The sequence below is a fragment of the Cupressus sempervirens genome, chromosome 5 (assembly GCF_028749045.1).
Source record: "Cupressus sempervirens isolate cs-2001-9-10 chromosome 5, ASM2874904v1, whole genome shotgun sequence".
NCBI classification, from domain to species: Eukaryota; Viridiplantae; Streptophyta; class Pinopsida; order Cupressales; family Cupressaceae; genus Cupressus; species Cupressus sempervirens.
Genome location: NC_143122.1, coordinates 373,003,493 through 373,291,850, shown reverse-complemented (window position 1 = coordinate 373,291,850; position 288,358 = coordinate 373,003,493). Strand labels below are relative to the sequence as shown.

The 288,358-nt window shown below is 33.9% G+C and overlaps 2 protein-coding genes across 3 annotated transcripts; one reads left to right on the top strand and one right to left on the bottom strand.

Moving 5' to 3' along the window:
- Positions 1–64,330: 64,330 nt before the first annotated feature.
- On the top strand, positions 64,331–67,887 carry LOC149556301 (indole-3-pyruvate monooxygenase YUCCA2-like). Of its 2 annotated transcripts, XM_089830517.1 has the most exons (5): positions 64,743–65,165; positions 65,268–65,558; positions 66,182–66,430; positions 66,600–66,722; positions 67,507–67,887. In XM_089830517.1, exons 1-5 carry the CDS (start codon positions 64,881–64,883, stop codon positions 67,690–67,692), a joined length of 1,134 nt encoding a protein of 377 aa, XP_089686643.1. In that variant the 5' UTR covers positions 64,743–64,880; the 3' UTR covers positions 67,693–67,887. The 2 variants fall into 2 exon arrangements, with proteins under 2 accessions (XP_089686642.1, XP_089686643.1); XM_089830516.1 differs by having other exon boundaries at positions 64,331–65,558.
- Positions 67,888–236,025: 168,138 nt separating this feature from the next.
- On the bottom strand, positions 236,026–237,106 carry LOC149556300 (putative histone H2A.1). Its single transcript, XM_089830515.1, has 2 exons — positions 236,837–237,106; positions 236,026–236,596 (listed from the first exon to the last, which is right to left on the bottom strand). Exons 1-2 carry the CDS (start codon positions 237,026–237,028, stop codon positions 236,369–236,371), a joined length of 420 nt encoding a protein of 139 aa, XP_089686641.1. The 5' UTR covers positions 237,029–237,106; the 3' UTR covers positions 236,026–236,368.
- Positions 237,107–288,358: the final 51,252 nt, after the last annotated feature.

Sequence of the window (288,358 nt, the reverse complement as noted above, 5' to 3'; positions counted from 1 at the left end):
CAAAATGATGATGAATGCTTTATGTGTGTTTACATTTGATAATGTTTTCATTATACAATACAAGTTATTTTTATGATAGTTTTGCAATATAGACCAAGCAACAATAGGATAAGCAGAACATTGAAGTTTTTGATTATTCAAGTAGTACATTGTGACCTTGAGTAACTGATTCACCCCCCCCAACTATTCTAAACATTTCTAACAATAAATAAAATTTTATGAGTTGTGTGTGTAAAAAATTATCATCATCTATAAAAGGGTATGAAGATTTATGCCCTATCAAGTACTACTTTTTGCATTACAAAGTTACGTCATATAATGAATGAAAAGATTAATAGAAGAAAAAATAGAAGGGAAAAGACATTTCATCACTTACTCTATTCTCTTAAAGGCATTTCCATAGTTGCATCATTTTGGATTTATTTCCTAGTAGTCTATGAATACATATCTTCTTAAGTAGCAGGAAGGGAAGATTATAGAAAATTAACAAGAACTTAGCTAGGCTTTGTGAAAATAACATTAATGCAAAGCCTCCATTTGGGTATCATTAAACAAAAACCCTAACTTGGGGATCTCTATAATGACTAATAATCCTTGAGTTAAAAGCAAACACAAATTTATGATTATGAATAGATACAAATAAAAATTTCATTTCAACATATTTTCTACTAATAAAATCTACCTCAGCTAATGTATTTTGCATGCAATATCTCTGTCATAAAGAACCACAACTTGATAATTTTGAAGAGACCCTTGCCCAAAGAGACATGTATGCTCCCAGTATGCCCTACATCAGTAATCCTATTAACAATATTCAGCCCTATTTGTATGAAGTTAGGTAGCTTTTTTTTTTTATCAGATGTCAATGTGTGCTCCAACCTAATGTGGGTGATAATTGTCCACTACCCTCCATATAAAATATGATGGCTAAAAAAGGGCCTTAGATTTGTATCTTTATTTCCTTTATGTATTTAAATTATAATATTATGTGTATTACACACACACACACACACACACACACACACACACACACACACACACACACACACACACACACACACACACACACACACACACACATCTCATTTTAGATTTGCAATACATTCTTCCATCTTTTAATGTTCCTTAATATTATTATTAATAATTCTTAATGTCACTCAAATATTTTCCTAGAATTACTTTTATGAATAATTTATAAATATAAAAAATAACAAAAATTTATATAAATACGTTTATGTATAAAATGTAATTTAGCATTCATATATTATTTTTTTAAATAACAAAAAATAAATAATCTTTAATCATATTTTAAAATAATGAATGTATTTATAAAATATAATAAATTGTTATATATAATTGTTAGATTTAACTAGATTTATAAATTATAAATACTATAATGCCTTGCTAAGAAGTGGAGAAATATAAAAGTAGAAAATCTAACATTTTTCATAATAGAAACAAAAAAATCTTTAGACTATACTATGAAAAGTTGCAAATAATTATAAATTACTAAAATGAAACATAAATCTCAATCATCTAAATAGCAGGTGCGAAATAGGCCACATCCAAGTATGTGAAGGTTCTAAGAATGTATTGAGAGGCAATGTCCTCCACCAATAGATATTCTTATTGCATCGAGCAACTAAGTGGAAAAATGGGTCACTTAGTTAAGGTCCCATGAGGGGGGCTTAATCTCTCTAGATTAACCAAAAAATTTAGCCATATGACTAAAATTTCATTCATGTAATGGTTTATTTTCCATCATTTTCCAAAATTCTACTAGTGGAGACATAATTAATAATCTAATAACATATCCTTCCATTATATTTTGATAGATTCCATACCCTAATATATAACTTCTATTTTGGTAAAATCAAGGAGGTGCATAATCTATAGTCCTAGAAAGAAAAATCTTATGGGTCCAAGATAATCAAGTCCCATGTCAAATACACTCACTTTCCTTATACAATTTAAACTAATATTGATATAAATTATTTGAGAGGATGTTCGAGGAACTTAACCAGTAATAATGTATTGATAGGAAAAAAAACTCCATCGATAAGCAAAAAAAATTATTTAAAAAGATTATAGGATGTATTAATATCAAAAAAAAAACTATTAATCATTAATTTAGTCACTTTTCTAGGTGACTACTTATTAGTGACCAATTGTTTAGTCATTTATTTGATCATTTGTTGAGTCACTTATCTTTGTCTAACATTTTGATTTTACCTTATGATCAAATTGTTGATTTTTTGTCACTTTTAAATTACAAAAAAAAACTAGAATTTAATCACTATTAGTTATGTGACTAACATCTATAGTCTTGTGACTAAACTTTTTAGTCACATAGTCAGTTATTTGCCAAAATTCTATAGTGTAGATACCTTCATGTCAGTTCTAAATTCTTCATCTATCATCTTTATATGACTAATCCATCATTTTGTTATTCTTCTTCACTACTATTGTACGCAACTCCTAAGTAGAATAGTTTGCATCAATTTTTAATATAGTCTAATCAACACATTTTATGTAAAGGGTGATCTTTGTTTAAGTTGTTTTGTCTAGGGGAATCACCCCTAGTTTAGCTCTAAGATATTCATGAGCATCTTTAGGTAAAGCTTTAGTGAATATATTAGCTATTTTCTCTTTAGTGTTCACATACTCCAATCTCACTTCTTTGCCTTGAACTAATTCTCTCAAGTAATGGTACTTGATAGAAATATGCTTGGTTTTTGTGTGCATTGCATGATCCTTTGATATGTTAATAGAAATAGTGTTATCACAATAGATAAATATGTGACCTCTTCCTTCATACCTTTCAACAGTTGCTTGATTCATATGATATTTTAAAAATTCATTGCATCTACCACATACATGCTTTAGTTGTTGGTTGAGAAATATAGTTATGTTTCTTGCTTATCCGTAAAATTAGTCTCTTTCCTAGAAAGAATGCACCACCACTTGTGCTCTTTATGTCATCAACATTTCTTGCCCAATCAGAATTAGTAAATACCTTCAGCTCAAACTTATCATTCTTCTTATAATACAATCCATAATATTTTATTTATTTCAAATATCTTAGTATCATTTTTACTGCCATCATGTGATTTTCTTTAGGATTTGTGGAAAATCTTGCAACTATCCCAACTGCCAATGCAATATCAAGCCTACTATGAACAACATATTGTAGTTTTCCAATCATTGATCTATATAATGTCTAGTTCACATCACTAGAATCATCATTCTTACATACTTTATGTCTAGTGACTATACGTGTACTAAGTGTTCCGTAATCTTCCATTCCAAAAGTTTTTAGTATCTCCTTGATATATTTGGATTGAGTAATGAAGATACCTTGCTTCATTTGATATACTTTTAAGCCAACAAATAATTTGATCTCACCAAATATTGACATTTAAAATTCCTTCTTTATTTCATTAACAAATGATTTGCATAATGCTTCCTTGCCTCTAGATATGATATCATCAACAAAAATTTTAGATAGAAATACCTCATTGTTCATTCCAGTCTTCAAATATAGATTACTTTTGTCATTTTTTCTTGCAAATCCAATCTTAACCAAATGGTTATGTAGTCTTTCATACCATGCTCTAGGGGTTTGTTTCAAATGATATAAAGTCTTGTGTAGGTTACACACCATATTTTTCTTTTAAGGATCCATAAATCCTTCATGCTACTCTATGTATACTTCTTCTTCAAGTATCCCATTCAAAAATGTAGATTTTACATCCATGTGATATACCTTAAATCCTTTATAAGAAGAATATGCTAAGAATTATTCTAACTCCTTCTAGTCTTGCTACAATTTCAATGTCTCCCCATAATCAACACCATCTTCTTGTGCATATCCTTTGCATACCAATCTAGCTTTGTTTCTTATGACCTCATTAGTTCCTAAATACCCACTTTGTTCCAATAACATTTTTTTCTTTAGGTCTAGGTATGAGTGTCCATTTTTTTTCTTTTGTATATGCTCAATTTCTTCATTCATTGCTTGTATTCAATCCTCATTCTCCAAAGCATACTTAACAAATTTAGGATCAAACTCACAAAGTAAGCATATATCACTTCTGGGTCTTTTTCTTGTCATAACACCAAATTCTTTATCTCCAATAATGTGTTTAGGTGCATGATGTCTTCTCACATATTTTTCTAATTCATGCTCTTTTCTTCTTAGTTCTTCAAAAAGTTGATCTTGGAAAATGATTTCAAGCTCATTATCTCTCTCGTTCTTGTTCAAGTTTTGGTTCATTCTCTACATGCTTGGAATTGTCTTCCTAATGTTTCTCTTCCTCTATTTGTGACTTGGCATCATTTCCCTATTGTCCAACACCCACAGTCTTTTGCTTGACAACTGATTTTTGCAACTTAGTATTTTAAGTATGTTGTAGATCTACAGGTTTGTTCTCTTGTTTAGGTGGGGTGTGAGGAGCACTATCATTCACATATATGAATGAATTGTAGTCTCCATGTTCTATTTTTTATTCAAATTCATTTCTTTATGTATGCTCATCAACTTTCACATTTGTACTTTTTACAACTTTGTTAGTATTAGGGTTCAAACACTTATAGGAGTTTTTCTTAGTGGAACAACCTAGAAAGACTCCTTCATCACTATTAGCATCAAGTTTTCCATTTATATTGTCTTTAAGTATGTAACATTTTATTGTAAAAACTTTAAAATACTTTATATAGATAAGCATAATCATACCCTAATTCAAAAAGTGTAGCATTTGTACCTTTCTTGACTTGCACTTTGTCCAGGGTATAAAAGGTTGTGCTTACAACTTCTCTCTAGTATTTTTGTGACACATTTTTCTCCATCTTCAATGTTCTAGCACAATCCATCATTGATCTATTTCTTCTTTCAGCTATCCCATTTTGAGGAGGGGTCCTAGGTGTAGACATCTATCTTTTGATTCATATGTCATTGTAGGATATGTTAAATTCATTGAAATTAAATTCATTGAAATTAAATTCATTATCTCTATTAGATCTCAAGTGTTTCAAAATCTTTCTTGTCTCATTTTCAACTCTAGCCAAATACCACTTAAATAACTAAAAATCATCATATTTTCTTTGAAAAACATCACAATCATCATTCTAGAATAGTCATCAACAAATAGAATAAAATATTTGAATTCATAATAGCTTTTAATACCACTAGGTCACATGAGTCAGCATAATCCAATTCCAAAATATTATTTGATGAATATATCTTGCTCTTGAAACTAGACTTTTTCATTTTTCTCAATCAACATTTTTTACACATAGCATTATCAGGTTTCTTCAATTTTGGTAAATCTCTTACTCTTTTCATTTTGCTAACACTAACCAAATTATCAAAATTTATATGATATAACCTCTTGTGTCATAATCAAATATCTTCATATTGTGCAATCAACCATTTCTCATCAGATAAATATAGATAGAACAAATTACCTCTTGTTTGATTGTCACTTCCAATTAGTTCACCATCAACATCAAATATTTTGGCCTTGTTAGAATATATAGTCCACTAATATAATTGAGGGGGGGGTGGGGGGGGGGTGTGTGAATCAATTATCCAACTATCATCATGAACATTAACCTTAAATAAACTTAACCATGTGAGCAATATAAACTAAAACCACAACAAGATACTCATACACAATTATCACTAAATATGTTAACCAGGGAAACCCTTGATTAGAGAGAAAACCCCAGTGGGGATGGTACCCACAAGATGATGTACTAATATAAATATTCCTTGTGAGAGGACAAACCTTGTTAGGAGTGTGTTACAACATTTAGTACATATGAGTCCCTGTTAAGAGACCTTGAATCCCTGTCAGGTGATTTCAATCCTGTTAGGAGTTGTGGAAGACAACTGGACCCACTGCCCAAACAGCTTCAAGGTTAAGATCAAAGAACCCATTGTCCAAATGATCTCTATATTAATCCTTGTAGAATAATATAATTCAAATGTACTTCCTTCCTCTATATTTTTCCTATCAACCAAACTTCTACTTCTTCAGATCTTATAACCAAATCTCATACTACACATCTAATGATCGCTTGGATTGCTTACACACATTCAGTAAGCATTTTGCTCCTTCTCACACTACACACTAATACTTCACATCCCACTCGATATTCTTCTTCAAGATACCTTACAAAAAAGGGAAAAAAAAATTCTTTATACCTTATCTTCTTAATAATTCCTTGAGTCAACCTTGAGGCTTTCCCAATTAATCAAAGTAAGATAATTAATTAATTTACAATTACAACAACATTGTCAGCTCACAGTCTATACAAAACTTCACACATTTGAAACCATGTCTTGCGCAAATGCTAGCATCATCACTAGACTGCCCTCTATCATTGTGTGACTGTGCATCTCTTCATTACATTTTAGATGGAAGATAGAGAGAGATCATTAGAACTCTATTGTCCAATGCTTTGTTTTTGCACTACTTCCAATAAATCAAGTGTAACTTCTACACACCATTGACTCAGACTTAGTCCTCTTAACCATGTCATTAAGAAAAGATTAGGAACATTTCCTCCACTACACATCATTTAAAACTTCCTCAACTTTTGCACATCTTAAGATCATTGACTGTTATTCTTCCAGTCTTTACAAAATTACTGCTATGTTCACATCAATGAAAAATGCAGTAATGAATGCAACATATCAATACTCTTCAATGTTTAGGATACTCCCCCAATGTAGTATTATTAGCATTCATGTTAACAATCTCTCCCTTTGGCATTAATGGCAACATAGACAAAAAACATCTAAGTTCCAAGAATGCCAAACAATACTCTATCGATGTTGATGTTGTTCTCACCTTCTCAAATCCCCTTCATCAATCAAATCTATAATTCTTTGGAACATTGCTATGTTCATCTTCTTCTGCTTTAGGATTGGCAACAATTGTTCACACTAAACAACTCACATACATCAAGTCTATATTCCTGCATTGCTACATGAATCTTTCTAAATCTCCCTAAAGATATATCTCTCTCCCATTTCTTAGGAGTTCTTCTCATACATATTCTCCCCCATGCCTTAGGAGATGTTTTTCATGAATATCTCTCCCCTAGTGACATCAATGTTAAAGGTTTTGATCATAATACCAATTGTTTCATACCAATTGTTAATTAACTTCTCAAATCATCAACCAGCTCAAGTGTCCAAAGATATTATTCAATACCAATTACCAAGTGTCCTCCATGTCTCAATACATACCAGATACTCCCCTATTCAGGAAGCATCATCATTTAGTCTAGTCTAACCATAGAGCTCTATGCAACTGGACTAATGCACTCCTTGCATCATCTACTCTGGAGTAGGTAGGGGCATAACCCCTAGCATACCTCTTAGATACTCAAAAGTATCTTTTGGAATAGGTACTCAAAAGCATCTTTAGGAAAAGGCTTCGTGAAGATATCAAAAATCTAATCTTTAGTATTTACATACTCCAACCTTATTTCCTTTTTAGTTGCCTTTCTCTCAAAACACGATACTTAATGGATATGTGCTTTGTCTTAGAATACAATACTAGATTTTTATACATACTTATTGTACTTTTGTTATCATAATAAATGATAATAGGCTCTATAAACTCAATCCCAATATCCTTTAGCAATTTTTTCATCCACATAATTTGATTATAGTTATTTTCTACTACAACATACTCTACCTTGGCTATACTCTAAGATATATGATCCTATCTCTTGCTCAACAAAGAAACCAATCTTCCTCCAAGAAAGAATTCTCCACCACTGGTGCTCTTTTCTTCATCAATATTGCCTACCCAATCTACATTAGTATATGTGCATAAAGTAAAATCACTTGATTTGTCATACCAAACTCCATAATCAGATGTACCCTTCAAATATCTGAATATCCTTTTTGCTATTGCATAATGATACTCTTTAGGATCAGCTTAAAATCTTTCTACAATCCCAAGTGCATTTTCTATATCTAGTTTGGTGTGAGTCAGATATTGCAATCCCCTAATCATAGATCTATACTTTTTTTTTCTCAACTATAGGTGTCTCATCTTTACTAGATAACTTGTGACCAATTATCATGGGTGTACCAATAGGTTTGCAAATTTGTAAACCAAATATTTTCAACAAGTCTTTTAGATATTTGGTTTATGAGATAGATATCCCATCTTTGTTCTACATAATCTGCAATCCTAGGAAAAACTTCATTTCTCTTATTATGCTCATTTCAAATTCATTTTTCATCTCTTCAACAAACTTATCACTTTCTTTAAATATCATTTCCTCCAAATATTATGTCATCCACAAATATTATAATGATAAATAAATCATCATCAATTTTCCTCAAATACAAATTACCATCTACTGTACCTTTGATAAATCCAAGCTTAGACAAATACCTGTCCAACCTTACATGTCAGGTTCTATGTGCTTGCTTTAGACCATATAGTGCTTTCTTTAGTTTGCATACAAAATCTTTATCTTCTATCAGATGGAATCCATCAAGTTTCTCAATGTAGACTTCTTCTTCAAGTTCTCCATTTAAAAAAGTTGACTTGACATCCATATGAAAAACCTTGAAATTCTTGTTTGTTGCATAAGCCAAGAACATCCTTACTACTTCCATTCTTGCGATAGGTGCATATGTTTCTTCATAATCTATGCCTTCTTACAGTGAGTAACTTTTGTAAACAAGTTTTGCCTTGTTTCTCACAACCTCTCCTTTCTCATTCATCTTATGTCTAAATACCCACTTGGTTCCTATAACATTTTTGTCTTTAGGTCTAGGAACTAATTACTATGTTTCATTCTTCACAATCTAATCTAGTTCTTCTTTCATTGCTCGCATCTAGTGATCATCTTTACATGCCTCATCTATGCTCTTAGGTTCCACTTGAGAAATTAGACATAATTCCTCATTTACCTCATTTCTTTTCATCATATCTTTATTCTTTCTCCCAATTATCTACTTTGGAGGGTGATTCTTTGTTATGTTTTTTCTAGAAGTAGGAGTTTACATCTCAACTCTTATCTCTTCCCTAGGTTCATATCTTTGATCTTCTCTATGCTCAATAGATACATCATTTTACAAGTCATTGTTTGTCTCAAAAATAACTTCAGCATTCTATCTAACAAATCTATATTTATCCTCTTCTCCATTAGAATTATAATCTACCATCTTCTCTTTAGCACCAAACTTTTCATCAATTCTTACATTTGCACACTCAACTATTGTCTTAGTTCTATAGTTGAAACATCTATATGCTTCAATCTTCAATGAGTAACCAAGAAACATACCTTCATCACTTTTAGGATCAAACTTACCAATATCATCATCTCTCTTTATGTAACACTTCCAAATATTCTAAAATATTTGACTGATGGTGAATGACCAAACCATAACTCATAGGGTGTCTTTCTCTTACCTTTCCTAATTTGTACTTTGTTTAAAGTATATACTACAGCGTTAACTTCTTCTCTCCAAAATGTCTTTGAGACATCATTCTCAAATAACATCACTCTTGTTGCTTCTGTTATTGACTTGTTCCTTCTTTTAGAAGTCTCATTTTGTTCAGGTGTTCTAGGTGAAGATAACTATCTTTTGATTCCATTCTCTTCACAGAACATGTTGAACTCTCTAGAGGTGAACTCTCCTCCTCTTTTTTATCTTAAACATTTAATCTTGATAACAGATTCATTTTCAACTCTATTCTTGAATATATTAAATTTCTCAAAAGCTTCAAACTTCTCTTTAAGAAATGCTACCCACATCATCCTAGTGAAATCATCAACAAAAATCATAAAGTACCTTCTACCATAGAATTCTTTGGTTCTTGTAGGACCACCCAGATCTATGTGAGCAATCTCCAATTTCTTTGTTGTAGAGAACTTCTTGCTAGGAAAAGACACTTTCCTCTATTTAGCCAAAATATATTCCTTCCAGATAACATAAGTAGGCTTAATAATCTTAGGCAAATCTCTCACTATAAATGTACTACTAACTTTTACAATATTATCAAAATTTATATGATAGAACCTTTTGTGCCATAACCAACTATTGTCAACCTTTGCAACCAAACATGTTATTTCAATAGGATTCAACTAAAATACATTACCTCTAGATCTAGTTCTGGTACCAATTAGCTTACCGTCTTTTTCTTTGATAATGCAAGTCTTTTCTATTAACTATAATAGATATCCCTTGTCTACCAATTGTCCAACACTTAAAAAATTATGTTTCAAATCATCAAAAAAGTAAACATCATCAAAATTAGTTCTACCATCAAGAGTAATAGATCCAATCCCGATAATATGATAAGTTGCATTGTTACCAACTCTAAAAATACCTCCATCATGATTTCTAAACTTAACAATTTTTTTCATATTACCAATCATATGATGTGAACATCCACTATCAATTATTCAATCAAATTTCTTCTCAACTTGGGTAACTAGAGCTCTCCCTTCTCTTAATCTCTATCAAGATCATCTTCCTTGATAACCACAAATCCCAATTCATCATCACTTTCACTCTATCATATTTTCTTTCGATTATTCGTCTTCATTAGCATATAAACAATTTATATCCTTATCTCTTCTAGGCTTAAATTTTCCTCAAAACTTTTTCTCTCTTTTAGGAAGTTTAGATGCATCATGACCATATTCATCACAAGTCCAACATTTAAAGATTTTCTTACCATCTTTCTCTCTTCTTACTAGAAGGGCTATCCCTTCTTCAATTTTCTAATCTTCTTCAGATCTACTACTATTGGCAAAGTATCCTCTTGCACTTGCACTTCTTGATAGATTAAGTTGAATATTCAGAGTATTGAAAGTTGTCTCAACTCTGGGTAATTCTCCAGACTATCTCATTTCTACTTCTATAGATTCTAATCTTCCAAGCAATGTTTCCTTTGTGAAATCTTTGGTGTAGGGCATAACTAGATGAATCATTTGAGTTGTCTTCTTGAATGGTGGTTTTAAAATTTTCAAGGTCTTCCATATAACCTCATCATCTTCTTTAGTTACACCAAGAGACTGGATTCCTGCAACAATTTCTGATATTCTACCTACATAACTTCTTATAGATTCATCTTCCATCATCTTAGTATCTTGAAATGTGTGAATGCAATTTCTCAATCTCATTCTTTTCACATGATCATCACCTTAAAAATTAAGTTCTAATGCTTTCCAATTTTCATGAGAATTTTGAAATGTCTTTACCTGATTGTATTCATTCTCTGGAAGAGTTGATAGTAGTGCTTCTCTAGCTCTGATGTTACACATGAATAGACCTCTTTCTACTTCATTACATTCCTCAAGCTTGTCTTCATCCACAATTTTCTTCTCACTCTTTGTCAAGATCCAATAGCTCGGACCAATGTATAATAGATGAGTCTTCATCTTCTCCTTCTAATTGTCATAGTTGGCCCCATCAAATCTTGGACTATCTTTCCTAAATATATTTTCCATATATCTCCCAAAGTTGTTAAGCCTTATCTTCGAGGACCTGATGCTCTGATACCAATTGTTAAAGTATATAGTCCATTAATATAATTAGGGAGGGTGAATCAATTATCCAACTATTATCACAAACACTAACCTTAAACAAACTTTACCATGTGAGTAATATAAACTGAAACCATAACAAGATACTCATACACAATTAACACCAGATATGTTAACTAGGGAAACCCTTTATTAGAGGGAAAACCTTAGTGGGGATGGTACCCACAAGATGATGTACTAATATAAATATTCCTTGTTAGATGATAGACCTTTTTAGGAGTCTCTTACAACATTTAGTACATATGAGTCCTTGTTAAAAGACTTTGAATCCATGTTAGGAGATTCTAACCCTGTTAGGAGTTGTGGAAGATAGCTAGACCCACTAGCCAAACAACTTCAAGGTTAAGATCAAAGAACCCATTATCTAAATGATCTTTGTATTATATCTTATAGAATAATAGAACTAAAATGTACTTCCTTCCTCTATCTCTGTCCTATCAACCACACTTTTGCTCCTTCAGATCTTGTAACTAGATCTTATATTGCATATCCAATGATTCCTTGGAGTGTTTACACACATTTAGTAAGCAGTATGCTCCTTCTCACACTACGCACTAATACCTCACATCCCACTTGATCTTCTTCTTCAATATACCTTACAAACAAGGAAAACAACTTTCCTTTACACCTTATCTTCGTAATAATTTCTTGAGTCAACCTTGAGGCTTTCCCAATTAATCAAAATAAGATAATTAATTAATTTATAATTACAACATTTTTGGCTCATAGTCTATACAAAAATTCACATGTGTGAAACCACGTCTTGCGCACACACGGGTGTCATCGGGGTGAGTGCACCAAGATGGTGTACAAAAAGGGGGTACAAGTGGACACCTTTTTTTGAAATCAAGTAAACTTGAACTTGGAAGAGACATTTGAGGGTCATCCACAAAAAGTGACAAGATGTATGAAACATATAAATTGTAGTACTTTGAATCTACTTTCTAAACTACTAATTTTTTTACAAAATAGATAAGATTAGGGGGGTCAAACCCTGCACACAAAAAATAGCTCCTAGTCTTTTTAGAAAACATAAGATAACTATTTTTGTGTCCAGCACAAAAGACCAAGTTATATTTAGTATCCTACATATCCCTTTGGTAGGATGATAGTTAAGAGTCATATCTAGAAGTTATGTATTTTTTGTAATTTTATGATGAGTATTTTTTTAATTATGAATTATTGAACTAATTACATCCTAAAATTTTGGTACCTATTTGTGTGTTGAGCATAACTTGCATCAAAATAATCAAAAATTAAAACTTTTTTTTTTTTAAAAGGTGTATAGAGTAAAGTGTAGAACAGTAATATATAATTTATTTTGAATTTGGTTAACTATATAAAAAGTTATTAAAAAATTGGTAGACATATGTTTGTGAGGAATGTCAAGGCATTGATAAAAGTAATTAAAGTTGGCAATATTAATATTGTCCAAAAAAGAAAAATTTATATGGTTAGAAAGCTAAGAAGACGTGCATGATTATGGTGGTGATTTTAGAGATACCCACTTCACCATTAGAAAACCTAATGAAGGAAAAGACAAAAATTCATCTTAGAAGATTAAAAAATGTCTAAATGAAAAAAAAATGGAGGGAAAATAGTCTCCCAAGCCTTTGGGTCATTTTCCTAGGTTATTACCAAGTCATAAATCGATCAGGTTTTTGGGATTCAAATAACCCGATCGGGTTATGAAAATATAAAATGCATTCAAGACCTAATTAGGTTCTACAAAACCCAATTAGATTTTGTATTACTACTTCACAAGGTTAGATTGAGGGAGGGAGAGAGGGAGAGGGGGAGAGAGATCAAGTTATGTATTCTAATAAAAAAGTTTCTATCATATCCTCCAATCCTTGTCTCATCCTCTCTCTCATTTTTGCTCTTTATCATATCCCTATCTCTCTTTCTCCTATCCCCTTCTCTCTCTCACTCTTTATATCATCTCTCTCTCTCTCTCTCTCTCTCTCTCTCTCTCTCTCTCTCTCTCTCTCTCTCTCTCTCTCTCTCTCTTTATATATATATATATATCCCCTATCCCCCCTCCCTCTTTCTCCTATCCCCTTCTCTCTCTCTCTCTCTCTCTCTCTCTCTCTCTTTATATATATATATATATATATATATATATATATATATATATCCCCTATCCCCCCTCCCTCTTTCTCCTATCCCCTTCTCTCTCTCTCTCTCTCTCCCTCCCTCCCTCCCTCTTCATATCTCTCTTTGATTCTCTCCACCTCTCTCTCACTCTTTCTATCATATCCCATAATCTCTCTCTCACCAATTCTATCATATTCCCTAATTTCTCTCTATCATATCCTCTAATTCTTCTCTCCATCTCATCCTCTCTCTCATTATCTCTTTGTCCTATCCCCTCCCTCTCTTTCTCCTATCCCCTTCTCTCCTTCTCTCTCATTCTCTCCATCTCTCTCACACTCTTCCTATCATATCTTCTAATCTCCCATAATCTCTATATCCTATCCCATAATCTCTCTTTCTCTCTCTTTCTATCCCTCCTATACCATAATCTCTCTCATATCCTAGGTATCCTCTTTCTCCTATCCTCTTCTCTCTCTCACCCCCATTCACTCTCCATCTCTCTTATTCACTCCCCCTCTTCGTATTCCCTTCTATCTCTCTCATTCTCTCCATCACTTCCCTCGTCCTTCAATCTATCTTTGTGTAGTAGTAAACCAAAACTTGATTAGGTTATACAAAACCCATTTGGGTTATTTGTCCATTTGGACAATGCAATTAGAACTCAATAACCCAATCGGGTTATACAAAACCCTATCAAATTATTGAAAATTGTAAATAAAATAGCATGTCAACAATTATTATGTTGTTTCAGTGCAGTTTGGACCAAATTCTAGTGTCGTTCACATGTATTTGTATACTAGGTATGCAAGTTTGAGTTTTTTGTGCTTGGAAATGCTAAATTTGATATTTTTCATGTGCCCACATCTTATTTTATATTAGTATGTTATGATTGAGCATAAAATAATCATGTTAGTATATTATTGTTTATTGTATTCATGTTATTGTTTGTAGGGTAATTTTCATCTACAATCATGGGAAAGAACAAAAGAAGAAGGATTGAAAAATGAGAGGCAATGAAGGCAAAAATAAGGAAGTGTATGAGGAGATTACATGAAGGTACACGATTAAATGCCTCCAATGTAAGTGATGAAAATAACTATGCAGATATTGATGTCAAAAATGCACCTAATTTGACAAACAAAAATGTTCAAGATACCCCAATTGAAATGATTATGACAAATACACTTACATCACCTGATGCCCCTTATGCAACATCTCAAGTTGAAATGATGAATAAACATGATGTAAGTAATGAAAATATAGAGCATGTGTGTACATAACATCTCCTAGAATAATTCATAGAAAACCAAAGTTTCTAATTGACATTGATGAAAATATTTTGAAGCCAATGCATGATAAAATGCCAGAAAGAAATTGTAGGAGAATTGTTTGAAAGATTTGGAATAACTATTTTGAAAATTTAGATCAAAGTGTAAGATGCCATCTTATTTTTGAAATGGTTAAAAATCTAAAATTTAGAGAGACAATGAGAATTTTGGGGTTAAGAAAATTTGAAAATAGTAGTGAAAGAACCATTATTAGAAATCTCTTTGATGCATGCAAATCCATTGGTTCAAAATTATGTACTAAAGATGCTAATACAACTCGACGAATCCTCACATCAACCATAATCGGAAAGGAAATGGGAAAAAACTTGTATGGTAAGCAAAACAAGTAAATCATTAAGGATAAGTAGAACAATGTTAGTCAAAGCCTTAGTAAGGTGAGAGAAAATTGAGAATTCTAATGAGACTTATTTTTGGTCATTCTGAGGTAGAATCTCATGTAAAGAAAAAGTTATTATTGATGCACTAAAAAGATTAATAGAAAACTTTTCGCATGACAACACGGGCTTTACCATGTAGGCACCTAAATTTGATTGCACTGCTTTAGTAATCCTATTTAGTTATCTCTAAAGGCATCATTAATTAAATTCTTATTTAATTAATCCTTTGTCATCCCCTAGCTAATTAATTTAATTAATCATTTATAGTCCTAATTGATAAATCAAATAAACCTATTATTTATCAATTAAATCCTATTCTTCTATCTAATTTCAAAAATCCCCATTTATTAAATAAATCTATTTGATAAATAAAATCCTCAAATCTAAAAACCCCTAACCTATCCATAATCCTCCATTTAGCCTAATCCACCCCATCCACCCATGCTAACCTAGCTTAGCCACTAACTCACCCACCCTCATTAATGCCATCCACTTGCACAACTCTAACATCCTTAATCTAATCCTAAACCCAAGCCTAATCCACCCCCTAATGTTGTCATATTCCCTAAACAAGTTTAAGACTTTCCTAAACCAAATCAAAGTCCCCCCTCAAAAATCCCAACCACCAAGTCATGAGTGCTCTTACAAACCATAAAAGACTCTTACAAGCCCACTCATGACTCTTACATCCATCTTTCACACTCTTCCCTCTTCCACACTCATTCCTCTTACATCTCTCTTACATACTCAACCCCACTCATCATGCCTTTAACCAACCCCTTACCCTACCCTCTCACACTCATCCTCCTTGTGACAAGTGTCACCTTCCCATTGGTGCTAAACAAGCACAATCCATGTGCTCCCCTTTGAGTGCATCTTAGCCCTCCTTAACCATCTCCCCATCCTTGCATCTAATCCCTCCATCCCTCTACCCCTTGGCCTATAAATTGAATCCCATCCCAAGTCATTTAATCAACAATCTTTGAGCTAAAGTTATCATGCTAGTTTGAGAAGCCAAGCCATCAATCTTAACCTTATAATGCCAAATTGAGAGCTCACAAGGCTACCAATTTTCCATTACCCACTCTCATCCATCGAAGCATTTGAGCAAGCAAATTGAGCATACATCCACATCAAAGGACACATCTACAAAATGAAGGAAGCATGGAGAGTTTCCTTTTTTGGGTTTGCATTCCTTAATTGCTTTCTTTGTCTAAGCTTATATGTGAATTTAGTTTTAGTTTGTGAATGTTTCTCTTATTGCTAATGTTCTTTGCACACTAAAATCTTGTTCTACATTTTGGCATGCCCAGTGGGACCCCGCTATGGGTCATTTTCTCATCCATTTCAATCTAAAATTTGCTCTTACAAACTAACAATCTAATGGTTTATGTTGTTTGAGTTGTTGCAAGTTGTTTTTGTTTATTTTTGCAGGTTGAAGGATGCACTAGAGAGAAGAATACACTCTTAAAAACTCAAAAATAACAAAAAAAAAAAGAAATTCTGGAAAAAACCCGCGTCTGTCGGTTCACTTCACGCAGTGTCGTCTCTGCCTATCGTCTTCGCAGTTTGGCATCTCTGCCTGTAGTCTCTGCAATATGTCATCTGCGCAAACTCAACCATCATCTGTGCAAGCTCAATCATCGTCTCTGCAAGCTCAATCATTGTCTGTGAAAGATAAACCGTCGTCTGCGCCTGCACAACTGTCGTCTGTGCCTGCAAAACTGTCATCTGCACCTGCACAACTGTCGTCTGCGCAAGCTCAACCATCGTCTCTGAAAGCCTAGACTGTCGTCTACGAATTTTGGCATCTCCGCCTATCAAGCTATTGTCTCTGCCGTCGCAATCTACCAACTGTTGTCTCTGACGCCGCCAGCTACTTTCTTCATCAGACTGTCGTCTGCGCATATCAGCGTCTGCACAGATTGGCGTCTCCACCTATTGTATTATTTTTTAAGATTTGTCGCCTAGTTTTTGGCTGTCTTGTTTAAGTCATTGTCTTTGCATGCTTTCAAAACTCTAACAAATGAACCTATAGTTTTTCAAAAAAAAAAAAAAAATCAAAATTTGACTTTTAGTGGTTCCGTAGGAAACAAACCATTCTAAGCATTTTTACGTATATTAAAAACAGCAAAAAAAGTTAAAAAAAATTTTCCCATAGTTAAGCTTTCATTTTAGAAGATTTTGGATAACTAATGAAATTGCTTTTTTGTCTTATTGCAGGTTGGAGCAACGAACTTAATCATGTTTCTTAAATTTTCCTTAGAATGAACTTGAATGTTTAAGCATTTTTTTTTGAATGAATGTTATTCAAAAACACACTCTTGAATGCCATGGATAAAAATCAACCTTTTATTGGAATGCATGCTTAAAACAAACAAACTCAATCTTGAATGCAAAGAATCAATGAATCAATACAATATCTCACACTTCCAATTTGGGCTTAAAACACTCTAACACAATCTTGAATGCCTAACAATCAATGAACATTACATGGTTTTGATGCATCTCAATGACGCTCGCTTTTCTTATGTTGACGAATTCTCGATTTCCATTATGTTGACGACGCTGTCAAGTTGAAATGAACATTGTATGCCATAATCACGAGTGTCTTCAATCATAGCTTACAAAATCTAAATCATCAATTGGAAAAGAACTCTACTTTTTAGCCCAAGGTCATCCAAGTCTTCTCTCCCCTTGTCGTCTTTCAAGGCCATCTTGGGTGCATAAGATTAGGATCCAAAACCTTGCTTTCCTTTTTTTTTTAGGAGGCCTGCTTGGGGATTTCATCACCCCTTGGACGACCTCAACTCCAGCGTTTCGACAGAGTATAAAGATCGAGAGGTGAATCGAAAGACACCTCTCTTAGGATCAAGATTTTGTCACTCGGGCTAAGCCTCAAGGAACTTTATACCCTTGAGAAGTGAAAGAGGAGAAGTGGGTTACCGCTCCTCTCGGTTGTGTGACATCTTTTTGATTTCATCTACGGATATGGGCCTCACGTACCTTGTGTATATCGAGGACTCCCTAGCTAAACCAAATTTTATCCTTCTAGAAAGCTTCCTAAGATGTTGGTATGTTTGACGTGCTTGCTCCAAAATTTTGTCTGCTTGTTTTTTCATAGCCTTTGAATAAATGTTTGCCAACTTTGGTCAAAATCCCAAAAAAGTAGAAATCTCCCAGCTCAAGGCATACTTAGCGTAGTCACTGCCTCATCAAAAGATCATCCAAGCTCCCTTAGTTCTTTGCTTTAGAACAATCTCAAATCCAAAGTCCATCCAAATCATCCCCCCCAGCCAGCTAGCAACCCAATCCAAAATCACACCCAAGCCTTTAGAGAATTGTTGTCACTCTACCAAAATTTGTTATCCAATCAAATCCTACCAATCAACCAATCTCACCAAGGTTATCCCTCTGACAGAGCATTGTCTAGGGTAACCCAGCTTTTTTCACTTGTATCCCTCATCACCTTGAGCTAAAGGTTGGGATCCACAAGTGGTCAATCTCGTGTCATGCCCATAGGATCATTAGTCTATCCTTAAGTTGACACAATCTCCATCAATCCTACGCATAGGAAAGCAAAACTCTCACCTTTTGACAGCATACCCTTGAAAGTCTTCCATCCACACAAAAGCCAAAAATCCCCAACCAATCCTCCTTAGGTCTGTCATATAGCTTTGACTCTCCCTAGGAAATCTTTCATCAGCCAATCCAAAATTTGAGCTTAATCCAAATCTGACCATGAGCTTCCATGTTCATCCATATGCAAGACCCCATCCCCATCAAAATCATCATCAAAGCATGAAGTACCAATCCTATCATGATATATTCAGTCGTATTGTCCTTGCTCCTGCTACCTCCTATTCCAATAATGATGAAGGTCTTGTTGACTATGAAGGGTATCTTGAGAGCCTTAGAAACATTCCACCAACCATCCCCCAAAATCCAAGAGTTATTCCAAACTATCTAGTCATGCCATCTAATATCCCAGCTTCTCCTTCATCACCCAATCAACCAAGCTTCCAATCTTCCACCCCCATCACACTAGCTATTCTTGTCAATTCACCTCCACCTTTGACACACAAGTCTCCAAGGAATCTCTCAGAGGAAATACAAGAAAAATAGCGTCTAGCAGTCGATAAGCCATGTCATCCAATCCAACCATGTGAAGTAGTCAGTGATGAAGCTTCTCCATCTATAATATCACCTCCATCTCCTATTGCTATCATCCCCATACCATCCATCAAATTGCTTAAAATACTTCCACTTCCCACAAGCACCAAAATCCCACCACCTGTCAAATCCCTTCAAATCCTATCCACATCACCTCCAAGCATTTCCCAAATCTCCCATAATGACCCTTATGCATCCATCTTCTATTCACCCATCTCCACTACCGAATCTCCCATCTATCCATCCACTGCCTTTGAAGAATCCATCCCTTCACCTCCTATCGCACCATCCACTCCAATCCAATCGTATCATGATCCTACCCAAAAGCATGTTGACATCCCCCAAAGCATAAACGAAGATATCCTCGCACCATGTCTTCCATCCATAGCGCAGTCACCATCCCCTCCATCTCCAAAAACTCAAGCCATGCCTCCTCTACTGCAAGATATCTTTTCATCACATCAGCTAAATCAAGATCCTATCCTACCATCTCCTCCGCTCCATGCTTCCATCTTACCACCTATCCAAGCTATTCCACCATCTATAATCTACCCTCTTGGTTCACTTACATTCGTCCATGGTGGCCTCCTCTCAGCAAAAGAATTAAGAACAGTATCTCCCTATTGCAGTACATCTGATAAAACACTTCCACCATTTTCCACAAGCAAAAAGTATCCTCAGCTAGTTCAAATGCTCAATCGATGGCATTATCAAGGTCAAGGTTTAGAACCACAAGAGCAAAGAATCAGAAAGCCTATTATTGCACAAAAGAATCCAAGATTTCATGGTCTTGGATATGTATCAAAAGGCTCACCATCTAAAGGTGTTGGTACACCACACCCCCAAACCAAGCCTATCTCCAAACCCACCATGCCAGCCTCCCATCACTCCTTCAAGAAATCTTATGTCATCCCCCCTCCACCATCTTTGCAACCCAAAACGACCTACCATATCCCCCCTTCATCTGCTAAATCCATTTTGGGTCCCTATGTCCCCAAATCTACCATCCTCCATCCTCCTATCAGCCATCATTCAAATCCTATTCCATCTGTTCCTATGCAAGATCAACAAAGGCACATATCAGGGCACATCATCCATCATCATCCATCTACATGCTCTTCCATATCCTCTCCATCTCACAAAGCTTCTCCTAACCATCTTCCCAAATCTTACCACAGTAATGTGAATGCCAACTTCAAAAAGCATAAAGCTAAAAATCCACATCCTAGGCAATCATATGTCTGTTTTAAAAGAGATACTCCAAAAAGGAAAAATCCAATCAAAGAATGCAAAACAATGCAAAAGCCTATGAAAAAAAAAATCCAAAACCATGTGGATCCCAAAGAAAAAAGTTGAAACCCAATGCATAATAGCATCCACCATCGCTAATCCCCCATCCAGTGACTCGTGTCCCCCATCTCCTAACTCCATCTTGGGTGCCTATATCCCCAAGTGTGCTTCCACAAATCCTCCATCAAGCCCACATCTACCATCTATCCCCCATATTCTCTTTTCACACCTATCCCAACATGTGCCAATGTTGATCCTGCAAGCATCCCCATCTCATGCTCCTTTCCAGCCTTTTCATCCCTCCATCTTCTACCATCAATCCCATCTAATCCAATCTATTGCATAAATCACACATCTGGTGTACCAACAGCTAGCAACAAAATTGAACATTCCAATAATTAGTGAAAAATCCCAAGGAAAAAGCCAAAAATAGCTAAAGAAAGCCAAAATCATTCCAGCTAAGTCCAAAGTCAAAAAGAAAAAAAAAATATAATAAAGAAAAATAAAGCGTCCACTGGTGAAAACTTGGCAATTCAAGCGCCTTGGACAAGTACCATGATGAAAACTTGGCAAACAAGCGTCATGCCTAATCCAGCCATCCCCAGCTTAGCCTATCATCCTCATGCTTTTGGTCATCTCTTGACATCCAACTCCATCTTCCAATCTATCCACCTATCCTCCACCCTCCAACTTCCATCTCACACCATCCACTTATCTCCTGCAGCTTCAGCCAACCATCATAGCTATCATCCATCTCCCTAGCCCTTCAGCTTTTTTTTTTTTTCATCCGAGCTTCAATCCTATCACATCCATTGTAAGACCTTCTTCCACATGTCATCTTCTGACTAGGGGCATTGTATTCCTTGGAGATCTTGTCTTGTCCATCCTCCCTTGTCATTGGTATCTAGCTCTAGGCTATCCTCATGCAAACCCAATGTCATCTCTCTATGTCCATCATAATCCTAGCTATCTACCATCCTATCCAACTATCTCATCCTGCTCCTCTAGCTATCCTTGGTCACAAAATCTCTCATCATCGTTGGGATGCATCCTCCCCAAATCCATATCTTGTGCTATCACCCCATCCTTAGCTTTCACATCTTGCACAGCATTGAACCATCCTGCTATCCTATCATCCTGAGCTTTTGCCTGCTTGTAAATATCTTGGTCTGTCAGCTTGTACATCCTCTTTATCTTAGTACCATTGTATCTATCCAGTGTTCATGTCAGTTTTTCCTTGATTAGCACCTTGCACACATTGCACAGCTTGGTTAGCTATTCCAATGCATCCTTTAGCTAGATCTCTTGTCACCAAAGTGTTATCCTTCTTAGTTCAGCTTGCCAGATGCATCACTCATCCAAATCCATTAGCTTAGGTGCTCTCTGATAGATCCTTGCAGGATATAGCTTTCCTCATGTCTGATCTTGGTCCGTTAGTGCCTCGTCCTACCCATCTCGTTGGCAAACAGTTCTCTTTTGGATCTTCGCTTTCTTTTGATTTGGTATCTTCTCTTTTGGGTCTTGAAATATCTTTTCCAAGCAATCTCCTTGTTCCCTCCTCAAGTTTACCATGATCTTCCATATCATGGTATGCTGCGAATGGGGCAATTAGAGCGTAAGGTCTTGATTAGGTATTTTGCTTGTTTTCTTTTTCTGCTTGTGGGTTACCTAGTGTCGTTTCCACGCTGCTTCCTCTGGGATTCATGTGTGATACTGGGGCAATCCTTGTGTGTTTGTTTTGAGTCAGTTCGTCAGTCCTCTGGACGGTTGGTGAAAAGGCCTTGATGTTCTTGGTAACCTTGGCAATTAACCAACAGTCCTATACCAAATCTAGTGCTCAACTACATGGTGATACTTCTCTTTGAAGTATCCCCCCACTCAAAAAGCTTCAATGGATTCCCTTCATCTCCATTATCCCCCATCCATATCCTACATCTTTCGCTCCTACCCCAGCTTATGCATCAGTATCTCTTTGAATCACTCCTCATGCTTAGCTTTAGGGATCCACAATCCTAGTCTTAGGGATCCACCAATCAAATCAATCCACCAAGCCTCATCTTTCGAGATCCACAATCCTAGTCCTAGGGATCTCCGAAATCCATCTTCTGCCAATTTGACTCTTTGAAATCCTATTGCATCAGCTTTATCACTCCATCATCCATCTCCCTACCATGGATTCCTTTCATAGCACTCTGCTCCTCCATCCCCCCCCCCAATCCTGAAAAGTCTTAAGCTTGCTTTAACTATTGTGCCTCTGATTTCCCTTTATCATTCTCCCGTAGTGAGAGTTTGAGCTAATTCAGCCCCTTCTCTTTGCCAACCTGTGTCTTAGCTCATCTCAATTTCTTGTACTTTTCAAGAAGTCATTGAGCCTCATTTCTCTCCCCGCTGCCTTCTTGAGGGGGCCTCATCTAAGTCTAGTCTCTCCTCTTCTTATTCGAGACTAGGGCAACCTCGTTGCTAAAACATCCTCCTCGTGTCGTCTTCATTCGAACTTCTATGAAATAGTGTTGTCTCAACACTATGTCAAAGAGGGGAAAAATGTAGACACCTAAATTTGATTACACTGCTTTAGTAATCCTATTTAGTTATCTCTGAAGGCGTCATTAATTAAATTCTTATTTAATTAATCCTTTGCCATCCCCTAGCTAATTAATTTAATTAATCATCTATAGTCTTAATTGATAAATCAAATAAACCTATCATTTATCAATTAAATCCTATTCTTCTATCTAATTCCAAAAATCCCCATTTATTAAATAAATCTATTTGATAAATAAAATCCTCAAATCTAAAAACCCCTAACCTATCCCTAATCCTCCATTTAGCCTAATCCACCCCATCCACCCATGCTAACCTAGCTTAGCCACTAACTCACCCACCTTCATTAATGCCATCCACTTGCACATCTCTAACATCCTTAATCTAATCCTAAACCCAAGCCTAATCCACCCCCTAATGTTGTCACATTCCCTAAACAATTTTAAGACTTTCCTAAACCAAATCAAAGTCCCCCCTCAAAAATCCCAACCACCAAGTCATGAGTGCTCTTACAAACCATAAAAGACTCTTACAAGACCACTCATGACTCTTACATCCATCTTCCACACTCTTCCCTCTTCCACACTCATTCCTCTTACATCTCTCTTACATACTCAACCCCACTCATCATGCCTTTAACCAACCCCTTACCCTACCCTCTCACACTCATCCTCCTTGTGACAAGTGTCACCTTCCCATTGGTGCTAAACAAGCACAATCCATGTGCTCCCCTTTGAGTGCATCTTAGCCCTCCTTAACCATCTCCCCATCCTTGCATCTAAGCCCTCCATCCCTCTACCCCTTTGCCTATAAATTGAATCCCATCCCAAGCCATTTAATCAACAATATTTGAGCTAAAGTTATCATGCTAGTTTGAGAAGCCAAGCCATCAATCTTAACCTTATAATTCCAAATTGAGATCTCACAAGGCTACCAATTTTTCATTACCCACTCCCATCCATCGAAGCCAAATTGAGCATACATCCACATCAAAGGACACATCTACAAAATCAAGGAAGCATGGAGTGTTTCCTTTTTTGGGTTTGCATTCCTTAATTTCTTTCTTTGTCTAAGCTTATATGTGAATTTAGTTTTAGTTTGTGAATGTTTCTCTTATTGCTAATGTTCTTTGCACACTAAAATCTTGTTCTACACACCAAACCAAAAAAATGTTGTCAAAAGATGAATTGGAAAAACAAACCATGGGCCACATGCAAAACATTTTTAAGATATGACTTAAACACAATTTCATGAAATGTTTCTTCAAAGATTTCCTCAAATTAAAATTAGACAAAGATTTTTTGATATGACAATATCATTCTACACTAAGATAAATCATACAAGCACTCCATGTTGTTCTAGGGTTCATGTTGAGTTTTCTATGCATTATGATGTTTATCATTATATATGTTGTACTCTACATACTAATGAAATATTATAGGAATGTGGTCTACAATTACCTCCTAAGTCACTGAGATAATTTATTGCAAATGTACTATGTAAATGAGATGATGGGTGCATTTATTATAAGACCATGTGTTTGAAATATTTTTTCCCTCAATGTGGTGGTTTGCAAAAGTTTCATAGATGCCTACATCTAGATAGCACACATGAAATTGGTAAGACACTTGTTTCTCTTGGAAAGTACAAATTAATTATATATGGTGTAAAAGATGGAAAAGAATTAAAGATGTGTGAATTATTGAAACTGATGTATGTGTAGCTAATTTTATGAAATTATTTCAAGAGAAAATAGTTTATGACTAAATAGGTCATACATATAGAGCTAGATTGTTAGATGAGAAATTCAAGTTGTGTATGGACACTTTTCCCTCAGGTACAATTATGTTTGTTGTTGACTTTGTTGAAAACATTAAAACCTCAAAATAAAGTGCAACCAATGTATTACAACTCTATACAAGTGTCAATTTTTGTATGTATATAACATTTCTTCATGCACATGATAGCACAAAGGATGATAGAAAAATATTAAGAGAGTATCACTTCTATATCAGCGATGATCAAACTCATTCATCAAAGTTTGTGAAAGGATGTTTTAGAGTTTTCTATGACAATTTTATGGAAAGAGATGAAAGATACAATCAACACATTATATGGTCAGACAATTACACCACACAATTCAAGAATGCAAGGATTTTCTATTGGTTGAGCAAAGTGAAGTGCAACATTTTTGGAATTCCATTGAGGCAAGACATGGAAAGGGAGAGCATGATGGTGTTGGAGCATGTGTGATAAGAGCCCTTAGTAGAGAGGAATTAAAGTATGAAGGTGGTGCAATATTAGAAAATGCTGAAACTATTGTCCAATGGTGTGATTCTATGATGGGACCAGGTAATAAAGGTAAGTATATGGTTTCTAGATATTTTTGGTTGATACGTGAACCTAACATCAAAAATTTGTAAGATTTGTGTACACTTATATGATCAATTGAGATGCATTCATTTCAAAGTTCAAATGCAACATCACTAGGTATTCATACTAGAAAGCTTGCATGATTTTTCTCTTTGTGTATGCATCATTTATGGGATGAATGTGAATCAAAAGAGTGGGTTTTGTTAGTTTGTGGTGACTGATCAGGGAAGTACTATAAATACTTCATAATTTTTTGGGGGCCCTATTTTATCAAGATTTTGAGCCAACATGTAATTATTAATTATAATTCTAAAGTAGTAAAAATACTTGTATAAAAGGGCTTAGGGTTAGGGGTTTTTCATAAGGTGTGATGCAAAAATTGATTCTTGCAGTAGTATTGAGTTGTAAGGGATTATAGATTGTAATCAAGTTGTAATCACTAGATTATAATAATATTGAACTTGTTGTTTGGTGGACGTAGCCTAAGGATTGGGTGAACAATATTAAATCATGGTGCCTTGTGTTCTCTTATGTGTGATCTATTTTTTTTTATATTGTTTATATTTGCATGTAATTGCTATTTCTGTCTATGGTTAAATACTAACAAGTGGTATCAAGGAGAGGTTCTTTTTTGAGTTATCCTCTATAGGAAAGTCTCACGGTTGAGTGGGAGCAATGGAAGATGAGGGTAAGCTGAGGGTTGACAAGTTTAATGGGCATAACTTTTAGTTATGGAAGATGCAAATGGAGGACTATCTTTATTAGAAGGGTTTATAAAAGTTGTTGGAAGGAAAAACTAAGAACCAAGGAACTATGACAAATGAGGACTAGGAGATTTTAGATAGAAAGACACTTGGAAGCATTCAATTATGCCTGGCACCATCAGTGACATTTAATATTATAAAAGTGAAGACAATGGAAGAGTTGATGGAAACCCTAGTGAAATTGTATGAAAAGCCCTCTACTTCAGATAAGGTATTTCTCATAAAAAATTTATTTATTATGAAAATGGTAGAAGGTGGATTTGTTGCAAATCATTTAAATGAGTTTAATATTGTTACTAATCAATTATCTTCTATGGGTATTAATTTTGATGAATAAATTAGGGCTTTATTGATTTTGTGTTCTTTTCCTGAAAGCTAGAATGGCTTGGTAATGGCTATGAGTAATTATTTTTCTCGATCTAATACCCTAAAATATGATGATGTGATTAGTGTTATTTTGAGTGAAGAAACTCATAGGAAAATATCAAGTGGATCTACATCAAGAAGTGCTTTGAATGCATAAAGTAGAGCTAGAATAATTGAGAGAGGAAATAATTTTGGAAATCATGAGAAATCAAGAGGAAAGTCAAAGGGGAAGAGGTCTCAATCCATAGGATTGAAATATTGTTGGTACTGTGGGAAACTAGAGCATAAGAAGAAAGATTGCTAGACTCAAAGGAATAATGAAGGAGATAAACCAGGAGGGAACAAGGAGGCAAATGTGGTAAGTAACAAATCTGAAGAGGATTCTTTACTTCTATCTTTAGAAAGTGTTGATGATTCATGGGTTTTAGATTCTGGTGCTTCATTTCATACCACACTTCATAGAGGTTATTTCACTGATTATGTCCAAGAGGATTTTGGACTTGTTTATTTGGGGAATAATGAACCTTGTTAGATTGTTGGAAAGGGAAAAGTTAAGATTAAGTTGCAAAATGGGAATCATTGGCTACTACATGAGGTAAGACATGTTCCAAGGCTAAGTAGGAATTTAATTTCAATAGGAAAACTTGGTGATGAGGGTTGTGTAGTTGCTTTTAATGATAAGAATTGGAAGGTTTCAAAAAGTTTCCTTGTTGTACCAAAAGGTGTTAAAGTAGGTACCTTATACCTTGTACAGGTCATACTATTCCTTCTACTTTGATTGTTTTAGAGAAAAATAAATATTCAAGAATAGTTGTTGTAGTTGAGCAGGGAGAACAAATAGTTGTTGTACATTTTGATACAGCACTGTGGTACAACAAACTTGGGCACATGAGTGAGAAAGGTATGAAAATACTTCATTCAAAGTGAGTTTTACCAAGTCTAAAATGTGTTAATATGGATTTCTATGAAAGTTGTGTCTATAGAAAACAAAAGAGAGTGAATTTTGTGAAGAGTGGGAAGGAAAAGAAAAGTGAGAGATTGGAGCTTGTGCATATAGATGTATGGCGATCGGCTCGGGTATCTTCCCTTGGTGGCTTTTATTATTATTTTACATTTATTGATGATGCAACTAGAAAAGTATGAGTTTATTTCCTTAGATATAAATCTTATTTATTTCAAACTTTTAAGAAATGGAAATGCTTAGTTGAAAATGAAACTGGTAGGAAATTAAAATGTCTCAGATTTGATAATTGTGGTGAATATTGTAGTCATGAATTTGTAGATTATTGCTCCACTAATGGTATTCATAGACAAAAAACTATTCCAAGGACTCCATAGGAAAATGGATTGGTTGAATGCATGAATAGGACAATAATGGAGTGTGCAAGGAGCATGAGGTTACATGTTGGGTTGCCCTTGAAATTGTGGGTAGAGGCTATCAGTACTACTGTATATTTCATTAATAGAGGTTTTGCTACTCATTTGGGTTGTGGTATTCCAAAGGAAGCATGGACTGGTAAGAAAGTGAGCTATTCTTTTCTCAAAACCCTTGGTTGTGAAGCATTTTCTCATATAGATTCTAAAAATAGAACCAAGCTAGAAGCTAAGTCAAAGAAATGTGTATTTGTTGGATATGGCATTAATGAATTTAATTATAGGCTTTGGGGATTTTGAAAATCATAAAATTGTAAGAAGCAAGGATATCATATTCAATGAGAAAGTGTTCTACAAAGATCTATTGCTACAACATGAGAAGAAAGAAGATGATTATGTAGTGTTCGATGATACTCCAAAATAAGATGTTCTAGCAATTCCCCATGATGTGTAACAACCGCAACAAAAAATACCACACACCCTAGTGAATGTTAGATGGTCAACAAGGCTAAGTAGACCTCTAGAAATATTTTTTCCTTCTTTGTACTCTATTTTACTAACAGATGTTGGTGAACTTAAATGTTATGATGAAGTTGTGCAGGTGGATACTAAGATTCAATGGGAGTCTACAATGAATGACAACATGGACTCTTTGCTAAAAAATAAGATTTGAGATTTATGTAAGTCTAAAAGGGCTTTACAAAATAAGTGGATTTATAGGTTGAAAGAAGAGAATGGAGGTAAGAAAATATTTAAAGCCAGGTTAGCTATAACAGAGTTTGCACAAAAAAAAAGCATTGATTTTGATGAGATATTCTCTCCTATTGTTAAGATGACTTCTATCCATGATATTTTAAGTATTGTGGCTATTGAAGATTTTCATTTGGAGCAGCGTGATGTTAAAATAACCTTCCTTCATTTTGATTTGGATGTAGAGATATATATGGCTCAACCACAATGATTTGAGGTAAAAGGTAAGGAGAACTTAGTGTGCACATTGAAGAAAAGTTTATATGGTTTGAAGCAAGCACATCGGTAATGGTATCTAAAATTTGACAATTTTATTCATGAGCATGGCTATAGTAGGTGTATTTCAAATCATTGTGTTTACTTTAAGAGGTTGGATGATGATAGCTACATTATTTTATGTTTATATGTTGACGATATGCTTGTAGATGGGTCTAACATGGATCATAATAAGGGGCTAAAATGCTAGTTAGCACATGCATTTTCTATGAAGGATTCGAGGGTAGCAAAAAGAATCCTTAGTATGAAGATTTGCAAAGATAGGAAGAATAGGAAATTGATTTTATCTTAGGCTAATTATATTGAGAAGGTGTTGCAATGTTTCTTTATGGAGAATGCTAAAGTTGTTAGCACACCTTTACCTAGTCATTTGAAGCTGAATAAGAGATGTGTCTAAAGACACAAGAAGAGGAGGATAAGATGTTCAAGGTATCATATGCTTTAGCTCTAGGAAACTTGATATATGCTATGGTATGTACAAGGCCAAATATTGCACATGGAGTGGGAGTTATTAGCAGGTACATGAGTCATCTAGGAATTGAGCATTGGAATGTAGTCAAATGGATTCTTAGATATTTGAGAGGAACATCCAATAAGTGTTTACACTTTGGGGGCTCTACTACTGACTTACAAGGCTATGTTGACTCAGATTTAGTAGGAGATATTGATACCAGGTAGAGTACTATAGGTTATGTATTTATATTAGTAGGGTAGTAGTGAGTTGGCTTTCTTGTTTGCACAAGGTTAATGTTTTATCCACTATAGAGGAAAAGTATGTTCCTACTACAGAGGTAGCCAAGGAGATGATATGGCTTTAGTTCTTCTTGGAAGAATTGGGACACCCTTAGAGGGATAATAGTTAGAGTGTCATTAATCTTGCAAAAAATTCATATCTACATTCAAAGACAAAACACTATAGTTGTGGTACCATTTCATTTGGTTAGTTGTGGATGATGAACAGTTAAAGTTGGACAAGATACATACAAATGAAAATCCAACAGATATGTTTACAAAGGTGGTGACAAGGGAGAATTTGAATTCCTCTTCGGCTTTGGTTGGTCTTCTAGACTAAACAAAAATAAAAGAAGAACAGAGTCCAGTGTGATATGATCTAGTGGGAGCCCCATGTGGTAGTGGTATTGCTACAAGATCAATCTCCTAGTGTGAGATTGTTGTCTAATACATATTTTAATCAGACCCCAAGTGGGAGATTGTTAGTTTGTGGTGACTGGTCAAGGAAGTACTATACATACTTCATAATTCTTTGGGGCTCAGGGCATTACCTCAAAAAAAAAATTGGGCCCTATTTTATTAGGATTTTGGGCTGACATGTAATTATTAATTATAACCCTAAAGTATTAAAAATACTTGTATAAAGGGCTTAGGGTTAGGGGTTTTCATAAGGTGTGATGTGAAAATTATTTCTTGTGGTGGTATTGAGCTATAAGGGATTACAGATTGTAACCAAGTTGTAATTACTGGATCGTAATACTATTGGACTTGATGTTTGGTGGACATAGCCCAGGGATTGGGTGAATCACATTAAATCTTGGTTTCTTTTGTTCTCTTTTGTGTGATCTATTATTTTCTAATATTTTTGCATGTAATTTTTATTTCTATCTGTGGTTGAATTCTAACAAGTTGATGAATGGTCTTGTAGACCTTTGCATCCTATTGATTCATATCAACTTCCTATAGCACTACACCTCAACTAGGTTGAAGCATCAATAGATTTTGAGCATGTACCTAACCTAGTTGAACTAGGTACTAAGTTATCAAATTAATACTTGGTTAAAATAGATTACTCTCAATTTTTCCACTAACTTATCCTTTTGTATAATGCAGGTCATGTATATGCACTTATTGCATATGAGAATAATGATGAAGGAACATATTACTTTCTATGTTGGTGTATTAATCCCAAAAAGAAACTAATAGCTATAGTCATTGATGGTGACGATATTAAATACCCAATAGGATCTACCCTTATGACATGCACATGGCTTAGAAGGTAGTACATTTTTGTCCCAAGCTACCATGAATATCTATTTAAGTCAATTTTTCATGTATAATGTATTGAAATTTTGACTTTAAATTGTCTTTACAATTAAATGTAGGTACCCTATCAAGAAATCTACCACGTGGTTATTTGAGGATTTTGAGACACATAGACATATTCTTTATTACTCTAAACTTATTATTGCAACAAATATTTAATTGATACCATATCGTGGTAGGCCTCTTAACAAGAAGTTGTGGAAAGTATGTGAATCTAATCACAATGAAATACTGGATACAATAAGGGTTAGAGTTTATCTAAATTTGGTAAAAGCACAAACCTATGTCTCCTTTTATAAAGAAACGAGATATTAGAATACGACAGTTCAACATTAATGACAAAAAAAATGGTATTTGTGTTTAGAATTTGAAGATGATGTTAACTAATGAAATGTGTAGAATTGGATGAATTTTATGCCTACCATTTTTATAATTTTTTTGAGTAAAAATTTATTCATTTTCATTTATTTTGATGTCCCTTTTTTAACTGTAAAAAGTATAGGGTGTAGTTCCCGTCAAAAAAAAAATGCAAATCATTTTTTTTTGTTCTAATTTGAAAATATCTTATAAATGACATGTATAGCTAGGGGAAAAAGGAAATAATTATTTTTGATGCATACTTTCTTTGTTATAATTACTCAAGCTCAACCTTCTCAGAAGCCAACATTTTTTTCCTCTCATCAAAACTTCCCAATCAAATCTACACCTTCTTGAAAACAAATTACATATTCATGAAGAAGACTCTCTCCTCTAAAGATAAATATAATTTTTAATTTTTTTTATATGATTTACTATTTTTTTTTCCTTTTTTAAGTGAGCATCTTTTGAAATGTTGAAATATCGACTTATAATATTTTGATATTATAACTAATCAAAACACTCCAAAAATTATATAATGATGATACTGAATCTAAGATCTATAAATGTGTATTTTTAGTTTTTGAAAAAAATTGAGTTTTGATAGAGAAATGAAATTTGACCAAAACAGGTTTTGGTATCCTAAACGGTGACACAGATTTGTGCTTTTACCCAATTTATTTAGGTTCCCTTGATTGATTGTGTGCAATATAGCTGAATCATTCTACATATGGTAGAATAATTTTGAAAATTTTATATATATGTTATGCAAAATGTTGCAACTTCACAGTAATGTTCATATGTAGATGTCAAATTTTGTATATATAAAAGAGAAGACATGTAACATGTGCATCTTTGTATGCCATATTTTGTATAAAAAACCAATAAGAGATGTCACATGTGAATATTTAAATGCCAAATTTTGTATATAAAAAAGAGAAAACATGTAACATGTGCATATTTGTATGTCATATATTCTTTTTTTTGGGTTTTGGACAATGTCCTTGTTGTCACACTATGTGATGCAAGGAGGAGGTGATAGCTATTATGTTCTTCACTTACTAATACTAACAACTAGACTTCTTCCAAGCCTACCAAGCATATCATATGCTACCCCTTAGGATTCGCCAAGGTTAGAAACTAGTGATTGGCCTATTCTTTATGTTGCCTCACCTAATCCAAATGTCTCTACCTATACCTTCACCAAAACCCCAACACTAACTCTCACACCTCACAATACCTCCACCATCTTACACCCTCTAGGACCTTTATCAATACCATACTCAATAATCTTCTAGAAGACTTAACTAATAGCCAACTAAGTTATTTCCAAACATTCACAAGATTCTATATCCCTTGGTGGGCTTCAAACACCAATTTCCTTAAACATACCTAAGGAGGCTCTTCCTTGTAACCATTCCCTCGAAAATAGGTAAGGAATCAAACTCTTCTTATTAAAAGTCTTCAAAATGTTGATTCTCAAGTTCCTTTTCTTGGAGTAGATTGTTAAACATTCAAACCCTTGTATTGATGAAGGTGTCCTTGTTGACTACCATGATTGGTTCCTAAACTCTAATATCTCACCTTTTCTTCACTTCTTGACAATTTTACACTTTTTTTGCATATTTTTCATTTTATCAATTCTCATGTGTCCTAGACACCCTAAATAGGTTTAAAATCTTATTATGACCTTTAAATACTATGTTATATTTCGTTTATACCCTTGCATGGCATTTTCCCACTTTTGACTCGCTATGACCCATAATGCTTAAACAAGAACTTGGTCAACATGAAATGAAACAACTAATATCCTAATCTAACATGAGATAAAACCATACTAATTATGAATCTAGATTCCATGGAGATGGTCAACATACCCTGCAACAAGTTATGTCACCTCTTTTTAGGCTTAAAATAGCCCTTTGATTGGTACAAGGCATGATGATGACATCATCATGTGGTTAGGGTTAGGTTTTTACCATATGTAAGGTTTGTGGTCAAGTTTACGTAGGGTCAGTTTGCAACTTTTTGCAAAAATTGCAAAAGTTTCTTAAGCAACCTTTTGAGCAACTTTGCAACTTTTGAGCAATTTTTTCTCTTGGCATCTTTTGGTCAAATGGGTCCATCTAAGACTATTCTAGGACCCTGGTCAAGATTCCTAGGATGTATTAAGTAACCTAATACCTCATTTGCCCATCGCTAACAACTTTTAACCTATTCAACAACTTTTGGCTCATGAGCAACTTTTGACCAACTTAGGACCTAATCAACAATTTTGGCTTATCTTAGCAATCCATGACTGCTCTATTATCTTGGGTTTGTCAGGTTCAGGCTAGGACCAACCTCATTTCAAAAAAATTGTCCCTTTGATGGTATTGACCAAACTGAACGGAAGTGTCCCTAAGGGTCTCTAAGTACCATCAAGCTACAATGTTTGATTGGGCATTTCTCTGAGCTCGTGCAAGTTATTGACAAACTATTAGGTGTTATAGGATCATATTATCTAGGCCTACAACAACATATCTCATTTTCTAAAGACTTGACTTTGTTTGGATTTGGCATTTGTATGTCACCTATTGCCAAAAGTTGCAATGTTGCTTAGTTAAAATGAGCAAGGTTGTGTATATTTCAAACCGTTAGTCCTAGCATCAAATCATCTACTCTGTTAGCTCTAGTTGGTTGGGTTTAGCCCAAGACCAACCTCATTTCAGCCACAATGTCCTTCTGATGGTATCAACCACACTAAATGGAAGCATACCTAAGGTTCTCTAAGCACCATCGGGTTACAATCTTTGATTGGGAATTTCTCTAAGCTTGTGCGAGGTATTGATGAAATGTTAGGTGCTAAAAGATTGCATTATCTAGGCCTAAAACAACCTATCTTAGTTTTTAGAGATTTGAATTTGTTTGGATTTGGCATCTATATCTTGCCTATTGCCAAAAGTTGCAACATTGCTCAGTTAAAATGAGAAAGGTTGTGTATATTTCAAATCATTGGTCCTAGGATCAAATTATCTACTCTATTAGCTCTAGTTAGTCATTTTTAGCCTAGAACCAACCTCATTTTAGCTACAATGTCCCTTTGATGGTATCGACCACACTAAATGGAAGTGTCCCTAAGGGTCTCTAAGCACCATCAGGCTGTGATCTTTGATTGGGAATTTCTCTAAGCATGCAAGGTATTGAAAAACTATCAGGTGCTACAAGATCATGTTATCTAGTCCTACAACAACCTATCTCAATTTTTAGAGATTTGACTTTGTTTGGATTTGGCATCCATATCTCGCCTATTACCAAAAGTTGTAATGTTGCTCAGTTAAAATGAGCAAGATTGTGTATATTTCAAACTATTGGTCCTAGGATCAAATCATCTACTTTGTTAGCTCTAGTTGGTTTGGTTTAGCCTAGGACCAACCTCATTTCAGCCACAACATCTCTTTGACAGTATTGACCACACTGAATGGAAGTGTCCCTAAGGGTCTCTATGCACTATCAAGTTGTGATCTTTGACACAAATACAAAATCCATGACATATTTTTATTTTTCATGTTTATTACATCAAAATAAGTGACTTACGATTACATTTTACATTTTGTGTATAAAATAATGACCATTCATTTTTTTGGTTAATTGCAAGAAAGTAAGCTAAAATACAAGTTTGTATGCACACATTGAACAAGTTGGATGGAAATCCAAGTTTAATGTATATCAAAATGAACAATATATTATGTCATATCAATCATACAGTTAAAAAAAGATGTTATGTCTCATCGATACAATACAAAAGTTTAATACCCAACAAATGCCAAATGTGTATAATAGAAATGTTGAATTTGCACAATACAAATATAGATTATATACAATACAAAAATTGAATACTCGACAAATCTCAAATGTGTACAATATAAATATCGAATGTGCACAATACAAATCTCAAATATATACAATACAAAACTCAAATATATGTCAATGTCATGTGATGACCACAACTACATATGTATATCACTATTAATATCTATGATTGTGCAGAATAATCAAAATTGAGCCTCTTTGATGTAGTTTGTGGCTCGCCAAGTGTCTGCAAAAGAAAAATTAAAATACACTATCAACTATCTTATATATAAGTAATATGAAAATAACTAGAAATTGGGTTCTAAATTGTGGATAGTCGAGTTGTTCATTACCTCATCCCTTTCTCCCACAATTGGATTGAATGATAGAGGTAATGGGCTCCTTCGTTGATGGGTGGGACTCCTCACAAAGTGATGAGGTAGATTGACAATGGGAGACACAACTACCAATGAATCAATGCTCACAAGAGGCACAACCTATATGATAAGTGATAAAACATTATCATTATAGAGCAGCATTAGGGATTACAAATAGAGTAAAAAAACAAAAAAAAATGTATTGCAGCCTGAGCTATATCTCTTGTGCTAGAAGGAGGTACAAGCACTAATGAATTAATGTTAGTATGAGGCACAACCCATATGATAAGTGATAAAATGTTAGCATAATAGAGTGGCATTAGGGATTACAAATAGAGTATAAAAAAAATGTATTGCAGTCTGAGCTAGATCTCCCATGCTAGTAGGAGGTACACTCATTGATGAATCAATGCTAGTATGAGGCACAACCTGTATGGTAAGAATTAAAATGTTAGAATTTCAGAGTAGGTGTTAGGTATTTCTATCACACACACAAGAAACCCAAATTGCGATCACAAAAGGGCTTCAACTAAGGCTCTTCATATATACCTTTGGCCCCTATTGTGTTTGACCCTATCTTTGATGTTCGAGATTCCTAACAAAATGAAATGGGAAAGGATTTGCATGAAGTCTCAAAGACTATTGTAATAGGTAAAAGATAAATAACAAATGTTAATAAGAAATATTGTTGATAATTATTATAAAACTGAAAAAAAAATGTACTCATTTGTAAATGCAACTCTTTAATATGTATATAGAACAAATTCATACTATAACCTAAAATTCATGAGAAGGAAAATATGAAATTTTACCTCTTCCATTGCCTCAACATTAATTGTCTTGGGAGCATTCATCAACCCTACAAAACTAAATTGTTTCTACATATATCCAAAAAAGAAGTCAACACATATTCATTAATATTGATTACATGTGTATACATTCATTCATAATAAATTTCAAAATATAAACTTGACTTGTATTTAAACCTTTTTATGTTTTGGTGTTCTTGCTAATTTTTTCCCTTTCCTCCAAACCTCGAGCTATGTGGAGTACTCTAAAGAAGGAACAAATATAACATAAGAGGAATCAATAAGACACATCATGAGTTCAACTCAAATCATAAACTTGATAGATGTGCAAGCTATGATACTGCATAGCTCTCAAGGCCAAAGTTAATGGCAGAAAGTGTGGCATCATCAATTTGAGAAATTCTAGCGCCCAACAAGACCTATAAAATAGTAAAGAATATTGTTATAAATATGAGATAATTTTTTAAAGGGCAAGAAGGCACAATAACAAGAAGATCATAGGAGGGAAAGAAGACAAAATGACTTGAAGGATGATATTGAAAGGATAGTACAAGACCTAGAAATTGAAAACAAAGATACCAAGGAAAAGAGAGATGTGACTAAACTTTTGACACGTTGTCAAGATATAAAAGTGGAGATTCATGATCTCCACACTCTTACAAGACACCCTATGTGATATGGAGGTTCTTCAATGAGGATGGGTATATGGAGGATGAACTCGCATGATGTTCATTAGATGGATTTCAGGTTTGCTAGGAGCAAGATATGTGGATGAGAATTGGATGGATTTGATGAACTTGGGAGGGTTTCAATGATTGTAGGATATGGAAAGGTATTATTGTACTTTTAAGAATACCAATTACAAAACAACTTTTCAAATCCAATGTATTATTGTATGTTCAAGAATATTTAAAAACTTTTCCTCATGTATTCTTGCTCCTAGCCTTGCACCTCTAGCAAAATAAGTACCATGTGGTGTTCTTGTACTGCTTGCTACACCCTAAATTGCATAATGTTTGAACATATCAATCTAAAGTGCTCTATAAAAATTTTAAAAATATTTACTTTTACAATATTTCTAGGTGATTAAATAATATCATGTCAAAAGTCATGAGTTTTATTAGATGGAGTTTGGGTAATGCTAGGAGCCAGAGATGTGGATGGGAATTGGATGGATTTGATGAATTAGAGGGTTTCAATGATGGTAGGAGATGGAAGAGGATCTATAAGAAAAATTTTAGTGTCATACCAATTAAGAAACAATATTTTAAAGCCAATGTATTATTGTACTTTTAAGAATATTTTAAAAACTTTACCTCAAGTGTTCTTGCTCCTAACCTCTCCCCTCTAGCAAAATGAGTACTCTATGGTGTTCTCATACTACTTGTTGCACCCTAAATTGCATATTATTCATGTATCAATCTATAGTGATCTATAATTATTATTATTTTAAAAACAAAAACTTTTACGATATTTAAGTGATTAAATAATATCATGTCAAAACCCAAACAAACAAGCAAACCTGTGTCCCCTATCCACCAAAGAACATCATCATCAAAACATCTGTGAGTTTGAAATCCTCACCTCCATATGAATAAAAATTATTCCTACAATGTAAACATGGATGAGATGACACTCCATCCTAAGATGCATCCATATCTATCCCATCACACATGTGTTGATATCTAAAACACAAATATTGATTAGGCCCCAAAGACTGTACTGATGCACATAATGATGTTCAGGTGATACATGTGAGGATGACACTAGTGGTGTAGGTGACACTAGTGGAGATGAAACTAGTGGTGTAGGTGATACAAGGTAGAGATGACACTAGTGGTGCAGGTGATGTTGATGGAGTTGTTGTAGGTTGTGATGATCGAGGTGCCATAGGTGATGATGATGGAGATATTGCATGTTGTGATGACCTTAGTGCCATAGGTGATTATGATGGAGTTGTTGCATGTTGTAATGACCCTCAAGGTGCATCTAATGATGGTCTAGGTGCCATAAGTGAAGGAAAACCACCTAACTGTGAGCCATGTTGAATGATAACATCTATCAATGATGCAGCCGCATGAAGAGTCTATAAATCAATAGACTCCTTTACAATTGATGGAAGAACAACATGAGGCATGGTTTTTCATTTTGTACATCTTCTCTCATGTTGTGGTACCATCCTATGAGCCCTAGGTCTATCCTACACAGAGCCTCTCCCTCTACCCTAGAACTGACAAATGTCAAAGTAATTTGGCTTCTCACCAAGGATGAACTCACAATATAGCTTTCTCAAAAAATATAGAGGTGCCTCATAATTATTACATGGTGGTAAGTTAAATACCATATACTAGCTATCCCAAAAACATGATCTCATCCTAGCATGAGTGCACAAATGAATAAGAAAAGTTTTGGTTGTGTGTAATAAGGAGTTGCTAGATATAAGATCACTGAAAAGAGAACATATAGTACATTTCTTTATGTCTTTATCTTTCACTTGTTGATATGATAACCCATCAACATAAAATGCACGACACCTATCCTTTGATGTACCTCATTTTGTAACCTCCCTAGACACCTCATTTGCATTTTGGGCCATTTTTTCAAGCGTATTCGCTAGGGTTGAGTGATGATCAAGTGTAGATGACCGCAACCTATCAACCATTTGGGTAATGTTAGCACTATTTTGTGAGAGGAAGTTTATGAGGTCCTCTTGTGTAGTATTTAAATAATATAATTGTATGTGCAGAGGGTTTATAGGAAGTAGTGGTTGTTGAACGAGAATATTGAGTTTAGCATTTTGTGGTTGTGTCACTACAAGTGGAGGGTTTTGTGGTTGTATCACAATAGGTGGAGTGTTTTTTAGTTGTGTCATGATGGGTGGAGGGTTTGATTGTGTAGGAGGTGGTCTTTCTTCTCTCCTTCATTTTCTTGGATTCCTTGATACATCTATATTTAAAAAATTAAATAACAATTAAAAAATTTGATTAAAAAATACATAAATGAGGAATAGAATGAAGACTTACCTTGTTTTCAGTGCACCATGGATGGAGATGCAATTGAAAATAGGTTTCTATGGTATAACTAATCAAGTTTTGGTGCTCTCACTATGGAATCCACGTTGTTATTGTTGTTTGAGGGTATAAAAATGCCCTCAAATGTGAACAACAATAAAAATGTATACTTTACAAAACCCAATCAAGTTTTGTAAAGTATAATTCCCAGGCTTGGATACCAAGCCTAACCAACATTTGACTTTTAAATAACCTAATTAGGTTATTGAAAATTTTTCTTTTTTTTGGGCAGCGGGGTGTCCACTTTTTTGTATGCCATCTTGGTGTACTTTGTTGGATACAATTGTTCAATTGTGTGTTATCTTTGATGTCACACAAATGTCATATTAGTCAAAAGAAATAGTCTACCAAGCTCAATTGGTTAGCTAGGCAAAGGACAGAGTCTACCGAGCTCAGAAGGTTAGTAAAGAAAGTTTGCAGTGTCTATCGAGTAGATAGTTGTTACCGAGCTTTCAAGGATAATCAAAGAAATTTAGGTGTTACTGAGCTCACTTGGTCATCAAAGGAAAATATGGTAGAAATAGTTCTTACTGAGCTCTCACGGACAGTGAAGGAATTTAGTTCTTACAAAGTAAACTTGGCAGTCAAAGAATTTTGCAGATGTTGCAATGTTAACCGAGTCAAGATGGTTAACTTAGGAAATTATTTATGGAAGTATTATTTACCGAGCAGGGTGGGCCAATGAAGGATTTCATTGATTTATGAAATAATATCTAATTTTTTTAAGTAATATTTGTAGCTGACTAATGTATGGTTTATTAGTAAATGTAACATGTGAATGAGCCAACTTGATAATTTGAATGGTATATGTAAGAGGAAAAGTTGTGAATTCTAAGTGTGAGAGGTGGATTTGATGTGATATGGATAAGAGGAAGATTGATTATTGTGAAAATTAATTTTAAAGAACGATCAAAGTTCATTGAGGAGCAGCAAAGCTATATTTGATTGAGAAGGATCTAATGATGTAGAATAGAGACCTATAATCAACAAATTTAGTTGCATCTTATTCAAGTTAATTCATTATTACTTTCTAACCATTGTAGTAGTGATTTCAAATCTCTTAACAGAGTTGGTTTAACAGCTATTTTGTAAATCCTCTAACAAGGTGATAGTTTAGTTGAATTGTTCTAAAGACCTCTAGCAAGGCCACTCCTAACAGGGTGATCAAAATCCTCTAACAGGGTCACACCTAATAGTGTGTATTGTAACCTTTAACAAGGTTGGCTCCTAATAGGGCTCACTTCAGAAGAGTGAAAATTGGTAACTAGCTACTTGGTGGTTTTTCCCATATTGGGTTTCCATGTTAAATCTAGTGTCTCTTGTGTTCTTTTTATTTATAATTGCATGCATGATTTCTTGAAGATCAGTAACAATTTAATTTACCAAGTTAAGGAATTTTTGTTATGTTTACTGAGTATCAATAGTAACGAGATATTTAAGACATCTAAGGGATCTATGGATTAGTTTTTGTAGTAACTAATTCACCCCCCTCCCCCCAGTTACTCCATCTTTAATCCCAACAATTGGTATCAGAGCTCTTGGTGCTTTTAGGAAAAGATTTCAAGGATCTAAGCTAAAGATTATGATGTCTCACAAGAGGGAAATTCAAAGACTTAACAGGGACAACTTCTCAGCATGGCAAGGATTGATGAGACTTCATCTGGCTTCTATTGGTGATTTAGGACTGAAGTATCTTGATGAAAAATATGCAGAACATGCTAGTACACTATCTGTCAATGATATTGCTGAAAAGAAGACTCACAACAACATGATGATAGATATAGCATCTACTCTAATTTATGAAGAATTTGATGACATCAAAGATTGCAAAACTACCTTTGAAATGTGGAACAAGCTAAAAGATATCTATGGAGGAGATGATAATGTGAGAAGAGCCAAAGTAGAAAGTTTGACAAGATAATTTGATAAAATGAGGATGAGAGAGGATGAAAACATTGCAAAGTATGTTGAAAGAGTTAAAGCATGTGTTAGTGCAATCAAAGCATCTAGAGGAGATATCAAGGAAGAGATAGTTATAAGTAAATTTCTTAAAACTCTGCTTCTTATTTATGCAATAAGAGTCTCTGCAATTCAAGAAAGAAGATGTGAAGTAAACCATAAGATAAATTTAGAGGCCATAGTTGGAAGATTGACTGCATTCGAGCTAGACAACTATGATAATTATGTTCTAGCTGCCAAGAACATTGAATCAACATTTGAAGCCAAGCTTTCACTCAAAGAAAAAGGCAAGAAGATAAAGGATCCTCAGTCAGATAGTGATGAAGAATCAGAAAAAAGTTCAAACAGTGATCTTGAGGTGGTTGAAGCTTTGCTAGCAAGGAAATATTCAAGAGACAAAGGGAAATACAAAGGTAAGGTTCCTCTAATTTATTTTTCTTGTGAAGAAATTGGACATATTGCTACTAGGTGCCCAAATAAGCAAAACAAGGATGAGAAGAAAGGTCACAAGTACAATGGAAAGAAAGACTTTAAATCATTCAAGGATAAAGGTAAGAAAACATGTTTCATGGCTAAAAATTCTAATGATTCTAATGATGATGAAGAATATGAAATTGTCTACATTGTTGTAAAAGATGAGTCTGATAATGATGAAAAAATTGAACTCATTTCTCATATGAGTAGAAATGATACATGGATTATAGATAGTGGTTATTCTCATCATATGATTGGTGATAAAACTAAGTTTGAACATTTTGAAGACTATGATGGTGGCAGTGTAAGATTTGGTAACAATGAACCTTGTTGTATAAAAGGAAAAGGAAGAATCTCACTTACTAGGGAACTTGTATGTGATAATGCATATTGGGTAGAAGGATTAAAACACAATCTATTGAGTGTGACATAGCTACTCAATAATGGATTTAAAGTAAAATTCATGCATGGAAAAACAAGACTGTTGAATGACAAAGATAAGCTGATTGGATCAGCCAGTCAAACAAAAGGTAACTTATTTTATCTTGAACTTGGTGAATGTTCATGTTTTATTGCTCATATTGAAGAGAGTTGGTTATGGCATAGGAGGTTATGTCATGCAAACTTTGACAACTTGATAAAAATCAGTAAATTCAGAAAAGTAAGAGGCATTCTTAACATAAAGAAACCTGAGGTTGGTCTATGCAAGAATTGTCAAATTGTTAAAATGGGAAAGACTAGCTTTAAAAGCAAGAACTATTAGACTGAAAAAATTTTAGAAATTGTGCATACTGATTTGTGTGGACCTATTGGCATTGAAAGTTATACTAGTTTAAAAAAAATCATTCTTTTTGTTGATGATTATTTTGGAATGATGACTGTCATGTACCTAAGAGAGAAATCAGAAGCATTTGAAAAGTTCAAATGGTATTTGGCCAGAGTAGAAAAGGAAATAGGCAAAAGACTAAAATGCTTAAGGTCTAACAGAGGTGTTGGATTCATTTCACATGAGTTCAATAACTTTTGCATTGAAAGGAGAATCAAAAGACAAGTTTCAGCACCTGGAACTCCTGAACAAAATGGAATAGCATAAAGAAGGAATAGATCTATCATGGACTATGCAAGAACTTTAATGATTGAGAAAAATATTGCTATCAAATACTGGAAGGAAGCTATTAGCACTGCAGTTCATACCTTAAACTGAGTATAGCTGAAAAAGGACTCATTCAAAACCCCCTATGAGTTATGGTATGGCTACAAACCCAATGTAAGTTACCTAGAAGTATTTGGAAGCAAATGTTACATTTTGAAAGAATCTAGAAAAGGTAAATTTGATGTAAAAGGTGATGAAAGAATATTTTTGGGATACTCTTGCAAAAGTAAAGCATATAGATGTTTGAATTTATCTACTCACAAAGTCATAGAAAGTGCACATGTGAAAGTTAATGAGTTTGCAGAAAGAACAGAAGAAGAAAGCAAAAGGAAACCTGAAGACTATAGAAGATTTGTTTACAATGAACCTGATACAATGCCAAATACACTTGTTAATCAGGAATCTTCAACTCCCGAGTCTTCAATAATTGAGTCGCAAGAAGTTCAAACCGAACTAATTCCTACCAAGTTGCAAGAACCCGAGTTGCAAAAAGAAGCTATCGAATCAGCATCTACCGAGCCCAAGCAACCAAAAGTTGAAGCACAGAAGGTTAACAAAGCAAGTCACCTAAAAGGCAAGGAGCTTGTGTTAGCCAAGTATGTCAAGAAACATCATGCACCAAATCAGATCATTGGAGATAAATCAAAAGGAACAATGACAAGAAGTAAGTTGAAAAGCACTTGTTTACTTGCTGATTTTGAACCTAGAAATGTCAAAGATGCACTAGACAATGAAAGTTGGATTGAAGCTATGAATGAAGAGATAGAATAGATAGAGAAAAACAAAACATGGACTCTTGTACCTAGACCCAAAGACAAGAATGTGAATTGAACTAAGTGGGTATTTAGAAACAAGCTAAATGAAGATGGTAAGGTATCAAGGAACAAAGCTAGACTGGTATGCAAAGGATACTCTCAAGAAGAAGGTGTAGACTATAGAGAAATTTTTGCTCCTATTACAAGATTGGAAGGTGTCAGAACCTTAGTTACATATGCTGCATACAAAGGATTCAAGTTTTATTAGATGGATGTCAAATCAGCATTTCTCAATGGCATATTGGATGAAGAGGTTTACATTGAACAACCTGAAGGTTTTGTTGATCTAGACAAGAAGGACATGGTCTAAAAATTGCATAAAGCATTGTATGGTCTAAAGCAAGCACCTAGAGCATGGTATGAAAGACTGCATAACTATCTTATTCAGAGTTGTTTTCAAAGAACTAATGATAATAGTAGTTTGTACATAAAGGAAGGACTAGGTAATAAGATTGTTTTGGCAAAAATATTTGTAGATGATACTTTGTTCATAGGAAATGATGATCTTTGCAAAGAATTTTTAGAACAAATGAACAAGGAATTTGAAATGTCAATGTTTGGAGAAATCAAATTCTTTGTTGGTCTTCAAATTCATCAGAGTAAGAATGGTATCTACATTACTCAATCTAAATACATCAAGGAGATACTAAAAAAGTTTGGTATGGAAGATTGCAAACCAGTTGGAACTCCTATGTGCACTGGATTAAAACTTACCAAGGATGATGAATCAAAAGAAGTAGATCAGACATTGTATAGATCTATGATTGAAAAATTACAATATGTAGTGCACACAAGACCAGACATTGCTCTTGCAGTAGAAATTGTAGCAAGATCCTCAGCAAAACCAAAATAAAATCACATGATGGCAATCAAAAGGATCATGAGATACTTAAAAGAAACTAAAGATTATGGATTATGGTATAAACTTGGAGGAAATCTAGATTTAAAAGTGTTCACTAATGCAGATTGGGCAAGGAATGTTGATGGCAAAAAGAGTACAAGTGGAGGAGTTTTCTTTCTTGAAAGAAGGTTGGTTTCTTGGACAAGTAAAAAGTAGAATTGTACATCTCAATCCACAACAGAGGCTAAATATGTTGTAGTAGCAGTAAACTGCTCAAACATTGTGTGGTTCAAACAATTATTGGAAGGTATGAAGCCAAAAATCAAAGAACCTGTTGTTATGTTTTGTGACAACACAAGTGCAATTAACATATCCAAGAATCCAGTGATGCATTCAAAGACTGAGCATATTGCCCTAAAGTATCACTTTGTTAGAGAATTGGTAAAAGAAAAGGAAATCAGATTGGAATATGTCCATTCAAAGGAACAAATTGCTGACATATTCACAAATCCTTTACCTAAGGATGTGTTCTTGTATCTAAGAGGTAAGTTAGGGGTCATTCCCTTATCTGAAGCTCACTAAAATACAGTTTTAATGATGCATCAACAACAGAATTGAAGATCTATTAGTTGATGCAACAAACCAATGAAGACATTACATATGAATCAGTACATCAGGTACAATGCTATTCAGTTGATTTGTGTTTTCTTTGGCATGTGTTCTCAAAGAGGGAGAGTATATTGTCATATCTTTCTGAAATTTTCAAAAATAATAAGAGTTTGTGTAAGAGGGAGAGATTATTATGAAAGAGGGAGATTACTATATTTGAAGAAGAGAGTGAAGTATTCTATCAGTAAAAACCTATTTTCAAATTTCATTCTGCTATGACATGTTGTACTTTTTTGTATGTCATCTTGGTGTACTTTTTTGGATACAATTGTTCAATTGTGTATTGTCTTTGATGTCACACAAATGTCATATTAGTCAAAAGATAGAATCTACCAAGCTCAGTTGGTCAGCTAGGCAAAGGATAGAGTCTACCAAGCTCAGAAGGTTAGTAAAGAAGGTTTGCAATGTCTATTGAGTAGACAGTTGTTACCAAGCTTTCAAGGATAATCAAAGAACTTTAGTTGGTACTGAACTCACTCAGTCATCAAAGGGAAATATGGTAGAAATAATTTTTATCGAGCTCTCACGGACAGCGAAGGAATTTAGTTCTTACCGAGTAAACTCGATAGACAAAGGATTTTGCAGATGTTGCAATGTTAACTAAGTCAAGATGGTTAACTCAAGAAATTATTTCTAGAAGCAGTATTTACTGAGTAGGGTTGGCCAATGAAAGATTTCATTGATTTATGAAATAAAATTTATTTGTTTAAAGTAATATTTGTAGCTGACTGATGTATAGTTTATTGGTAAATGTAACATGTGAATGAGCTGACTTGATAATCTGAATGGTATATATAAGAGGTCAAGTTGTGAATTCTAAGTGTGAGAGGTGGATTTGATGTGATATGGATAAGAGGAAGATTGGTTATTGTGAAAAAAAAAATTGAAGAATGATCAGAGATCATTGAGGAGCAGGAAAGCTATATTTGATTGAGAAGGATCTAATGATGCAAAATAGAGACCTGTAATCAAAAAATTCAGTTGCATCTTCTTCAAGTCAATTCATTGTTACTTTCTAACCATTGTAGTAGTGATTTAAAATCTCTTAACACAGTTGGTTTAACAGCCATTTTGTAAATCCTCTAACAAGGTGACAGTTTAGTTGAATTGTTCTAAAGACCTCTAGCAAGGCCACTCCTAATAGGGTGATCAAAATCCTCTAACAGGGTCACACCTAACAATGTGTATTGTAACCTTTAACAGGGTTGGCTCCTAATAGGCTCACTTTAGAAAAGTGAAAATTGGTAATTAGTTACTTGGTGGTTTTTTCCATATTGATTTCCACATTCAATCTGGTGTCTCTTGTGTTCTTTTTATTTATAATTGCATGCATGATTTCTTGAAGATCAGTAACAATTTAATTTACCAAGTTACAACATTTTTGTTATGTTTATCGAGTATCAGTAGTAATGAGATATTTAAGAAATCTAAGGGATCTATGGATTAGTTTTTGTAGTAACTGACTCACACCCCCCCCCCCCGCCCTCTCAGTTACTCCATCTTTAATCCCAACATACTTACCCATCACACAACTATCCTCTATCATTGTGTGATTGTGCATCTCTTTATTACATCTCAGATGAAAGATAGCAATAGATCATGAGAACCCTATTTTCCATTGCTTTGTTTTTACACTACTTCCAATAAATCAAGTGTAACTTTTGTACACCATTTACATCATTAAGACAACCTCAGGAACATATCCTCCATTGTGCATCATCTAAAACTTCCTCAGCTTCTGTGCATCTTAAGATTATTGACTTTTATTCTTCTAATCTTTACAAAATTGCTATTATGTTGACATCAATGAAAAATGCAGTCATGAATGCAACATATCAATACTCTTCAATGCTTAGGATACTACCCCAATGTAGTATCATCAGTATTCATGCTAACAGGCACTTCTATGATGGAATTCAACTCTGTAACCTGATTTGTATAACTATGAAACACTCAATAGATTTTAGTTAATTTCTCCAACCCAATAAACATTATCACACTTGATCTTATCAGTTAGTTGTATTTGCTATTGATCCTTTACCTTTCACAAGACATGAAATATCATTGGCAAATTTAACACAACTACCCTTCTATGGTCCAATGTTCTCAAATTTACTTCTATCACCAGTCATGTGATTAGAATAACCACAATCAATTATCCATCTATCACTTTGATTCACATAAGAGATTCATGTAGTTTTCTTATCTTCATCAAAATCTTCTTTCATAGAAATGTAGACTGCTTCTTCATCATTACTTTCAAATTTAGTATTAGTTTCTTCTTCACCAATATAAAAAGTTTTCTTACCTTTATCTTTGAAGTCCTTGTTCTTTTTGTTGTCTCGATCATATCTTCTTCCTTTTTTCTTTCTTTGCATTCTCTCATCCCAATCTTCTCTATCAGGACATCTTGTAGCAATATTACCAACTTTTTTTGCATGAAATTTTTTTTATAGGAAGTTTACCTTTGTATTTTCCTTTTCCTCTTCCAAGTCTCTTAGCCACCAATTCATCAAGTTCATCATCAAAAGTATTACTATCACTTTTCACATGTTTACCTTTTCCTTTCTTGCTAAGAACTAGCTATGATTTAAAAGAAGATTCAACATTGATAGGAGTGTAATTGTCAAAATTAGACATCTCAAAAGAAGTAACCCCACCAATCACACCTTCCAAAGTTATTGTGTTACCTAGTGTACATCTCAATTCTTGTATTATCAAAACCCTAATAGTGTAAATAGGAAGTAGAGTTCCCAATACCTTGCTTATTATTGTTTCATCCTCAATCTTTTCATTTTAACCTCTGGGTAAGTGCAAGAAGTTGGGTCTCACTTTTGGGTAAAAAGTGGAAGTGCTTTTCCTATTTTTAAAATTTTTTGTCAATTGATGTCAAAATTTGAGGTATTTAGAGATTGAATAAAAAAAAAATTAGAAATAAAAATTTCCGTGTTTAGAATCTAATTTTTGAATATGTAATTTATTTGTGTACCCATATGATAGATTTTATTTTTGTTATGGATCTTTAAAAACCACTTTTTCAAAATGCATGTTTCAAGACCATACCACACTCATGTACGGACACCATAATTTGACACAAATAAATGAATTTCCATAAATCCTTTTAAAGGGAATTACATAATACACCTAGGATTGATGACAATATTTTTCCTTAATTTTTATTGAATAATTTTTTTATTATTAATTATTAATTGGCTATAAAGGTAAATTTTAAAACTTCTCGTGTACGGACACTATAATTTGATCAAAATTTCACTTTTTCCAAAAAAAAAAAGTTAACCTCAAAATAATTGTATGTAGATTGATGACATATAAATTAATTTAAGAAAAATTATAAAATAAAAAAGTTATTAAAGTTTTAGTGAACTTCACTATTTTACATTTAGGTATGACCTTTCCTTTAAAAATAATGCAAAAATAGTAAATAAAATCATAGCAGTTTAAAATTTATATTTCTAAAATCAAGACAGTCAGAGGTCTAATGGGTTTTTGTTTCATAAAAAAATTTGATCAAGAAGACCCTCTAAATATTATGACAAGGCATGAATTTGTCAATTCAATGCCTTAGCCAAATCTTGAGAGGTCAAGGCATAGGCTTGGTCTCACCAAGCCTACCCCAAACCAAAATTTGAGGTGGGAGAAAAAAATCCCACCCAATGTTGTAAGAAATGAGTACCTATTATTTGAAATTCAAAAAATGGGTACTCGCATTGAAAATGTCAAATCAGCTTTTAACTTTTCAAAAATAGGTACCCATTTCTAAAAAATTCAATAATTTTATGTTTACGAAAATGAGTACCCATTTTTTGAAAATAAAAAATGGGTGCCCATTTTTTAAATTTAGGATCGGGTGCCCAAGCCTAAAATAGTTTTTTTTTAAATGGGTACCTATTTTTAAAGGAGCATGATCTCAATCTATGGACTTCCACAAAATTGCGACCCAATTCCTTGCTTCTACCCCTCTAATAGAATTGACAACCTCTTTGATTCTTATACAGTAATGAACTATATTCTCACCTTCTATCATTCTTATTTCATCAAATTTTCCTCTCAAGCTATCTAATTTGGCTCTCATGACATTATCGTATCCTCCATATATGGTCTTCATTTTATCCCATTTTTCCTTTGCATTCAAGTGCAATCTTCTATGTCATCAAACTCAACATAGCTTAGGGAAGAAGAAATCTCCAACATTGTTTGATTGTGCTCTTACTTTTCTTTTAGTTGTTGAGTAGTCAGAGGGACTCTTGTAATATTTACATGTGCATTGTCCGCAATGGTTAGAAAGCAACAACACATTGGTAGTTCTCAGAAAGAATCTAATAACAATTTTCAAGAATACAAAGATAATTCATAATTAAAAAATTTATCATATCCTTGCCAACAAATCAATGGTTAATCATTTGAAAATAGGGCATTAATTACCTCATATGATGCAAGAGCATCCTGGGTGTAAGTGCAATCTTGCATCACCCAAAAATATTTTCATTTCATTCTCTTCTATTTTAATAAGGACTAATAGAAAGGGTGGTTACTATTTATGGGACCTTGCTATTTTTAGTAAGTTTTTCATATGAGCTCGAAATGTTCTCATTTTCTACATGAAGGTTCATTTCAGAGTTGTAAGCCTACCATAAAAATCTCATTGCTCTATCTTAAGTATCAAAGAAGTTATTGCAGATTTTCAATGAAAAAAATTGCAAAAAAATCTTTAGGCTCACTGTTGGAGGCCTTAGAGTGCCCAGATGAGGTCTAAAAACTCGACAAAAAGATCACTTGCGCAATTTTGAGCATGTAGATCAAGAGCTAGCATTTCCAAAAAGTGGTTATAATAGCCAATTAGAGCAATGGTTTGAGAGTTATGGCCTTCCGAAGTTGGGCTACCTAAAATATCTAAAATAATTGTCAAAGATGTATTTGGCCAACTCTATATGTATTTTTAGGGTCTTTCGGTCCTAGGTATTAAGTTTCATTGTCTAGAACCTTCCTGGGCAACATAAAGTTGCCTATTTAAGAAAGGCTCGAACATTATCTTTGACAACTTTAGGTGATAGTGTGTAGCTTGTCTTGCAGATTACTATAATGAAGACACCCATATGGGTTAGCATATTGTACTTGTGAATTTTGTAATTCCACATTTGTGGTGCAAATAAGAAGTCCATATTTTGTTCTCACATTTGTTGTTGTTTCTTTGTTTCTATTATGTATTTATGGTATTAAGGGGAGCACCCTTCATCAATATACATACTAACTATTAATTTATTTATATAATCATCTACCATGGGCACATGATAAACCAGAAACATACATACATGCATAAAAAAACTATAATAATTATAAGTTCCAAAAGCATTCTTTGAGCAAAAATTATCATTAAAAGAGTATTTATTTTATGTTCATCAAATGCTATGATAGGTACATAATTTTTAGGATGCATCCAATTTGAAAATTCATTTAAAAATGCTTAACAAAAATTTAGAAAAAAAATACGCAGCCTTGGGTACACACTCTTAACTTTCTTTTTGCTAAAGTATTTTCAAAATACTAAAAGCTACTATATGTTTCTTTTAAACATGTTAGATACTATTATATATTGCTAAAAAGAATAAGAAAAAAGTTTATTTTGAAGGACTTGACCCCCTTAATCTTTATCTATTTTTTAAAAAACTTCTAATAGTATAGAAACTAGATTCAAAGTACTTTAATTCATATATTTTTGGTATCTTCAAATTTTGAGCACATAAATCTCAAATTGATCCTCCAAGTTTAGTTTTAAATGATTATTTTTTAAATGATCACTTATACCCCACTTTTGTTCACCATCTTGACGCACTTACCCAAATTTTTAATTTATATTTTATTGGTTATAACTAATTGTGTCCTCTAATTAGATCATTCTTTTAATATCACTTAGATTAAATAATCATGTCAATTATTTAGTCCCTCTTTTCTTCACATTGAATTGTGCTAATTTGGCCCAAGATTAAATAATTAGTCTCATTATTTAATCTATTGTCCTATATTTTCTTCTAAGAATAATTATATACTATTATTTCTTTCTTTCTTTTCATCCTAATTCATAAATTAAATAAATTAAAATTTATTTAATTACCAATTTCTAATATGTGGAGTAACTAAGATTTCTTATTTAGTAGTTCTTTCCACTTAACTATATTTCATTATAACTTCCTCCTCCACTTTGAAAATCAATTTTCCCTTCACTTAATAGCTGCACTTACGAATTTTTATTTCTAGTTAAGTTTCTCATCTTTCATTTTCCAATTCTCTTCTCCTCATTTGACTTTATCACTTTTTCATTTGTCTCCACTTGACTTCTCTCATGCAATCTATCTTGAACTCCAAACTTAATATAATCATCCAATCAACCCAATCTTCCTATTAATTGCTACAAACTGGTCCAAATAATCTAATAATGAATCTCTAAGCCTTCTTATGTTGTTACCATGTCATTTTTAATAGCTCTCAATTATATTCATGCACTAAAATTGAGAGAAAGATTAAAGTACATGTAAGGAGAAACAACAAAGGTGTTACAACTACAATTGGAATCTTTTTTATGTTTCCATTGATGTCAAACCTTATTGGTTAGATAGTTGCTACCAAAGTAGAATGCCATATCAATATGATTGATGGAGAGGATTTGTGAAGAAGGGATAACAAGAGGACCTAGTGGAAAAGTTGACTTATGTAGAATTACAATGGGCACTTGAGTAGTTAGACTTTGGCAAGATAATGTGTTGTTTAATCATAACACTGAGTGGAGAAGAGAGTTTTGTTAAGCCTAGAAGAGATTATGAATAAAGAAAAAATACTTAGGCTTAACCAAGCTTCAATGTAGAAGAGTAAAGAACTTATAGTTGAAGCTAAGCAATGCTAGTGTCGACCAAGCAAATAGTAGAAGATGAGAAAATTTAGTGTCAACCAAGCATCAGTAAAAAATAGAGTAACAAAGAAGTTGGACCAAGTGAAAAATGTGTAAGCTGAGCATGTCAGTATAGTAATGACTGAGTTATCTAGTGATGACCAAGGCTAAGGAACACGATGTTGGCTAAGTGTCAACATTTGATAGTTTGTAGAGGAATCTCATTTCCTAGCCGACATAGTTGAATTCTTGGAATATGGAAAGCATACTGAAGATAAGAATTGATGAGATGAAACATTTAATTCAAGGGAAACTATGTTTCAATGTTTCTATGCATGCATTCAAAGAGGAGTTTGAAGAAGTTTGTAGACTTGAGGAAGGAGGAAATGAAAAGATGGAAGCATTCGATGAATTTGACCTAACCCTAAGATCTACAGTGATGTTTAAGAGAACAAAGATCAAGATACATATCCAAGGAGGTATAAGGGCTAAACAATAAAAGAGAGGTTAGCAGAGTTAGTGAAGACCTTAACAAGGTTGAGGCATATGTTCATGCTATTGATCGACGAAATTGAGCATTTATGAAGAGGGAAGTGTGATTGCTTGAAGGGTTTCCAAGAATATTAGAAATGACGATGATAATGGAGGCTAGTTAGTGGATTAGTATATGAGCTACAATCGAATCTGTATTTACAATCTGAGTATTTATTCAGATCAACTAGATGTTACTTTCTAACCATTGTATCAATTTGAAATCCTTTAATCAAGGTTAACCTAATAGCCATTTTTAAATCCTTTAATCAAGGTGACATTATAATGGAATATTCTTAAGTCCTCTAACAAGGTCACTCGTAAGAGGGAGATCAAAACCTTTCATAGGGTCACACCTAATATTGTGTATTGTAACCTTTAACAAGGTTGGCTCTTCAAAGAGCTCACTTCAGAAGAGTGAAAATATTGGTGACATGTTGCTGGTGGTTTTTCCCAAGTTGGGTTTCCACATCAAATCCTAGTGCTATACTTGTGTGATGTTGTTTGAGATTTTTTAATATTATTGGTTTACATACTACAATTTTTTTATTATTGGAATAGTGGACTACAAGTTTTGTATTATTGATATCTTGCTTTAGAGACTAAGCTACTTAATGTTTAGTTCTGAATTGGTTGAAGTGTCCAAAAGTTTGATTGGTACATCTGGACTTGATAATAATTGATTCACTTGCCCCCCTCTTAGTTATTCTAAATCATTCTAACAATTGGTATCAGATCTTTGGTTCTTGTAAAAAGAAAAATTTGAAGGAACTTAAAATTAAAGATCAAGATAGACAGAAAGAAGATACTCAAGTTGAACAAGGAAAAATTTCCTAGATGAAAATGTTTGATGAAGTTGCACATTATTGGAATTGGAGATTCAACAATATTCTACTTGGAGAATTATATGGTTGTACCTGCACCTATGACAGCCCAACAGATAAAGAAGAAACAAGAACACAATCTTGCAATGTTGGAAATTGCATCCGCCCTAAGCTACTTAGAGTTTGATGATGTAAAAGAATGTGATTCTACAAACAAGATGTGGGAAAAGTTAGAAAAGATGCATGAAGGAGATAATAATGTACTTAGAGCCAAATCAAAAAGCTTGAGAGGAAACTTTCATGACACGAAGATGGTAGAAGACGAGAACATTTCCCAATATGTTGGAAGAATTAAAGAAGTTGTGAATTCTATCATAGGATCCGATGGAAATATTAGTGATGAGACTGTAATCACCAAGGTACTAAGAACCTTACTTCTATTTATGCTATTAGAGTGTCTACAATACATGAACTAAGATGTACTCCTGGTAATGACCTAACTGTAGAAATTCTAGTTGGTAGACTCACTACTTTCAAGAATTTTCAAATTTTGATAATTTTAATGCCCCTACTATTGAATCTACTTTCAAGTCACAATTGATTTTACATAAGTCTAAGAAAAAGAAAGGAAATCACAAGGCTAGTGAGAGTGAATATTTTGATGATGATCTTGAGGATCTTGAAATAATAACAGCTCGGAGACTTTGAAGAGGTAGAGGAAAATACAAAGGTAAACTTTCTATTATTTGTTTCTCATACAATAAAGTTGATCATATTGTCGCAAGGTCTTATAAGAAAATTGGGACAAGAAAATGTCACCAATTTTAAAGGTACATTCTAACTTCTTGTCACATTTTGGCATTACCATGTAGCATACACCTTTGGCATTTATGTCAAAAGTGGGGAGAATATGTGATGATCCAATAAAAGGGGAGAAGATAAGAAGAGAAGATGTAATATAAAGACATGAGACATATGTATATAACATGTAAAGTATGTTGAATATATGTTTATGGGGAAATATCATAATATTATACATATATACATGTACAGATATTTAGATAAACATCTCTTACAAAAGCAATTTTGAAAAATTTCAAAAATAGAGTATGTTACTGAGTTGAAGACACGAGATGGAGACTAAAGATTGTTTTGAACTTTTTAAGAATTTAGCTTTGATTGATAAGTGTTTTTGTCACTAATGCCAAAGGGGGAGATTGTTGACATTATAGTCAAGTTTTTTTATTAGTGACACACACACTTAATCAGATGGTTAGCAACTATTGAGCTTATCTTGCAGTTTACAATGTTAACCAAGTAATTCAGGCTCTATTGATTTAGTTGCTACTGAGTTCCAAGAACAATATTTAGTTTGCACCGAGAAATATCTACTAAGTCAGTGATTATCAGTGTAAGTTAAGCTTCATAGTGTTTACTGAGTTTCTCAATGCAAACTGAGTTCTCCAATGTTTACTAAGTTTACAGCTTTAGTAATGTGAATTTAGTGTTGACTGAGCTATGCAGTGTCAACCAAGTGATTCAATTTATACTAAGTTCATAGTGATAGTGTTAACTAAGCTATGCAGTGTCAACTAAGTGATTTGGTTTATATGCTCAATTTCATAGTGTTCACTGAGTCACTAGTGAAAATTGAGTTCAGACTACTTGGAAGTTATTAGTATGAACCAAGCTTCCATGTTTGCCGAGTGCATGATGATGTCAAGTGTTGACAATGGTTTTTGAGTGTCAGAACCTCACCAAGTTTTTCTTCAAAACCTGAGTACCTATAGTTGGGCTGACTTTGTGTATTTTGGTGAAACTTGTATTGTAGATAAGTTTAATGAATTATGACTTGGATTGGTATATATATAATGTATTGTATCACATCCAAAGAAGAAGATATAGATATAAGAAGTACGAATATATGAGAAGCATAAGTGTGAAGTGAAAAGGCTACAAGTAGTATCAGAAAAAAAGTTTTATCTATCACAATAAGGTGATCATTACAAACGAATCTCATTTAGCAAATCAAAGTTGCAGATCAAAGATCAGCCACTAGTTCATCCTAACAGGTGGAATAGTTAAATCCTTTCACAAGGTAGACTTAACAGTCTTTTGTAAATCTCTTTACGAAGTACATACTTCACTATATGTTTGTAAATCCTTTTGTAAGGTGGACCTATTAGTCCTTATTTCTCCTAACAGGGAAGATCATTAGAAGTGATCATTTTAAGTCTTAACAGACCAACTTTATACTGCAGTACTAAAGCTTGTGGGTATCATCCCCACCCTAGTTTTACTTTCTATTTGGAAGGTTTATGGGTTACCATATTCTGTGTCAAAGTGTTATTAATGTTTTAATACTTTTAGTTTTTCATGCATGCAATTAGATCAAAATACATATGAAGGATTAATTGGTGAATTAAGATTAAGTTTTATTAGTTCCTGATTCACCCCTCCCCTCTTAGTAACCTAGCCTATCTTATATTTCCACCAATCTTGACATGGATGAAAATGATGAGAGGAAAGACAACAAGTTCAAAGGAATAAGAGATGAAAATTTAAAAAAAGTTGAATTTGAGAACAAGAACGCCAAGATCTAGAATGGTTCAAGAGAATCGATTAGAAGTGGAGACTGAACTAGAGGTAATTTTTTCTATCTAGGCTTATCTAATAATACTTGTTTGTTTGCACAATGTGAAGATATATGGTTATGGCATAATAAGCTATTTCATGTGAACTTTGACAATTTGGTAAGCATTAGTAAGATGAAGAAAGTAAGAGGGCTACCAAAATTGAAGAAACTTGACAATGTGATGTGTAAACAATGTTAGTTGGGAAAAATGACAAAGTGTAGTGTCAAGAGAAAGACCTATACTTCTAATGTTATTTTAGAATTGATTCATACTAACTTTTTTGGACCTATTGGTGTACAAAGCTACTATGGTGACAAGCACTTTATTCTATTTGTTGATGACTACTCTAGAATGTTGACTGTGATGTTTCTTAAAGAAAAATCTAATGCATTTAAAATGTTTAAGTGGTATTTGGCTAGAGTTGAGAAAGAAATAGTTAAAAGCTTGAAGTGTTTGAGATCTGATAGTTTTTTGCACCTAGGACCCCTCCACAAAATGGTATAGCTGAAAGGAGGAATAGATCAATCATGGACTATGCTAGGACCTTGATGATAGAGAAGAATGTTGCACCTAAGTATTGGAGAGAAGTTGTAAGTATAGTCGTGTATACCTTGAATAGAGTACATGTCAAGAAAGGTACAAACCTTAAAAATTTTGAGCTATGGTATGTACATGCACTTAATGTGAAGTGTTTCAAAGTTTTTGGAAGAAAATGTTATATATTAAAAGACAATAGAAATGGAAAACTTGGTACAAAAAGTGATGAATGCATATTCTTAGGCTATTCCACTAAGAGAAAAGCATATAAGTGTTTGAACTCTAACACTAACAAAGTTGTGGAAAGTGAAAATGTGAAAGTTGATTAATATGTAGAAAAGAATGAAGTTGAATGTAAAAAGGAACCTGAAGATTAAAGAAGCTTTATATACATTGATAAAGGCGGGTCTAGCACCTCACCTGAACCTCAAAAGAAAGCTATCAGGAAATAATAGTAGCTTGTACATGCCAAGTTACAACAACAACATGTTGAGCATCAGGCAGTTGGTGCCAAGCACCAAGAAGTGCATGCAGAGCACCAAGCTGAGCATGTCAAGTAGTAGCAAGTGGTTCTCAAAAACCTAGAAGAGAAAGAAAAAGTACATGAAGTGCTACCTGAAGTCAATCTATAAGATGAACCTAAAGTAGAAGGAGGAAGAGAACCTACATTAGCAAAGTATGTAACACATCATGCACCTGATCAAATCATTGGAGACAAAGACTCTAGAGTTATGATAAGGAAAAGACTGAAGAATTATAAATGTTTACTATGTGAATTTGAGCCCAAATTAGTGAAAGATGCTTTGGATAATAGGAACTATATCCAAGAAATGAATGATGAGATTGAACAGATAGAGAAGAATAAAACCTAGTCACTGGTACCTAGATCAAAAGACAAGAATATTATTGGAACAAAGTGGGTATTCAAAACTAATAGTAGAGAGAATATTTCCACAATCCATAGAATTCTTAGAATGTTTATGGATTTAATTGTGTTACTATTTTTTCATCAACATTTTGGATCACACTCTATGATTCTTGTTCTTTATCTTTTCATCCTAATGATGGATCATAGAGTGTGTTGATGAAAAATAGTAACACAATTAAATCCAAAAACATTCTAAGAATTCAAAAATAAGCTGAATGAGAAAGGAAAAGTAATAAGAAATAAATCAAGGCTAGTTTGCAAGGGATATGGAAAAGAAGAAGGAACTGACTATGGGGAGAGATTTTATCCTATTGCAAGATTGGAAGGAGTGAGAAAAATTCTTGCATATGCTTCTTACAAAGGATTCAAAGTATACTAGGTGGATGTCAAATTTTTATTTCTAAATGGAGTTTTAGAAGAAGAATTCTACATTGAACAACTTGAAGGATTTTTTGATCCAAACAATAGAGATATGGTATGTAAGTTGCACAAAGATTTATGTGGATTGAAACAAGCCCCTAGAGCATGGTATGAAAGCTTGCATACATATTTGGTAAAGATTGGTTTTGCAAGAAAAAATGAAAATGGAAATCTATACTTGAAAGTTGAGTCTACCAAAGAGATAATATTAGTTGAGATATTTATTGATTATATCATATTTGGAGGAAATTATGCATTGTGTAAATCATTTACTAATCAAATGAGATAAGAGTTTGAGATGTCTATGTTTGGATAGATCAATTTTTTTGTTGTCTTACAAGTGTATCAAATGAAGAAAGGTATCTATATGACACAATCAAATTATATCAAGGAGATATTGAAAACCTTTGGTATGGAAGCCTCTAGAATAGTTGGAAAACCTATGGCTACTAGACATAAAATTTCAAAGAATGATGATTCTATTGATGTGAACCAAACCTTGTATAGAACAATGATTGGAAAGTTGTAATATATTGTTCATAGAAGACCAAATATTGCACTAGCAATTGGGATTGTTGCTAAATTTTCTCAAATCCTAAGGAGAATCACATGATGGTAGTAAAAATAATACTTAGATATCTAAAAGGAACAGAGGATTATGGACTATATTACAAGAAAAATGATAAGTTTGAGTTGAAAGTGTATACTGATGTGGATTGGGATGGTGATTTTTATGACATAAAGAGTACAGGTGGTGAAGCTTTCTTTCTAGGAAAGAGACTAGTTTCATGGACAAGCAAGAAGAAAAACTATATTTCTCAATCCACACTAGAAGCTAAATATGTAGATACAATAGTTAATTGCTCTAACATAGTGTGGATCAAACAATTTTTTAAAGGAATGAAGGAAGAGAACACTAAATTTTGTTGTTATATTTTGTGATAACACATGTGTTACAAACATATCTAAAAATCCTATGATGCGTACCAAGACCAAGCATATGTCCATCAAGTATCATTACTTGAGAAAGTGGTACAAGAAAAAGAAGATTGGAATATGTGAATACAAAGGAACGGATTGTTGATATATTCACAAAATCTTTACCTAAGGATGCACATGAATATCTAAGAGGTAAACTAGGGGTGATTCCCCTAAGGCTACTTAAGCTAAGATGGAGCTCTTCATCAAATGTGTTGGTCAAAATATCTTAAAAATTGATGCAGAGGGTCACACTTTAGGACTTGCCTAAAATTGTGAAGTGAGAATAGCACAAGGTGTTGAACCATTCATAAGCATAGATGATAGTAGAAGAATCAAGTCCAGAGAACTGACTAAGAGATATCTACATGTTGAAGATGTATGTGACAAAGTTACTTGGTGATGGTATTGGAGTTTCTTTAGCATTATTGTCAAAGAGGGAGAGATTATAACATTACCATTCAAGAGGGATAAGTTAATGCAGTTACCATATGAGGAAGAAAATAGAAAGAGATGTTGTAAAGAGGGAGAGTGCATAAAGAGATAAATCTGTAAAAGGTGTTACCATCAATCAAGGAACTCATCAGTTTAGGAGTTGTACATCAAAGAGAGAGCTAGTTGATTTCATGTTCTGATATAATAGAGGGAGTCTATGTGTTGTTACATGTAGAGGTGTTGCATATCAAAGTTGCATGGATGATAATCAAAATGAAATTAAAAAGGGAGATTGTTGGACATTAAGATGAGAATAATAATTAAACTAAGAATATTAATGAAGATTTGATACTGAATATAGAGGGAGGTGCTTGTAGCAAGTAAATATTTTGGATTTCATAATAACTAGAGGTTTTTCCATCAATGCCAAAGAGGGAGGTTGTTGGAATTACAATTGGAATAAATGTTATGTCGTCATTGATGTCAAACCTTATTGGTGAGACAGTTGGTACGTGAGTAGAATTCCATACCAATATGATTGATGAAGAGGATTTGAGAAGAATAGATAAAAAGAGGACCTAGTGGAAAGGTTGAGTTAAGTGGAATTACAATGGGCACTTGACCAGTTAGTCTTTGGCAAGATAATGTGTTATTTAATCATAACACTAAGTGGAGAAGAGAGTTGTGTTAAGGCCTATAAGAGATGATCAGTAAAGAAAAAATACTTAGGCTTAACCGAGCTTGAATGTAGAAGACTAAGGGACTTATGGTTGAAGCAAAACAATGCTAGTGTTGACCAAGTAAATAGTACAAGCTGAGAAAATTTAGTGTTGACCAAGCACCAATAAAAGATAGAGTAACAGTAAAGTTGGAGCGAGTACTAGTAAATGGATTGAGTCAAAATAGTGTAATTCTAGCATGTCGATATAGTGATGATTGATGTCAAGGAACATGGTGTTGACTGAGTATTGGCATTTAATAGCTTATGATGGAATCTCATTTCCTGGATAACATAGTTGAATTCTTGGATATAGAAAGTGTATTGAAGATAACAATTGATCTGAGCTGGAATAGTTAATTCAAGTGGAACCATATTTCAAGATTTCTATCCATGGATTCAAAGAGAAGTTTGGAGTAGTTTCTAGAAGAGGAAGGAAGAAACAAAAAGATGGAAGGATTTGATGAATCTAACCTAACCCTAAGATCTACGGTGATGTTTAAGTAGAAAAAGATCAAGATACCTATTTAAGAAGGTATAAGGGCTAAATAATAAAAGAGAGCTTAGCAGAGGTGGTGAAGACCTTAACAAGGATGAGGCGTATGTTGATGTTATTGATTGGTGAACTTGAGTGGGAGGCTAAGAAGAGTTGTGAAGAGGGGAAGTGTGATTTCTTGAAGGGTTTCCAAGAAGATTAGAGACGTAGATGATAATGGAGGCCAGTCAATGGATCAGTATATGAGCTACAGTGGGATCTATATTTGCAAAGTGAGTCATATTTATTCAAATCAACCTGATGTTACTTTCTAACCATTGTATCAATTTGAAATTCTCTTAATCAAGGTTGACCTAACAGTCATTTGTAAATCCTTTAATGAAGGTGACATTCTAACAGAATGTTCTTAAGTCATGTAGCAAGGACACTCCTAATAGGGTGATTAAATCCTTTAACAGGGTCACACCTAATATTGTGTATTGTGACCTTTAATAGGGTTGGCTCCTCAAATATTTCACTTTAAAGGAGTGAAAATATTGGTGACATGTTGTTGGTGGTTTTTCCCAAATTGGGTTTTATGTTAAATCTGGGTATCATACTTGTGTGAATGTTATTTGAGATGTTTTACTGGTAATATTTTACATACTACAAGTTTTTTATTATTGGGAGAATGGACTACAAGTTTTGTGTTACTGATATATTTCTATAGAAGAACCCCCCTAATGCAAACAAGGGAGGGGTGATAGGAAACTAGAAAAGTGGGCCAATAGACCTACATGTCAAAGAACCATGATTAAGATGCATAAAATTGTGTGTGTGTGTGTGTGTGTGTGTGTGTGTGTGTGTGTGTGTGTGTGTGTGTGTGTGTGTATTGAGGTGATCAATTAAAGACACGTCATGAGGCTAATGTCATGGATGGAATACTCACTAAAAAAGGAAAGATTTTGTTTATGTCATCAATAGAAAGATTTTTTTTCACACGTGTTTTTATGTACATGTGCTTCATGGCCTCTAGTTTTCTTTATCGGCACCAACTATTTTTTTTCCAAGCTCCTTGATTTTGTTACCAGCATGCTGGTCATTTCTCAGGCATTTTTTTGCCTTGAAGATCATTTGACCACCAAATTTAGGCTCATCACTAGTTGGCATCATCACTACATTAGCATGCCTGGTAGCCCTCTTGGTTATGTTTGGACCTACCTTCACATTTTTTTCTCATATCTTGAGTATACGGTCTTCGTTCTCTACAAATGAGATATTTTTGAAAAGATGGTTCCAAGCCCACCATAGTGATATAATTATTTTTAAGTTTTGATATTTTTTATGGCTTTTTTTTTTGTCAAAGTTTGGAGATCTATTTTGTACTCTGGGAGACATATCTTAAGCATCTGATCTCCTATTTGGAAATTATTTATATCATTGGAAAGGTCTTTACAATCTCTTTTTAGTGATGCTAGTTTCTTTTTATATTATGCTCTAGGCACATTCTATCCAATTTTTTATATTTTTACATTCTAGTGGATATCTTGGTTGTTTCAGGTCTAGGAATTAATTTTGTTACTTTTGATAATTCATCATGGGTTGTACTATCTATTGTACCAACCTTATGTCATGTCTAGTCTTTGTAGACATCATTTGTATGCATTCTTTCAAATGCACTAAGATAAAGTTCCATATTCCATCTATATATTTGTTTCAGCTATTTCGCCTTGTTTTTCCTTTTGATTTGAGCAGTATCGTTTGATAGAACTCATTCAAATTATTGTATGGGATTCACCATATCTTATGCCTTATTGTACATGCACTACTCTGATTTAAGTTCCATGGGGGGTTGATGACATATCAACCCCACAACCCCCAAGAATCACCTACATGCAAACGCTTATCATAAAAAGTGAGAAGTAAAAACTATGAAGGCTGGAATTCCCAGATCAATAGAGGAGACATTCTTAATGAGAAAAAAGAGAAAATATGTTAATAATCAAAAGGTGAATCAAGTTTTAATTACATAGAGAGATCAATCCTAATAAAAGGATATCAAAACCCTAAGAGGATTCTAACCTAGGTTTCATAATAACAATTACTAAAAGAATTAATTCTTATATGCCTAAAGTTTAGCTTAAGTAAGATGGAGTTAATTACAAAATATCTAATTACTTTGGAATGCATTTGGTTTGATTTTATTTCTCATGTTTGACTTTTTTGTATGATCTTTTATATTGAATAGATTATGTTCTTTATTTACATGAAATTATGATCTTTATGATGGTCGGTATAGTTGATGTGATTTTCTTGAGTTTCCTTAGTCTATAAACAATCTAAGGTATACTGATATGAAACACATTTGTTAGTCTTCAATTCCACAATCCTTTATTTACTTAATCAAGTCTAAGTCCAATTCCATGCTCTAGTTTATTTTCATCAAAAATAGATTTAAGTTAGAGAGTCTTCCAATTGGTTTTGCATCTTAAGAGACATTCATTTGGAAGGTAACTTAATTTAAAGTATATCATGTGTCAAATTCTAAAACCTTAACTATGTACTTGACCTTTCATAATATAACAAAATATCATGTTTTTCTTATTTAACTTAGGTAAATTTAATCTAGAAATCATAATTATTTATATTAGTATTATATTATTATTTTAAATAATAATCTTATGAACGATATTATTTTCTTTTCAATAATATCTTTGTGTAACTTTATATGTAAAAAGTTAGAATAATACTTTATGTTTATTTCATTTATGGAGGTTCAAATAACAAGGTTTTGAGCACACCACTCCAACAAGGATCTTAAAGAAGAAATTTTAGCTATCTAATTTAAGAGCATAAGTCTATAGGATGGAACCTTTTAACTACACAATTTAGGAACACAAATCTATATGTTGAAACTTTTTCACTAAGAATTAAGGTTAACGAGTATCCATTCCACTAAACATACCCTAGACACAATCTCAACCTCAATTCCTTATAATGTCAAATTATTGCATTTAACAAACATTAATTCTTGATAAACTTATTTAAAACCATTTAATTCCATTACAAACCAAAAACCTATTAACAATTCTATTAGATTTTAATGACTTGCTACTAATTAGCATAACCTCTCTTTGGATAATGAATTGTCCTTATCGTTACTATTTTCCCATGAGGTATATAGAGACTAATCTTGTTCATATGGCTATTTAAGAGGGTGTTCAAACTAGTCGTCAACTTGGCTAGTTCCAAGAAACGCATAATACATGCCGAAAATCGTGGTTTAAGAAGTTCCACCTGTTAATCGATTTATGCTATCCAAACGGAAACAATTTTTAGACATAATTATATCCTCTCTGGATTCCATGTCCAAAACCCAATAATGTTCAGACAGATCCAGATCTAAATTTGTCAAAACACGCTGGAAGCGCAAAGGATTTATTTATTGTTACTATATTTGCACTGCAGATTTTTCATTTCGGAATCAATGCTTTGCGGATCCTTCAAATGGAGCGGGAGAATCTAGTTTCTCTTCTTAAAGAAAGATTCAGAAAGGCCTGAAGCGCAGCTGTACGACTTTCTAATTTCTAAGTTTTACAGTAAGAGAAAAGCTACAAAATGTGAAGAAGAAGTACAGATATGATTTCTTTCAAGCAGAAACTCATAAATATATGAAGAAACGGAAGAGAAAAGGAAAAGAATGAGAAAACCCTAGTTATTTTGATCAATTTAGCAAGGTTCTGTAAGTAATTCTGGTTTTAATGGCATATTGTGGAGAATTATTAGAGCAATTTGCCAAAATAGAGCAGGACATAAGTCTGAGTAAAATCGAGATAGCTGAAGCTATAATTGTAGGAGCGGGACCCTCTGGAATGGCAGTTGCAGCATGCCTTTCGAAGCTGGGAGTTCGCAGTGTTGTTTTAGAAAGAGAATCCTGCTTGGCGTCTCTTTGGAAGCAAAGGACCTACGATCGGCTTAAGTTGCACATCGACAAGAAGTTCTGCGAGTTGCCGTTCATGTCTTTTCCCTCGGAGTTTCCTACTTTTGTGAGTAAAAATCAGTTTGTTAAGTATTTGGAAGAATACGCTAAAAGATTCAGTATCCGGCCGCTTTTCTGTCAGTCGGTTGAATCTGCTAACTTCTGCCAGGAGACGGGAAAATGGCATGTTGTTGCCGCCTGTTCTGTGCAGAGGAGTAGAAGGATTTATAGCGGAAGGTTTTTAGTGATTGCTACAGGCGAAAATAGTGAAAAATTTGTACCTGATCTTCCCGGAATCGAACGCTTTGAGGGGGTTGTTGTTCATTCCAGTGAGTACAAAAGCGGTAAGGATTTTAAAGGGAAAAGGGTTTTAGTTGTCGGATGCGGGAATTCTGGAATGGAAATAGCGCTGGATCTCCTGCAGAAAGATGCACGTCCGTCAATTGTTGTTCGCAGTCCGGTAAGGATTTACATACTATTTTCCAAGATTTTGTTTATTCCTTAATGCATATTTTCTTGCAAGAAGTGTTTATTTTTCCGTCAAAATTTTAGATTTTGTAGTTTAAAGTTTTGCTTCAATTTTTCGAATATTTTGAAGATTTCTTCTAGGAATGTTCTTTCTGTCGAAATCCTTCTCATAAACACAGAACAAAATAAATGCATAGTATTTATCAGATTTCGCTAATTGACAATGAAGAATTTCAAATCAGACGCTCTCGGCTGCAAATACTGAAAAGAACTCACGTTAATCTCCGATTCTTTGAATCTTTTGATGTCTATGTTATAGACAATACTTTTAGATAATTGCCGACTGCAAAGATTTCCGTGACTTCTGATGTCAGAATTTGAATGTTTACTAAATATTATCCATTTTTATTTATTTTTAACCCGATAGAACAGGAAGACAATTATTTCCATATATCTCTTTGAGATTTTCTCGAACTTTGTTCTTCAGATGTCGTCTTGTTGCAGACAAAATTAAGTGAACGTTATGAGATAAAAGTGCCTGTCTATTCCAATTCATGTAGGTTTTCTAGCTTATCTCGTCTTTGATTTATTTTCATAATTGCTTTGCATGGACAGTTGCACATTTTACCGCGAGAAATCTTCGGGCTGTCAACATTTTTTGTTTTTACATGTTTACTGAAAATATTTCCTTTGCGGTTCGTGGATCATCTGCTGCTTCTCTACAGCAGACTAAGCCTGGGAGACACCACTCCGTATGGAATAGCTCGGCCTGTGCAAGGACCTTTAGAGCTCAAGCGTGATAAAGGCAAAACCCCCGTACTGGACGTCGGAACCATGGCCAAAATACGCAGCGGAGAAATCAAGGTAAAATTCGTATAAATCTTTGCGCTTTTCATGCAAGAAACTGGAAATTTTTGTATGCTTTCAAACACAGATCTCCTATGCTTCCGCTTCATTGATCCTATCTCGATCTTTTCATAAATTACATGCCTTTTCAAAGGCGTAAATATTTATTCTCCGTATTTAATCACAGACATTTCCAAAAATTAAGCGCGTATCAGCCCTTGAAGTCGAATTTGAAGATAACCGCGTAGAAAGGTTCGACGCCATTATTTTCGCGACTGGCTACAGAAGCAGTGTATTGCGTTGGCTTAAGGTACGTCTAATATTCTATGAACTGTAAATATGGCTCTGTAACATGTTCAAGTCCATTTTAACTTCATATGAACAATAAGTATTGTAAATCTTGCGCATGGTATGTATAGCACTTAAAATCTGTCTCCATACCTTTTATATACACGACGACAATATTTTTCGTATACTGTACAGACAGAAGTAAACTTTTTATTTTTCTCTGAACAATCTCTCTTCGCTTCCGAAGCATAAATTCCTGCAACCCTCATCCAAATAAAGATATTCGCATACTTCAAACTGAATGCTTTTAGCTCTTACTTAATAGTAATATAATGTCGCCATCGCTTGTACCTTTCCTTCTCATTTTTCTTTATAAGATTTTGCAAGTCGAATCAGTGCAAACAAGCAACATTGTTTTTTTCCTCTAAATCTTTTTCAAGTCATATTTCTTGAAAGCTATTCCAAATATGACCCACAGTTCATTTGTGGAGTCCTTTCAGATAAGTTAAATTCTGTACATTTTTCATGTCTTTTCAACTCGCTCAAAAGTACAGACTTTTTCATGTCTTCTACACATGTTTGACGAAAATGTCTGAAACTAATTTCCAATGTATATTAGATTATATTAGATTATGCGTTTCTTGTCATTGATATAAACAATTTGCGCTGCTTAGCAGCGTTTTTCTGTATAGCACTCAACATATATTTGGAAGATTTCTATATGATTATGTTTGAAAGGTTTCAAAATAAATCTGTGCAGTGAGAAGTTGCATAGAATGCTTACTAACAATTACATTAATCAACAGAATGAGGGTGATTTTTTTGATGAAGATGGATTTCCAAAGGAAGCGTTTCCAAACAATTGGAAGGGGAAAAATGGTCTTTATGCGGTGGGTCTGGGAAGAAGAGGATTGATAGGAACTTCGATCGATGCTCGGCTCATTGCCGAAGATATAAAGGCTTGCAGTACTTCATCTTCACCCGCTAATTAAGCTCACCTGGTCTAGTCTGTGCATATTATCTTTATTTGATGTAAGGTGTCTCTTAATGTAAGCAGTTTTATCGCCTATGTAACTTTTACCGAATTATTTCACGTGCGCGTAAAATAGAGCGGTTTGGTACTCAAATCAAAATGCTCCTTTCAGCTGGCGGTTTTATAATATATAATGCACGGCAAATTTTCCGTACCGGCCTCTTGTCCCGAAAATGGTGTTCGTTAGTCTCCACCAAATAACCGGTGCTTCTTCCAAGAGCTTTATCCACTGTCGCTAATCATGGATGTTAACTGAATGTTTTTCCTTCTCTAATCCTAGTCATGTATATATCTTCTTAGGCTTTTGATGATCATCTTCAAATTTTGGCTTGCCTTACTGTCATGGCTTCTTCCAAATAATGCTATCTCGGTAGCATTTTAGATAGCTATTTTATTATATTATTAATAGGGAAATACACGAATATACAAAGGTGGAAAAGAGTATGGCTAGCATTTTAATATATTGGATTAAATTTGTTGTATAGTTTTAAAAGTTGTGTTAAATATCTGACAAGGATAAAAATAGAAATAATTTATAGATTAAATTTTATTTATACAATTGAAAATTTATAAAGTATTAATGGGTAGATTTTTTTATGGAGATTGAGATTTGAGAGTAAGATTGCCTAACATAAAGTCGGTTATGAGCAAGGTTGTCTAGTAGAAGCACAAAGTCAAGGAACAAATCAACTTAGCATGAGCAAGGTTGTCTAGCAGAAGCACAGAGTCAAGGAACAAATCAACTTAGCACGAGCAAGGTTGTCTAGCAGAAATACAAAGTCAAAGAACAAATTAGCTTAACAAGGGCCACCAAAAAGGATTTTTTTCTATCTGAATGGGACCGAAGACCTATAGATCGAGACCTCTTCAGGTGAGAGCCAAGCACTTATGTGGTTATATTCCACCAAATTCATCGAGGGAACAATCTTGACCTCACCCTTATAATGTTAGAACCTTGCACTCAACAAGACTTGTTCCTTGGTGGGCTCATTTGGAATCATTCAACTTCACCAATAGACGAAGGACCCACTAAATTTACAAACCTTGGAGATCTCATAAATTTAAAAAATTATGATTGCTAAATGGTGAAAAAAAGTATAAATTGGTGAAGCAATTTCTAATTCCTACCCAAACGTATGACTCAAGAAGAGCACAAGTTACCATTGATGTTCTAATTACCATTTACTTCTTGCTCACCCAACCCCTCAATAACTTAAAGAAACCAAAAAAATAATAACTAAAAGCCAATTAATAAAGATATCATGTGATACACATGAGGTATTATCCACAACAATTCATATTGTGATATTTCTATCAGTATTAAATTGTGCTCCCTGAAAGTCTTAGTGCTTCACCTTTGTGTGCATCACTTAGATGCAATGAGTGCTAAGTGTTATATTCATTCTCATGAGAGATGAGTTCATGTGTGTAGGTGAACTACTACTAGTGAAACATGGGTCAATGAGTTTGATGCAAAAACTACATAGCTGAATCTTGATAGCAATTTTAAACTTTGACTGGTTGTGGAGAATACCTTATTATGAATTGATGAGCTAAAGGGGCTCTATATTGAATGGTTCATAAGACAAAGTACCTATTGAAGGTCTCACAAAACGAGTAGCAAGCTAATCAAATCTAACGTTAGAGGAAACTTCATATCTATATACACTTAAGGTGGAGTGGTATTGGGATGGGATACTCTAGGAAGGCTTAATGATTCACTTTAATGAGCATCCACCTAGATGCAATTAGTGCTAAGTGTTCCATTCATTCTCACAAGAGATAGATTTTTGTGAACCACTTCTCATGAAAAATGTGCTAATAAGTTTGAATTGAAATATTATTGAATACTAATGGCAACATCACAATATATTATGTATCAATAGTTGCCCACTTGTACCTCCAATAGTGAGAACTTTTGGATGACTACTAGGATATTTGTGCATAAGTATAGGCAATTTTCATGGTGGCTGTCATGGACAATTATTGGGGTGTCTTTAAGTGGGTATTTGTGACACTTTGAAATGAACTTTTTAGCCCTTGCACATAATAAATTCTACATAGTGGAGAGTTACTACCCAAAATATAGAACATTAGCTATAGACAATTGAATTGTATACAAAAACAACCAAAAAAATTCTAAAATCTAATGTATAATTTAAAAAATAAAGATACATGAAATTAGCTATAATATATTAGTACACTTCCCTTATTTCTTTGTTGTTTTATAAAATCTCCTCTTTCAAAATAGATCTTTAAAACCCATGAAACACAACATTTTAATTAGAATAAACTAATGATCTCATTAAAAATATTATATAGATTATATAGGAAACAAGCTAATTGTCACCCATGTTTGTATTACCACCATGTCTACCACAACCTTTCTCCCCAATTGTCGCTCATAAAGAACCCCAAAAAATGATCGCACATGTACTAATAGCTGATCACACATGTACTAATAGTTGATCATTTTTTAGTTTTCTTGGTTGTTGATAGGTCCATTTATGTAAAAAGTGCCAGTTTTTGGGTGAGCAGCTATTGGGGGGTCTTAGTGGTGGGTTTTGGGTGAACATTTTAAAGTGACACTTTTAGACCACCTCCCACTCTATGAGTTCTATAGAAAGCTCTGTAAATGCAGGAAAGCTGAAAGGTTAGCTTTAAGCTCTTCACTCAACAAATTTGACTTATGGATTAGGAATTATTGTTGGCATTTACATATGATGATGAAGTTTTGTCATTGATGTCAAAGATCTAAGGGTAATTCATTGAACCGATAAGCATGCTCACTATCAGAGTATATGTGTAGTTATCAAAAATCTTAACTATCAAAGTAAAGTATAAAATACATTATCAAAATATCATCAACTTACAAAGAAAGTTTTGTTTGGAAGTTGATGATAGAAGAAGAAAGAGGTTAACCCCAAGATGTATGGTCAAGATGGTATGTAGGGTTATCAAGAATAAGAGATAACAAAAAGAGATTGAGATATGAAGGGATAGAGAGACATTAATCAATTTTCACACTTATCTATGTGCTTGTGCTAGCTATAACTTAGCGGGCCAAGATTAATTGATAAAAAAGACCATGAAAATAAACACATAACACAATATTTATCTTGTGGAAACCCAACCATGGTAATAACCACAATATGTGAGTCAGTCCTCACAAATATTTTTCTCTTCTAAAGTGCTCCCAATCAAGAGCTTATCATTGTTATAAGATTACAAAGATACTATTATGAACCACCCAATTAAGAAATTTTAAAAAGACTTGCTAAAGTCTTTCCCTATTAGGAGAAGCCTAATTCAAGGACTTTAGAACACAAGTTAATGTATCACTCTATTAGGAAAGTTTTATAAAGAACCTATTAGGGATGACCCTCAATGGTGGTTTACTATTGAAAAGGTTAATAAATAGTAGGGAATGATCTAATAGATAGCTACTACACATAGCTTGAAATAGATCCTTCTTCAGCTCTCTTGACCCATCTGGAACTATGATCTAACATTTCTTATCTCTTCAACTTCAAAACCTTGATCACTTATGTACTTGGATATCCTTTCTCTTTTATATGACATTCTTGCATTGTTCAAGCTTACTCACTTCTCCTCAACACAAAATTCTATAAAGGTGACTTTACCATTGTCACTATCCTTCACACCTTGAGATTATGTACTGTCTTAAAATTAACACACTTCATTTTGAGACCTTTTAGCCCTCCTTATTTTGGTTTTGGTCTCCTTTTCTTCCTCCTCTTCCATTTCACTCCTCTTTTTCATTTCTTTCCTCCTGACATGGTCTTCTAGGCATGATTTTGATGCCCTTTTGACCATATCTTCTATTTTATTCACTATCTTCCAATTTCACCTACATCATCTCCTAGCATTTTATGTGGCCCACTTGTCTAGTCCTTTAGGACCTAGTCAACCAAGTTTGATATGTTCTAGACTAGGTCAACCTAGGTTAATCTAGTACAATGCAATGTTGACCCAAGTTAATATAGTCCCTAGTAATTGTGGGGTTCAAGGCTTGAAAGTCCTTGAGTTTGCTAGCTAATTTAATTACCTCCCCAGTCATCCTGAGTTATTTTCCCACCAAAAATATAGAATAAAAGGAGGCATTGGGGCTTCATGTTCATATCTTACATTCTCAAAATATTCAAAATCAAGAAAGAAATTAATGTGTTCTTCAAGAAAGCATCTTCAATCATTCAAGTCTAAGCATCTCCTTCTTGCATCAAGCTTCTTCCTTTAAGGTGGTAGTGGAGTTTGTCTCTAAGGATAAGATCTATCATTACAATCCATTCAAGATCTTCTATTATTCATCCATGGTATGTTACATACATTTTGATACATGAGGTTTTGGATTTTTTGATTTCCTTATGGTTTCTTTGAGTCAAGACTATTACACTTACATACTTGATAACATATTAAAGTCAATTGCATCTATGGAGGTAATTGTATCTTTCACTTGATATTGTTTAGATCTACTACATCCAAGCATTTCCCTTATTATTTATATTTCAATTTATAGTTAATTACTTAGCCTAGGGCTTGACCAAGGCAATCCCTCATCAAACCACAACCCCAAAACTCTTCTAATCTATGTTGATTTGTAGGTTATCAGTGAAAGGATTGCATATCTTGAACCTAATTTTTGGTAGCTTTCTAGAGAAGCCATTTTTAGGTTGTCAGACTATGTCAACCTAGTTGTATGACATCTTCCCAAGTCAACCCAGTCCTCCAGTCTCCATTTTTAAGGAGATTTTTGGGTTTCATCATTTTATTTTGAGATTTATAGATGGATATTCAAGTATAGTTCAGATCTATGAGTTTTGGAGAAAAAATAAATCCTCTATGCATTTCAAGGTGATTCATTTATATTTTATTTCCTTTCAGATCTTTATCCTAAATTTATATCTTAATTGGGGTAATTGTGTTCATATAACATCTAGATTTACATTATTAAGCAACTAGCTCCATTTCACATTCACATTATCCTATCAAGGGATAAAGAAAGTATATTTCCTTGTATTGTATTCCTCCTTATAATTCAAATTTAGTATTAGCTCCCTTATTCGTTTGGGTTCTATCTAATCTAATTTAGATTAGAAGAGGAATCATATTTGGAAATTCCCCTCATTCCCTCACACACATATTTGAATGGCTTAGTGGACCTCAGAATTGGGAGATCTACAACCCTATTTAAAGTGTTTCCCTTTTCCCCTTAAAAAATTCCAATTAGCTCAACTCTTCTAGCTCTTTGTCTTATCACTCTACAGTCTAACCTTTTCTCTTTCAACTCTGCCTCCTTTTATACTTTCTTCTAGCTTCTTTTGGAATCCCTAATCTACAAATTAAAAATTTAAATTCTCACCCCTACTACTAGCTTGACTTCCCATTGTTGTAGTGATTTTATTTTGTCATATGTGGCATGTTTATATAGGATTCATGGGTGTCATGTGTGTCCTTAATGACTTACCCTTATTGGAAAAAAAAATTGAATTATTTCAATTGTTTCTTTATCTATCCCCCCATCACCATTAAATCCAATGTTTAGTGTACTCCTACCCTCTGTATGACTGGGAAATCACATGTAGCTTTCTCTATGCTCACCTTGATGACTTGGAAAACCCAATTCACTAGTCTATCTATTTTCTCTTCTACTTAGAATCCTTCTGTTAATATCATTTTGGTTTTGACAAGGTAGTGACAAAACACTTAGTTATTATTCAGCAGAGAACAATGCAAGTCAAATGCATAGTGCATGTTGAATGAACAGAGCAAGCCAAGTAATCAGTGTGAACTGAGTGAATAGAGCATGTCAAACATAAGTCTCTAGATAATACATGTTGGGTAATATGACAAGTAATGTCGAGCACTAGTATGTGCTGAGCAGATAGTGTATGTCGAGTCACTTAGGTCTTGAGCAATTAGAGTGTGTTAAGTGATTCAAGTGTTGAGCAAATAGAGTGTGTCAAGCTATTCAAAAGCTGAGTATTAGTAAACAGAGCACAGTGAAGGCCAAGCATCAGAGCCTATTGATGTCAAGTGAACTATTTTTGTCATAGATGTTTGTAATGGCACAAACTTCTATGTAAACTACTTTAGGCTGACATAAACATGATTTTTTTATTATAAGGAATAAGGAGGGAGTCATATTACGCATCCCTATGCTATACATGCAACTAATCATATTAAGGGAAGCTTTAAGTAGCAATATGGATCAACCACATATGTTGATTCTAATCGAATTTCTTCTCCATGATGTTATAAAAGAAGAAAATCCTGAGGGTAACCTAATCTTGTGAAGGAGGATACTAAGGAGAGTATTTGGTGTAAAGGAAGCATGGAAAAGATGGCTAAGATGGAGTTTTGAAATGAAGAATTAGTCTAAGAGGAACAAAGACAAGTAGTGAAAGGTTAGAGAAGATATATCTAATTAGGAGGATCAAGAGATAATCAATAAAGAGGAGATCTGACATCAAGCAATAAGGTGCTAACTGAAGGATCAAGTGTTGGATCATTTTAATAGGCAATACAAAGTAAATCTCTTAATAGAGTAGTCTTAACAGGCTCTTGTAAATCTCTTAATTGAGTGCTTACTTTATTGTGAGTTTGAGTCCTCTAGCAAGGTGAGACCTAACAGGCTTTTGTAAGCCTTTTACAGGGTGGACCTTTCACAAGGTAGATCATAGTTTATGATCAAAACATTGTAGCCATAATAGGCCACACTTTACAACTACAGTAGTGAAGATTTGTGGGTGTCATCCCCACCCCAATTTTTACCTTCTCCTTGGAGGGTTTTTGGTTAACCAAAATCTCATGTGTTAAGTGTTGATTTATTTCATGTCATAGTTGTGATGAATGGTTGCATATTTTAGTTTACATGTTAAGTTATGAGATGGATGTATGGTGAAATGTTTTAGCGGTAAAAGTTTTAAGAGTTGATTCACCCCTTCCCCACCCCCCCCCCCCTCAAAGCTTACTTTCCCATTGTTATTTCCAACAATTGGTATCAGAGACTAGTTCTCTAGAAAGGAAAGTTTGACAACTTTGGAGGTAAGATCTTAAAGATTGAAGTCTAAAAATTGGGAAAGACTACTAAGAACTAGAAGATTGAAATTCAGCTTGCCCTACAATAACTCAAGGAGGGAAGAAATGAATTGCATCATTCATTGAAAAGAAGAAAGGAATTGGCAACTCAACAAAATAAAACTCAATATCAAGAAGAAGACTCTACTGGATTGTTTGAGGATAGAAACTCTAATGAATTTGATACAAATATTGCAGATCTGATGGAAAAGAACAATGCCCTAAATGAAGAAGTTGGAAATCTGAAAAGGCAACAAGAAACTCAGTTAGTATTGTTATGTGAGACAACTAAACTAAAAAATAAAGTTGAAGAAGATAGAGTCATGATTGAAGAAGATAAAATACTACTAGCTAATAGACTTGAGGAGAATTCATCATATGTACAAAAGTTGTCAAGCATTCAATTGGATCTAATGAATTAGCTGATGATTATAAATCAAGAACTAAATAGGAAAGGCATTGAGATTAAAACTTTGGAAACATAAAATACCATTGAAGACTAAGAAAGAGAATGTTAACAAGCCTATTGAAGCTATAAAGTATTTTCAAAAACTAATGGAAGCTCCAAGGTCAAACAATGACACTACTAGTCTGGGCTATTATACTACTGAGAAAGGAGAATCATCTAGAAGTGGTGAATGAAGGAACTACATAGGTAAGAACATCAAGCATACTTGTCATCATTATGGAAAATTGGGTCACATAAAAAATGTCTATAGGAGAAATATTGGAAATCAAAATCTTAAGCAAAAATTCAAGGGACAATGCCATAAATGCAAAAAGCAAGGACATCAAGCACATGAATGTAGGACCAAGACCATCAACACTCAGAGATTTTAAGGATACTATTACAACTGTCAAAAGTATGGACACAAGGGATATGAATGCAGATCTAAACCTAAGTGGACATCAAACAAGCAAACCAAGGTACATCATCATGGGAACACTTATGATTGGGATTACAATACAAGGTACAGTTTTCATTATTATGGTGATTATGTTCATGTTCCTAAAAGTTGCATAGGGACACATTTCAAAGGTAATTACAACAGATGGTTAAATGAGGTTGTGTGCTTTAGTTTTCTTAAGAGCAATCATGTAAGAAGAAATCATCCAACTTGGTCACCTACACTAAGTAGTGAATTCAGCAAAGGTAAAGAAAAGGTTGATGTTGAGAAGGTGAAGATATAGATGAATAAGACATGGAAAAAGAAGGAAGGTTATAGGACTTCAAGCCAAGATGAGGTCACTTCATCCAATGGATCAGGTGGTCACATCACCCCCAACTAGGCAATCAAAGGTATGTGTGAACTGACACTTGAAAAGATATATTTTACATCAGTTTCAAGTATCTAAGGTATAAAAAGATAACATTAGCATGAATCAAGATACGATCAAGGGATTAGAAGTATGAGAAAATCTATCGTTATACTATTTTGTGTGTTGTTGTTGAGCATTTGAGGTAGTGTAGTGACTGTCGAGTAGAAGAGAAATTTTAGTGATAGCTAAGCTTGCTATGTTAGTTGAGCATAGTAGAAACCTTTTATCAACCGAGCTTACATTTGTATAAGCACTGAGCAATTGATGCAAAGTTTTTATGGCCATATAATCAATTTTCAAATCATTTGCACTTAGCAGAGCTTGAAGAACATGAAGGAAATTTCCAAAAGGATATTCAAGAATTTGCAAACATGATTCTACTACAACTCAAAAAAATTCAGTGATGTTGAAAGGTATTTAACTTGTGTCAAGTTACAATATTTCCTATTTTGCAAACCCTAGCAAATTGAAATGGCGACTAGCTCTTCAACAATGGTTAAGAAAGAAGGGAGGGAAGTTTTTAATGTTTAATTAATTAGCAATGATGCGATACAACCTCCATTCCATATCATCCCTGAGATGGGTTATAAAGGAGGTCTATCTAGTGCATTATCTATGATACCACCAAAGGTTTTAATGATCTAGGATGTGTGATGTTATACCTTCAAGGTAGGTGAGGTTGGTGGTTTAGAAAATAGAGAAACTTATTAGAATTTATGCATGAATAGTCTATTAAGGGAAGAAAATAAGATTGGAGAGTAGAAATGGTTGACACGTGCCCTAGATTTCTTGAAAATGTTCCAGACTAAATGGATAGAGATTGTGTTGACCAGAATACATGACACTCAAATATGGTTGGAAGGTGGACTTATCAGAATCTCTAAGAGAATCATTCACAGGGTATTAGCATATCCTACCCTTAACAGACTGAAGAGTATGAGGAGTGATGCAAAGGAAACAATTGAGAAGAACACTGGAGTAGTGTGGGACAAACAAGGGATATCTATTGACACAATCAGAGATCATATTGTAGTGTTTGTAGTAAGAGTTATTTCACATAAATTCTTTCAGTCCAGTTGAATAAACAACATATCGTGTATGGTGATCGACCTAGGTTACAAGATTGTGAAGCGTGACCATTCCTACAACCTAGTTGAGTTACAGCTATGAAGCTATAGGAAGGCCAAGAACTCTCAATTTAAGTTTGGCTCACTTGTCATGTGCATATTATTTTATGTGCAAAAAATTTTTCCTACATTTGGAAAAATTTCATGGAAGATAGACAGATATGTTACTCAACAGATATCAGAGCTCATCGAGCAATTAGGTGATAATTTTGAGTCAATTATGACTAGTTACTTTGAAGATTTTAAGAATTTCATGAAACAGAGGTCAAGAATTCTTGTGCCACTAGTTGAACAACATTATAATGATTTATGTTTTCTAGTTGATGTTCACTACACATATGTACAGGTAGCAGTTCCAAGGGTAAGATGGTTAAGACCTTTACCTTATGAAATCAATGTTGATAAAAATTCAATAGCTCTAACTGCATTATTGGTAGATGAAATTGACAAGGATGCTACATCCTTTGGTAACTATGAGGAGGCAAAGTCTAGAATAACTATTAACTTAAGACTACCACAGTTATAAGGAAGAAAACCAAGTTAGTAAAGAAATTGAAGGAGAAATTTGGTGAAGGGGTAGCAGAAGAAGAAGAAGAAGAAGAAGAAGAAGAAGAAGAAGAAGGAGAGGACTCGAATGGAGAAAAGACTGAGTCATATGACTTAATTCAATTCCAAGTGGTAAGCTATAATCTCTCATCTGACATTGACAATTTATGTGAAAATGTAAAGACTAATGCATATTTATCTAGTTTTTTACATATAGATTTTAATAAGTTAGAGAGTGAGGATAAACATAATCTAGAAGAGGCTATTTATGATATGATGGCCACTTTTAAGACCACTCAAATAGAGATTTCTAACTCTATACCAAAAAGCCTATATGATAGAGTAGAGCAAAAAAGGAAATTTAGTTTAACCACTGAAGACAAATTAGAGAGGCTACATTAGCCCAAGTTATGTCTTCTTTGGATAAGCAGATGATTGTTAAGGCAATGGCTAAGCATAAAGGGAGATTTTCTCCCAAATACCAAGTATTTCATATTTTGAAAAAACAAGTAGAGGAGGTCATAACCTAGAGCACCCTATTATGGAAAACTATCTATGGGTTGACCACATCAGTAAAGGAAGGAAAAGGAGAGAAAGGAACTAATGAGACAATCAAGGAAGGTAGTATGGAGGAAATAGAAGAAGCAGTAGAGGAAGAACTACAGGATGCTCAGAATGTTCAATTGTCGAGCACCAATCCCCCACATGAAGACCAAGAGAGTCAATAGGACTCAGTGATTATCAAGGATATTCTTGATAATACATCTTAGAATGTTAATCCATTGACTAAGGATGATTTGAAGAAATTGTAACAAGATTCTACCAATGCAAAAATTCTATGCAATAAACTAATACTAGTGAGAGTAGATGAGATTCAAAAGGTAGAAATTGCATTTGCAGGGGTGAACCAACAAGCTACACCAAATATGCCCACATCAGCTACAAAAGTAAAGGAGAAAGAATTACAGGACCTACAAACATATCAAAGTGTAAACCTTAAAAAGAAAGATGGCACTTCAAAGACACCATCTGCAATGCCTACAATAGTCATTCAGATGAAAGAGACAGAGGCACAACCATTAGTTACATGTTTATCAAGTCTAAACAATTCAGGTTTACCAGCCAATTGTGATCATTGATAAGGATGGAAATGAAGTGAATAAGCATAAGGAAGCTAGTCTTATACTCACTTCACCATCACAGGGTGAAGAACAGAAAGAGAGAAAAAAGACAGAAGAGGACAATTTGACTACTGGACCTAAGGAGAAAATTTCCATATAGACATTGGTTACTTTACCAATCTCTACACTTCCTCGCAGTAGCTAGACTCTTCAGAGGCCGAGTACACAAGTTATTCCATTGCAAATATCAAGGCCAAGTCCTAGCACACCCAAGAGTGTTGATGCTACATTGTTTGAGGATGTAAGCTTAGATGAGGTGATTGTTTTAACAAAGTTTAATCTAACAACTATCACAATTGAAGAAATTAGCATTCTTCAAGACACTCTACAAAGGAAGAAAAGTAAAGACATCTTAAGGATGGAGCACAAGAAAAATAAAGTTTTTCATGAAATTAAAGATATTTTTATTGATGTTTTTAGTCTCCTAGATACAAATGTAGATACACTTATCATAGAGCAACTTGTCAACATAGTGGACAAGATTAAGGATGAAAACCTAGAGACCGATGTAAAATTGCTAGAATGTTCTGAAAGAAAATTTCATACAAAGGTTCCGAAAAAGATATCTAGTTCTATTGCACTTAGATAGGTTGATTTAGAAACTAAGATGGAGAGTGTAAATAAGGTATTAGAGAACATCTACAAGGAAATTTGTAACTCATAGGTGCCACATTGAACCAATCTCTAGACAATATTTAATTTCACTTTTAGAGGTTACTGATGACACAGAGTAGGCATGTCAATTTGCAAGCCAAAGATGCAAATATTACATCTACTTTGATCAGTATTCATTCCATGTTGACACCTCACATGGAAGTTTTGCAAAAGGAACTAGCCTATGTAGAAACATTAATAAATAAATATTCCCATCTTTCTACTCATGGAGACTTAGTTCATCTAGCTTCACATCTAGAAATCCAAGTTCAATCTCTAGATGCAGCAGTAGATAATTGGAATGCAGCTTTGAAGATTATTTTGGAGTTACACAAGCCATTTTTGGACAAACACACTATAACTGCACCACCCACTTGACGTAGCATCAAAAAGGGGGATTATATAATTTTGAATTAAAATTTTGAAGATGCTTGTTAAGGCAGATAACTACTGTGGAGGAGTCACAGTATAGAAGTGAAGTATTTACTTAGGGGGAGTAAAATTGTTAAGGTAACTTCAACATTTTTGCAAATTTTGAAATTTTGAAGTTTTTGCATACAAGCCAAGCAAAGAAGATACATTGTCTAACTTATGCATGAGACAAGTATGTATATGCCATGACAAAGTGTTTTTTCCACTCATGTCAAGGGGGGATATTGTTAATCTCATTTTGGTTTTGAAAAGGCAATGAAAAAACACTTAGTCATTATTCAGTAGAGAATAGTGCAAGTTGAATGCCGAGTGAATAGAGTGAGTCGAGTAATCAGTGTGAATTGAGTGAAAAGAGAATATCAAGCATAAGTCTCTAGAAAATACATGTTAAGTAATATGACAGGTAGTGTCGAGCACTAATATGTGTCAAACAGATGGTGTGTGTCGAGTCACTTAGGTGCTGAGAAGTCAGAGTGTGTTAAGAGATTCATGTGTCAAGCTATTTAGAAGTTGATTATCATAAAATAGAGCACAGTGAAGGTTGAGCATCAAAGCCTATTGATATCAAGGGAATATTTTTTATCATAAATGTTTGTAATGGTACAAACTTCTGTGTAAACCATTTTTTGTCGACATAAACATGATTTTTTATTATAAGGAATAAAGAGGGAGTCATATTACGCATCCTTGTGCTATACATACAACCAATTAGATTAAGGGAGCTTTAGGCCACAATATGTATCAACCACAGCCTTTGATTCTAACCTAACTTTGTCTCCATGATGTTTATAAAAGAAGGAAACCCTAAGGGTAACCTAACATTGTGAAGGAGGTTACTAAGGAGAGTATCTCATGCGAAGGAATCATGGAGAAGATGGAAAAGAAAGAGTTTTGCAATGAAGAATTAGTCCAAGAGGAACAAAGACGAGTAGTGAAAGGTTAGAGAAGATATATTTGATTAGAAGGATCAAAAGATAATTAGTAAAAGGGAGATCTGACATCAAGCAGTAAGGTGCTAACCAAAGGATCAAGTGTTGGATCATCCATACAGGTGATACAAAGTAAATCTCTTAATGGAGTAGTCTTAACAAGCTCTTGTAAATCTCTTAACTGAGTGCTTACTTTATTGTGAGTTTCAATCCTCTGGCAAGGTGAGACCTAACAGTCTTTTGCAAGCCTTTAACAAGGTAGACCTCTCATAGGGTATACCATAGTTTATGACCAAAAAATTGTAACCATAATAGGCCACACTTTACAACTATAGTAGTGAAGACTTTTGGGTGTCATCCCCACCCCAGTTTTACCTTCTCCCTAGAGGGTTTTTGGGTAACCAAAATCTCATGTGCTATGTGTTGATTTATTTCATGTCTTAGATGTGATGAATGGTTACATATTTCAGTTTATATGTTAAGTTATGAGATGGATGTATGATGAAATGTTTTAGAGGTAAAAAATTTAATTGTTGATTCACACCCCCCCACCACTCCCACCCCCCCCCCCACCCCCCCCCCCACCCACCCAACCCCATGCCCTACCCCTCTTAGAACTTACTTTCCCATTTTTATTTCCAACACCTTCTACATATGAAAACTTCACAGAGCATAATTGGTCTAAGTGGATCACCTTTGTCATCATCTTTCTTGAACCCACACTTCTTCTCTTCTCTAATCAACCTTGTGAACTAGAGTCGCAAATCAATATGATTTTCCAATCATTCCTATCTATTGGTCTTGATTTATTCATGTGTGATGACATCAATGACAACACCTTTTATAACTAAGTATGCCGGTCTATCTACTAGTTAATCTTCAAGACACTTTATGCCAATAATATCCCCCTTTGGCATTGATGGCAACACTTAGTCATTTTAGCTCTCTTTTTTTGGTACCCTTCTTTCCTTTTTTTTTCATCTCCCTATGAGATAGTGCATCTATATGATTTAACCATTTTGTGGCTTCTCTCATCTTCTGTCTTGTTTGCACACTTGTTTCTTTCTTTTAGCTTCTTTTGTTTATGGTCTCTTAACTACTCCCCCTATGGAGTAGTCCCCTGGTCTCATCTATCCACTTTTAGATTTATTTTTTTATTGATTATGGAATGATGTCTTCTTGTATGTGCTTAGTTCACATTGAATAGGGGTAGTAACCCTAACCTTTCTCTTAAATACTCAAAAGTATACTTCTGAATACTAGGATTTGCAAAGATATCAACTACTTTCTCCTTGGTTGGTAATTATTCCAAACTGTCCTCATTTTCTTGTGCTTTCTCCCCTAGAAAATGGTACTTGATGGATATGTGCTTTGTCTTTGAGTGCATAACTGGATTTTTAGATATATTGATTGCACTAGTGTTATCATAGTTGATAACTATCAGTTCCTCCATTTTCTCTTGAGTTCCCTCAAGAATTTTTCTGATCCAAACAACTTGAGTGCAATTCATTGCTGCAATAACATATTTTGCTTCAACTATTGACTTTGATATGCAATTTTGCTTCTTGTTGGTCCATGCAACCAGTCTTCCTCCAAGAAAGAATGCACCACTATTTATGCTCTTTCTATTATCTTCGTTCCCCACCGAATCAACATCAATGAAGACACTAAGCTCAAAGTTACCTTTGTGAGAATATTATAGCCCATACTCCTTAGTACCCTTTAGATTCTTGAATATCATCTTCATAACTACCATGTGTGATTCCTTTTTCTTGAAAGAAAATCTAGTCACTAGTCCAATTGCTTGTACTATGTCTAGTATGCTATGAACTACATATTGCAGTTTACCAATCATGGATTGGCAAAACATTTCATTAAATTTAGAACTTTCATCCTCATTTAAGAGCTTGTAACCAATTACCATTTGAGTGCCCACCAGTTTTGTTGCCTCCATACAGAACATCTTCACTATTTCTTTTACATATTTTTTCTACCCTATGAATATCCCTTTTTTTAGCTGGGACTTGAAGTCCACTAAATAACTTGATTTCTTTGATCATGGATATTTAGAACTCCTTCTTAATGGCTTGAAAAAACTCAACACTTAACTTATCATCTCCTCCAAAGATGACATTGTCCATAAAGATCTTTGTAATCAAAAACATTATTCCTATTTCTAGCTTCAATTACAAATTGAAATTGTCACTAGTTCTTATAAACCCAATCTTCATCAAGTATGAGCGCGGTCTCTCATACCATGCTCTTGTTGCACGTTTTAGTCTAGAAATGGCTTTCCTTAGTGTACATACTTGGGTTTTACCTTGTTAATTCTCAAACACCTTGGGTTGCTTGATATACACTTCCTCTTCTAGAACTCCATTTAGGAATACAAACTTCATGTGCATCTAATATACTTTGAAGTTCTTGTGGGCTGAAAATTCTAAGAGTATTCTAAATCTTTCTAATCTAGCCATTAGTGCAAAGGTTTCTTTTTATTCTATGCCTTCCTATTGTGCATAAAATTTGCAAATAATTCTGGCCTTATTTTTTACCACCTCTCCATCTTCATTCATCTGGTTTTGGAACACCCATTTTGTGCCAATGATATTCTTTTCATTTGGTCAAGAAACCAAGGTCCATGCATTATTCTTCACTATTTAATTAATTTCCTCCTCCATGTAATTTATCTAGTCTTCATCTTTCAAAGCCTCCCCTACAGCTTTGGGCTCCATGTGAGAGTAGACACACTATCTCTCTTTCCTTTCTCCTAGCTATTACTCTAACATCCTTGTCCCCAATAATCTAGTCTTCTAAGTGGCACCTCCTCACATATTTTTCTAGTAATAGTTCCCCTTTTGATGCATTTTCTATTTGTTCTTCATGATAAGCTTCCTCTTCTTGTATTAGTACAAATTCTTGTACATGCTCCATCTCTAGTGGTACTCTCTCCATTAAATCACTTAGTGGGATGTACTAAAACTACTTGTAATCTTCTAGTCCTTTCTTGATGTCTTCTGCATTCTTCTCTAAGAATTTATCCACCCTTACATTGGTAGATTCTGCAATCTTGTTTTTCTAGAGATTCAAACACCAGTATGCTCTGCTCATGGCAGAGTATCCCATAAAGATTACCTCGGCACTTTTAGGCTCAAAATTTCCTTGGTATTCATCTCTCTTGATGTAGAATTTGCTTCTAAATGCCTTGAAGTAACTGATGGACAATGTGTTACCAAACCATAGTTCATAGTGAGTGTTCTTTGTCCCCTTCTTTACTTTTACCCTATTTAATGTGTACACAATTGTGCTTACAACCTCTCTCCAATAGATTTATGCAACATTGTTTTGGATCATCAATGTTCTAGCACAATCTATGATGGTTCCATTTATTCTCTCTATAACATTGTTATGTTGAGGTGTCATGGGAGTTGACATTTGTCTTCTAATCCTATTCTCCTCATAGTAGATTTTGAATTCTTGTGAGGTGAATTCACCTCCCCAGTCTGATCTCAATAACTTCAATGCTCTATCAGTCTCCCTTTCCACTTTTTATTTGTAGACTTTAAACATGTGGAAGGTTTCTAACTTTTCTTTCAAATAAATAGTCCACATAATTTTAGAAAATCATTAATAAATAACATAAAGTATCTATCTATAGATACACTCTTCATCCTCACAGGCTGATACAATTCAGCATGGATTAGATCTAGTACATGTTCAAAAGTAAGTGACTTGCTATAGAAACTTTAACTTGCCAACTTTACGAGTTGACAATCTTTACACATTACATTGTTAGGTTTAGGAATAGGGGGCAAAACCCTTACACAATTCTTCCTTCATACTTTGAAAGTTATTTCAAAATTCACATAACATAACCTCTTATGCCGTAGCCAACTGTTATCTTTTTAAGATATGATACAAGTATTACTAGAAATATTGAGGTAGAAAATATTACCTTTTCTTTGTTCTCCAATAGCCATGTGTTTTCCTATCTTTTCAATAACCCTCCAAGATCCTATTTTTGAATTGAACTTATAACCTGTACTGATCATCTTGGATACAATCAATAGGATATATTTTAATCCCTCCACTAGATGTACATCTTCACAAGTAGTGGATTCATTTAGGGTTACAGTACCCTTGCCTATCGCTATGCATGGTGATTTATTTCCAAACTTCACAATCCCTCCATTGTAGGCCTCAACCTCATGGAGCTTTCTCCTATCACCAAACATGTGGTGCGATAAAAAAAATTTATATATTTTCTAGTTCTTGTGGATATGGGTACTAGTTATCAAGGCTCTCTCCACCCTTTATTTTTTGATAGCAATAAATGATACTTCATCCTTGGCCTCATCATCATCAATGGTTGACTCTTCATTAGTAACACCTTTTTCAACATTATAGAATTGTCTCTTCTCCTTTTCTTTATATTTTTACCACTTCTTGGTGGTTCCCTTCTAGTTGTCATTCTCCTTCCTCACAGGTTCTAGACATTTAGAAGCATAATGTCCTACCTTCTTGTAGTTAAAAATTTTAAAAGGAATCTTACCTTTGTACTTCCCTTTTTCTTTGACCATTATTTTTATGAACATAGCCTCCAAATCTTCTTGTTTGGCTTCTTCAGCATACATTCTTTCTAGTTCTCTCTAGTATCTAGATGCACTTACCTCTCCTCTTTCTCTTAGCATTGTAGCCAATACAATAGAGGCTTTGAATTAAATTTCAACCTTGGATGGTTGACCATTATCTAAGTTGCTAAGCTTAAATGTAGTGAGCTTTCCTATCAAGGCATCTAGTGATATGTCCATCTCATCTATTGTTCTTAGCTCTTAAATAGCTAACACCCTTATGGAATATTTGGGTAGTAGGGTTATCCATACATTTCTAACACACTCTTCTCCTTGTATTAATCCTATGAATACTTTGGTGACTAGCATGACATCCTTCACCCACTTTTCATAGGCTTAAATCTCTTTTCCTTCTTGTATCCTCATGTCATCAAAATTTCCTCTTAGGATTTCAACTATAGCCCTTGTGACATTTTTTTCACCACCATATATGAATTTCAACTTCTAGAGACCACATCTTGTATGATGTCTCTAGTTCCTCGACACATTTGTACTCAAAGTAGGATAGGGTTCTTGCTAGAGAATCAATTGTGTTTGTGTGTCTCCTTCTCTTTTAATGGTCTAGGATGAGTTGACCAAATGGTTCAAAATATTTGATCTCTACATGGTCTAGTAGGAATCTCCAAGTATCTTCAAATGTAGACACATGTTTGTACACCATGAGGTGTAGTTTTCCCTGGAAAGCTTTGGTTCATCTCTTTTAAACATCTTGATCTTTTCCTAAGGATCTAGGCTCTGATATCGATTGTTGGTCCTACCATAGGTCAGTATACTAGGGGTGGGGTGGGATGGTGAATTAGTATACTCACTAGTTTCAAATTTTTATCCTCAATCACACTTCACACTTATCTACAATTCTGTGCTAGCTATAGCTTAACTGGCCAGAATTAAAAACAAAAAATAAAGAACATGAAAGTAACAACACATAACATAGTATTTATCTTGTGGAAACCTAGCCAGGGTTAAAAAATATGGTATGTGAGTCAATCCTCACAAAGATTACACTCTTCTAAAGTGCACCTAGTCAAGATATTATTTATGTTAGAAGATTACAAAGACATTGTTAGGTGTCACTTAATCAAGGGATTCAGATAAGACCTATTAAAGTCTTTCCTTTCTAGGAGAAATCCACTTAAAGGAATTTAAAACACAAGTTAATGTGTCACCCTATTTGGGGATTTGTACAAATGACCTATCTGGAACTATGTTTTTCCTTCTCTCGGCTCTATAACTTTGAACCTTAATCACTTGTGTGTTTGACTCTCCTTTCTCTTGAACATGATATCCTTTTTTTCTATTTGGACTTACTCATTTCTCTTTAGTACAAAAACTCTATGAAGGTGACTTCACTCTCCTCACTCTCTTTCACACCTTGAGATTCCACTTAGCTTGACACTTCTGGCTTTTTGGCTAATCACTCAATGATCTAACCTTTCCTCTTTCAACTCTACCTCCTTTTATAATTTCTTCCAAATTCACTTGGAAACCCTAATCTAAAAATTCAAAATTTGAATTCTCACCCCTACTACTAGCTCAACTTCCTATTATAGTAGTGCACCACTCTTGTTAGATGTAGCATGTTTGTAAAGGATTCACATGTCCATATGACCTCGATGAGTTTCTCTTGTTGGAAAGAATTCAAATTTGAATTATTTTAATTGTTCCTCAATTTATTCCTTCATCACCATTAAATGAAATGCTGAGTGCACTCCTACCCTCTGCATGACTAAAAATTCATGGGCATCTTACTCCAAGCTTGCCTTTCCAAGTTGGCAAAACTAAATCACTGAACTATTTTCTTTCTCTTTCACTTGGCATCCTTCTACACATATGTACTTTACTTATCATACTTGGTCTAAGTGAATCACCTCTATCATTGCCTCTATTGGGCCCACACTTCTTGTCTTTGATTACCCTATTGAACTAGAGTTGTACATAAATGTGCCTTGCCAATTTTTCCTCTCTATCAGTTTTAGTTCCTTCATGTGTCTTGAAACTAATGTCAACACCTTTGATATCTATGTCTACCAGTCTCTCTATCGATCAATCTTCAAGAAATTTATGCCAAAAATAGTCTCCATGAGAATTTTCCCTATAGATACTATTAGTTTTTCCTATAATCATTTTCCATAAAAAAGCTAGATTGTAATAATGTTATTTCTAAAAATTGGTTGTTAAAACTAGAGAAAGGGGACTCTTTCCTGCCAAGACCTATGATGAGGAAAAAAAATAATTAAGGAGGTGTGAGACATTATTATTTTTCTTAGTAGAGTGAAGGGTAGCCAACATTCCTTTTTGTGCGAAGATTGGATGTTACATTTTCACCCAAGTGATACTCAATAAAACATGTATATAGACTAGACTAAGCTAATCATTGATATGTTCATGAAGAACCCTCTCAAGATGTAGGAAAGGAAGGATTTCATATGACCTCCTATATATTATACATATTTGCATGTTGGAGGGAATGATAAGTCTTGATACATGAACCTTGGGTTGAAGATATTGAGATTTATGAATATCACCCTTTATTGGAATATAAGAGAAACCAAGAGAACTTTATAAGGGCTAAAGATGTATTTATAGCATGTCTAGTGTTTAAGAAGCAAGGAAACATGAATCAAAGGTTATATAAAGAGGCAATAAAGTTAATCCTATTTTATGAAATTTATTTCATTCAATTCCTAAGGTTGACATATTTATGGGTGAAAGGTTTTGAAGGAGTACTCTTAAAACTACCCACATATTATTTAGACAAATACATGTTAATTTAGGTTTGTAGGTAGATCACCCAAGTGGATTAAACATTCACATTATAAAAAGATTTCTTGTTTTGTATTTCCTATTAAAATCAACCACTACCATTGTAAGTCAATCCAAGATTTCCTAAACCTTGGCCCTAAGTTGAAACTCGTGAACTTGAAGCCTTATCAACCTATCACGTTCAACAAAAAAGGTTTCATAGAGACTCATTTTGAGGTAAACTCAAGATTTATGCATGAAAACCAGCTATAGTATTTCTAGGTGGAGTTTTTAGATGAATTTAAGGTGAGAATAAGAATTTGATCAAGATTTACTCTAAGGTAGATCACCACACTGAGGTACAAATAAATATTGAAGTAGTTGATGAAGAAAAAAATGAAGAAGTAATAGATCCAAAATATCTAGAGTAGGTTGAAGGTATTCACATACTTGATATAGAAAAGACTAAGAAATAATAAGATATTATATAGCTCAAGACCTTAAACATGATCAAAAGGGCCAAAAAATGGCTAAAGGAAAAGAATGCAGAAAAGATAAATGAAGCTAAGAGAGTACCTTAGAGAGAGGTGACAAAATCAAGTTCAAAATATCTACTAGTTTTTATTGATGAAGTTTATCAATGTTGTTATGTAAGTGAATCTAAAAAAAGTCAAATCCCCTATGCAGCAACAAGCTCCAACCCAATTTTAATGCACAATCAAGGTTACTTATTCTAGGAGTTGAAATAGGAATAAATTGACAAATGAATCTCCAATCATTGTGGACCTTGACTATATGGAAGATACTCATGAACCTATGAAAGCTATAGCTATGGAAGTTTCAACTAGAGTGAGATAAGAATGAAACAAGCAAATAGGGGTAGACTCCAGTGCTTTTATTCACTAGCATTGGGAAACGCTATAGATTAACATATACCCCAAAGAAAAGGCCCTTTGTGTACACCCAAATGGTTTGATATTTCTATTAGTAAGAAAAACAATATAGTCCTTGTTACAATACCAATCAAAGATATTCTATGTAAGTATCTGGTGTAAATTTTGAAGTGAAAATATCCTAAAGTAGAAGCTATGGTAGAAGTTGATGAGGACACATGTAATTGGGTGGTAGATATATTCAAGCCCACTAGTGATAAGGGTCATTCCCACTAGTGATAAGGTTCATGAAAAAGTATCTCTACATGATTTCAAAGTTGAAAAGGAAAATTTGGACCTAGTCATAGGAAGAACTGATATGAAAGTCTTTGACTCCAACAATAAGAGAATATCCTACAGGATTTGGAAGGATTGGAAAGACAAAAGTGAGTTAAAGAAGTCCTTGAGGACGATGGTGAAATGCAATCATGCCATACAACATCCAAATTCCTTGCCCCTAACAAAACTTCCTTCTAGTGTATATTTCAAGGACTTGGCGAACCAATTTTTTTTTGGATAAAATACAGAGGAATAGGGTTGTATCTAAAGAATTCAATGACTAGATAGACAACATCACCCATGAGAGAGTAAGTTATATTGTCAATCTTCTTGAACTTTTTAGTGTGTTGATGTAGTCACTAATGAGCTAGTAGTAGAGATTACTACCCAGGAGGAGGAGAGAAAAAAAATAAGATAGTGAAATTGCATGCATGGAAGAGGTTAGAACCTATGGCATAATGAAGTTCTTGATGAAGAGACTAGTATGAAGACTTAATGACAACTTGTATCTTTCCAAAGCCAATGTTAAATGGAGAAATATTATCATAGAATAGAGGATGGATGAATCATTTGAACTCCTCAAGGAAGTGGATTGTATCAAAGATATCATGAACAATGATAAATAGTGCATTGACATCAAGTTAATAAAGAATGAGGAAAGGCACAATAAAAAAATAAAAACCACATAACTATCTCTTTCAAAGAAAAGATGAACATTTTGAAAGAGATTAAAGAAATCACAATTTTAAAAAATTCAAGGATATCTAGGGTGATTCAATGTTGATTATCTATAGGGATCACCCTGAAATACATGAGAAGAAGGTGGAGTATATAAAAAAAGACAACAAAATATGGAAGGAATGTATAGATCATATCATAGTGCCAAATCAATAGGTACTCATGGAATTCTTGATGACTTACAAGGAATGGAAAAAATTATGTGGAATCACTAACACTCAAGGACAACCTACGAAATCCTCTACTCCAAATGTCAACTGAATCTCAGTATCAGAGATGCATTAATGAAGGAGTGGTTTACTTTTAGTTTAGTTTATGCTAAAAAGATATTTCTTTTTCCAAGGACTATGATGAAGGGTTCTTCCCTTAATACCATAAACACATAATAGAAACAAAGAAACAATAGCAAATGTAAGAACAAAATGTGGACTTCTTATTTTTTTCGCAGATTTGGAATTACAGAATTCATAAGTACAATATGCTAACCCACATGGGTGCCTTCATTACAATAATCTACAAGACTAAGTTGCAAACTACCACATAGATTTGTTCTAGACAATATTTGGGCCTTTCTTAAATAAGCAATTTTATGCCACCCGAGAAGGTTCTAGATGCTTAAACTTAATACCTAGGGTTGACAAAACCTAACACTTGGTCTTAACTCATTAAGATAATGGGCCACTTTCTCCTTATCAGCTTCTACATGGCTGGTTCTAATGAGAACTCAATAGAACTCTTCGGTATATTGTTGAATAGGTTTTCCCGCTTGCTTCAACCCTTGCATTTTCTTCAATAGATCAAGCTCATAATCCATGAGAATGAATTGTTGCTTCAATTTAGCTATCATCTGATCTCATCTAGTGACTTTTTCCTTTTCCTTTCTATTTTACTCCAACTGAACCTCTTGCCACCAGATCTTCACATGTCCCTTCAATTTTTCCTTCGTAAACTTAACCTTATCAGGATCCTCAACATCTTCATACTCAAAGTACCCCTCCAATTCATTAATCCAATCGATCAGCTCCTCTAGGTTAAGATTTCTTGAAAATGTGGGAACCTCAAACTTAGGTATTTTTCCAACCTTGGAGATGGCCTTAAAAATCCTCTCTTCCTCTGGGTTTAGAACTACCCTTTTTTTAGCATTTTCTTCTACTTCATCCTCATCCTCGCAACTTTCATCTCTTATGGGAAGATTTATTCCTCTACGCATTTGTCTTCCAATGTTTTCATTTGTCATTGGAGGGCTCTAAAACCCTCAAGGGTAACACCTACAGTTCTTTTTCCACGCTCTCTTCATGGAGGCATCTTCCCACTTCCACTGAAACCCTAGTGTAAACTACCTCACAATTAGTGATTTGTCTACACACTCAACCCGAACCATAGTCCTAGTGAAAACTGCCTCACAGTTGGCGATCTATCCACACACTCAAGAACTCTAGCTCTAATACCACTTGATGAAGGGTGCTCCCCATTAATACCATAAACACATAACAGAAACAAAGAAACAACAACAAATGTGATAAAAAAATATGGACTTCTAAATTTTACTACAAATGTGGAATTACAGAACTTACAAGTACAATATGATAACCCATATGGGTGCCTTCACTATAGTAATCTGCAAGACTAAGTTGTGAACTACCACCCAGAGTTGTTCTATACAATGCTCAGGCCTTTCCTAAATAGGAAATTTTATGTCACCCAAGAAGGTTCTAGATGCTCAAACTTAATACTTAGGGCCGACAGACCCTAACAATACATATAGAGTCGACTAAATACATCTTTGACAAATTATTTTAGAAATTTTGGGTAGCCCAAATTTAGAAGGCCATAACTCTCAAACCGTTGCTCTGATTGGCTATTATAACCACTTTTTAAAAATGCCAACCCTTGATCTACGGGCTTAAAACTATCTGTGTGCCCTTTCGTTGAGTTTTTGGACCTCATCTAAGAAAGTTCTAAGGCCTCCAACAGTGAGCCTAAAGATTTTTCTCCTAAATTTTCCACTAAAAATCCACAATAACTTCTCTGATACTTAAGCTGGAGCAATGAGATTTTTATGGTAGGCTTATAATTCTAAAATGAACCTTGATATACAAAATGAGAACATTCTAAGCTCATATGACAATCTTACTAAAATTAGTAAGCTCCTAGAAATAGTAACCACCCTGTCTACTAGTCCTTATTAAAATAGAAAAGACTGAAAAGAAAATATTTTTGGGTGATGCAAGATTTCCCTCACACCTAAGATGCTCCTGCATCAGACACCTGGGGTAATTTGAGAAATGACTCGGTCATGTCTCAAGTACTCAGAGGAAAAGCAAGATGGTTAACCTCCTCCCTTGCTAGCCATGATAAATCCTCTATTGACCTCCCTTTCCATTTGACCAAGTATTCCTCATAAGTTGTGTTCCTTGTATTTTTTCCAACATGATTATCTAGTATCTCCTCAATCTCCTTTGGAGCTGAACTAGTTGTTGGAATACTCCATTGTGCTTTTGCAACTTATCTCCATCACCTCCTTCATAATACTCTATTAAATCTGAAATATTAAATACTAGTGAAATATTTAATTCAACAGGAAACTCCACTTCATAAGAATTTCTAGATTCATGCCTTTTCACTATCCTACACGGTCCAACCTTCTTCATCTTTAGCTTATTATATGTACCCACTAGAAAATGCTCCTTTCTCAAATGAGCCATGGCTTCATCTCCAATCTTAAATTCTTTATACCTCCTTATCACATCTTCCTTACCCTTGTAATGTGTATTCATTTTTATGATATGCTTCCTCACCTCCTCATGGATGCTCTTCAAATGTTCAACAAATTATTTTGCTTCAGCACTACTTATCTCTCCTCTATCCAACTGTCGCAATTTAGAAGCATTTCTGTGACTACTCGCATATACAATCTAGAATGATGATTTACTAGTACTCATATTGATAGAATTATTATATGCAAATTTTTTCTGTGTAAAAATATATCCCATCCTTTTCGCTTGTCTCCAACCAAACATCTCAACAAATTTCTCAAACTCTGGTTCAAAACTTCTATCTACCCATTAATCTGTGGATGATGAAATGAACTAAACTTCAAATCTATCTTCAACTTCCACAATGTATGCCAAAAATACCCAACAAATTTGGTATCTCAATCTGAAACTATACTCTTTGGCAGACCATGTAGTCTCACCACTTCTCTAAAAAATAACTCTGCCACATGAACATCATCACTGGTCTTCTTGCAAGGAATAAAATGTGCCATCTTTGGAAACTTTTCAACCACCACAAAAATAGAATCATGCCCAAGCTAACTCCTAGATAATCCAAGAACAAAATCCATGTTGACACCCTCCCAGGGCTTCTCTAGTATTGGTAATACCTAATACAATCTTCTATCCTACTTCACTCCTTTTTCCATCTGACATACTCTACAAATTTGTACAAACTTCTTCACATGTTGTTGCAACTATGGCCAGTAATAATTCTTAGCAATCAAAGCTATGGTTATATCTCTTCCAAAATGTTCAGCCAATCCTCCACTATGCTTCTCCTTGATGAGATTATCTCTCATTCAACTTTTGGGTATGCACAATTGGCTTCCTTTGAACAATATACTATCCTAGATCATGAAATCGAACAACTTTGTCCTGTCAAGTGTAACAAGTTTTTTACTAGCCTTCCACACTTCACTAAAATTGGGATCATATGGATACAAAGTACTAAGTTCCTTGAACCTAACCACCTCTATCTGTATTTTTACTAGCAAAAGTTGTCTTCTTAGCCTTCCCACTCCTGTGTTTCAAAAAAAATGTATAACTCTACAAAAACTCTGTTGGAATGTTCAAAATGGGAAGAGTACTTCTGAGGGGGGGGTGAATCAGAAATACCACACTTTTAACCTTTTTCAATCCTTTTAGCTTATAACTGAAAAGTAAACTACATGCATGTAAACATATAAATGAACATAAAGTAAACACATGCAATAACACATAACACCAAATTTGGTAACCCAAAACCCTCCAGGAATAAGAAGGTAAAAATGGGGTGGGGATGATACCCACAAAAATTACTACAGCAATAAATGTTTGACCACTTCTGATGGTCTGCCCTGTTAAAGGCTTTACACTATGTCAATAGTGACCTGATTAGAGGATTTACAAAAACTTTACATGAAGTATCACCCTGTTAAAGGATTTACAATAGGCTATTAAACCCACCTAATACAATAAGATTTTCAATCACCTTCTCCAAAGGTTCTCCTACCTAGCTGTTAAGCTAACCTATCAATATAGGATTTTCAACTTCTAATACAATGGCAAGAAAGTATTAGAACAATGAACCTGATATTATGTAATCTCTAATTGCTTGCTAGATTCAGGCACTTGATCTACTCTCTCTGATGTGATCCTATGTGATCTGATATCAGATCATGTCCCTTGTCTTTATACTAATTTGATCAACTGGATGTATAATTGTTGCTCTGTTCCTCGAAGTCTTACTTTCTTCACACTAAATTTTGTTATAATCTCCCCATACACTATTCTCTTCCACATACCTAATGGAGTTTTTGACCTCCTTTTAAAAATTGTGAAGACTTAGGGTTAGGTATGGATCTATGATCCATATTGAATCTTTAATTTCTCACTCATTGTTTGCATTCACCTCATTGGTTGCATGCCTTCTCCATTTTTCTGATTGGTTGCATGTTGATTGCATAGGAAATGTAAAAGATTCATTCTTATCCTTTTTCTCCTTCAAAATCCTTCTATGTCAGCTCCAAAAATAGTTTACATCTGAGTTTGTGAGGGTACAAACTCATATGCAGATTATGTATTACTTGACATATACTGGACTACTGGTGCTCAGCACACATACTATCCTGGATTTCTTGGCACCTATTACACTCTATCTTGCTTGGCACATGTATGATTATGGCTCACTCAGCATATGAAGCATTCTAACTTGCTTAGCATCAACTGTGACTCAGCACCTATATTTCACTCGACACTTATATACTGGTCAGCACCTAAAGTCACTTGGCACTTGTTGGAATTTTGACTCAACACACATTGTGGCTCAGCATGCATAGTGTACTCGGCTTCAACATAGAAAGTTATTAAGTGTGTTGAAACTCAAATGTCAAAACCATTTGAGGACCAACAATCTCAAAACTATTTTAGCATACACTTGCTCCTTGTGGAGTACTTCTAAATGAGGGGTTATGGAGGACTAAATTTGCATCAATTTTGCCTTAATATTGACCTCCTCTTCTATTAGTACAGCTAACTCCCTTTCTGTGTGAAGCGATTGTGCAAAATGCTTCTCACTTTGAGCTGGATTTCTAGGTAATTACATGTTAGAGATTTTCACGTTTCTTTCCAAGCTCATTATTCTTTGATTTGTTTCTTGTGTGAAATTGGAAAAATCACACAACTTTCTATACAATGAAAAAATGTTTTCAAGGACAATTTTGACCTTATCTATTTTCTTGGCCAACTCTACTTGTTCAAGTGCAATTCCACTTGATATCTTTTTATTTACTTTTCCTTGAAATTTTCTCTCTGAACATTCCATGAGTTTAACATTGGTATCTTGGTCTTTGTTTGTCACCTGGTCAACTATGTCTGATAGTTTCTCTAGTATTGGCTTTGCTTCATTTGGTGACTACAAGTTGAAGGCATCCAAAAAGATGTCCTTTATGTCATGAAGTGCTTTCTTATGTTTGAACTCCTTCCTCAGTATTTCTTGCATCATCCTTCTATCTAATGCATTTTGCATTTCAGTCATTTGTGCTATTGTGATAGTCTTGGAATCATAGGAGGGTATAATAATTTCTTCATCTAATTTAGGGTCTCCATAGTGAAGTACCCTGGCCACTCTGGTTGAGCTCAAGCTTGGAGTTGAGAATTGCAAGGGGATGGCTTTAGTGCTCGGCTTCTGAATGGCCTTTGTAGGAGTGCTAGTCTTTGGTAATTCTACCAATGTCTGAATTGTGACCTGCTCCTTTTCTTTTGTTGTATCCTCTTTTTCATCTGACTTATTTTCCTCTACACTCGACATCTGATCAGTATCACTTGTTGCATTTGGTGGAAGTGGTGGTGGAAGCATCAAAGTTTTAGTCCTAGTAGCTATGTATGTGAAAGGTGGTTCTTGTGTTTTCACCTTTACCTTTTGTGGTACAGCTATTGCCTTTTGTAACTCATCAACACTCACCAATAAAGAGCTTGTGCATAACTATGCTTGTAAAGTAGATTGGTGAAGGATCTTGGAGAGATCCTTTGTAGTCAATGGATTGATTTTCTGAGCTGATTTGTCAGGAACATCCTTGATGATTATTATCTCTATAGGTGTAGTGGTTGTGTGAGGAGGGCTAGGAGGTGGCATTTGTGTGTCTTGCACACTCTGTTCATCTTCTTGTAGTTGATTAGTTGTTTCCATTTCTTCTCCTTTAGCTGATTCCTCCTCTTCTTTCTCCTTATTCTCTTCCTCTCCTCTTTCTTCCTCACCTTTCTTTTCCTCCTCTTTCTTTTCTTCTTCCTTCTTCCTTCTTCTCTATTTCCTTTGCCTCTACCTCACCTTTCTGCTCTTATGCTTTCTTTTCCTCTATCTTCTCTTTGGCACTAGTTTTTACCTTATTTTCTTCCTCCACCTTATCATCAGTAATCTTATAAATTGTTTTCCACAATTGTGTGGATTTATTCACAACATCCTCAACCTTTTTTTGAAGGATGCAAAAGGCTCTGTACTTGGGTGCAAACTTTCCACTATGTTTCTTGTTTGCCTTTGTTATTTGAGCCTTTTACATATCAAGCTTTATTTTTGCTAGGGTAGATTCTCTAATCTCCCTTTCCATATTTAGACAATAGTGCCACTTATTCTCAATTATTTCATATAGTTCCTTTGGCATGGTACTGTCAAGTTCTAGAGGTGTGTTTTTAAATTCTTCCATCATGGCATACACAAATTTCTCTAATTTATTATGTTCTTCCCTACTAAGCTTATTGAAATTTAGAGACTTTAAATCATTCAAATTTGCATTTTTAATCTTATTGCAAAGTTTGTCAATTGAAAATTTTGGAGGATGACTTACCACTTTAAATTGGTTGATGTCCTCTGACTCTGTTCTCTCTTCATTATCTTGGTTGTACCACATACCTTCTTCTCTTCTTGGGCTCTTCAGTAGGCTATGCAGTGGCTTTCTTCTTCTCTTTTGATGCCTCTTTAGCCTTTTTAGTGGTTTCTCTTATAGTGGCCCTTGTTGCTGGAGCTAGTTTGGTATCTTTCTTGGGCTTGGGCTGAGCTATAGGCTGTGCTTTTGCCTTTCTCTTCTTTTGCTCGATAGTTGTAGGTGCTTCCTTAGCTTCGTCTCCCTTGGCACCTTCCTCCTTGTCTTCTCCTAGGCCTTGTGTCAGCTCTTCTAAGCATTGCCCTTGCTCTCCTTCTTCTTCATTTTCTCCTTCTACTTCCTCTACTTCTTCTTCACCTACTTCTCCTCCAATGCTTGCTCCAAATGTATTCTTTATCTTCCTTACCATTTTGTCTTTCTTCTTAATAATAGAAGCTATTTTTAATTCAGTCTCAACTTTGGACTTAACAACATCATATGTCCCAAAGTGAGGAGCTGCCTTATCAATTTCTTCTACTAGCAATGTTATGATTGTGGTTGAGGCTTCATCTACATCAAGTTCATATCCTAATGGCCTTAGCCATCTTACTCTTGGTATTGCTGCTTGGATGTAGGTGTAGTCAATGTCAACCAAGAAGCATATGTCATTGACATGTTTCTCTACTAATGAGACTAGTATTCTCATTCTCTGCTTCATAGACTTCTTAAAGTCTTCAAAGTAACTAGCTAAGCCTCAAAGTTATCTCCCATCTTATCAATGAACTCATTGATTTGTGAAATTGTAGTTTAATTAGGGTTCCAATTCACCTTCCCAATTGAATGGAATTCTTCCATCACATAAAAGAATATGCAGACTAATACTAATCCAAATTTACATTGTGCTCCCTTGGATCTTCTTATAGCTCCCAAATTTTCATTAATTTTCTAAAGCATTAGCTTTGTCGAATCATAGGTATGATCTTTCTTCACCAACTTGTAAGCTACATCAACAGCTATGCAAGGTACATTGTTTAGTCTACTGGATTGATAGAATTTATGTGAAATTATTCTCACAACAAAGTCAAGTAGGGGTTCAGTTACAGTGTCAATGGTCATTCCCCTATTGTTCCATTTTGCATCTATATTCTTCTCAATAACCTCCTTTCTATTGCTTCTCAAGGTCTTTGGCCAATCTAGGGTTGGGATTCCTATAAACCTATGCACTATTCTCTTTGTAATCCTAATAGGTCATGTCTCCAGCCATAGACATCCATCATGAATTCTACTCAAAACAATGCAAATCCATTCTGTCTTAAACACCGTAGAAAAACTAGGGTTTTGGTCAGACCCTTCTTCTCAACAATTTGGAACTTTTCCTTTAATATCCTATTATCATATAGCTTATCATAGGCATGGAAGATTTCTAGATCACCTATGGCACCAATTTTGCAGTTGTAGCACTTTCTTACATCTTGAACCATGACAACCTTAGGTGGGATAATGGATAATGCACTAGCTGGGTCATTTTTGTAGGCAACTTCGAGGATTGGCCTAAATTTGGGTTGCTTTACCTCGTTGCTGACTAACTAAATCTCATGATCTTCCTTTGCTTTAGGGTTTCTTGAGCTAGAGGCCATTTTACCAAACTAGGGTTTTAAATGTATTAACAACTTTAACTATGTGTAGCTCAACACTTCATAAATACCTTTGAATCAATGAGTTCATGTTGAATTTTTGTTGGAATTTATGCAAATGGTTATTAGGTTGTTTCTCAATTGCTTCTTCGCCCTTCTCATCTTTTCTCTATGTTTGAATGGCATGAAAATGAATGAAATTCAACCTTATACCTGTCAAAGACCTAGCATTAAATGATTTGTGCATACAACTATAAACTTGGCACTTGAAGGTTTCATCATGACTTGGCTCCCATTCTATTTCATTTACTTGGCCTCGACTAGACTTCTACTCCACTTGGCTTCTATTGTTAACTTGACATCCATTGGTGCTTTACTCAGCATCGGAGGAAAATTCGATACTATTGGCAAAAGCTTTAGATATTGACCTGGCATCTTTGCTTATGCACATTTCTTCCTTGCAGTACTCCTTTGTTCTTAGAACTGATATATGATATATCTTGGTATATCAGTTCCATACACCTTTCTTTTACTTTGTTAGATAAAGTGTGATCACTTGACCTCTTGGGTGAAGTGATCTCTCCATTTGATGTGCTGCACTCATCTTTCTTTTTCCAAGTCTTGTTCATTTGTCCTCTTATCTGTTCAACATCAACCTTCTCTTTTCCTTTGTTGACTTCTATCTTGGGTTCTTTTGACCTTGTTGGGCAATTCCTGTTGATATGACCAATTTTCAAGCAACTAAAACATGTAGTTTTTCTTAGCCATCTGCTGTAACTTCCTTTAAAATGTGTCCTTATACAATTTTCAAGTATGTGACCATACTCCTGACAATAGTGATAGCTATACCTAGTATTGTAATCCCAGTTGTAGTGATGACCATGGTTGTTTCCTCTTGCAGGCTAATTAGGTGTCCACATAGGCTTTGATCTACATTCAAATGCTCTATGTCCATACTTTTTGCAATTGTAGTAGTGACCTTCAAATCTTGGTGTCCTCATGGTCTTGGTTCTACATTCATGTGCTTGATGTCCTTGTTTTTTGCACTTGTGACAAAAGCTTGCATTGGTAGGCTTATCGTGCTGATGACTATCTTTGCTCCTATGCACATTAGAGGTATGTCCCTTTTTACCATAGAAATGACAAGTAGGTTTAGTTTTTTTAGCTTTGTTATTCCTCTATTTTGCAGTCTTGGATGATTCTCCTTGTTCAATGCTGGTGTAACCAAGTCCTGAAGTATCATTACTAGCCCTTGGTGATTTTAGTAGTTGCTCAAAGTACTTGATGGCTTCACTTGATTTATTGAAACTCTCTATTGTCTCATTTTCTCTCTTCAATTCATTCTACAATTATTCATTCTGCATTCTCAAGGTGGAAATCTCAATGTCCTTCATGTTTAGCTCATGATGAGCATTCATCATCTGGCTTAAGGTGTCTAGCTGGATGTTTGAGATCCTTTCAAACTCATTTGTCTTCTCCTCCAATCTATTTGTAAGATTTCTCCTGTCATCTTCTATAATGGCCTTGTCTTCAATAGCTCTCTTCTTTTGTTCAGTCACTTCACAAAGCATTATGGCTTGTGATTCTTGTTCAAGCTTGAGTAATCTGATTTCTTCAGCTTGTGCTCTATTTTTCTCCATCAGTTCTACTATTGTTGCATCAAATTCCTTGGAATATCCATTTGAGAATACTTGTGTGGTATCAATCTCCTTGTAGTGTATGTCATTTTCAGCTATGGCTATCTCCTTCCTTCTTTTTAAGGATTTTCTCAATTCTTCTCTGGCTTCTTCCACTTTGTGTTAAGTTAGGTGCACATCAATCAGTTGATTATCTATGATCTTCCCAAGTTTGAAGACTTCCATCTTCAGACCTTTTCTCTAAGTTGTTACGCTTCTCCTTATGAGAACCAAGGCTCTGATACTGATTGTTGGAATGTTCAAAATGGAAAGAGTACTTCTGAGAGGGGGGGGGGGGTGAATCAAAAGTACCACACTTTTAACCTTATTCAATCCTTTAAGCTTATAACTAAAAAGTAAACTGCATGCATGTAAACATAGTAAACACATGCACTAACACATAACACCATATTTGGTAACACAAAAACCCTCCAAGAATAAGAAGGTAAAAATGGGGTGGGGATGATACCCACAAAAATTACTATAGCAATAAATGTTTGACCACTTCTAATGGTCTGCCCTATGAAAGGCTTGCCCTGTTAAAGGCTTTACATTGTGTCAATAGTGACCTGATTAGAGAACTTACAAACACTTTACATGAAGTGTCACCCTATTAAAGGATTTACAATAGGCTATTAAACCCACCTAATACAATAGGATTTTCAGTCACCTTCTCCAAAGGTTCTCCTACCTAGATGTTAAGCTAACCTATCAATATAGGATTTTCAACTTCTAATACAATGGCAAGAAAGTATTAGAAAAATGAACCTAATAGTATGCAATCTCTAATTGTTGGACTTAGGCACTTGATCTACTCTCTCTAATGTGATCCTATGTGATCTGATATCTGATCGTGTCCCTTGTCTCTTATACTATTCTGATCAACTAGATGTATAATTGTTGCTCTATTGCTCTAAGTCTTACTTTCTTCACACTAAATTTTGCTATAATATCCCCATACACTATTCTCTTCCACATATCTAATGGATTTTTTGACCTCCTTTTAAAGATTGTGAAGACTTAGGGTTAGGTATGGATCTACGATCCATATTGAATCTTTAAGGTACTACTCATTCCTTGCATTCACCTCATTGGTTGCATGCCTTCTCCATTTTTCTGATTGGTTGCATGTTGATTGCATAGGAAATGTAACAGACTTATTCTTATCTTTTTTCTCCTTCAAAATCCTTCTATGTCAGGTCCAAAAATGGTTTACATCTAAGTTTTTGAGGGCACAAACTCATATGCAAATTTTGTGTTACTCAGCACATACTGGAATATTGGTGCTTGGCACACATACTATCCAGGATTGCTCAGCACCTATTACACTATGTCTTGCTTGGCACATGTATGATTCTAGCTCACTCAACATATGAAACATTCTAACTTGCTCAGCATCAACTGTGACTCAACACCTATATGTCACTCGGCACTTATATACTACTTGGCACCTGAAGTCACTAGGCACCTGTTGAAATTTTGACTCGGCACATAATGTGGCTCGACATGCATAGTGTACTCAGCTTCAACATAGAAAGTGATTAAGTGTATTGACACTCAAATGTCAAAACCAACTAAGGACCAACAAAATCAACCCACTTCAAATGTCTTTGGTTCAATTTTCCTTGACTATTCAAATATTGCAAAGCTTGATCATCAGTATACAAAAAAAACTCCTTAGGCAAAAGATAGAGTCTCCACTTCTTCAATGCTTCAACTCTAGCATGAAATTCTTGGTCATAAAAAGAATTTTTTTTTTGCATCATTCAGCTTCTCACTAAAATAAGCAGCAGGTCTACCTTCTTAGCTCAAAATAGCTCCTATTGCAGTACCACTAGCATGATAGTCTACATGAAACACCTTGTTAAAATTAGGAAGTGTTAAAATAGGTTGTTTAGTAACTTTCTATTTCAACAAATTAAAACTCTTATCTTCTCCTATAGTCCACTTAAATTTTTTCCTATCACCTCTCATTGTTTCAGTTAGGGTCCACCAATACTACTAAAACCTCTTATGAATTTTCTCTAAAAACTAGCCAATCCATGAAAAGATCTTACCTCTTTTGTACTCCTTGGAGTAGGCCATTCAAGGATTCCTCCACTTTCTTTGAGTCTGTTTCCAGACCTTCTACTAAGCCTACAAATCCCAAGTACACCAACTTCTTCTTTACAAAATTGTACTTCTTCAAGTTTACCAGCAACTTTTCTTCCCTCAAATTATCAAACACCTTGAGAATATATATCAAGTGATCTTCTAATGTCTTAATAAATATCAAAATATCATCTAGGTAAATAATGAAAAACTTACCCAAAAACTCCTTCAGTACCTCATTCATGAGCTGCATGAAAGTTCTTGATGTATTGATTAGCCCAAAAGGCATGACTAACCACTCATACAATCCTTCTTTTGTCTTGAAAGAATTCTTCTACTCATCACCTTCTTTGATATGAATATGATGATACCCACTCTTCAAATCTATCTTTGTGAAATACTTAGTCCCACTTAAAAAATCCATAATATCATCCATCCTTGACAATAGAAATCTATACTTGATTGTGATTTTGTTGATAGTGTGAGAATCTTTGCACATCCTTCATTCTACATTCTTCTTTGGTGATAATATGGCTAGTACAATACATGAGCTTAGACTCTCTTGAATCAACCCCTTCTACGACAACTCATGAACTTATATGTTCAACTCTTCACTTTTTTTTAGTGTCATTCTATACGCTGCCTTGTTTGGAAAACTAACTCCTAGAACCAAATCCATCTGTTGATTGATCCTCCTTATTGGGGGAAATACATTAGGTACATTATCTGATAAAATATTAGAAAACTCTCCCAACATATTTGCAACTTCTGTAGGTACCTCCTCTACTTCTTCTTTACTATCTTTTGGAATTATAGAAAAACACATGTTCTCATACTTCATAGCTTTAAGAAACTCTTTTCCATCAACAAAACATATTTTGGCAACACTGCATACATTTTCTTCTTTATCGTTCAATGGTTTCGACTTATGCTTCACTCCATGCTTGGTTAGAGTGTAGGTATTTTCTCACCCATCGTGTACATCATGCCTATCAAACTGCCATGACCTACCTAGAAATATATGACATATGTCCATAGGTATGATATCACATAGTACCTCATCCTGGTAGCTTCCAATCTTGAACTTCACTAAGCACTAGCTTCCAATCCTTGTGGTCATCTTGCACCCAAGAAATATGGTATGGATGTGGGTGTTTTTGTCTCTTTTGCTTCAACTTTTTGACCATCATTTTTGACACTAGATTTTCAGTACTTCCACCATCAATAATCACATCACAACACTTATCTTCACATTTGCACCTTGTGAGAAATAAGTGCCTTTTTTTATTAGGTTCATACTCACCACTCAGTAGCACTCTTCTATTAACTAGGACTTCTCTTTTGACATATTTAGAATGTGATGATCTGGCATCTTCATTAACATGTGCAACTCTAGCCTAGCCTTCTAATCTTCGATTTGACCTTCCTTGGCACTAGGAACATTCAAATTCTCTATGCCCTTCTTCTCTGTAGTGAAAACATTTTCCATGGAAGCATCTTCTTCCAGGTCCTTGTCCTCTACCTCTTCCTCTATCATCTCTATTATTCTAATCATGGAAATGATTGGAATTGTTTCCCCTCTGGTTCTTACTACTACTTCCAGCCTCATCGTTGCTCTTTTGATCATCATTACAACCTCCATAAGATCATCTACCAGATCTTCCACCACAACCTTTTCCACCATTCTTGTTATCAAACTTCTTGCTCAGTTTCTTCTCAACTCCTAGGGAAAACTGGTATACCTCCTCAATACTATTCATTTGAACCAAACTTAGCTCATCCTAAATATTTGGCCTTAACCCATTAAGATAATGGGCCACTTTCTCTTTATCAACATCTACATGGTCAGTTCTAATGAGAACTCAGTAGAACTATTCAGTTTATTCTTGAATAGAATTTCCCACTTACTTTAACCCTTACATTTTCTTCAACGAATTAAGTTCATAATCCACAAGAATGAATTACTGCTTCAATTTAGTTATCATTTGATCCCATCTGGTGATTTTTTCATTTTCCTTTCTATTTTGCTCCAACTAAACCTCTTACCACTAGATCTTCACATGTCCCTTCAATTTTTCCTTCAAAAAGTTGACCCTATTAGGATCCTTAATATCTTCATACTCAAAGTACTCCTCTAGTTCATTGATCCAATCGATTAGCTCCTCTAGGTTAAGATTTCCTAAAATTTGGGAACCTCAAACTTAGGTCTTTTTTCCAATCTTGGAGATGGCCTTAAAAATCCTCTCTTCCTCTAGGTTTAGAACTACCTTTGCTTTGGTATTTTTCTCTACTTCATCCTCATCCTTGCATTCATCTCTTACAAGAAGATTTATTCCTCTAGGCATTTGTCCTTCCAATGCTTGCATTTTTCTTTGGAGGGCTCTAAAACTCTCAACTGTAACACCTACAACTCTTTTTCCATGCTCTCTTCATGGAGGCATTTTCTCACTTCCACTAAAATGCTAGTGTAAATAGCCTCACAATCAGTGATTTGTCTACACGCTCAACCCAAACCATGGTCCTAGTATGAACTGCCTCACAGTCGACGATCTGTCCACACACTCAAGAACTCTAGTTTTGATACTACTTGATGAAGGGTACTCCTCTTAATACCATAAACACATAATAGAAACAAAGAAAGAAAAGCAAATGTGAGAACAAAATATGGACTTCTAATTTTTGTTGCAAATGTAGAATTACATAATTTACAAGTACAATATACTAACCCACATAGGTGCCTTCATTACAGTAATCTACAAGACTAAGCTATGAACTACCACCCGGTGTTATTCTAGACAATGTTCAGGTCTTTCTTAAATAAGCAATTTTATGCTACTGGGAAAGGTTCTAGATGCTCAAACTTAATCCCTAGGGCCGATAGACCCTAACAATACATATAGAGTTGACCAAATACTTCTTTGACAAATTATTTTAGAAATTTTGGGTAGCCCAACTTCAGAATGCCATAACTCTCGAACAATTGCTCTAATTAGCTATTATAACCACTTTTTTGAAATGCCAACTTCTGATCTACAGACTTAGAATTGTGGAAGTGCCTTTTTGTTGAGTTTTTAGACCTCATATAGGCACTCTAAGGCCTCTGATGATGAGCCTGAAGATTTTTCTCCTAAATTTTCCACCAAAAATCCTCAATAATTTTTTTTGATACTTAAGCTGGAGCAGTGAGATTTTTATGGTAGGCTTATAATTCTAGAATGAACCTTCATACAAAAAATGATAACATTCTGAGCTCGTATGACAAACTTACTAAAAGTAGCAAGCTCCTAGAAATAGTAACCACCCTGTCTACTAGCCCTTATTAAAATAGAAAAGATTGAAAAGAAAATATTTTTGGGTGATGCAAGATTACCCTTACATCTAGGATGCTCCTATATCAAACTCCAACATGAGTCATTTTTAAAATTTAAACAAGCCCTACATGGCTATATAAGTTTAAATATAATACTATGTGACTATATGTACTTTGGTTTTTCAAAAAGACATATTTTAAGTTACTTCCAATATTGTTTCATCACTATAAAAGATGTAATAGAAGAAATATAGAATTAGTTGGTTTCATATATCTGATTATTATGGTTCTCAAATCAGACGGTTTTTGCATTAATGTACTTAGTTTCAGTTGGAATTAAACTACATGTTACAGTAATTTGTGTTTTTCTATTAATATTCTTAGTATTATCTATATTTAACTTAATCTGTGTAGTTGATCAAGTAATTTTTCTTTTATTAGTGATTAGTCGATTGGCTTGTTATTGATAATATAATATTATATCTGTGGCATTCCTTTTCATGTTTATGATGGAGAGTTGATGTTTTTTGGTACTTTTTGGTTTAAAAAATTAATTCAAAATTATTCTTTTATAATAAGACCTTATTGAATAATCATTATAGAGGACGATGCACCTTTAAATATGGAGAGTTTAGTAGTGGAAAACTAACTCAACTATTGGTAATAGATTTTCTTATGTGAATTGGGCTTAGAGTTGAGCAATTATCAATTATTTGAAACAAAGAAAATTTGTTCACCAAGACTGTGAAAGAGATAAAATTTTAAGTAGTGAAAAAAGTAAAATAAATAATAGAAACATTTTTAAAATGGCAATTAAAAATTAAAATTTAGTATAATGTTGTGCACTACAAATGGTTTTAAGGAGTGATCTATAGAATATAGAAAACTATTGTTGAGTATCCTAGGTCTAGTAGAAAATCAACTACCATAGTATTGCAAAGAATATTGGGGAAGCCAAGATAATAACCAATGAGAGAAATTATCATTTAAAATGGGATAAGTTTCTACAAACCCCTATATAAACAATGAGCTTGAAGGAGGGATACAAAGAACACAAAACTAGGAGAAAATGTTTCTTTTCTATGTAATGACAATATTGTTCAAATGGAGATATGATTGGTTTAGAAGAAGATTATATTGTTATCAAGATTTATCTTGATTTTATTGATGGTTATTCAATGATTTATGAAATTATTCATGGAATGATGGATGGTAAGACATGTTAAATAATGATGAAATATTCTAGAGTAAGGGATCAAAAAGAGAATGTTATGACTACGTTATAAACATACCATCTGAGAAACAGAGCAACACAAACCAAGGAGCAGTCAAGAAGCCTAAGAGAGTCTTTTCTAAAGAGCACTAAAGTGGACAACTAGAATGTAGATTCACTTTATTCTCTCCTTTGAATGAATCAAATTTGGAAGGTCAATGCTTTAGAATGGAAGATAGTGAAATGATAGTATTCTCCAAGAACAAAATATTAGAAATTTTAGAGACCAATATCCAAGAGGAAAAAAACAAAACAAAATAGTGGTAGTTGTACTCAAACATGAATAAATAAAAATAGATGGTATGTATAATATTAAAATAATTAATGTAGAGATCAATATCCATTAAAATGCATAAATTATATATTTAAAATTTCATGATAACCAATAAGGATGTGAACATCAAATTTATTTATCATAACATAGTACTCATGGATGAAGAACAAATGGATGAGTAAAGAGCACTAAATAATGGCAAGTCACATGGCCTAGAGTAATGCTATTATTCAAAAGTGGGGAGGAGAATCCTTTCAAGAGTAAAAAGTAAAAATAAGTGATTTCATCTATAATGGTAAGAGTAAGAAGATGAGTCCCAATTTTGTACAAGTCCATTTTGTAGATTGAGAACTCTTCAGAATTGGGCATGCCTAATTTTAAGAACCAGGCACCAGATCAGCTTTGGTAGCCCAATCCATATTCTAAAATTGGGTTCTCAATTTTTTAGCACAAATCAAGTGACCAAAGCTAATCAGGTACCCAATTATAAACAAATTGGGTGCCTAATTTATTCACAATCAGGTGCCTGATTCATAAAACTTTTTAAAGCATTTTTTTGGGCAGTTTTTTGTTAATTTCATTTCTTCTAATTCACGATAGTGATATCAAAGAGATGAAAGCCCAATTTTCAGAGCCCTACCGGCCCCCCTAGCTAATTTTTTTCACTATTCCAAGTATGTCTATTTGTTTTATACTTTTTTGCTTAAAATTTAGGTTTATTTTATTGTGTATGTTCATTATTATTACTTATATATTAGGATTTATATTTTCATTATATTTACTTTTAAAATTTCTTAAAAAATAAATTAGGTTAGTGTATAAAACATAGAATATATAAACTATAAAAAAAACACATAAAATATAGGTTCAACTGACATTAAAAACATAAACTATAGGCTCAATTCCAATTCAAAGACATAAAATTTAGATAGAAATTATAAACATCAGTTTTAGGTAAAATAATACATCAAAAAACATTAACATTAGGTAACACAATAAAAAAAAAATCATTACACAAAAAAACCTAAATTTTGAAAATCCTAAACTTAGAAAACCAAAAAACATAAAAATTTGTGTTCATTTCCTGTCATCCTTGAGCTCCTCCCTTTCTCTCTCTTTTCATCCCCATTCATCATTTTCTAGAGAGAGAGAGAGAGAGAGAGAGAGAGAGAGAGAGAGAGAGAGAGAGAGAGAGAGAGAGAGAGGGAGGGAGGGAGGGAGGGAGGGAGGGAGGGAGTGAGAAGAGAGAAAGGGATGAGAGAGAAAGGGAGACACATCAAAATCATCATCCACACAAAAAAATTCATGGTGGTGGTGATGATGATTTTGATGTGTCATCGTATGTTGACCTTCTTTATGTGGAGGAAGATAATCAAGAGCAGCAGGTACACATTTAATTATAATTTATAGAGTACATAATTATTTATATTCTACATATATAATTGTATGAACCATAATGTATGTTGATTTTGAATGAACATAGGATGGATGATATTGTTCCCCCTAGGAGATAGTATACCCTTTCTTGAGACCTTTAGGTGTTGGCATCCCTCATACAGTGTGCACTTTTCAAATTAAACTTGAAATAATGTAGATTGGAACTCAAATTTAATAACATATGCCAATGTATTTTTTTCCTAATTTTTTAGGGATTTTCATCTATTACATAGTTAGGTACTTCTATAGATCTTGATCCAACCACTAGTGAAGTGCAACCTTAACTACCAACAATGTGAACTTTTCAATAAATAATTTTTTACTATTTTTATGTACATGGTTATTAACTTATCTTCAACTCTAATTCATAGATGATAACATGTTGATTTTATGAATAGAGGATGGATGCTACTATTCCATTTGGGCTTTAGTATAGTTTTTTTATGAGACCTTCAGCTATTGGAAGTTTTGTACATGTTAGTGCATCCACTATCAAGCTCAACCTCAAATACCTATTATATGTACTTTTTAAAGATTTTTTTGTTACTATTTATATACATACATGCTTACTAATTTATATCTACAACTCTGATTCATCTATATGTATTGTGATTGTAGGCCATTGGAGTACGTGATCATAATGCTACAAGCATATCTCTAGACCCATCTTTGACTTTTGCTAGTACTCAGTTATGATATATATGCTTTTATTTCATAAATTTGTAGTGAAAATTATGTACTTTTTAATTTATGTACTTTATAATTCATGTATATACAATTTTGACTCAAGGTTTATGTATTCATGATTTTAGGAGGGCATCTCCATGAGTATTGGTGGGAGTATAGGATTAAGCTAGATGGAAGTACACACATCATCCTTTGAGATCCATATTGTTATATGTAGGTCAATATGATATTTATCAATTTTTTATAATTTACATATTCCCTTGCAAGACATGACCACTGCCACATTTGGTGGCTATGAGAGTACACCTCCTCCTATCACACAAGGACACCATGATCACATGGTAAATTTTTTAAAAAGTTCACTATTTTATTTTATTTGTGACCTAGATTATGAAATTTGTTTCAATTAAACATGTGCATGTTGTCTTCTTATAATTCCATAGAGGATCTTGTGCATGATGCCCCACATGATGTCATAGAGGATGTCATGTAGGATACCCCACATGATGACACACATGATGTTACAGAGGATGATCCATTTGAGTCCTCCACATAGAGTGAAGATGACCACATATCAGATAGATTAGGTCTCATATTTTCATTTTAGGACTTGTTACAAGGACACATTTACATTGTGTTTTCGTGACATGATTTATTTATTATGATATACTTTGTATTAGGACACTTATCTCTATTATATTTTTATGACTTGTTATCATGTTATCATATACTAGACCATGTTGAATTTATATGACTTGTTATCATGTTAGTATATGGTATCTTCTTATGTTATCATTTTTGTATATGATATCTTCTTATATTATCATCTTATATTAGACAAGGCATTATCGTACATTAATTATACCATCCTATATTATGTTTCTAGAAGACATTTTATAAATAGTATGATGAACTTTAAGATTTCATACATTTTGTTATCACATTTAACTGACATATTTGTAGAAGTATATCTAATGTACACTTATATTTAATTAAATGTAGGAGCAATGATTTCTACATGCTTGAATGTAAAATTAAGGGAAGCATATAGGAGATTATGAAAATTTGACAAAGAATTAAATATCAAGTGCACACCAATAACTTTCAAATAGAAGTGAACTCATATATTTCAAACAAGTGAGCTCATATATTTAAAATACTATTGACAACATGTACCTTCATTGATTATACAAGTGCTTATAAAAAGAGTACAATATAAAAAAACCTTATATGTGTGTAAATATGTAGTCAACCTATTGTATCATCTGCATCCTCTCTCTTTTTCAATGCATTTATGCTTTCCTCATGCTCTTCCATTGAAATTGTCCATAGTACCTTATTGGCGGGTCTCCTTTTAATTTGTATCTTTCTAATTTAATATTCATTGCCACCACCAAATGAGAATAGTGTAAAATCTTCTTTTCTGATTGGTAGTCTTCTAATGTTGATAAAGCATTTCTTTTTGTTAGGTATCTACATAGTCGGGTGCCATCTACAATGACATACCCAACTAGATACTGAAAACCCTCGCCATCTACTTGATGACATATAAGTTTTTTCTTAGGTTCCACAAATCTAGCTAGCCAGTACTCAGCTTGTTCATCATTATCATCAGGTGCAATAACAACATAAATATGTCCTACATGATAAGTTAAAGTACACATGCATGTACTTGAATTATATTTATGACATACATAAAAAAATAATATAAATTGAAGCACAAACACAACAAATTGAATTAAACTAGATACATACCAAGTTGTATGAGGTTTGAAACACAATCATAGTCCTCTGATGCAAATGTGACATTTGGGCCTTCATTTATTATATCATTTTCAATATGTGTGTTAGTAGGAGCCAATTATTTTTGTTTCCATTCTTCAGTGTCCCATTTTGTATTCTCGCATTCTTCCCATTCACCCGCAAGACAAAATTGACAAAAACATGAAATCTCCCTAGTCCATATAGTCCAACTATTAGAATCAAAACTCCTAAAAAATGTCATTTAGCTGACCCATTAATTGTATCACAGTCATATATTGAAAGGATATTATTCTCTTTAACTAACCAGAAGAAACATCTAACTGTAGAGCTCTAACTTGACCTTGTGTATAAAGATTTGTTACACCATTCTCCAATGTCATGTGCATATTTTAATTTATCTTTTTCCTCAAATTTTAATTTCTCTTAGAAAAGGGCTCTCTTCATGCATGCACCAACACCATCATGTTCTCCTTTACCATGTCCAACCTAAAAAAAACCACATATATTGGATATTAGTTTTCCTATGTATCGTACTCAACCAATAGAGCATTCTAGCATTCTTGAATTTCCCTGTACAATCATCTCACCATATTAGATATTGTGTCATTTGAATTTGTCTCTCCCTTAAATTATCATAAAAGAGTTTGAAGCAATAAACTCATTGAGTGTAGTTTATTATTACTCATATAGAAATGTTACTCTCTCAATATTTTTTGATCCTCTTTTGCACTATCAGGTGCATGCCTATAAACTATATGAACAAAAATTGCTAGTTGCACTAAATTGTAATATTGTGATTGTACCTCATCTTGGGGTGCAAAAGTTTAGATCCCTAAAAATTAAATGACTTGAAGTATACTACCACTTGAGAACTTATTGTTACATATGAAAAATTGCCCATCAAGCCATCTAGTATATTGAGAGTGTTTAACATATTTTGGTATAATCTTACTCTTAAACTCATTCATAAATGTATGATGACTAACTTTTTCTGTAACTAGATCACATCTTCTTCTAAACTTTCTATCCTTCAATGGATATTCAATAGTTTTGAATCTTTTTACATCAACTAATTCTTGTTCAAAACTAGTCAATGAATCTTCATACAAATATTCATCTAATAAAGAAAAATTGCCACACATATCACATATACCAAAAAGACATGCATTGAAAAAAACATTGCTCATTAGGTGGCTTTAAAAAAAACCTGATATGCAATCCTTTATAGTTTGAGGAGGTATGTTATACCACATTGTTACAAAGTTTCATTAATATGCATGATACTATGTATAGGTCAGAATACATCATAATGGTTACAAAATCAAATATGAGTTTTACAACATGTGTATCTTTCCTTGTTGATCCTTACATACCATGGTTTACATTTTTCAAAGGATCTTTGACTAATTTTAATATTTAACACCTATTCATCTTCTTCTTTTTTCAATAATTTAGTTTGAGTCATGTCCAAAAGGTGTTTAGTATGTGAATACTCTAGTATTAGAACATCTCAATTTAGATGACTCTAAAACATCTCTCAAGAATTAGGTGATACTCTTGTATTATCATGCCAAATTTAGAACATCTCTTGAATTAGGTGATACTTTGGTATTATCATGCCAAAAAAATTCAACCAAACTTCTGACTTCACTAGTAATTTTCACATCAAATCTTGAGAGTCTACCACTAGAAGTCCACAAACTATTTGTTGGATCACATTCAAAATCAACCCTTCTCTTTACAACTCTTTCTAAATTTTTACGACTCACATCACGATACCCACTTATGTTACTAATCAATCTTTTTTTAGAAATTGATTTGTTAACTAAAGCTGTTGTTATTACTCATCGTGTTGCATTCTTATCTTTAGAGTGACTTCTATTTTTGATAACATTAAAGGCACTAGCAACAATGACTACAAATTATTTCAAAGATTCATCTTTATTCTTGGGTATTGCATAAATTCCTAACCTTTCCATCACTTTTCACATTTTAGACATTTTAATTAGTTGCAACATTAATTGACATTGAAACCCAATTTTCTTATAATAATAAAAATATCTATATAATCTATTAGCTTGTGTCCTAATCTATCTCCATGAAACCAATCCATTAATATTATCTAGCACATCATTAGGAAAATTAAAATGTTCATGTACTTCAATATCATTCAAACAAGTTTCATCATTACATGGTGTTTCTATGTCTACATTCATATTGTCATTTTCCATTAGTGTTTGATTTTCAATGTTCATTCAAATTTGTATTTGTATGTCATTTGTAGTTTGAATTTTGATTGGAGTTTATTGTGCATGATCATTTTTCAATCTATTCTCATGAAGAAAATATAAATTATTTATTTATCGTAACCTACTTCTAAAAAATTACCAATTTCATCATGAGAATAAACTCGAGGTTGTGGAGACACACCTGCATTGAATGTTTGATTAGAATGTGCACCTGAATCTCCTTGTTGGGTTCTCCTCTTTGACCTCTTCATCCATCATGGTATCCTCAATGTCCTCTTGTGATATGATATTTGAAATTGAAGCCCCAACATTGCTCAAGTCTCCAATTCATTGTCTTCTACCTCGTTGACATTGTATTTCCTTCTCTTTGTTTGTTGCAATCTCCTCATTTGTTAGAACTTTCATTTTCTTCTTTCTCCATTGTTTTGATCTCATGTTTACACCAATTTTAAATTCAAATCAACCAGAGATTGTGAAATGTAAAAGATGACAAGAAAATAGAATAATATGATAGAATTTTGTTGTTGTATCTCAGGATTGTCGAAGAATGTTTGAAATGATTTTTTTACTCTTGTGGGCCACTTTTTTGACCGCAACAACTATCTATGAATTCGACACTCAATTTATAAATCAGGTGCCCGATTTTCTCAACAACTAATTGAAATTGGGCACCCAATTTTTGAATTGAACAAAAAGGCACCTAATTCTAAAGCCATGGGTGGGAATTTCTTATTGGTATCAAGTTTGGCTTGAGGAAAGGTAAGGTACAGGCTTGGTGGGACCAACCATATGACTTTATCTATCATAATTTGACTAAGGCAATTATTCGATGATTATGGGCATTGCCAAAATTTCTAGAGGGTCTTCCTAATCCAATTTATTGATAAAACAAAAACCAATTACATCTCTTACTGTCCTGATTTCATAAATATAAATTTATATGATTTTATTTACCATTTCTACATTATTTTTTAATCAAAAGTATCACCTAAAGGTAAAATAGTGAGGTTTACTAAAAATTTAATAACTTTTTAAAATTTTGATATTTCTTAAATTAATTTACATGTTATCAATCTGCATACAATTCTTTTGAAGTTTTTTTTTTTTTTGAAAAAAGTAAAATTTTGATTAAATTATGGTGTCCATACATGAGAAATTTTAAAAATTAATTGAATTGTTAATTTTATAAAAAAAAATTCATTAAAAAAGTAAGGAAAAATATTCTCATCAATCTTTGGCTTGTTAGGTAACTTCCTTTAAAAGGATTCACAAAAAATCATTTATTTGTGTCAAATTATGCTATTCGCACATGAGTGTGGCATCATCCTCAAACAAGCATTTTGAAAAAAAAAATACTTTTTAAAGATCTTTAAAAAAAATTATCATATGGGTATTCAAATAAATTACTGACTCAAGAAGTAGACTCTGAGCACTACAATTTCTACTACTAAATTTTTTTGATATTCAAACTATAAGTGCCTCAAATTCTAACATCATATGAAAAGAAATTCTAAAAATAGGAAAAACACTTCCACTTTTTGCCCAAAAATGAGACCCAACTTCTTGTATTGACCCGTAAAGGAAGTGAATTCAAAGACTTAAACAAGAAAAGATTAAGACAACTATTGTGATAGTGATGTGTTCAATTAAAAATGGGTCACATCAATAAAGAGTGCTTTAATTAGTGTATACTATAAAAATAATATGATATGAAGAGATTTAATATGAGAGGGGGAAAGTGTTGATAGTATTTTTAAGGAAAATACAATGTCATTCACAATGAAGAGTACAACAAAATGATTAAGGCTTCACTTACCTAGAGCAACAATCACAATCACGGGGTTATGGTGAAAGAAGATATTCTGAATTTCAAATCAATAAATAAAGGAGTCAGAAGTGGTTACATGTTTCAAAGCATGGATCAAGGTAAAAAAACATGAAAATGCATTATTTTTGTTGAGATTAAACAACAGTCACAATTGTAACTTTCTTTCAACTTGAGGAAAATACATGGGGGACTAATGGATGAATGTCCTAGTATAATGATAAAATAAGAAAAATATGTCCATGTGAATCAATTTATCAAAGTGAGAGAAAAGCATGAATACTACCATAATGCAATCATGCAATGCAATCACAATGGTAGTGGTCATAAAATTTAGAGCATTAAAATAGTGATAAATGTTTTTCAAGTGATAAAATTAATACAAAATCAAAGGGGCGATCATTATTTTCTTTTAGGATAGATATGACAGTCCTAATCAAATCCATAAATTCGATTTGGTGCTACTAAAAGATAGTCATAGAAGTAAAAACTAGTAAATGGCAGTGTTATTACATGCTTAGTGACATCAAGTAAATGTTAAGATTATGAGATTGCTATTAGGATTTAACTATATAGTTTTTTGAGTCAATATCATAATTAGAATTATTGTGAGTAAATATCTCCAACTTATTAAATGTCAATATGACAAAGGGTAAATGGAAGCATCAATATAGTAGTATTGAAAATGCAATAGGATGCATATTACAATGTTTCATGCTACTTGATATGTCAAGGCTAGGTTCTACTAAAAATGATCTAGTCAAACATACAATGGATGGAATCAAATGGCAAGTCTAATGTAAATACAGTCATAAATCAATAGTTAAGAGAAAGGAGATCATCCAAGTATTGTTAAAGTCAAGATGTGATTGAGTTTTTGGTTGCACATCTATATAATTGATTGTTTATGGTTTGTAACAGTTGTTGTTGGATGTGAGGACTGCAAGAAGGTGTCAGGTGAATTTTTTTTAGGAAATGAAGTGAGATATGAGCTTATGATCAAGTGACAAAAAATTAGATATTGCAGTTAAAGAAAAAGAGCATTAGATCATAATTTGAGCTTATGTGGAATTGTAATTAGGCATAGTTAGATGATATTTTTATCAATTCAAATTTTAGTATGGTCTTTTTAGTTATTCATAAGGCAGTGAGCCTTCTATAGGGTTGTATCCCTCTTGTAATTAAGTAGCGAGCTCTAGGAAGTGTGCTTGAATGCATGTCTATTCTCCATTGTAATAAGTTATACTTCTAATAAGGTATAGTCATATTGTGGGTCTCCCCACCATGGTTTTTCACCCTATATTAGTATCCACAATAAAAATATTTGTGTTATGATATATGGCTATTTATTTTATGCTCACTCTTGTTACTTTTTTTAGTATATGTTAAGTGGTTAGCAAATTAAATTGTCAAGGTTAAATTTTGTAGAACACTGATTCAACCACCCACTCCCCCTCCCCCCCTCCTAGTGACAAATGTATTTTAAAATCCATTCCATGCATTTTTCCTAGAGTAATTATAAATTTAATAAGTATATGATGTTGGGAGAACATGCTATATACTTTTTTACTAGATGTTGGGAGAACATGCTAAAAAAAAGTTTATTAGATGTAATGATGATTTCATCTATATCTATCCTTTTAATCTAAAAAAAATTAGATGTAATAAATAATTCAATTATATCTATTCTCTTTATATGGGAACCATTTTGATAATTGACAACAAACAAACAATCCACTATTTTGTCAAGAAATTTATTATTCAACTACTGCTGCTCAATCTACAAAATACTTGTATGTGTGAAAACCTAACCTGTTGGGAGCACACATAAACAAGAAAATGTTGGTTGTTCATATGCATATCAAAGGTTCTGTAATGTCCCCTTTTTAGCATTCATAGCATGATGTTGTCGTTAGCCTATTTCCCCATGGTCCCGTAGGCTAACCAGGACATTAAAGGGGCTTAGAGACCATTTGGCCTAGATAGTTTTAGTTGCAAGTCTTTTTGAGGGGTTTTGAGGAAACTTTGGGCATACTTACTATTTATAGTAAGTCATCTTGGATATGGTCGGACATCCAGTGGCAGCGGTATGTCAATGGTAATTGTTTAAAATTGGCAAGAAGACTTGTTTATCATTGATAAGATTTGTTATGCATTGATAAAGCTATTTTATAAAGTTAAATTTAAATATTTAACTTTATTAATCCATAGATTATAGTTTGTGGGAAATATTGAAATTAAAAGAGTCCCCTTTATTTTATAACACATTGGAGACATAAGTTACATAAAGGGAGTGATGTTTTATCCCACATTGAGAAAACGAAGGATTGAACTCTTGTGAGAACACTATAAAAGAAAAGGAAGAGCTTCTTTTTAGTATGCTTGGAAATATCAAAGAAATTGGAAAAAAAATTGGAGATTATGTCTCAATAGTTTTCAGGACGAAATCCCTTCAAGCTGGAAATCTTGACGCCATTGAAAGATATGGTCTTGAGATTCAACATAGTAGCAGTCCAAAAAAGCGAAACTGAAAAAGCAGGCTAAAAAAGTGGGTACGAAAAAGCAGTCCAAAAAAAGCGAAACCGAAAAAGCAGGCTGAAAAAGCGGGTACGAAAAAGCGGTCCGAAAAAGCAGAACCAAAAAAAGCAGGCTGAAAAAGCAGTTCGAAAAAAGCAAAGCAGAAGGGGCAGCATAGAAGGAAATCATTACAGCCATCTACAACCAGGTTCTTTTGTTAGTATTGTTTTTTAGGGTGTTATAAGCTTCAGCTGTAAGTGTGCATTATACCAGCATTATCATTTTATAATCCATGTAAATGCCAAAAGTCTTGGCCATGTTTCATGAGCATTGTATTAGAAATTTCATTGCAAATTAAGAAGATAATAGTTGCCGGTGTCATTTAAGCAATTCAATATCATTATTTATCAGCTAGTTAGTTTGCACACCAACTGTTTGTAAAAATACTAGTTGGTTGTAGGTGTTCATTTCTCATGCTTAGATCATATATATGCACTGAATATTGTCAAAATTAGTAGCACACTCATGTTAGGCCATTGTGTAGTCCATTTGGAGTCTTCTAGCACAAGATTCTCATTGATGCAAATTGAAAAAGAGTCATTTAAAGCCAATTGAAATACTATATCAGTCATACATCCCTTGCATGTGAATTTTTTGATGAAATTCTTTGAGCTTTCATCAGCATTTTTTTGAGAGCAGATTTGAGGAGGGTCATTACAGGTTCAAAACAAATTGAAAACAACTAATGTCAGACTTGAGTTTTATAACTTAATACAACTGAAAAGAAAGAGTTCCCACACAACCTCAAAGCAGCTTAACAAGGGTGCCCATAAGAGGCCTTGTTGGTGTGCTTTACATTGTGGGATGTGAGTGTGTTCTCCCAAACACAACTATAAATCCCAAGTGATATTGAAATGCAATATGAGAATGAAGTATGTAAATCTAGACTAAAATGAGTGTAGAATACCTTCAAGAAATGGCTATGAGTGAGCCAACCTCAAAGGATTCTAGAGATATAAGTATGAAATAGAAATGCAATGAAGCAAACTAGCAATAGTAATATATCATGAGATGCAAGCATAAATGCAAAAAATCTAACATCTACCAAAGGGTTAGTAACAATGCATAAAAATCACTATGAAAGCTCTAACTCTATACTAGCATGATAACAATGCAAATGAGGGAGATGTCAAATGGTTGAGACAAGGGCTCTATTTATGGGTTTGAGAGAGGCCTTGACGAGGTGGCATCTATGTGGCATCCAGATAGGTGCCACAAGGGAGACACATGGGCTAAGGAGACAAGCCATGCAAAGGTCAACATAAGCCTTTTTAATGAAAGTCATGACTTAGGGTTTGCTCACACATGCATGAGAAACCTTGGAGAAAGGAAAGGGGTACAAATGTGTAAGAGGTGTGAATAAAATAATGAAGTGGAAGCTTTATTGGATCTTGAGTTGCTCACACATGTGTGAGCAAATACTTAGGAGCTAAAAAGTGTTTAGAAAGGTGCTTAGGATAATTATGTGGGATTAACTAATGGGTAGGCCTAGAAGGATTAGAGTGATTGATGTAGACTAGGTTTTTAGGATGGGATTAGGATTGAATTAGATAGGACTTAACTTAATCACAAGATTAAATAATTTAATAAAGTGGAGGGAATTAAATAAATTAGAATTTATTCAAAAGGAGATTTATGGAGCACTATGCATTAAATGAATTTAATATATTAGAGGGTGAGTATTCAAATTAAATTTGAATAAGGCAAGAGCCTACAACACAATGGTAAATTGTGAGCCTCATATCCAAGAGGTCTTGGGTTTGACTCTACACAAGCTTAATAATTGATAATAATTAATCACATCACATAATAATAATGAATGTTGGCTTCGGCCTCAAACTGACCAAAAAAAAATACATTAGGGAAATGAACCTATTTAATTAAATAAATAGAAGATTTTATTTTATTTTTTATTGGTAAATGGCTGAAGCCTTTGATTATATTAATTTAATAAAAATAAAAATACAATAGAGTATCTCTGTTTAAACGGGCACTGGTAGGAAACAACGGAGAAGAAAACCTCCAGTCTTGCCCGGGACCATAGTCCTTTATTATTAAATTATTAAAAGACGCATACCCCAATTGTCATTTTCCAAAGTTTTATTATAAGTACAAGGAAAAGGACTAGACTCCTTTTCTAAATTTTGTAATCTTTGATGATTCCTATATCGATCATTCATAATCCTAAGTCTGAGCTGACAGGTTCGACTAGATCTTTACACACTTAATAGGTACCTATTCTTTAGCTATTTTTCCTAAAAATTTTGCACCTTAGAATCCTGCTAATCAGTTATACATCTTAAAATAAATGTTAGTGTTATTAGTTAAAAACATTAAATAACTTGTGATCCTAGCAGGATATTACTAAAATTCTTTGGTTATCCATGTGGGACAAGAATATGGTGTTAATCCCAATTAGAGGATGATCTCTCTAAACTTTGACATAATATTCATTTCTAATGTTAGCTTGATCCTAGCATTCTTTAAACAAACAAGAAACACTTTCAATTATGTTGAATCCTACTAAAATGAGTTTTAATATATTAATCTAAGATTAACTAAACTTTTATTGATTATTTCTTTCATATATGAAATAAGATTCCTACCTTTATTTAATTAATGCCATCATTAAACATCATATTGAAAGTTTGTTCTTTTTAGAATTGCATCTGTGGATTTCTTTGTATGACATCCTAATTCACCCTTCTAGAATGATTTGGTTCATTCAAATCTGCTCAATTTTACAACCAAGGTTAGAGTGATACTCTCTTACATTCACAAAACATTTCTTCTGTTGCAACTAAGTAGATAAAATAGAACCCGATATTATCAAGTAAATATAAAATTCATCCTAAGTAGATTCAATCCAGACAAAGTACATCATTCAAGGGAGGCATAGGAAAAAATTAATCTTACCACTGATATAGAAATAACATTCATATATATTAATATCATCAAGAATTTACAAAGATATGGATAAGAGGGAACCTGATCTACCATACAATATAGTCAAGCTTGCTAATCTTCTTCTGAAAAGGATGCCAAAATTTGATGTATCAAACAATGACCTACATATAAGATCCTAACAATATCGTTAAAATCTTAAAGACTAAAAATAGAGAAAACTATATATCGTACTATTCTGAAATAAGAACCTTTAAATACATTCATTGATTGTCTGTATCATACGCACCCTGGCAACCTTTGAGAAATAAAGCCTACAAAGCAAAAGGAAAAAATGAAAAGGACCTAACATAGACCAAAACATAAACAAGGGTCCAAGGGCAAAATCAGGGGAAACAAAACAAGGAATCCCCCAACCCGACTACTGGAGATCAAAAACTTGTCATCCAAAAAAAACTCGTATAACTATCATACTTCTATTTCCAAAAAACCATGATAATTTCTATGATGTCCTTGGGGTTCTCTGATTGAAAATTTGGCAGGAATTGAAAGGCACACTTTTCCCTACTTGAGTTTTCTATGCTAGGGATGCAGAATTCCAGAGCTTTCAAATTCTCAAACTCCACACCTGGGTGGATATAAGCTTTAAAAATGACAAGGTAATTTTTGAGCCAAGTCTTGACTCAATCTTCAATGATCCCTCTCCACGTGAGGAGAAAATGAATACTAGCATCCATTTTCGGCCATTCTTGATCAAAGGTAGCATACTCTAGTATAACTAGAGAAGGGTGTCTGAGTACAATGGCCAAATCAAAACTACCAGGAGGATGCACCATATACATTTTTGGGAGGGGAATCCTAAGTTTCTCATCTAAACTCATAATGGCTTCTTCCAATCCCACACACAAACTAGATCAAAAACATTATAGCACAGTTTGATTATTGCCCATTTTTCTACTTTGGCTCTGGCCAGACAACTTATAAATGCCCCTATAATGTCACTATTAGTTCTTCATGAGAAATCATAGTTGAAAATACCTTCTCCTAGGACATGGCTCATCGCAATCCTAGTCATGTCATCCATCGGTTTTAACAATCGGCTCCATCTCTCAGGTTTCACATTGCCTCAAAATGCCTTGGTTTGCACTTTCGAGACATGGAATACACTGATATTGGTTTCCATATTAAGGTTAAAGTTAGCTCAGGCTGAAAGAGATGAGAATCATTAAAAGTATAAATAGCATAAATAATTTCCAAGCGAAGGATCTAGAAGTGCTTGGATTTATGTCATCATCAATTGATGCCACCTTCGTGATGCCAAAACGAAATGATACATGATGGAACTTAGTGTCACACCATGATGGAAAAATTAGGGGAGTCATAAAAGGGTTAAGATGTTTAAAATGGGATAAAAAGAACACATCTTAGGGATATTTAGTTCTATTGATGAATAATCGGCTAGTATTATAAAAGTGTTCTCATATAATTTGCAAAACTTCACTACTATTTGAGAGAGTTGTCTAACTTAGCAATACTTTTTACATTCTAATTAAAATTTATTATCTGGTTTGACAGATCCTTAATTACTCTTTGTTTTCCCCTATGTTTGTTGTATGGATGAGATACATGATTATATGGAGATATGCATATAGATGAGAGGTTTAAGTGTTATTGTACTGGGATATGTGGTTTTCCTTAAGATGGGGATGCTATTTTATTTGTAACTTGAATACCTGAGTTGTTCTACGTGGCTGATCTAGTTGAAAAATCCAGTTATAGTTAGAGTTGCTATTTGATGTCGACTAGAATGCTTACAATTAAAAACTAATAAATATAATAAGTGCCAGGGGTTCCTATTAAGACTCATAATCATTAAAGACTAAAATATTTTTGCCATCAGCACCCTTATTTGCTAGCTGATTCACCTTTTTGTTACCTTCTCGAAAAATATGACAAATCTGAGTATCTGCAAAATGGTTCAAAATATTAAGTACTTCTTCCAGTTTCGAATTTAAAACCCAATTAGGCATCGATCTTTTCCTAATTGCATTTAGTACAATCTGAGAATCCCCTTCAATAAGTAGAAGAATATGACAAATATAATTAATTAATAAATAAATAATTATAATATCAAAGGCAATATTAAATGAATTAATATAGCATTTGGGACGATTTTAAGTGTCTACAACACTCAACAACCATCTTCATGTTATGTGACTTTATCATGAAATTGCACTTCACTCCATGAGACAAACAAGAGCAATGATGAATATCAGTTATTTAGACCACCATTACTTTGTATATCAAACCATATTCAATACAAACTTAATATTTCTATAAGTTTGTATCCAAAATTTATTATAAGACCAATTGTAAACTTAATTTGTGTAATAGATTTTAAAATATGATTCAATCATCAATACAAAACCTAATCCATAACTCTATTGAAACGCATTCTCTACCCCAAAAAAATCTCGATTTATCTCCAATGCTTTTATAAAAGATAACATTTTCCTAATCAGAATCTAATCTCATCTTTTAATATGGGTTCCATATTTCTTTAAGAGCTAAATCTCCCGTGTTATGACCTAAGTTTACGTAAGACTACTTTCAGTCTTTGAAAGTGAAGATATTGCAATTTGAACAGGTTTTGTGCTCCATCAACTTTGAATATACTTTTTTGCACGTTGACTGCTTTATACTAAATTTTATAGTATTAAATGTTCAATCTGAATGATTTCAGATTTGGTACTGATATATATGAATATATTTAATTTGGATAGCCATCTCGCCAAGAAAAGGCCATCTTTTTTTAAGTAAGATATAGTCTTCAAACCCTAATTTTAGTCAAAAAGTTCATTATGATTCATATTCATTTCCTCTTATGGGTCTACATTGCTTTTCTTGATTTGATGGGGGAAGACTAAACTAAAGTGGCAAAACTATTAAAAACAATGAAGACAAGATGGTATGAACAATGCCACCGTCACTGAAGAAATTAAAAGCCAAAAGTATAATCAAACACAAATTCAGTAGTTCACCCATCACATTTGAAGACATCATTTTCAGTTTGATTTATGAAAGGCAAAACCGGCCATGAAAAGGAGCTTCATAATTAGAAGAAACTTCTAACACATCGACATATATTGTTAATGAAAGATCTCATATCAGTCAAGATCACACGTACTTCATTGACTGAATGGTCCTGAAACTGTATTTCTTTAGTGCACGAGTGTGTATAAATCTGAAATAAGAAATGACACCCAAAAGCCTATAATATCTTTATGCAATCTTTTGAACATTGATCCACAGAAACCAAAAGGAAAATCCCAAATCAGGGGGGCCTAGAGAACAATCAAAACAAGTACATTTGAAGTCTATATTGTATAAATATGTTCATTGTGGATCCCAACATGGATAAAGTGTTCTTATAATCATTGGAATGCCATTTTATAATGTCCAAATAAAAAATCTATATCAAAACTTGTTTGTTTTTATGTTATTCAATAGTCTTGTATTTGGCAGTGCCTGTTTGGGCTTGCTGAGAATGAGCAGATCCTGCTGTGACTTGGGTCATATTTGTTATTATCTCTAAAGAAAATCTCCATCAATTTGGCCTTTCAATTGCTTATTCTGTGTACTTTCACTAATAAATATTCTTGTATCGATCCTATGATCACCTCTCGAACCATTGAATTCAATCATTTCTTATTCATATCACTTCTAATCAGCATTGTCTTTTAGTCATTCAATTCAATGCAACTATCTGGCGTCTATTGTTTTCAAGCAATAATTGGTTGTCCACACCGCCCTTTCCAATCAGTAGACGTTAGTTCCATGAGACATATTGCATGGCAGCACTCATCTTTGCTTGTTTTCAAGTAACTGTTTTGGAAACTCTTATCAAACTATAGTTCTCATGTGACTTATTGATGTTTTAACTTAACATGTCAGTCCTCCAAAGTTCATGACAGAAGGCGTGACACCGGGTGACATTTGAAGCACTGTCTTGAATACTGAATGGATTTAGACAGTTATAGGACAATTCATGAATCAAATCTTAATTAATATGGTACTTTAAATGATAAATGACATGAGATTAGGAAATTGTTTCCATTTGTGATGTTAAAGATTTTATTTTCCAATTAGATTTGATATTTGAATAGAACTATTTATAAATGAATTTGAGAGTTCTTTTGTGTTGTGTGATTTTATTCTAGTTACATAATCTGAAGGTTAGATTGTCCTTAAGTTAGTTTACAAACATACAATCTTAGGTGCTTGTTTAACTTATTATCTATATATATTGTTTAACAATTTGGTCTTTTGAAAGGGTTATGTTGAATTAGGAAGATTTGGATACAATTTGGTTCAATATATTAGATCAAAATTCTAGTCTATTCAAGAATGCATGAATGAATGCAATGAGTGTTGATTTGAACTAACAGAGGAATAATTTAAGATTTTTATCATGTTATGCATGGAATAAATCAAATTTGATCTAAAATCTAAATGTGATATTACACTATACCGTTAAAGCTTCAATGTCTATAATTATATTGTAAAAAATATGGAAATGTGAAACCTTGTGTTAATTATTTAAAGTTCACTTTTATCTTGTCAACTTATGCTTATAATTATAATGTAGTGTGAAAATTAAAATTTGAGCTTTGATTTAAGAATATTAAAGAACAAAAAATCCTCGACTCTAAGACAATGTTAAATATAAATTTCACATGATTCAAAGAGACAAAATATAATGACATTATATGCCAAAGTATAAACAATACTAGACTATTTGAAATGATATAATTTTTTGAGTTTGATTGATCCTTATATAACTAGATACTCCAAAATTTATTTATGTCATAAATATTTTTATATATGCCAAGCCATACATGAACACAATTTAAATTACTAGATATCTGTTTCTATACAATAATTTGGTCCTTTGAAAGGGTTAGCATAAAATGATATCAAATTGCATTTGAGTTGAGAGGAATATATTTTCAAAATAATTTTCTCCAAGATATGAAATCACACTTATGAGAAATTCAAGGAGGCATGGATGAATATAGTGAGTTTGAATCTAATTTTTTTAATACTAATACATAGAGAACGAGGGAGAGTACTAATTTACAAAATACAACCAATAGGACATGTCCATCAATTAGTCAAAAAAAATTGCATATGATCCACTCTATAAGGACAGGGTATGCAATCTCTTTGTTAACCTAATAAAGTTCAATAAAAGTACAATAAAATATTAAGACTAAGGGCGGAAATTCCATTGGGATAATTAAAAACCTCCAATAATTGTGTCTTAGGTAAGTAAATAGAAAATGATGATAGGTCTAAAAAAATGAAGCAATCTAAGGCACCCATTTACACTAAATATCCTCCCCAAAGAAAAATAAACCCCCTTTCAAAACAAGTATGATCTCCATAAATAGAAAGAGACCATAAGTGGAAGGTAATAAAGCCACACAATGTATAGTTGATTCCAATGTGAGATGCTCAAAATCTGATCTAGAAGATTCTCCATGCTTGTAGAGAAACATTCATCCCCTTAGGAAGAGGCAATAAAAAATGTGTATTAATGATCTCCCCTCATTCCTAAAATGAATACTAGAAAGAAAGCTTAAGATAAATGTTGTCTCTAAAATCTACTCATATAGTATCCATGTTGACTTTGAAATATGTAGCAAAAAATAGTGGTGTTCTAGCCAAATTCTTAAAATTTAAATATGAGTATCCTAGAAAATAATTCAAAACATAATCCAAAGACTCAAATGTCTACTTTCAATGCAAAGTGACCACCTCTAAATGTTGTTATAGATTACCCATACTTCTAACAAATCGGGATGGATGATCATGTTAAGAATGAGAAAGAGGGTTAAAGTGTTCCTTCACAACAACTACATAAGAATCATCCATTGATAATAGAGTATGAATGAAATCAATATTGTCTCCTAAATACTACTCCAAAATAAGTAATTTATATTATACCTATCAAGAAGTCATGCAAAAAATTGTATTTGAAAGAGTATCTATGTACCAATGCAAAAAATCATTTTGGAAGCTTTCAATAAAGGAACTCTAAAGTTTGAAGTATTAATTGTAGGTTAAGGAGATCAAAAGTAAGGTTCAACTACTAAATTACTTGTGAGAATTACCCAATTCAAGTAAAATATCTTGGTTACATTAAAGTGTTGTCATCAGTGAAAAAGTATGGTTGGTGAACATAGTTACCGAGTACATAAAGGAACCGAGAAAAGTACGAGCATTAACCAAAATGATAACCAAGTATAGTTGTTATTGAGTGGAAATAGTAACCAAGCAACTACATATTAACTAAGTGAAGGTATAACTAAGTGATCCAAGTATTTTAATTGAGCAATGTATTATCAGGGGACAACATTGTAACCGAGTAAGAATGTGAAGTATTACTAAGCTACACATGGTGGACATATGTCTTTGTGAATACACTAAAATTAATGCAATTTGATCCTACTGAGTAGGAAAATATGTTACCAAGATAGAGGATAATATTTGAAGAGATTTATTGGGAATAAAGATTTGATTATTGATGATCCCAATGTAGAATGTAAACGAAAAAAATAAAAGGCTAATATACATGATGATAATGATAAATTTGAAGAGTAGATCTTGATAAGATGTGAACATAAGTTTCTAAAGCCTAATTAGGTTATATGTTGCAGATGTAAAACATAGAACTATATAAGGACATATCCAAAACATATTAGTTATTGATAAGTAGGAGATAATTTCCACAGTAAGTTATTACACAGTTAAATCCTGATAGTAATATCACAATATTAGTTATTGTTGAGATTTTGAGAGGGTTATGAGACAAGGTTATGCTGAAGGAATGATAGTGTAAAGAATCTACTATAGAGAAAAATTACTAAGAAACAAAAAAGGAAGAATTGGTGACATTAATCACAAATGGTAATAGATTAGTACTGAATAAAAGGAGATCTAAATAAGAAAATTAAGTTGCATTTCAATTAGGTCACTATTGTAACTTTCTCACCATGGTCAGTTTGAGCAGTTTGGGTGATCTAGGTGGGAAGAAGCTTCTGGGAAATGGTCATGGGGATTCATTCTGTGACCAGAGGAATGGTCCAACAAAAGATAGGTTGGTGGAGATTTTGATCACTCAACAACTAGATGTGGGGGGGAGGAGTACATCCTAGGTTATTGGGAAATGTCAATTTTCTTGAGAACTCTTTTCGCTTAGAAGCTGGGAGTTCCTCAAGTGACCTGTGGGTCCCCCTTCTCCATGGGGAGGCTCCACCTTTGACCTCCAAGGGACCAACTAATACAAAACTTGTCAGCATGGAGAATCAAGTACCAAAACAAAGGAAAACTTGGTCTTCACTTTTTGGTAAGATTTTGTCAAGTAAGTCTTATTTTCCCCCTATTACTACTAATTGAGGAAAAGGGGGTTTTCAAATCTTTGTCCCTGACCCCCTTCTTGACCATTCCATTTCCTCAATTAATCTAACCCTAGTGAGGAAGTTGATGGGCCCAAGACCAACTATTGACAACATCCAGATATTGGTGAGGAAAAAATGATGTTTTTGTGGTCATGTGGACATTGCGGTCATGCAAAGAGGTTTCATGTCCTTTATCTTCACCTGTCATGAGGATAGAGATCTGGTCTTGTGTGGGGGGCCTACCAACTTGGTAATAACACTCTTACTATGAAGAAATAGGAACCCAATATGGATCTTTCAAATAATTTCATCCTTTCTACTCTGAGATGGGTTAGACTTCTGGGTCTCCCATTGGAATTATGGAATGAGGATATTTTCAGCCTAGTTTGGCAGAGTCCTTTGGGAGTCTTCTAGTAATAGATGAACTAACAGCCTTTAAGGCTCATTTATTTCATGCTCATTTTTGTGTCAAAGTTAATTAAATGAAAGATCTTCTGAATAAGATAGAAATTGTCTCCAAACTTTGCAAATGGTCATAGGATCTAGAATTTGAGGACATGTCTGGGAATTTCTTTTACTGTAGAAAAGTGGGTCATTGGGCAAAGGCCTGTCCTAAGTCTAAATCAAAGAGTATTCAATCCAAACCTACTTAGAAAAGTAATAACCAAGGCCACTAAAAGAAGCAAAAAAAGTAAATCAAGCATAACTTGGTATGGAGGCCAAAACAAGTTCTAGTTAAGGTTTTTGAAATGAAGAATGCCTCTTTAGTCATTCCCTCTATTGAGGACCAACTCTTGAACTTGGCCCTGAAACCTATGGTTCCAAAGATGAATACTATGGAAGTAGTTTCCTTTGAGAAGGAAAACCTAGAGATCTTGATCTTGGATCCTAAGGGTCTTAAGACAAAATCTATGGAAGGAGAAGTTTCCATTGGCAAGGAAAATCAAGAGCTTCCATTGACCCTATGTTGAACTCCCAGATTGTGATTGAGCTTGATGTTGTTGGGAAAGCCTATATCTACCCATTGGGGAATTTGATAACAATGTTTGAGCTGGAAGCTCATCAAGAGAATACTTTTGACCCCTCTGGGGAAAACTTGGATGTGTCTCCTTTTTTTGGGATTAACCAGTTGGATTTAGGCATTGGGTAGGATCTCTCACTTGTACCTTTTGGTGTCTCTAGTACTTCTTTGCATATGGAGAACCTTCCTCCATCCTTAGAGAACCAAATGATGGCATTTGTAGATCCTTCTACCTAGCCTAGTCTAGCACTTTCAATCCAAGTATCAATCATTGATACTCCTAAGCCTATCAAGATGGAAAGGAAGGCTAACCCTAAGAAATTTGGAGTGGTTTTTTTTACTCCTATTATAGCCACTAGGAGTAAAACTACAAGTGTCAGCATTTCACCCTTCAAAGTCTCAACTAGGTCTCCCAAGAGAAGAGGTAGAAAAGGTAATAAGGTCGACAGAGCTCAAGAGAGCTTGTAGGATATTATGGATGGTAAACAGACTACCATGCTTCAATTTTCCCTAGGTAAATTATGAAGTTCATCACCTAGAATGTTAGGGGACTAAATGGTCCTCATAAAATGGAAGTGGTTAGAAATATTGCTAGGGATCACAAACTAGACAATCTTGTTATTCAGGAAACAAAAATGTCTAAAGAAAAGGCCAAAAAAAATTAAAGTTTTCAAGAATTATGGTCAAGTTGTTGGAAGTGTTGATGGTGCTTCTAATGGAACTCTTTTTCTTTGGAATGAAGCTTACATTTCTGGTACCATCCTCATGGAGAATAAGAACTTTACTATGGTTAAATTTCATCATATTAATCTTAATTATGATTGGATTTTAGTCAACATTTATGCTTCTAACTCAACTAGGGCTAGGAAGACTTTATGGTCTAATCTTAATGATTTGAAGAGTAACTTTGATGAATCCAATTGGCTATTTATGGGTGATTTCAATGTTCCTTTATATGACCATGATAAAATGGGACTTTATCAACCATGAAGGTCTTATTGATTTTGATCTAAAAGGTGTTGAGTTTACTTGGTCTAATAAAAGGACTGGTTAGAATTGCATTCAAGCTAGGCTTGATAGGGTGTTGGCTTCTAAAAAATGGATTCCAGATTAGATTTTTTCTCTATCATCCATTCCCAAAATTTCCATAGACCATTTCCCTCTAGTCTTTGTTGCTAATCCCACTAGAAAGAAAAGACATTTTCCCTTCAAATTTGAAAAAATGTGGATACGGCACAAGGATTTCAATGATTCTTGTAACACTTAATGGAAAACAAAATTTGATGGTACTGTCATGTATAGAGTTGTCAAAAAACTGAAAATTGTTAAAGACAGGGTGAAAGTTTGGAACAAGTCTTCCTTTGGTGATATATTTAAGAACGAATATGATTACCATAAGGAACTTCAATTGACTTGGGAAAAAATTCAAGTTGTTGGTTCTTCAGAGGAGCTTATCAAAAAATAAAATGAAACATTGTCTAAACTCCATAATGTTGTCTCCTATGAAGAATAATACTAGAGACAAAGATCTAGAGCTATCTGGCTCAAGGAAGGGGATCGCAACTCCAGATACTTTCATATCACTACCTTGAAGCATAGAGTTTCTAATAGAATTTCCAATCTCAAGATTGGTCAAGAAGAATTCACTAATGAGGGGGATATAATTGTTAAAATAAAGGAATTTTTCTCTTCCCTACTATCCTCTGACAAGAATCTTTGTGATTCCATCCAAAGACATTTCTTGGAAAATATTCCTTTCATCATTTTGGACCAATAGAACTATATTTTAGTTGCAATCCCCCACTGCTTCTGAAATCTACAATGTTGTCTTCTCTTTTGAAGGTGATAAAGCACCTGGCCCGAATGGTTTCCCTGTGGTTTTTTTCCAAAAATAGTGGCATATTGTTGGTAAAGATGTGTCTAATGCTGTAAAGGAGTTCTTTGGTGCCAAGAACCTCTTGAAAGAGCTTAATTTCACCTTTTTTGGCTCTAATCCCAAAGAAGGTGGGGGTTGATACTTTGGATACTTTTCACCCGATCATTCTCTATAATTTTGTTTATAAGATCATCTCCAAGGTCCTTACATTGAGAATCCTTGCTATCCTTCCAAACATCATCTCCTCTAAGCAAAATGGCTTTGTCCCTAGCCGTCAAATTTTAGACTTGGTTATTATTGCCCATGAAAACATTCATTCTATGATGGCTTCTCAGAATCAAGGTTTTCTGATGAAATTGGATCTGTCTAAGGCCTATGATCAAGTCGACTAGGGTTTCTTTTTTAAGATCTTGGAGGCCTTTGGTTTTGGGAAAATATGCATCGAACTCATTTCTTAACTTGTTTCAACAGCGTCTATGGTTGTCCTGGTCAATGGTTCTTCTTCAAGTTTCTTCTCTCCTTCAAGAAGGCTCAGACAAGGGGATCCCATCTCCCCCATCTTATTTTTTATTATCGATAAATGTTTGGGGAGATACATAAACAACCTAATTTCTCAAGGTTGCATCCATGGTCTTCTCCCCTCTTCTATTTCCAATGCTATCTCCCATGAATAGTTTGTGGATGATATGATTATGATGGGGATTTCTATGGTTAAGGAAGCTAGCTAGGAGTTACAAGAATTCTTTAAATCTCTATATTAAAGCCTCTGGTCAATTAATCAATTGGGATAAGAGTTCTATTTATTTTTTAAATACTCCCCTACAGGGATAGTATAAAATCTCTAGGATTATGGGTTGTGGTATTGCTGCCCTTCCTAGACTTTACTTGGGCCTCCCCCTTGGTTTTAAACCACCTGATTCCTTCTAGGAAATGCTCATAGATAAACACAACAAAAGACTTGTAGGCTAGAAGGGTTATTTACTTAGTCAACTTGGTAAAATCACTCTTCTTAAATCTTGTCTTCAAACTCTCTCTATCTATGCTCTGAGTCTATTCAAGATTTTGATTAAGTATGTTGAGGCAATGGAAAGGGTTCAAAAGAATTTTCTGTGGTCTGGGACTAAGAATAAAAAAAGACTTCCTCTTATTTCTTGGGACTATATTTAAAAACCTAGGAATATTGGTGGGTTGGGCATAAGACCTATCAAAGAAATGAATAAAGCCCTCCTTGCTAAACAAGGTTGGAGAGTCTTCAATGATGATAGGGACTAGAGTAAAATATGGAAGGGTAAATATCTTTGGCACTCTTCCTCTTTGAACTGCTTTCTCTCTAATAATAATATTGATAATGTGTCTCCCATTTGGAAATTGTCTAAGATACGAAGAGTATTCTGAAAAAAGGTTGTAAATGGAAGCTAGGTGATGGCAAAATTATTTGTTTCTAAGAGGATATCTGGTTATGGGATTCTCCCCTAAACTTGTTTTACAATAATGGTCAGATCATTGAGTATTGTAAATCCACCTACAATGTCAAAATCAATGACTATTGGGTTAACAACAGATGGGTGGACCTATCTTCTATGGATATCATCCTTTGTCCTATTCAACTCTCTCTTTTTTCCTCTTGTATCAATACTAGTTCCCATGACATGGTCATTTGGGCTCTACACCCGAGTAGCAACTTTAAAGTTTCTTCCCTCTTTCATGAAAAGAGAATTGATCTCCCTTGGGTTAAATCTTGGACTAAAGGTTTAACTCCTAAGATTGAGATTTTCTTTTGGATTGCTCTACAAAACAAAATTCTCACTATAGACAATCTTAGAAAAAGAGGGATGGTCATAATCAACTGGTGTTGTCTTTGCAAAAAGGACATGGAATCTATTAATCATATGTTTTTGCACTATTTTTATGCTAGGGATGTTTGGAAGGAAATTTGAACTTTTGGGAAATTTAGTGAACTATTCAAGAGAATCTTGCTAACAACTTTTTAAGCTGGAAGAGCCCCTTCAAAGGTGAGCATGATTGCATTCTATGTTGGTATTATTTTCCCCACATTTGTTGGGGCTTGTGGAAAGAAAAGAATGAAAGAATCTTTAGAGATACCAATACCCCCTATTGGGTCATTGGTAAAAAAATTATCAAAAATATTAAGGAGAATTTTTTATCACACTGTGGTCCCTCTACTAATCTCAATTTGAAGCATCTAGTCAAAATGACATAGTTAAAAAGGATTATTTGAGGGATAATTTCATCTAGTTATCTCCTCCCAATGGTTGGATTAAGGCTAATTTTGATGGGGCTTCCAAAGGGAACCCTGGTAAGGCTAGTTGTAGAGGAGTCATAAGGGATTCTAATAACAAAATTATTTTTCCTTAGGCTATCCCTCTTGGGATTACGTCTAGCCATAAAGAAGAGATAGAAGGAGTTCATTACATGATCAAGTTGGCTAAGGATACTGGTTGCGAGAACCTTTGGCTAGAAGGGGATTCCAAAAATATTGTTAACATCCATAACAATAAAAATGATTCAGCCTAGAATATTTCTAACCTTCTTTGTGAAAGTAAAGAAGACCTCAAGTTTTTTCAAAAAGTGTTCATTTCTCATAACTACTGTAAGACAAATATGTTGGTTGATTGGATGGCCAACTCAGCAGTTCAAAGTAATGATATCATCATGTGGAATGACCACCTAAGCATGGATGATGATCTAAAATCTATATATAATTATGAAAGAAATATATCTCGAGAAGGGAAAATCAATTTTTGATATGCTTGTGGCCTCCACTTTTCATATCATCAATGCTTTCATTTATTGTTTTAAATGGAAATTTTTTCATGAATACATGTTTGTCAGTACTTCACATGGATTATGCATATTATTTGGACTTTCAAAAGGAAAGGCATTGATCATTTTCTGGCATTTTTCTCTTAGATTTTTCAGTCACATTCTGCACAGTGGCATTCTTTATGTAAATATGGGTGGGGAAGTGAAAAATTTGGAACCCAAGAAGTGTCATTACTAGAAAAATAAGAAGGAAGTTTGGCGTCAACTTGAAAAAGGAAAGGTTACCAACTACATAGAAAAACTTCATGGTTACAAACCTCATGTGATGGACAATTTCTACAAATCCTGGGATGGTGATATGGTTAGTTTCTATGGTAGATAGTTCACCATTAATGCTAATTTCATTTATGAGGTTAGCCAACTACCAAATGAAGGAATGAGATTTTTCAAGCAGAAAAAAGATTTGGAAGAGGCTATCAAGCATTTTCCCAAAAATGACCAAGAGGAAGCGAGACTGGTAAAGGATGGTAACTTCTATGATCTTTCTCAAATTAAGGATATCTGGCAAGAGGTTCTCACTTGTATGTGATTGTATTTCATTCTAGATGGTAGGGTTTCTAGGGTTCATCAATACCACTTTGTTTTTATGAATCATTTTCATTACAAGAAAAGAATCTCCTTCCCTTACTTCTTGGTGAATTCTCTTCTAACTAGGCTTAAAGCCCATAAGCATAAGGGGTCTAGACCTATCATCCATGAGGGTCTCATCCTACTTATCACTAAGTCATGTCAAGCTAGTACCCCTACTCACTTTGTTTCTACCAGTAAATGAAAAGGGTTGTGGAAGGTACACCCAGTAGCAAGGAAAATATTGGTGACTCTTCGAGGAAAAACAAAGGTAATAGCAAGTGGGATCTGGGGATGGAAATAGACTTTGATCAAAGCTCTGATGATTTAGAGGTTTTTATGTTTCCCCAAATGATGACACTACTTAGACTGTGAGTGAAAATTGTTCTTTTGAGAACAAGGATATTGCTCTCAGCCTGGATGATGTCTCAGCCCATGAATCTTCGCTTTCCTCACCTAGTATTGTCAACAAGAGAGGTAAGCAATCTTCATTAAGGATAATGTTATGGATAATTTCCCTTCCTCCAAACACAAAAGAAACAACTCTACTCTTGAGGTGAAGGATGTTATCACCAAAGATGATAGTGGAAAGTTGGTGAATGAGGTCTTCTTACAAGATAAGGAGACTAGTAACAATGAAAGAGATGGGATTTTAAGCCCGAATACCCTATCACTGGATTTGGTGTGTGCTAAGATTTCCCCTCTCAAAACTACCCTTTCCTATGATCTTGTAACTACTTTTTTTCCTTAAACCAAATGCAACCATGATGATATTGTTCTTGGTACAGATAATGAGCCAAAGACTAGAACCCAAAACCAGAAGGATAATCTTCAACAGACTATGGATTTTGAGGATACCAAAAATTTATAGGGTGATGATAAAGTTCTAAAAAATCTAAATAAAGCTAAATACAGAGCTAGTATTGGGTTGGATATGGACAACTAGATGTACAATGAAATCAAAAAACTCACTTGTATGTTTCTTCTTTGCAAAAAAAGTTCCTTTTTTATATAGGTGAACTTGGATGAGGAATGTATGAAGAGGGGGGAGTTGGATTCTCTAGTTGGGAACATCTTAACCAAACTCTAGGAGTATGAAGTTTCCCTTAAAAAATTGATTAAAGATAGTGAGATGGGTATGCAGGATGTCACTTTGTCCATCTTGGTTGGTGTTGCCTCCATTGGGAAAGCTTCTCTAGATGAAGCCAATTCAACTAGTCAAGCTCTATCCCTGGTTGGTGATCTGAATAGAAGGACTAGATAGAGCACTAAGAAAGATGACCTCTAGATTCCTCTGAAGAATGCTCATGATTCTCTTAAGGAGGTTGATATCTTAGGTACTACTATTTTCGGTGCTATAAAAGAACTGATCTAAGTTTTTTTTGGGTTCTTTATGAACTTTTGGTTACTCTTATTTTGTTTACTTTTGTTCATTTTTGGTCCATGTAAAACCAGCTTGACTTTCTTATTGGTCCATGTAAAACCAGCCTTTGAATTCTTCTTTGACTATTTGGGTTGTTGCTCGTTGTAAAACCAGCTCCTTACTTTGGTTCCTTTTTGTTTGGGATTTTAGGTCCCCTTCAAACCTACTTTTTCCTAATCAAAACTTTCTCACCATGGTAGTATCAAAATATCCTAACCAAGTGGACTTGGTAGTCTTTTATTATGAATATCTTAACAGAGTGCACACTTGAAGAGTGTTGTAAAATCTTTGTAAAAGGCAGACTTTAATAGGTTTGTTTGTATTACTCCTCACAGACTAAGTCACCATAAGTGACATCATTGTATGCCCTAACAAGCAACCTTTATGTTGCAACAGTGAAGGATTTTTGGGTATCATTTCCACCATATTTTTTTCCCTCTAACCAAGGGTTCCTATGATACCAAATCATTGTGTCAAATGTGTTGATTTGGTGATGTGTGTTATGTGTTTATGATAAAGATTATATATATTTATTATAGTATAGGTATGCATGCAAATGTTAATTAGTCATAGAAAGGGAAAGAAATTGTTAAGGGTCAAAATATTTAGAAGGTATTGATCTCCCCCCCCCCCCCTCAACACCTTACCTTTCTTTAAATTCCAACAATCGTTTCCTCAACGTTGAAAAAGTTTAAATCCACACAAGAAGTGTGATTATCATAATAAGGATCATGACCATTATAAGGAGAAAATTCTAAAAAGGTATACAACTAACATGTATGATCATCCACACTATCACAAATACTCTCTCTACTTCCCAAATATTTAATAATAATGGAATCGTGTGTGAATTCCACTATCCTCCTTCCTCCACTATACATATACATATGGAATGGATATTATTGGTTGAATGAAGTACACATAATACATCATTAAAAGTGTCATCCTTAGTACCAAATTATACTTTTCTAATTACATTAATATATGTGTTTTAACCAATTAAATTCAGTTTTAAATCATTAAAACCTCCAAAATATTTATATAAGTCATATAATGAGAAGCTCCTAAATCTAGAAGTCATCTCTATGATCAAGCACATATACAAGCACAAATAATATTTCCTTTATTTATTTTTAGGATCATAAAAATCGTGACAATTTTCTTTCTTAGTGAACTATCAGTTTGATGAAAATAGAGATTGTGTGAACACTATTGTTATGTGGAGCCTAGTCAAATTTAGAGGTTAAATTTTCTCCACTTTGTTTGATGTAGTTTCCTCCTAGTCTTTCCTACAATATTTTGGAGTGGCACCCACATGTTAGGGGTGAAGCGAAAATGCCCCTTGCAAGGTCAAGGGGCAGCACCACTTCTGGGGTCTAGGAGAAGCACCCCAGATGGGGTCTTGGGGTCGCACCCCAGGTACACTCCCTATCACAACACAAAGCAAGGTCTATTTACTATTGTAAAAGGTATCATGAGTAAAAGTTTTATTGAACATAATATTCTAGCCCTAATTTTGTAAGCACCTTTAATCTTGTATAAAATGGCTTAGGGTTAGGCATTTTATGATGTATGACAACTTACCAACTTCTTCTAGCAGTACTGATTTGTAAGGGATTGTATATTATAATAAGGTTTAAATCATTGGATAATAATTATACTAGACTCAATATTTGATGGACGTAGCCCAAGGATTGGGTGAACCACATTAAATTTTTGTGTCTTGTGTTCTCTTTTGTGTTCTTTATTAATTAATGATATTGGTTGTATTTGCATATAATTTTTATTTTTATCTCTCTAATCCTAACAAATCCTTTTTCACTCTTATTAAAAAGATGCTCGAGGTTGTAATTCATGTTTCATCATGATTGAACTTCTTACAAAAAACATATTTAGCATAAGATCTTGTCCTTAGGTTTATATTAACTTTAAGAAGGTTTTGTCTTTATAGAAAAATATTAATATGCATTATTTTGCCTTTGGTTCTTTCTAGTTTTTTATTTTATTTTTTATTATCTTTGCTATTTTTAGTGCATTGATTTTCAACCAAGGCATGAGGCTTAAATAAATCCCATTTGAATCAAATTTCCTATGATCTCTTGATCTCAAAAGAAATCTTATTTCCTTTTTTTGGGTGAAAAGTTCATTTATTATATAAAAAATTGGAGGACAACAAGCTTGTTCTCTAATTGATGACATCTTAATTCATCATGCTTATATATAAGCTTTTCTAATGTTGTCCAAACTTCATTGTTTATAAAAAAATACTTGACATGAAAGATAAAATTATTGGCATGATGATTATTATGTGCAACAAGGATTCAAATATCATATTGGTTGGTGTTAGAATGATTTAGAATAACTGGGGGGGGGGTGAATCAATTTTTCTTAGGTCAAGATGTACCAATTAAACTTTTGAATACTTAAAACAATTTATATCTATTCTTTAATCCACTCGATCTCTATAGCAACTTACCAATAGCATAAACTTGTAGTATGTTGTCCCAGTAATAACTAACTTGCAAAATGTAAAACATTAAACAATAAAACATCTCAAACATCATTCACACAAGTATAACACTAGGTTTTAAAATAGAAACCCAATTTGGAAAAAACTGTCAGTAACATGTCACCAATTTTTCTCTTCTAAAGTGAGATCTATTAGAAGCCAACCCTGTTAAAGTTACAGTACACACTGTTAGGTGTAGCCTTATTAGAGGATTTAATTGCCCTATTAGGAGTGGTCGTGTTAGAGAAATTAAGAACATTCCATTAGAATCTCACCTTGATTAAAGGATTTACAAATACTAAGGTCAACTTTGATTAAAGTATTTTAACTGATACAATGGTAGAAAGTAACAACAAGTTGATCTGATAAATACAACTTACTTTGAAAATAAAAATCATAATGTAACTCATCTATTGACTCATTGACCGAACTCAATCCATGTCTCCATCTCCAATCTCTTCTTGGAAAATCCTTCAACCAATTACTCTTCACCTCTACTCTGCTCCTTCTTCTCAACTTCTACTTTAGTTTTCTAGTCAACAAAATTAGTAACTACTAACCCCTCTAGGTTAATCCTTATGCCTCCTTAAATAGGTAGCTTTTATCTTTTGTTACTTAAACATCACCATTGATCTTAGAGTTAGGTCATATTCATTGAATCCTTCCATCTTTTTGTTTCCTCCTTCTCTTTCTAGATAATGCTCAAAACTTCTTTTTGAATCCATGCCTAGAAAATATCAAACACAATTTCTACATTATAAATGCTTCATCTCATCAATACTTATCCTTCACACCCTTTGACCAATCCAAAAATTTAACTATGTTAGTTCAAAATCTCAATTCCTTCATAAAATAACAAATGTCGAGCTTAGTCAGTATTGTGTTCCTTGACCTCATTCATCACTAGATAACACAATAAACACTAACTTTCTTGCTCAACTTACACTATCTTCTCTCCGTCTAACTTTTTTTATACTTTGTCTTTACTGGTGCTTGATCGATACTATATTCTCTCAGATTCTACTATTCACTTGGTCAATACTAGCACAACTAGACTTCAACTATAAGTTCCTTAATCTCCTTCTTTGTAGCTTGATTCAACCTATACATTTGGTCTTCCATTGATCATATCAAATAGGCTTCAACCCAACTATCTTCTCCACTTAGAGTTGTGATTAAACAACTCATTATCTTGTCAAGGTCCAACTAATCAAATTTCCATTATAGTTCCACATAAATCAACCTTTTCAGTAAATCTTCTTGTTATCTTTTCTTCACAAATCCTCTTTATCAATCATCTTGATATGACACTCTACTTAGTTAGCAAATGTCTCACCAATAAGGTTTGACATAATGACAACATAACGATTGTTCTAATTGTAATTTCCAACAAACTCCCTCTCTGGTATTGATGGAAATACCTCACCTCAAGTTACCATACAATCCAAAACACTTGACTTGCTTCAATCAACTCACTGTATATTTAGTAATAAATTTTCATTCATATCCTTAGTTTCATTATTTTTCTCATCTTAGTGTCCAACAATCTCTCTGATCTCATCTTTTAGTTTCTCATTTATGAAACTCTAATATGCAACACCTCTTTCTTTCTCTTTGCATATACACTCCTTTCTCATTACTGTATAGGTACCTACTTCATAATCTCCCTCTTTCAACTACCTGACTTCTCATCTTTGTTGGTAACTGTTAGAAAATATCTCCCTCTTTAATCTTTCTTTACATGGTAATTGTATAAACTCTCCCTCTTTGACAACAATGCCAAATAAACTTCAACATCTGCTTTTGACTCTGTCTCATACATCTTCAACATGTAGATATCTCTTTATCAGTTCTCTAAACTAGGTTATCCTTTTGTCATCTTACTTATGATTGATTCAACATCTTGTACTTATCTCTTGACAACTTTAGATAGGTCCTAAAGTGTGACCTTCTACATCAATTTGTAAGATATTTGGATCAAAACATTTGATGAAAAGCTCCATCTTAGCTTAAGTAGCCTTAGTTAGGTGATCACCCCCAATTTACCTCTTAGATATTCATAAGCATCCTTAGGTAAGGCTTTTGTGAATATATCAGCTATCTATTCCTTTTTATTCACATACACCAATCTCACTTCTGTGTCTTGTACTAACTCTCTAAAGTAATGATACTTGATAGCAATATGCTTGGCCTTGGTGTGCATCACAAGATTTTAAGATATGTTTATAAAACTTGTGTTATCAAATAATATAACAACAAGTTCAATAATCTCTTCCTTTATTCCTTTCAACAATTTCTTGATCCACACTATGTTAGAACAATTAACTACTGCATCTTTATATTCAACTTTTGGTGTAAATTGGGAGATGTAGTTATGTTTCTTCCTTATCCATGAAACTAATCTCTTTCCTAGAAAGAAAGCTCCACCTCTTGTACTCTTTTTGTCATCAACATTTCCAACCCAATCTACATCACTATAGACTCTTAGTTCAAACTTCTCATTTTTTTTAATATAATCCATTATCCTCTCTTCCCTTTAGATATATTAGTATTTTTTTCACAACCATCATGTGATTTTCGTTAGAATTTGAAGAAAATCTAGCAACTCTCCCAACTGCTAGTGCAATATTTGGTCTACTATGAACAATATATTGCAATTTTCAAATCATTGATCTATACAAGGTTTGAGTCACATCAATGGAGTCATCATTCCTTGAAATTTTATGCCCAATAGCCATGGGTATTCCAACTGGTCTTGAGTCTTCCATACCAAAATTTTTCAATATATCCTTGATATAATTTGATTGTGTTATGTAGATACCTTTCTTCATTTGATATACTTGTAGGACAACAATTTGATCTCTCCAAAATAGACATCTCAAACTCTTGCCTCATTTGATCCGAAAATGACTTACATAATGGATCTTTGCCTCCAAATATGATATCATCCACAAATATCTCAACTAAAAGTACCTATTTTTCAAATTCAGTCTTCAAATATAGATTGTCATTATCATTTATCCTTACAAAACCAATCTTCACTAAATATATGTGCAATATTTCATACCATTCTCTAAGATTAGTATGAACCAGCTCTAAAATAACATCAAAAGTATAGGTCTTTCTCTTGAAACTAAACTTTTTCATTTTCCCCAATTGATGTTGTTTACACATCAAATTATCAGGTTTCTTCAATATTGGTAACCCTCTTACTTTCTTCATCTTACTAATTCTTACCAGTTTGTCAAAGTTTACATGACATAACCTCTTATGCCATAACCATATATCATCACATTGTGGACAAAAACATGTATCATCAGATAGGTCTAGATAGAACAAGTTACCTCTTTTGTGGTCTCCACTTCCAATCAATCCACCAAAAATATTGTAGATATTAGCCTTCTTGTACTGAAATTCAACGTTGTAGCTTGAATTGTTCAACTTTGTCGCACTCAACAAATTGTAGTTAATTCCTTCAACCTAATAAGAACTATCACATCCAATCTTATCAGTCAATCTTATTGATCCTTTACCTTTCCCAAGACATGATGCATCATTACCAAACTTAACACTACCTCCTTTATTATGTTCCAAGGTTCCAAACTTACTTTTATCACCAATCATGTGATGTGAGCAGCCACTATTAATTATCTATCTATCACCTTTACTCACATATGAAATAAGTGCATTTTTCTCATCTTCATTAGATTTATCTTTCATAGAAACATAAAAAAACTTCTTCATCATGACTATCAGAATCATCATCAATTTCTTCTTTAGTACTGTAACTAGACTTCTTATCTTTTCCCTTGTGGTCTTTGTATCCTTTTTTGTCTTTTCCATCTCTTCTTCCTTTGAACTTTTTGTCTTTCCTTTCATCCTTTTCATCCCTATTAGGACATATTATAGAAATATGACCAACTTTATTGCATGAAAAATAGATTATAGGAAGTTTACCTTTGAATTTTACTTTGCCTCTTGGTAGCCTTCATGGCATTAAAGTTTCAAGATCCTCAAGATCATCATTAGAACATTCACTCTCACTAACCTCATACTTTCCTTTCTTCTTCTTAGATTTATGTAAAACCAAGTATGACTTGAAAGAAAATTCAATAGCAGGGGCAATAAAATTATCAAAATTTAACAATTCAAAAGTAGTACGTCTACCAATCAAACTATCCAAGGTTAATCATTACCAAGAGTGCATATTAGTTCTTGTATTGCAAAAACTCTAATAGCACAAATAGGAAGCAAGGTTCTCGATACCTTGTTGACCATAGTCTCATTACTAATCTTTCCTTAAATTCCTCTAATACCATTTACAACTTCTTTAATTCTTCCAACATATTGAGCAATTTTCTCACCTTCTACCATCTTCATGTCATCAAACTTTCCTCTCAAGATTTTTGATTTGGCTCTTAGTACATTCTTATCTACTCCATGGATCTTTGTCAAATTTTCCCACATCTTCTTTGAAGCGTTGCAATCTTTTATATCATCAAATTTTGAGTAGTTTAGGGAAGATGCAATCTCCAAAATTGCATGATTATTCTCTTATTTCTCCTTTATTTTTTGGGTTTTCATAGGTGCAAGTAATGCTATTTACTCATGATCCCAGTAGTAAACTGTCAAATCTCCAATTATTGCAATTTGTAATTTCATCAAAATTTGTCGTGTAGGGAAATTTTCCTTGTTCAACTTGGGTACCTCCTTTTTATACATCCTAATCTTTAGCTTTAATTCCCTTCAAACTTTTCTTCACAAGCACCAAAGCTCTAATATCAATTGTTAGAATGATTTAGAATAATTGAGAGGAGGGGTGAATCAGTTATCCTCGAGTCTAGATGTATCAATTAAACTTTTGAATATTTCAAATAATTTAGATATATTCTCTAATCCACTCAGTCTCTATAGCAACTTATTAGTAACATAAACTTATAGTCCACTATCCCAGTAATAACCAACTTGTAGGATGTAAAAGATTAAACAGTAAAACATCTCAAACATCATTCACACAAGCCTAACACCAAGATTTAACATAGAAGCCCAATTTGGGGAAAACCACCTGAAGTGAGCTTTTTTAAGAGGTAACCTTGTTAAAGGTTACAATACACATTGTTAAGTGTGACCTTGTTAGAGGAATTAGTCACCCTATTAGGAGTGGCCTTGTTAAAGGACTTAATAAAATTTCATTAGAATGTCAATTTGATTAAAGTATTTACAAGTTACTATTAGGTAAACCTTGATTAAAGGATTTTAACTGATACAATGGTTAGAAAGTAACAACATGTTGATCTAATAAATAAAACTCACTCTACAAATACATATCACAATGTAGCTCATCTGTTGAATCATTGATTGAACTCCATTCATGTATCCATTACCAATATCCACTCTTCTTGTAAAATCCTTCAAGAAATCACTCTTCACTTCTACTCTTCTCCTTCTTTTTATCCTTCTACTCAACTTATTCAATCAATAAAATTAGCAACTTCTAAACTCTCTAGGTTAATCCTTGTACCTCCTTAAATAGGAAACTTTGACCTTTTGTTGCTTAAGCACCACCATTGATCTTAGGGTTAGGTCAAATTCATCAAATCCTTCCATCTTTTCATTTCCTCCTCCTTATAGGTACTTCTCAAAACTTCTCTTTGAATCCATTCCTAGAAATGCTCAAACATAGTTTCTTAAACATTAAATGCTCTAGTTCATCAATACTTATCCTTAACACACTTTGACCAATCCAAAAATTCAATTATGTCAATTGGGAATCTTAATTCCTTCACAAAATAAAAAATGTGGATATCTGGTCAATATTGTGTTCCTCAGCCTCAGTCATCACTAGATAACTCAGTCAATACTAACTTTCTTGCTCGTCTTACACTATCTTTTCTTATTCTAACTTTTCTAATACTCAATATTTACTAGTGCTCGTTCAACACTACATTTTCTTAGTTTCTATTGTTCACTCGACTAACATAGCATAACTTGACTCTAACTATTAGTTCCTCAATGTTCTACTTTGTAGCTTAGTTTACCCTATGCATTTGGTCTTTCATTGACTGTCTCAACTAGGCTTCAACTCAACTATCTTCTCTACTTAGTGTTGTGATTAAACAACTCATTATCTTGTCAAGATCTAATTGATCAAGTAACCATTATAGTTCCACATAACTCAAACCTTTTCACTAGGTCTTCTTTTTATCTTTTCTTCTCAAATCCTCATCATCAATCATCTTGATATGGAATGCTACTCAGGTAACAACTATCTCACAAATAAGGATTGACATCAATGACAACATTAAAAAAATTCCAATTGTAGTTTCCAAAAGTTGGATCATCATTTCTATATTGTCATTTCTAGAAAAAAGTTGCTACTTTATAGGTCATAGATTGGTTATAATGGTAGATAGATTGATTAGTTAGTGATTATTATTAAGTATAGAGTATACTAGGTAAAACTTAGTTAGATATAGAAAATTAGATATGTGGTAATGTGTCCAATGAATTATGTTGTGTAATTTATATGATATGTTTATTAATGTTATTTTAATTGGTTTGTGAAAAAACATCTACTAGAAACTTAAAGGAAGTACATATTTGATAGAGTTTATAGGTCACAGTGTGAAGAATTGTTAACTGATCAATACAAAGTAAGAGGGAGATATATATATATGAGAGATGTATATGTATGAAAGGAGAGATGACAGAAAGAGATTCAAAAGAGATAAGAATCAGCAAGCAGCTATGAAGGATCAAGAATACAAACTAAATCCTTTGTTCTGCTTCTCCTTCTAAACTATTGCATCCTTACTTTGTATTCTTGATCCTTCATAACTGCTTGCTGATTCTTATCTCTTCTAAATCTCCTTTTGTCATCTCTCCTTTCATACATATACATCTCTCATATATATATATCCCTCTTACTTTGTATTGATCACTCCCTCTTTGACATAAATGCCAAAGATGTAGCATCTTCAACGTGCTAAATAGAGGCTTTGCATCTTCATGTTTTCTCCCTCTATCACCATGCTTGTGACTGATCTGGAATTTCTATTCATGTTGTCATCCTCTGCATCATTCTTCTAGTATTTCAATGATCTACTCCTGTTGATGCAAGGCAACTTCTTTGTTGCTTTAGACTGCTTGAGTTAGGGGCATTACCCCCAACTTTCCTCTAAGATATTCATAAGCATCCTTGGGAAAGGGTTTAGTGAAGATATCTGCAATTTGTTCCTTTGTATGAATGTACTCCATCTTCACTTGTTTGTCTTCCACCAATTCTCTAACATAATGATACTTGATTGCAATATGCTTGGTTTTTGCGTGCATTACTGAATTCTTGGATATGTTTATAGCACTTGTATTATCACAATATAGTATCACAGGTTTGGTTACCTCTTCTTTCATTCCTTTCAATAGATTTTTGAGCCACACAATGTTTGTGCAATTGACTACTACTGCCACATATTCTGCTTCTGCAGTGGATTGAGATGTGCATGTTTGTTTCTTGATAGTCCAAGTAACTAACCTTTTACCTAAAAATAGTGCTCCTCCACTTGTGCTTTTCCTGTCATCAATGTTGCCTCCCCAATCTGCATCTGTGTATGCATTGAGCTCAAAGTTCTCATTCTTTTTGTAATATAGACCAAAATCATTAGTTCCTTTGAGATACCTCATTATTCTTTTTACTGCCATGAGATGATTTTCTCTAGGATTAGCAGAGAATCTAGCCACTATTCCAACTGCTAGTGTTATGTCTGGTCTGCTATGTACAACATATTGTAGTTTTCCAATCATGGATCTATACATTGTTTGATTGACTTCAGCTGATTCATCATTTTTGGATAGTTTATGTCCTATTGCCATTGGTGTGCTGACTAATTTGGAATCTTCTAATCCAAACTTCTTGAGTATCTCCTTGATGTATTTTGATTGTGTCACAAATATACCATGTTTTAGTTGATGTACTTGCAATCCTACAATAGATATCTCAAACTCATGTTTCATTTTGTCAGCAAAACTTTTGCAAAGTACTTCCTTTCCTCTAAAGACTATGTCATCCACAAATATTTTAGATACAAGAATATCCTTACCTTCTTCTGATTTGATGTACATGTTGCTATTTTCATCAGTTCTTTCAAATCCCATTTGCACTACATACTTGTGAAGTCTTTCATAACAAGCTCTAGGGGCTTGATTTAATCCATATAGAGCTTTGTGTAATTTGCATACTTTATTTTTGTTCTTTTCATCAACAAAACCTTCTAGTTGCTCTATGTAGACTTCTTCAAGTATACCATTCAGAAATGTGGACTTAACATCCATTTGATAGACTTTAAATCCTTTCAAGGTTGCATATGCCAGTAAGGTCCTTATAACTTCCATTCTGGCAACTGGAGCAAAAGTTTCTCCATAGTCTAGTCCTTCTTGTGTATACCCTTTACAAACTAGTCTTGCCTTGTTCCTTGTGATTTAACCATTCTCATCTAACTTGTTTCTAAACACCCACTTGATTCCAATTACATTCTTGTTAGCTAGTCTAGAGACTAAGGTCCATGTCTTGTTCTTCTCAATTTGTTCTATTTCTTCTTTCATAGCATTGTACCAGTCATCATTTGTTATGGCTTCACTTACTATGTTTGGTTCCATTTTGCTGAGCAGACATGTCTCACTTCTAAGTCTATTCCTTGTCATTGGTCCTACCTCTTTGTTTCCAATAATTTGATCTACAGGATGATGTCTTTTCACATACTTTGCCAATATTGTTTCTTTCCTTGTTTGAATGTTATCTCTTTCAGAATATGATCCCTCATGCATATTTTCATCAGGTATTTGTTCATTTTCTTCATGTTGGCTATTCTCAAAATCTAAATGAACATTTTTTGTATTCTGCAGCTCAGCTTCTGAATGTGTCTTTTGTTCGGCATTCACTGTCTGTCACTCGGAAGATGCTGGATTTTGTTGTTGATTGTCAGTCTGAGTTGCAACTTCATCTTTATTAGGTATACCTTCATAAAAGTATATGAAGGTCTTGTATTCTTCTGCTTTCTTGGTGTTCTCAACAATTTGAACTTTTGTAAGCTCATCAAACTTCACATTTGTGCTTTCTACTACTTTGTTAGTGTTAACATTCAAGCACTTATAAGCTTTGCTTATAGTAGAATAACCAAGAAATGTGCCTTCCTCACTCTTTGCATCAAACTTTCTATTTCTAGAATCTTTATATATATATATCATTTGCATCCAAATATTTTGAATTGTTTTACATTGGGAGAATGCCCATACCATAATTCAAAAGGTGTTGCATTTGTACCTTTCTTGACTTGAACTCTGTCGAGTGTCTAGACTGCAGTACTTACAGCTTCTCTCCAGTACTTGAATGCAACATTTTTTTCCATCATTAAAGTCTTGGCACAGTCAATAACTGATCTATTCCTTCTTTTTACTATACCATTCTGAGGTGGAGTCCTAAGTGTTGATGTCTGCCTTTTGATTCCTCTTTCATTGCAGAACTCTTCAAATTCTCTTGATGTGAATTCCCCTCCTCTATCAGATCTAAGACATTTTAGGCTCTTCCTAGTCTCTTTCTCTACTCTGGCCAAGTACCATTTCAACATTTGAAATGCATCTAATTTTAGTTTTAGGAACATGATTGTCATCATCCTTGAATAGTCATCTATAAATAGCATTATGTATCTGTCACCTTTGTAGCTTTGCACTTCAATAGGACCACACAAGTTAGTATGAACTAGCTCTAATACTTCATTAGAAGTGTATGCCTTTCTTTTGAAAGTTGACTTGGTCATCTTCCCTAGTTGACATTGTTTGCAAATGGTGTTATCAGGTTTCGTCAACTTTGGTAGACCTCTGACTTTCTTCATCTTGTTGATGCTTATCAGATTGTCAAAATTTACATGACATAGCCTCTTGTGCCATAACCATACATCATCAGTTTGAACAATGAGACAAGAAGCATCTTCCATGTCTAGGTAAAACAAATTACTCCTTGTCTGATCACCTTTTCCCATTAGACTTCCTTGAGAATCATAGATTTTAGCAATTCCTTTTTCAAATTCAACCTTGCATCCTATGTTGCCTAACTGTGAAACACTTAACAAGTTATAATTTAGGCCTTCAACATAGTATGCATTATCATGTGATATCTTTTTAGTAAGCTTGATACTACCTTTCCCTTTGATCTAACATGGTCCATTGTTACCAAATCTAACACTATTTCCTTCATATTGAGTAAAGGTAATGAACTTACTTTTGTCTCCAGTCATGTGATGAGAGCATCTGTTGTCTATCATCCATCTATCATTCTTGTCCATGCAAGTTACCAAGGCAGTTACTTCATCTTCATCTGATTCATCTTTCATAGCCACATAGACTACTTCATCATCATTCTCGTTAGAGTCTTCTTCAAAAATGTAGCATCTTTTGCCCTTACCTCTATAGTCCTTGTTTTCCTCTTTCTTGTTCTTGAAGTCGCCTCCATCCTTATAATTTTTCTTTTGTGTGCATCTGGCTGCAATGTGACCAAATTCATTACAATTAAAACAAATGATTGGTAGCTTACCTTTGAATTTTCCTTTTCCTCTATGAAATCTTCTTGCTAGTAATGCCTCCAATTGGTCGACATCATCTTCATCAGTGTTGTTGTCACTGGATACATACTTTCCTTTTCCATTATTTTTCTTTGTTTGCACCTCATCATTGTCTTTTATCGTCATCTTGGCTTTGAATGTAGATTCAAAGTTTTGTGGCTTGTAGTTGTCAAAGTTGGATAGCTCAAAGGCATTGAGTCTTCCAATTATTCCTTCAAATGATAATGTGTTCCCTAGTACACACCTTAACTCTTGGATGGCTGATACTCTTATAGCATAGATGAGAAGAAAAGTTCTCAAGTATTTGCTACATACTATTTCTTTTGCTAACTGTCCTCCTAGGCTTCTTATGGAACTTACTACTTCCTTCATCCTTGCACCATATTGAGCAGCATTTTCTCATTCTTCCATTTTCATATCATCAAACTTTCCTCTTAGGCTCTCTCTTTTGGCTCTCTTGACATTATCATCTCCTCCATAGATTTTTGATAATGTTTCCCACATCTGATGTGAAGTATCACATCCCTTGATGTCATCATACTCGGCATAGCTTAGTGTTGAAGCAATATCTCACATCACTTGATTATGCTCCTTCTTCTTGCTCATGTCATCTGTAGTGAGGGGCCTTGCAGGGTCTACATGATCAACTGTAATTGAGGTCTGTGAATAGTCACCTATTGATCTGAGGTGTAGCTTGATTAGACTTTCCCATGCAACAAACTTTTCTTTGTATAGCTTGGGAACTTCTCTCTTGGACATCTTGATCTTCCTGCTGCTAGTACTTTGAAACAAATTAGCAGTCTACTTTCATACCAATTGTTAGAATTCTTTAGAATAACTGAGACGGGGGCTGAATCAGCTATTCAAGGTCCAATGATGTCCAATACAACTTTTTCTACAAATCCTTAATGGCACATAACTGAAATTATCATGCATGCAATTAAACATTGAACGACCATAAAAGATAATATGCATCACACCATAACACTAAGGATTTTGATGACCCAGAAACCCTCTAGGAATAAGAAGGTAAAACTAGGGTGGGAGTGATACCCATAAAATAATTGTGCAATTGATTTCAACCACTTCTGATGGTCTACCCTGTTAAAGGCTTTACACATTGTAAGATGTGACCCTATTAAAGGATTTAAGAACATTCAACTTAGAATGTCACCCTGTTAAAGGATTTACATAGAGCTATTAGGCTCACCCAAGTCCATGGGATTTACATTCACCTTCTCAAAAGAATCTTTCATCCCTCTCTAAGGATCTCCTATCCTCCTCCTAAGGATCTCTTATCCTTCTCCTAAGGATCTCTTTATCCTTCTCTTGAGGATCTCTTTATCCTTCTCCTCGGGATCTCTTTATCCTTTTCTTGAGGCTTATCCACCTAATTGTTAAGCTAACATAGCAATGTAGGATTTCAATATCTAATATAGTGGTAAAAAAGTATTAGAAGGGTTTTGACCTGATACAAATTGCAACTTCAACCTTGCGGATTTCAGATCACTCTTCAGTCCTTTTCTTTTCTTGACTTTCCTCCCTCGCAGTGCTGACATCTTGTTCACCCTTCAAGATCTGTCTTTTTGAGTTCTTCCACTCGTTATGCCAATGCACTCCATGATCATTTGATCAACTCAGAGTCTTGATGCTCTATTCTTACTCCTCTTGGTTTCTTCGCATGACCACACCTAAGACCAACTCCCACTCTCATATGCGCACTTGATTTCTAACCTGTAGCTCCTTATAAAGAAGTTTTGTTCTCGATTTCCTACTCAAATCTTAATTTTCCCTTGAGAAAATGGTATTTTTTTCCCTCTAAATTGTTTCTTCTAGAAACTTCATGATAAATCCATTAGCATTCATCTTGAAAATGGTTTGCATGGATTACATAGAATTTTGTGACATCAACTCATCATCCTTATCATCCAACTAATTCACAAAATTTGATGTAACAACCTTGTCACTGCTAATCTGGGAAATCTTTCACTTTAACAAATAATGTAGCAACTCGACATCATTGATTTACTGATGCTTGGCTCTTTCTATGTTACTCGACTTCTATTGTTATTTTATTGGTGCTCGGCACCTAAAGAAATTATGTGTTACTCGGCACCTGATCTTCACTCGGCACTTGAAAGCTGCTTGGCACCTGAAGATCACTCGGCACTTGAAGACTGCTCAGCACCTAAAGATCACTTGGAACCCAAAGACCGCTCAACACCTGAAGATCACTCGGCACACACTAAGTTGAACTTTCTCGGCTTCAACTAAGAATCAATTTGGCACTAACTAGCTAGCTTGGCTCTCTCCAATGAACTTAGTTAATCCTTACATCTTTGATGTATCTCAATGTGTCCATCCTTTGTAACATAGAGTATGTCATCAATACACTATTTCATCAATGGCTTAGCTGATCCTTACACTTCATTAAAACATCATAACTTCAACCTTTCTTTAGGTACTTTTAGTTACATCTTATTGATTGCCACCTCCTTGTCAATCAACCAATTGATAGTATTTGGATCACTAAAGCAATTGTCATTCCTACAAGTAGCAAGTTTAACATCAATGACAAAACAATGATTGAAACATTCTTTACCAGTTCCATTATTCTTTATTCATGATCTTTTCAATAATTTTCAATAATATATGAGAAATTGATCAATACAAAGTAAGAGGGAGATATATATATATATATATGAGAGATGTATATGTATGAAAGGAGAGATGACAGAAGGAGATTCATAAGAGATAAGAATCAGCAAGCAGCTATGAAGGATCAGGAATACAAAGTAAGGATGCAGTAGTTTAGAAGGAGAAGCAGAACAAAGGATTCAGTTTGTATCAACAAAAGAAGGAATTATATACCAAGTAGAAAACGTATGTAATTTTGGTGGTAACTAAGTTGATCAATTGATCAGTTTGGTTTGCCATCAATTGCAAAGAGGGAGATTGTTGGGAATGATTGAAAAGATCATGAATAAAGAATAATGGAACTGGTAAAGAATGTTTCAATCATTTTTTTGTCATTGATGTCAAACTTGTTACTTGTAGGAATGACAATTGCTTTAGTGATCCAAATACTATCAATTGGTTGATTGACAAGGAGGTGACAATCAATAAGATGTAACTAAAAGTACCTAGAGAAAGGTTGAAGTTATGATGTTGTAATGAAGTATAAGGATCAGCTAAGCCATTGATGAAATAGTGTATGACATACTCTAAGATACAAAGGATGGACACACTAAGATACATCAAAGATGTAAGGATTAACTAAGTTCATTGGAGAGAGTCGAGCTAGCTAGTTAGTGCCAAATAGATTCTCAGTTGAAGCCGAGCAAGTTCAACTTAGTGTGTGCCGAGTGATCTTCAAGTGTCGAGCAGTCTTCAGGTGCCAAGTGATCTTCAGGTGCCGAGCAGTCTTTAGGTGCCGAGTGATCTTCAAGTGTCGAGCAGCTTTTAGGTGTCGAGTGAAGATCGGGTGCCAAGTAACACAAAATTTCTTTAGGTGTCGAGCGCTAGTAAAATAACAATAGAAGCTAAGTAACACAGAAAGAGACAAGCATTAGTAAATCAATGATGCCAAGTTGCTGCATTATTTGTTAAAGTCAAACATTCACCAGATTAGTAGCGACAAGGTTGTTACAGCAAATTTTTTGAATTAGTTGGATGATAAGGATGATGAGTAGATGTCACAAAATTCTATGTAATCCATACAAACCATTTTCAAGACAAATGCTAATGGATTTATCATGAAGTTTCTAGAAGAAACAATTTGGAGGGAAAATAATACCATTTTCTCAAGAGAAAATTAAGATTTGAGCAAGAAATTAAGAACAGAACTTATTTATAAGGAGCTACAAGTCAAAAATCAAGTACACATATAGAGGGAATTGGTCTTAGGTGTGGTCATGCGAAGAAACCAAGAGGAGTAGGAACAGAGCATCAAGACTCTGAGTTGATCAAATGATCATGGAGTACATTGGCATAACGAGTGGAAGAACACAAGGAGACAGATCTTGAAGGGTGAACAAGCTATCAGCACTGCAAGGGAGGAAAGCCAAGAAAAGAAAAGGACTAAAGAGCGATCTCAAATCTGCAAGGTTGAAGTTACAATCTATATCAAGTCAAAACCCTTCTAATACTTTTTTACCATTGTATTAGATATTGAAATCCTACATTGCTAGGTTAGCTTAACAGCTAGGTGGATAAGCCTTCGAAAAAGGATAGAGAGATCCCCAGGAGAAGGATAAAGAGATCCTCAAGAGAATGATAAAGAGATCCTTAGGAGAAGGATAAGAGATCCTTAGGAGGAGGATAGGAGATCCTTAGAGAGGGATGAAAGATTCTTTTGAGAAGGTGAATGTAAATCCCATGGACTTGGGTGAGCCTAACAGCTCTATGTAAATCCTTTAACAGGGTCACATCTTACAATGTGTAAAGCCTTTAACAGGGCAGACCATCAGAAGTGGTTGAAATCAATTGCGCAGTTTTTTGTGGGTATCACTCCCACCCCAATTTTACCTTCTTATTCCTGGAGGTTTATGGGTCATCAAAATCCTTAGTGTTAGGGTGTGATGCATATTATCTTTTATGGTTGTTCAATGTTTAATTGCATGTATGATAATTTCAGTTATGTGCCATTAAGGATTTGTAGAAAAAGTTGTATTGGACATCATTGGACCTTGAATAACTGATTGACACCCCCCCCCCTCTTAGTTATTCTAAAGAATTCTAAAAAACTAATAGAGTAATTTCCACAAATTCAACAAACCAATAAATATTATGTTGTTTGTTGTAAAGTCAAAGTGGTTAATTGTGATCGAGATGACATAAAGGCATATAATTTAAGGTTATAGAGCTTGCTCATGGAATCAAAATTTATTTTGGATCCAAATAAGGATAATACATTTAGGATTTTTCCACCATATTAAGAACAAGATAAAAATGATTAAAAGATCAATGTGTGGGAATGGTTGGTGTGGTTTATGTTATATTGGTGACAATAAAGTATGTTAGAAGCAATCTAGAGCACAAAATTGGACAAAAACTTAATGGATCTATCATGCAATGAGTGAAAATTTTAGATCACCTATTACTTGTTAATTTTAGTAGGTTGACAAGATGGATCCCTTAATTGGGTCACTCCTAATAAGGTGTTTAGGATCATAATAGGTTTGAAGGTCAAATCCTCTAAAAAGGTTACATTGAGAAGTTATAAATCCCTTAACTAGTTAGATCCTAAAAAAATCTTCATTTTTACCATTTCACATGATTATAACAAATTTGAATTGTTAATTGACTTCACGTGAAACCTCAACGAATATATGAACATTTTAAATTGGGTCAAAAATTGGGATGTAACTTCATAATAGTCCCAGATAGAAACTAGAGTTCAATACCCCTTGGTGGAAAGTCCTAAGAACATTCTGATGGCTGCAATAATGTATACCAAGTATGAATTCAGGTAGAAAGGTGTTGATGTTTCCATATTAAGCAACTGCTCACATAACACTAAGCTTATAAGTTCTCCCCAATTGTGTGGAACAAATGCTCCCAATAGGATGACTTATTATTAACAGTAGTGAGAATTTATGGGTAGTAATTCCCACCATGTTTTCTTCCTCTAATGAAGGGTTTCCATGTAATAAAAGGGTTTCCATATGAAAAAATCTTGTGTTGAAGTGATTTATGTGCGGATGTTTGATTTACTTTGATAGTACTTTATTATTTCCTTTGAATGTTATATCTTTTGGAAGTTGATGGTGAAAGAATTTAAGTTTTTGGTTACACTGATTCACCCCCTGGTATATCATAGTATTAGCTTTTGGTATTAGAGAAAGGTTCCCTTTGAGAACCCTAAAATCTTGGGGAATTTATTTGAAGGAGATATTGAGTTTTCTAAATATGTGACGAGTCTCAAAGATCAACTTATAGAGGTTGAGCATGCAATTCAGAGCTTGAAGGATATGTGATAAATTAGAAGCATATAGTAATAGTGAATCTGAAGAAGCTATGCCTATTGAGGCTTTGTCAAAATATTTTGAGAAACTATACAAGTACAAGAATAACATTAAGAGGGAGCTAGAATATTTTTCCATCAAGATGGATGAAGAAATGAAAGCTAGGAAAGTTGATAAGGAAGTAAGAAAGATTGTTGAAGATTACCTAAAGGCTAAAGACAAAATCTTGAAAGATAAGGAAAATGAATTTCTATAGTTAGAGAAAGAGGTAGGTACTTTGAATGAACGTATTCATGAGACTAATAAGGAACTTAAAGATCTAAAGTGAAATCTCAACAATAATATGACAATAAATGAGAAGTTGGGAAGAGGGGATGTTTTATTGCAAAATAAACTAGATGCTACTAACAAGTTCCTAAAGAAATTCAATGAAAGTTCTACAAAGATAGCTAAGAAAATTAGGAACCAAAGGATACATGTGAAAGTCATGCTCTTGAATATACCAATTTTTATGTTAGAGAATCATCTTGATCCAAGAAGCCCAAATAAGATGACAAGTCTCCATCCAAGGTTAATAAGAAAAATCCTAGTAATAAAGACTAGAAACCTATTATCTTTAACTGCTATAAGGTAGGACATACTACAAAAACATATCTAATAATAGGTATAGTACTCATACATGATTAATTTACAAGTGAATTGAGAAAATTACAAGAAGTAAAAGAAAATTGGTACGATTGAGGAGAAAAAGAATTAGATGATAAAAGTTTGGATCAAGAATAATGAAATTGAGTCATTGGAAGGGTTTGCATCTACATCTAATATAAAGAACTGATATGCTATCTAATCTTATATTATCTTTGGAGGAAATTAATTATTAAATCCATTTATAAACCCCCTAGATGCATGTGTGATAATTTTTGTATATATAATTAGATCCATACAAATATAATAAGATTTAATATGAAGTTTGGTTGCATGATGAGATGATTTACCCTACCGAGGTTGAGATGCTTTCAGTAAATCAGTGTGAGGTTTATTGAAATTGTGAATGCATTCAATGCTAATGTATGATGGTTAATAAAAGAAAATTTTGACTTCATTTGTCACTCACACATTAAGAGAGTAAGAAGAGAAGAGACACAAGAGATTACATGCGCTATTGAAGTGATCTAAGATACCTAACAAAGGTTTTTTTGATGATCTTGTGCAAGTTTGTGTGTCATGTTCAATTATTCATGAGAAAATCCTATTTCTACAATATTAAAAGGTATTTATCAAATATTGAAGCTTTAATCATGATCACTCAAGTTTTTATTTCTATTACTGAGAGACATGACCCTAAATTAAATTAAAAAACATTTCAAATCAACTAACTTCAATATGATGGGTTCCCTACCTAGTGTGCCCGATCTTTTCAAGCATGTAGAAGATATAAGAACATACATTAACTTGAAGATTTAAAACCTAAGTACTAACACTATCTTTTATCAGTATAAGGATCTAAGTGATTATAATCTGGTATTGAAGAATGAGGTTAAAGTTTTGGAGAACAAGGGTTTAACCTACACTATTTAGTTCTTAAGGAACTTTAATGATGAAAAAATAAAATATGTACTAAGTTGATTCCATAAATAATTCATGTGGTTGGATAGGTCATAAAATATTTTAAAGGAGGAAATATAATTAGTTATCAACTATTTTTCTATGGGAAAGTCCCTATTGTCAGGATAACTTAACAAGATGAGGTCACTTGGTTGACCAAGTCCAAGCAGGATAAGAGAACTATGACCATGAATGATATCATTAATCTAGTAGTGAGATTTTCCTCAATGATCATCAAGTGCAAGATATTTTGGTCTAGGAAAATGACTAGCATACCGACAAGTTATATTCTAACAACCTACAAGATGGTCAAGGAGAATATTGATTTTTACCTTTGTGAAGCACCAAGGGAGAATCTATGCATGAACTTGGAGAATATTAATACCAACAAAAGAATACCTTTAAAGTATGGACAAGTATTAATGGGCATTTTTTCTTTTATTTGAAAAGTCCCCCCCAGGTCTTAGAGATATTGTATAGAGAATGAATACGCAAAAATCAATGTAGATCAGGAATTGTATTAAAGTATTGGGAAATAGTTTTACTAGTACAATTGGGGATTATTTAAGGAATTTTAATAGAAGATGCATCGAGGAGAAATTATTCCTTCTTCAATTATTGATAAGTACAAGGATGTAATTCACTTCATGGTGGAAAATGATGCATATTTGATAGAGGCAGTGGAGCCTAGAACATCTTGAGTGATGCCAATGGGATATGAGTTAGAGGAAATTATGTTATCTAGATATGCTAATTACGTGTTATCAAACCAAGATATCAAAATTATCCTAGATTTGGAAACTATGAAGAAAATGATATCGAGATGCATACACTATGATAGAACATGCCAATAACGCACTGAGTTTTACTACAAGTTTGGATAAAAATGATCCTTTGCGAACGTGATTCTTCTAGTGTTTGGAACTTTATGTATGCCATATTTAATTCCAAATTATGAGCTATATATTACACTAAATTTGATGACATAGGAGTGTCTAAACCAAAAAAATCACTATAAAAAAAAAACAAAATATTCTAGATTTGACGCTGTATGTAGCATCATGCTTGGCTTATGCTTTGGAAACTCCATTATGATGTTTATGTTTTCTTCTAATTGTGCTTCAATTTTTTCTTATATTAGAACATCCTTCATTTCTTCTATTTTGGATTTTCATTTTACTTCTATTTTTTATTCTATATTATTTCTACTGTGGCTTCCCATTTTGATTCTAGTTTGTTTCTACATTGACTTCCCATTTGGCTTCTAGTTTTGCTTCTATTTTGGCCTCCCATTTTTCTTCTACTTTGTCTTCCCACTTTTATTCTTCTTTGGTTTCCCATTTTTATTCTTATTTGACATGTCATTTTGCTTCTACTTTGGATTCCCATGCTTTCTTTCTAGTTTTTATTTTATTTTGGCTTTCAATTTTTCTTCAGTTGTAACATCCTTTATTTATTTTGGCTATGATTCAAGTATTTCTTACATTAAACCATCCTTTGTTTCTTCTAGTAATGATTCAAGGCTTGCTTCTAGTTTTGCTTCCATCATAGCACCATTTTGATTCTTTTATTGCTTTTATTGTAAAGTCTATTTTAATGCCATGAATGTTACTTCCAATATTTCTCCTAGCATTGCTTCCAATTTGTATTCTTATGTTTCTTCCATTATGATTTTTTTTCTTCTAATATAGTTGAACAAATCTTTTATTGCTTTTAAAATTACTTCCATTATTACTCTATTGTTTTCTACATGGATTGCACTTCTATTTTCTCTTCCTAGATAAAATCATAGTTTTATTTTGGTTTGGCTTCCATTGTTTCTTCATTTTTAACATATAAATGCTTCTTATTTTAATTCCATTTCTTATATATTTAATATGCTTTATTTTAATCATGAAATCATTTTGGCACCAAGAAGGTGCATACTAAAGTGTCTATAATTTAATTGAATCTAATAATATTCACCTTATTAAAAAAATTGAAATCATCATACATAATAAATATCATTTCAAAAATCATTGACCACTTTCAATATGCATAAATTGACAAGTCAATCTCATTAGATCATCATATATAACTAAAATAATTAAAATTATAAAATGTAAGTAAAAATGTCTAGATAATACATGTCCAATAGTGGACATAAGAAAAAATTTGATACATGGGAAACATAAGAGGTTTTGACCAAATTAAAATCAAGACCTACCCTTAGCGCAATTAGTGCCAGTTTCATATCCTCCAGGTTAGTAAACTACCTCATAGTCATCATAATGACCAATATGATCATCACTATTGGCTTTAACATTAGCATAATCCTTTGCCTTGTAATCTAGATTAGATCTAAAATATTTGTACCTTGAGTACCATCTTCTTCTTGTGGAAGACCTGAGTTATACCAAAAAACAAAATTATTTTGTTGTAAAGTTATTATTTATTTAAAGCAATAAAATATTTTTATATTACATATCTTATATCCCAACATATAAATGAAACCATAACCATATTAGATGAACCAACCACTAAACTAGCATAAAACAAATAATCAAAAGATAATTCTTAGAAAAAAAATAGGAAGTTGTAATACCCCTAAATTGGCACATTGACATTCTAAACCAATTTCGGTACATCAATCCTACAACATTAATTTCTTGATCAATTAAGCCCTATTGTACTAGGCATTTCTAGTTTTAATCATCTTTACTTGACCTAAGTGTCAAATACATAAAATCTCTAATCTATATTAATCATATACTTTATTTAAATCCTAAATATTGATTGAAATTGGCTAAATTAACCTCCTAATTGAATTAATTTAATTATAAGTCCTAAGTACTTTAATTAAATACATTAAAAAAAGGAATTAAATACATTGATTTAATGAAATATGCATATTGTAAGTGTTGAAACTAATTATTTAATTAATTAAATTATTAAATTATGATGTCATGTTTGAATGGATCAATATTCTTTCCTAATTCATCTCATGTGAAAATGGAATTAAATATATTGATTTAATCAAATGTCCTCATCATAATTGTTGAAACTAAATATTAAATAAGTTAGATTAATAATTATGAGCACATATTTGAATGGATCAATAGTATCCCCTAATTCATCCCATTCAACTCCATAAAAAATGGAGGACTTAATCTCTCATACTATCTGAACCATACACTCAGTTTAATCTTGACCCTTGATTGGGTCCAAGATTCCATAAAAGAGACCCCTGACCTCTCATTTGAGGAGGATGTAAGTGAAGATTATTGAACCACTATTGGATTGATCACTCAAGCAAATTGCATTCAAATCTATATTTCTTTTATGTGCTCATCATCTAGATTACAATGCATTCATTTAGCTTAATTTGATTATCATTTTTCTTAGATTAATTCATATCTTTGCATACAAAAATATAAAAAACATATATTAATAGTGCATTTTCATTCATTCAAATCCTTTGTACTAGTTTGGTCTGGTTACTGAACTCTCAATTCTGAGAGCATATAGTAAAACCTCATCTAGTTAGAAGGCAATAGATCGCCTTGTGTAGACGTGCTAGATAAATAATATAATGTTAATTTCACGATGTTACTAACAAAAATGATCATGTTGAAGTGTGTAATTGAATTAGAAGCCCATATTTAACATTCACATTTGTTGCGCCCACCGTGGGGTCAAATAATCAATTTTCTAGCCTCATTTATCTTTATTTTTATCATTCTGGATTCTAGTCCGAACAAAACAACAAATTCTTGTGGCAAAGAAACTTTTTCATGTGAGAAATCTAAATGCTCATGATATTCCTTGTATGTCCTCACGTGAAATTTCATATGCTCACGCGATGAGAGAAGTCTCTTGCACGACACAAAGAACTTCCTTGTGTGGCCTAGTGCAAAGTCTTGCACGAGACTTCACAATAGAGAGTTCACAAATCTGCATTTTAAAAAAAAAATCATGCATGATTTTGTTCTAACCACTATTTCTAAAGCACTTATTTTGTGATTTTTGATTTCTAAAACATCATAATAGTGGTTTGCAAGATGATTGTCAAAGATACCTTAAAATGAACATACAAACTTTTTTAATGGTTTGATTGCAAGATACTTGTCAATGAGCCTCTTGTCAAAAAGCAATTCAAACTCACTCAAAAAAAGAGTAATTTTACATGTTTTTCAATAGACATATTTTAATAGAGCTTTTAAATTTCATAGGGTTTTAGACAAAAGAATAGGGGCTTACGCTCTTTACTACTTGGAAGTGATGCCCAAGAGTAAATTAGAAACCTAGACGCCTTTGAAAGATGGTACTCGAGGTAGGCAAGAAAGGTAGTGGTTATCCCAAATGAATATTTTAGTGAAGGGATAATGATCTTTTCCTTTTAGGAAAATCAAAATCCTAGAATAAGACAAGTTGGGATTGATTAGCTAGCTTGGTGATGAATATGTTATGTGTGTTTGGGTAAGGTGAAAAGTTAGAGGAGTATGCTCTTTTCCCTTTGGAAAAATCAAAAACTTGGACCCTTGAATCTGAGCCAAGTCTAAGTCAACCTTTAGAAGGCCTACCAAAGTGATCCAAGCTCTAGGAAAGACCCAAGTGAGAATGCACCTAACACCGATGATTCCACCTCACTATAATAAAGAAGTTTTGTAGGGTCAAAAATCCAAAGTCATGTTAATTTCTTTCTCTTGATTATGTTATCCCGTATCAAGAGGTGGATCTATCTATTGCACTAGGCAGTGCCACCCTTAGTCTTGTTAGTCAAGTGTGTGCACTTTCAGGTGTTGTTACGGGATGTTGGCCTTAACCTCATTGATGAGGCTACTGGGAGTAATGTGAACAAAATCCTATTAAAAGCTTTGCAGTCATTTGCTACCTGGTTCATCTCCAAAAGGGGGAATAATATTTGTGCAAGGAGGGGGAAGAATCTCTCTTGTAGATCCTCACCATAGGCATGTACTTGGAAGTTGGAAGGTGGTATATGACACTAGCCGCTACCTCAAGGGTAACCATTGAACATATATTTTATTGAGTCCTTGGAATACCCCAAAAACATGGTCACCCTCTAGTGGAGTGACACAGTCGTTTGAGGTGAATGCATGCACATAAGTTGTGAGACAAATATTTTGTTTCCTCTACCATTTTTAGTTATAGGGACAAAAGAGTGTCTTTTTTTAGTCTATAATCGTCCAAATTGTCCAAGCAAAAGGTCAAGACTCCCTCATTCCTCTGAGTTTCTTTGTCCTTGGTTTGATTGTCTATGACTACTACTTGTATCCCCTTTTCTATTTTTACAAAAAAATCTAAAAACTAAGTATCTACTTCAAATTTGGTCCAAACTTGTCAATTTATCCTTTACTCACCTACTTTATTGTGAAATTTTGTGTGAGTTAGGGCCTTTGTGTCTAGTAGTTTGTATTTCCTTGTGTGGTCCTATGTACTTCCTCAAATGGGAGTTTGAGATTCCTCATGTGAGATTATACCAACACACTATCAACTTGTCCAAAATTGGTCAAAATTTTGGTTAAACTTGTTATTTGTCATTTCCTCATGCAGTTTAGTGCAAAACTTTGTGTGAGAAAAGGACCAAGGAATTGTTGTTCCCTTTCCTTGCATGGGTCTACCTACTTCCTCGCGTAGATCTTTCAGAATCCTCATACAAAATTTAGACATTATACTATGAAAATTTCTCAAAACTTGATTGTCAGAGTCATTTACTCACTTGGTTAAGATCATTCACTCACCTCAGAGTCATTTTCTCATGTGAATCTGTTAAGAACTGTCCAAAATATTGAGCTATTTTAAGCTCCCTTGTCAAAATGTGATCCAAATTTGGTCATTGTCCAAGAATACTAATTCATTTCTCTAGATCTACAAGAGTCTAAAACTCAGAAAACTTGCTTAATTGATCACTTGTGACCCACTTATGAACTAGTCTCATTACTCTATTTTGCTATTTGTTCTATTGTGTTTGTCATACCTTGTGTCATGATAGTCAAAACTTTTATTTGTTCTATCCATTTCTCTAACTACTCATATCCTAGTATACATCATGCTTATTGATTACTTACTTACTTTGAGACAACATTATAAGTATGGTCCTTGTTTAAACCTTTTCATAGGTCATTGTCTATGACTGTTGCAACTAGGAGTGGAAACGTGTTTCCTCCCATATACCTAGATGACGTAGAGATAGAGGAAGGAATAATGGTAGAGTTAATATCCCAATTATACATACAGTCTGAGTACATTGAAGGATCCTCACAGTCTCCTTCACTTATTGGTCCACATAGCGCTCGATGAGTGTTTTCCATAAACTTGCAACAAGTTAAGAATCCATTATTTCAAGAACATCCAAATATTGACAAGAAACCTACATCTTTAAAGAGAAGAACTAAGTTTCTATTTAAAACATCTATACATCCTAAACAAACTAAAAACTTCTACACCCCTAGAATGGCAAATCAAGATCAAGAAATAGGTGAAAATGATAGGAGAAAAAATAGAGAGGAATTCCAAAGAACCAAAAGGCTCAAGGATCCTTAAACCTATACAAATGATTATGTAGATTGAAATCTTGCTCAATGATGAGAAAGAGAAATATTTCCTCAAACTCACTCAAGAATGAGCAAAACTACAATGTTGAAACAATTGTCATAAAAGAAGAGGAATTTGAAACCTCCAAGTTATAAAAACAACTACATGCCATGCAAGAAAAATTGGCACAAATGTTGAAAGACAAAGATAAACCAGCTAAACAATGCATGTTAGATGTTATTTGTCCATTTCCTTTTGACAAGGATCTGTACATGCCTCCTTTTCCTATAGGAGTTGAGCTACCCAAATACAACAAGTACTTAGGAATATCTGATCCCCAAGATCACTTGAGGGATTTTGGTGCTTCATCTATGGAATTCATACATAATCAAATATATCTCTTATGTTTATTCCCACGAATTTTGGGTGGCCAGGCTATGGAATGATTTTCATAGTTACCTACTATAATTAACACTTTTGATGAGATTGATGATATGTTCATACAAAAGTACTCACACAACATTCAACATCCAATAAACATAAGAGATCCGTGTAACCTTAAACAAAGAGTTAGAGCACCCTTCCTAACATTTCTCAAAAGATGGAGACAATTATACACCAAATACTAATGTAAGATACCTGAGACTAAAATTACTCGATATCTTCATGAATAATATCTTACCTGATTTTGGGTAAAAAATATAACTTCAAGGTCCACATACCTTTAAAGACATGATTACACAAGGTATCTGAATAAAGGATTTCATGGCAAAGAAAGGTGAATTAACTCTTCAAAAAGATATCAAACAAGGGTCTACCTCTAGAAAAGAAAAATCTAAGTATGTTATCAAAAATTGAGAGGTAGTACATGATAGAGTGATGGACAATATCACTCTAAAACCTTATAAGGTAGATTTTAATCTCATAGATAATTTGCATGTGTCTAAAACCATTGAACAATATGCTATGGATAATAAGACATTTAGAAATAAAGATAAAAATTCATCTTGGGTTTCTCAACCTAAACATGAATACACACCCCTGGGTGAATCTCTTGAAGTGGTCTACAAGACTTCACTTCAAAATTGGATTATCATTCCACTTGATAATTCTCATCCTTATGATCTACAACCATGACCTACATGGTGGAATGAGAATGTGTATTGTGAATACCATCAAAATAAGTGTCATAAAACAAACAATTGTATTAACCTGAGACATAAGGTTCAAGACCTCATTGACAATGGTGAAATGGTTGTGAGTGGACGTTTTAAGAATTCAGATCATAAAGCTTTTAAAGAACCATTTCCTCCTTATGGCAAGGGAGAAAATTCTAAACATTAAAACAACAAGAAATTCAACTATATATATACCAATGATGATAATATAATCAACATGGTTGAACCTTTGGAATTTGAACATTGTGGCATCATCACAATTAAAGGAAAAAATGGCAATATAAAACCTAAAAATCCATTTGTTCTAAGAGGTACATATGATCAATAACAATCACAATTATGTGTCAAGATAGCACTCAAAGGCCCCACACCTTTTGCTCCTAACATTGATCAACATAAAGATAAACCTATAGCTGGTCCATCCGGAAAGAACATGAAAATTGAAACATCCTCCACAAATAGCATCCCCTAACAATTGCAAAGAATGAATGCTCAAATGACTATCTTTGAATTACTTAAAATCTCACTTGCTCATAGGTAGATCCTTGACAAAGCCCTCATTATGGCAAGTGTACCTCAAGATCTTAATCTTGACAGGTTTCAATCCATGGTAGGTCACTTGACCTCACCTCATTATTTATCCTTTTCTAAAGAGGACAATAATCATTTGAGTCATCCTCACAATCAACCATTCCATATTGAATTCATGATACATCAAAAACACATATGTCATGTGCTTATAGACAATGGAGTTGGTCTTAATATGTGTTCTACTAGTTTTCTCACACAATTGGGTTACGATGAAGAGTCTATTAATCCTCATCACAAAATTACCATTAAATAATATGATGAGGTAGAACAAAAATCCATAGGTCTTGTTGTGTTACCTCTTAGAGTTGTTCCTATAGAACAAGATGTTATCTGCCAGGTCCTTGATATTCCTTTAGCATACAACATACTATAGGAAGACTATGGATTCATGAAATGCAAGTAGTACCTTCAACATACAATTAATGCCTTAAGCTTCCATTCCAAATACCGGTTACACATGAAACATGCTCGAGTTTGTTGACAATTTTTTCCTACTAATAGAGATTCTACAAACAATCATGTCAACAAGATCAAAGAAATGGAGAAGAGTCATAAGTTAACAAAAACTAGGATTTGTGAATATCACATAGAACCATTGTTTCTTTTACATCTCTTCCTAAATCTCCCAGTCATTATAGGAGACCATCTGAAATGAAGAGAGCTTTTATGGTATCACCTAAGACTATATTCAATGGTGCCTTTATAAAGGCCACTATACCTCTAGAAGACAAAGATGAAAATAGAGCTATTGCTTCTTGGTTATACAAAGAGGAAGTCTTAGTTGATTTCATAGACTAGTCTCGTGAAATAACTCATGAAAAGTATGGACTAGATCTTAAATTGATAAAACACCTTAGCTACAAAGGACTAATCGATCCAATCAAAGAAACATCAAGAAGGCCTCATGACACAACAGGCCTAGGCTTCGAGAAAGTTCCCATTCATTTAGGGATCAACAAATTTATACCAAAATCTAACAGCTCATTTGAACATGAGTCACAAACTAAGTCTGACAACCAAACCAAAAGTTATGATGATGAGGATACCTTTCCTTATCTTATTTTATTAGATCTTGCTACAATCTTTGTAGAATCAGATGACTTTGTGCCATGTATCAATACTGCTAAAGTTGATAGTGATTCTTCCAAGAATACTATTGATACTCCCCTAATTCAAAAGGAATAGGGTGAGTCTAGTCATGTTATCATTTTTGAATGAGTTTGTCAAAATCAAAATGATAATAAAAGTGGAGAATGGTTACCCATGACTATTGGGGAATTCTACAATCTGACTCCATGTAGCATTGATTCTCGAGAGTATGAATTTGATTATTTCTTAGATGTAACTTTTGATAAGGATGTTGACAAAGTTCACACATATGAAAATCATCTCGAAATAGGAGAGAATTCTAGGGTTTGGTTTGATGAGTCTCACCCTACTAACATCAATGTGGCTTCAACTGATGTCATTAGAGCTCAAAGGAATTAAAACATACCTTTCATGAAATTTCTCTAAGTTTCAAATAACTTGTCCATGTATTGGATGACTATACTATGAACGTAGTTGAACCTACCACTTCTCTTCCACTCACTTATCCCGAGCTAATAGACTGGAACTCAAATACTACATCAAGTGAAGTCCCCATGTTCCAAAATGATTATGATCTTGCTTACTATCTACATGTTGTTGAACCGGTAACATATTCCACCAGTGAATACAATGTCAATATGACTGAAGCTAACATCAAATATCTCAGTCATACAATCAAAAGAAAAAAGAATAGATGTTTCAATGGTGAAAACCACATTATGGCAGTACTATAACCAAAAATAGTATTAAAAAAAGATGTATCTAAAGGTGAAAACCTCTCTAAGGTACTAAGGATGAGATATTTGATGTAGTTTCGAGTCATTTTTAGGAGTGATCATCAGTATTGATAGAACCAATACAACCAATCAATTTGGGAACTGAGGAACATCCTCATATTATACATCTTGCACAATCTTTCATCACTAAAGAAAAAGAAGAATTTTTAACTTTCTTCCAAGAAAAGAAGATCAACTTTGAATGGACATACATAGATATGTCAAGTCTAGATCATGATCTTATCATGCATCATTTGTCTATTGCACTAGGGGTGAAACTTGTCAAACAAAAAATCAAAAAGATACACCCTCGTGTGGCACATCTTGTTAAAATTGAATTGGAAAAACTCTTGAAAGTTAGTTTTTTTCATGCTATTGATTATGATGAATGGATATCAAATATAGTTCCCGTCTGAAATCATGACAAATCTATGAGAATTCGCACTAATTTCTAAGATCTCAACAAAGCATGTCCTAAGGATAACTTTCCACTACCTAACATTCATATGATAGTGGACATAATAGCTGGATAAGAAATGTACTCATTAATGGATGGTTTATCTAGTTATGATCAAATCAAAATTGCACCAGAAGACCAAGAGAAGATTTCTTTCACTTGTGCATGGGTAACTTTTGCTGGAATGTAATGCCATTTGGTTTGAAGAGTGATGGTGCAACATATCAATGTGTCATTATGACAATATTCCATGACATGATGCATAAAATGATGGAAGACTATGTTGATGATACTTTAGTCAAGAGTATGCAATGAAACACTCATCTTCAAGATTTGGGACCTATCCTAGATTGCATGGAGAAATTTAGTCTCAAATTAAATCCTAAGAAATGTTCCTTTGGTGTCACATCAGGGAAACTACTTGGGTACATTGTGTCTATAAAGGGAATTGAGGTAGATCTAGAAAAGGTTCAAGCTATAATGGAGATTCCCCCACCTTGTAACATCAATCAAATGAGAGAGCTACAAGGAAGACTTCAATCTATTTGTCAGTTCATATCATAGTTAGCAAATAAATCACAACCTTTATCTAAAACTTTCCATAAAGGTGCGAATTATGATGGGAACACAGATTGTGATCCAAGCTTAACACAGATCAAGTGGTATCTTGATAATCTTCCAATATTGATGCCTCTTATTTATGGGAAGCCACCCATTTTGTACATCTCTGCAACCACCTCATCTCTCAGTATCTTGTTGTCTTAAGAAGACAACAATAATAAGGAATGAACTATTTACTATCTTAGTCATGTATTGATCTCCTAATAGATGAACTACATCATTATTGAAAAATCTTCCTTGGAAATTATTTTCACTTCCCAAAAGTTGCAACACTACATGCTGACTCATACTACATGACTGATTGCAAAAAGTGATCCATTGAAGTACTTACTCAATAAAGCTACCTTGACAGGAAGGCTAGCTAAATGGATTATGATCTTGAGTGAATTCGACATTGAATATATAGAATGGAAAGCTATCAAAGTGCAAGCAACCATTAATTGACTAGCAAAGGCACCATTGCAAACTCATCAACCAATGAATATTGAATTTCTCAATGAGTCTATTCTATTGTTGACACACCAAACATGGGTTATGTTCTTTGATAACTCCTTCACACAACAAGGATTTAGTACTAGACTCCTATTCAATAACACCACATAAATATTATTTACTTAAGGCATAAAAATTTATCTTTCCTTGTACAAACAATATTTATGCATATGAAGCCTTGATCAATGGAATGACAATCACTATTGAATGGAGGGTAGATGAATTGAATATCTTTGGCAAGTCACAGATGGTGATCAACTAGGTTAATGATATCTATCAGACAAAAGATGAAAAATTGACACCTTACAAAACAATGGTTTTTATCTAAAAAAGTAATTTGCACGTGTTACTTTCCAGTAGATTCCTTGGGCAGATAACAAGGTGGTTGATGCAATGGCTAGTCTAGCTTCTATGTTACAAATTTTAGAAAATGACTTTCAACATGAGTTCCTAGTGGAGACATTATCCCCTGAATCCTAAATGATCCATTTTGTCATAGGACATGATTCATCTCAGTACCATCACATCTACTCTTACTTACATGACCAAATTGTTATGGATACTCTATCCCAGAATGAGAAACAACACCTTATCCAAAATGCTTCATAATATGTCATCATCACTAATAACTTGTTTAGGAGAGGTCTTGATAGTACACTCCTTAGGTGTCTAGAACCTAACAAGTCAAAATGTGCATTACTTGAGGGATATGAAAGCATTTTTGGATCATACTGGCTTGCAAAATTATTAGAGTTGGTTACTATAGGCCAAAAATGGAGAAAGGGGCAATCAAATATGCCAAATCTTGTGAATAGTGCCAAATTCATGGAAATTTGATTCATGTTCTAGCTAGGGAGTTAATTCCTTTCATCACACTTTATCCATTCCAAAAATGGGCCTTTGATTTGGTGGGTTAGATTCATCCATCTTCTTTGAATGGACTCAAGTTCATCATCATGGCTACAAACTACTTCACAAAATGGGTAGAGGCAGTCCCTCTTGCTGAGGCTAATGGAAAACTATATATTTGTTCATTCCCAACTATGTCATTTGTAGGTATGGTGTACCATCTGTAAGCATGAATGTCAGTGGTATTCCTTTGGGGGGGTTATCCTAAGCATTGGAGAGCATGTGGCAGTATTGACATGTAGCATTCATGACTTTATTTGTCATTGATGTCAACATAGAAGTAATTCTGTGAAGACTGGCAGAGTAGTAGACAAAGATCTTGGTCATACAAATGAGGTTTTAATGTTTGGATGACACATGATTAAGGATATGTTCCACATTGTGTCTTGATGGTAAGGGTAACTGTGCATAATATAAGTCAAAGTCATGCAAAATATATTGAGATTTATAAAGAGCAATGCAAGGATAGAGTACCTGATAAACAATTTTTGATGATCGTATTGTATCTTCTAATAGAGATATAACCATGCTATGTGAAGTTATTCAATGACAAAGGATAGTCTGATGATGACATCGATGAGTGTGCAAGTCCTAAAATTGTACGTGTGAGAATTTGTATAGATTGTGATCCAACAGTGTTATGTGATTGCAAAATAATAAATTATCTTATTATGGTCCTATTATAATTAATTGGGAAAGCCTCAAGGCTGACTCAAGGAATTATTTTGAGGACTTGGTATAAAGGAAAGTGTTTTCCTTGATTATATAAGGTGTTGTGGATGTGAAGATTGGAAGCAGTAGAAGTTGGTTTGAGATAGTCTGGAGAATTGACAAGAGTGGAGACAAATTTTAGTGCCTTAAGTGTTCGTCCATACTTATCTAGAAGTGCAAGCACTCATGGAGATTTTTCTAGCAGTAGCAAAATAGATCTGAAGAAGACAGAAAGATTGAAGAAGGTATAGCCCTACTTGTAAGAAGAGAAATAGATGGTAAGAGCATCTTTAAGTGTTGTACTTGTAATGAATTTGGTCATTATGTATCTAAGTGTCCTAAAAGAGAGAAAAGGTATAAAGGAAATTTTAAGCCTAGAAGACCTCAAAATTGTTTGTATGCAAATGAAGATGAGGAATGTAAGGAAAGAGTTCAAAGTGAAAGTGATTATGAGCTAGGATTTGTAGCCATAAAAGAAGATGGTCTTGACATAGAAATTAGAGAAGAAAAGGCTCTATTTTCATAGGTACAAAAGAAATCTGATTGGATAATAGATAGTGGATGTTCACATCACATGACTGATGATATGAACATGCTTGTTAAATCCAGGAATTATGATGGAGGTATTTTTAGAGTTGGTAACAATGTGGCCTATCACATCATAGGGATGGGATCTATTACTCTCGATGGAAAAACTAAAATTGATGATGGTTACTTTGTTGATGGTTTAAAGCATAATTTGTTGAGTGTTGGATAGTTGGTGGATAAAGTTCATCAGTTGCAACTCATAGAGAATAGAGAAGACTTGCACTATCAAAGACAAAGATGGAAAGATGATAGGTATAGGTACAAGATCTAGAGGTAATGTATTTCCATGAATCCTACTGAGATGACATGTTTTTTTGCAAAGGTGGAGACTAGTTGGTTATGGCATAGAATGTTTTTTTCATATAGACATTGATAGCATAGTGAAGGTTAGTAGAACATTCACAGTTAGAGATTTTCCTAAGATAGTGAAGCCTACTAATGTTGTTTGAAAAGAATGTATCATGGCTAAGTAGAAGAAGCTATCATTTCCTAGCAAGAAGTTCACTACTATAGAGAAGTAGGAGATTGTTCATACATATTTAAGTGGCCCTACAAGGACAAGAGGATTCTATAGAGAAAGGTATTCTATGATTTTTATGGATGATTTCACTCGAATGATGTGGATTGCATTTCTTAAAGAGAAATATGAAGCATTTGAGAAGTTTAAGATATTCAAGAATAGAGTTGACAATGAATCTGGTGTCAAGATTAAATGTTTGAGATCGTATTGAGGAAGAGAGTTTACTTCTAGAAAGTTTAAAATGTTTTGTGAAGAGAACGGAACTGAGACAACTATCATCACCTAAGATCCCTTAGTAGAATGGGATAGTAGAAATAAGAAACATATCAGTATCTTATGCAGCAAGAGCAATGATGTTTTAGAATGATGTATCGAAGAAATTTTGTAAAGAAGCAATCAATATAGCAGTGTACACCATGAACAAAGTACATATCATAAAAGGTATGAATAAGACTCCTTATGAATTATGGTTTGGTCATATACCTTTAGTAAATTATTTCATAATCTTTGGAAGCAAGTATTATATAAAGAGAGATGATGATGTTGGTATGTTTGATCCAAGAAGTGATGAAGGTATGTTTCTTGGTTATTCATTGAAAACAAAAGCTTGTAGATGTTTTAACCATAGAATAAAGACAATAGTTGAATGAGCAAATGTAAAAGTTGATGAAAAGTTTAAAATTAAGGAAAACATGATGGATTACAATTCTGATGAAGAAGAAGAAAATCCTAGAATGGTTAGAGGAAATGTAGAATTTTTCTTTGAGACTAACAATGACTTGAAAAATGATGTGAAAATTGTTGGGCAAAGAAGAGAACAAAGATCTAAACCAAGACATGAGATAAGAGTTGAGTTAGAAACTCCTACCTCTAATAGAAACTTGAAAAAGAATCACCCTTCATAGCAAATAACTGGAAGCAAAGACAAAGGAGTGATGACAAGAAATATAGTAAATGAGGAATTATGTTTGATTTCTCAAGTTGAACCTAAGAGTGCAGATGATGCATGCAAAGATGATCATTGGATTCAAACAATGAAGGAAGAACTAGATCAGATTGTGAAGAATGACACATGGGAATTGGTTCCTAGGCCTAAAGACAAGAATGTTATAGGAACTAAATGGGTATTAAGAAACAAGATGAATGAACAAGGTGAAGTTGCAAGAAACAAAGCTAGACTGGTTTGTAAAGGTTATTCATAGCAAAAAGGGATAGATTATAAGGAAATATATGCCCCTATAGCTAGAATGGAAGAATGAGAGTGTTTTTGGGTTATGTAGAAAAATAAGAAATTCAAAGTATATTAGATGGATGTCAAATCAGCCTTTCTAAATGGAGAACTTGAAGAAGAAGTATACATGAAGCAACCTGAAGGATTTCCTTTGATGGAAGATAGGGATATGGTATACAGATTGAAGAAAGCTCTATATGGTATAAAGAAAACACCTAGAACCTAGTATACAAGGTTGGACAAGCTTTTGGCAAAGCTTGGATTTTCTAAAGGTATGGCATATGGTAACTTGTATTTGAAAGAAATTGAGAATGGTTTTATAATAATAGTAATATTGGTTGATGACATAATTTTTGGAGGTAATGATGAAGCAAGTGATAATTTTTCTAAATAAATGAAGAATGAGTTTGAGATGAGCATGATTGGTGAGATGAAATTATTTGTAGGTATGTAGATTGTGCACAATAGTGATGGCATTTTTATTTCACAAGATAATTATTTGAAAGACTTGCTGAAAAGATTTGGCTTGGAAATTTTTAAGCCTTCTGGCACACCAATGATAACTAACTATAAGTTATCTAGCAAGGATAAGACACCTATAGTTGAGCAGAAGATGTATAGATCCATGATTAGAGGTCTGCAATATCTAACTCACACCAAACTAGATATAGAAAATGTAGTTGGGATTGTGGCTAGATTTCAAGCTAATCCTAAGGAGTATCATTGTGCAATAGTAAAGAGGATATTCAAATATTTGAAGAAATGTTTGATTATGGGATATAGTATGATAGATCAAGTGATTTCACTTTATGTGCTTATATTGATGTGGATTGGGCAAGCAATATGGATGACAGAAAAAGCACCAGTGATGGAGTATTTTTTCTTGGAGGGAGATTGGTTTCTTGGCAAAGAAGAAACAAGATTTTATTTCATAAAGTACAACTAAAGTAGAGTATGTAGTAGTAGTGAATAATTGTAATAAATTCATGTGGATGAAGTGGATGCAAAAAAAACATTATGATAGAATTTTCAGAACCTATTATCGTATATTGTGATAATACAAGTACAGTAAGTGTGTCTAAGATTCCAGTTTTGCATTCCAATACTAAGCATATATCTATTAAGTGTCATGTTTTGAGAGAGAATTTAGAAGATAAAGAGATCAAAATGGAGTATGTTAATACTAAATATCAGATTGTAGATATCTTTACAAAGTCATTTCCTAAAGACACATTTGAGTACTTGAGAGGTATGCTTGGGGTTATGCCCCTACCTACTTTTGAGTAGATGATATAGAGACTACATCAGTCCTTTGGTATACAGAACTATTGTTTGACGGGACTAAATATTGATGCTTTATGAATGGGGGAGTATTTGAGATGAGAAAAGTCATCAAGGACTCTTGGTAATTGGTCTTAAACAATGTCTTTGGACACTTGAGCTATTTGAAGACTTGGAGAAGATGATTGACATAATGAGACCTTTGTCATTGATGTCAATGGAGGAGATATGTACATAAAAAAATCCACTAGTTAAATGGGGGAGAGATAGTTGATCATATCTATATTAGGGATATTTAGAAAGATTCATGTGAGTAAGGAGAAGGAATATCTCTATAGGGGAGATACACAACATGAAGAGTTATGATGTATGGGGGAGAAGCTAAGATTTATTTATGGTGTGACCAACTGATGCTGATAGGAGTAGTCTAGGGTAATTTAGATAGTGGATAAACACTCCTATATATCCCCCTACTTACACAAGTAACCCCTAATCAACTAGAAGCAACTTTTCCCTTTGGCTAACATATCTATTCAAGCTTGCTCATTATCTTGAACATCATTATATGCCTCCCTAATGGATGACTTGATCTTGAAAGGGTTGGAGGCTCTTCCTAGGGTGTATTGGACTTCTTTCCAACCATTTCCCACCATTCATTCATTTGTTTTCTATACAATTCCCTCAATCTCATAAAAATCTCCTATTGGGTCTAGTAGCCCTCAATTAGCCCTCCTAATGGACCAAATTGGGATTTGTGCAAAACTTTCCTCAAGAAAGCTCCAAAAAAACTCTAGATTCCAATGCCCTTTTCAAAGGCCTTTGAGATTCTTGAGTTTTAAATTTTCCAACTTCTACCAAATGCCCAAACCCTATTTTTAAGGGTTTGTTAGGGTTAATCAACAATTACAACCAGTTAAGAGCCAATCTGCTCTTTCTCACTTCCTATAAATCTTAAGAACTTCTCCCTGTAGAAAAAGTTTCTTCACTCTATCCTTTATCCTTCCATTACACCCATACTAACCAATCCTCTTCTCCCTTGAAATAAATCTTCTCTCCTTGGCTCAATTTCTAGTTGAGCACCACACTATCTTGCCTAGGCTTCCAAGGAAATGGCTTGGCCCTTCTCTGCTAACTCCATCCTTTCTAACACATAGTGTAAAAGGTGTATACTAGAATTTCTCAATGTTTCATGAAGTTTCAACTGTGGAGAATGCTGGTAGACACCATTTTTCCAAGTTTTCTCAGTATTAGCCAACAAGCAAACAATTTAGCAAAACATTTATTGTGAATAGTAATAGATTGCTACATACTCCTAATAAAAACATAGAGAAGGTATTTACAATGTATAAACCAGATTCAAAATCAAAAACATGGATTCAATCCCATTCTAATCAAAACTCCAAGATATCATTCAACTTTGATGGATTTCCTTAACTGATGTATGCATCCGTACACTCCAAAACTCCCAACTATACAAAAATGACATGGAGGGATTTACATACCCATTCCAAAATTAAATGCACCAAATTGTGTTCATTGGTAACCTCCTAGTAACTTTTTACCAACTTTTCAACTTTGACAAGAAAAAGTTACACTTTTTGCAAAATTGTCAATATGCAATTTTTGCAAAATTGACATTTTTTTGCATCTTTACATCTTGGAATTGGTAGGACTATACCTTATGACTCCAAAACATCCATGGAAGGTGTTTAGGCCACATTTAGACCATCTTCATGTCTACTGTTGTGGTGTCCACAACACACGCCCCGTTCCTCACTAGGAATGGGGACCCCCTACTTTTTTTGACTCCTGGACTCATAGTTCGAGAGTTGGGAGAAGAAGAGTTTCATTAGACCTTAGAATTTTAGAGTCAAAATTTTGAAAAAAAAATCAAAATTTTGAAAAACACAAAAAAAATAAAAAAAATTGAATTTAAAAATAAAATAAAAAAAATCAAATCAAACGTGCCACCAAGGGGCAGTGCGCACGCCACCGAAGGCCGCACGTGCGCCCCACCAAGGGCAGTGTGTGTGTGCTGCCACAAAGGGTTGCCTACCCCAAGCTTATGTACACCACCAAAGCCTCGTGTGTGTTTGCACCGTTGCACTTCCAAGGCATCGTGTGTGCTTGCCAAGCCACCTTTTCACCTCCAGTTTTGTCTAAGTAGCCATAAAAGGGGTTTAAAATATATCGTTTAACTTATACTTAAGATATATTTTAATATATGTGACAAATCTTTTGAGATAGGTTTCAAACCTCCCCGAGATAAGGTAAAGATTCTAAAAAATTTCAGGGTTTCAGAAATCCAAACTTAGCCAAATTTCAGGGCTTCAGGATTTCAGACTTAGCCAGATTTCAGGATTCACCTCCAGTTTTGTTTGAGTAGCTAGTGTGTCTTTACTATGCATTGTTAACTCTACAGACTAATGTTTGCTTCTTTTGTAGGTAAAAATGGCATCCTCAACTTGTCGAGTCATATTCAGAACCGCTTACACCGTTGGAAAGAAGAACTGAAGATCTAATTTCAGTCCCTAAAATAGTGAGCCTTTGGTTGCCCAATTTTAGGGACCAATGAAGGTTCCAACTTGAAATTTTGAGCAAAAGACCTCCAAAAAGGTCATTTAAAAATGCTTAGAAAAATTTGCGAAAAAATATGAAAAAGTTGCAAACATTTGATCATCTTGGATAATCTAGATCACTTGGTTTTTTGCTGGGAAGGATTGTACAAGTGGAGAGAAGACAAAGGTCAAAGATATAGAGGTTGGACACATAAAGAAAATTAGGTTCCTCATCATAGGCAGCTATTGGGGACAAGATTCAATGCAGGTGCCTTGAGATTTTCAATTGAAGAAGCAAAGGGAGTGCAAGTTTATGAAAATAATTGGCTATAAAGAGGGCATAAATCATCAAAAAATGGCAAAAGAATGTATACAAAAAATGATCTAAAACCCCATTTGAGAAAAACCCAAAAATTATTTTCAAAATTGAGAAATTTGATTTTTTGGCAAATTGAGCTTCCAAGGTCCACAAGTTCGCAGCTCCATAGCTCCATAGGTACACAGGTCTGCAGCTTCGCAAGTCCTCAGCTCCGCAGTACACAACTCTGCATTTTTATGTAGCTCTGCAATTCAAAGTTGCGCTGACAGTTAACTGCTAGTTCCAAAAATAGCACTTTTCATGCATCGAGAGCACATTCTGATGGCAAGTTAACTCCGACACATGCCTAGTGAAGGGCCAGCTTCTATTTTTGGTGTCTCCATGCACTTCTACTTTGACTGATGGCTTCCTCCTACTTTCTCTCTCATGTTTTCTCTGTTTTCGACATGTAAAGGACTCATGCATCCAATTAATGAATAAAATATGGATGGAGTCCCTCTATGCACCAATTAGAGTGTTAGTTTTGTATATATTTAGTTTGTTTGAATCTTTTTAAAAGCATTTTATTGCATCAAGATATCTCTCACTCTCAACAAAAATTGAGGAGACGATTTCTTATAAATACCCCATTGTAAACTGTAAAAAGGGTCACCGTTATTATGCAATAAAATTATGCTTTTGGTGCTAGCATTCGAAGTGTAGTTATTCTTGCCTAAATGTGTCATTATTTTTTGGATTTTATTCATGAGATTGTGATTGAGCCAAAGGTTTATTGCCTTGTTCTAGTTGTGCGATCTTTTAGTTCTGGTGTTTGCTACAGATATATGAATTCTATTGACATAATGAGCTTGAGAAGAGATCACCCGATTGTGTCTACATAGCTTTTCATCTTGCATGAGCGCACTTTTTGTGGCCTTGTGATTTGATGAAGCGTGAAACATCATTTGATTTGTTAAATATTATCACCGACGATTGCATCAGTGGATTCTAGGAAACGTTGCTTCTATTTTCATTGGTTTCCTACTGATTTCTTCGAAGGTTTAACTCGTAGCGTGTTGTGTTCTGTAGCTTATGTCCATTTAGGAATTTCAATTTCAAGTCATTTGATTTCATGTTATTTTCTTTCAATTTCATTATTTGCTTTGCTAACCCCCTGTTAGAATAGGACCTCATAGTAGCTAGATTATTAGAGTTGCATTCATTAAAAAAATAGAAAATACAAAAATATTGTTCCTTTGGTGTGATATTTTGAGACAGCGAACAGATTTTACTTCAATTTCAAGATAAAAGGGTTTTAGAACCAGCAAAGGCCTCCTTGTGAACACTCACATTCATCTTCTACTGAGTGAATTTTCGTACGTCACAAGACAAACACTGAACCTTGGAATGGATCCTTAAAAGATTTGCTTTTCAAGAGAGAAATTACACTATGGATTCCTGTCGTTGACCTCATGCAAAATGAATGCCCAACAGAAGTGGCGCTAGAAGGAGGGCTTGAACCATTTTACACTCCTTGGAATGAAGGAAATTTGACAAAGTTTTAGAATTTTACACTCTTGCAATAATATGCACTTCGCACAAGTTCAGAAAATTTTTTGAGTTTTTCAAAAATTTAGGTTCGCAGGTCTGCAAATCCACAGGTACGCAAGTCTGCAGGTCCATAGGTCCGCAGATCCACAGGTCTGCAGGTCCATAGCTCCATAGCTCCACAGGTTCGCAAATCTGTAGATCCGCAAGTCCGCAGCTCCAAAGATCTGTAAGTGCACAAAATTATATGGTGTGCTATTTTTGAGAAAGTGTGCTTCTCCAGAGGTGCGGTTTTCCAGAATAAACACAAGTTGTTAGAACTTAGTCACTTTTACAAGCATCACAGTGATAAAGGGATTCCAAGAACTCCATCCGTTCACATTAGACATTTCATCATCATCGTTCGCTTTACATTCCACTTCACACATTTCCATCATTATGCATCATGTCTTTCTTCAATGCCCAAAGTTCACCTTTGAACCTAACTGGACCATTACATGACTTGCCCAAAAATCTTGAAAATTTTTACCCACGGTTCATCTATGGAGAATCAAGAATAGCAAAAGATCATATTAAAATCTTTAAGGAGATCTGTAATTGAAACTAGATTCAGCATATGGACATGGTATGCCACCTTTTTCCTTACACTTTGGGGGAAACGGCATTCAATTGGTACCTCAATCTGCCACCAGCATCAATAATGGATTGGAACTCCTTTGAGAGAAAGTTTCTGGAACAATTAAAGATCTATGTTGATCCAGCTCTTCTATATCATCAGTTCATCTCAATTAAGAGGGATCCCCATGAGATTATTTCATAGTTTAATCATCACTTCTATAAGATGTATCAAAGAATGGAGTTTCCATACACTGTACCATAAGAGGCTACCATCTAGATCTATTTTGGAACAATGGATTCATTAACTTCTATTTTTCTAAGAAGGCTCCCACCTAGAGACATCGATACCATTGAAAAGGTTTTCAAAGAGGTTGTTGCATTCATGAATCAGGTTACTACTACTCCAATGCCAACAATTACATATTCAATACATGAGTCTCAAAAGATCGCTTTCTTTGAGCAGAAGGCAGCTGCATCCACTGAAGCAAAAACCAATATGGCTAGAGAGCTTAAGGCCATGAAGGAGACGATGTCTCTTTTATCCAACGAACTTGTGAGAATAAAGTTGAATTCTTCAAGAAACCAAGTCAATTATCCAAGACAACTTTCTACCTAGAACAATTATTCTCAAAATCAGAGTGAAAATTTTAACCTTTACAAGAACATCAACAATGAGAATAATTGTATTACAGGAATGAGTCCAAGTAAAAATGGGTATGGGCACAATGATGTTTCGGATCAGCCTCCCCAAATCATGGAGAAACAACCTTTGCAATTTAGTGCAATGATGTTTGAATCATATGATGAATCTACAGGAGGACTAAATGATGAAGATGGTCAAGAGGAGTTTGCATTCCCATTCAATGAAGAAATTCTTCCAAGTGTCGATGTCACAATAAGTGTGGATATGCCAAGAAATCTTAAGGGTGCAGGAAAGTTTGAAGTTCCAAAACTCCATGAAGTTGCAAAAAGTGATGGAAATGCAGAAGATCCTGAGGTTGGTGAGATTTTTGAATCACAAAGTCATCAAGAAGAAGATACCAGTTTTTCCTACTGTGATATTGATTCTCCATTGGATAAAGATAAGATATCTCCCTCAAAACAAGATTTGTCATTAGAAGAAATGGATAGAGTGTTCAATTTGGTCTCAAGTTTGACTAAGGAAATGTCTATTTGTGGGTATTCTACACATGTATCAAACCATGCAATAACTGAATCATGTAGAATCCATCCATTTAGGTTTCATTTAGAAGAAAGTTTTTCGGATTTCCTGTTAGCTTGGAAGATTGCAATGGAGGGAAGGTATGATTTTGAACAAGCTTCTTTGGGATACGAGGTAGAAAACATCTTGGTTGATGATAGTAATGAATCCTATAATTTGAAAAGGAGGCTGGTAATTGAGATTTCTAGTCCAAGGGAGCCTAGAGCAGAACCTAAAGTATCTCCATGTACGCGTGAAGTGGTGTACCATGAGATGAGACCACCAAAAGGAGAAATTACAATGTGTGAGTGTACCCCTATGGTGGGGGACTTGTTGGATTAGGTGATACCTTTCAATTATCCCTCTTAGTTTGATGATTTTCAATTTGAATATGATGCTAAAGGGAAGAGAACTTGTTTGTGGATTAATCATGGCTATAAAGAGTTACCACAACTTCTAATTTTGTGTGATTTGTGCCCCGAATTTGAACCAAGATTGTCCAAACTTTATTTTTTTGAGTACAAAGACAAGTCAGCATTTTTGAGAACTATATGGGGTGATTCATTACTATTGCACGTAATGAGAAATCTACTAACAACTACCCCACATTCTTATTATTCAAGGTTTTTTGTAGATAAGTTTTTATTTTTGTTTTTGTTTTTCTTAGTCTTTTTTAGTCTTTCTAGTTAGGTTTTAGTTTGCTTTGAGTTGAGTCTTTTTGTTTGGGTTTTGTTGTCTGTTTTACTTTCAATCATGTATTTTCTTTCAAAGTTCTATCAGTCATGGGGGTAAAGGGGTAAGGGTGAAGATGAAGGAGCTCATGATATCATGGAGCATACAAGTCCATTTGTTCAAGCCACGAGTTAAAATGAAGATTTGGTTTCTCACATGTTTTGTTGCCACTATCATTTCCAAGAGACTTGGAAATTTCTACAAGATTCTTGAGAAAAATTTTGCACAAATCCCAATTTGGTCCATTAGGAGGGCTAATTAAGGATTACTGGGCCTAATAGGATATTTTTAATGAGATTGAGGGAATCGTATAGAAACCAAATGAATGAATGGTGGGAAATGGTTGGAAAGAAGTCCAATACACCCTAGGAAGAGCCTCCAACCCTTTCAAGATCAAGACATCCATTAGGGAGGCCTAGAATGAAGTTTAAGATAATGAGCAAGCCTGAATAGATAGGTTTTCCAAAGGGAAAAGTTGTTTCTAGTTGATTAGGGGTAACTTGTGTAAGTTAGGGGATATCTAGGAGTGTTTATTATCTACATTACCCTAGACTACTCCTATCATTTGTCAATCCTATGATTGTAATAGTGGTTTGTACAGACATGTATCGTTACATTTTGATATATAAATAATGGGATAAGTTTGAAATATTATTATATTTAATTTGAATTAAGTTTCATAAATTTTTATTAGGTATTTTTAAAGTTATTGGAGTTCTATATAAGACTACCTAAAACCCTCATCTAGGGTAAATAGTGAACAAGAAAATTATATAACTCTTGATTTAACTAACACACAAATCTCTAAGTTGGTGAAATTTCTTATTTGTATGTATAATTTTATATTAAAAAGTCATGTTTTATGAGGATTATGATTTTGTGTTGATGCCCTAGCATTAATTCCTCTACTTCAAAATGATAAAAGCAAAGAGGATGAAAGTATATTATTGCATCATTACTTCAATACTTATAGTGATGTTTATGTGTGTAAAGTATGTAAAGGAGGATTTAATTACATATGTTGTGTCAAATGGTCATAAGATGAAGGATTTAATCATTATGTATCATTTCCCTTCTAATGGAGAATACAGTTGTCTTAGTTAAGACTTTGAATACAACATTTTGAGTTCTTATAGAGGTTACCAACCCCTAATATATGTTAAGTTATGTTTAATGATATTTTTCATGACCATGGTGAAATTTGTAAATTATTTTCAAATATAAAGTACCCAAATGGTTGAGAAGTGTTGTCAGGGATGTAAAATCAAAGTTGTTTCTCTATAACATTTTTTTTCTTGATGACACCACACTAACTAGTATAGAATTATTCATAGAAGATTAATTTATGTATAATTGTAAATCATGGTAATGACATATTTTATTATGCATTTGTTTGATATAGATATGACCTTATGCATTGATTCATGTCATGACATATTTGATGATGCATTCAATATTTAGTATAGATATGAAAGTATGCATTGAATCACATAGGACATACAACTTACTTGGTAATCACATGCATGGAAATGATATTTGATTATAATTCTAAATATCTCTACCTAATCTATTGGCATAAAAAGTCATCTTTTTTTATAGAATGTTATAAGAAGAAAGGTACAATGGTAAATATATCTACATACACAAATTGGAAAAATAATTTTGACTACGTTGATATTATTATACTTTTAATATTTTGGTTATGTCAAACAAGAGTGGGTGGTAATAATTTGGGATATATCACAATATGGTTTTGTTTTTTATCACCACAAGTTTTGATATGGAGAATGTATATACATTTCAAAAATAAGAGGGAACTCTTCCTATCTCAATGTTTGTACTAATTTTTGAGTTCAGATCAAAATGGATCTTCTAATATGTGGTTACTTTAAGTGACTAATGCATTGCATTTTACTTGAATTTTTATGACCAAGGGAAATAATTTATTTATGATGGCAAGTGTTTAGGTTAGTATTACGAATTCTAAAGTGCTAAAATAAAAAATGGCATAGGTTGGCTTTTGCCATATGTTTGTTATTATACTTGGTAAAGCATTTGATTATCAATATTATACAAATCATATTGTTTAATTTTTGTTCTTGAAAAACCCTAAGCTAATATGAGATAGGGCATAACATGTATTGTGGTGGGTCATTTCTATGAATTATAGTGGAGATAGGGCTAAACTATTGAAATAGGATAAAGGTGAATGTTGAAAATATTCTTGTCAAGATTGGAGAACTATCAAGGATATTTAAGAGGAGATAATGTGGGATGTTCAGAAGGAAGTTGTAATATTACACTATCACAAATGTCTTCTTTCCTTGAGTTATTCCTGAGCCTTAAATAATCTTTTATTTTAAGAGGTTAAGTTTTGAGTTATTTTTATTTAGCCTCATCTCTATTTTTTTTATATGTTAAGATATTTTTTCAAAATTGTTTGTTTAAGGGTTTAAAGAAAGTGGTCTTTATTTGTTTCTATGACACTATTATTTCACTTTCCTTACCTTATGTTAGAGTGCGAAAATAAACTTTGAAATTTTTAACAGGAGTTTTATATATAGGTTTATATTGGTTTCATGTATATATAAAAATTCCTTCTAGTTAGTACTCATCTTAATAGAGATTAAGTGTGTGTTAGTGTTTACCAAACCCTAAGTAAGGTTACTTGTTTCTAAAAGGGTTAGAAATTATTTCATTATGTATTATTGTTAAACCCTAGTACACACTACTACATTTTGCACTAATTCTCGATGACAGTTCATCACTCCAATCAATGAGTGTTCATCGATGAAGGATGAAATTGGTCTTCACTAAACGTGTGTCAAAATTTTCAACATTGTTAGTCATTGTTATATGCTTAACACCTTTTTCCATTGGAAGACTATGGAGAAGTCAAAGACCATGTGATTAACTTGACCAATCACTCTATCATGGGGGGTATGGCTTTTCCATTAGAACATTTATTGGATACATTAGTCATATGATAGAATATAGTTGAAGTTACGATGATTATTCCATTGGGTATAGGGTGTCATCATCAAAATAAATATCATAGATTATTGTATTGTAGTCATAGTTTTGATGACCTGTGCATAGTATAATTGTGTTAGGAAAATAATTCAGGAATTAACAATCTTCATGTCGGTAGTGATATAGTATTGTCCTACCATAAACCAATTTTTAAATTTTGACTTGAACGCTACATAAATATTGTAAAATAATGCACAAATGATTAGATGATGAGTGTTAATTATACAAGTGGCATATGTCCAACTCAAGGTCACAATATTGGAATGAGGATCAACTAAAGGGATATTTACACAAGAGATTGTGAGGATAAACTTAAAGATATTTACACAAGAGATTGTGTCAATCTCTTGTGTAAATGTATTTTAAGTTAATCCTCATTCCATTATTGTGACCTTGAGGTAGATATTTTCACTAGTACAAACAACATTTCTCACCTAATTATTTGTGTATTATTTTAGAAATTTTCTACAATTTTCAAGTCAAACCTTAAAAAATCAATTTATAGCGAGAAAATACTATACCACTACAAATATGAAGATTGTCAATTCCCAAATCATTTTCCTAACACAATTATACTATTCACATGTCATGAAACTTCCAAAAAAGAGTATTGGTATGATCTGCAAGTTCAAAGAATATAGAATTATAAGCAATATGAAAGCACATTATGGGTGATAAGGAAGGCCTTGTTGAAATTTTTGTTTAATTCAAATTATTAATAGGTAATGATAAAAAGGAAATTATTCTAGCATCTACACCTATTGCTCAAAAATATCAGATTCTCATTTATCCTAAATAAACTAGCTTCAAGCGATGAATTTCTTTGTGAAGGAAATCTTCTTGTAGATTATTCATCTATCACTAAAGAGGGATATATTTATGATGATACAAAAGGTTCAATGGTTATTGGAAAATACTTTTCTACTATGAAACATGGTGATGGAGATATAATTATGTTGGAACTCGTGCAGATACCAACAACTCATTCAAAGGATGGAACCTTTACTTGTGAAAATTCTAGTGAAGCTCTCATAAATGATGAAATTGATATTGATAAAAGCCTAAAGGATCTAATCCAAGAGGAAGGAAGTCAATCAAGTAATAATATGTTTCAGCCTACCATACAATCATAATATGAAACTCTGAAACACAGTGAATTCGATAAAAGAAGAAGTGAAGAAATATGCAATCCAATGAATGAGTTTGATGCAAGTACTATTTTTTGGATACAATTGATTAATTGTGTATTTTTTTTTATGTTACACAAATTTCATTATCATTAAGTGCATGTTGAGCTCACTTGGATAGTGAAGACAGTTTTCTATGTCTACCAAGTTCACTTGGTTGTCAAAGGAAAGTTTATAGAAGATAAGTGTTAACCAAGCTCACTCGATTAATGAAGGAAATGTTGGATGGAACCAGTATTAACCAAGCTCACTCAGTTACCAAAGGATCTTCAAAAATATCGAATGTTAATAGAGTTCACTTAGTTAACACAAGAAAATCATTTCTGAGTTAGTGTCTACCAAGCAGGGTCAGCTAACGAAGTATTTTCTTATTTTGGCATATTGAATTTAATTGATTTATCTACTGGTTCTAGCCGACTGAAGTGATGAATATTAGTTATTCTAAGTTGTATATGAGTCAACTTGATAATATGAATGATATAAGTATAAGGTCAAGTTGAGAAATTGAAAGTGTTGAAGAGAGTGGGAATGCATGGAAGATTTTGAAGATCTAATGATACAGTAAGGAAGCCAATCAGAAGGATAAGCAGAATATCCTTGTGAAGTTGAAAAGATATATTTGATCAGGAAGGATCAAGTACAAGCTAGAACAAAGATCTATAATCAGCAATTCAATTGCATCAGAAATTAGTTCATCTCATTGTTACTCTCTAACCATTGTAGTAGTGATCTACATCTCTTAACAGAGTTGGCTTAACAACTATTTGTAAAACTTCTAACACGGTGGCAGTTCTATTGAATTTTCTGAAGACCTCTAATAAGGCCACTCCTAACAGGGTGATTAAATCCTTTAATAGGGTCACACCTAATAGTGTGTTTTGCAACCTTTAACAGGGCTTACTTCAAAAGAGTGAAAACAGTAACTGTTTACAATTGGTGGTTTTCACAAATTGGGTTTCTACGTTTAATCCTAGTGTCAAATGTGTTCATGCTATTTTCTTTTATGTGTTTGCATCTAAGTTAAAATAATGGTAATCACAGATAACATCTAAAGTTTTCATGTTAAGTACTTACCAAGCATATTCAATATTTACCAAGTTACAACATTTTATGTGTGTTTGTCGAGCATCAACAGTATTCAATTTTCAAATTTTATTTTATACTAACATCTAAAGGGATATGGGATTTATTTTTGTGATAACTGATTCACCCCTCCCCTCTCAATTACTCCTCTTATATTTCCAACAATTGGTATTAGAGCTTTTGGTGTTTGCAGAGAAGGTTTCAAGCACCTAAGCTAAAAATCAGAATGTCTTACAGAAGAGAGATTCCCAAGTTGAACAGAGATAATTTTGCAGCATGGCAAGGACTTATGAGGTTACATTTGGCTACCATCAATGATTCAAGTTGTAAATATCTTGATACTGAATACAAGACTCCTACTTCAACATTATCAATTAAAGATATTGCTGAAAAGAAGAATCATAACATCATGATGATTGATATTACATCTGCTCTTAGTTATGCTAAATTTGATGAAGTAAATGAATTCCAAACTTCTCATGAAATGTGAACCAAGATGACAGATATTTTTGGAGGAGATGACAATGTAAGAAGAGCTAAGGTTGAAAGTCTTAGAGCTCATTTTGATCAAATGAAAATGAGAAAAGATGAGAAAAATACAAAATATGTGGAAAGAATCAAAGCAAGTGTGAGTGCAATCAAAGCATCTGGAGGAGACATTGAAGAAAAAATAGTTGTAAGCAAGGTACTTAGAACTCTTCTTCCTATTTATGCAATTAGAATGTCTTATATTCAAGAGATAAGATGTGATCCAAATAATAAAATATCTTTGGATGCTCTAGTTGAAACATTGACAGTTTTTGAGTTAGATAACTTTGATAACTATGTTCCTAGTTCAAAAGTTATTGAGTCTGTGTTTGAAGCTAAACTCTCACTCAAGAAAAAGAGTAAGAAATCAAAGCCCAGTCAATCAGGAAGTGAAGAAGAAGAAACAAAAGAAAGCTCAGACAGTTTGAAGTTATTGAAGCCCTACTTGCAAGAAAGTATTCCAAAGGTAGAGGAAAGTACAAAGGTAAAGTTCTTTTGATCTTCTTTTCATGTGAAGAAGTTGGTCACATTGCTACAAGGTGTCCAAACAGAGAAAAAAAAGATGAAAAGAAAAGCAATAAGCACAAAGGCAATAAGGATTCTAATAACTACAAGAACTACAAGGACAAAGGTAAGAAATCTTGTTTTATGGCTAAAGATTCTGATAACAGTGAAGATGAAATGGTATATATTGCAGTAAAAGATGAATCTGATGATGAAGGAGATAAAATGGCACTTATCTCTCATGTCAGCAAAAATGATACATGGATTATTGATAGTGGTTGTTCACATCATATAACTAGAGACAAAACAAAATTTGAGCACATGGAGTATTATGATGGAGGTGGTGTGAGATTTGGAAATAATGAACCTTTTAACATAAAAGAAAAAGGATGTATTTCTTTGACTAAAGAACTTATATGTAACAATGCTTATTGGGTTGAAGAACTAAAGCATAATCTACTAAGTGTGGCACAGTTGAATAGCATTAGATTCCAGGTAGAATTCATGGATGGATAGGCCAAAATACTAGATGAAAAAGAAAATCTGGTTGGATCTAGCAAGCAAACAAAAGGTAATCTATTTTATCTTGATCTCAGTGAAAGTTCATGTTTTACTGCTCAAGTAGAAGAAATTTGGTTATGGAACAAAATATTATGTCATGTAAAATTTGATAATTTGGTTGAGATAAGAAAACATAAAAGAGTAAGAGGTATTCCTAGTTTGAAGAAGCCTGATATGGGTCTATGCAAAAATTGCCAAATTGGTAAGATGGGAAAGACTAGTTTTAAAAGTAAGAACTATCAGTTAGAAGAATTCTTAGAATTTGTGCATACAAACTTATGTGGACCTATTGGAATAGAGAGTTGTAGTGGAGAAAAAAATTCATTCTTTTTGTTGGTGATTATTCTAGAATGATGACTATAATGTATCTATAAAAAAAAATCAGAACCTTTTCAAAATTCAATTGGTATCTGGCAAGAGTAGAAAAAAGAAACTAAAAAGAGATTGAAATGTTTAAGATCAGATAAAGGTGGTGAAATCATTTCCAATGAATTCAATAATTTCTACATTGAAAGAGGGATCAAAAGACAAGCATCAGCCCCTGGTACTCCTTAGCAGAATGGTATAGCTAAAAGAAGAAACAGATCCATCATGGATTGTGCAAGAACACTGATGATTGAAAAGAATATTGCAATCAAATACTGGAAGGAAGCTATCAGCACTGTAGTTCATACCTTGAACAAAGTATAGTTGAAGAAAGATTCAAATCAAACTCCTTATCAACTATGGTATGGCTACAAACCTAATGTAAGTTACTTCAAAGTATTTGGTAGCAAATGTTATATCTTGAAAGAATCTAGAAAAGGAAAATTTTATTTAAAGGGTGATGAAGGCATATTTTTAGGATACTCTTACAGAAATAAAGTATACAAATGTTTGAATTTTTCTACTCATAAAATCATAGAAAGTGCACATGGGAGGATTGATGAGTTTGCATAAAAGAGTGAAGAAGAAAGAAGCAAAGAGCCAAAGGATTACAGAAGATTTATTTACCATGAAGCTAATACCTTGCCAAATATATTCAAGAGAAAGGAAGCTTCACCCCTCGAGTCTCCAAAATCTCCAACAATTATCGAGTTGCAGATAGTGCAACTTGAGTCACAGTTTGAAGGACCTAAGTTGCAATCAGAAGCTACTGAACTAGTTTTAATCGAGTCTGATGGACCCGAGTCACAGACAATGGAACCTAAGCTAGATACTAAAGTTCATGATGAAAATAGTGAAACTCATTCCAAATCCAAAGAGCCTATGTTAGCAAGATATGTTAGAAGGTGTCATGCACATAATTAGATCATTGGAGACAAATCTGATGGAACAATGACAAGAACAAATTAAAAGGTACATGTTTACTTGTTGAATTTGAACTTTAAAATGTTAGAGATGCTATGGATAATGAAAGTTAGGTTGAAACAATGAATGAAGAAATAGAACAAATAGAGAAGAATAAAACCTAGACCCTCATTCCTAGACCCAAGGATAAAAATGTAATTGACACAAAATGGGTGTTTAGAAACAAGTTGAATTAAGATGGAAAAGTTTCCAGAAACAAAGCAAGATTGGTGTATAAAGGCTATTCTCAAGAAGAAGGTATTGATTATGGTAAAACTTTTGCTCCTATTGTAAGATTAGAAGGTGTTAGAACTCTACTAGCATATGCAGCACACAAAGGATTTAAAATGTATCAAATAGATGTTAAATCTGCATTCTTGAATGGAATTCTTGATGAGGAAGTCTACATTGAACAACCAGAAGATTTTGTAGATCCTAACAAAAGAGACATGGTCTGCAAATTACATAAAGCATTATATGGTCTCAAGAAAGCTCTCAGAACTTGGTATGAAAACTTCATACTTACTTGATACAAATTAGCTTTCAAAGAACAAATAATAGTAGTCTATATATCAAAGAAGTACCAGACAAGAAGATTGTGTTGGCAGAAATATTCGTTGATGATACCTTATTCACGAAAAATGATGACTTATGCAAAGCATGTTCAAAAAAAATGAGTTAAGAATTTTAAATGTCCATGTTTGGTGTGATAAAATTCTTTGTATAACTACATATTCAGTAGAACAAAAATAATATCTACATTACTCAATCTAAGTATATCAAGTAGATACTAAGAAATTTGGAATGGAAGATTCAAGACTATTTGGAACCCCTATGTCTACTGGACATAAGCTTTCCAAGAATGATGATTCAAAGGAAGTAGATCATATCACATATAGATCAATGATTAGAAAATTGTAGTATGTAGTACATTCAAGGCCTGACACTGCATTAGCAGTTGGTATGGTGACAAGATTCTCAACAAATCTCAGAGAAAATCACATGATGAAAATCAAGAGAATTATGAGATATCTAAAAAGTATTGAAGAATATGGCTTATGGTACAAACTTGGAGGTAATTTTCACTTAAAAGTATTTGTTGATGCTGATTGGGCAAGAAGTATTGATGACAGGAAGAGTAGTAGTGGTGGAGCATTCTTTCTTGGTAAAAGACTAGCTTCTTGGACAAGAAAGAAACAAAATTCAATCTCTCAATCTAAAACAGAGGTAGAATATGTGGTAGCAATAGTTAATTTTTTTAACATTGTTTGGTTCAAACAATTGTTGGAAGGAATGAAGATAGAGATCAAAGATCCAATAGTCATATACTGTGATAACACTAGTGCAATCAATATATCAAAGAATCCAGTGATGCATACTAAAACAAAGAACATTACAACAAAATATCACTTCTTAAGAGAATTAGTGCAAGATTAGGAAGTTGGATTAGAATATGTGAACACAAAAGAACATATTGTAGACATATTCACCAAGCCATTACCTAAAGATGCATTTATGTATCTAAGAGGTATTTTAGGGGTCATTCCCCTATCTGAAGCTTACTAAGTAAAGTTTAGTGATGCATCAACCAGAACCTATTGAAGATCAATTAGTCGGTGCAATATTGAGTGGGGCATATTGCAAATGAATCAATACTTAAGGTACATTGATATTAACAAAGTTGTTGTCTTTGGTATTTGTTGTCAAAGAGGGAGAAATTTACTGTCATATCTCATAAGAAATTTTAAATCTATGGAAAAGTTTTTTGTAAGAGGGAGAAGTATGCTATTGTAGAGATGTCTATGGGGGAGAATGAACTTCATAATAGTTGTTGTAGACAGAATTTTTCTAATAGAGGGAGAAACTAAAAATAGAAAGAGTTCATACTGACAAAGAAAGTTCTCATAGATTTGAATCAGAATGAAACTAAGGATATGTTCCTTAAAAATTTCATTGTGTTATGACATGTCGTGTTTCCAGCAATGTCAAAGAAGGAGATTGTTGGATATAATTGATTAATTGTGTATTGTTTTTGATGTTACACAAATGTCATTATCAATGAATGTATGCCGAACTCACTCGGGTAGTGAAGATAATTTTTTGTGTGTACTGAGTTCACTCAGTCATCAAAGGAAAGTTTATAGAAGATGAGTGTTAACCAAGCTCACTCGGTTAATGAAATAAATGTTGGATGGAACTAGTGTTAACCGAGCTCACTCAGTTACCAAAGGATCTTCACAATTATGCAGTGTTAACCGAGTTCACATGGTTAACATAGGAAAATCATTTCTGAGTTAGTGTCTACCAAGCAAGGTCGGCTAACAAAGGATTTTCTTATTTTGGCATATTGATTTTAATTGATTTATCTATTGGTTCTAGTCGACTTAGGTGATGAATATTAGTTATTCTAAGTTGTATATGAGACAACTTGACAATATGAATGATATAATTATAAGGTCAAGTTGAGAATCTAAAAGTGTGTAAGAGAGTGTGAATGCATGGAAGATTTTGAAGATCTAATGATGCAATAAGGAAGCCAATCAGAAGGATAAGCAAAATATCCTTGTGAAGCTGAAAAGATATATTCGATCAAGAAAGATCAAGTACAAGCTAGAATAGAGATTTATAATTAGAAATTCAGTTGTATCAAAAATTAGGTCATCTCACTGTTACTATCTAACCATTGTAGCACTGATCTAAATCTCTTAATAGAGTTGGCTTAACAGTTATTTGTAAAACCTCTAACAAGGTGGAAGTTCTATTGAATTGTCTAAAGACCTCTAATAAGGTCACTCCTAACAGGGTGATTAAATCCTTTAACAAGCTTACACCTAACAGTGTGTTTTGTAACCTTTAATAGGGTTGGCTCCAAATAGGGCTCACTTCAGAAGAGTGAAAATAGTAACCAATTGCAATTGGTGGTTTTCCCAAATTGGGTTTCCACATTAAATCTTGGCGTCAAATGTGTTCATGTTATTTTTTTTTATGTGTTTGCATCTAAGTTAAAATAAAGGTAATCATAGATAACATCTAATATTTTCATGTTAAGTACTTACCGAGCATATTTGATATTTACTGAGTTACAGCATTTTATGTGTGTTTGTCGAGCATCAGCAGTATTCAATTTTTAGTGTTTATTTTGTACTGACATCTAAAGGGATTTGAGATTTATTTTTGTGGTAACTGATTCACCCCTCCCCTCTTAATTAGTCTTCTTATATTTCCAACACTAATCATTCATGGTCTCATGATTCTTATAGTTGAGGTCATTATTTGAAAATTTGAAATAATGAATTCACTATTCCCAAGGTGTATACATTGACTCTTTAGTTGGAGAGAAATGCATCCTTGCAGATTGTATCTAAGTTTATATTCAAGATCGTGACTCAACATTTGTACAATTTCAATTTTCTTCATACGATGAGTTATATAAGGGGTTTTCAATTTGTTGGTTTATTTATTTCACTCCAAACTATTAGAAAGATCTTCACACAAAGGAATTTTGAATGCTTGAAGAGTTACCAAATTTTTTGACTAGCAGTATGCAAGATGACGCCAATGTGATTCAAGAGAGTTTACAAATCTAAGATCAGATATGATTGTTCGGTCCAATGCTAACAAATTTTTCATATCCCATATGTGAATACTTATTTAACCTCTTAAGTTTACATGCATTGGACAATCATTCACTACTTTTTCGTGAAGGAGCCTACTTCTTCCAACCAGAAAATGGATTTGTATGATCTTCATAAAGTCTCATGCCTTGTACATAATGTGAATAGTTGGATTTTTTGTTATGTGACCCATTTTTGGTGTGTGTGAGTGTTTCTCCAATCAATCTCTTTTGTTGAATCATATTTATGTGACTCTATTGCCCATATTGGATAATGCATTGATCCTTAATCCCATGAAAAACATCTTTTAGCAAGCCATTGTAGAGCTTGGACTATACTTACCAAGTTTACTTGTAGAATTTTTCTCCCACAATGGTTTTCAAACATCAACATAATGATAAAGTGATGTTCTTGAAATAGTTTCTTTCCAATTAACTTTCTAAGTTATCTCATGCTATATGTCTATTTCATTCTATGTCAAGTAAAGAAACATGTGTAAGATGATTTTATAAGAACAAATATTTCATAAGACTTACAGATGAATATGTAAGCTTATTTTAAAATTTACAATATCATGGGTTGAATATTTGAGTAACTAGACTGCTTGTTTGTAGTGTTTGTGAATTATAGTTATAAATGATAAAGTTGCATACCTTTGATTTTGGGTGCACAAACAATTTATTGACTATTATAGTGCAAATTTTGAAGCCAAAAAAATTACTACACTGTGATAGTCATCCATACAAAAGATCAATTTCATTAAATGATAAACCAAGAAAGTCTAAAATGCATAATAAAGAGATGTAAAATATAATATGAGGACAGAAACATACCTTGAATTGATAAGGTTGCATGCTACTCTAAATTCTTTGTTAACATCTAACATTCATCCATTTGTTCATCCATTAATAAAATATAACATTCATTAACACTAGCATATAAACATATAGCATTCAATAACATATAAAATAGGTATTTAAATATACCTCAACTAATTATAATCAATTTTGGATCAATTGCCTGATTAGTTTGAAATTTTGATCTCAACAGAAATCATAAAATGCAAGAAAAATTGTGCCAAAAAGAGAGCAAAATATGATGATCATACACTAGTAATTTTTATGCTATTTTGGCACAATCGTTCTTACAATTTTTTGGCTCAATCTCTAACTGGTCAGCATATCTTTTGAAAGCTTATTGGTAGATTGTAAGCCAAGAGAAAGATAAATATCAAACTTGAAAAAGATGTATGTAAATGTAATTAATATTTAAACTTCAATTTGATAAACTGACAAAGAGAACAACATAATTAGAAGAAACTATTGTGGTTTCTATTGTTTGCAAATAATAGTTACAAGTGATAAAGTTACATACATTTTGATTTTTGGTGCACAAACAATGGATGAAAATAGCTGATTGACTAGGATAGTGCAAATGTTGAAGCCAAAAAAAATGCTACTCTATGATAGTCATCCATAGAAAAGATCACTTTCATTAAATGATAAACCAAGAAAGTTTTAAATGCATATTAAAGAGATGTAAAATATCAATAATGAGGAGAGAAACACTAAGACATAAATACATACTATTCAATAACATGTGAAATAAGGTATTTATATTGAAGTTGATGAAAGATCAACCCTACAGCTCCCAAGAATCACCTGCATGCAAACACATCACAAAAGAGAGAAGTAAAAAGCTATGGAAGCTAGAATTACCAAATTCATAGATGAGACATTCTTGATGAGAAAAAAGATAAATTTCTATTATCAAAATGGAATGAGTAAATTACAAAGAGATAAATCCTTATAAAAGGAGATCAAAACCCTAAAAGGTAACTAATCTAGGTTGCATGATAATAATTAATAAAAGAATTAATTATTATATACCTAAAGTTTAGCTTAATTGAAATAGAATTAATAAGTAACTTAATAATTAAATCAATATGATTTAATTAATAAGTAAATACTTTATCACTCTAACACCCCCCTCCCCTTAAGATAAACTTAGGGAGTAGCTAAAAACCTAGAAACTATTACTGAAAGTAAATTTTGGTCCCAGCAACAAAGGCCTAATGAGGTACCCAAGCACAACCAAATCTTTGTAAAGATGAGCAATAGAGAAAACCACATGGGAAAAACCCTACTCCAAAAAGAGACGGCAAGAATGTTCCAAAAGATAGGAACAAAAGGAAAATCATGAAGAACACCACTAAAGCATGAAGTTATAAAGATTGTCAAACTATTGATTTGAAGAACCTTCACTATATAGAACATGACCAGGTAGAGAAGACTAAGTCTGAAGAGTTGATCAATCAAAGATGGAAAGTATCTTCATGGCCTCCAAAAATATGAATAAAAGAATGTATATATGGTAAATGATACATCTCGCCAAAATGTATAGGTATCTAGCCACTACAATTGCTTAATACATAGGATCAAATACTTAGTTCACTCCATCGAACCAAGAAAGCAATGGAACCAACATAACCCCCTATAATTTTGAGAGGTAAGACATGAATGTTGAAACTCAATGTAATATCTCATGTAGAAAGAAGAACCAAGAACATCGAAAGTGAAAAAGAAGTACAAACACCTATAATGGCACGTGTCATCGACACATCATGAGGTTAATGTCGTGGAAGGAACACTCACTTGAAAAAGGAAGATAGAAAATATGGCCAACATGAAACCCCCCAAGGCACTTTTTAATGTAGTTCAAGTACAATAAAACACAAAGATGTGCAAGATCTCAAAATGCAATAGTGTCACTTTATCTCAGTGTATTTGCAAAAATACTACAAAAGGATGTCAAAAAAGATCAAAAGAGAAAAAAGGTTGATAAAAGAGATAGTACAACCCATGAAAAATCATTTGAAGCAATAAAATCAATCTCCAGACCTGAATCAACCACGATACCCACCAGAATGCAAAAAAAAAAAAAAACCTGAATGGGATGTGCCTAGAGCAAAATTTAGAAAATAGAATGCCTCAAGATATGTCTCCTGGAGTGAAAAATAGAACCTCTAAATTTGACTACATAAATTGGAACCAAACAACATCAAAAGTCCAAATAAATTGTACCATCACAACAAGCTCAGAATTAGCTTTTCAGCAATACCTCATTTGCAAAAAATTGAGTCTAGATGAGCAAGTTATGGCCAAAAGACTACATGTGGGTCAAAAAAATGTTGCAATTGAAAAAATTATTGCATCAGGAAGTGTGCCTATTAGCACAAAAAATTAGCTCAGGATTCATGCCAAACACTTTAATTTTCATACCAAATTGTCTTGATTTGTGTACAAAAATCTCAATTTTCATACCAAAAATCTCGAGATGCATGCCAAAAATCTTAATTTGTGTGCCAAAAAATCTTGATTTACATGCCAAAAAATCTCAATTTTGTGAGCTGAAAAATCATGATTTGTGTGCCAAAAAATTCTGATTTTTGAGTCAAAAAATCTCAATTTGCATGCCAAAAAATCATAATTTTTAAGTTGAAAAATCTTGATTTGTGTGCCAAAAATCTTGATTTTCGAGCTAAAAAATCTCAATTTGCATATCATAAATTAGAAAATTGTCTCCTTGAGAAATGTGCCCAATCTGGAAGCAATATTATTTTACCTTAGATTCCAACTGTGTTCAAATTCAATAAATTGGGGTTTTGGGCACTCTGAGCTCAATGGTGATGTCCTTTTAGGCTTAAAGTGCACCAAAAATCAGTGACCCCCCAGATTCAATACAAAAGTTATCTTAAAAAAGAAGCCCTCTAAAAGAAAAGAAAAATATCGATCTAAAAACCAAGCCAAACCTCTCATAAATAGAACAAGGGCATGAAGATCTAGTGTTGTGATACCATATTGAAGTTGATGAAAGATCAACCCTACAACTCCCAAGAATCACCTACATGCAAACACCTATCGCAGAAGAGAGAAGCAAAAAGCTATAGAGGCTGGAATTGCAAGATCCATAGATGAGACATTTTTTATGACCAAAAAGAGAAATTTCTATTATCAAAATTGAATGAATAAATTACAAAGATATCAATCCTTATAAAAGGAGATCAAAACCCTAACAAGTAACTAACCTAGGTTGCAGGATAATAATTAATAAAAAAATGAATTATTATATGCCTAAAGTTTAGCTTAAGTGAAATAGAGTTAATAAGTGACTTAATAATTAAATCAATATGATTTAATTAATAAGTAGATACTTTATTACTCTAACAATTTAAACATACCTCAACCAATTATGATTGCTTTTGGATCATCTATACGATTAGTTTGAAATTTTAATCCACCAGAAATCAAAAAAAGAAAGAACAATTGTGACAAAAAGGGCATAAAAAGATGATGAGCATGCACTAGTGATACTAGTAATTTTTACGGTCTTTTGGCATGATTGTTCTTACAATTTTTTGGCTCAATATCCAACCGGTCAGCATGTGTTTTAAAAAACTATTGTTGAACTGTGAGCCATGCAAAAGAGAAATATCAAACTTGAAAAATATGTACATAAATATGATTAATTTTTAAACTTCAATTTGATAAACTTACAAACAAAACCACAAAATTATAACAAACTGTTGTGTTTTGTGTTGTTTGTAAATTATAGTTACAAGTAATAAAGTTACATACCTTTGATTCTAGGTGCACAAACAATGGAAATGAAGTCTACCCCTTCTGACAAGTAAATATTCACGTTGCTTGAGGAAACCCTTGTCGATAAGGATTTTCAATGCTTGTTTGTTGTCAATGTTGAATTTGCAATGAAGGACATAAGAAATCTTCACAAATGCAATGCATCTACCAAAATCACATCATCGAGGCATGGATGTAAATGTTTATCAATGAAGAAGATATGGAATATCTCAATGCATATCTTCTCTCTTGATGGCCAACAAATGCTAGATCCTAAAGAGGAATTCAAATAAAGGATTCTTGAATCTTGAATGTGTTTGATGCTTGATAAAAATATGCTACCTTGAGTGCTTGAATGCTTGAAATTATGCCTTGATATTTCTTGTATGTCTAGTAGATTTATATAATAGTCATAGATTATTCATGGATGTAAAAATTAAGTTCCTAGGCTTCCTTTCATAGTAGTTTTTAGACACAAAAATGAATAAAAAGTTGACTGGGTCACCTAATTTCCAAACTTGCAACCCTAAGACTAAACAGGCCTTGGGACCTAAAGTCCCTTAGGAATAGGTTAACCTAGGTTACCCTATTTTAGAATAGATAGACATGGATTAACCTACCCCAAAATAGGTCAATCTTGCCAACCTTTTCTAGACTAAGTTGACCTATTCTAGGGTTGGTCTGAAAGGAGCTAACCTTGAGGTCTCAGAAATTGCATAGATAAAAATGCAAGAAGTGGGGCACACTAAGATAAATGGCTAATTTAAAATGAATACATTCATGGTCCATAAGGTCATTAAAAGGTGAGAGCTAAAATTTCTTAAATAATGGGTGCTTCCATTTTAAGATGGTACATTTAGCCCTATTTTAGTGGAAGTAATAGTTGCCTCAAACTTGTGCTAAAGTAGAATAAAAGAAAAATTTGATCTCCTCATAAATAAGGAGATAAATAAACCATCAAGCCCTCAATAGACTTGATTATTCATCAGATGCAAACTCACAACAATAAAGATTTTCTTGACAAGAGAAAAAGTGTATTCAATTTGCCTAATAAGGCTTTTGTTCCTTATTGTGAACTACACAATAAAGAAAGGTGTGCTACAACAAAATATGGCATTAAATGGTCTAGTAAGTGTGTTACATGCTAGCCATTAATTGAAAAGATTCATTCTTAAGGAAATTCTATTTCCCAAAAAGAATAATTTAAAATGACCCAAGCATAAGGATGTATGTCCTTAAGGGATCAAAAACAAGATTGGGCTTTTCAAATTGTCAAGGGTCCGAAGAAGGATCAAACAATGATTAGGCCTCTCAGAATGCTAGTATTCCCAAAAGAATCAAAATCAAGTATCATGCCTCCTAGAGGGATAGTAATCCAAAGAGTTATCCAAAAAAGAACAACAATGATCAAGCCCCTATGAAATATTAATAGTTCAACATAGACATCCAATCTATCAAAGTGTGTTTGTGTACAAGTGATCAGAGTGTATGCCTCCATGTTAAAGAAATTGTAAGTACCTTCATGGGAGTATTAATTTTAACAAAATCATACGTGCATCCACTAGAAATGTTTCCACTACAAAATTCCCCAAAGAGAGAACACTTCAAGGGAAATAAGCACTTGAAAAAAAACATAGCACAAAGGGATCTACTAGTTGTGGGGTCAGATTGGTCATATGATAAAATAAATATCAAGTATGAAATATCATCATCCCCCAAATTAAGTAGAAATAAAACACAATGGAAGAAAAGAATGTAAGAGATATGAAGAAGAGTCTTTTTGGGTTAGCAACATAGAGACTAAAAAGAATCGGTTCTACCGTTTTGTAAGCATACAAGTAGACTACACAATGGAACATGTACAAATAGTAGCACATACACAAATAACATGTATGACATATAGAGGAAGAGAGATAAAAATATAATAATGTGTATTATGTTTTTCTTTTACTTTATCATCTCCCATAAATAGAGTAATAAGAAACATCTAAATCAATCTACACAAAAAATATAATAAAGAACACAACATGAACACACAATGACTACTATGATAGACAAGTACACTTCAAGTGTGCTTTCTTCCCACCCCCTCCCATGACCCATCTTGTTTTGTCTCATTAGAGAAAGGTGGAAAACTTGTAAGAGGAACAACATTCAACATAGTAGAAACCACATCTAGCTTCAAGAAAGGACTCTGAATAAATTCATTTTGCTTGGTACTAGGAATGAGTGATAATTATTTAGAAATAACATTAGAAAAATAAAAATCCATATCAATATTTTCATATTCAACATCACTATATGTGCATCATAATCAATATCAACATTAAGATTATATTCCATGTGAAGATTAATAGAATCTGGAATATGAATAGAATCATAATGTTTATCCATTTGCATGGTATTACTATGATTAAATTCCTATAAAGGCTTCAAAATGGTTTCCTCAAAAGAAGGAAAAGGTTGAGATGAATAATTAGTTTGAGAAGTAAGGGTATAGTTCGTGGCTTTATCTTGAGAGTTATTGCAATGCTTGCGAGCATGTTGATTGTGTATGGTTTTGTGAGATAAATTTTAAGGATTGGGATCAATTGTTATAGGCTCTTAAGAAGGAAAAACTACAAGTTGAGGTATGTTAGGTAGAGGATGAATAGGTGGAGTAGGTAACACAGCTATAGGAGGATAAACCTTCAAAATTCTAAGTTCAAAAATCTTATCTACTTTATATTACTGATAAGATTGATAAAAATGATCTAGATAGGTATGTGGTTCTTGAGGAAGAAATAGCCAATAGAAACCTGCCTTAGCACAATCCTGAGGATGCAAGGATGAAAACTTCTCCTCTATGAGGAACTCAGTGCACTTAGTGTACAAGGTGAAATGAGAAGCAATTGGAATAGGTCTCAACTACTTCACATTTTGGGGGTTGGATTGTCTTGTACCTCAAAGGGAAGTTAAGGACATCGGTACTTTGAATTCCAACTCTAAGGTAACTAGATCTAGGAACATTAGTGTCAACCAAATGATGAAGGGGCACTAAAGAAAACAAAGATCTAATAGTTATAGAGTGAACAATCAAACACTATTTAGCAACAACCCAAGGTGTCCTTTCTCAAACAAGTCATCCTTGATAACAAAAGTTGACCTTGCTTGATAAAGTTGACTCTGCCAAATAGCCAAATGATTTTTGGGTTTTGTAGATCTCATAGTTTTCAATTTAAATAGTGAGATTCAATAGCTTCAAAAATCATTTGACAACCCATTTCTAGGTTTTTATTTTTCAAGGTGAGTTTCCTTTCCTTCTTCATTTCAATACGCATCTTCATTTTCATATATTCAATTTTGCATTGCATGTCTACTTAATTTCATTCCATAGCTCTTGCTAAAGTAGGGTTTTAAGGACCTTTACATTCTTTCTCATGAAATAACTTTTTGGATCTCTAAAGTACAATGAAAATGGTATATGAATCTACAACTTGTTTTGTCTTCCAAGATCTGCAACATGCAAGAAAAGTGTTTATTATTTCTTAATGCGGGTTTGCCTTGGTTAACCCCTAGTTTAGGAATTAACCTTCAATTTAAAATGTTGGAAATGTAAAGAAAATATATGCATTCACATTACAACAATAGGATCTCTCAGATTTAATGTAATATGTTCACTTCACCAATTAAATTGATCAAGAGGTTGTGAATGTTGAATAAGTATGAATGCAAGAGATTTCCTCTCCAATGACTTGCAAAATGATTTCCTTGAATGTAATTGAACAAGGCTTCAATACTTGAAGACTTGAATTCTTGGGGGATAATGCTTGATGTGGATGCATACTTGTGTGTGTGAGATAAGATATACAAAATGAGGAAAATGGATGGGCTTATATAGGGATCAAAATAAAGTTTCCCTTGTAGGTTGATTAAGCCTTGAGATTAACTCCTTGAATCAAATCCTAGAACAATGCCCAAGAGGGGGACCAAAAATGGGTCCAAAGCAAGGATGCACTACATTCATGATTGGACTAACATGAATGCACAAAATCCTTTTGAGCGATCATTTTGCATGATGCCAACGATGGAAATTCTTACAAATTTATCTCTTGAAAAGATGATCAATCTAACCAACTCCAAGGTTTTGAATGGCTATTTTTCAACCTATGGGGTAGCTCAATTGAAGATAAATGTGAATGTTCACAAGGAGGCCTTTACTTGTACTTTAATATACAAAATTCTAAAAAGGTGAAACTAAAAACCAATGTATCTTTTTATATTTTTCAATTTTAATGATGAGTGCAAGTTCTAATAATGCAATTATATGAATTTTTATTCTAGCCACATGTACAAAATAAAATAACAGAGTTAGGGTAGCAATAAATTTAAAGGAAATTGTTGAAAATGAAATTCCTAATGGACATAAATCAAAGCAACAACATGTCTGCAAATTAAATCTTTAAAAGAATCGAGTAGAAAACTAATGAAATTTAGGAGCAATGCGTCCTCAACTCCACCAATGCAATCATCTAAGGGAATAATAAAAATTGTAGGATATTTCACAACTCATCAAATCATATAGCCATGAAAAGTGTGTGTACATAAGACAAATTGTTATGCAAGAACTTGAAGTCATCATTTCTCCAATTTGTCACAGCAGAGGAATTTGTTAGAAAAAGACAAACATCAGAACCAATAACATAATTTATTGCATCAAAATACTAGCCTTGAATACATATAACATCTTTGTACTTATAGAAAATCTCATTCTTAATACAATTTTTGGATATAGGACTTTTCCTTGGAAAAAGTATGCTAAAAACACTAATTTTAAGCAAATTGTGTACAAACATACTCCTAACTAGTTGCTAAGTAGGCATGCACTCTTTATTTTATTAATTACATAGTGCATGCACCTTTACATTACTCAAAAACTTTTAAAGAAGAAGAAGATGAGAGAAATTTTTAGATGATCTGAGAGTCTTTGGTTCTTTTTTAGATGCAAAATTGGGCTCCATTGTATGTCTCTATCAGTTAAATTATCATCAAAATGCATTTTGGTGCATGAAACACTTAGAAAATGGAACTGGCAGTTAACCATTAGTGCCACTGCAACTGATTCAAAACTTTCAGCACATATGTGTACCTTTCAAAATGGTGCACCTTCGCACCTTCAAAGGTGACATGATCAAAACTGACAAAAATTGTCTAAGTGTCAAAATTTCAATTTCCAGCATTTGGGTTTTGTGACCCTTCTACCAAAATGATGTCTATATGTGTCACCTTGAAATTGTGAATTATGGACGTGATTTCTTGGGTATTCAGTAAATCTAAGAACTCATACTTTGTTCTTACCTCTCAACAATATTTGCTAACTTCTTATCGGATCCCTACAAAATCCTCCAATTTGGAGTTTAACTCTTTGCGTGCTTCCTCAATTCTAAAAATGTGCCTGATGTCATCATCTAAGGATATTGTTTCAAACAAGGCTATAAATTGTTGCACTACTCCTTCACTTGATAACAATCGAGTTCTAGAGTAATCTTCAAAAATTGTCAAACTGGTTGCACTATAATATTTATCGGCTTCCACAAATTGATTGAGGGCCCTCTTCTTTACATCCTGGATGTCATCGTATAGCTTGGTCATTACCCTATTACCAACTACTATCTTCTCTATCCAATCATCCACCTTATCCAACTCTTCTACCAAGTATATATCTAGCAACATCTAGTATCTATGGCCTTTGATAGTGTGCAATGCTTCGAGTTCATTGGTCTAGGTGGCCACTTCATCAATTAATGCAAAATCTTGGTCCATTATAGTAACCAACCTATCAACGTTATTTTGTATACCAAGCAATGAGTTCATATTTGACTCAATTATGTGTACTCCTCTATCTTCAAAATGGTGATGTTATCTCTTACATGTGTCCAAAAATAAGTCACTTGGTTCAATGGTTGGAGCTTGTTTGTTGAGGGTGCTGACGTATCAGTCAAGTTTTTTATTAGTGACTAACACTTATTCAGATTCGGTACAGCTACCGAGCTCATTGAACAGTTTATAGTTCTTGTCATGTAATTGAGTAGCCCACGAGTTCTACAATTGCCACCGAGTCCTTTGGACTAATCTCAGTGGTTACCGAGCAGATTCAGTCAATGTGAAATTCAGCAATTCAAACCATGTATTTTAGTGTATACCAAGTTCATCAATGGTTACCAAGTTAACAATTCATGTGATGCGAAGCCTATGCTTACCGAGCATTGCAGTGTCTACCAAGTTTGCAGTTCATGTGATGCAAAGCCAGTGTTAACCGAGCTACTTCATGGTAACCAAGTGATTCAATGTTTACCGAGTTGCACAATATCTACCGAGTCACCAGTGCAGACCAAGTTCAAGACTACTAGAAAGTGATCAATATGGACTAAGTTGGTACATCTACCAAGAGCATGATGATGTCAAGCAGTGACAGTGGATGATGAGTATCAAAACCTCACCAAGTTAGTCTTCAAAAACCATGTATCTTTATGTGGGCCGACTTTGTAATATTTGTGTTAACTTGTGTCATGGCAAAATTTGTAATTTTGTAATTTGGATTGGTATATTTGTGATGTATTTTATCATATCCAATGTAAGAAAGAGAGTGAATGTGAAAATTTCAAGTTATGAATGTAGCAAATAAAGAATTATAAAGGCCATAACAGTATAAGGAGCAATAGTGAAAAATCTATCACAGAAAGGTGATCAGTGCACTAAGGAATCTCTATCAATAAACTCAATTGCAACATCAAAGATCTACTGCTTCATCCTAATAGGTGAACTAGTAAAAATCCTCTAACAAGGTAGACCTAATAGTCTTCTATAAATCTCTTTACCGAGTGCATACTTCATTGTATGTTTGAAAATCCTCGTATAAGGTGAACCTAGCAGTCCTATTTGCTCCTAATAGGGAAAATCATCAGAAGTGATCAATGTAAGCCTTAATAGGCCAACTTTATGTTGCAATACTAAAGTTTGTAGGTATCATCCCCTTTCCAGTTTTACTTTTTATTTGGAAGGTTTCTGGGTCACCAAATCTTTGTGTTCAAAGTGTTGTGGATGCTTTCATATTTTCAATTTTTGATGCATGCAATTAGATCATATGTGATTAACTAAGTGCTAATTGATTTATTGGATTAATTGTTAAAATTGTTAAAGCTTTAGAAGTTACTGATTCACCCCTCCCCTCTCAATAACTTAGCATAGTCTTGAATATTTCCAACAATTGGTATCAGAGCTTTGTGGTTCTTAGGAGAAATTTTCATAGCTTGAGAAAAGATCAAGGATATGGAGATATTTAGACTTGACAAAGCTATTGACAATGAAAAGTTGGATCTAGAAATGGCCATTTCCCAACTCAAGAAAGTTAAGGAGAAACTCTCCCAAACTTTGAAAAGAAGAAAGGAACGTACAAATCAAATGAATGATTATCTCTACATTGAAGAAAGAATTGAAGACTTTCACCCTTTAAGCAGCTCAAATGAAGCAAATGATGCAATCAAAGAACTCCTAGAAAATAATGGTTCCCTACAAGAAGAAGTAAGAAAGCTGAAAAGAGAACAAAAAATTTAGTCAGTAAGGTTATGTGATGTTTTGGAACAAAGAAACAAGATAAAAGAAGAGATGGATGGAAGGAACAATGAAATCCAAAACCAATTGCTTCAGCAAGAAGACCTTATTGATCAACTCTCCAATGCAAATGCAGAAATCATGAGCCTAAGATTTGAAAATGAAGGAATGAGGAATGATCTAAATTTTGAAAGACAAATCAATGAAAGAATAAAGAATGAGTTGAGATCTGAAAGACAAATCAGTGAAATATTGAGAAATGACCTAAACACTAAGAAGCAAATCAATGAAAGAATGATGAAATCTCAAGCAGACATGGATCAATTGAATGAGCAAAACCTCTATAGGAAAAAAGAAAAAGCAGGAATTGGATACAAAGAAGAAGGTGAATCCTCCAAATAAGGTGCTCAAAAGAATCAAAGACCTACTTGTAATCACTGTGGTAAGATAGGTCATACATCAAACAAATGTTGGAGTAATGGAAAAGAAAAATTCGATAGACAATGCTACAATTGTAATAAGCATGGTCACAGGGCTAATGAATGCAAAGAGAAACCAAGATTTGAAGGCAACTGTCATAAATGTAAGAAATGTGGATACAAGGCATCAGAATGCAAAACAAAGACATTGAACCCTGCAGAACAAATTGTGAAAGCAATATTTGGTTGGGATTATAATATCTAGTGTAGATGTCATTATTGTGGAGAATTTGGACGCATTGGTATTAATTGTGTCAAGCATCATATGAGGAAAAGAGATACCACTAAAAGATGTTTCATTTGTACAAAACTTGGTCATCTTGTCAAGAATTGTATGAATACCAATCAAATTGAAGATGAGAAGAAAGCAAAGGCTAATAACATCCGAAAGCATATGAGACAACAATGGATTCCTAAATCTACCAAGGCTATTAGTCCAAGTAATGATGGTCAAGTCACTGAAGAATTGGGTGACTCTACCACTTCTAATTAAGTTCTCAAGGAAGAACTAGAACCAGGCTATCAAAAAAGACATCTGAATCAGTTCCAGTTAAAAGGTGACAAAGATTTAAATCTATATATAAGATACAAAGGGATCACTGAGAAAGATCGATATTAGCTATTATCGAGTTATCTTCTCTACCGAGTAAGCTCGGGTCATAGACCCTACTGAGCAAGGTCTGGAGTAACAAGGCACTTATGGTTATTGAATCGCAGAGACGTCGTTGAGTGATCAATGGCAAATAGTGGATGATAGATTGTCAGCGTAATGTCAACTTATCTACCTCTATATTGAGCATTAATGGTAAATTTTTAACAAAAGGCATGGAATCGAATACATTTCTTATTGAGAATTTTTTAATGATATTGCGAAGAGCTATTTTTTGTGCGATCAAGTGACTTGAGCGAATTTCCTATAAAAGATTTTCAAAGTTCTCTCAAGCTACCAAGTGAAATGGCATCTAGTAGCAGCAAGGTCAAGAAAGGTTTTGACATGTTGGTTCGATGTGTTGAGTGGAAAGCATCGAATTTCAAGCTCGTGCTTGCAGTTGCTAAAACCCTAGACCCAAGCAGAGCTCAATCTCAAATTCCTTCCAAGATACTTCTTGTTAATGAAATTTTTACTCATTTTAAGTGTGTTATTCAAGAAATTGGTACTCTGGAGATGGATGATGCCCTAGGTCAATTATGTCTTGATGGAACCCTAAAACCTGAGCATCAACATTTGGAAGCAAAAGGTTTAACTCATATTCCCCATATGCCTCAAGAATTTTGAATAAAATGGATTAGGTATATCCTTAGCCAGGTGCATAATGGACAGTTGTGGTTAGAGCAGCCAATTTTGATAACCAAGAAAATAATTCATCGAATCACTGGCCTTCCCATGCTTGCCAAAGTCAAAACAACTAAAGCCCTAGGTCAAGAAGAGTTGGAGAAGAAAACCCTAGTTAAGTGGGATGGTAGAGGTATGAAAATAAGCAGTGTCACAGATGCAGAGTTGAAGTTTGGAATTCATGTTATTGCCCATGAGATATATAGTTCAAGCCATCTTAACAGTGTATCATGTGAAGCTGTGGATTTGGCATATAAAATGGTGAAGAACAACCTATCTTATGACCTTGCCTAGTTATTGTTGAGGCAATTCAATAAGAACATGGAAAGTATTAGAACATCTAAGAATAACCCTTGCAAATTCGATTCACTATTAACCTATCTATTCTTTTATGTCCAGAAGTTTTTTCCTTCCAAAGGCACTATAGTCTGGAGAAAAGATGTGCTTGTACTTTACCAAATAAATGAATATATTGCAAAAATGGGTAAGAACTATGGCAACATCATGGACAACTACTTCAATGTGTTCAAAGATAAAATGAACAATAGGCTCAAAATTCCAAAGAAGTTAGTTGAAGAGTACAAGGATGATGTGTGCCTCATGGTGGACTGTGACAAGGTATATATCCAAGTAGTTAAGCCTAGAGTTGTGTGGGTCAAACCTCTTGGTTATGAGGTGAACATTGATGAGACCAAAGATATCATTGAAGCCCTTATCAATGAACTTTTTGATCCCAATGCCCCTTATTTTGGAACCTATGAAGAATCTAAGGCAAGAATAGAGCTAGAGATAAAGCTCCCACAGGCGGTTAACAATGGGAAGAGAAGGATAGCCAAACTAAAATCAAGTGCACCTCTCTTGTTAACAGAGGGAAAAGGTGAGGATGACAAACAAGCAGAGGATGAGGAAGAATATAAGAAAGAAGAAGAACCTTTGAAGAAAAAGCACAAGGTGAGCATCACCAAGCCTGCAAAATCATCCACTGCAGTCTTCACAAGGAGGTCACAGAAGAAAGGAAGTGACATTGTATTCAGCAAACCTCCACCCACCTTCCAAGAAAAGTTGAAGCAATTGGAAGAAGGAGCTAGAATTAAAAATTTTAAATCTTTGAAATATGATACTAGGGTAGAGGCAAAGCAGAACCAAGTTGAAGAACCAGTGCTAAGCAAAATGGGTAAGTGGAAGTACTCACCAGACCAGATTGCTTCTCAAGTCTCTAATGAATTGCTAGATAAAATAAAGCCAAGATGGGATTTTTCCATGCAAACAGTCAAAGACATATATGCACAAACCCTAAGCTAGTTACTATCAAGCATATTAGATGCTGAGGTGAAAGAGTCTTTAAAGAAAAATGAAGAAAAACTAACTCTAAGGTTCAATACTTGTTTAATTTTGATCAAGGATATAGAGCATGTTGTTAAAAAATGATACAAACACTTGGAATAATGTTTATCATATTCATAAACCAAGTGAATTTCCAATTGAAGTAAAGGATGTTGATGAAGAAGAAGATAAGGAGAAAGATGAGGAGGAAAATATTGAAGTGACTCATTTTGATAATGAAGAAGATGAAGAGGATCAAGGTGCAAAAGCCATTGAGGAAGATAAGCAAGATGATGAGGAGATTGACCCAGTCAAGATAGCTGACGTAGTCATTGCCTCACTTCCTCACTCCCCAAGAAAACCATTGACTACATTAAGTATGGAGACAGCTTCAAAAATTTTGGTTGTGACTACTACCGATACATCACATGTCCAATCACTCTTTGCCCCAACTCAGCTTAGCATATCATTGACAAAAGTGACTTCCACTTCATCCACCGAGATGCAGACTCCTTCTTCTACCAAGTTGAGTTCTTCAATCTTCACCTCTCCAATTTTGACTTCTTCAGTTTGGAGTACATCTATGGTAAGCTCTCCATTTTTTTCTACTTCAGTTTTGGATTCTACAATTTTGACTTCATCAATTTTGGATTCTTCAAACATCTTTGTAAGTATTCCATCAATTAGTACAGTATCAATTTTTACTACAAGCCTGAGCATGTACAATAAGTACAAAGAGAGTTGAGCCTAAGGCTCAACTGAGTACAAAATTTTTGAAAGCAAAGGAGATAGAGGAAGATATAGATTTGGATGAGGAAATAGAAATTCCCAAATGGGATATCTACAATCTTTCTATAGACCAAATGCACATAATTGGTGAACTCTTCTAGAAAAAGGCCAAACAACAAAGATTGAGAGACGAAAGAAACAGAGAGTATAAGATATTAGATGATGCCAAGCATATCTTGACCGAGGCAATTGGAATTGAGGTTGATTCTTCTCAATCTATTTTGTTTCAGCTTGGAGAGGCAGTCCATAAGTTTAAGGAGGACATTGAAAGTCAAGAAAAGCTAGTTGAAAAGGCTAAAAAAAAAATCAATAATAAAGTGTTGGAGCACATTGCTCAACAAATAGCCATTAATCAAGTTGAGCTTTCAACAATTTTGGTCAATCTTGAGGTATCATGTTCAAATGTGTCATTACTTTTTGCAAAACTATATAATGTCACTGAGTATACAAAGGAAGTAAAGGAAAAATTGTCCAAAATTGATATCGATCTTAAAGCAAGTGCTCAGCAGCTACAACTTGACCCTAGTTCAAGCTCTACACATTTCAAGAAGATCATATTTTTGTCAGACTTTGATGCAGAGCCACACCTTGGAAAACTCAGGAGGAATCAGTCACTCAACTGAGTTGCTTCAAGGGGCATCTACAACCTTCAGGATCACACACTAAAATCAGATTCAAAACAAAACTTTGAAAATAAAATCCCCCAAAATATATTCTTGTTGCCTTCGGATAGACCCACACTCAGACATGAATAACTTTAGAACCAGAAAATATTTACTCAATCCAACCATTGATATTTTGTGTAACTAGGTTTCAAACAACATATAAAAATTTGAGAGAAATCCAACGGTTCAAACCTGAAATATTGACCCCGCATCAGAGTACATTTTTCTACAATTGTTATTCCCTAAACTGATTGCCATGAGAAATATATGAAGCATAATAGTAGAACCATAATCTTGAAAAAAAAAACACAGGAGACCAAAGGAGACATAAAACTTCCCATTCCTCCCCAAGTTTGAATCATTTTTTACATAAAAGAATGGCTTTTTAATAACCAAAGTCTGACTGGCCTTGCTGTCCAGTAGTAATAAAAACATTTTCTTTTCCATCTAAGAATAGGAATCTGAAAGATGCTTTACCATCAATACCATGCAACAATCATGGATATTCTTGTAACTGCTAAGAATAGGAATCTAAAAGATTCTTTACCATCAATACCATGCAGCAATCATGGATATTCTTGTAACTGCTAAGAATAGGATTGGCTTTTTAAAGAAAATCGACTTTCCTCCAAATAGAAGGAATATGAAATGGTTTCTTTTATTCCATAGCCATTTTTTCATCATTATGAACACTCTTAAAATTTCCACCAACTTTCTGATGAGATTCTTTTAATTATTGACCACATGGCATTTCTATTACTAACCTCATTAACCCTTTCCTCTAACTCTCTAACATATCCGACTAAAAACTATAACATTTATTTAATAAAACACCTAATTCTATCCACTAAGACATAATCCTAAATTATTAAAATTGACCATTTAAAATATATGGAGAATCTTGGACCTTTGAAATGATTTAGTAATGAGATGCACTTGCATCAGACTTGCAAGCTAAATTGTTAAGAGAAGAAGCAAGGATCCGTTCAACCTTGATTGATATACAAAATATGATCCTTCTAGTCATGGATTTTGTGCAGAAACACATTGTATATTCAAAAAATTTGATCCATGATAACGACTTATCTGTTGTGGATTACATGATTGAACTATCAGCAAAAGTGTAAATTACAATTCATATATGTAAGGTCTTGCAAGAAAACTGGGATAAAACCTTGGCAATCACCCTCAAGGTACACTCTGAATTCTTATCTCATTTTGGTGTCTCTATGTAAATATGTTACTATAAATATTTGGCATTACTATCAAAAAGGGGGAGATGAGAAATGTTACATGTATATAAGAGAAAAGTTACAGGGGGAGATATGATATGGGAGAAAAGTTACATTGAAGAAATATCATATGTATATAAGAGAAAAGTTACATGTACATAGAGGAACACATAGTATGGGGGAGAAATATGCTATGATGGAGAACTACTCTGTATATACCTTACAAAGATCAATTTTGAAAAATCTAAAAAATATATTGAGCTAGTATCACATGGTGATGAATACAAGGTATTCAGTTTTTGGGCTAATAAGTGTTTTTGTCACTAATGCCAAAGGGAGAGATTGTTGATATATAATAGTCAAGTTTTTTATTAGTGACACACACTTATTCAAATTATGTATAGCTACCGAGCTTATTGAATGGTTTATAGTGCCTATCATGTAACTCAGTAGCCACCAAGTTTTACAGTTGCTACGGAGTCCTTTGGAATAATCTCAGTGGTTACCAAGTAGATTTAGTTAGTGTGAAGTTCAGCAATTCAAACTGTGTATTTCAGTGTATACCAAGTTCATCAATGGTTACCAAGTTAACAATTCATGTGATGCAAAGCCTATGTTTACTGAGCATTGCAATGTCTACCGAGTTCATAGTTCATGTGATGCGAAGCCAGTGTTAATCGAGCTACTTCATGGTAACCAAGTGATTCAGTGTTTACCGAGTTGCACAATATCTATCGAGTCACCAGTGCAAACTGAGTTCAAGACTACTTGAAAGTGATCAGTATGGATCGAGCTTCTACGTTTGCCAAGAGCATGATGATGTCAAGTAGTGACAGTGGATGTCGAGTATCAAAACCTCACCGAGTTAGTCTTCAAAACCTGTGTATCTTCATGTGGGCCAACTTTGTAATATTTGTGTTAACTTGTTTCATGGCCGAATTTGTAATTTTGTAATTTGGATTGGTATATATATGTGATTTATTGTATCATATCCAATGTAATAAAGAGAGTGAATGTGAAAAGTTCAAGTTATGAATGCAAAAGATAAAGAATTATAAAGGCCATAACAATATAAGGAGCAACAGTGACAAATCTATGATAAAAAGGTGATCAGTGCACTAAGGAATCTCTATCAGCGAAATCAGTTGCAACATCATAGATCTATTGCTTCATCCTAATAGGTGAACTAGTCAAAATCCTCTAACAAGGTAGACCTAACAGTCTTCTATAAATCTCTTTACTGAGTGCATACTTCGTTGTATGTTTGTAAATCCTCTTACAAGGTGGACCTAGAAGTCATATTTTCTCGTAACAGGGCAGATCATTAGAAGTGATCAATGTAAGCCTGAACAGGCCAACTTTATGTTGCAATACTAAATTTTGTGGGTATCATCCCCACCCCCATTTTACTTTCTATTTGGAAGGTTTCTGAGTCACCAAATCTTTGTGTTCAAAGTGTTTTGGATGCTTTCATGTTTTTAGTTTCTCATGCATGCAATTAGATCAGATGTGATTAACTAAGTGCTAATTGATTTATTGAATTAATTGTTGAAATTATTAAAGCTTTAGAAGTTACTGATTCACCCCTCCCCTCTCAGTAACTTAGCATAGTCTTGAATATTTCCAACAGAGGGTAGTCGATAAGGTGATCTCAGGATGGTCAGTGTCTAATGGACCAACTACCTCCTTCGTCTACTCCTGTAGTAGATCATTCTACTTTCTCATTTCCTAAATTTTATAGTCATCTTTATCCAAGTGTCAGAACACTTTCTTGGGGTTTTTAGTGGTCAGAACTTTGGTTATATCTTGGGTGGTCTTTCCCAGTACTACCTCCCTTACTTGATAGTCTTTGGGAAAAATATCGTCAATATCTGTGTGCGAAGGAGGAATAGCTATATGTGCTATCATTTCATTGCTCTAGTTCCTCATGACAAAGGCTATTTTCTTAGGATCATTGTGAATGGGTACCACTATTTTGACTGCCTTTGTCAATGCCTCCAATACTTTTGCCTCTATGTATTCCACATATCTCCTTTGGGTATTCAATACCTCTCATTTCAATCACACCATAGTGGTACCCATAGGGGACATATATTGGCCTAATGATGAGGTCATTTCTGAAGCTGGCCTTTTTCCCTTGTCACTCCTCTCTAGGGTCTTTTCCTTCCTAGGTGGCTTTGCTACTCAAGTAGTCCTTGTAGTCCTTGAGGGAGAGGTTCTTGACTCTGCCACTGGTGATGTTTTCTCCCGCTCTCCAAAATTTTCCCTTCCTCTGAGACTTCATTAGTGTGGAGTTGCACGAAGTCATCCTCTCCCCTATCGTCTAACTCTTAGATTTTGTGATCAATGGTGGTAATAGGGTGGCTTCTAGTTCTGATTGTGGAGGAGGAGGCGATGGTGGTTTCCCTGGTGGTGATGGAGGTAATCCCATTAGTCCCTAAGGGAGTGGAGGCAACCAGTTCTAATCCTTACCCAATATTTTGCTACGTAGAGTATCATTTATCACTCCGCCCTCCAAATGAGTCCTGACATGCATAAAATCAAATTTTGAGAAATCAAAGACATTAGATTCATCTCCCTCCATAGACTCAATGTATCCTTACAAATCCTATTATGTAGACTCTTCAAGCTAAATTGGTTGTTTCTAAACAAAGGGGGGCATCTAGGTTGTACTCCTTTGTCTCTCCTCTTCTGCAGCCCTTGTTGATCGAGTCCTCCTATTCAGAGGGAGATATTTGATCTCTTCTCTTTATTATTCATCCTCTTTAGGTATAGTTTATAGGATTTGAAGAGACGGAGTTCTCTTCTTCTTTAGCTTCTTTCTCTTCACTCCTACCACCAATGTTTCAGCTCTTGCTCTCTTTGGTACTGATGGGGAGGATTATGTTTGAGTCAGCACTTCTTCAGGTTGAGCCTAGGATTCCTTGGGCTAGGCCTATTTTGGCTTGACGTCCTCTTCATGCACAAAATTCTTCCTCTTCTTCCCATTGATCCTATCACTAGGGAAGTATGCCAATTCTTGCTCATACTTTTACATGGTCTCTAATCTCATTGGAGACTTTTCCTAGTAGTTGAAATGGTAACCTTAGTTCCTTTACCCTTCTTGGGCCTCACAGTAGCTTACAATATTGGCACATTGGGAACTGAATCCAAGTAGAAAATTTTCTCCACCCAATCCTTAGTCAATTGAATGACATGCCTAGCACGATGTTGCATATCATCATTCTCATCCCAACTAATTTCAACATTTATTATGGGCCTCTCAAAGATTATGTCCCTATTGTAGAGTAGGTCCATCACATCTGGGTTGTCCTTGTTCCATACCTTGAAAGGTGTATTCAAGTTGAGGGTTCTTTCTACAAGTTGTAGACTCATCCTACAATAGTTCGTGATTTGAACATCATAGTCATCTACGAAATTTATCCAAATACCTTCAATAGTAGCATCAGGTATGAACTGCTTCCCTACATGATTTTGGACCATCCCAATATTGTCAAAGTAGGTTCGAGGCACTGGATAATCATCCAAGGGATACTAATCTCATTCAATTTCATGGGTGGCAATATATTTCTTTTTCTTTACCTCAAAATCTCTAATGGTAATCAACCACACTCATGTTTTCTTCTATTGATTCCTCACTTTGTCACAAGCTAAGGTCAATTGCCTAGAAATCTCCAAGAGTATAATTCTATCCAAGGCATAGCGTGAAAGCTTCTTGGGACACAAGAGAGATCTAGCCACTTGAATGTAAGAGAATGTGTTGAACTAAATGAAGCAAGCGACCACTTGTGCTACTTGAGTGACAACTTCCATGAACAACCTCTTTATAAAAAAAACCTTCAAGGAATCAAATTTTAGAAAAGACAAAACCATCATTCACTAGTCTATATTTTGGGGTCTTGAATGAGAGATTCTTCTGCACCAACTAGGGGTATACTATGTATGGCTAAGTGTTAGCATCTTGCATGCTCCCTTCACCAACTCTAGATAGTTTGTTGACCTCGCTTCCAGAAGATACATGACATAGGAAGTCATGTAGAACTGAGGATCTAACTTCACCGAGATGAGCTACTCATCTAGGTTGTTGCTAATGATGGTGGCCTAGTTAATTAAAAACCCTCTTCTCTTGATGGTTTCTATGAAGTGAACCATCCATGTTTCTAGATGATAGGTCACAAGGAGTCCCATGACTCTGTTAAGGATGACGATGTAGTCAATGTCATCTATCATAAACCCTCAATTCATGTCAACCTTTCTAGCTCCTTTTTTAGCAGGCGGTCTAGCAAGAAGATATTTCTCTTGCACTATGTCTTTCGCCTCTTGTTCATGCTCCCGATACTAGCAATCGGCTATGTCAAAAGTTATTTTATGGAACTGGTCTGTAGGAGATAAGTGAAAAACCTCCTCAATGTTATTAGGACATATATCCAAAATCATCTCCCCAATGACATTTCTCACTACTTTCTCCTCAAGCACATAATGGTGGGCTACTACCATGATGAACCATAAGGACTAAAATGATACAAGATACAAAGATACATTTACCAAGCCACTCTGAATCAATAATGAGATCATTTCTGACCTCTCCTTTGGTTTGTTGCACAGGACCAATAATGTGTTCCAGTCAATATGTCTCAATTCTATGTCACAGATTTATGAGTATTTATCCATGAATTGTGACTTCTTTGGTGCACCCTAAAACTTGAATGCCACTAGTTTTGGTGTGATATTTTCTATCACGGAGGATGATGATGATGATGATTTCATTTTAACCTACACAAAAGATTGATTTTAGTGTACCATCATTAGAAGATTGAAAAGATGTCAAATAACATGATTGGACTGGCAAAAATTGACAAAAATAGGAAAAAACTAACAAAATTGCCCCTAAAACCAATTATAGTGCACCTTGTGCATTAGACATAGTTTCACACATGTGCAAGGTGTGCATAGTGTGCCTCTAGTCCTAAGGGAGGCTTGAAATGCACATGTGCGCTTTCTACTTGGGTGCATGTTGCAAAGTAAGGGTGCCTTAAGTGATAAGTGCACAGGTGGCACACATTTCACACCATGCGCACCTATGAGGGTGCATATGTGTGCATGTGTGTCCCAAGTTCACCTTGGGTGTTTAAACAAAAAAGCACAAGTTGCAAGTACGATGATGCAACTCTCAAAAGATCTCACATACAAATGATCAAAAGGAGGGGGTCTGGCATCCTATTTATAGGTGCACAAGGTGTCAAGGTGTCCACCTAGATCACCCCTAAGGGTGTGCATGTGCACATATTCCCCCCTTAGGTATTATGAAATTGAGCACACTAAAGGCACCCCTTAAGGGTGTGCATGTGTGCACCTTTTCTTTACCTTATCAAAATTTATCTTTCTAGCTCTACAACTTTAAATGACAATGACTGACTAAACCTATTGGACTCACTTAGAACCTTAGAGGGATCATCCCCCCTAGGGCTCTTTAGTAGATTCCCTATTCTGGAGAGTGAGCTCTCTTTGCCTAAAAGAAAAAGAAAGGGGGTCCCTATTTTCAAGTCAAAAATAGGGTGTGTTGTGAGGCCACAACACATCCCTAATTAGGCTAGCAGGGACACACTATATCCTTGATTAAGAAGAGACACACTACATCCCTGATTGAGAAAGGATGCATCATGTTCCTACAAACTAGATCCCATGATCTTTGAGAATCCCTTGAGTCCCATAACAAGTCTTGATTTCAGGAAATTAGGGGGCATATTCTGAGAAAAGTTAATTTTAGTGCAAAAACTAGATCTTGAGTGATTAAACAAAGGCAAGGAAGGACCCAAGGGGTTAGATCCTACCTCAAGTTTTACACCATGAAATAGGAAAACCTAGGACGATCTATTAGGTCTACCCTAATTTCGCCTAGGAGAAATGTGGAGAAATGGGGAGAAATGGGAAGAACTACAAATTAAATACAAGTCTAGCATTAAATATCACTAAATAGGTGTTAAATCATCATTAAAGAAGTGCTTCCAATTTAAGACGGTACATATAGACCGAACATTGGAAAGAGTATGGACTCTATCCAAACTCTTGGTAAAGTAGAGCACAAGACATGAGATAATCTTATCACAGTAAAGGATCCTAATAAGATAGAAATCACTGACTGAGAGAAGTGGAGAAGGGGTGTGATTGTCAATGAGAGATGTACATCTCATTGTGAATCACAGAAGAAAATAAAAATAAAATGCATTGCCCATGTATGTGATTTATCATGTTGTGCTTGAATGTGTTACCTATATATGAGATTCAGTAGGCTTGTATGCATTACCCATATATAAGATTAAGCATATGTGTCTGGATGTGTTATCCATATATGAAATTTAGCAAGCTTGTATATGTTACCCATATATGAGATTTAGCATTTGTTTAAAAGATAGAGAGACCCAATCTTATGGATGCTCACTTCCCAAATTGAAGTTGTGTATGGAGAATCAATTCTTTAGGATTGTGCATTATCCATAAAAGGATTCAAGAGACGTGGGTGCAAAAAGTGATGAAGCAACAATTCATAGATTTGAGGATGACTAAGAAAGCATACCAAGACCCCAAGGCTAAATTACTCTAGGCCACACCCAAAATCTATATTTGCTACTCCATGAGAATGGTTTTATGCTAGTGTACTATATATATATATATATATATATATATATATATATATATATATATATATATATATATATATATATAGGGGACTGTGTATGCACCCCCCCTGCCCTTAAGATTGGAAAATAATTACTCATTTTGGCATCTTAAGGAAGTGATGAAAATGGATAAAGCAACTTCAATATCAAGATAGTATCCACAAGAAACACCCAATCCAAACCAAAGAGGTCACAACTCCTATGAATCCATGTAAGGGTAGAGTGCAATGAGACACCATGAAAGAAGGGAAAAAGTAAATCCTTCTAAAATGATAACATGCTATTATAAGGCTCCAAGATAAGTGATCTATATATCATGGAAATGGAATTGCAAATGAGATAAGATTGAATTTCATGTGATAAAAAAATAACACACTATCAAAGGAAATAGTGGATCCTAGAGAGTGATAAAGATGGAGAGGATTCCCTTACCCTCAAGTGTAGGAACAAATGGAAAAGAGGACCTATTATGCACAAAGCAGACCATGCATGACAATGTGCTCCCAAGAGATAAGCTAAAAAATTTACATGGCATGGAGCAACATAATAGGGACCTGGATGTTATTTATAGAAATCAAGGTTGAAATAGAGCTCATCATAAGGAGATATGTGAATAAGCCCATTAGTAATGAGTTGTTGAATCTTGTAATGTAAATATTGACAATAATTAATAGAGTGATCATGATAACGATGATACATGCAAAATGAAAGATTCATAAGTTGTTGACTACGTTTCTTTCTATGTATAGGTCAAGTAATCACCTTAGCGCAAAGATATTTAGGCAAAATAAGTTCTTGATTGGTAGAAGATGATAAAGGACAGGATGTGGACAAAGAAGCACTTTGTTGCACACATCCTAATGTATTATCACAATGGTGTTGAAAGAATTCTTATGCCCCCCATTGCCTGAGGGCCTACAATTTTCATCACTAGGTTTGATAGACTCATCATGACTGAAAGTAGAAACAAGTTTATTTCATGAATGAAAGGTCATTAACTCTATACTCGCAAATAGAAGTTGGATTAAAATCTAATGTACTCCAATCATCTTCTGGTGGAGTGGAAGAAGAAGGGTCTTCTTTAGTTTCGAGTTCCTCCACTTCCTATGTAGGAGGAGAAACTCGAGCATATTCCATGTTTAAATAAGGGTTAGGTATATCATCAACATGAAGGGTATACATAATGTTTGTAGTGCCTCTCATGTTTGCATTTTGTACCTTGTCCATTTTTTTTGGTTCGAGAGATACTTGATACTCTTATTGTTATATGTACTTTGAGATGACCTGAGGGTCTAATGTTATACTTTGATTCAATACCATAGATGCTTTACTACTATGTTGTTTAGTTTATCATATTTTCATGTTGATGCTATTTTGAGATGATAGTGGATCTATGAGGATATCTAGTTATATGGTTTATTGGACGTATTGTTGATTATGTTTTGAGCTGGATTTTATGCTATGGTTATTTACTTCATTCATGTATCTTTATTCTTTATGCAAATATGAGTGGTGTTAATGGATTAATTAGTTATTTAATGCATTTATTGCTTCGGCTATCATATTATATGCAATTGCACTTGATTGTGTGTTTTAGTGTGCAGGACTTATATCCCTAGCAATGGCACATGGAGTTAGTGATTTAGCTATTTGTATTTTACCAATGTCATCCTTGTATGGTCAACGTATCCTTATTTAATTATTTTAAATTCAAACTTTCGGTGATTAGTAAATCTGAACTCATTTGCATTATGTGTTTAGACCAATGAGCATGTCTATGCATTTAGAGGTTTGCTTTGTCGCAAAAGTGTTAAGTGATTTTTTTGTAATTTTAAGTTTTCGAGCTTTAAATATTTTTAAATTTAATTTTTGGCAGCTTTGCCTTAGGTGAATTCCCATTACGGAGAATAACCTATTTTCATTTGGGTCAATTCGGAGTCTAGCTGCTATAGTTGGCTATTTGCCCTAATCAAATTTTTCTAATTTTGATTTTAGATTTTGGAGAGTTCTTTTAAGAATCCTTTTCTAAAGGCTTTGATTTATGTTCATGCTGGGCACTGTAAGCGTGGGATCTCCGTGAGGTTGGTCTCGTTGGATTCGGCTCAGGTAGACCTTGCTTTGCCGTGATTTTTGGTAGATTCAGTGGGCGATTTATTTTATTGTGTGAGTTTCAATTTTTGCCCCTTTTGCTGTTAAGTAGGGCTTTCTCATTTTTTTGTTTTTGCTCCGTTTCAGCTTTTGTTTCTCGTAGCAGTATGTTAGGAGGCTGAGAACTAGTGGTCCCCTCTATTTTTGTTTGTTGGTTATGCCTGGATGGTTGAATATAAACATTTTCCTATTTTTGGGATGGGGGTTTGGGATTTTGAGCCATTATGTTGGCCATTTTCGCATACGGTGCCTGAATTCATTTATTTTTGGATTTTTGGGGGTTTTGCACCCAAAGGCCAAATGGGTTTTAATTTCAAAATTTTCCCAAATTTTGGGGTTTTTACCTCGTTTTGTGTGTTGCCCTATTTTCTCAGGTTTTCTTAACACAATGTGGTTCATGGACCTGGATGATCTGTTTGGATACTAGTCAAACCACTATTGCATTTCTATGTTGCATTGGGATGCATGTAGCATTCATCCTCTTGAGTTTGTTTTTGGTTGAGTGACTTTCTGCTTTGTGTTCTCATCCAGTCCTTGTGTTGATCTTCGTGATGGTGGTGCGCCACACACGAGTACATGTGTGTACATTTTTTGGGTGACTTGCGGGGCCCCATCTTCTGTGGTACTTCTAGAAGTTATGATCATTGGGGTTGGGTTGGGAATTTGCATGCCTACGGGCACTCATCGTTGGATGAGCATGGGTGGGGTAGGGTAGCATATAGAGGAGCTTCTATCCTATAACCTGGTGACTATTTCCCATTGGTTGGCAGAAGAATTTTTATATAAGTGATAACTAAATTAAAACATTTGGGTGGTAATAAAAATAAGATAATTAAAAAGTGGGAATTGTGCGCCTTCTATTGGGAAGTTGATATTGCCTAGAATTGTGCACCTTCCATTGGGAAGTTAATGCTGCCAATACTAGCTTGGGCTTGTCAATGCCAAGTGACTCTCCATGATATCAACCCCTACATAGTAGCCCGTTGAGATGTCTGACCAAGACTTGTAGTTTATGCATTATCTATGTCTTTGATTCAATCATCATACTGCTTGGCATGTGTGTTAGCCATGGATGTTATTTTTGGTGTGTTTATGGTTGGATCTTTATCTCCATCAACACGGCAAGTGTGGACCTATGGGTGCCACGTGGTTGGGAGGCGTAGCTACCTATACCACTACTAGGGACCAGTGTACAGAGATGGTCTTTCATCCTAGTGCGACCATTGTTGGATGTGTTCACTTGGTGCTTTGGGTTTCGAAGTATGCTTTCTAGTGATTTATGCTTTCATTGAGATGCTTGTATATCATGTTTAGATGATGTTAGTTATTGTCGCATTTCCTTGTTATGTTGTTTAGCATGTGATAGATGATGTTATCTACTTGTAGGATTATCTTATGCTTTACTTCTAACATGTTAGATTTCCTTATGCTTATGTTGTAGCATGTGTTAATAGTGACGTCCCTATTACGATAGTACCGACGATTTGATCGGTGGCTTGGGATGTTATGCACAAGGGATGGCTAGGGCTCACAATGGTCTTATGATGCTATTGACAGTTGGGAGGAACTGTATACTTAGCTTGTTTGTACTACTCATTGTGATGTTATTTCTGTTTACTGTAATGTTGCTTTCATTACTCTATGATGCTTCCCTTTTGTTCCTTTACTTCGATGTATGATTAGATGGTTAGATGTTATTTCCAGCTTTTCGTCTTACTGGTATGGTTCAAGTGTTCTTGCCTCAAAATGTGGACTAGTACTCCTCGATGTGGAGGAACTTTATTCTTAGATTTCTTAACTTTTTCCCACTTTTTGTTCTTGTGTGCTTATTTGGGATCTCGCGCGAGAATGCACTTTCTCTCATTAGGATGCAAGTTTTCACGTAGCATGTAGGGTTTCTTTGCATGGCTTGGCACTTTCTTGCACGAAACCTTACATCAGTCTTGGGGAGTCTCGGTGGTATGGCCAAGCACTTAGCGCAACATGATGCACTTCTTCGCAAGGAATTCTAGTAGAGAATGCTCTCGCGCGAAAAAGAGGGGCTATCTACGCTTGTCGGAGAAAAGTTTGGAAATTATTTTTGGACACCCTTTTAAGTTTTACACCCTCCTAGTTCAAAACAGATTTCTTAAGTGGTTTAAAATATATCATTTAAGTTGCAATTTATACTTAAGATATATTTTAATATATGCGATGAATCTTTTGAGATAGGTTCCAAACCTCTACGAGCTAAGATAAAGATTCTAGGAAATTTTAGGGCTTCAGAAATTCAAACTTAGCCAAATTTCAAGGCTTCCAGATTTCAGACTTAGCCAATTTTTAGGAGTCAGCATTTGTCTTTTAGCTTGGTTGATCTCTTATGATTTCTTGTTTGTGTTTTTGGTTAGTAGTGGCATTTGGAGATCCGTTGGTGTTTGGATGATTGTCAGTCTTCCGTTGCAATCTTTTTGCTCCGTGTATGTTGTTGTCATGTACACTTACACTTGTTATATATATATATATATATATATATATATATATATATATATATATATATATATATATATATATATATATATATATATATATATATATATATATCTTGCTTGTATTTCATCCTTATTTCCAAGGATCTTCAAGCAAGGCATTACAATGTTTTTATAGACAAACCTAACCTTGTGATGAAAAGTAGAAGGAACAACATGCATAGAATGCAACCAAGGTCTTCCTAAGAGAAGGTTATAGTTAAAGGGTCCAAGCATAAAATGGATAGGAGTATCCGATGTCACTGGACCAACTTTCATAGGTAGCATTATAATACCCAAAGTATTCTTAGAAATTTTATCAAATCCTCGATCAAGAATGTTATCTGGTTGAATAATAGAAAGATTAGTGTTGATAGTCATTAACATATCCATACTACAAATATTCAAATCAAATCCATTATCAATCAATGTCTAATGTATGCATTTTTTTATTGATAGACGCAACTACTATAAGAGCGTCATAATAATATTGAATCTCTCGAGGAGGCAAATCATCATAAGTGAGCACAATTTGAAGTGAGATAGGAGCAGCATGCATGTATTGTAAAAAGGCATTGATGTTTTCTTGATTAGGAGGTGGTATTGAGAGATTAGATAAATATTGTTTTAAGGCTTTGTGGTATGTAGGTGATATTTGAAGAAGTTCCCAAAATTAAAATATTGGTAGGGGTATTACGCAATTGTAATACCAAATCAAAGAATTAAGCCTTTCCCTTTGGAAGAATTTTATACCAACTTATTGTAGATATTCTCACTAATTTTCATAGTTTTCCAATTGTGGGAAGTCAAGTTATTAAATTAATATGGCCAGTGGAAAACCTAGGTAAGGTTTAAGGCAGACAACACAAAAAATATTATAACTTGAGCAAAATTACAATTGGTTTTGGGTATGCACCAATCTGAACAAGGTTGTGTGTGTTTCTTCTCAATTGTTCCAAAAAAAAAACAAATTAACAAGCACCAAAAAAGTCATAACCTCAACAAATCCTAATGAAAATTGATCATACTTGAAAGAAAAAGGTAACTTGATTATCCAATGTTCCCTTGTTTACGAATGTCTCTACTATGTATGTAAAATCCAATACAAACACGAGTTTCAAATTGTAATGCAGAATTAACAAAGAAAATGAGTTATTCAAACACCAAAACAAGTCTCTTTCATTCCAAACTTCGTAAAATTTTCCCTATTCATGTAAACATGGATTTTTTCATCTATTTCCATCCCTCTTAACCTCCACAATTCATATTTTTATCAAAAACCATTAGTTGCACCATTTCCCACTTGTTGACAACTTTTTCAATTTTTACCATCCCAAGTACAAACTCATGGACACATGACCCAAGAGAACCTTATTGACACAAAATAAATAAATTTAAAAAATTATTTTAAATAAAAAAATTTTAAGTAGGGTGGAGTACAAAATCCAACTTTGTACAAGCAAAAATATCATTAGAAATTTCACATTTAGTTTTTGGTGGCAACTCAAGAAATTGAATTCTTAGAATTCAAGACTTGTTCTAACCCAATGAAATTAGCTCCACTAACTCACAAATGACTTAATCAACCCAAAATCAAGACTTGCAACACCAAAATGAATACAAAATACACAAATATAAGATGCTCCTATATCAAGCTTTAAAGATATCAATGTTTTTAATTCTAAGTAATTCCTCCAATGAAACAAAACTCAGCATCGAAAAGGATCAAAATCCTATTAGATGTATCTTTCATTTTAAGTCTCTTTACAATCAATCCAATGATATATTATATAAGAAAATTAGATAACCAAGTATTATTAATAACATCATTTAAGCATAAACAAACAAAGAAAATACTAACCTAGATTTTATTTTTGTCACATCATCTATAAGCACCTAATGCCAAAAGTCTTCCAATCCATTTAAATATTTGTTTCTCCCAAAACTCAAGCAAAAGTTCTAACATACAACAAACTCATAGAAGTGTCATTTTTGTTAAAATTTACAACAAGGTCACTCCACAATTTCCATCTTCAAAGAGATAAGTAGTTTTTCCAAAGAATCACTATCATGTCCTCTACAAAAACAAAAATTAAAAGAGACCTAGCATAGCACTCAAGGTAACACTCCCCTTCAACTTCCATCTAGCCACAACCCATATGCTCACTATATCAATCATTTGCCTAAATAAGTAGAATTTCTCAACTAGCATATTATTTATTAATAGAACAATACAACCCCTCACTAAGCTTATGAATCTAAGTTCAATCCTTCTTCAAATTATGTGTATTTTGGGGTTATACAAACCCTTGACCATTAAGAGATTCTACAAAATCCCTATCTAAATACCTAGATTGTCTATAGTAAGGTTGGGGTTCCATGAGCATCCACTTGCTTAAAAATAAAGCAAGTTCCACTAAGCTTTTTTAGAAACATTTAAAGGGAGAGCAATCCCATGAATTATAGATATAAATCTACTTTTAAAAATTAGCTCCTAAATTCAAAGAAGCAAGTGGTCCCATGAATCTGAAAATGAAATCAATTTAAACTTTTAAATTTATAATAATATAAATTGTTCTTTTTAGATTTTTTGGCCAAATTATTTCACCTTGGAGGAAAAATGAAGGGTAGGTTCTTGCCAAGTGGCAAAATTCTTCCCTAAGCTAATGGGGCTATTTCCAACCTCACCTCATTTTCATCCACTCAACTAAAAAGTAGGGGCTCCTAATTGATAGGAAAAGATTCAAAATTTAAGCTTTAGCCCCCCCACAAATAATCATGAGACCTCCAACTCCTTAAATATAAAGCCCAAGCCCCCTCAATGGGACCCCTTGCCTAAAGCCCTTGCAAGACAACACTTTATTTACATCAAGAGGAAAATCTACAAGCAAGAGGCTAGGCTCCCCTTAATTCTAAACCATGTAAAAACCCAAAAAGTTACAAATGTTAAAGCAAGTTGCAAAGGCAATTTAATCTTGTTCAATATATTAGAACAAATTTTATACATCTAATTTGTTTGCTAGATGTCTATTATAGTCTTCAATTAATAAGCAAATTTATGTATATTTAATTCGATAATCAATTGATACCATTAACAATGAAATTAATGTTATTTTTTAACAAATTGTTTTATTATTTAAAAAATAATTATTATTGTTAAATTCAAGTAAATTTAGACCCAAAACCTCCTAATATATGTTTTTTCCTTAAATTTTCTTGTTTCTTTTTTTTTTTTTTTTTTATCAATAAACGGCCAAGGCCTTGGATCATATATTAAAATAAAGGCAAATTAAAAGATACAATATGTTACTCCATTCAAACAGACACTGGTAGGAAAGAACAGAGAAGAAAACCTCCAGTCTAGCCCAGGACTTATGTCCTATATTATTACATTTCCATAGGGGCATACCTCGGATCTCATAAATTACATGAATTTACATAACATTACATAAAAATACACCTGGGAATTCCCATGGAAATTTATCTCAGAGTAGTTTCCTTCTGTCTAAAAGTGGAAGGATCCAATATCAGATACCTATCTAGAAAAGCTTTCTTCATGAAACCAGGATTGTTAGTAGACAAATGAAAATAATTTCAATAAAAACATATATATTATCCTTATAAAACCTAGTATTATTATTAACCAGTCTAATTATCATAATCTTATTATAGTCCATTAATCATATTAATTAATTAATTGATCCTTTGCTTAAACTAAGTTGGAGATATTGATCTTACACGAGTGTTCTAAGAACAACAAATTAAGACAAAAGACCAGTAATCTTAAAACCCTTATAAGTCAAGGTTCTAGCTTTAATCTCTATCTATTCAGTCTTCACATTAACCAAATTCTACCTTATATTCATTCCTAAATGTTATCAATGACTAAAAATGCTAGCACCTCAGATCTATCAAAATAGTCGAAATTAAGGTCTACATACAATGGAATAAATATAATTTCTGATCATGAGATTATTCCACTGATATATTGAAATCAATATCCTATCACTAAGGGAGATCTTACTACGAATCCCCTGTTCTGTGAAATTTGGATTATCAATTTAGTGATCAGAGATAGATTATCAGACCGAGAAGGAAGCTCGAGTATTCACCATGTTTAAAATATAAAAACAACCAAACGTCAATGTTCATTATAATTACCATAATTACAGATTTCATAATCTTCCTGACATATCTTCATACCTTGTTAAGAATTAATGAAACTTCCCATCTATTGTAATCTAGTCGAAGCAGGTAACATGAAGTCTACCACATTATATACCGACCTGGCGACCTTGAATCAAATAGGGAACGAAAAACAGTGTCTTGACTCCAGGGAGAAAAACAAAGAATGGTGCTCTGAAGAGATTCTGGGACACACCATCAAGGTTCTCGTCTATACAAGTAAAGATCAAATTCCTTTGTTTACTTTAAAGAAAAGATATCATTTCTTGTTGACACATCCCATATCTGTTATGAAACTACCACTACCAGAGCTATCCTTAAATAGATATTTTTGTACCCAGCCACTATATTTCTTAAATCTCTTCCTTAAATAGTCTAATAATGTAGGGCTAAAAATCCAGTCCCTACAATACACCAAACCACTTGGAAATATATTTCTATTATTAGATATTAACATTACAATACTATATTGTCATAGATTTACAATACAATACTCTATGTTGCAATAACAGAGATAGACATAACACCCTGTGTTATACAAAAATTAGAACCCTATGCAAACCTGTAGGCCTACTATATCAGCCCTGTTACTCTAGGTACAAAACAGCATTCTAATGCTTGTAACCAAAAACTTGTAGATAGATTCTACTATTTCCATGAGACCATAATCACCTCTGGAACTGAGTCTGGATCATCCATGCCCACGTTAGGAGGGAGTACATAATCGACTCTGCATCTACTCGATTTTTTCACGTTGAGGATGCAGAACTCCAAGGTATTGAGGTCGTTGAACACTACTCTCGGGCTCACATAGGATTTAAACATATTGATATACTTGACCACCCACTCCAGATTCTCTTCAACCCTAACCCCACGCCAACACAGAAGGAAATTAACAATTGCTTCCATTTGTGGCCATTCCCTAAAAAAGGCCAGATTATCCCTAACCATTAGACACTGACATCGAGGGGCAGTCCTTAACTCCTCCGCACCCAAGGGAAGGCCCATGTATTTCTTAGGGTAAGGGATTTTTCCCTTGTCATCAATACTGAGAACAGCCTTCTCTAACCCTCACCTCCAGACAAGATTGAAAATGTCTACACAGAGCCTAACAATCTCTTCTCTATCAATCTTCGCCCTTACCATCACCCCAATGAAAGATCCAATTATCAAACTGTTGGTTCTCCAGGTCACCCTATAGTCAAAAGCATCTTCTCCTATCGCCCTACTCGCAGCAAAACATGTCATATCATCTACATTTCTTAGGAGACGACTCCATCTTTTCGATTTTACCTTCCCGAGAAAGGCCATCATCCTGATCTCTGTTGCATGATAGAAATTCACATTAGTTTCCATCGTAGCCACAAGAAATCCCACAGAGGCAGAAAAATTCTTTCACTCTCAATCAGTGATCCCACTCAAAACTTCATTTTCATTTAACAAAGGAAACCCATCATTATTCTGCCTATCCTATGTGACCCTTAAACAATAATAAAAGCTTTGGTTTGGCAATGACCTCAGCTACTCACTTTTAACATTGAGTATCTAATCACATATTGCAGAACCTTTACTACATGATCCTAATGGCAAATTCCGAACTCCCTCCAGCCTAATCTCATAATCATAACTTATTATGATATCTTCCTGGATTCTAAATTCGTAGTAATAGTGATTAACACGATCTTAAACTGGAGGACAGTTGGAAAGCACAAAACAGCAAGACCAAAGAAATGGTAAGTTTAGGATAAAGACCAATTTGGTAGATAATCTCTATATCTTATCAAATGAGATATGCCTTATGCGATTCTCACTCAGTATAGTCCCTATACTAAATCAGACCGCCACCACATAGTATGAAAAAAGTTCCTAAAGGGGAACTATAATGATATAGTTCGAGGCTTCTCCTTCGAACCTGCATTGAGAACTTTGATCTAGAAGACTTTAAATGGGAAATATATCTCAGGTTAATATTATGAATAGCAATAAAGTACCATACTAATAGTATCTTTAATGATTAAGAGTTATTATTAAATACTGATAATAAGGACTTAAAGAATGAAATTTAAAATATATCTTTTAATTATTCTTCTTTCTATCTTTCTTTCTTATTTTATAATTAGATATTATATTTAAATAGATATAATTTCAAATACTTATAAATTTAAGATTTGGAAGTATTTAAGAATATCTAAATCTATTTATACAAATATGTGTGTGTGTGTGTGTGTGTGTGTGTGTGTGTGTGTGTGTGTGTGTGTGTGTGTGTGCATACTTATGTATATATACATTTATATGTGTATATATATGTATATATTTGAATATATGAGAGAATATATATGAAAATATCTCTAGGAACTACAAAGGAGGAGGAGACTCTAAGTTATATATCAAGAGCAATTCTCCATCAGCACCCCTGTTGGCAAGTCTGTCAGCCATCACATTGCCTTCTCGGTAAATGTGGTTGATCAGGGCATCCTCAAAATTTTCCAATGATAGCAGCACTTCTTGGAGTTTTGAATTCAAGGCCCAATTAGGAGTCTTTTTTTTCCTAATGGCATTAAGGACTACTTGAGAGTCGCCTTCAATGACGATTTTAGATAGACCTAAATTATGACAGAGTTATAGACCTTTCTCCAATGCTTCAAATTCTGCCACGTTATTTGAAACTGGAGGAAGAGGAGAGGCTAACTTTTCTATCCACTGACTATCCTCATCATTGATGATACAACCTACACCAGCTATACCGGGATTCCCTCTCGCAGCACCATCAAAGTTCAGTTTATGCCATCCTGGGGGAGGAGGAGCCCATTTGCAATTGGACCTTGCCTCCTTATTGCTGGTTGCATATACCAGTGGAGGGTTGATCGGATTGGACCATTGTTTCTTCATTATTCCATCCCAAAATGAGAAAGATCCTTCTTCATGAGAGGATTTCCTTAGATTAGCATTCATAACTTCAATTATAGATACTTCAAGTTTTAACAGAAAATTGTCCAAATTTCGCTCTTTATTTTTGAAAATCCGATGATTTCTTTCTTTCCATAGTTCCCATACCACTAGGGATGGGCAAATATTCCAAAGTTTGCTATATACCCCACAAACCATATGTGTGGGCCAAGAAATAAGGATCCCCTTAAGGGAATTCTGAAAGGGGGTTGACCACTTAAGTCGAGATTTAATCCATTCCCAACAATTTTGAGCAAAAGGGCAATTGAGAAAGAGATCTTCATTGCTCTGTTTGCACATGACACACCAATTGGGACCCATGATACCAAATCTAGCTAATCTATCTGCGGTCAGTACTCTGTTCTGAAGGGCAATCCATAAAAAGAAACCCACCTTGGGTAGGCAAGCTGGATCCCAACACAATTTTAAAGGGATCTCCACATGGTTCCACTCCTGTGAATGAATAATAGATTGATACCCAAGCTTCACACTGTAAACTCCATCCTTTGATCCAGCCCATATGAGACTATCTGACCTTTCAGATTGTTTAACTTTATAATCTTTAACCTTACTACCCCACAATGATTTCAACTTAGTTATGAGGTTCTCTAAGTTGGGGGATGAATGAATAGGGGGTTTCCCATCCCAAGAATCTTCCCAGAACAAGGCTTTATTCCCTGCCGCCACATCCCAAGTTAGATATTTGCTATTAATCCTCTGGCATTTTGACATGAAATTCCAACACTCCAACCCTTTAGGTAATTTTTCCATCCTGAACACCGATTTTGGGTCCGTTGGATCGAGATATTTATAATATAGAATTTTGGCCCATTTATGTTCATTTTCTTGGTATAACCTCTATACAAGTTTAGCTCCTAAAGCCTCGTTTTGCCATTGCGATTTCTTAATTCCTAAACCCCCACATTCCTTGGGTTTGCATAAATTGTCCCACTTAATAAGAGCAAGTTTCTTGTCATTTTCTTTATCTTTCCACAAGAAATTTCTAAGTTTTGATTCAAAATTCTTGGACATCCAATTATTGAGAGGAAGGCATACCATGGGAAAAATTGGAGTGGCTGAAAGGACTGCTCGGATCTTGGTAATCTTCCCAGCCTTAGAGAGCCACTTATTCTTCCAGCTACCAATCTTCTTATCCACCTTATCGATCGTGTCCATCCAAACTTTGGTGTACCTTGAGTTCTTTTCCAAGGAGATACCCAAATATTTGCATGGGAACATTCCCTTTTTGTAACCCATAATTCCACATATCCTATTTTCCATTTCAAGAGAGGTATTCAAGAAGAAAATTTTGGATTTTTCTTTATTAACCTTCTAACATGATGCATCCATGTACTGCTGAATTATGCTTTTAATACCCATAGCCTCTTGGACGGAGCTCTTGCTAGATAAAATGGTGTCATCTGCATACTGTTGATGTGTAATATTAGGAAGATTCCTGGTAACAGAAATACCAGAGATCCTCCTTTCCAGATAAGCGGAGGAGACTGCTCTCCCGAAAGCTTCAGCCATTAGGATGAAGAGAGAGGGAGATAGTGGGTCTCCCTGCCTAATACCCTTGGAAATTTCAAAAAAAACTTTCGACGTCCCATTAATGAGAACCGAAATCTTTGGAGTAGAAATAAACTTAAATATTAGGTTTACCCATTGATGAGAAAAACCAAATGCTTCTAAGAATTTACAGAGAAAACGCCAATCAACCATATCGTAAGCCTTTTGTATGTCTAATTTCATAAACATACATGCTTCTTTATCCATGATAGCCAAGTGGATGGAATCCTGAATTATGATTATCCCATCCAAAATAGATCTTCCTAGAACAAAACATGTATGTTCTTCATAAATCAATTTTGGCATGAAAACCTTGAGTCTATTAGCTATAACTTTTAAAAATATTTTATATATAGTGTTGCATAGGGCTATAGGACGGAAGTCTCCAGGATGTTCCGAACAATCCTTCTTAGGGATAAGTGTGAAGAAGGAATAGTTGATTTCAGCCAGCAAGGATCCACCATTCCTTGACGCTTCAATTGCTCTCCATAAATCTTCCCCTAGTATATCCCAACATTTTTGAAAAAAGAAGGCTTGAAACCCGTCAAGTCCTAGAGATTTATCTGGACTCATATTAAAGACCACATTCCTTACCTCTTCCAAAGTTATTGGTCTATTTAGACTTTTGTTGTCTTCTGCAGTGACCAGTTTGGAATAAATTTGAGCATTCAGGACTGTGCCTCCCTATTAGACCCTTCATAATTATTAAGTAAATTCTAATAATGAGACACTATCGTGTCTACTATTTCTAGTGGATTTTCTGTGTGAAAACCCTATGGAGTCAAGATACTAGTAATTTTCTTTAGAGATCAGTTCTGAATAGTTGAATTATGAAAGAACTTTGTGTTCCGATCACCCTCATCCAACCATTTCTCTCTAGATTTTTGTCTCCAGAAGGTTTCTTCTTTGGATAAAATAGCTTCTTGTTTCATGAGGAGTTCTTTTTCTAAAGTGTATTTCTCATAATTCATACCATAATTTATAATTTCCTGATTCAGGTTTTTCAATTTTTCTTCAGTGTCCAATTTTTCTTTTAAAATATTGTTGAAGTGTTCTCTGTTCCACCTCAAAATATTTTCTTTCAGTAATTTGAGTTTGGAAACGAAAATGAACATTTTGGACCCAGCGAAATTTGTTTGAGTCCACCATGTCTTAACCGATTCCAGAAATCTCGGATCTTGAAACCACATCTTCTCACACTTAAAAGGATTTCTGGGTGGTTTAGTAGGTTCTGACATTTCCAAACAAACAGGGAAATGATCCGATCCTGCGAAGGGTAGAATGGAGGATTGAAATTCCTTATTATAGGAAGATAGATTACCTACAGTAAAGAATCTATCTAACTTTTCTGCAATATAATCATTATCTTTTCTTCTATTATTCCACGTAAATATTCCATTACTTGATGGAATTTCTAATAAACTAAGTTTGTCAATCCATATTTTGAATTCTATGGATGAGAGTGACAAATGTTTAGTACCCCCTACTTTCTCATCTAAACTCAAAATCGTATTAAAATCACCTCCTAATATAATCGTGCTATCTTTGTGCTTTGAAATAACCGTACTTAATTCATCCCAAACAGTTTTTTTCCCTATTATACTGTTAGGACCATACACATTGATAAGAATGAATTTCATATCTAATTTTAGACTCTGTATCCTGACACACAGCCAATTATTATTATTTACTAGATATGTTAAAGTTACTTTCCTCGAGTTCCAAATAATTCCTAAGCCACCCGAAGCACCTATTGCCTCTATGAAGTTTGAATCCCACAACCCCAACATCTTACTAAATTTAACTCCTTCCTTATTAAGTTTTGTTTTTTGAATTAATATTATTTCTGAATTAAAGTTTTTTAAATATTGTTTAAATAACCTTTTTTTGCTAGGGGCATTAAGACCCCTAGCGTTCCAAGATGTTATCCTCATACTGCCTTAGGAAGGTACTTCCCCTTCCCTATGTTAAGAAGCTCATCAATTTTCCTCTGTTCTCTGGCTAGGCCTTCAATTTCACGTAGTTCCTTCAGTGATCTCCTACCCCTTTTTCCTTTGGGTTTGCCATAATTAGGAAAGGTTAGACCTTCCTGATTCATTTGTATACCTAGCTCTTGCTGAAAAATACCCAGTTCTTGTTCTGTTAATGCAAAGCCTTCCTCTGTTCTGTGAAACTCTTCCATTTCCAATTCCTTGCAAATCTGATTCCCAAGACTATCCTCCTCAAATTCTTTATCCTCTATTTCTGTCGACTCTCCCATGTTTGTCCTGTCCACTTCCTGATTGCCTTTTGATTTAATCCCACTCTGTTTGTCTTGCTTCATTACACTTTCCTCCATCTGGAACTCTATAATATCCCTTTGGAGATCCTCAATTGTATAATCATCTCCTCCCAATTTGATAATTTTTTGGATCATCTCTTCTTTTTGAAAAGTAGTACTCTTATCTAGGTTATCAAAGTTAAAGACCTGAATAAGTTCTTCTGCTAACTGGTCAAGACTATTATCTTCAAACTTTGACACTCCAGTTTCTGGTATAGATTCTAGATCCTCATTTAAAAAGTGTTGAAGGACTTTTACAATAGAGACTTCTGGGCTCTTGCCATCAATCCATGTTTGTGACTGAACCTCCATTGGGGTGAACGGTGAGGAGGGTTATCCATCTGGAGTTTGCCAAAATTTTGAAGTTCTTTTGTCTCCTTCAAGTCACGGATTGGTTAACTTTGCTTCAAGGAATATATCAGTATTCAACTGTTGAGATTCGTATTTTTCTGTTCTTGAAACTGCTTTTTCCATCCTACCCTTGGGTGAAGAGAAAAGCATGTTATTTTCTACTTCACCTATGTCTTGATGATTCATTGATTCTGTAGTTCTATTTTGTATCTATCCTTGTCATTCATTTTCCTTATTCTCATCAAGCTCCTAATACTTATGAAAAGAGGACCCCTTTATATTATATGTTTCCCATTGACTCTTTTCATTTCCATCTTCCATATTATAGCTTCCTTTGTACTCTGCAGGAACCTTTTGTATTTTTGTCTCTTGCTCTGAATTTTGGTTTATGATCTTTGTGGACATTGTAACACTCCTCACTGGGGCATCTTTGTCTCCAATTACCAATTGTTTTGTTGAGGGATTAGATTTACAAATCTCCTTGTCATGTTCAATTGCAACCTTTTTCTTTTTCCATTTTTGTCTTTTTGAGCGATTTCCATCCAAACCCAATTCTGTATCCTCTTTAAGAATAGACACTATAATAGATTTAAGTCTTCTATTGTTAAGTAAAACCTTGCCTGAAGCTTTTGTAACTGTCCTTTCTTTCTGATTAGCCTAATTTTGGAATGTTGTAGGTGAGATCTATTCTTCCAATGTTCTTTTCTTCATTGCTCTCAACCAAGAAAATTGACTGCTGATATCCGAGGTAAGGGGAAGGATCTTAGGCATGATTTTATGAAAATCATCAAACCTTAATATGTCAACTATTCTCTTTTTATATGTTTGAAATTTGATGTCATAAGATGTTTTACTAGTTATAATTTTTTTTATTAAATTCCAATGGATGATTAAGCTTAACATTGATTAACACCTTAACATTGTTATAGCAATAGAATGAAGCATCAATACCTTTGACCTCTCCTACCTCCAACCCTATGGCTTTAATAATGTCTTCATGACAAAGCTTCAAAGGGAGGGATGGCAAAACAAACCAAGATGGCATCTCACAATCTATATTTTCTAATTTAAAATTATGCAACCAATCTATAAATTCAACACAATGACCATTAAAAAAACATTTAAATAATAATAGAAACTCTTTTTTGATAGACTCATCTAAGCATTTTTAAAATAGTATGCTATCTAAGATAATGGAAATACTTACCTAGTTCTCGCAATACTCCTCCAACCAATCAAGTAACAGAGGGAAATCATCCTATGGACCATTCCATAAAGCAAAAAGGCCTCCTTTTAAGCATTTATCCCATGCAAATTCAATAGCTTTGCTTGAAATTTTGACAAGTTCCTCCTTTGTGTAATGCAAAAATGACCTAGGAGATGGGCTAGGGTTCACAAGTTTTGATGAATTATGGATTCTACGATGAGGGGAGATATAAGATCCTAGAGAAGCAAATTTAAGCAATAAACTTTCTACCTGGAATAAAACTAGTTGATATGGATCCAAAACCATAGCCTTATATTTCTCCAAGTGGGCATATCTCATTAAGTTAACGATGCAAAGTGATTGTCTAATTGATCTATCATAAAGAACTAGTGAATCAAATACTTTTTTTTACCTTTGAGTAGATTAGAGAGTTCTACAAAAGAGGATTTTGGACACAATTCCTATGATCTTTATTTCCTTTATTACATCACTAGCTATGAAGTTCCTTTACATCATTTTTAAATATTTCAAACCTATTCACTGTGTTTACTAAATATCACTTATCAAATGTACTGTGTGATTTCTTCTATTGCCAATTTGTGGCATCCATTGTTGAAGTCTTCTACCATATCAACCTAAGGCCTCTTGAGTTTGCATGTTTTCACAAGAATTTCCTTCAAGACTTCACAAGTAAGGAAGGGATTAGCATTTTTGCAAAATATGATAAGGTTGAACTTGAGTTTTCAAGTGAGTGATTATTGTTTCTTTTAATTTAAATATAATAATATACTTTTTATTAAATAATTAACATTAGATTTAGTAGTACAAATTTTCTATACACTCACCATTGACATGTGGTAATATTTATTTTTTTCCTTTTGACTTTGTTCTAATATTGCTCAACATAAAAAATCTAAAACTTTCCTCAAAATTTATTGTATCTTATCAATCTTATCATAGTAACTCATATTAATGATTATATTCATTAAGTTAATCTTTTTCATTAATTTCATCCTTTTCTTTTAAAATTTCTAAATAATAAATTTTACTAGGAAATTTTATATTCTTTAAAAGAATTCCTAATATTGCGCCATGTTATAGTCACATTGGGCAGGGACTCCAAGCCCAACCACCAACCAAAGATGATATTTTCAATATGGTCAACACTGTTTAAAATGTGAGTTAATTTTCTCTATGTAAAAAATAAGAAAATAAGAAAATCGCTAATCGAAAGAGCAAGACACATTTCGACTGCGTACCTTAAAGCAAAATATACCATCGAATTACCATATCCTCCACATTTTCCATCAGAAACCAAGAGTACCATATACGATTCATCGAAAAATCCCCTCCGGCAAATTTTTTTCTCCAGATTCGCCCTAAAATCACAGCAAACTCCCTTACAGAACCGCTGCTAACTAAAGCAGAGTACGACTTAGACACCATTACTTAGTTAAGATTTATGACCAGAAAAATGTACAAACAGAGAACTACATAAATCAAGCACTGTAGAGCTCCGAGGAAATCAGATCATTCCATCGAGCGGTGGTGTTCAAAAACACCATAAATAAATAGAAGAGAAAATTAAAAACTGTAATTAATTTCACTTCTTGGGCGATTTGGGCGCCTTAGCCTCAGAAGTGGCCTTCTCGGCGGATTTCTTTGGCAGCAGAACTTGATGAATATTAGGTAAAACACCGCCATGAGCAATTGTCACACCGCTCAAAAGCTTTCCGAGCTCCTCATCATTCCTCACGGCCAACAGTACATGACGAGGAATAATCCTGTTCTTCTTGTTGTCCCTCGCTGCGTTTCCGGCCAATTCCAACACCTGCGAATAAAATTCAAAATATAATAAATCAATTCCATATCTTTGAATAAAATTCAAAATTAAATAAATAAATTCCACAGCTTTGAGAAGAACTCAAAGAAAAACACGTCAGCTCCAAGACATGTACAAGAATTTAAAGCAAAATAAACAATTTCAAACCCTGATCTCTAGTTCCTCACAAACTAAAAGCTTGAAAATCAATCATAGCCCTAAAAACTGTAAATCGGGCAATAAACACACCTCAGCGGCTAAATACTCCATTACAGCTGCAAGATATACAGGAGCTCCTGTTCCGACTCTCTTTGCATATCTGCCTTTCTTCAAATACCTGCTAATTCTTCCAACGGGGAACTGCAGGCCGGCTCTGGTCGATTTGCTGACAGATTTCTTTTTCGCACCTCCCTTTCTTCCTCCTTTCTTTGACGAATCCATTTTACTTTCTAACACACTGTCACAAAACCCTAAGCTTTTCAAAAACGAGAACGGCTTCAACACAATCAGGTTTGAAAATAAGAATCTCTGCTGTCGTTATTTATACTTATACCTGACATAAAGGAAAGGCATGCGGGAAACCTCAGCCGTCGATAACGCGACGAGATCGGACGGATCAGATTCGTCGATGAGCGGATACACGGATTACTGCTTTGGCCAGCGAGGCGCCCACCTGCTGTAGTCGATATTTTCGAATAAATAATGAATTGAAACTCGCAAGCTGCACACCTACACTAAATTCAAAAACCTTGGAGGGAAAGTGCAAAGACCTATTCTCGTGGGACAATTAGGTGGAAAAGTTAAAAAACATAAGGGAGGTGTAGCAATAGGGAAACCACTCAATAGTTGTTGAGGCTAATTTCGTGTATCTAAAGTTCCTAATTTGTATATTAAAATTTGCCTTTTTTTTGGTGAACTTTTGTAGGTGAGTGAAGAGCTTAAAGGCTAACCTTTCGGCTTTCCTACATTTACAGAACTCGTAGAGTGTGAGGTGGTCTAAAAGTGTGATTTTAAAATGTTTGCCCAATACCCGTCACTAAGACACCCCGTGGAGTACTTCTTTGACAAATGGACCAATCAATGATCAAGAAAACTAAAAAATGACTATTGGTGTTCATGGTGATTTGTTTTGGCATGTTTGTGTGCAGGTTTCGGGATTTTTTTTTGCGGTAATTGGGGAGAAAGGTAATAGTTAACATGGCGGCATTGCATACATCAATGACAACTAGCTTGTTTCCAATAGTCCTTAAAGTCATCTTTGCATATTTATATATTTTAAACAAGAGATGCAAGGCATCAAAGTTCCTACAGGTATACTGTAGATAGCTTAGAGTAGATAGAAGTGGAGATGAAGGTAGAGGGGAAAGGGAAGTAGAAAAGTAGATAGAGAGATAGGTAGATGTAGTACAACATAATGAAGTGTGTCCATATATGTACGTAGCAAAATAATAAGTTGTGCAAAATATGAAAAATAATTATAGATGATGTACCAAAAAAATTAAGTTACTATACATTTTGGGTAATTAGTAAATATATAAATTCTACAAAATATGAAAGATAATTACTGACTACATAGCAAAAATTTGATAGGTTCTATATAGTAGTTTGGGTCTTATGTTTGGATTTGATTTAGATCACCCAAATTTGATACTAATATTCCCTGAAAGTTGACAAAATTGTGTTAGAAAGGCTACAATATAAACTTTTTATATCTAATGTGTCAATAAGTATTTTTACATTATTAATGATAAAAATATATATTGTTAAAATATTTGTATTAGTTGCTTGTTGGATCTTTTAAAAAAAGTTGGTTTGTTATAAGAGTATAAAAGAGTAGATAGAAGTATAAGGGCTAATCTATTTAAGGAGGCATAAGGGATGATCTAGAAGGGTTAGCCGAGCTATTGGAGACCTTAACAAGGCCGAAGCAGTTGTTGATGCTATTGACTGATGAATTTGAGCAACAAATTGAGAAGAGTTGTGAAGAGGTGAAGTGTGATTACTTGAAGGGTCGCGAAGCATATTAGAGACATAGATGATAACGAAGGTCAGTCAGTGGATCAACATACGAGCTACATTGTGATCTGTATTTGCAAAGTGAGTTGTAATTATTCAGATCAACCTGTTGTTACTTTCAAACCATTGTATCAGTTTGAAATCCTTTAATCAAGGTTGACCTAACAATCATTTGTAAATCATTTAATCAAGATGACATTATAATGGAATGGTCTTAAGTCCTCTAACAAGGCCACTCCTAATAGGGTGATTAATTAACAAGGTCACACCTAACAGTGTGTATTATAACCTATAACAGGGTTGGCTCTTGGCAGAGCTCACTTCAAAAGAGTGAAATATTGATAGTGATGCAATGCAAGGCAAAAGAATCCCTAAAGGAGATGTCCCAACCCCCGACAGATAACCACACAATGGAAACATAACTACAAAACAACAATAATGCAAGATTAATACCAAATCACAATTCTTTATCCGTAGATGTAATTGATTACATGTAATATGCGCGGCTGTAGGGCCTTCCAGGTCAAGGCCAAATAAAAATAGCAATAACAAGATCAGTTTTGCAAGATCAAACAAGATCCACTTACAAACTTGATTCTAGCTAGTCTAGATCCACAACTGGATAAGAACACCAAGAAGAATCTACATTTGTACCCTTAGGTCCACCAAGCAATCCTATGGTTCTCAAGTCGCAACCCAAGCTCTTCAAAAATTGCATCTATACTTCATCCCCTTCTCCAAGCTAGAATGAATAACAACTGCCTAAAGACTCCACAAAACCCCTTACTTGTACCCAACTAAGCCACAAGTCGGCCTAGCTCATTACAAACCAAATTAAATTCCTTACATTAAATATAGGTCGAGCCACAAGTTGACTACAACACTAAATTAAATACCCATACATTAATTAAATGCCAAAATTTGCCTTCATAGACAACGAGCACCATGAACAAAACCAAGATCAATACTGGCACTCCACATATATAGGAACACTCGGCATCAACAGGTTCACTCGACATCTAGTAAGAGCTATAGTAACTCAACATCCAGTAGGTGCTACAGTAACTCGACATCCATTGGGAGCTACAGTAACTAGGCATCCACTAGGTGCTACAATAACTAGGCATCCACTGGGAGCTACAGTAACTCAACATCCACTAGAAGCTACAGTAACTCAACATCCACTAGAAGCTACAGTAACTCAACATCCACTAGGAGCTACAATAACTCGGCATCCACTGTACAACTCGGCAACAACAAAAAATTGGAAACCACTAGCACTCAGCTTCAACATGTAGGATTGCAAGAAAGCCTAGGATGCTCCTACATCAGACAGCCCAAGTTCAAAAAGATGTTCTAATAACTGGAAGAACATCTTCTGGGATTCAGCACATAAATCCCAAATTGGTTCTTCACATACATATCCTCCAAATCTTTAACTCGTACACTCTTTCCTTTCTTCTTCTTCTACTTCTTCACATCCATCTTAGGTGTGCTACAGGTTTTCTTCCATGCTGATCTCCAACCTTCTCAGAATCTACCAACTCAACTCGGCTACCAATACTCAGGTTCCTCCTACCGAGCTCTTCATTCTACAAAAGAATTAGAGAAAACTTCCTACCACCTTTCTCAAAAGTAAACACATTATTGACACAATCATGCACAGCCCAACAATCATATTGTCAAGGTCTATGAAGCAACGCATGACAGTTGTTCGTGTCCACGATATCACACAACACTTGATCGTTATACTGCCCAATCTAAAAATCAACAGGGCATTGCTCCCTCACTTCCAAAGCATGTTCACCTTTCAACCAACCAATCCTACAAGGGTAAGGATGCCTTACTCTCTTTAAACCAAGTTTCTGAACCATCTCCTCAGCAACAAGGTTATCAAAACTACCACCATCCACAATCACCTTGTAGACTTTACCACTAGATCTACAACAAGTCTTGAACAAACTAGTCCTCTGACAAGATTCTAATGTCCTCTCACCAACCAGTACTCGTTGAGCCAACAAACTTTCTCCTTGCTCAAGCTAACTATCTTGAACTACAACATCATTTACAACAGCAGTTGTCCTTCCAATCAGACATTCAAAAGATCTATACCCTTCTTTACCACATTTGTAACAATTACCTTTGAATCCACCTCCACTCGTTCTTCTTTTCGAATCAGCAGGTTTTGGTTCACTTTTAGCACTCAATTTTGCTTGTGCCAAGCTATCCTGCTTCTTCTTCCCTCTAGCATTACCTTGACCTTTCCTCTTCAACTTATCCTCTGTCTTCAAGGCATACTAATAAGCATCCTTAACTGAAGAAATATTCAGCATACCAACCTCATCCTGAATATTGAATCTCAAACCATTAATGTACCAAGCTACCTTTTCCTTTTACAATTCTCTATGACCAGACTGAATAGTCAACTTGTAGAACTCCTCGGTATAATCTTTCACAGACATATCTTTCTGCTTCAAATTTAACAATATTTTAAACAACTCAAGTTCATAACAAATAGGAATGAACTTAGCCTTCAACTTAGACACCATCAACCTCCATCTAGTGATCTTCATTTCACCTTCCTCTTCTCTGTCTCTCTGTAATTCTTTCCACCAAAAAACAACATGTCCTTTCAACTTAGTTTGTACCAACCTCACTCTGAGTGGATCCTCAATATCCTCAAGCTCAAAGTAGTCTTCCAATTCACCAATCCAATCAATCAGGTCTCCAGGAGTCAAAGTTCCTGAGAAATTAGAAACCTTCATCTTATGCTTCAACTTCAACTGAGATCCAGGTTTAGAAAACTAACTAGCCCTAGTTTCAATAGGTCTCTCTACATGATCAATTATGTCCTCACCACTAGATCCAACAACTTCCTCATAACTACCTTTAGTGCCCACATGCCCAGGTACACCACCTAAAGCACTTATAATTTCAGCAATCAGGTCACTTTTCATCAATGCAATCTTAGATTTGAACTCTGCTCTAATATTCTCTAAGATCCTTTCTTCCATAGCATCACTACGATCATCAATTTCCCTAGGATCCAATCTTATTGGAGTCATCTTCCAAAATTTTCACAAACCCTAAGCAATAGATCCACCAATCCAGAAGATCAATCAACTACAAGATCAATCTTCTCTACAAGTCTTGGTGTAAACTACCCCAACTTCAGTGATCTGTCAACACATTCAGGAACAACCTTCACTCTAATACCACTTGATGTAGTGCAAGGCAAGAGAATCCCTAGAGAAGATGTCCCAACCCCCAGTAAATAGCCACACAATGAAAACAACAACAATAATGCAAGATCTAATACCAAATCACAATTTGTTATTCATAAACGTAATTGATTACATGTAATATGCCCAACTATAAGGCCTTCCAGGTTAGGGCCAAATACAAACAACAATTACAAAATCAGTTCTCCAAGATCCAACAAGATCCACTTACAAACTCGATTCTAGCTAGTCGAGATTCACAACTGGATAAGAATGCCAAGAAAAATTCATACTTGTACCCTCAGGTCCACCAAGCAATCCTCTGGTTCTCAAGCCGCAGCCCAAGGTCTTCAAAATTTGCATCTATACTTCATCCCCTCCTCCAAGGTAGAATGAATAAAAACTGCCTAAAGACTCCACAAAACCCCTTACTTATACCCAACTAAGCCACAAGTCAATCCAACTCATTACAAACCAAATTAAATCCCTTACATTAAATATAGGTAGAGCCACAAGTCAGCTACAACATTAAATTAAATACCCATACATAAATTAAATGCTAAAAGTCAGCTTCATAGACAACTCAACATGAATAGAACTAAGACAAATATTGGCACTCGGCATATACAGGAACACTCAACATCAACAGGTTCAATTGACATCCACTAAGAGCTATAGTAACTCGACATCCACTAGGTGCTACAGTAACTTGGCATCCACTAGGTGTTGCAATACTTCAACATCCACTAGGAGCTACAATAACTCAACATTCACTAGAAGCTACAATAACTCAGCATCCACTAAGAGCTATAGTAACTTGACATCCACTGAACAGCTCGAAAACAACAAAAAATTGGAAACCACTGGCACTCGGCTTCAACATGTAGGATTGCAAGAAAGCCTAGGATGCTCATGCATCAAGTAGCATGTTACTGGTGGTTTGTCTTAAATTGGGTTTCTACGTTAAATCTTGGTGTCATACTTGTGTGAATGTTATTATTCTTAACATTCTACATGTTGGAAATATAAGGGGAGGGGTGAATCGGTTACTATTAAAATAAATCCTAGATCCCTTAGATGTCAATACAAAATATAAACTTTGTTGAAACAATTATTACTCAGTTAACACACATACACTCTGTTAACATTAACAATATGTTGTTACTCGAAAAATATTGAACATGCAGATCTTAAGATACTAACTATGATTATCCTTAATTAACTTAGTTGCATACACATAAAAGAAATAGCATGAACACAAGTGACACTAAGATTTAATGTGGAAACTCAATTTGGGAAAAACCACCAATCGCAACTAGTTATTATTTTTCACTCTTTTGAAGTGATCCCTATTAGGAGTGGCCTTGTTAGAGGACTTTAAACACTTCAATTTAGAAATGCCACCATGTTAGAGGATTTGGCAAATGGTTGTTAAGCCAACTCTACTAGGAGATTTGATACACTGCTGCAATGGTTAGAGAGTAACAATGCTACGACTTGATTGCTGATGCAAGTGTATTGTTGATTTCAAATCTCAATTCTAGCTCGAACACTTGATCCTTTCAGATCAAATTAATCTTTGCTGCCCAACAAGGATATTTTGTTTATCCTTCCATTTCGCTTCCTCTAAGCATCTTCTTATCTTCCACACACTCTCACACACATTTGATCCTCAATTTGACCTTATACTTATACCATACACATTGTCAGGTCAGCTTGAATACAACTTAGAATAATTAATATTCATCTCTTTAGTCGGTTAGAACCAAGAAACAAATCTTATTAAACTCACTATGCAAAAACAAAAAAATCCTTTGTTAGCTGACCGTACTCAGTAGATACTAATACTGAAATGATTTTCTTGTGCTAACCAAGTGCATCTTCGTAAACTTCCTTTGATAATCGAGTGAGGTTGGTTAACACTGGTTCCATCCAACTTTATTTTGTTAACTGAGTGAGCTCGGTTAACACTCAACTTCTGTGAACTTCTCTTCGACGCCTGAGTGCACTAAACTCGAAAACATTGGAATGCTTGATAGACATAGGAAATTGTCTGCATTGCCCGAGTAAGCTCGACATATACTAACTGGTAAATATGTGACATTTTGTGTAACATCAAAGACAATATATAATTGATCAGTTGTTTTCAACAATCTCCCTCTTTGGCATTAATGGGAATATAACATGTCATAATACAATGAAATTTCAGAGCAAAATAAAGTAAGGAAAATATCCTCAGTTTCATTCTGATTCTCATCCATGAGAACTCCCTCTATCAGTGTGAACTCCCTCTGACTTTAGTTTCTCCCTCTATCAGCAAACTCTTTTGTCTTCAACATCTTCTTCTGATGGCAAACTCTCCCTCTTTGATATCAGACCAACTTCTTCCTCTTTGACATCTTCAAACAAAATTTATGTGATATGACACAAACTCTCCCTCTTTAACATCTTATGCCAAAGATAATATATAGTGAATTTCCAACGTACGTGATGTACAAATTCATATGCAATCTGCCCTTTCATTACCACATCAACTTGACTGATCTTCAACATGCTCTAGTTGATGCATCAGTAAATGTTTTTTAGTGAGCTTCAAATAGGGGAATAACCCCTAACTTACCTCTTAGATTAGGTAATGACTTGGTGAATATGTCTGCAATTTGTTCTTTAGTATTCACATATTCCAATCTCGCCTCTTTGTCTTGCAACAATTCTCTTAGAAAATGATATTTTATTGCAATGTGTTTGGTCTTTGTATGCATCACAAGATTCTTTGATATATTAATTGCACTAGTATTATCACAAAAGATAACCACTTGGTCCTTGATTTCTACCTTTATACCTGCCAACAGTTGCTTGAACCTAACAAAATTGGAATAATTAACTCTTGTTGCAACATACTCTGCCTCTGTTGTAGACTAAAAATGCAATTTGGCTTCTTACTTGTCCAAGACAGTAGTCTTTTACCAAGAAAGAATGCTCCACCATTGGTGCTCTTTCTGTCAATAACACTTCCTACGCAATCTACATTGGTGAAGACTTTCAAATCCAAATTGCCTCCTTTTCTTATACCATAATCCATAACCTCCAATGCCCTTCAGATACTTCATGATTCTCTTTATTACCATCATATGATTTTCTTTAGGATTAGCTGAAAATCTTGCCACCATACCAAATGCAAAAGCAATATCAGACCTATTATGTACAACATACTAAAGTTTACCAATCATTGATCTATATGTGGTCTAATCTACCTCCTTGAAATCATCATTTTTTGAAAGCTTATGTACAATAGACATAGGTGTTCCAATTGGTCTTGAGTCCTCCATTCCAAACTTCTTTATTATCTCGTTAATATACTTAGACTAAGTAATGTAGATACCATCTTTCTTTTGTTTAATCTGCAAGCCAACAAAGAATTTGATTTCTTTAAACATTGACATCTCAAATTCCTTTCTCATTTCTTTTGAAAAAGCTTTGTAAAAATCATCATTTCCAGTAAATAATGTATCATCCACAAAGATTTCTGTCAATACAGTCTTCTTGTCTAGTCCTTCTTTGTTGAATAGGTTATCATTATCATTTGTACTTTGAAAACCAATCTTCATCAAATAATTATGAAGTCTTTCATACCAAGCTCTAGGAGCTTGCTTCAGACCATACAATGTTTTGTGTAGTTTACAAATCACTGTTAGAGAAAAAGGCTAATTTAATTTAATTTATTAAATTACCTTTTCTCCCTTCTTAAGATTTCACTTTATGCATTTTTCAGCTTTCTCTATTTAATAATTATTTTATAATCATTAAATAGCTTTCACATTTAGGCTACCCTTTGTAACTTATTAGGTTACCTTTTTTGGGTTTCAATCTCCTTTTATAAAGATTGATCTCTTTGTAATTATTATCTGTTGAAAAATCTATTCTTCTTTTGAATATACAATTTTCGTATTTTCAGATCAAACCCTTGTCTCTTCTTGTCTTTTTCTTCTTCGTGACAAGTTTTCTAAATGCAGGTATTCTTGGGCTTTGTGGATTTGATTTGTATATTTTCTCAAATCCAACATGGTGTCAGAGCTAGATCTATTGTAGCTTGTTCAGTATTTGGAGTAAAAGGGAGAACAAGGGTTTGGCATATCAAATCTAGTGTTTTTTCGAATATTTCTTATGAAAATAGGGGAATCGCCATTTTCATAGCAGTTTGAGGCCAAATGGACTTCACGAATGGATTCAGAAGGTGTCAAAATTCTTGTTTCCATATAAAGTTTATTCGATTTGGACAATGTTGATTCGGGAGGCAAAAAAAATTTGCCTAGTAGGGCCGTATGACCTCTGCATGGGTTCTGAGGTGAGAAATTCATCAGAATCGTAAAAAAAAAAAATTGCAATTTTTAACCGTTGTGGTTACCTAACTGCAACGAAACTGTAGTGGTTACTGCTTAGCGGCTCCACAACCTAAAGCTTGCAACCCCATTTACATCACCTAGATCCAATGAGTGCTAAGTGCTAAGTGTTCCATTTGTTCTCATAAGAGATGGATTCATGTTGAATCACTACTCATGAAACATGGGTCAATGAGTTTGACTCAAAATCACACAGTTAAATCCTAATAGCAATATCACAATTTGACTTGCTATGGAAATTATCTCCTACTTATCATTTTGATTTAATTATTAAGTCACTTATTATCTCTAGTTTACTTAAGCTAAAATTTGGGCATATAATAATTAATTATTTTATTAATTATTATCATGCAACCTAGGTTAGTTACTTGTTAGGCTTTTGATCTCCTTTATAAGGATAATCTCTCTTTGTAATTAAACATTTTATTCACTTTTGATAATAGTATTTTCTCTTTTTGCTCATCAAGAATGTCTCATCTATGGATCTAGGAATTCCAACCTTTATAACTTTTGCTTCTCTCTTCTTGTGATAGGTGTTTGCATGTAGATGATTCTTGGGATCTGTGGGGTTGATCTTTCATCAACTTCACATGGTATCAGAATTTCAGATCTTCATGCCCCTATTCTATCTACGAGAGGTTTGGCTTAGATTTCACATATGTGCTTTTTCTTTCAAAGGGTTTCATTTTTCAGAGGATTTTCGTATTGAATCTAGGGGTCATTGATTTTCGGTGCACTTTGAGAAAAAAATGGACCTCATCGATGAGCTCGTAATGCTTAAAAACCTCTATTTTCATATAAAATATGTCAAGTTTGGATGTTGTTGATCTCAGGCAAAAAAATTGTACCCAAGTCATTTTGACCTATGCAAACAAATCGAGGTAATGATTTTGTGATTTCTTATTCAAAGGTTGAGATTTTGATACAGAAAACAAGCTTTTTTCTTGAAAATATAGTTTTTTGGAACGAAATTTGGGATTTTTTGATGCGGAATTGAGATTTTGGCATGGAAATTAATATTTTTGGCCCAAAAATCAAGACACTTTGGTGCAAAAAATAATGTAATTTGGCAAAGACCCTGAGGTAGTTTTTGGTGCTGGTGGGCACGCTTCTTCAAACATTTGGCACAGCTCCCGAGGCAATATTTTTTATTTTCCCATTCAAGCTTTTTTTTGACCTACTTGTGGTTTTTTGGCCTTAACTTTCTCATCTGCACTCCATTTTCCATAGATGAGATATCGTCAAAAAGTTCATTTTGATCTTGTCGTAATGGTGTAACTTATTTGAACTTTTGATACTATTTGGTTTCCATTTTATGCATCCAAAGTAAGAGGTTCTATTTTGCACTCTAGGAGACATATCTTGAGACATTCTATTTTAAAAATTCTACTCTAGGCACATCCCATTCAGTTTTTTATTTTTTTTGCATTCTAGTGGAGATCTTGGTTGTTTCAGCTCCAAAGATCAATTTATTTTCTTCAGGTAATTTTTCATGGGTTGAACTATCTATTGTATCATCCTTGTCTCTTCTGGTCTATTTGGACATCATTTGTATGCATTTTTGCAAACACACTGAGATAAAGTGTATTATTTCATTTGTATTTTTATTTAAGTTGTTTTGCCTATTGATTCAAGCAATGTAATATAAGGACACTCATACAAATTATTATATTCTTGAGATTCACCATATCTTGTATCTTATTGTACTTGTACTACCTTAATTAATGTGTCATGGGGGGTTGCTGTTTTGCCTTTGTTTGTTATCTTCCTTTGTCCAATAAGTTTCCCTTCTATGACATCAGCCTCGTGACATGTCTAAGATTGATCACCTCAGTACACACATATGTATTCTTTTGTGCATCTTGATCATTATTCCTTGACATGCAGTTCTTTTGACCTACTTTTTCAGTTGCCTGTCACCTCACCCTTGTATGCATTGGGGAGGTTCTTCTATTGTTTCTCATGCTTCCTTGGTTCGATCGAGTAGCTATGTATTTAATATTTATTCCTATGTACTAAGAGGATGCAGTGACTAGGTGCCTATGCATTTTGGTGAGATGGATCATTTACCATATAGACACTTTTATTTTCATTACTGTTTTGGTTGCAAACTTTCCATGTTCAATTGATCAACTCTCCAGTATTTGGTGTTTCATGTCATATGTATCTTCGAGTTTAATTGTTTACCTTTCTGTGCCACCTGATTTGATGTATATTATAGTCTTCTCTACTTAGTCAGGTTCTATTTCAGTGGAGGTTCTTTAGATTTGCAGTTTCTTTTGACAGAGCTTTGTAGCTTCTACATGCTTTAGTGGTGTTCCTATCTTCTCGGACATTCCCTAGTTTGGAGACTTCTTCAGTCATTCACTAGTTTCTTTCAGAATGTTTTCCATCTCTTTTTGGAGTAGGTTTTTTTCCATTTGGTTTTCTCTATTTCTCCTCTTTTCAAAGATTTGGTTGTGCTTGGGTACCTCATCAGGCCTTGTTTTCAGAACCCAATTTTACTTTCAATAGTTGTTTCTAGGTTTTTAGCTACTCCCTAAGTTTATCTCAAGGGGAGGTGTTAGAGTGATAAAAAAATTTCTTATTAATTCAATCATATTGATTTGAATATTAAGTCACTTATTATCTCTAGTTTACTTAAGCTAAACTTTGGGCATATTATAATTAATTCTTTTATTAATTATTATCATGCAACCTAGGTTAGTTACTTGTTAGGGTTTTGATCTCCTTTATATGGACGATCTCTCTTTGTAATTAAATATTTTATTCACTTTTGATAATAGAAATTTCTCTTTTTACTCATCAAGAATGTCTCATCCGTGGATTTGGAAATTCTAGCCTTCACAGTTTTTTATTCTCTCTTTCTGTGACAAGTGTTTGCATATAGGTGAATTTTGGGAGTAGTGGGGTTGATCTTTCATCAAATTCAATGTGAATGTTTTATTTTTTTTGAATTAATAGATACAATCAAATCCCAATTTGATATTTCGATAGTTAATAAAAACAAATAGGCTACACCAAAAAACTTACTTTCCTACAAAAAATGTGTAATTAAAAATTTAGACAAACAAATGCATTACTCTTGACTAAATACATAACAAAATCAACTTCCCTACAAAAATCTAAAATTTAAGATTTAAGCGATACAACATATATCCAACACCACTTTGTTTTCTTTTCAATGAATCAATAAATAGTAATGTAATTGCTACATAAATATTGTTGTATTTGTGGGCTTCAAAGATGTATGTAAATTTTTAATAATTTTTCTTTTAATTATAGTACAAGTAAAATGACATATGTATGATATGAATAAGATTAAATATAGAATATTGTACATGGATAATAAACCAATAATAAAAGACCCCATGCAAGTATAAATATATGTATACCTTGCATAACCTACACGTCAATATATCCTTTTAAAATGGTATGATTTATGAGTGAATCAATCTCATATCTCATTAGCCTTTATGGTTGTAATGATACCAATGACTTGTCTTTACAATTAATTGATTGACTTGAAGTTGATTGTTTTGCATTTTGGTTTTCTTCATCTTGTAGACCTCTCTATTTGTCTTTACCATCACATATAAAATCAAAGCTAAAAGCATAATTTGGAAAATTTTGTTATAGTATAAAATTCATGATGAATATAAAAACTATAAAATATTGTGAAATATATAACTAGAATTTGCATCAAAAGGAGGTGCAATGGTTAAGTCTGTTGGTGTAATTAAATATTCACTAATTACACTTACTTAAGCTCACTTCGGATATTGCATTGCATAATAGTTTATCATTGAGATACTTAGGAGTTTGTACCTCAACTAAGCAAATGGTGTAGGAGAATTCCACTCCATGTGGTCATAGTTATTATCTCATTCCACCTTTAGTGCATACATCACATTATCATCCTCATCATTGCACATACTTCATTACATAATGGAGGATGGTCCACCTTTGGTGGACATGCGACTCCATCTTGTGTAAGTGATAGCTTATCTTCTCCTTATCATTGTACCTTATTTCCTTTCATATATAGGGAGGCCTATTATGTACATTTCCATCCATTGGATGTCAAGGAATTCCATTATCAATAATATCATTCTTGCATATTAATGTAATTATATTGTCAATCTCTTGCAGAAGTTATCTTGGTCTTTCATTTGATTTTGGGGGTGTTGTAGAGTCACCTTAAACTCTAACATGGTATCAAAGCTTTCAAGGTGTGAATAACTCTTCTCAAGAAGTGCAATATTGGCTTGATTCATTGTTAGTGCAGAATTTGGCAATTTGGACATCATCATCTATTTGGAGGAAACTTGAGGTTTTGTACTTTGTCACTCTTTATTGAAGCTGATAATTGGAGCTAGTTGGTGCAAATAAGAGGTTGGCATCATATAAAGGAGGTCCAAAAAAACCCAAATCAGATTTTGTTTCATCCAAATTAGACATCTAAGGCCAAATCTACAGCCATTTGAATTTTGGAGGTGCGGCGGCGATGATTCAAAAATAATAATTTCAGAGGTGATTTTAAAACACAGATATCTCCCCCATTCAGACTCCTTTTTTCGAGAAATTATTTTTCTTGTGGGGTATAATTTCACGATCTACACAATTGTGCAAGTGATTTAGGATCTTTGTTTCTAAGATTTTATGAAAATCATAAATCCAAATTTTTGCAACATCCAAGGCTTTGTTTGGGCACATATGGTAACATTAGGTGCAATTTTTTTGAAAGTGCACGACTTTTTATCCAGTTTCCACATCTACAATTAGGTTTAGTGATTTGGAGTAGACATATCACTTTCATAAATAGGTTATATTTGGACTACATTTGCACATGGTAATCCTTGGATTTTAGTTTCCTAATTTACATTAGTAATTTGAAGGCGTTATTAGTTGATTTCAATCATTATTTGGGTTCATAATGGCTTTTTCAAAATTTCCATTTCTGACTCCATATAACTCTCATGAATGGAAACAATAAGTTTCGAATCACTTGATGAGTATTTGGTTGCTTAGAATTATTATTGGACAAGATCTATAACTAGCTACAAGTGTTGCAAAAAAAAAAATGGTTTAATCAAAGGGATAAAGCACTTGGCTCTCTTAGATCTACCATCTCTTATGATTTTCTATATCACATTGAATCTTGCACACATCCTCAAGATGCTTGGACAAAATTGGAGGGAATCTTTGGTAAACCTAATAGAATGAGCTTATAGGTCTAAGTCCATGTGATTTTGACAATATTCAAGACATTTTCTCTAAATTTAATTTTATTGGATTGGAACTTTCTAACTCCAGTATTACTAAATATGATGAACAATTGATATTATCTATTCTTTCCAAGCTAGGTCCTGAATATTCCATCGCTATTTCCACATTCTATGCTACCATAGATGTTCTTGGTAGCGCATAAAAAATGCCTTCTCTTGATGAATTTGTAGCTCAACTCACAAGGGAACAATTAAAATTGGAAAGTATGGGTCTATCAAAGCCTTCAAAGCATCAAGCATTATTACAAATGACTCCACTCCAAATTCTTCTAAGGGAAAATAAAAGAAGCAACACAAGGATCCTAAACAACATGAAAGAGGTGATGACTCTCCTTCATAACATAATATTGCATCCAAGTCCTCTTTGAGAGAGGAATCGTCTAGAAGAAATAGAGAGAAATGTGCATATAGTAAAAAGTTGGGACATGATGAGAATAAATGTTTCCATAAGAAGATTCATGAGCTCACTCACATTATTCAAAAGAAAAAAATCAAGTTTCCCTCATCAGTGTCTACTCCTTCTACACATTAGAAACTTCTACATCTACATCATCATTCAAAGGTAAGAGACACACACTCATTTATCTCACTAATCCTACATAAGGTAAATGAATTATTGATTTAGGTGCATCACATCATATGGCATCTTCTAGGGATATGTTTTCTTCTATTGAGCCCTGTACTTCTTCATCTATATTAATGGGTAACAACACATTAATGAAGGTTTATGGGAAAGGTTATATTCCTATCGGAGAGGAGATATTTGATGATGTTTTTTGTGTACCATCCTTAACTACTAATTTCCTTTCCATTTACCAAATTACTCATAGGGCACAGGGTAAAATTATTGAGTTCACTCCTAATTATGTCAACATTAGGGTCATGGCGACTATAGATGTCATGGCTATGAGAGTTATTTTTTATTAAATAAATCAGGTTTTTTACAGGGGTTCCTAAAACCCACCAGTCAACTACAAAATACTACTAAAAGTTCAAGTCTAGCAACCAAGCAATAGAAAAAACAACAGGCCATACTCAACCATCAGACATAATAAAAAAAAATATGGCCAAAAGCTAGGGTATAGACAAAAAACCAGGAGCAATGATCAGGGCACCAATTCTTTAGCTAGCTCTGCTTTCTTGAACTCCAACTCTCCCATGGCCTTAGCCTCGTCAGTCTTCAATTGATTATCGTCTGAAGAGACCTCCTCTTCCCTCTTCCTCTTTTTCGATCTCCTTCTTTTGCTCAGGCTCTCACCCTGTAGAGAATCATCCTCATTAGTCGCCCTACTTTCCTCTTTGTCCTTTTCCTCCTTCCCCTTTTTGCTTTCCTCCATAATCACATGTAGCTGAATGATGTTATCATTAAGACCTTTTATGATGTTAAGGCTTTGGTTAGTCAACTTGTGGAGAGAGCTCTCCATCCTTCCCACTCTTTTTTCAATCTCAGAAACCCTTGCATTCAACTTGCTAATTATGATATTCCTGTCCCCCCCTTTTGGCCTTTCCTAACCCTAAATCCTGAACTTAATCTCTTCAATTTCATGGAAAATCCATTTAATGGACCAAAAATTGTCCACCAAATTGTTGCGGGCATTTTTAAGGAGGTTCATCCCCATTTCCCACGCGTTATCACTAAGAATCACCAAAGTCGGGTCAATGAGCTCTTCCAACTAAATTTTGCCATCCCTTCCCTCCAAAACCTCTGGGTGGATATGTTCTCTAACTAGACCCATTTTCATAGTGTTGGCATGAAAGTTCCTCCATGCAGTTTTTGTTCCCTTTGCATCAAGAGTAACAGTGATATTAGTCAAGCTCTCTTCCTCTTTTCTCTCTTCTAGAGCTTCGATAGTGTTCTCCTTACCCCTACTAAGTGCCTTCTCACCACCACTTTTCCTTTTGATCAATTTGTCATCCTTCTTGCTTACTTGAGCCTTACTAGTGCCCTCCTCTCTCACATTTCCTCCTTATCTATGTCCATCCCCTCTTCCTTATCATTATAATCCTCCTCTGAGTTTTCATCCTTCCTTATCCTCCTCTCTATTCCTTTCCCTAGCTTATTTTTCTTCTTCCTACCCATATCCTTCATGATTTTAGCCACCTCCTCTTCATCATCTGAGTGCAGACTAGCACTATCCTCCATATCCAAAAGGAGGTAGGAGCTCTTCGTTTCCTCATAAGAATTTTCCTTCTGGGCAACAAACCTTTCATGAGTTTGAGCTTTAAAATGCTCATAATGAGTAATAAAAAACCCTCATGGAAGGTTGGATTAGCGTACGCTTTCTTCTTATAATCCTTAATACTCTTATTTGTAGAGAAAAATAGGTAGAAGGGGATGGAAATTTTTTGTTTCATACCTGAAATGGTTTAGGATAACAAAATGGTGGGTTCAAATTCTATCATACCTTGTGTTGAGCGTAATGTAGGATAGAATTGCCCTTAGGAAAAACCTCCACAGTTTCTTAATAGATGCAGACTCATACTTGGCATCAATCTTCACTAGATCCTTCATCTCCTTCACGTCTTTTACAAAGTCTTTCATTGCATTCAATGATATTTTCTTATCCATATAGAATTTTATGCCCTGATTGGGGAAGTTAATGACCTAGGCGATAATCCCTTCATTGACCTAGAAGTTGATCGCATCAATCTTCACCTTCCCATCTCTCCATGACTTAACCATAAGGTTAGTTATCTTTAGATCCCAACCATGAAGTTTTTCAATGAAGGACGAGATGTCACCTTCCCTCAACTTCTCCCACACCTTCGATCACCTCTTCCACTTCCCTACTTCTCCCTCTGGATCTCAACGATGCCTCTCCCCAACCATTATGTTGTAGAAAGAAAAATAAGAACTCTGTGTTCTCCAAGCACTGTGAGCCGAACACTGGTTTTTCTCACAAACCTGTACTTGTCTCCAACCTCGGTTAAGCAACAATAATAGTAATTACCAATTACTTATAAAATCACCCATAAAATGTGCCACAAAGCCCTCCAATTATGATGCCTCTAAATTGGCTCATGCCAAGCTTTCATCACTTTACAAGTTTGATTGACAACATAAACTACCATAATTACACTTTATGTTTCCCATCCTCCCCTGGATTCTCTTCAGCTCAATTATGCTTTTAATGGCCACTAGAAATCCCTCTCTACTAGGTCATCTGTGTGACATGTCCCTCCTTACAGCCTCATTAGCCATCCAATCAGCAACCATGTTTCCCTCATGATAAACATGTGACACAAAGACCCTTTCGAAGGAAAGTGAGATATTTTTCATTTCCTCCATCATATTCTTCATACTCCATGACAAAGGGTGTTCTCCCCTTGGGCATTTAATAATATTATTTGAATCTCCCTCCAACCATAGGCATTTGACCCCAACCTCTTTAGCCAATTTAGTTTTTTGAAGGGATGCACAAGCCTCTGCATAATGATTTGTTTGGTGTCTCGAGGGGAAAGTAACTACCACAATTCCATACCCATGACTATTTCTAATCACCCCTTCGCATCTTGCCACTCCCGAATTGCTTGTAGTTGCTCCATCAAAGTTGGCTTTGTGCCAAATTTTTGAGGGTAAAGACCAGTGGCACTCCTTTCTTCTTGTTAAGAATCAATACTACTTCCAGTTTCACCTGCAAAAGGGTTGGATCCTTTAAAAAACATATAGTTTTCCATGAGGGCATTTTGAATTTTACCCAACACAATTCTAGCAGGAAGGCTAGCATCCCTAAAGATATGATTGTTGTGCTCCTTCCAAATACCCCATCCAAAATGAGGCAAGGCCCATTTACTTATAGTTTGAAGCCCAAATCCATGCCAAGAGTTATCTCGTTGCCTAAAGAATTCAATAGTCAATTTAGGAGCACACCATCTCAACCCAAAAGATTGACTAAAAATAGACCAAACCTCTCTAGTGAAGGAGCAATGTATAAATAGGTGATCCATAGTCTCAACCTAGTTTTTGCAAAGGACACAACTATTAGGAATAGGAAGACCCCTTTTACTCAAGTTGTCTATTGTCAGGATTGTATTTTGGAGTAAAAGCCAAAAGAAAATATTGATTTTAGCGATAAGACTAGGGAACCAGGCCTTTTCCCAGTTTGATCTCGAATCCTGCCTCATTATAGATTGGTGTCTCGAAGCCATTGAATAGGTACCATCCGAAGAATTCTCCCAAAAAAGCTAGTCCTAATCCTCATTCAAAGCCACTGAGTGAAGAATTATCATTAGAGGTTTTAGATCCTCTAATATTGAAGCAAGATCCCTCCAACCTTAGCCTTGTCTTTAATCACTAACAAATTTGTCAAACCTCTAGATGCAAATGCAGGCCCATCTTTCAAAATTAGGAATGAAGATAAGAGGCCCCTGAACCATCCAATTGTCCTATCAAAAAAGGGTGTCCTCTCCATTCCCAACACTCCATTTCACCCTACTATTAGCTACCTCTCTGGTGCTAAGAAAATTGTTCCATATATTAGATCATTTGGGAATTGACTTACCAAAGAGCAAGCTTCTAATTGAAGGTCTTCGAAGGTATTTGTCTTCCAAGATATCCCTCCAGTATCCCTTACTGGAAAATATTCTCCAAATCTATTTAGCTTGGAGGGATTTTTTGAAAGGTTTTTGTTTCCTTATCCCCAATCCACCATTCTATTTTGGGAGGCACACATTATCCCATGCTACCAAGGGAAATTGTTTGTTGTCTTCCAATCCTGACCAAAGAAAGTTTTGCTAGATCTTCTTAAAGAGATATGCATACTTGCTTGGAATCCCAAAGAGACTCAACACATAAGTTGGAAGATTTTGAAGGGTTGACTTGACCAACTGAATCTTGCTAGCTTGGCTAAGAGTGACTCCTTTCTAGCAAGCCAGTTTTTTATTAAACCTATCTATTAGGTTCATCCAGAAAGAGTTAGGGGGTCTCAAACCCATGGGGAGACCCAAATATTTAGACGATAGGCTTCCTAGTTCACAGCCCAGAATAGAAGTAATCTTCCTCTGACGCTTAATTAGAGTATTCACGAAGAAAACAGAGCTCTTGTTCCAGTTAATAAGTTGCCCCGAACCCGTAGAGTAAGAGCTCGAGATCTTTTTCACCACCCTAGCCTCACCAACGGTGGCTTTCCCTCCCATTATAGTATCATCAACAAATTGTTGGTGGGATAAAATTAGGGGACCAGAATAAGGTTTGATTCTAGCTAGAGCACCCAAAATTCTATTACTAGAAACCATCCTTCCAAGACAGTCAGCCAAAATAATGAAAAGAATGGGAGAGATTGGATCTCCTTGCCTTAGACCTCTAGAAGGTTTGAAAAAAGCTAAGGGGGATCCATTGACTAGCACAACCAAGGAGGTAGTAGTCACCAGCTGGCCAATAAGTCTGATGACCCTAGAATTAAACCCAGAGGCCCTAAGAACTTTGAAAAGAAAGGCCCAGTCCACTCGATCATAAGCCTTTGGCATGTCAAGCTTGAGGAGGAAACCATCTCTCTTACCTTCTTCCAAAGAGTGGATAGCTTCGTGGACAGTCAAAGCAGAATCCAAGATTTGTCACCTCGGGACAAATCCTAATTGTTGAGGCGCTATAATGGAAGGGAGTACCTTGATGATCCTTGAAGCCAACACTTTAGAGATTATCTTATAAAAAGAGTTACACATGCTAATAGCTCTAAATTGGTCCATAGAATTTGCCCCAACCACCTTTAGGATAAGCACTACGAAAGTGGCATTAACCTCCTTGAGTAGACTTCTTGCACCAAAGAATTCTTGTACTACTTTGGTGACATCCTATTGAACCACATTCTGGAACATTTGAAAGAAAAAGATGGGAAACCATTCAGACCTAGGGACTTGTCAGTTGCAAGAGAAAAGACAGCCTGCTCAACTTCTTGAGGGGAAGGAATGGCCCCAATCATCGCATTCTCCTCAAGTTGGATTAGAGCCAGAATATTTGATAAGATTTCCAATTGATCTTGATCCACCGGATTTGGATCTCTTGAAAGTAGATTGGTGAAGAAGGAAATAGCCTCAACAACTATTTCATATTCTTCTTCCATAACAACTTCCCCCTTCTTGATGTTGCTAATTCTGTTATGAACTCTATGGTTTAGAGTAGAGGTGTGGAAGGACCTAGTATTCTGGTCCCCCTCTTTCAACCAGACAACCCTCGATCTCTATTTCCAATAGGCCTCCTCTTGACTAATAACATTGTCAAGCTTGTAAAGAATAGATTTTTCCACCTCCAGCCTCTCTTCATTACACCCCTCCTAAATAACATACTGAATGATGCCAAGGTCCTCTGAGATCTGAGCTTTGGAGTGAAAGATATTACCAAAATTAGACTTGTTCCACTTTCTAATATTCAATTTAACATTTCTTGGTTTCTTAGCCACCTTGAACATAGTAGAACCCTCTATGTGGATATTCCACCAATCCAAGATATAGAGATAAATATCCAGGTGGGAGCTCCACATTTTCTCAAATTTGAAGGGGAAGTTTCGTTTGATATCAATGGGTTCTATGGCTATGGGAGTTGTTCATCATGCATCACACTTGTGTTATTTTGAATATTTTGTTGATAATGACAATGATATTCATGGTGTACCTCACCCTTTATCAAGGGTGAATTATTCATGTGAGGAGAACATTGGACACTTGAATCATTTTGTTCTTGAGACAAGTGTTGAACTTCGTTCTCCTCCACCTCCTGCTTCTTCAGACATGAGTTCTACTACTCAAAAGGATGATTTGTGATTCAGATCATTCAGTGCGGGATGAATTCTTGGATCTCTTTTAGATGAGTCTCATATGTAGATATGGTTAGTACATTTGAGGGGGTTTCTCTTGGAGATTCTTCTTTGCCTTCTTTGGAGATTGGATTTCCAAACTCTTCAACTTCACTTGGTTTGTCACATCTCATAGGTCATCTTGATGGTGTGATGGAATCTTTGAGATTGGAGAAACTTATTCAATCTTTAGAGATGTATCCATAGAGACCTTCTTCATCCTTTAATTTTTACATGGAGTGGCTTCTTTATCATTCGATGTATTTATTTCTTCCTACGGGATACATTTTTCTTGTAGGCATTGGAATATATTTTATTTGCACGTACTTTTCATCTACATTGGAACTTTTTCAATATGGGGGGAATATCACATCTTCTTATTCAAAAAAGGCTTGAATTCTCGAATCAAACTTTTCATCCGTACAAAGTAGTAACATCTACCCTACTATCCCATTGACTGTCAACACCCATCAACCCCTATTCTATGTATAGATACAAATAAGCCCTACCAGGGAAACTGGGCACACAAAACATCACTAGTCTAATAAATGGGATTACACATTGTGTCCCCACCACTTTAGCATCTCCTCCCTGGACCCATTCTCCATTTCTCCTCATTTTGTCTCTACCTTTCTCTGTTTACATTCCAACACTGGCTACGAAACCAACTTGAGAATCTCCCCTTAATTGCATCACCCTATCTTTCTAGGTGTGTTCTTTCACTTCCTCCACCTTTCCTCTACCATAATATGTTGATCAACCTCTTAGTGCTCCATAAAAGTCAAAAATTCCATCCAAGTCATCCTCGCCTCACCCACCCTTTGCACTATTGGAGTTGAGGAACTTTGGATCACAAATGAATAGAAGCCATCAATCACACCCTCCATTCACCTCCAATATCCTTCCATAGTTCTAAACCCCACACTAATCTCTACTATGTCCCACCAACACATAACACCCAAAGTCCACTCTGGCTCGATGAATAATTCTATCATCCTCAATGCTTCATCTTTTCTCCAAGATGGAAGGAAATCCCAAGCATAAAACAATGAGGAGATCTCCACAACAAGCCTTGGCTAAAAGTCTTCATTAATAAATTCCTTTCCAAACAATATACATAAACTCCTCCTCATCAACATGAAACAACTCAACCAGTCATCTTGACATTATTTACCTTCAAAATCCTAGGGTTTATTTCTTCTTTGGTGTCAACAAATAGAAATTTTCCTCTATGACTATTCTCTCAATTGTTCCCTTCAAACACTATTAATCAAAAATTTTATGTGTTGTGTGGCATTGATATAAGCTCCTCCTATATCTAGAATTTTTTTCTTACACACCTTTCACTACAAGGGATGACACCATTCTCACCATTTAACTACCTTTCCACTGCTAAACATCCATCTCATGTGCCTCAAGTCACTATCTCCACACACAAATTCTACCAATCATTTTGCATCATCATTTCTCTGTCACACCCCATAAAGCAAATGATCATTAAAAAATTTAGATTCTCAATGAAAAGGAGATGAGTTGAGATCTTTAATCTCTTCCACCAACTTAACTCTATAGTTCAAATTCACACCAACGATGGTCATCCTGTTAGCTATTGAATTGCCTTCATATAATGTATGACTAACTTGATATTATTTGAACCCCTCCAACTGGCTTCTTATTCAAATAATTTTTATTATTAAGGAAAATAGGTTTCCATCTTTCCTTTCACTATATCATTGATCTCAAAACTTGAGAAACAACTTGAAGGTGGATTTTCCTGCATTCGCATTTCTTTGCCAATTGAAGAAAATTAAATTTGCCAAACATTCACCAATATTATTTGTTTCATCTAACAATGACTTTGCACCTTAAAACAATAACTTCTATATCTAGTATAACACAACCCACTCCACTTCTACCTAGCTTGCCTTTGTATGCCTCATCAAACTACACTCTAGACCACTCTTCTCCTTACTTTCTTGAAGTCTCCTCTCTTTCCTAAGACTCACAAGAAGGATTAACCCTTGAAAGCCCCTAAACAAGCGTGAAATAAATCAAGGGATAACTTAAATAGATATGTGAGTCATTTCTACTAAAAGGAAATTTTGAAACGTTGAATTGTGAGGCAACATTATTCACCAGTTCTGGAATGGCTATTTCCAGTCTCTAAGAAAATTGCTCACACCCCTCTTCCTTTTCCTGAAAAATCTTGCAATTCCTCTCTTGCCAGATCTCCCACACCACCATCAATATCACCACCTAAATTGATTTTATCTCTAATTCTTTTTCATGACTCTAGCCAATCTTTAATCCTACAAGGAAGTGAACCTACCCACCCGAACTTGTTTAACACAAATTCTTAACATTTTTTTTGAGAATCTCAATTTGAGGAGTAGATGATCTACGTTCTCCTCTACCCCGTGACACAAAATTTTTTTAAGGGGGTCAAAAAATCCTAGCCCCTACAAACTTTCCCCTATTAAAATGTGTCCCTTGTTGGCTAGCCAAGTAAAAGCCCCAACCTTAGGTAGACACACCTAATGCCAACAAATCCTTAAGGCCCATTTCTCCCTAGACTCCTCATTTTCTATCATTTTGTACCTTATCTTAACTACATACACTCCACTTCTAGAAAAATACCATATTATCATGTCTTCTTCCTTATTTATATCCAAATCCCTCTAGGCCAATAGATTCCTAAACCAAGTAGATGTAGCTTCATCCAAACTAAACATGCTTAGATCTTTCCATTTTGTAATTTCCCCAATCCACTTTGTTATCCAGATCCATATAATCCCAAACCTTATGACCCCACCAAAATTTGGCTGTGTACTAATCACTTCCCCACCAATCATCAAAGTCTCCATCAATTCTTTTCCATCCCATTAATCTCCCTAAAATTTTGTCTTCCTCTCATCACTTTGTCATAAAACATGGTTGGTGATAACTAATCGAAAGCTAACAATAAAATTCCAAAAGAGTTGAACCTTTGGGGGGTCAATACTCTTCAAAATACTCTCCCTACATCCTTCTCCCAAATATTTATTACTTAGGATTTGATCCCATCTTTGGTTCAATTCAATATACATCTCTCATCCAAGCTTATAACCTAATGGTTCATTAATATTTTTCCAGTTTGTGAACCCCACACCTCATTATATTTTGGCTTACGAAATTTATCCCAAGCCAACAAGGGTACTTTGTCATTGTCACTATTATCATTCCAAAGGAACTTCCTCATTATTTACTCTATTTTTCTTAATAACATTTTGTGGTATCTAATTACATGACATCAAGTAAATTGGAATAATAGAGATAACATATTTGAGTAAAGTTAATCTACCTTCCAAGGTTAACCACCATGACTTCTATCCTTCTATTACCTTGAAACATTCGTCAAATAGTTGATTCCAAAGGTTTTCTCTTCCTACACTAGCATAAAGAGGGATACCTGATAGCTTACTCAGGAGAGTTCCCCTATAGACACTAAAGACACCAACAACGTCTCTTTGCAAATTCTCCTCAATGTTGAAAAAGTAAGTCTCTGATTTTGACCAATTAATGTATTGACCATAAACCACTTTGTATGTATCTGGAGCATTTTTCATAACTCTGGCCTCTCTCACTAGAAAAACATCATAAGTAAAATACAAATGTTTGGAAGGATCCAAACCCTCAACAATTCTAATACCTTTCCTCCTCACTTGAGTTCTCTAGTTCATTACCTTGTTATTCAAGGCCTCTAGTTGTCCATTGATAATCTCCTTCTCCTTAAAGATATTGTTAAAGTGGTCCATATTCCAAACCTTCAACAACTTCTTGATAGTTGCAACTTTTTAAAGAACTTAAAACTTGCTCCCTTTCACTATTGGGGTCGTATACCACCAATCCCTAACCATATCATAGAAGCCTTCCTCCCTCGACCACATATGTTCAAACTTAAACAAATTCCTTATGAAAGTGAGGTATTTGATTATCTTTACTAATATGGAAAAATTTCTCAATATAAAAAAGGGAGAATTTAAGATTCAAACAAAACCTAAAGACAACTACAATATCCACTAACAAAAAAATGCCTAAAAACCCTACTCTGTGATTTATCCACATAAATATACCATTCTTTGGTCCAATATCCCACAGACCATTATTTGAAATAAAGACCAAAAAATCTCTTTGAACTCTTCCAAGTCTGCCAAAACCTCCCCTCTTATGTGAAACTTCAAGCATCACATTGAAATCGCTAGCCAAGACAACACTTCCTAGACAAAGATTACCAATTACTTTAATAATTTTGTTCTATAGAGCCTTCTTATCCTTTATTTTTATTGATCCATAAACATTTATCAAGAAGAAACTCATGTTCAAAGCTAATAAGTTAGTCTTAATCATTAACCAATTTAGTCCTTGATCGATAGCTCCACTATCACAGTTTTTATATCCTACAAGAATCACTGACTCCCTGAAGCCCCCACCGGATCCACAAAGCAACCAGACCATGAAAATCTTACTCCTAAATATCTCATAGCCACCTCTTTACTTACCTTCATTCCCCGTAAACAAATAATGCTAGGCTTAAATTGATCAAAATAATGTTTGATCAAAAGTCATTTGTTAGGGGCATTGCAACCCCTAACATTCCACGGTAGGAGACTCATTGCTCCCCAAGAGGGAAAAGGTCCCTCCCCAATCTCAATTTTCTCCATACTTTCATGTTCCCTGATTTCTCCAATATTTTTTGAATAGATTTATGACCTCTCTTCTATTTCACACCATTAGTGCTTTTAGTCCCTCCAACAAACTCCTTCTGAAGTGTTATGGGAGATAGAATGACTTCCTCATTCATTAAAGCCTGTTTCAATCCATCATCCCTATTTGAACAGATGACAACCTAGTTCCCTTAGAACCATTTTTCTTAAGTCTTAGCCCACCAAGATGTTTTGGCTTACAACACCATTGCTAACTAACACAATGTCTTTTTTTATTACCTAAACCATATGACCAAAGGAAGTCCCTTAAAACTAAATGTTATGAGATGATAATTTTTTTTCGACAACCTGAATTATACCTACCAAGGAAAAATGTTGAGTCTACTATTTCACATGTTTCTTCTAAATCTTTTCATAGAGCCAAACCCACATATCTTTAGTTGATGGATCGACAGAGAAAGGGATGCCCAAGTATCTAATAATATAATTAGGTCCATGCTACTGCCAACCATTAGCCACAATCCAATTAGGAGCCAACTCTGATCAACCAAGAACAAAAGACTTAAGGGGGGCCAATTTTTGTTCCAGATGCAAGGCAAAAGAATTAAAGGCTATCCAAAGCATTATTGAAATTACATCCAAAGATATCAAGGAATAAAAAAGTGCCACCAACAAAATGATAATTAACGAGTTCATCATCATTAGGTAAGGATGCACCTTTTAGGGGTGGACCGAACTCATTAGCTCTAAGTATATAAAAAAGAACATCTACGACAATAACAGACAAGGAAGGTGCAAGTAGGCAACCTTTGCTTATAGATATCTACAAAGAATTTGGAACATTATTTTCCCCATTAATATCTATAATAGTAGATGAATCTTTGAACAAAATATAGAAAAATGCATAGTTGGTATATCAACAATTGTTATAATAAACCCCGCCAGAGAATATTTTCCATGGAGATTACCTAGAAGCAGATTTAATTTTTTAATTTTTTGACAAATCTCTCTTCGAATAAATGTAAAATGTGGAAGCTTAGTTAGTACATTTATATTGTGCATTCTTGATAACATGTGCTAAGGACGCCATAGGCTTGGTGTATCATAATATCCAATGCAAATATGCAATTTAGAGCATGCTATTGTTGCTTATTTTGGATTGATTAAATACATAGTCTATGTCCATAATAAATAACTAAGCAACAAAGATAGTTTAAGTCCATCATAATACTTAAGCAACAAAGGACAATATATAAATACTTTTGATTGAGAAAAATATGGATTGAGGTAAAATGGGCCATTTTAGTTTTTGACAACCAAAAAGAATTCCATGCATAATAATTGTACTAACTATGGCAATTAGGACATACTAAGAGGACTACTAAATTTTACAATAATAATTTATATATTAATTTTTTGCGACGTTATACATATGCAAATATTTTTGCCCTAGATCTCTATCACTCAAGATCATCTTGATAGAATTTCAAATATTTTGATATGGATCTCTACCATTCATTGATATGCAATGTTGTTTGTAGATTCTAAATACAAATGATATATCTCATTCAATGATGTCGCCTCTCTTGAATATTTTGATCACAACTGTCATTTTCAAAGAGCTTATAGACATTATATTTTTTTCAAGCGAAATAAATATTTATTTATTTCAAGAGTATCTACCATAAAATATTGTTGTAGATAAATTTTGTGTAAAGTTTAGAACTCCACAGAATTAAGGTTTTGTGATAGCATACCTTAATTGCTTTATATCTAGTGTTTTATGCCCCTACTTCTAGTATTAATTAACAATATATATCATTTATGGTATTATGATTTTGAATGTAAGGTACATAATTTGCAATGATGAAGTGTCCTATTTGTTGTGTTACCCAAAGCAGACTAGGTTACACAACCCTTATAGTCCTCTAACTTGGCTAGGTTAAGACCTCCTAGTATAATAGATAAAACAAAATTGGAGACTAATTTAGATTTGATTAGTCAAGAGCGATATAATTATGTTTCCAATTTAAATATTTTTGTATTGTGATTTATTGTTACAATTTTGAATAAAATATATGAAATTCAATTTCTTTATAAAATTGAATATAGGGGAAATGAGCCATTTGCCACCAATGTTTGAATGACTACCACATCAAAAAGCTCAATTACCGCTCATAAGAATCTCCAAAAAAATGATAGTACATGTACTAATAGTTGATCATTTTTAAGCTTTCTTGGTTGTTGATTGGTCCATTTGTGCAATTTTTTTTTTTTATAGTGAGCGACTATTAGGGGGTGAACATAATGGGCTCCTGCTGAACATTTTTAAAAGACACTTTAGACCACTTCACACTCTACGAGTTCTACAAGGATCTCCATAAATGCGAGAAAATTGAAAGCTTAGCTTCAAGCTCTTCACTCACTTACAAAGGTTCACCAAATAAATTGGCAAATTTTGACATACATATTACAAACTATAGATGAGCAAAGTTATGCAAGAATTGGGCGGGAATAGGAAAATCTAAATGCTTGCATTCACCAATCTAACATTTGTTTGCAAAATACAAAAATAGAATTAGAATTCGTTTATCTTTAATTTGACCCCGAAATGAGCATAGCAAGATTCATAAAAAAAAGGTGGAATAAGAATAGCTTATTCTTATTCCAATTTTTAATAAACCCAATTTGATGGGTTGTTGGGTTAGTGACTTTTCTGCTCGATTGCATTTTATCGCTCAAATGTATTTTTAGAGTATTTCCTCCATTCATCATTACATATAAACTAAGTCAACATTATTTCAAGTTTAATATGTAATCTTTTTTAAATAACAAAAAAAATCTTCTATAAACTTTCATAAAATTATCTTTACAAATAAATCTTGTGTTTAATCTTATAATTAAATCTATGTTGAAATATTATTTAAATATCATATTAATGACCTCAACTTATTTGTAATTTTTATTTTCTTTAATATATTTAAAAATAAAATGATTTTAGTTTTGATCTTACACTTAAATTTATACTTATATTTAACATTTAAATTTTTATAAAATGCTATCAAATATTTATAATTTAAAATATTAATTTTTCATTTTTAAAATAATAAACATAAATATTTAAAAATCTTGCGTAGAATTTAAGTAGCTATAAACAATATTGAATATGATTTTAAAATAATTTGATTTAATTTATAATTAAAATTATGATTTACGATATAATGCCCTTTGAATTTCAAAGGATTTCAAACGTTGTGGTATACCTTTCACAACAATTAAAAAAATAAAATACATGCTACTTAAAGTAAATTGGCTTATAAAAAATTAATTAAAAAGTCCATTTTTATAAATAAAAAATCTTGTTGGTTTAAAATATTACTAAAGTAAAAAAAAAAAAAAAAAAATATCAACATTAAAAAAACTTATTCCAATTTCTATTTCAATTGTTGCAACCAAATACAATATGCATCTTTTGACTCTTCTTCCAAGTCAACCAAACATGTCCAAATGATATTCCAAAACTTATTTTAAGAATGCACAATTCCAGAAGAGAGCTTTATTGAGCTTTATTCTAGCATAGATGAATGTTGCATTCGATAATTCTTGTAGCTAAACAGGCCCTAAAATAAATAAGGAATACACTTCAAAATAACTTGATACTTGCAAACTTTTAAAGAAACTCTCCTAAATTATTTATTTAGCTGATAGGCTACTTGTGGGAGCTTTGTTCCCAAAAATTGAAATTTTGACATAAAAGTTGTCAGTTGACCAAAAAATTTGTCAGTTTGATTTTAAAAAATTGTAAATTTTTTTTGTTAATTACTTACCTGCTAGTTTTTATCTCACTCCACTTTTAACTCTTGTTTTGATATTTATTAGCTGTTATCTCTATTCTTGACTATTGTTTTTCTTTTTCTATTTATTTAAAAAAAATTTACTTGTGATCTTAATTAGCTCATGTTGTGATATTTATTTTTTTAACTTTTGATTTTTAAAATTGATTTAGATTTTAGTTTTTAAATTATTTAAATTTATTATTTATATTTTTTTTAGTTTTTATAATTTATTTAGTCAATAGAATATTTGTTAAAGAATTGCTATTTTTTTATATTTCTCTTATTAATTTTTCATAATAGATTTTTTGATGGGGTTTTTTTAAATGATTTTTTTTTCATATTTGATAAATTAAATTTAAATAAATAATATTTATTAATGTATTTAAAAGATTTTAGTAAATATTATGTTATTTAAATTTAAAAATATTAAAAAATATTAATGATCTAATTTATTCACATAAAATTATTTATAAAATAATTACTTGTGATATTCACATTAGCTTATGTTGTGATATGTATTTATTTAACTTTTGATTTTTAAAATTGATTAAGCCGAGAGCCTTTCTACAGTGGCAACAATCTTCAATGTAAACATTTTTCATTTTAAAAAAAAATTGACGTTCATTTACATGTCAAAAAAATAAAATAGAAATAGATTAAATATAATTAAAATTAAAATTGTGAAATTTGCAGAGAGGAAATGGAAGTAAAAATGAGGCAGATCAAGAGTTTCAAATCATTTCCTCCTGCCTCTTAGGCTCACATAAATATGCGATGCGATGATGAAAATTATGGGATTATGAAAATAAATGCCTCGAGAAGGATATCTCTCGGCTTATATATATATATATATATATATATATATATATATATATATATATATATATATATATATATATATATATATATATATATATATATATATATATATATATATATATATATATATATATATATATATATATATATATATATATATATATATATATATATATATATATAAGCTAGTTTAGCTTTTAGTCTTAAAATTATTTTAATTTAATTTTTATATTAGTTTGGATTTTTCTTTTAAATGTATATTTTTAAGTTTCTATAATTTATTTAGTCAAACATATTTTTTTTAGAGACCGTATTAGCTATTCAACATATGAGATGTGATCCAAATAATAAGGCAAACTTGGATGCTATAGTGGGAAGATTAACATCATTATTTTTGTATTTTTGTATTTTTTATTTTTAAATCGGTAAACGACACGACCAAGGCCTTCAATTATTTTATTTAAAAAAAAATTAAAGATACACAACGTTGCTCCGTTCAAACGGGCACTGGTAGGAAAGAACGGAGAAGAAAACCTCTAGTCTTGCCTAGGACTTATGTCCTATATTATTACATTTTCATAGGGGCATTACCCCCGATCTCATAAAATTACAGAAAGGTGCTCATGGGCATTCCCATGGAAATTAAGACTAAAAAAGATTCCTTCCATCAAATCCACAATGAGGCCAAAGTCAAATACTTAATTACAACAGTATCCCTGTCTAAAGAATCTTTCTTCAGAAAAGCTAGAATCATTAGTAGAGTTAGGAAATCCAATATAAAAAAGACCACTAATAAATTTAATTATATTGCCTAATCTTATAAGGAGGCAATATTAATTTCATAAGTTCATAAAAAACCAATAACCTATTAATTAATCATATTCTTCTATTGCTATGACTAAAAGGAAATAACGGGTTCCTTCAAAGTTATCTATGAGCACCTCAGAAACTTAGAAAGGTTGCAACTAATCCCTAATTAGTTAAGACTCAGGTATCAATACCAAGCTTACTGAACTTTCACATTAACAATATTCATTCCTAATAAGCATAACTGCATGTTGGCAATAGTGGCAAAGCCAATCTTTGTAATTAATCAAGGATTATCAAAATCAAAATTCAGCCACTAGGTAAGATAATAGACCATACTGTACGAATACTTCCAGCTAAGTTAACATGGAAACATACGTCATGAGACTAAGGAAAATCCTACAGCTAGGTCCTCTGTTCCAAGTTAATTTAAAATAACAGAATAGGGAGCCCTATGTGGAACCCATAATCAAACAGATATGGTATCTGATAATAATTGCAGACCGTCAGAATCAAAGGGATCTAGATAACAAGAAGAAACCAATTTAGAGAATTAGGATTTAGTAACCAAACCTTTTATATCTAAAAAAGATTTAGATAAACCAAATTCTCCTATATCATATTGCTGGGATCAGATTACACACTATTTGAGATAATCAGAGAAAGAGTTTTAAACCCAAACTAAAACTGAAAACAAGGATCTGCTAATACGGTAAATACAAAGACAATAAAGGATAAAATCTTTCATATACTCCATCCAACCTGAATCACGAACCGCACTTATTACCCAGATTTACCGAACAATTTCAACATTAGATGTTCTTGTCTTAAGTCAGAAACACACTCCTGGATAATGAAATCTTAAGCTTATATACAGTAGCTAATCACGGTAGGAAGAACAAAAGTCAAAACAATAATCTCGAGGTAAATAATACATCAATTCAGCTTATCATCAATTTGATATATACCCGTGAAATGAAAAAGGAAAACCACAAAGAATACATAATCAAGGGCCAAGTAGACTTTAACACTTGAGACAAGGCAGAGAGCCCGGGTCTAAAGAAAACTCAGAGATTAGGAGAGGTAAAACCACATCCAAATTTGCATCAGTGAAAAGATTACTACATGCTTTGAAGCATAATGCAAAGAGATGAAATGTTTGAATGCCACATTTACGGTTGCCAGCAATAGCCGAATTTCCCCTGCAACATTTAGAGTTAAATTCTAAATATTTTTAAAGGAAAACCATTCATCGAGCATCACACATATACATTAATTAGTGAGAGACATTAATCGACAACTCAATCACAATATATACAAAACACCAAGCATAGATGAGATCATAGGATTTCTTAACCATACATACAGGAAAACACTTGTATAAAACCTTCTGAATTAGAACCTTGATCGTTAAAAGAGTCAACCTAATCACAATGCCTATGTGAACATAAGTTCTCCCGAGATCCTTCAAGAGATCTCAAAAAGAAACCAAGCACTAAGATAGGGATGGGGATATATATCAAACAGATCAATAGAGTTTGATTTGGTACAAAATCCTTACAAACTAAAATCCACAACCTACAGATTATATAATATGAAATACATATAAAAGACCTTACGTATGGAAAATTTAAAACCCTACCCTACCCCTATTCTTTCCATGTAACCATAACCACTTTTGGTTCATCGTCTGCCTCATCCGTGACCATATTCAGGGGTAATCCAAAAATTGCTTTAGATTTTCTTGTCTTCTCTGACTTGAGGATGTCGAAATTGAGGACGCTTAGATTGTCAAAAATCACATCCGGTTGCACGTATGAATTGAACAAATTAAGATAACTATGAACCCATTCGTTATTCTCCTCTGCAATAATCCCTCGCCATCATACAAGGAAATTAACACTAGCCTCCATGCGGGGCCATTCCTTATAGAAGGCTAAGCTTTTGTAGTGCCTGCCCCTAGTTCACATTTTTGTTTTTCTTGCCAAACTCTTTTAGGCCAATTTATGTTGGATGATTAGTATTATTATTTTAGAAATTATTAGATGTTGGTTTACACTCAGTTTATTATATGATGAGATTACTTGGTACTCTATATTTCATGCATGTATGATGATTATTCAAATGTTTTCAGTTATCGATGATGATTAGTTAGATGGTTTATTATTCCATGTGTTTCTTATGGATACTTACCCCATACTACATGTGTATGGTGTGCATGTTGTTTTATTTATGTATGGTGTTTCTGATGTGGTTAAGGAAGGGAGTCGTAGTCACCTGCTTGTCAGGATCTACACGATGCACCACTTCCTGCCATTGTCTGTTTAGCTTAGAATATTGTGTTTGCACATGCGTGAATTTTATGCAGGTTGCAGATACCGGGTATCGACTTCCCTGAATTGCCAGGATGAGCGTACCCTATCGCATTGTCTCAATGGTAAGAGAGGGGAGATAAACTCTTAAGTCCAATTCCTAAACCCTTTAGCCAATTGTCCTAATTAATAATTAGGACAAGTATATGAGTTAAGTACCCTCCGAATGCATCAAATGATGCAATTTCGAGATTATAACCCTTTTTGTTTTGATTTAGTATGTGTTTTTCTATGTAGGGTTTTTGTATGTTGTTATATGAGTCCTTGATGTGTTTTCTATTAATTAAGTCTAATTTAAAAAGATTAATTAATGATTTAATTAAATAGAGAATTAATATGATATCGTTAATATTTAATTAATTGAGAAATTAATTAAATAAAAGAATTAAATTTGGAGATTAAAGTTCAAAGATAAATTTAGAACAGGATAATATTTATTTAATTTAATAATAATATATTGGAGTTCATTTTTAAATAAATGCTAAATATTATTGTTAGTTAAATTAATTAAATATGTTATCAATTAAGTTTCTAGAATTAATTTAAAAAGTTGAAAGACATTAAATTTATTAAAAGATTTTAGATCGCATGATCTAAGCATGAGTTTAAATTTGAGTAAAAGATTAAATTATAAAAATTAATAATGTTATTTTAATTTCATAAAGTGCACATGAGATTAAAGTAATAAATTAATTTAAAATAGAAGTCAAGTAGAATATTAAATAAAGTTATTTAATAAATCAACTTAATGTGCATAAGAGATGAATGCAAAATAAAAGAAAAGATAAGAAAGGTTAATTTGGAGTTAACTGAGTTGTGCAAAGAGTCTTCTCGGGTAAACGCACAATTAGTGCCCCGATTTGAGGAGAAATTGATTATCACAACGTTGGGTGTTCATTCTTGGGGAGACACGAATTGGGACACGAATTTGGACAAGGAATTTTGGGAGACAACTTTTGGAAGCAAATTTCAGAAGGAGAATTCTAAAGAAGATTTTCAGAAGAAGGTTATTGAAGAGGAGCGAATTCTCTTACAGTTTTTGGAGATTGCATAATAGCATCAGATTGAGGTAGGGTCTTGTGTTTGATCATGGGTTGAATTATGCAATTTAATAATCTTGTCTTCTTCGTGCTTGTGGATTATCAATCCGAATTGTCTGGATTTCACTGTTTGAATTCTTTCGCTCTCTTATGAACCTTATGATACTATATTGTATTTCATTTATATAATAGAATTGGAAGAATAAATCAATTTGAAACCCTCATTCTAGATGATAGATTTTTACAAATTAAACTAGGGGGAGCTTTTGAAAGAAAAGAAAATCTTGATTGGAAAAATTTATTAAAATAAAAGAGAAGAAATTTGCTATATAAATTTTATACTGAGAAGAGACGATATACTTTTAAAGAATATTTTAATTTAGAAATCTGAATGGTTAGTTCTATCAAATTTAATTTTCAATCATATATATATATTGGAAAAGAAAAATTGTTTAAAACAATGTTTTAAAAAAAAAAAATTAAATTAAATTTTTTAATCAATTAAAAAAAAAATTGTTAATATGAAATAGGGAGGGGGCGGGAATACCCACACCCCCCCCGTACCTTCTATAAAGGACTGCCGCCGGCAGTCTGCTGGCGTAGGTACTGCGTCAGCAGGCCTGCCGCACCGACTTTTTAAAAGGCCAATGGCCTATAATAAGGTCATAAAGTTTTTATTATTATTTTTAATAATATTAATTGTTATTAGTTATTATTTTAATTAATAATATTTATAAAAAAATGTTTTAATGATATTATTAATTATTATTAAATAAATAAAATTATTAATAATTCTTAATTATTATTTAAATGAAAGTATTAACAAAGTTTTAATTATTGTTTATTTACATAATAATGTATTTAAAATAAGTTTAATTAATGAAATTATTAGTAATTATATTAATTATTAATAATTGATAATTCTAGAGTTGATAATATAAGAATAGGTTAAGGGATATATTGTAAATCATAAGTACCTAAATTATACACTGGAAACGAGAATAGAAACTCGTACATTTGAATTAACATTATATTATTAAGATTAAATCAAATTGTGAGACTATTCTATATTTCTATGTGTTATCTGTATTATGGGGTGTTTAGGTTTTGTCCTAGCATTGACCAGTCCTAGGTTGTTACCAGAGGCTCGAGGATTATGTGAATGTGATGTTATGTTGTTTTGATCTCGATCTTTTAAACCCAACCCTATTGATGTGTTGATATGCTCTATGACATGTTTGTGATTACTGTTTGTTATTGCTTTCCAGTTTCCTTGTGTGAAGCTAAGATGTATGTATTTAAGATACCTGACTTAACCATTTTCGAGTCTCGATCAGTTATATTTGATAACCATTTTTGAGTCTCGATCAGTTATACTTGGATTGCTTTTCGGTCGCTTGAGAGGACTAAAGTGTTTGTTATGTTCTTGATGATGTCATGTTTTGACTTGACCATTTTGGAGTCTTCGATCAGTATTGTAATTTACTATTGGGATACTTTCTGGTTGCTCATTGGAGAACCATTGGATTTTGTGATCTATCATTGATTCCTTCAGTTGCTGATAGAGAACTGTCGTGGTCATATGATTATTATTTGGTGCTTATCTGTTGCTCATGAAGAACTGATGTAGTTTTGTGGCTTATCTTTTATGATGTTTTTTCAGTTGCTTGTATAGGACTGAGGTGGTTTTATTATGATTCTTTGATTTATGATTTCATGAGCCTAGGGTAGGTTATCTATGCGTAGAGTCAGGAAGTGGCTTGCAATGGGGATCGGGGCCCTAAGAGGCTGCCTGGAGTAACCCATTGTAAGTTGTTTTAATAAGTGAAAACATTTACACTAAATGAGGGAAAATGAACCTAACAAGATAATTGTATGTTCTCTCCCATGCCTTCAGTGCTAGTACAGACTAGGATGGGGTAGAGAGAACGCTTGGTTACGACCTTGCACTCCATAGTATGCCTCGTCAGTACGAGAGGATACTAGTGGTCGCAGGGATCAGTAGGGACCCGAGATTCCTAAGGGATTGCTCGGGTAACTTCTACATGACTTTTGCGATGACACTTTCCCGCTCGCATATTAGGTTTCCTACGTGTCTTGTGGTACCTCTAGGATTTAGATGTCGATCTTTTTAGGAACCCTTGAGTTAGCATACTTATAGGATTTCCTGGACTTAGAGATTATTTATGATTATAGGTTTTGCTATCCGATTTGGGACTTGAGACTATCTCCTCAGCGCGGTGGGAGTGGACCATTTAGGTTCCACGCGGTCGGGTGGTAGTGCTTTTACTCTTACCATTTGAGATCCGTTCCGTGGTCACCGTGGCTGGAGTTTTTGTGATTGGCATTTATCTTCGCTATGTTTCTTGGATTATTATGATGGATGGTTAGATTTTATGATAGATGTTTTATCATTATGGATGTATCATGTATGGTGAATAGATTCATATATTTTTACTGTACTTTGTATCTTGGATTTGAGGATGTTGTATCTTTATCTTTACATATGTATATTCTTTTAAGCCTTTCATACCCTATGACTTGTACAGAGGATGATTGAGCATTCCGAATTAATTTGCCAAGAGGCATTCGGAACAAATGTATATTATGGACATGGGATTTTCTGATTATTCTTTCATATGTATGTGATAGTTGTTAGACTTAGAATTAATTAAATTTAAACGTGACTCAACGTCTTGGGATCTTTAAGAAATGTAACTTACAATGTATGTTTGTCAATGATTACATGTTATTGCTTCCGCTACTATGTGTTTGATGTGTGTGTTATACTTTCTTACTTTAAAAAAAAAAATGTTTAGCAAACTTAGTGAAACTTGGAGTGGACCATTTAGGTTCCACGCGGTCGGGTGGTAGTGCTTTTACTCTTACCATTTGAGATCTGTTCCGTGGTCACCGTGGCTAGAGTTTTCGTGATTGGCATTTATCTTCACTATGTTTCTTGGATTATTATGATGGATGGTTAGATTTTATGATAGATGTTTTATCATTATGGATGTATGGATGTATCATGTATGGTGAATAGATTCATATATTTTTACTGTACTTTGTATCTTGGATTTGAGGATGTTGTATCTTTATCTTTACATATGTATATCCTTTTAAGCCTTTCATACCCTGTGACTTGTACAGAGGATGATTGAGCATTCCGAATTAATTTGCCAAGAGGCATTCGGAACAAATGTATATTATGGACATGGGATTTTCTGATTATTCTTTCATATGTATGTGATAGTTGTTAGACTTAGAATTAATTAAATTTAAACGTGACTCAACATCTTGGGATCTTTAAGAAATGTAACTTACAATGTATGTTTGTCGATGATTACATGTTATTGCTTTCGCTACTATGTGTTTGATGTGTGTGTTATACTTTCTTACTTTTATAAAAAAAATGTTTAGCAAACTTAGTGAAACTTTAGGTTAATTCTTTTGGATCCCTTGGTGGGGCATTACATCTGGTATCAGAGCCCGAGTTTCTACATTGGGAGCTCTGGGTATATTAAAACACCACTAGTGTTAACTAGTTGAACAAGAATGAAAACTTTAAACTATCATGTGTATCTCTTTCAAACTGAAAACTTGAACTAGTCAAACTAAAACAAAACTTAAATTATTAGTAGTATATTTTTCATACTTCAACACTTAAACCTCAAAACTGAAATTATACGTAAACCTAAACATAGGTAAAACTAAAAACTAAACTTATTGTTTTCAAAACATGTACCTTTTATCTATACATCATAACTTGTATATTTTCCAATGAATTTGGGATGTTGATCCTTGTTTAGAATGTTTTAGGAAATTTATTTCAGTATTTGTTAAAATGAATGCGGATCAATATGGTTTTCGATTTACTATTAAACCAGAATCATATTGCTCTAACTGTGTTGCAGTGTTCTCAGTAGAGCTATATCCTCTTACAAGGGGAAAGGGTTCAATGGGACCCGCAAAGTGAGTTCTTAACTTTACCATCTTTTTAGGCTTCCAGGAGTAAGCCTACGTCAAAGGGGGGTGGATGTAGTGCCTGGCCCTAGTTCACATTTTTGTTTTTCTTGCCAAACTCTTTTAGGCCAATTTATGTTGGATGATTAGTATTATTATTTTAGAAATTATTAGATGTTGGTTTACACTCAGTTTATTATAGGATGAGATTACTTGGTACTCTATATTTCATGCATGTATGATGATTATTCAAATGTTTTCAGTTATCGATGATGATTAGTTAGATGGTTTATTATTCCATGTGCTTCTTATGGATACTTACCCCATACTGCATGTGTATGATGTGCGTGTTGTTTTATTTATGTATGGTGTTTCTGATGTGGTTAAGGAAGGGAGTCGTAGTCACCTGCTAGTCAGGATCTACACGATGCACCACTTCCTGTTATTGTCTGTTTAGCTTAGAATATTGTGTTTGTACATGCGTGGATTTTATGCAGGTTGCAGGTACTGGGTATCGACTTCCCTGAATTGCCAGGATGAGCGTACCCTATCGCATTGTCTCAATGGTAAGAGAGGGGAGATAAACTCTTAAGTCCAATTCCTAAACCCTTTAGCCAATTGTCCTAATTAATAATTAGAACAAGTATCTGAGTTAAGTACCCTCCGAATGCATCAAATGATGCAATTTCGGGATTATAACCCTTTTTGTTTTGATTTAGTATGTATTTTTCTATGTAGGGTTTTTGTATGTTGTTATATGAGTCCTTGATGTGTTTTCTATTAATTAAGTCTAATTTAAAAAGATTAATTAATGATTTAATTAAATAGAGAATTAATATGATATCGTTAATATTTAATTAATTGAGAAATTAATTAAATAAAAGAATTAAATTTGGAGATTAAAGTTCAAAGATAAATTTAGAACAGGATAATATTTATTTAATTTAATAATAATATATTGGAGTTCATTTGTAAATAAATGCTAAATATTATTGTTAGTTAAATTAATTAAATATGTTATCAATTAAGTTTCTAGAATTAATTTAAAAAGTTGAAAGACATTAAATTTATTAAAAGATTTTAGATCGCATGATCTAAGCATGAGTTTAAATTTGAGTAAAAGATTAAATTATAAAAATTAATAATGTTATTTTAATTTCATAAAGTGCACATGAGATTAAAGTAATAAATTAATTTAAAATAGAAGTCAAGTAGAATATTAAATAAAGTTATTTAATAAATCAACTTAATGTGCATAAGAGATGAATGCAAAATAAAATAAAAGATAAGAAAGGTTAATTTGGAGTTAACTGAGTTGTGCAAAGAGTCTTCTTGGGTAAACGCACAATTAGTGCCCCGATTTGAGGAGAAATTGCTTATCACAACGTTGGGGGTTCATTCTTGGGGAGACACGAATTGGGACACGAATTTGGACAAGGAATTTTGGGAGACAACTTTTGGAAGCAAATTTCAGAAGGAGAATTCTAAAGAAGATTTTCAGAAGAAGGTTATTGAAGAGGAGCGAATTCTCTTACAGTTTTTGGAGATTGCATAATAGCATCAGATTGAGGTAGGGTCTTGTGTTTGATCATGGGTTGAATTATGCAATTTAATAATCTTGTCTTCTTCGTGCTTGTGGATTATCAATCCGAATTGTCTGGATTTCACTGTTTGAATTCTTTCGCTCTCTTATGAACCTTATGATACTATATTGTATTTCATTTATATAATAGAATTGGAAGAATAAATCAATTTGAAACCCTCATTCTAGATGATAGATTTTTACAAATTAAACTAGGGGGAGCTTTTGAAAGAAAATAAAATCTTGATTGGAAAAATTTATTAAAATAAAAGAGAAGAAATTTGCTATATAAATTTTATACTGAGAAGAGACGATATAATTTTAAAGAATATTTTAATTTAGAAATCTGAATGGTTAGTTCTATCAAATTTAATTTTCAATCATATATATATATATATACTTATATATTGGAAAAGAAAAATTGTTTAAAACAATGTTTAAAAAAAAATTAAATTAAATTAAATTTTTTAAACAATTAAAAAAAAAAATGTTAATATGAAATAGGGAGGGGGCGGGAATACCCACACCCCCCCCGTACCTTCTATAAAGGACTGCCGCTGGCAGTCTGCTGGCGCAGGCCCTGCGTCAGCAGGCCTGCCGCACCGGCTTTTTAAAAGGCCGATGGCCTATAATAAGGTTATAAAGTTTTTATTATTATTTTTAATAATATTAATTGTTATTAGTTATTATTTTAATTAATAATATTTATAAAAAAATGTTTTAATGATATTATTAATTATTATTAAATAAATAAAATTATTAATAATTCTTAATTATTATTTAAATGAAAGTATTAACAAAGTTTTAATTATTGTTTATTTAAATAATAATGTATTTAAAATAAGTTTAATTAATTAAATTATTAGTAATTATATTAATTATTAATAATTGATAATTTTAGAGTTGATAATATAAGAATAGGTTAAGGGATATATTGTAAATCATAAGTACCTGAATTATACACTGGAAACGAGAATAGAAACCCGTACATTTGAATTAACATTATATTATTAAGATTAAATCAAATTGTGAGACTATTCTGTATTTCTATGTGTTATCTGTATTATGGGGTGTTTAGGTTTTGTCCTAGCATTGACTAGTCCTAGGTTGTTACCAGAGGCTCGGGGATTATGTGAATGTGATGTTATGTTGTTTTGATCTCAATCTTTTACACCCAACCCTGTTGATGTGTTGATATGCTCTATGACATATTTGTGATTACTGTTTGTTATTGCTTTTCAGTTTCCTTGTGCGAAGCTAAGATGTATGTATTTAAGATACCTGACTTAACCATTTTCGAGTCTCGATCAGTTATATTTGATAACCATTTTTGAGTCTTGATCAATTATACTTGGATTGCTTTTCGGTCGCTTGAGAGGACTGAAGTGTTTGTTATGTTCTTGATGATGTCATGTTTTGACTTGACCATTTTGGAGTCTTCGATCAGTATTGTAATTTACTATTGGGATACTTTCTGGTTGCTCATTGGAGAACCATTGGATTTTGTGATCTATCATTGACGCCTTCAGTTGCTGATAGAGAACTGTCGTGGTCATATGATTATTATTTGGTGCTTATCTGTTGCTCATGAAGAACTGATGTAGTTTTGTGGCTTATCTTTTATGATGTCTTTTCAGTTGCTTGTATAGGACTGAGGTGGTTTTATTATGATTCTTTGATTTATGATTTCATGAGCCTAGGGTAGGTTATCTATGTGTAGAGTCGGGAAGTGGCTTGCAATGGGGATCGGGGCCCTAAGAGGCTGCCTGGAGTAACCCATTGTAAGTTGTTTTAATAAGTGAAAACATTTACACTAAATGAGGGAAAATGAACCTAACAATATAATTGTATGTTCCCTCCCATGCCTTGAGTGCTAGTACAGACTAGGATGGGGTAGAGAGAACGCTTGGTTACGACCTTGCACTCCATAGTATGCCTCGTCAGTACGAGAGGATACTAGTGGCCGCAGGGATCAGTATGGACCCGGGATTCCTAAGGGATTGCTCGGGTAACTTCTACATGACTTTTGCGATGACACTTTCCCGCTCGCATATTAGGTTTCCTACGTGTCTTGTGGTACCTCTAGGATTTAGATGTCGATCTTTTTAGGAACCCTTGAGTTAGCATACTTATAAGATTTCCTGGACTTAGAGATTATTTATGATTATAGGTTTTGCTATCCGATTTGGGACTTGAGACTATCTCCTCAGCGCAGTGGGAGTGGACCATTTAGGTTCCACGCGGTCGGGTGGTAGTGCTTTTACTCTTACCATTTGAGATCCGTTTCGTGGTCAACGTGGCTGGAGTTTTTGTGATTGGCATTTATCTTCACTATGTTTCTTGGATTATTATGATGGATGGTTAGATTTTATGATAGATGTTTTATCAGTATGGATGTATGGATGTATCATGTATGGTGAATAGATTCATATATTTTTACTGTACTTTGTATCTTGGATTTGAGGATGTTGTATCTTTATCTTTACATATGTATATTATTTTAAGCCTTTCATACCCTGTGACTTGTACAGAGGATGATTGAGCATTCCGAATTAATTTTCCAAGAGGCATTCAGAACAAATGTATATTATGGACATGGGATTTTTTGATTATTCTTTCATATGTATGTGATAGTTGTTAGACTTAGAATTAATTAAATTTAAACGTGACTCAACGTCTTGGGATCTTTAAGAAATGTAACTTACAATGTATGTTTGTCGATGATTACATGTTATTGCTTCTGCTACTATGTGTTTGATGTGTGTGTTATACTTTCTTACTTTAAAAAAAAAAATGTTTAGCAAACTTAGTGAAACTTTATGTTAATTCTTTTGGATCCCTTGGTGGGGCGTTACACCAGGTTCCTATATCCCTCCGCATCGAAGGGGCCAGATCAAATCCCCCTCTCTCAACCCTAGCCTGCCCCGAAGGTCCTTTTCACACAAAAAGGAGAATGAATCGGCCAGAATCTCGAGCAAGGAAGTTGAAGCCTCCTAGAATAAATGTCTCAAGGGAAGAATCTTTGCCATATGGAATGGACCACAGGAAGATTTCCCTATGTTACTTGACTGGCTGGAGGAGAATGGAGAGGAGCAAGTAAGTATCACCTCTTTCTTAGATAATACCCTATTCTTACAATGTTCTGATGAGTCCATTAAAAAGGAGTTTCTATCAGTCTTTGAATGCTTCTTCAATGGCCACTGTATTAAGTTTATAGATTGGATTCATAACTTTAAGATAGAACATCTAGATTGTTTTTTGCCTTCTTGGTTTGTTTTGTCATCTCTACCTCCGGAGCTTTGTCATGAAGATATTATCAAATCTATCAAATTTGAGGTAAGAGAGGTCAAAGGTATTGATGCCTCCTTCTATTGTAGTAATAATGTAAGGTGTTGATCAATGTTAGATTTAACCATCCACCTGAATTTAACAAAAAAATTATAACCAGCAATGCAATCTATGATATTAAATTTCAGATACATAAAGGGAGAATAGTGGATATATTAAGATTCGATGAATATCATAAAATTATGCCCAAAATTCTCCCCCTTTCCTCGGATTTCAGAAGCACATTCCCTTGGATGAGAGCGATACAAAACAAGAATCTCAGAGTAATGGAAGAACAGGGCTACCTAGTAGAATCTCTAACTCAAGATCATTAGAAAGAGAGGATAAAATCCAAGACTTCAGACATGGTTCTACCAGAAAATAGAAGGCTTAAGTCTATAATAGTCGCTAACCCCATAGAGCATACAGAGATGGGCTTCGATGGAATACCCCCAAAGAGGCAGAAAGGAAAAACGAAAAAGGCTGCAAATAGACATGGTAAGGAGAATAGAGGAAATGAGACTAGAAAAATTGATTTCTCACAAAAGCTGCAAACAATCAGTGACAAAGTCAAAAATGTCTCAAAGGAAAGTGACTCAATGTCTATAAATCCAAAGCAGGAATTATTGACATATAAGGACCTTTTAGTTCACATAAAAGGATGCAACAAATCCAGTGATGGAAAAGGAATGAACCAACCCAAAAATAACCCTACAGCTAGTTCCTTAATACAAGTGAATTCAAAGGAATTTGATAGGATTAAGAAAACTGATATACAAAGCGAGTCACAACTCAAAGCTTCAGCACCAACATATATTCGTAAGCTAGGTGAAGCATAAAATGAACTCCTATTTTCCTCACCCAAGATGAGGACAGAAGAATTAATCTCAAGAACAAGAAAACAAGATTATCAAAAGTCAACAGTTGATATAAATCTCGAGGCAAAGACATGCACAACAAAGAATAAAGACATCAGAGGAGCTTCCAAATTTTGGTAGACACTTGATGGACATCCCACCTCACCTTTCACCTTAGTGGAGGATTAGTCAGAAATGCAGCTGGAGGACAGAAATCTAGAAGGATCAATTGTCAAAGTTTTCCAGCAATTTATAAACAAGGATCTAAACTCTACTCTAGAATTGGAAATGTCAGAGATCAGAGATAAGAATCTTGAGCAATTATCAGAGGAACTTATACAAGTCTTTAGTTTTGATTACCTGGACAGTAGCACCTCTTCTCAAAAAGAGGAGTTGATACAAAAAAAATTCAAATTGGGAGGAGAGGATTACACGACTGAGGACCTTCGAAGGGATATTTTAAAAATTGAGATGGAAGACAGTTTAAGGAAGTAGGACATAAAGACTGGGACCAGGATAAAAATATGTCAAGAAAAGGATAGGCCAAGTATGGAAAAATTGTCAAGATCAGAACATAACAATATAGAGAAGGATGATCTCGGGGACAAGATTTGTAGGGAATTAGAGTTTGAAGAGTTTGAAAGTACAAAAGATTGCATTTCGCCCACAACGCAAAATCTGGATGTTGATTAGCAAGAGCTCAGACTTCATATGAATTAGGAAGGCCTAATCTCTCCAAATATGGTAAGCCTAAAGGAAAAAGGGGTAGGAAATCTCTAAAGGAGTTAAGAGAGACAGAGGGTCTTGCTAGGGAACAGAGGAAAATTGATGAGCTTCTAAATACAGGGAAGGGGAAGTGCCTTCCTAAGGCAACATGAGGATTACTACTTGGAATGCTAGGGGACTAAATGCCCCTAGCAAAAAAAGACTAATCAAACAAAACCTAAAAAGTTTTAATTCAGATATAATTTTAATACAAGAAACTAAATAAAATAAGATAGAAGGCATCAAATTAAGTAGGATGTTAGGTCTTTGGGATTCGGTCTTCTTAGAAGCAATAGTTGCTTCTAGTGGCTTAGGAATTATATGGAACTCGAAGAAAGTAACTTTGAATTTACTAGTGAATAGCAACTATTAGATGTGTGTCAGTGTTCAGAGCTTAAAATCAGACACGAAATTCACTCTGATCAATGTGTACGGGCCTAATAGCTTAACAAGGAAAAAGGCCGTGTGGGATGAATTAAGTATGGTTCTACTAGAGTACAAAGATAATCTGATTATATTAGGAGGGGATTTCAACACTATTATAAGTTTGGATGAAAAAGTATGTGGCTCACAACATCTTACATCTTCATCTTTAGATTTCAAGCTATGGATTGATAAACATAGTCTACTGGAAATTCTGTCTAATAATGGTATATTTACGTGGAATAATAAAAGAAAGGATAATTCTTATATTGCAGAAAAGCTTGATAGATTCTTTATAGTAGGTAACCTCTCTTCATTTAACAAGAATTTCTAGTCCTCTATTCTGCCTTTCGCAAGATCGGACAATTTCCCGGTATGTATGGAAATTTCTAAACCATCTAAACCTACTAGAAACCCATTCAAGTGTGAAAAGATGTGGTTTCACAATCTGAAATTTCTTGAACTTGTTAAGACATGGTGGACCCAAGCGAACTTTGAGGGCTCTAAAATGTTTATTTTTATCTCTAAACTCAAGTTGCTGAAAGAAAACATTTTAAAGTGGAATATAGAACACTTCAACAACATTTTCAGAGAGAAACTAGAGAATGAAGCAAAGCTTAAAAATCTAAATCAGGATATTATAAGGTATGGCATGAACTACGAGAAATATCTCTAGGAAAAAGAACTTCTTACGAAACAAAAAGTTATCCTTTATAAAGAAGAGACATTTTGGAGATAGAAATCCAGGGAGAAATGGTTGGATGAGGGAGACTAAAATACAAAGTTTTTTCATAACTCCACCATTCATAACCATTCTCTACAGAAAATTACTAGTATTACTACTCCACTAGGCTTGCGCACAAAAAATCCACAAGAAATAGCAGATATGCTAGTAACACATTTTAAAAATTTACTCAACAATTATGAAGGATCTAATAGGGAGGCCTAGTCTCGAATGCTTAAATTTATTCCTAAATTGGTTACAACAGAAGACAATAGAAACCTTAATAGACCAATAACCTTGGAGGAGGTTTGGACAATGGTATTTAATATGAGCCCAGATCAATCCCCTAGGCCAGATGGTTTTCAAGATTTTTTTTTCCAAAAATGTTGGGACATTTTAGGGGAAGATTTATGGAGAGTGATTGAGGCCTCACAAAATGGTGGTTCCTTGCTGGCTGAAATTAATTATTCATTCTTTACCTTGATCCCTGAGAAGGATGGGCCCAAACATCCTAGCGACTTTCGTCCTATAGCACTGTGTAATACCATATATAATATTTTCTCAAAGATCTTGGCTAACAGGCTCAAGGTACTTATGCCAAAATTGATCTCTAAAGAACAAACAGGTTTTGTTCCAGGGAGATCTATCTTGGATGGTATACTTATAATTCAGGAAACTATTCATTCGACTTCCATAGACAAAGAAGCATGTATGTTTATGAAGCTAGACATACAAAAGGCTTATGATATGGTTGATTGGCGATATCTATGCAAGGTCTTAGAAGCTTTCAACTTTTCCCATCAATGGGTTAATCTCATTTTCAAGTTTATTTCCACCCCGAAGATTTCTATTCTTGTTAATGGAACGCCTGAAGATTTTTTTGAAATTTCTAGGGTATTAGACAGGGAGATCCCTTATCTCCCTCTTTTTTCATCCTTATGGTTGAGGCCTTTGCTAGAGCTGTCTCCGATGCATATATAAGACGCAAGATTTCTGGAATCTTTATTACTAGAAATCTCCCCAACTTACCCACCAACAATACGTAGATGATACCATTTTACCTGGCAAGAGCTCAGTTCAAGGAGCTTTGGGATTTAAAAGCATCTTACAATCTTATATGGATGCTTCAGGGCAAAAAGTAAATAAAGAAAAATCTAAGATTTTCTTCTTGAATACCTCCTCGGAGATGGAATCTCGGATATGTGGGATTATGGGATATAAAAAACGATTGTTCCCTTGCAAGTACCTGGGTATTTCCCTGGATAAGAATTCAAAATATAGTAGAGTTTGGTAGGAGACGGTTGGAAAGGTAGACAAGTGGATTGGAAGCTGGAAAAACAAATGGCTCTCGAAGGCTGGTAAGATTACCAAGATCGGATTGGTCCTTTCGGCCATTCCAATCTTCCCTATGGCATGCCTGCCTCTATCCAACTGGATGTCCAAGCAATTTGAATCCAAACTTAAGAATTTTCTTTGGAAGGATAAAGAAGATGATAAGAAACTCGCCCTTATTAAATGGGACAATTTATGTAAACCAAAAGAATGTGGGGGTTTAGGGATCAAGAAGCCAAAGTGGCAAAATGAGGCTTTGGGAGCAAAACTTGTTTGGAGGTTATATCAAGAACATGATCATAAATGGGCTAAGATCTTATATTATAAATACCTGAACCCGTCTAATTCAGAGTCGATATTCAGAATGAAAAATGTGCCTAAAGGATCGAAATACTGGAATTTTATGTCGAAGTGTCAGAAAATTATTAGTAAATATCTTACTTGGGATGTGGCGGTAGGAGATAAAGCCTTGTTTTGGGAGGATTCGTGGGATGGACACCCCCCAATACAAACATCCTCCACCATTGATTCTCTTAAAGTTATGTTGACATCTTTGTGGGGAAGCAAGGTCAAGGACTACAAGATCAAGGAGGTTTCACATGGGGTTCTTCGATGGAGATGGCGCTCTTTGGATGGACTAGACCTTGATCTAGATTCAGTTGAAGCTTACGATAAGATTATTTCTAATAGAAACATTAAGCAATCTAAAAGGTTAGATAGTCTTATTTGGGCTAGAGCAAAGGATGGAATTTATAGTGTTAAACAAGGTTATAAGGCTATCATCCACTCACAGCATTGGAATTCAGTAGAGATACCTTTAAAGTTATGTTGGGATGCCGCATGTCTCCCCAAGGTTGGCTTCTTCTTATGGCTAGTTCTTCAAAATAGAGTGTTGACTGGGGACAAATTGTTGAGATTTGGCATTGTTGGCCCCAATTGGTGTGTCACGTGTAATCATAGCAGTGAAGATGTAGATCATCTATTCCTCAATTGCCCTTTCGCTCTTAATTGTTGGGAATGGCTTAGGACTCGTCTTGAATGGTCAATCCCTCTTCAGAACTCCCTTAAGGGGCTTATTTTCTCTTGGCCCACGAATCTGGCCCATGGGGTCTATTGCAAATTATGGAATATTTGCCCGTCCTTAGTAGTCTGGGAGTTATGGAAGGAAAGAAATCGTCGCATTTTTAAAGATAAGAAGTTGACTTTGGATAGATTCTTGCTCAAATTAGAAGCTTCAATAGTGGAAGTCTTAAATGCTAATCTCAAGAAAACTCCTCATGAAGAAGGCTCCTTCTCATTCTAGGATGGACTCATGAAAAAACACTGGTCTAGCATCCTCAACCCACCTTTGGTATATTCAACCAGTAATAAGGAGGCAAGGGCTAAGTGTAAATGGACCCCTCCTCCGCCAAGATGACATAAATTGAATTTTGATGGTGCTGCTAGAGGTAACCTGAGAGTAGCTGGTGTAGGTTGTATCATTAACGATGAGGATGGTCGCTGGGTAGCCCAATTAGCCTCCCCTCTTCCTCCCACGTCTAATAACGTGGCAGAGCTAGAAGTGCTTGAGAAAGGTTTAGAACTTTGTCATAAATTAGGACTACCCAGAGTCTTCATCAAAGGCGACTCTCAGGTTATCCTTAATGCTATTAAACAGAAAAGACCCCTAATTGGGTCCTGAACTCAAAACTCCAAGAAGTGCTAATACTACTGAAATTTTTTGAGGAAATTCATATTGGTCACATATTCCGAGAAGACAACTCATTGGTGGATGGACTTGCTAACAGGGGTGCAGACGGAGAAACAATCGTGGTTTTTAATTAAGATTAACTTAGAAATGCTACAAACCACAATATTTGTCTGTTAAAATAGTGTAAAGTTTTAAATACCTATTTATAAATATAGAAATCCACTATTGACTCCTATAAGATTTTAAGATTAGTTTAAAAATTCAACTAATGTTTTTTTGTTTAATTTATATTTTAAAATCAAACTAATTTATAATCTAATATATAGAAGTTATATAAAATTATAATTAAATTTCTACAAAGACTTTAAAATTATTATATTAAATAGCAATTATTATTTTTCAAATAGTTTTAAAATTTAAATCTATAATGTTTTATATTAAAGCCTTATTATTTAACTTATCTAAACTCTTCATAATTATGTTTAATGTAATTAAGTAACTAAACACTTATTATATATATATATTTTAAAATCATTAATAATCAATTAATCAAAGATATAATATCATTCGTATATTTTATATGTGTGTGTGTGTGTGTGTATGTATATATGTATATGTATATGTATATATGTATATGTATATATACACGTATACATATACATGTATGTATATGTATACATATATACATATACATATATATGTACATATATAAATTATTTTATATAAATTAGAATAAAAGAGAACTAAAAATTAAAAATCAATAAATAATAAAGAATAAATATATAGACATTTATGGATATGTTAACTAAATTAATCATTCTTATAGTGCTTTAGATTCTCATTGAGGAATTAATTAAACTATTATACTCATTTTATGTATTACTGTACAAATAGGCAAACATTTTAATCCTTTTTTGGACCCGTTCGTTGTTATCTTTTGCCTCCAGATCTTTGGCAGCGGTTTAGGATTTATTTCTAACAGTTTAAATATGCCCTCTCAGAGTTTTGATTTCCTTCCATTATTACAAGATTGAGATAGGACTCCACGATCTCAATTTGCAATGTGAGCTATGAATTCATTATGGCTAGGTACGATACTGGGCAATATTCCCACATGTGAGGGGCGATGAGCAGTTGTCATGCCAGTATGTGATTATGGCTATTTTAAGCACTCATTTCAAATTAACAATGTACCTCCCTCGATTATAGCAAAAAGAAAGGCAGGAAGAAAGGGTGTTTGGTTTTAGGTCTTTCTTCTTCTGATTCCTTGGTAGGAGTTTTCATTTTGTAGCCCCAAATTGACTAAGATGGAAATCAGTATCCACATATTCCATTCGACTGAAGCTCGAACCATGGCATTTTTAGGTAAAGTCAAACCTAAAAAGTGGAGTCGACTATTGAGAACTTCGGATGACATAATACGATTTACAGTGATCAAAGGTTTGGGTGAAGAAGTCTTCGACTACTCAGCAACATGGAGGACCAATAGTTCTGTCATTGGTTCCTTCATTGGGATAATGGTTAGGGCAAAAATTGATAAGGATGATATTATAAGACTTTGCTTTGACATTTCCAGCCCAGTTTGGCGGAAGGGATTGGAAAGAGCTGTGCGCAACATAGATGACAAAATGTGAATTCCATTATCTGAGAAATATATGAGCCTTCCTGTGGGTGCTGCAAATTTGGAAACGACCCCTCATAGACAATCCCTCATCATTAGGGAAAGCTGTAACGCCCCGCCAAGGGATCCAAAAGAATTAACCTAAAGTTTCACTGAGTTTGCTAAACATTTTTTTTTTTAAAGTAAGAAAGTATAAC

Bases quoted from the DNA above. Each gene is read 5' to 3' on its own strand.
- LOC149556301 (XM_089830516.1), top strand. From the start codon at position 64,881: ATGGCATATTGTGGAGAATTATTAGAGCAATTTGCCAAAATAGAGCAG. The intron at 66,431-66,599 runs GTAAAATTCGTA...ATTTAATCACAG, and splicing joins TACGCAGCGGAGAAATCAAG to ACATTTCCAAAAATTAAGCG. The intron at 66,723-67,506 runs GTACGTCTAATA...ATTAATCAACAG, and splicing joins GTGTATTGCGTTGGCTTAAG to AATGAGGGTGATTTTTTTGA.
- LOC149556300 (XM_089830515.1), bottom strand. From the start codon at position 237,028: ATGGATTCGTCAAAGAAAGGAGGAAGAAAGGGAGGTGCGAAAAAGAAA. The intron at 236,597-236,836 runs GTGTGTTTATTG...TTTTATTCGCAG, and splicing joins TGGAGTATTTAGCCGCTGAG to GTGTTGGAATTGGCCGGAAA.